The following is a 288,358-nucleotide window of genomic DNA, read 5'->3' as shown; positions in this document are numbered from 1 at the left end:
ACATCCCACTCAGAGCTCTGGCTGGCCACTCATGCCAGGTCCTGTTTGTAGAGCTCACCCTGACTCTTTATCCTCTCCATTTTGAAACTCATTCTTCCAGCAGAGAGAACCCTGGTCTTCATTATCCATTACATTGTTTTCTCATTCCTAGATACTAAAGGAACATTGGAACTTCTGACTCCCACTGCTGTGGAGAACAATCCAGACAGAATTCAATATGTGTTTACAGTTATTTTTGTCTTTGCTCTGAGAGTGTATAGTCAAAATTACATGTCCAAAGTTACTTGCAACTACTAGATTCTAATGTTTCAAAACAATGGAGGTTAATTCTTGCCAACACCCTATATCCAACACAGATCAGCCAGGGACTTTGCTTTGCATTGCCGTTACTCTGGTCCCAGAGTGACAGAGTGGCCACAACCAGTGTGGTAGAGAAAGGAGGGCACAGGGACTTGTGTTCTTGGATCTTCTGTTCAAAGTGAGTGCATTTCCCCACTCATCTTCTGTGGACAGATCACCTCAATTGGTCAAACCTACAAAGTGGTTGGAAAAGGCCAACTGCTCCCTAGAGCTGATGGGCAAGTATTGTTATCAAGTTTCATCCTTATAAATCACTGGAAAAAAATCTGTTTTACAGAGGAGGAAGTTGAAGCACTCAGACTCTTCTTAACTCTTAATATATGGATCCAGTCCATCAGGTTCTCTGCTGTGTACTATTGTATACTGTGTGCATGTACCATGCCCACTGAGCCATGCCCTGTTGGGTGGATGTTCAGAAGGTTTCCACCTTCTGTAATGGACACAATGCTCCAATGAGTACCCCTGAGCAGGTGGCCTTGGTGGGTGTGGCTCTCCTTGAAGCAGCCTGTGTGGAACTGTTGAGCAGCACAGGGCCTTGTTGCTCTTTTCTTCTTGATAAATAAATATAGAACCAACCTCGTTAATGTACTACAAGAATTATATCAGGTGCCACATGAAGCCCTAATCCCAATGCCTAGCACAAAGCAGAGGCTTTCTATTGTAGGGAGTTCTTGTTCTTATTGTTGTTATTAGTGGAACTGGGAATTTGGTGGAGCTGTTACTGTGCAGGTCTGTGGCTCCAGGGCATGCAGTGTGGGCTCTGGCTTTCTCAGTTCCCTTCATGTGCTCTGTGGGCTGTTCTCCTGATCCAATGGGGCTCTGGGTTCCCAGTATTGGAGCCATAGCTGCCACCTTCCCTTCTGGAAGGAGGTGCCTAGGGCCAGTGCATCCTCACCCCCTTCCTACCTCTGAGACCTCTCCAAGTTTCATTGGCCCCATTGAGACTGAAAGCTAACAGAGCTGCTGTTGAGAGACCCTGGCCATCTGAGTGACAAGATGGGGGAAAGAGGGACTGTACAGAGCACTCAGGGCCTCTGGGGCCCAGGTCTGAGGATTCTTCTGTGAGTGGAGCCACCTCAGCCCTATAGAGCCTGCACTGCTCAGAAGGCCACCTGTGCTTGTTCTCACCAAGTTCCCCATCCTGCCAGGTCCTTTCCCATTGACACAACTGTCATAGTGGCCACATCCACTTGGTACATAGCCCTGCATTCAACACCAACCCTGGGGCAAGGCATGAGCATGTTTCCAGAAAAGGTATTGCATCAGTGTTCAGAATATGTAGTGGGTTTTAGTGTGTGTATAAGTTTATACAATCATCAGTGCTAATTCTAGAACATTCACATCATTCCTGCAACACAATACCATACCTGCATAGTGACTCCCCATCACCCTTCATCCTCCTCTCCATTCACAGCCACTAGTCCACATCCTGCCTATTCTGGATGTTTCATATACATAGAATCATAAGATGCATGTCTGGGCTTCTTTCACTAAATATAAAATTTTACCAACCCAGATGCCCTTCAATAGATGAATGGATAAAAAAAAATGTGGCATTTATACACAATGGAGTATTACGCAGCACTAAAAAATGACAAAATCATGGAATTTGCAGGGAAATGGATGGCACTAGAGCAGATTATGCTAAGTGAAGCTAGCCAATCCCTAAAAAACAAATGCCAAATGTCTTCTTTGATATAAGGAGAGTAACTAAGAACAGAGTAGGGACGAAGAGCATGAGAAGAAGATTAACATTAAACAGAGATGAGAGGTGGGAGGGAAAGGGAGAGAAAAGGGAAATTGCATGGAAATGGAAGGAGACCCTCATTGATATACAAAATTACATATAAGAGAATTTGAGGGGGAAGGGAAAAAAACAAGAGAAAGAATTAAATTACAACAGATGGGGTAGAGAGAGAAGATGGGAGGGGAGGGGAGGGGGGATAGTAGAGGATAGGAAAGGTAGCAGAATACAACAGTTACTAATATGGCATTATGTAAAAATGAGGATGTGTAATTGATGTGATTCTGCAATCTGTATTTGGGGTAAAAATGGGAGTTCATAACCCACTTGAATCGAATGTATGAAATATGATATGTCAAGAGTTTTGTAATGTTTTGAATAACCAATAAAAAAAACAGCAAAAAATATATCTAAAATTTTAAGGTCCACCCATATTGTAGTATATATCAGTTCAGTCTGATGAATCAGTAGCGTTCCATTTGATAGGTCAGCTTGCTGGCAGCCCATGGGACTTACTCAGGCACCTGGCACTTGCCTTCACTTTGATTTCTTGCATTCACAGAGACAGAGTCAGCTGGGGGTGGAGCTCAGTGCCTGCTGGTCCTTCCTGGGTGTGGGCACACTCTGGGCATGTGCACATTTCTATGGACAAGCATGGCCATACTCATATGCATTCCCAGGAACATGTCATAGTCTTCCAAAGCCCTGTGGTGATTTCCTTATCCATCTTTTCCCTTTAAGCTTTTTGATGAACATGCTCTCCACTGCCTCAGAGAGCTATGTAGGTAAACAATCACCTGTAGCTGCTTTTGACAAACATCTCTATAGAAAAGATGAGCCCAGAGCCAGGTCACATACAGCCTTGCAAGTGGTGTCTTCCAGGAAACCCACAGACAAGTTCTGTACCATGGATGGTTTGGGGATGAGTGTGCAAAAAGTCTCCAGTGGGGTTTTCTTTCCTATGGTGCCCACAATGGTGGTTTTTACTGGGAAGGTGGTATCATATTTCAAAGCCATTGTGGAGCTAGAAAGTGGGGGAGTGGCCTAGGTCAAGTTAAAATGTCACAATGGTCTCCATTTTTTACTAGGATCTGTCCCTCTCTTTCTTGTATAAATGCTATTCCAATCATACAAGTGTTTGGTGCATCTTCAGAGCCCAGGAAAAGTTTATTTTGACAGTGTTTGCCAGTTCCCTTGTGACTTTTATGGAGAAGAGAGATTTATGATGGCCTTACTCTGACTTTGCCCTTGGTGTCACCCTCATGTGATGGAAGTGCCTTCCACAGAGGAGTGTGAGTTGCTATCTAGGCATCAGACCTGGAGCATCCACAGACAGGAGCAGAAAATACTTGTTCTGGGTATGATAGTGGATGTTTAGCAGTTTCTGTGAGCAGCTCACTGTTTCAATGTAATATTGAATGTGGTAATTGCTCTCTCAGTGTCCCGAGGGTACATAGGGTTCTACTTTGGGATTTTAGAGAGCCTAAATTCATTAACATTATTTTAAAATTATCTCCTCAAGATCCTATCCCATGCTGGGCATGGTGTTTCATGACTGCAATCCCTGTGACTCAGGAGGTGGAGAAAGGAGGATCACAGGTTCAAAGCCAGCTTCAGCAATTTAGTGAGACTCTAGGCAACCTAGTGAAACTCTCTGTCTCAAAATAAAAACAAAAAGGAAGGGCTGGGGATGTGACTCAGTGGTTAAATGCCCCCAGGTTCCATCCCCTACACACACACACACACACACACACACACACAACTCAAATCCCACCAGGAAAGTAAATATATCAAAAGAAGAAGTTTGGCTTACCACCTTGTTGGGTTGGGCCACCACCTTTCCCACATGTTTCTTACAAATTTGATATTTTATCTTGAAAAGTAGCTAGTATTTGCAGGATTAATATCACTGCAAAGAAATTCATGTATAAAAAGATAATAAAGCTCATACTATATTGGGAGGGTTTTTGAGGAAACAGAATGGATGATTAATTGCATGCCAGCCATTTAGAACACCGCCTGTCTCCTAGTAGCTGTCTTAGTGACTGTTGTTGCTGTCATTAAAGGCTAGCTCCTTCTTTTGCCTTTCTCCTATTTTGGAATGAAGAGTGGGGGGGCCAACTGAGGACATTGAGTGTGGGACCCACCTAGTGCCTGGGTTGAGGTGGGGACTGAGGAGAGGAGCAATGGGTGACGGCCTACTGGAGGGTTGAACGCCAGTACTGTGGACTTCCACTGCTGATCTGAGTTTTGCAGCTGTTGCTGGCTTCTCTGCTTTGCCTTCTTCTCCAGCATTGTGTGGAAGTAGCTTCTCCCCTGTGGTGCCTGTGTGAGCCTTGCAGTGGCTCTTTAACTCATTCATTGAGCAAACATTTTAAGCTCCATCTGTAATGACCAATGCATGGAGGGCTATGCTCATAGTGCACATTCTGCCCTGAGACATGTACAGATGGCCTATTATACATCCATAAGCTCCCTATGGAGTGGGGGTATGTTTATCCCTGTTTGCAGACCGGGGATGAGAGGTAATGTGGGGCAGAAGTCCCCTGAGTGTGAAAAGGCTGAACTGTGCAGGGGATAGAGAGAAGGGTACAGGAGAATGATGGGGAGGAGGGCAAGGCCCAGGTGGCCTGCCTCAGTGAGTGGGATTCTATCTTAAGAACAGTAGGGCACCTTCCAGGAGTTTTGATCTAGGAGAGAGAGTCTGTGCTGGAAATCTTGACCACTATGAAGAGAGACACAGGGAGAACCCCAAGGCCCTAGCAGCTGTCCAAGTTAGAGATGTGGGGAGAGCAGGGGAGTTAGTAGAGGTGACAGCAGGAAGTTGACAGATGAAAATGAATGATGAAGATAGAATCTATGAGCCACCATGGGTCACCAGGGTTTTGAGGAGAATCTCTGGGGGCTGAGAGGTGAGGGAGGGGCCACAGTGCTCAGCTAGGCTGAGCAGAGGTTTATGATGTTTGCTAAGAGCCACAGCCAAGTAGTAATGATGCATGGCATTTTTGGTTGAAAGGTGACACCAGCAAGCCATTGAGATGATATGATTATGTTAAGATCTGCATTCAAAGGGATATTAGACCCCTGATGTCCACCTCAGCCTGCTAAGGGACTCCTGGAGAGTTCCCATTAGTTTGGGAAGTGCAGTAGGAGGGAATTCCAGAGGAGGGATTTCCTGTTGGTGTATGCTCCCAGGAAATGTGCCTACCCACACACGCAATTTGGCTTAATATGTGATATTAAAGAGAATATCAATTTACTAAATAGAATAAAGGTCATGAACTCTGTGTTTGAGGACGAAAGAATTAGAGACAATGAGCCCCCTGCCATGCCAACCCCCTTGTAGTACTGGGTGTTAAATCCAGGGGCTTTTGCATGCTAGGCAAGCACTCTACCACTGAGCTACATCCCCAGCTAGAGAACTCATTTTTTCCACTTTGCTTTACAGGGTTTGTTGAGAGTACTGAAAGTACTTTTACAATTTTATCCCTTTATTTTCTATTTTGGAAACATTTAAAAATCAACACAAAATAATTCTACATATTTATTACATATAGTGAGATGTTTGAATATATGTACTCAGTTTATCAATTTTTGTGTTGTGAACATTCATTAAATGTACTCTTTTAAAAAAATCTTTATTTTTTAGTTGTAGTTGGACGCAATACTTTTATTTCATTTATTTTTATGTGGTGCTGAGGATCGAGCCCAAGACCTTGCACTTGCTAGGTGCGTGCTCTAAGGCTAAGCCACAACCCCAGCCCCATTAAATGTACTCTTAAATGCATATGTTGGCATAGATTTGGAGTGTAAGTATCTGAATTTATCTAAAACTGTTATTTGAACTTGGCGTTCATGCAGAATGCCAGAAAGTCACTAGCCACTTGGAACATCCAAAGATACTGAGCCACAAATTTTTGAAAAATTAAGATATATAAAATCATGGACTACTTTTAAAGAAAATTGAACAATTGATTGCTTTAAAAATTATTTTTTATTTTTTAGTTGTAGTTGGACACAATACCTTTATTTTATTCATTTATTTTTATGTAGTGCTGAGGATCAAACCCAGGGCCTCACATGTGCTAGGCAAGTGCTCCACCACTGAGCCACAACTCCAGCCTTGCTTTAAAATTACACAAAAATAAATAGTGCAAGTACTTTAGTGCTTTTTGTCTGTGTTGTTCTGTCCGATACATTCATGAGACAATTGACTTTCCTGTCCATGCCACAATTTTAAATGTATTATGTATGTGGGAAAGATAACAAGTTTCTAAATATGACTTCCTTTTCCAGAAAATGTCTGAGTTTAGACAGAGCTGACGAAGCTGAGTGTGGCGTGCTCTGATCAGGTGGAGAGGTCCAATCTTCAGGGAGATGGTCTAATGGGGCTTCTGTGGTGATTAAGGGGCAGACAGCTCTGGCTTTGGAGGACAGAATTCCCCTGGCCCTCGCCACAGCCCCTTCTATCTCCTTCAGCAATTGTGAATATTGGGTCCCTAACACAACCACACCTGTAGAATAACCATGTTGAATTGTTAAAAAACTGCCATCGATGGGGCCAAGCCTCTCCTTTTTCCAGACAACAATGCTCTGGCTAAAGGGAGTCTCACCTTCCACATCACCACCTCTGACACCAACCAACCAAGTGCAAAAGCTGTGCCTAGAAGGGCTGCTCCCATTTGGGGTGTATGGCACAGGAGTGCACATGCATACCTATGAGACTGAGCAATTTCTGGAGGCTGTGCCATGCCCTTCCAAGTACCCAAAACTGGCAGCTTGGAACTCTTGAGTGTAACACAGCTGGGCTGGTCATATTTGCCAAGTTTCCTTCAGAATTAAAACTCAGCATTTCAGTGATCATCTCTGGAGAATGGGTTCCTAAAAGTTCTGAAAGTTTTAGACAATGACTTGGCATCTCTCCTTCCAGAAGACCAGTTCTGAAGATCAAGACATCTCCTAGGTGCCATTTCTGCATAGCAGCAAGCTGACCCTGGCTGACTGCAACCTGTTGCCAAAACTGTTAAGATTAAGAGGACTCTTTAAGATGCACTGAGTGTATTCTTCACAATGAGATGGACATAACCTTTTTTATGGCATGGCATGTGGTGGTTTGGAGATTAGGTGTGCCTGAAAAGCTCATTTGAGTGAATGGAGGATGTTCAGAGGTGAATGATGTGATTATGAGCATGGTGACCTAATCAATAAATAAATCCTTTGGGTGGATTAATAATTAGAAAGGACCATTGTACTGGGTTATAACTGTGGTTAGGTGGGGCATGGCTGGAAGATGGAGGCCACTAGTAGCATGCCCTTGGAGATAACATTTTGCCATTTGCTCCTTCTTACTCTCTGCTTTGTGGTTGCCATGAGGTAAGCAGCTGTCCTTCAAAATGTCCTTGTGCCCCAATGTTCTCCTCCACCTCTGGCCCAAGGCAATGGAGCTGGCTGCCCATGGACTGACACCTCTGAGACATGAAACCTTCTGCATCACCTTAGCCCCAAAGCAATGCAGTCAGCCAAACATGGACTGAGATCTCTGGAAAATGCAATGGTAGGCAACAGGAAGAACACTGCACACCTTCAATGTGGTGTAGAGAAAAGGATGTGTTTATGCTTTGGTCAGGATGAGAGGGAACTCCTCCCAAACCAAATATACATATTTTACCTGAAGCAATACCAGAGTCAGGCACCATTACTGGCTCAAGGATCCTGTGGGACAGTTCCAGGGACAACTGTAATGGTTTTCTAAATTGATAGTATGGTGGGAACTATAGCTGTAGTTATCTGAGGGCAACTGATGGTGGTTTGACTCTGGATGGCTACAGTCCTGTCTAGTAGAACCGTGGAGATACTTTTGGAGCCAAGTAGAATGACTACCTAAGTAACCCAAAGGAAAGCAGCCTCAGAATGACCCTCTGGAGGGTGAGAATAACTGTGTGGTGGGTGTGGGAGAAGAAGCAGCGCAGAGTCAGGAGGAGCCTAAGCTCAGAACAAGTGGGGGTGGGGGTCTCTTCACCCTGGAGCCTTCCTTTGACCAACCGTCTTGGCTCAAGTCCTTTCTGCGTCAAGCATTCCAGCCACACGTCACAAGGGCTAAACTCCAGTTCAGCCTTTGGTGGAAGGAGGAGCTGGCTTCTCAGCCCAGCTGCTCTGTGCTGACTAGCGTTGGACTAGTGTGGGACTTCTGCCTAGTGACGAGCCCCAGGTGCCCTCCATGGGCAGTCTTTTGACCAAGTGCGGTCGCAGGCTGCGCCGCAGCGCCCTCTTGGGCCATCACACTCCCCTCCGCCTCGCCCGGGAGGCTCCCTCTCCTCACAGGGACCACCCCGCTGCACCTGCTGCTCCCCTCAGCCCTGCCAGCAGGCGTTTCCCCCAGGATCACGGACCTCGGGGGCCTCCTGCTGCTGGCAGGGACAGAGGCCCGCTCCTCTCTCGGGGGATCCTGCTGCCCGTGTCCTGGGGGTCCCAGAAGAACTCGCACATGTTGGGACCCTTGACAGCAGTAAGGGTCCCCTCTCCTGGCCGCAGGCCAAACCTCCTGCCTTCAGTTCCTCAGCTCCTCCACCAAGCTGAGGGGCCCTTGACACCTGCTCACTGCCCTGTTGGTGCGTCTAAGGAAGCTGAGCTCAGGGCCCAGGAACAGCGAGAAAAAGGCAAGATCCACCAAGAGGAGGAGGAACAGGAGAAGGAGGAGGAGGAGGAGGAGGAGAAGGAGGAGGAGGACACTCGCAGAGACCTTAGTGCCCTGGAGCCCAGTTCTTGGCCCCCAGAGGGAAACATCCTTCCAGAGAGGGCCCAGGTGTCTCTCAAGAAGCTGTCATATGGGAGCCCCGCCACCTGCAGCTCCCACGGCCCTGCTCAGGGAGTGCTCCTCCTGCTTCAAGCCCAGGGCCACTCAATGCTCCACAAGTGGGCCCAGGAGCATGTAGGTGAACTGGATCTGCCTGTCTCTTCAGCCTCCCAAGATGCCATCCAGGGAGAGCAGGGCCTAAAGCCGACCTGTGTTCTATCCCAGAGTTGGCCCTCACTAACTGCTGCTTCCAGGAGGCCAAATAAAAGAAAACTGCTCATGCCAGTGGCCCTGCCATCACTGATTTCCTGGCATCAGGATGGGCTGCCCCCACCTGCAAAGTGGCCACTTTTATGTACAAGAGGCACCCTGAGGAGGGTTCAGAGTGCCAGAAGTAACAACGTGGAGCCTGAGGCAGTGGTCGCCCAGGGCGGAAGAGACGCTCTGGAGGACTGCACCACCACTGTCCATTCATCCTCCCCACCTGCAGGCCCTACCTGGAATGCAAGCCCCCTCCTCCCACCCACTGACCCCTCCCCCATCCCAACCAACCTTGCCAGCAGGCAGGTGGAATTCCAGCCTGCTGGGCCCCTGAACCTACCCATCCCTCCACCTTCCCCCTCATCTAATATTCCTCTGCCTCTTCCCAGGAAACCTCCTTCTCCATTCAGCCCCTGTCCCCATGTTGGAGTTACCCCTAATGTGTTTCACCTTCCCACACCTCTTACCCAGGTCCCTTTCCTCTCCAATCCTACCTCTTCCAGAACGGAATCCCCAACCACCATGTGTATTGATCCTCCTCCTCCTTTTTATCTTCCTCCTCCTCCAATTCCTCCTCCTCCTTCTCCTCCTCCTCCTCCACCACAACCACCTCCTCCCCTTCCTCCTTCTTTTCCTCCTCCTCTTCCTTCACTGTTTCCTCCTCTTCCTCCACCCCCTCCTCCTCCTCCTCCCCCTCCTCCTTCTCCTCATCTACCTCCTGCTTTTCCTCTGCCTACTTTTTCTCCTAATCCTTCTCCATTTCCTCTTCCTCCTCCATCTCCTCTTCCTCCTCTTCCTCTTCCTCCTCCTCCTATTCCTCCTCCTCCTCTTCTTCCTCCTCCTCCTTTTCCTCTTCCTCCTCCTTTTCCTCCTCCCCCTTCTCCATTTCCTCTTCCTCCTCCTCCCATTCCTCCTCCTACAACTCCTTTTCCTGCTCCTCCTCCTGTTGTTCCTCCTAATGTTCCCTCTCCTTTGGCTGCTCCTCCTGCTGCTCCTCTTCCTCCTCCTCCTCATTCTTTCCCAAGACCCACTCCTGTCCCTTCTACCCGCAACCCCAATACCCAGGGCCAGCACTCCATCCCTCCAACCCTCATAGCCATGTCAACGGCTCACCATTCCCAGCATCCTGCTGTGCTGCCTGAGGACACGGCCATGGACACTACCTCCCCTTCCATGGCGGTCATTTTCCCATCTTCTGCGTCCAGTGACAGCTCTGGCCCACCCCGCAGTGTCCATGGCCATAGGCAGCACAGGCAGCCAGCAAATGGACCAGTCTTCCCCGGCCCCCCAACCCTTCAGTTCTCCCAACCCAACCCCAATCTGTCCCATTCCATTGTCCCACCATCCACCCCTCAGCCTGCCTTTGGGAACCCTGCTGGACAGCAAAGAGCCTCTCTTCCCAATGCCCCCATGGTTACCATGTTGCCAGTGAAGGTCCACTCACCGGCCTCCACCCTGGCACAGAGGGCCTCTGCACCACCAACCTCCCAGGCTGCGAGTGAAGAGCCCATGGATACGACCCCTCCTTCGAAGGCTGTCATGCTCTAGTCACCTCCTGCCTGCCAAGTTCTTAGACTGACTCAATTTGGTAAGCATGGCAGACACGTCAACAGCTATTTCTATATTGTAGGCCTGGTGCCACATATTTGGGGTTTGATTTCTTCTTGCTATTTCTTCCCAATGTTACTTTTGAGGTAAAATGTGCTTTGCAAATGTTGGCTTTTAACATAATAGCTCAAGACTTAATCACCAATGAAGCAGCATATGTATGTATATGCGCACACACACACACACACACACACCAGAAATGCCACAGTCTTTGTCTCTAAATTTCAGAAGTAGGCAAATCTGAAAATTTTCTAAAACTATAAAGGAGACTAAAGAGATGTGATAAGTGTATGAACTGTGGGAGCCTGGACTTAAATCAAGCATGGAGGATGACAACAGGACAACTAACAAATTGGGCTATAGACTGGAGGAATGTATTGTGTCAATGTTAGTTTCCTGAATGTAGGAATTTTTCAGGGTTATAGGAGAGAATGTGCTATCCTGGACAGTTCACAGCAGAGTAAAGGCATTAAGTGTCCAGGGGTGTGAGACACAAATACTCTTCTCAAACTGTTCAGAAAGGTTGAATTAGGGAAAGAGACAAGATAAAGTACATGTGGCAAAATGTGAAAAGTCTGTGACTCCTCCAAGACATTCCAAATAACTCTCATGGAGAGGCAGGAAATAAAGTTTGTCCAGGCAATTTCAGTCATCTTCCCTCCCCCACTAGGAAGAAAAGTTTTGCATTCATTTGCAAATACACTGACTTCAATATTTCACATGCGTATATGAATATTTCAACTATTATAATATAGATCTCTCTCCCTCATTAATGACATGTTAAAATCTTTAAAAGCTGTTTGCTCAACAAGAGTGGTCAACAAGATTTGTTAGATCAATTAGGAAGGCCATATCGGGATTCTCTTAACAGTCTTATGACATTTCTAAAGATTAAAAATCCTGCAGAATAAAAAACATCTAAATTTAGTATAAAGAATAAATAACTGTGGATTCAAACTAATGTAAGAATGAATGAAAGTAGAATTGGGCTTTACAGGAGGAAATGTGACCAGTCCAGAAACAGGGCAGCAATGAAGTTATGTAAGTTGTCAAGAGTTTGATAGCACCATGACTTTGACCATGAAACTGTTCCATGATGCATGCCCTAAGAGAACCCTTAGGTGCCCGTTTCCATGACTCTATACACTATGCTTTGCTTTGCTTCACATTCTCTATATTGAAGAACCTGGAGTAGAGCAGCTTTCTATTTCTCAAAAACATTCCATTTAATTTCAATTGGAGGAAGACCTTTCTAACATGTGGGACATGAGTAGTCACATTGGGTTTGGCCTTGTGATCCTCTGGTGAGGTGTTTGTTATCAAAAAGAGCAGTTGTCCTTGGAGAGGATCAGTATTCAGGGTCAGTACCAAGCAGCAGAGAACTCAGCCCATCACAGGCTGAAAGTAGAGCCCTGCAGCACCAAGGGAATAAGGACACTGCTCTTTTACATCCACTCTCCAACAGTTTTCATTTTCAATCAGAGTACTTAAGTAGGATTGATTGTTCTTCCAATGGTAATGTCCAGTTCTTTGTTCTCTCAAGAGCAATGCGTACCAATTGTAGCATAAAATATTTTGCTTAGAGTTTTTCTATTACATTGAGCCTTTATAGTGTCATACACTCTGTGCAAAACATCACATCATTTCATGTAAATTTCACAATTCTCTGAACTAGATATTATGAGTCCCATTTTACAGGTTCATAAAATGAGCTTTATGGAGGGAAGCTTCATTACTTTTCTTCCAAAGACACTCAGTGGTAAGAAAGAGCAGAGGTGATTTCAAATCTGATTCCAAATCCATAATGATTAACCTGTATACTCAACAAACTTTACAACATGGACTTGCTGAAAAGAGGCTTATAAACTGCTTTATGAAGAGTTTGTAATTAGGCATTCAAAATATGCTACCATCCATTTGGTAACCATGTGTGCCAACTGTCTTGTAGGACCATGACAATGAAATAACTTGTTGAAATTAATCATGGAATAAATATAGAGCAAAAAATGCAAAGAAGAGATATTTTCACCGATTATTTAAAATTAGTATGAAAGTACATTTTAAAAGGAACTAACAAATTGTAATAATATTCAAACTGCAATATTTGAGTCCTATTTGTGCTTAGCAAAAAACTATATCAACACTTTGTTTCCAAATCCTATGACTTCTCTGAGGATAAATTTAAATTTATTATTGTGAATGTTATTCAAACCATAGCTCCATTAGGCTTCAGATATTTCAAAATATCTGATTTCCTCTTAAACACTAACCCTGTGCCTTCCATTTCTGATTTCATCTTCAGCATTAACCCTGTCCCTTCATTTAAAGGGAGTTAAGTGAAGTTCAATTCCCCCCAAATTACTGAAAAATATCAAATTCAATTTTTTAAAGGTCTGAAAGAAAGAAGAGTTTAATAAGATGCCGACCTTGGTTTCTGTTCCTCTCATCATTTCCTTGAAGGATCTTACCTCAGCTAACCATTTTTAATTAGGCAAAGGTTTGTTGAATTTTGCTGATACTTGCCCTCAACTAGCTTTGAACTATGAATAAATATACCTGAGCAGCTAGCTATGATAGAGGGCAAGATGGAAGCACCCAACAGAGAATAATATGAACCAATGTTCTTTTTCCTGGAAGTGTCTTACTCTGATTTTTCTACTCCTTCTCATTTGCAGGCCCCACACCTCCTTTGCCATAGGAATGAACTCACCACCTGGACTGGCCCATCAGGGAACTCAAACTTCCCCAAAGTAACAAAGGATTCAAGGTGGATGCTTGTTCCATATGGAGACCACCCAAGTCCTGCAGTGGCTGACTGCTGTGGAAGAGAAATGTCTCTCCATCTGACATCAAGAACTAAACAAGCCAGATATATATGCCAAATGTCTTTTTTGACATAAGGAGGGTAACAAAGAACAGAACAGGGAGGAAGAGCATGAGAAGAAGATCACAATTAAATAGGGATGAGATGGGGAGGGAAAGGGAGAAAGAAGGGAAATTGCATGGAAACGGAAGGAGACCCTGACTGTTATACAAAATTACATATAAGAGGAAGTGAGGGGAAAGGGAAAAAAAACAAGGAAGAGAAATGAATTACAGTAGATGGGTTAGAGAGAGAAGATGGGAGGGGAGTGGAGGGGAGGGGGACAGTAGAGGATAGGAAAGGCAACCCATATAATCCCTTGGTGCATGGATGGCAAGTGCTCCTAAATGGAGTGAACATGGTTCAGGAAGATGATACTTTCAGTACAGGCTGCCATCCTGCTTCATGAGCACCAAGTGAAAATACCGTTGCCTAGTCTGTGCACATTTGGGGAGGACAGGGAATTTTGTATTGTCATTCTCTAAATGAATACATTACCTTGCCAAATTGTCTGACCACCTTGTTTACTTTTGATCAAGGATCTCACAAAACTAATGATATAGAAAAGAATCCTTTGGTAGCTGCTACTATCCCTATATTCCTTGTGATGATACACCTCATATGCATAGTATGTGGCTTTCACCTGCAGTGTCTTAGGCATATCTGTTCTCGAACAATATATCTGGTGCTGCAGAAAGGGAAACAATGAGACTGTTAATGCCCTGGGGTGCAGCTCAATGGTAGAGCACCTGCCTGCCTTGCACAAGGCCCAGGTTTCAGTTCCCAGCCCTATAAAATAGAATGTTATGCTTATAGTAGACTAAGAACTTGAAAATAGATTTTCAAAGAGTAGATTGAAGTCTGATCAGGGCCAATCACTCACCCCTGCCCACCCCAACTTCATTCGTCAACTGTGCCCATTCTTCAACTGTGGACTGTGTCATATGTATATACTTTTTTTTTCCAGGGCTGGGGATGGAACCCAAGACCTCGTGCATGCTAGCCCAGCACTGTGTCACTGAGCTACACCCCCTGCCCTGTACATACTTTTATTATCAAGCATTCTCCACATCTGTGCTACCTCATTCTAGGAAATATTTTTCATTTCTTTGCTTCACATGAGCTCATAGAGTCTTTCAAGAATAACCAAAACTTAAGTTTCAGTAGGTGAGGGCTTGGTAGACTTGGGCATATAATTCTTGAAGTCTCCAAGGAAACACCAGGTCCCAACTCTTTGCAGTCATGGGATCATTCTGCAGTCCCACTTCTTGCCTGGGGACACCATAAACAAGAACATGGTTCCTAAGCTATAGAACTCAATGTGGTTCTGTTACAAAACACAGAGACTTGATTGGCCTTGTCTTGGCACAGTAGCTCCAAGCTTGGAAGAAATACACCACAAGGAGACATTAGATCTTGCAGCATTATTTCATCTCATTTGTACATTTCCTCTGTGATTTTGCAATCTTAGAACATCTGAATAAGAGGTGGTAACAGTCAGGGTTATAGATTTCCTGCTGGCATTGTTACAAATTATGAAAATGGAAAAACAATAGAGGCTAATACAATATGGCCTAGAATTGCAACATTTTCAAAAATACCACACTTTAAACATTTCTGTCAGGCCTTAAAGGAAAATTGTTTAATATGGTTTGGGTTTCAATTTGAGATGTCACATTGGTGGACTGATATGGGTGGGAGGTCTGGGACTGAGGGTTATTTTGTTATTTACTAATAAATGAGTTTTCTTCATCACAAAATAATATCACAGCATTTCTTTTTAATATTTGGCTTAGAAAAAATTGGTGCTCCCCAACAGATGACAGAGTCCAGTTTCTCATGCTTTTGTAAAGATTGTTTTTTTTTTCATTTGTTTTCAGACAGAAAGGAGACTGTCCTGAGCTGCTCCCCACATAGAATCTGAGTTGCTTTTTGTCCCCATAAGGAGTATTGTTTTCCTCTCAGTGATATACGCAATGTTCAAGTGAATTGGCTACTGAGACATGAAGCGATTCATGAGGTCCCCTGAACAATTTGCTCTGAGGACACATCGTGTCCTCCTGCAGATCCAGAAAGTGCCCAGAATTCCACGAAAAATGTGCTGAAACCAGGCAGCTTCATTATAAATGGCACTACCTAGTCACCAAGCTGTGTCATCTCTTGCCACTTAAAATGAACAGATGTTATTTTTGCTCCGAACTGGATTGCAAAACATCTATTATTTTTAGCTCTTCTTTGCCAGTTAAAATCACATGAACAACAATACCTGAGCTACTTGCCAGAGTGCCAGAAATATTTGTTTTCCAAATCAAGCATGTAAAGATCTCAGAAGGTGAAGGATTTAGTCTGGCAGCATTGAAAGAATGGACTGGAAGGAGGGCCAGACTTTCAAGGTGTTGTTCACTAAGAACCAACCTGTTGTGGCCACTCTGCTTTCTCAGGGTGGGCCTGCAGTTAGAGAAGGCAGCTGTAAAAGGGTAATGGAGGTATCGTAGTTTCTGAGTGACAGATCAGTATATATATATTTTTTAACCAGGTAACTCTCTGCTCCTGAATTCTGCCATGCAACCAGACCTGACAGTGAGCCGAACATACAGTGGTCCCATCTGTCTACAGGACCCGAATGCCGCAGTCTGGCTGGGCACAATCAGGAGCCACTTGTCAAAAGAAACTAACTTTATTTTTAGAACCACACACGCCAAACAAAACAGCCTCTCAGGAAAAACCCTCAGAGCCTCAACTGCCACCACCGGCTTTCCACAAGCCTCTCTCTCCCACCTTTCCATTGTCCTGTTAGAATATCCTTCCAAAGTACCTTGGGCTTATGTACATTTTTTGAACACATATGCCTTTCCGCAGCACTAAGTCCTGATGAATCCAAATGTTAAAAGTTTAGAGTAAAAAGGGTTATTTTAAGTTTATCTTTGGGGAATATATACCCCTTCCCAGTCCCATCTGTCTACAGGACCCGCTGGACAAGGAACTCATGACAGAGTCCTCCCTCTTCAACCCTTTGTCGGACATCAAAGTCAAAGTGCAGAGCTCAATCATGGTTTCTCTGGGAGTGTCTGAGAGAGCCAAGTGCCACGGCAAGAATCACTCTGGGACATTTCCCCATGGAAACAATCGCAGCTTTAGTACAATGCATCCCCGAAATAAAATGCCATACATCCAAAATCTGGCATCACTCCCCACAAGGACAGTACTGAGGACAACTGGTGTCTTTGGCCAATTAGGAGGGCACTTAGTAATGCCAAATACAGGTGGGTGGTAAGTGTGTGCCTGTGTACTTTCCAGAGTTTGTTTAAATACTTCATATAATTATATCCTGTCAAAGTCATTTTATGATGTTTATCATCCCTTTGTCAGAACAGAAATGCCACCACTCTACCGGTCTATTTGATTTACACAGCACACCAGGACCAAGGCTAAGATTAGGCTTTGTGGTTGTTATCTCAGAAAGTTTTAAATGCCTGTTAGAGTTGGTAGCCATATTAGCTGAAAGTGTCTAGGTAGTCCCCTGGGTTTAAGCCCCTTTGAAATATGTTACCTAGGGCATGATCAGGTAGCCCCAAAATCATTCTTTGGCATGACCACAACAAGTACCATGTTTATAGCTTTGCATGGCTTATATGCAAGTAGGTAATTTAATGCAATGACAGTCTCATTTCATCAGTAAATGACCTCATAAACACACTCAGTGTTCATAGACCTTGCTAAGCATGTTCCTTCATGATGAGCGATGATGAATAGTCATTGCAAAGCTGCTCCTTTGAATTACCACTTCAGTTACTGGGCTGTGTTGTAAGCACAGTTAAGTTCCAAGTATTTTCTTTGTTTCTTTGGGTTGGAAGAGTGGAGATTTTCTTGATATTTTGCAGGACACATAACGTGCCCAGCTCGGCTCACTTTTAAAATGACGTCCTAACTGTGGATTAGAGTTTGGAGTTGCAGCCTGGGACTTAAGTGGGTGGCAGAATTTCACTTTGTCCCCTGAGTCCTAAGCAATGAGAATTGGGTAGTGTGCTGAGTCACAGGGTGTCTGGCTGAGAGGGATGGGGCCATTGGATCTGCAAGCATCGTTAGATTAGCACAGATTCAAGGCTGTGGCAGCTTTCTCTCTAAAGTAAAGCTAACTAAAATTTTATCTCATACAATAAAATCTGTAATAGGACTAGTCCAATATTATTGTTCTAGCTAACTGAACTCTCTAACAGTTTACTAACTTGAAACTCAACTTTTCCTTAAGTTGATGAATGTTGACTTGTTCATTCTCTCCCAAATTAATTACTTTCTTTAAAGGTCATTTCAAAATCTGTTTTACTTCTTTTAAATAACCCTCTAATGCCACCCTAATGATTATATTTGGATAAAATTCCAATCCTTCATACCTTTCTTGGTTAGCGTGTTAGGACATGAAAGGATCCTGGTTGAAATATGTGTGAGCATCAGTGTATAAATGTTTGCATATGATGTCACTCTTCTTTGGATGACTCAATGTAGAGTGAATCAGTCAACCATATTTACCAAGTACTCTACCTGTAAGGTTTCATAAGTTACAAGGGTGTGTTCTGGATGAAGAAATGTAAAAGACACATCCCCTACCCTCTCAAAGAACAAGATACACACATCATAACTCATACAAAGTCATGCATTGAATCATTCTGCTTTCACCTTATGTCCTCTTCCTAGCTCATGATTGGCATTGTCTCAGTTGTTATGAATTGAATAGGTTGGCAAGTACTCCTCCTGTCTCTTCCCTTTGTCATTTTATAATGTGTATTTGTGTGTGTGTGTGTGTGTGTGTATGTACACATGTATCTTCTACACATATTGCAGGAATGCCAAGACCAACCCACTCATCAGCTATGTTTATTTTATGTTCATTAAAGAAAGTGAGGAGATGAAATGATAAGGAACCCAAAGAGCTTTCTTTTCCTCCCCCTCTGACTTAACAAAGACCCAAGTTGAAAACTAAGAACTCTGATAGCTCTGTCAATGATTCCCACACACCTATTCTGTGAAAGGGGAATTTTCAAAGTTCTTGACAAGGAGCACTGAACAAGAGTCTATGAATGTGTTTGGTGAAAAATAAATGTGGGGAGTTGAAACATATCTCCTGTTATTTGCAGGATATAAATGCAAAATATGCCTGGGGATAAAGAAAGCAACACATAGAAATCAGATTGCTCTAATGCCATCCATCCCAAATTGTCATAGGGCACATGCTAGAAATGATTTATATTATGCAAAATATAAAACAGGAAACTCAGACAAGTGGTTCTGTTGTCATATTAAATAAAAGGCTGTCAGAGTAGCAGGTGGATTTGGGGGGGAATATATTTTTCTTTGATGAGAGTTAACTAGTGAATGACATACTGAAAATGAATACTTCTTTAAGAACCATAGGCATAAAACTTTCCCACAGTGCCTCTCATTCTTCATAATATAACTTGCCAACAATACCACATTTCCATCTACAACCCTTGCCTTGATTGACTGTCTTCAGACTCTGCATACAATTTGCATGTTTGGGTAGGAGGAAGGAAGTATGTTTGTCAGATAATAATATAATTTCTGATTGAAGAAGAGGAAAAAATAGTTTAAAGCTCCAATTATCCTGTAGATTCTGGTTGAATTTAGGAGTATCATGAATAATGTTTCAATCTAAACCCAGGGAATTAAGCTGACTTGAAAGATAAAAAGACATGATGTGCTGTCTAATAGCCCCTTTTAAGATACCTTCATTCATATTCCTTCTCTTTGGATCTGGAAGTAGATCATTAAGCCATGAAGGTTTACACCAGACAACAAGATTTACAGCCTGGTGTTTTTACTAGGAATTTTTAATCCTCTTCATTTATTCATATGTGTATGATCTGTTTAGTGTGTTGCTGCTCTGTGCAAGGCATTCTGCTAAGTGTTGTTGATGTGATGTGGCATTATGAAGAGTAGGGGTTGCCTGTGTCTTTGTCATCATGGGCTAGAGAGCCTGAAGGGAAGGCAGCAGCAGAGAAAATGATACGTCAAACTAAGACAAGGCACAATAACTAAGACATGTTCAGGTTGACAACCAAACACACCGGATATCCTCTGCATTGCAACTTGTGTTCAACAGCAGGAAAGGATATCATGGAGGCCCCTTCTTTTGGCAACTCTGTTTAAGGAAACCTAGAAAATGCAAGGAGGCACCTTCCTGATTGGAGGTCCCTAAGTGTGTTGGTTAGAGTTCTCCTACGACTGAAGTTAAGGTCCAGAATATAAATGGGTCTCCTTGCTGTAAGGCTGTGATCAAGATTATATGTGCCTCATTCTTAGTGCTACTCAAAGATACTAATGATAACTAGCATGTTACTAAATATTGTTCATACATGTGAATCACAAATAACTTGTTTTTCAATGAGTCTTACATTCCTCTACTGTATAGCGGCTAATATAGGTACATAGAACGCTACCAAATAACAACTATATAAAAAAAAAAACCTTCCATCTCTAGATTTAAATTAGCAGCAGCAGCCTGAAGCTTTTTGTGTGATTAACTCTAATGAAACAGAGAAAAAAAAGATGAGGAGATGCATTATTCAAAAAATAGGATGCCCTGAGATTTTATTCTGTAAAGATTATATTATTACTCCATTTCATCTCTTTTTATAAACAAGAAACTACATTAAAAAGAATCTCAGCTCTCCCTAGACATCTCTCTTGGCCAATGTGAAATATTTTCCTCACTGCATTCAAGAGAAGAGAGGGGACATTTAAAATGCAGTGTGATGTGACTTCCTATGCCTTTCCTCCTTGCATTATGTGATTTCGCTCATAACACTGCTGGGTTTTTTGCAATTTCACATTAATATGAATGTGGTTAAGGCACTTTTAGCTTAACTCTTTTAGCTTCTGTTTGCAAATTTAGGACCATATTGGTTACACAATAACCTAAAAGTTTCCTCAGCTTATCAGATGCTTTCATTTTTCCTAGTTTTCTTGGCAAACTGTGTAGGCCTCTGAGTACCAACTCATCTTGCTTTCTGATGCACAATTCATAACAGGTTCACGCAAATCTTAGCTCACCCATTATCCCAGGTACATTTCTAGAAGTGAGTGTATACAAACAAGATAAATACATTTTAAAATTTGGGAGCAGATAAACTTATGTATCAATATTCTCAGATATGTTTTATACTATATATATATTTACCAGATATGTGTGTGTGTGTGTGTGTGTATGAATACAAGTGACAATAAATGGGACTGCAAATTGATGCAACTACACTGGACCAATTGAAGATTCCTTTAAAAACTAGGAATGGAAACACCATTTGACCCAGTTATCCCACTCCTTAGTATATATCCACAGGATAAAATCAGTCTACTACAGTGACATATCCACATCAATGTTCACAGAAGCTCAATTCACAATAGCTAAGCTATGGAACCAACCTAGGTACCCATCAACAGATGAATGGATAAAGAAAATGTGTTATATATACACAATGGAATATTACTCAGCACAAAGAAGAATAACTTTATAACATTTGCTGGTAAATGAATGGATCTGGAGACTATCATACTAACTGAAATAAGCCAATCCCAAAAAACCAGAGGTTGAATATTCTAACATGTGGATGCTAACACACAATGGGTAGGTGGGGGTGGGCCATGAAAGTTCAGTGGATTAGACAAAGGAGAATGAAAGGCAGGGAGAGGGGATAGGAATAGGAAAGACAGTGGAATGAATCTGACATAACTTTCCTTGTACATATGTGAATATACCACAGTGAATCTCGGCATCATGTACATCCACAAGACTGGGATTAAAATGCAATATATTCTGTGTTTGTACAAATACATCAAATAGGTTCTACTGCCATGTATAGCTAAAAAAACAAATGAATTTTTTTAAGAAGAGAGAAGGAAAAAAGAAAAATGAAATTCCTTTTCCTAGCATGTTAATGGAGTTGTGGTTGGATGTGAAGATTTTCTCAATCTGCCATATTTCACTTTTGGTTCAGCTCCTGTGACTATACCTTTATCAGAGATTTCCCCAGCAGACTTTCCCTTTCATCTCAACCCTCAGAACTAAGTCACACTTCCAATCTCAAACTGACTCAAACAAGGAGAACAGCACTGTCACGCTGATTTGGGGGTGGTGTGAATGTTTGAGACCCACCACAGCAGTCCCTTCTGAGGTTTGGATGTGGTTGTCCTCCTAGGTCCATATGTTGGGATCCTCAGGGGGGCAGTATTGAGAAGGGGTGGATCCTATAAAAGGTGAGGCCAAGAGGGAGGCCTAAGGTCATTGGGAGAGTGACCTCAGAAGGACACTCTGAGCTCAGAAAAACCCTGGTTTTTGTCTGGCTTTCTGTCTGATGATGAGATTTATTCTTCACTATGTCACATCAAGTCACAGGATGTTTAGATGATAAGGGGAGAATGAGCTCTTCTCCTGGCAAAGGTCAACTTGACATGTAAGGCTAGAAAACATGGCTACAAACACAGCACACTCCAGTCATGGCATCAGATCTCTTGACACAAGGTCATTAAGATATGAAAAATATAAAGATACTTCCACTCAGACTCCATCCCCAGGTTCAAAAGCAGCAGTGTCCTCCACCTGTTATACAGACCTGCTTCTATAGTGTCCTACCTTCAGTGTGACTGTCTAGTGGGTCATCCAATTCACTGCTGAAAACAAAGATGCTCTTCAGGATCCAACCATACAAAACAGAGACATAAACACAGGGTGGCTACAGAGTGGCTCTGACATTGCTCCTACCTCTGAGTCCATGCTGTGTGGACAGCATCTTCTTGCTCTGACTTCTGTTGCCAGGCTCTGACTGGGTTCTGTGCAATCAGAGGCCTTCCAACAAGACAGTGCAATCAGAACAAAGCCTCTTCCACTTGGAGTTTCAGGAATGTATGCCTCTAATTTGGAAGCTCTTCAGAAGAATCCACAGGATGTTCTAAAAGAAGATAGAGTAAGTGTCAGTACATGGGTCTGGTTGAAGATTTTCTCAGGAAGCAGTGTATGGACACAGGGCTGGAGTGGTTGGAGGTGGCTGAAAAACAGCCAGAGATAGAGTTGCTGCTGGGACATGATCTATGGTGGACAAAGAAAGGTAAAGGCATGGATCAGTAGTGCATGAGAAGGAAAGCCTCGGCTTCTCTAGCTAAAGCCCTGCAACGTGGGATGGTGAATTTACCAATGGGTTAAAACTTAATAAATGCACTGTTCAATTTGATGGCAGCATGTTACCACTCCTCCTGCTGGGGCTGGGGTTTGGGCTCAGTAGTAGAGCACTTGCCTAGCAGTACAAGGCCCTGGGTTCTATCCTCAGCACCCAAAAATAAATAAAAAGAAAAATATTGTATCCAACTCAAAAGTAAATATTAAAAAAAGAAGAAAAAGCCAACATATAAATGACTTAACATTACATCTCAAAGCCCTAGAAAAAGAAGAACAAATCTACACCCAAAGCAGTAGAAGATAGGAAATAATTAAAATCAGAGCTGAAATCAATGAAATTGAAAGAAAAGGAACAATTGAAAAAATTGACAGAACAAAAAGTTGATTCTTTGAAAAAATAAATAAAATTGACAGTCCCTTAGCCATGCTAACAAAGAGAAGGAGAGAATAAACTTAAATTACCAACAAACAGCATGAAAAAGAAATATCACAACAGACACTACAGAAATACAGAAGAAAATTAGAAATTATTTTGAAAACTTGTACTCCAATAAAATAGAAAATATCAAAGGCATCGGCAAATTTTTGAGTCGTATGATTTGCCCAAATTGAATCAGGATGATATACACAATTTAAACAGATCAATTTCAAGTGACGAGATAGAAGAGAACATCAGAAGTCTACAATCCAAGAAAAACCCTGGACTGGATGGATACACCGCCGAGTTCTACAAGACATTTAAAGAAGAACTATTGCCAATATTCTTCAATTTATTTCAGAAAATAGAAGAAGAGGCAGCACTTCCAAACTCATTCTATGAGGCCAATATCACCCTAATTCCAAAACCAGGCAAAGACACATCAAAAAAGAAAAAAAGAAAAAGAAAAACAAAAGAAAACTTCAGACCAATATCTCTAATGAACATAGATGCAAAAATTCTCAATAAAATTCTGGCAAATCGATTACAAAAAGATAACAAAAAGTCATGCACCACAATCTCATGGGGATTCATCCTAGGGATGCTAGCTTGGTTCACCATACAGAAATCAATAAATGTAATTCATCACATCAATAAACTTAAGAATCATATGATCACCTTGATAGACGCAGAAAAAGCATTTGACAAAATACAGCACCCCTTCATGTTCAAAACACTAGAAAAATTAGGGATAACAGAAATAGCTCATCATCATAAAGGCTATTTATGTTAATCCCCAGGCCAACATCATTCTAAATGGAGAAAAATTGAAGGCATTCTCTCTAAAACCTGGAAAAAGACAGGGATGCCCTCTGTCACCACTTCCACTTAACATAGTTCTTGAAACACTGGCCAAAGCAATTAGATGAAAGAAATTAAAGGGATAAACATAGGAAAAGAAGAACTAAAATTAGCATTATTTGCTTATAATATGGTTCTATACCTAGAAGACCAAAAAAAATTCCACTAGAAAATTCTAGAATCAGTAAATGAATTCAGTAATATAGCAGGATATAAAATCAACACCCATAGCCGGGCGCGGTGGCACGCGCCTGTAGTCCCAGCTACTCGGGAGGCTGAGGTGGGAGGATCGCTTGAGTCCAGGAGTTCTGGGCTGTAGTGCGCTATGCCGATCGGGTGTCCGCACTAAGTTCAGCATCAATATGGTGACCTCCCTGGAGCGGGGGGCCACCAGGTTGCCTAAGGAGGGGTGAACCGGCCCAGGTCGGAAACGGAGCAGGTCAAATCAACACCCATAAATCAAATGCTTTTCTGTATATCAGTGACAAATCCTCAGAAAGGGAAATGGGGAAAACTATCTCATTTACAATAGCCTTAAAAAATATTTGGGAATCAACTTAACAAAAGAGATGAAAGATCTATATAATGAAAACTACAGAACCCTCAAGAAAGAAATCAAAGAAGACCTTAGAAGATGGAAAGCTCTACCTTGCTTTGGGACAGGCAGAATTAATATTATCAAAATGACTAGACCTTAAACTATATTACAGAGCAATAGTAACAAAAACAGCATGGGATTGGCACCAAAACAGACTGGTAGAACAATGGTACAGAATAAAAGAACACAGAGACTATCCCAAAAAATTCCAGTTATCTTATATTAGACAAAGTTGCCAAAAACATACATTGGAGAAAAGATAGCCTCTTCAACAAATTGTGCTGGGAAAACAGGGAATCCATATGCAACTAAATGAAATTAAACCTCTATCTCTCACCGTGCACAAAAGTCAACTTGAAATGGATTAAGGACCTAGGAATAAAACCAGAGACACTGCATCTCACAGAAGAAAAAGTAAGCCTTAATCTCCATCATGTGAGATGAGGCCCCAACTTCCTTAATTAGACTCCCATAATGTAAGAATTAAAATCAAGAATCAATAAATGGGATGAATTCAAACTAAAAAGTTTCTTCTCAGCAAAAGAAACAATTTGTGAGGTGAACAGAGAGCCTACATCCTGGGAGCAAATTTTTACCCCTCACACATCAGAGCACTAATCTCTAGGGTATGTAAAGAACTCAAAAAGCTACACTCCAGGGCTGGGGATGTACCTCAAGTTGTAACGTGCTCACCTAGCATGCGTGAGGCACTGGGTTCGATTCTCAGCACCACATAAAAAAAAATAAAGATATTGTGTCCACTTAAAAAGAAAACTGAAAAAATATTTTTAAAAAAGCTAAACTCCAAAAATACCCAAATATCCCAATCCAAAAATGGGCCAAAGACCTGAACAGACACTTCTCAGAAGAGGATATATAATCAATCAACAAATATATGAAAAAAATATTCATCATCTCTAGCAACTGGAGAAATGCAAATGAAAACTACTCTAAGATTTCATCTCACTCCAGTCAGAATGTCAGCTATTATGAATACAAACAACAACAAGTGTTAGTGAGGATGTGGGGGAAAAGATACACTCATACACTACTGGTGAGACTGCAAATTGGTGCAGCCAATATGGAAAGCGATATGGAGATTCCTTGGAAAATTGGGAATGGAACTACCAATTGACCCAGCTATCTCTCTCCTCGGTCTATACCCAAAGGACTTAAAAACAGCACACTACAGGGACACAAGAGCCCAATTCACAATAGCTAAATTGTGAAACCAACATAGATGCCCTTCAGTAGATGAATGGATAAAAAAAATGTGACATATATACACAATGGAATATTACTCAGCAATAAAAGAGAATAAAATCATGGTATTTGCAGGTAAATGGATGGAGTTGGAGAATATAATGCTAAGTGAAGTTAGCCAATCCCAAAAAAAACAACTGCTGAGTGTTTTCTCTGATATAAGGAGGATAATTCATAGGGTAGGGAAGGGGAGCATGGGAGGAATAGATGAACTCTAGATAGGGCAGAGGGATTGGAGGGGAAAGGAGGGGGCTTGGATTTAGAAATGCTTGTGGCATGTGATGGATATCATTATCCAAAGTACATGTATAAAGACATGAATTGGTGTGAATAAACTTTGTATACAACCAGAGATATGAAAAATGTGTGCTCTATATGTATAATATGAATTATAATGCATGCTGCTGTCATATATAAATAAAAAGTTAATAAAAAGGGAAGATTACAGTAAGGAAGTAGCACTATGAAGTATATTACATTAATATTTCAAATCAATCCTACCACTTTCCTCATTGAGTTCACTATTATTTTAATCTATTCTGGTGTTAGCAGTAAAACTATGACTAAATACTCATCTTTGTACTTTGAGGACCAGATCAAGAAGAATAATCTATTAAGTAGACAGACATGTGTAGTGATTATTCATTTGTTGTCCTCTGTCTGTTAACGTGACAATTTTTCAGTGGCACTATTTCACTAGCAACCTATTTCTGGCAAGGGTATTTTATGTGCCTTTCACATACGATCCTCCACTAATAAACCAATAATTTCACCTCCCTTTACTCTATTTCTCACATATGCAAAGTCAACTGTGGATATGGGAAAATCTACAGAAAACTATCTTTAAATACGGTGACCCATTGGTTTACTTTCCAACCAGCTTCTACATTCTTAATTGCTTGTTAACAAAGTCCCAGAAGCAGCACTAGAGAGTAACAATCCAACAATTAAATTCTATCACAGGGAAATTATTGTCCCAGTCAAATGTCCATTGGTAAACTGAGTCAGAGATCAGCTAACTTCAATAATAGAAATTATGCTCTTCTTATTTCCAGAAATAGGGGATGAATCATGATATATATGTAGCAATGTCTACATAGGAAGTATATGGAATTCTTTCCTTTACAAGAATTTTACATACTGTATTAGAATTGAATTAGGAATGGATGCTTAATCTAAAAATATGAAACAGAAAAAAAAGAAAGAAAACAATTTCAAGAAGTATAGACTATTTCCATAAGGAGAGAGAGATCCTGAAGAAAAATGAGTCAGAAATCTTCATAATGAAGGAATCGATCAAACAAATTAAAAACTCAATAGAAAGCATCACCAACATACTAGACCACTTGACAGATGGAGATTCAGGCAATGAAGACCTTGACCCTCTCTTGAAATGTATTCACTTCTGAGTCTCAGGACTTGGTTTCATGGTAATTGGGTCTCCCTGTGTCTCCAGAGGCTTGGAGGGTAATGCTTCACCCTGGCTAGGGGCAACACTTTACTCTTCACCCAGCCCATCTGTCTCTCTGTGACCCTCCTCCTGCTCCTCACCCACCATGATTCCTCTGGCTGCACCTGGACCCTCTCCTCTATTTTCTTTAGTCCAGGGAAAGGGAGGTAACTGGGTATCATACATTCTACAGCTTGGAATACCTGTTCAGGACTGGACCTTCATAAATGGGATCCTTGTGAATCTGGTATGAGCCAATTTAGGTGCCAGTTCCAAGAGACAGATGGGTCATAACTCAAAAGGTAAAAAAGTGGGAGAAGAGGTTGAAAATGTACTCTCTCCCTACCAGCATGTGCATATGTCCAAGAGAGATGACACTCTGCTTGGGAAAACTGGAGAGTATGTATAGGAAGAAAGCTAAGGAAATTACAATAGAATGGCCATTTTGGATTTGGGACACTGGTGCTGAAGATATACTCATATTAGAGTAAAATGAGGAAGAGCACATTAGTCACAACCTACTCTACATTACCACAATGTATATATGTAGCTGTAAATGAGGAAAATGAGGACACTGCCATCTCTTTATTGTCCTGGCTGATAGCTTCCTGAAATTATCATTGGCACAATATGTTGTTGAAGTCACCCATGGCACCCTGTGATGGAAGTCCATAGAAGAACTCCAAGACCTTCTGAGGAAGTTAGGGTGTAGCAGGCCCTTGATGCAGCAATCTGCACTGGTCCTGTTAAAGAACCATTCACAGAAGAACTGAAGGACCATTCTCCTAGCATCTATGAGGCAGTGTCATGGAATCATGGGGTCATTCCTGATCTGTTGATTGGCATTTGATGTTTCTCAAGCCACACAGGTTGTGGCTGTATGGGATAAACTAAAAAGATGAGGAAGTGAGGTTACAGAGAATATATCTTAGAAGTGAGGAGAACTAAAGGGGAATGAAAATACAAGCGGTCCAGTGAGGAAAAGCAAGGACGATATGCCTTCATGTTGGAGGGCAATGAAGGTCTTTGTTCTTTCACAAGGATAATTGCGAGTCTACTCTATGTTATGGGATGATGTTGACACCTCTGTGCTGAACATAACCTGAATAAGTACCAATGTTTTATTATTATATTGATGATGTGGCTTTAATATCTGTATCTTTATTCCACCTAGAGACTGCTGCTCAAAGAATGTTGGCACACCTCCAAGACAGATTATGGGGTTTAAACTCCTCCAAGGTGGAAAGACCTGGGGTGTCTCTCATGTGTTCAGGGGTTATTTGGTTGTATCCCGCTGTTGCACATAAAAAGCAAATTTTCCCAATTCCCAGACACAGACCTTTCTGGATGTTGAGATGTTTTCATCTCTGTACTCCATAATTTAGGATTAATGTTAAAGACTTTGTATGTTTCAGTAAAAGCTTGGCCTAGTGGAACTGGAAAATGGAACACTCAAGTACTTTTCTAAACAAAAATCATTGTAGAGGAATAACAAGCCTTGGGTATATTAGCCCAAGCACACCCCTATAAATATATTTTCCTGCCCTGATTGTTTGAATGGGTCATTAGGAAATATCAAGGCAATAAATGAGTTCAACTTTGGCCTTGGTGACATCCTTGGAAGAGGCAAAGACAATGAAAGACATTTGGGATCAACCACTACAGACTGTGCTTTCCTGTGGGAAAAGCAACAATGGACTTTGTTTTCCACATGGCATTTACATAGCTTGATAATAGGTTATGGGATGGTTGTGGCAGCTCTGATCTTGTGGACAAGACCACAGGAGCTGCCAGAGGGGACCAATTGAGTCTATTGGCCATGGGAATGGCAAAAGGGCCTCAATGATGTGGGTTGCTAGTCCATGGGCAAAGGGACTAGACCAAGACATACAAATAGGGGGGAAAAAACCTACCAGTAGAGAATATTTCATCTCTGAGTGAGTTTCTCATTTCATTATGGTCTATAACAACTTCATCGTTGACATACTTTTCTTTGCACAAGGACAACTTGAACAAGAAATATGGTATTGTAAATGTGGTGATGGGACACAGGCTGGTACTATTCTCACTTAGATTGATCAGGTTGCTTATGTGTTGCTGAATAATCCAATTTGTATGTATTCACTCCTGTGGCAGTTTACCCTTAGAGTTAAGGTATTTATATAACAGACAAATATCATAATAGATGTGCAGAATAAAATGATTCCTGGTTGTACATTGAGGTGCCTCTGTCCTCCTCTTCTCCTCTCCCGTGGCATCTTCAGTCAGCCACCTTGGTGTAGAGGGAGCAAATGTGAAAACTAGAGCCACAGCTGCAGCTCATGGACACAGCTGGACAACTGCCCTATGGAACTGAACGTAAATGTATCTTCCTTTAAGGAAACCAAATAGCATGACTTCCATTATATGTGGAAATAACTAACTATGACAAAGCTTTTTCTGGGGTCCACTGTGTTTGACAGCTTGTGGTGGCTGGGTACAACACGGGTGGAAATGACAAGGAAATTTCCTCCCTGTATAGAAAGACACAATGACAATAATACCTGCCTCACCTGGTAAGTTTGGGCTGGCTCCCTATCCATCAATATAATTTACCTACTGTCCCCACAGGCCCTGACTTGTTGGTGACTGTCAGTTGAGCATGTGGATCCCTGTAGCTGACATTTGAACAGTTGGGAGTATATTGTGACAGAGATCAACAGACACCTTTCACTTACTTCTGCATATTTCCAGATATACTGAGGCTTATTCCTGTATTGCAAGCACTGAGTTCCCAACTCTCATCCTTAGCCTGCTCCCTCCCTTTTAATATGTCAGTGCAGTGCAGGGTCCAGCAGAGATCATAGCTGGGTGATGGTGGCAGTGATGCAACAGGCAACAGGGGCACCAGACCACCATACACCATGTGGCCAGTAGGAGATCATGTTCCACAGTGGAAGTAGCCATTTTGAGTGTCAAGATCCAAATTGCTTCTTTTCCAGTTTATCTTAGTTGCCAACACATAGAGGCTGGACTCTGGGTTTGGACATGGAGTGACCAGGGAATACAGAAAGAAGCAAATACAAAACCGACAGTTACAAAATCAAACACAGTTTATGCAAACACTTTCCATTACTCTGAGCACTTATAGTTCCACTCCAGAGACCATTCTCATTGCTCTCTGCTGGGTTCCATGGAGTCTTTGCATCACAGGACAAATCATATTTGAACAGGACCACTATAAGGTGCTACAGTTTTCAATATGAGGTGGCCACAGAAGCTCATGCATGAGACAAGGCAAGAAAGTTTTAAGAAGAAATGATGGGGTCATGACACCCTAAATGAAGCAGTTATTTAATGCACTAGGATGATTAAATGGGAGATAAGTGTAGGCAGGTAGGTGTTGGCTAGAAGAAGTGAGTCCATGGGAACATGCCTTTGGGTTTTCTATTTTTTGCCTGGTGAGTTGCTGTCTTTGTGCTTTTTAGGGGCCATGCCTGAGCTGCTTTCTTCCATCTTGGGCCCAGAGTTATGAACACAGCTTACAATGGACTACCTCTGAAGCCATGAGAAATAAATTTTTTCTCCTCTAACCATTCTTATCATCTCTTTGGTCATGGAGACAAAAAAAAAGATGAATAGAACAGAAATAGGTACCAACAAGTGAGTTGCTTGCATTGACTTGCTGAATATGTGGTTCAGGAACTTGTGGAGACTGGTATTTTGGATAGAAATTTTGAATAGTTTAGAGATGTAAGCTGGACAAGCTTTGAACATTGTAAGCGAAGCTTATCTTGTGATTCTGGTGGAAGCTTTGAAGATCAAAATGCTGATAGGACTGTTGATAGGAAAGACTGTGTACCTGAGGTTGCAAAAAAAGGAGGACTCTATTGGAAAAGGGACTAGAAGATATTTATGTTACATTCTGGCAATATATTGTCTACATTGTGCACATCGTGTGACCCTTTTAGGGGCTGAATGTAGAGATGATGTACTAATTAATCTGGTGGAGGATTAATTAATAAACACAGCATTCAGGCAGTGGTATGGATATTTCTAGAAGGTTTATCCAGGTTTACTGTGATAATGTGGAGCTGAAGGAAGGATGCAAACTTGCATTTTAGTAGAAATGTTGAAGTAAAACTGGATTTCCAGAAGTTGTGTTTGTTAATGCATTACTGTGATGCTAAACAAATTACACAGAGGCAATAGGGGAAAAATCTTCAGGGCATTTCAGGAATTGGCAAGATTGTATGTGCAATTCTTATTCATATGATATAAAATTAAAATTCCCTTGAGAAGAGGAACCACTAGGAATGGGTTTCACCATGCTCAGTCAATCAGACCCTCAAAGGCTGCCACAGCCATGGTTTCAAAAGACTTAGCTACTGCTTCAGATGGAGATATACCCTGGCTTCAACCACTTGGTGCTGGCTCTGCAGGAATGCAGGATGCTGTCCTGAGGTGGTCACGAAGGCTTCCAACAAGATTTCAAAGGAAGGCCTAGCAGGTCAAAGTATAATGAAGCTAGAATCCCTGTAGGTAGTCCCTGAGAAGGTAATTTGTGCAGCTGTGAGAAGAAAACTGAAGCTTCAGAAGAGAATCCTTGGATTAAAAGATGCTGGTAATGTGCAATATATGTCAGGCAATGTTACTAGCTGAGCACAGAACTAGCCTACATGAGACGCCAAGGGTCAAGGCTGCCCAAGTCCTTTGGAGCCCACTGTGACATCATGTGCCCCAGATGCTGAGCATGGGGATAGAGGAACTGTCAGCTGGGTTTTGTCTTGACTTCTATCCATTTCTTCTTTCTATGTGCCCATTGATCCCTTTTGTAATTGAAATATTTATTCTGTGCTACTATACATTGGATATACATAAGTTCATTTTGGCTCCTACACAAGAAACAACCAAGAGTTTGATTTGAGTCCCAAAGGAGACTTTGGACTTGGGCTTCAAGTTTTGGGCAAGGCCAAAACAGTTGAGAATAGGGAATCTCCTGGAGAGTCACTGAATGTATTTTCCATGGTGAAATGTTCATAGTGTTTTGGAGACCAGGGGTCCTGTCAGGTATTGGAGATTAGGTGTATTTCAAAAGCTCAAGTGAGGCCTTCAAAATGCTAAGAGGTAAAATTGTTAGATGATGACATTGCTGCCATAATGTATAAGTAAATCCATTGGGTGAATTAATAATTTAAAACAACTACTGTAGTTAGTCATAAATGGGGAAGATGGAGCATGGCTGGAAGAAGTAGGTCACTTGGGGCATGTCCTTGGAGATTATATTTTATCACTTGGTCCTCTATTCTTTCTACTTCATGGTTGTCATAAATTAAGAAATTTCCTGCAAATGCCTTTCTTCCATGATGTTCTGCCTTACCTCAGACCCAGAGCAATGGTTGCTCCTGGCATGAGACCTCTGAAATGTGAGGTGTTCTGCATCACTTTGGGCCCAGAGCTCAGCCAAACATGAATAGAGTACTCTGAGAAATGTGGTGCTAGGCAACAGCAAGAATATTGGATCCTGGGCTGGGGATATAGCTTAGTTGGTAGAGTGCTTGCCTCACATGCACAAGGCCCTGGGTTTAATATCCAGCACCAAAATGAAAAAGAATATTGGATCTCCTTGATATGGTTCACAAAGAAATATATGTATATACACTGGTTGGAATAAAAGGGAATTCACCCCAATTAAAATGTACATATTTTGAGCTGGGACTCCTACGTTGGTCGGCTACCGCAGGTTGTAGGTAGGTAGGTGGGCCAGGCAGTGCCGCCTCCGGTCCCTTAGGCTTGCTTCTCATTCCCATTCCATCCCAGGCCACGATGCCGCAGTACCAGACCTGGGAGGAGTTTAGCCGCGCGGCCGAAAAGCTCTACCTCGCTGACCCTATGAAGGCACGTGTCGTTCTCAAATATAGGCATTCTGATGGGAGTTTGTGTATTAAAGTAACAGATGATTTAGTTTGTTTGGTGTATAGAACAGATCAAGCTCAAGATGTAAAGAAGATTGAGAAATTCCACAGTCAACTAATGCGACTTATGGTAGCCAAGGAATCCCGCAGTGTTGCCATGGAAACGGACTGACTGGTTTGAAATGAAGACTCTTTTTGTCGTGTTCTTAGGAAGTAAATATTTTTTGAATACGAGGAAGTGTTGACAAAAAATACTTTATGTAACTAAGTGAGCTATTCAAAAGCTGGGAGATCTTTTTTTTGTACTTTATTTTTAATGTTTACTTTAGAGAGCTAGGAATATAAATGCTTTCTGTTAGAAAGCCATTATTTATCTTTGAAAATTAAATAAGAAATACATCTGTCTCAGAAACTTTTTACAGATTATTTGATGTTGGCCAAAATATACAATTATTTCTCTGATAAATTTATATTAGTAATTTAAAATGAAATACCAAAAAAAGCCAGTTCTTCTTAAAATGTACATATTTTGCCTGAAGTTAATAACGAAGAGTCAGGCACCATTACTGACTCCAGAATCCTGCTGGACAGTTTCAGGAACTAAATTTCTAGTATGCTGGGAAATCATGGAAGAAAAACTACCTACAGCTATTCTGGGGCAATTTATGGCCATTTTGAGTAGGTAATTGATGACTCTAGATGACTACCATCATCTAGAATCCATACAGATATATGGAGTCATGTAGAATGAATGTTTAAATAACCAACAGGAAAACAGCTCCAGAATAACACTGAAGAGGTAAAAATAATTTTGTGGTACATGTGGGGAAAAAAAGCAATGCAGAGTCCCAGAGAGCTCTAAGCTCAGACCAGCAGTGGACATTTGGCCTTGCTCCTTACCCTGGGGACCTTTTTTTGACAAACCTGGCATAGCCCCAAGCTCTTTCTTCATCATGCATTCCAGTCACACATCACGAGAGACAAACTCAACAGTGGGCCTTTAGCCCCACAGGAGCTGGTGACCCAGCTCAGCTCCTTTGGTCATTTTGGTGGTATCCTGTCAGACTGCACCAGGTGATCTGAATGGGCAGTTTTTTCAGCATGGTCACAGGTCATGCTGCCTGGCCCTATTGGCCCATCAGGCACCCATCCCTCTGACCTGCAGTTCTCCCGCTCCCTGGCAGGATCACCCTGCTTCTCCAGCAGCTACCATCAGCCCTGCCTGCAGGGATGCCCACCAAGATACCTGTGCTCGAGTGCCTGCCTCAGCATACTGCCACAGAGGCCCTCTCCTACAGGTTATGCCTTCCCCTCTGGGGATCCTGCCACCAGTATCTTGGAGGTCCCCCCTGAAAAAGCCAGTGCTGTCATCCATCAACTCACAACAGTTTGTATCATCCTAAATTGTAAGTCCTTCCTCCTCTTCAGAGATCAGTCTTCCAGCCTTTAAACCTTGAAGTCCATTGAATAATGAAGCCCATGATACAGGATCAACTCCCTGTTCCTCAGAGGAAGCAGAGCTGATAGTCCAAGAGCAGCTTGAAGAATCAGTTGTCCTCCAGGAGACAGAGGAGGGTCCCCAAGGGACAGGGAGGATACGGAAAAGGCTGCCTTGAGAAAAGGGAAAGAAACACCAGCAGTATCTCCCCCTGGAGACTCAGGGAGACCTCAGTGCCCTGAGGCCCAGTCTTGAGCTCTGGGAGGGAAACACCTTTCAATAGAGGGCACAAGTGCCTCTCAAGAATTTCTCTGTGGTACCTACCATCTGCAGCTCCCACAGACTTGCAGCAGGAGTGCTGACCATGGATCACGCTGATGCAGAAGCTGCACTGCTCCAGGAGAAGACCTGGGCAGCTTCTCACATTCAGAGAGTAGGCCAATGAAAGGCTGGACACACACCATCTGCCTACTTCTCCAGTCTCCCAGGGCTCAACCAAGGAGTTGCAGGGCCAAAAGCTTTCCTGTGGTCCATCAGAGAGCTGTCCTCTACCCAGAGCTGATGCCTGGAGACTCAAGAAGAGAAAGAAGCCCATTCCAATGGCCCTGCTGCTGCCCCTACTCTGGCATGGAGGTTGGCTGCCCCCAGCTGCCAAGAAGACTCTTCTGTGTCTGGAGGAAGATGTAGGCACACTGCTGAGGGAGGTTCCAGGTGCAAAGAAGAAGGTGGAAGATGATATCAAGGCTTGGAGGGTAGAAGAGAAGGTGTGGAGGCCTGCACCACCACTCTGCCTGTCCATTCTTGCTTCCCACCTGGGCACCATAGTTGAACTACAGATTCACTGACTCTACCCATGGACCCCTCCCAGAACCCTGCTATTCCTGCAAGCAAGCAGTGGGAATTGCAGGCTGCCATGCCCCTTAACCTGCCTGTCCATATACCTCCCCACTCACCAAATAATCATGAAGGGGAAATCCATAGTTCCCTTCCTCTGCCTCATCCCACTAATTCTCTTTCTCCATTGAGGCCCAGTCCCAATGTGGGAATTACCCTTACTTGGTTTTACCACCCTGTTCTCCTTACAAGAGCTGTGGTATCTCCCATTTTTCACCTTCCCATTCATCATAACCAGGTCCCTTTTCCCTCCAAGACTACCCCCGCGGAATGAAATCCCCAACCCCCATGTGTGTTGATTCTTCTCCTCGTGCTCCTCCTCCATTTGCTTCTCCTCCTGCTGCTCCTCTTACTCCTCCTCCTCATTCCATTCCAAGCCCCACTCTGGTCCCTTCCAACTGCAACCCCAATAGCCATGGCCAGAACTTAACTACTGCAAATATCTCTCCCACCAACACAGCCAAGGACTCTGCTCACCTGACTCATCATCCCACTGTGCAGCCTGAGGACGTAGCTATGGATACTACTCCCCCTTCTATAGCAGTGATATTTCCATCTCCCACTACCTCCAATGACAGCTCCTATCCAGGCCCCCAGGTCCACGGCCCGAGGCAGCAGAAGCAGCCAACAAATGGATGAGTCTCTGCTGGATCCCCAACCCCTCAGCTCTCCTGCCCCAACTCCAATTTGAACAGTTACCGTATCCCGCCAACCACTCCTCAGTCTGTATCTAGGAGCCATCTGGGGAGCAATGGAGAGTCTTGTTTTGTGATGCCCTCCTGTTCATAGTGATCCCAGTTTTGAACCCGCACTGGCCTCCCTCCTGGCAAGCAGAGCCAGTACACCATCAAACTCAAAGTTTGAAGCACATGAGCCATGGATACCACCTCTCCTCCCAAGGCTGTCCTCTTACAATCTCCTCCTGCCTCCCAGAACCTCTTTGGGCCATAGTATGGGGTGTTTACGGATTCTAGGAACCTCCATCAGACTGACAGCATTACCGCAGCTCCCTTATCCACAAGTTGGGGTACACATCAGGCTCAGGGACCACGTGCCAGTGTCCATATCCATGAGGTTCTGGAGCCACCTGTCAGCCCCCTTCTAGGGCCACTGGTGGGCAGCAACTGCACAACACATTTTTGGGAGTAACCCAGGAAGCCCAGTCCAGGCTATGGGCTTAACTTTTCAACATTTCAATTGCTGAGTAGCAGCAAAGGGCAATCAGGATGTGGGTATGACATCACCCCAGACCCCTTTGGCACACTACTCAACAGCTGGTCAGCCTTTCCCAAGGTGCAGTGCAGGGAGTCATAGCCTCTAGGACTGGTTTGGACTTGCCCACGGGTAGGCTGGATCCGGGACAGGGCTTCATAATTAGCCAGCTTCACTCTCAGGCCTGCAGTGTTCTTGGGACCTGCAACTGGATGGAAGGCTGGTTTTGGAGTGCCCATTCCAGACCTAGGGTCCAAGCCTACAGCCAGCATTGAACACAGTGGATCTAAAACATCTAAAACTGTCGAGCATGAGGAGATCTTCATGGACACCTGGCTTGACACCCCTACAAAACACACACACTAGCTTGAGGCGAACCTGTTTGATCTGAGCTCTGGGCCTTTTCCCCTGGCTTTGGATCTGACTAGGATGTTTATTGCTGGCTAGAAGGCTTTCCTTTCCCCTCAACTTTTTGCCTCAATGGTCTTCTTTCCCCAAAATATACATAAATTCTTGTTATTTCAAGTTCTTCTATCTCTGCTCATGTATCTTCCTTACTGTGTTAATGATGTTATAAGGTGATCATTTAGATGTAATCCATTGGATTTCATGAATTCCTAATTGATGAAGATACAAGACTTAATATAAATACAGATGGTCCCTGACTTGCAATGCTTTGACTTAAGATCACTCAACATTACTGTAGTGCCAAAGCCCTAAGCATGCAGTGGAAACCTCATCCTTTGAATGATGAACTGATCTTTTCTCAGGCTAGCCCTACGGGGGTCCTCATGGTCCTGCAATGCTGGGCAGCAGTAGTGAGCCAAGCTCCAGGCCAGCACCCGAATCAAAAGGGCAGGAGATGGTAGTCTGTACTGTGCTGAGCTGTGCTGCTCAGCTGTGCTGCTGAAAAGTTTAGGTACAGTGAATTTACATTAACCTTAGGATTTTCTCACATCTGGTGGGCTTATCAGGAAATAGCCCCTCTGGTGGTCTTGGAGAATGAGTGGTAAAATGTATGTGCTTTGCATCCAATTGAGAAGTGGTTAAATCTGGTACAATATGCATACAGAAGATGGGTCTTCACCATGACAACCAAGTTTCTGAAACCAGCGGTTTTCTCTAACAATGAGAGTAAAATTTAGTCTCCAGTTTAGGTTAGTTGTGCTCCTGGTCACAGATGATCTGCTCACACTTCCTGCCTTTTTGACTACCTCAGGTTCCCACTACCTTTCCCACTGTTTCCTAAAGATTATTAAGGAAACTCTAGAAAGATTTGCCAAGATAGATTATCAAGAATCAGCATGGGAGCTGGTGACGTAGTACAGGGGTAGAATGTTTGCTTAGCATGTGTGTGACCTGGGTCACAATCTCAAACACTGCACAAACACACACACACACACACACACACACACACAATAGAAACTACACATCAGAACTTCAGATGGGACAAACAAATCACAGGAAATTATATATATATATATATATATATATATATATATATAGAGAGAGAGAGAGAGAGAGAGAGAGAGAGAGAGAGAGATGATCATTCTAAAATAAAGATAATTATACAATAGAAATGTAAAGACCAACCTAATTTTGCATGTAAAGAGGTGGAAGTTGCTGGATAGAGTGAGCAAGACAATGGAGGTGTACATGACCGTTGCACAGTGGAAAACATCCAAGGAACTTATTTTATCAGGTCAGCCTTATCCAAAACCAAAGCCAAACAAAGGTAAATACTACAAAAAAAGGGGAAAAATAAAACATGGACAACACAGATTAATACACTGTGTGTATTATATAATGTATAGATTATATGTATACATTATATAATATATACATATAGAATATGCACATGCATATATGCATACATGCATATATCATGTATGTATATGCATAAATGTATGTATTATATAATATATGTATATTATACATACTATAATGTATATATATACATCTGTATTTATATATATATCTAGCATGAATTGAACCGAACTTTGATTTGTACAGCGGTGACTGGAGGTTTTACAGGGAAATTAAAGGACTAAGGAGTGGGTGCATGGGGACTCAGTACAGCCAGGCAAATGAAAAAATTACAAAAAACAAGGATGTGAGACTTGAAGGTCCTGCTCTCTCACAGAAACTGGGACATGGGGCCCTATGTGCAGGTGTTGGCTGGAAGGAAGAATAAATTCTTTTGACATCCTTGAACTTTCTCTGGCAGGAACTTTTAAGGGGCCTATAGTCAGTCTGAGGATATGGCCTTGAGCTGTTAGAAGCTGTTAGTATTTTGTTCAAGTCATTATAGGCCAAAGTTGAGAAGCTGGGCTAGAGTTTATTTGTGGTGAGAAAATATTTATTAGAGCCAAACAAGTAATAACCAAGGGAGAAGGGCTGGGTGGGTTGATCTGTGTATGTCCCTTCCAGAGATAGCAGCCACTCTGCTCTGCATGGCCCATTGGGTCACATGGAATGGTATTAGTAAAACATCTGATTTTTCAAGAGAAATCTAAAATCTTAATGTTATGCTATCTTCTGATTTTTAATTTTTAGCAATTAAAAATATTTCAAATAGTGGTAGCTTGACAAAATATATCTGCTGGCCAAATTCAGGCATGGCCTTTAATTTTCTCTCTCTTCTCTAGAAGAAAAGTAAACTATTACTTATGGAGAGGAATGCTGTTTTACTCAGAAAAGCACTAGACTTACCTTTTAAAAAAAAAAAGATGGGGTGAAGGTGGGAGTTCATAACCCACTTGAATCAAAGTGTGGAATATGATATGTCAAGAAATTTGTAATGTTTTGAACAACCCACAATAAAAAATTTAAAAAAAAGAGAGAGAGAGAGAATTTTTTAATATTTATTTTTTAGTTTTCAGTGGACACAACATCTTTGTTTATATGTGTTGCTGAGGATCGAACCTGGGCCGCATGCATGCCAAGCAAGCGCGATACAGCTTGAGCCACATCCCCAGTCCCTAGATTTGCCTTTTAGATGAGCTAGTTTGTATTGCTTAGTTGCTATCCAAGACAAAGTAAGGTAAATGTTTAATCTCTGTGGCATTTGGGGCCAATAGGAAAAAAAAAAAGAAAAAAGAAAAGGAAAGATAGAACTGAAGCCAGAGTTAAAGACAGGCAGATGTAGATAAGTAATCAAGTCAAATCTAGAGAAAGGGGACCAGTTTGGATCTGGGAAGCTGAAGACTGCCCCTGAGGAATTGAAATGTTAAAGCCTTCAGAGCCCTTCCACCACCCTTATCAGGATAACCTGCCTTGCTCCAACCTGTTGCTAAGGTAACCTGTCCCAGGAATTGCCCCTCCCTACAGGAGTTGTAAAAGTTGTTCATTAATGTCTCCAGGGCTGCTTCCTGCCTGGATCACTCCACCTTGGTCCCTCCAGCCCATCAGCTTCTCACCTTTTGGCCATCCCACCTAGGCCTAGGCAGGAAGGAGAGAAATATGGGGGAAAAGGCAGAAATATAAAGAAAGTCTAGGATGTATAAAAGAGGCAAGACACTCCCATTTCTTGGAATAAGGATACAAGCTATGGCCTCCTTCTCCCTCCTGGGGAGAAGTCTGTTACTACTTTTTAAATAAACCCTGCTTTATATACTTGACTTGGCATACTTCTCTAATGTTCAGATTTCAACATGTGAGGAAGCAGAACTCCTTCAGGATAACCTGTGGTATCAGAAGAAAGTCCTTTGTGGGCTGGGGATGTGGCTCAAGCGGTAGCGCGCTCCTCTGGCATGCGTGCAGCCCGGGTTCGATCCTCAGCACCACATACAAACAAAGATGTTGTGTCCGCCAAATACTAAAAAAAAAATAAATATTAAAAATTCTCTCTCTCTCTCTCTCTCTCCCTCTCTCTCAGTGTCTCTCACTCTCTCTTTAAAAAAAAAAAAAAAAGAAAGAAAGTCCTTTGGATCAAGTGTGAAAGTTATGTGTGCCTAAGGAGAGGAAGGTGGTTAAGGAGCTCACAACAATGACATGGCTGAAGCTCGTGTGTACATGACCTGCTCTCACTCATGCACAATAAGGCACACTGCAATAATCTTATGTTATCACAAAACTTTGGTGGGGTTATTTTTGGATGGTGTTACCAAAAGCTTGGTCCTTTGTCCCTGATGCCAATTCAATAACAAGGACGTAGTTTTGAGAAAAGGAAAAAGAAGGTTTATTGCTTTGCTAGCTAGGGAGAAGCACAGGGAACTTCCAAAAGCTGTGATTCTTCCCATAAGGGAGAACAGAGTGTTTTTAAAGAAGCCATTCACAGGCTACATACATTCTGGGTATTTCATGTAAGGGGATTATGATTCACTTGTTAATTTAGGAAAGGGAGAAGAGGAAAAAACACATCAATTTTAAGACAAGCCTCAGGGGCACTGCAGCAAGTGCTACATTCAAAGCATGAAGTGGGCCACTGTTAATTTGGGTGGGGGTCGGGTTGCTGGGAATCCAGCCCAGGCCCTCGCACATGCTGAGCACATGCTCTACCACCAAGCCACAGCCCCACCCATGAAAACCTGCTTCACAGAAGCATTTAGAGCCATGGCAGTAGGAGAATAAATGCCAGGGCTGCTCTATTGGAAAGTTAGTAATGGTGTTGTTTTTAGGGACAACAGGTACTAGAATGCAAACATGAGTTAACAAGTTTTTAGCTGATTCATTTTACTTTGGAGAGTACCACCTGTTCAGTGACTTTAAAAGAGGTATTATCTTTATCTGATTAAGGGAAAAAAATCCATACTTTCAAAAACTGTAAATACCAAGTCTTTTCTGCCACCTACTGGCTATTGGTTGCAATTTAAAAAAATTTTTTGAAGACATGAAATATAAAGAACACCACAAACATTAATACACACACCATACAGTTTAAGAAGTAAAATATTATCAATAAAGTTCAAAATATCTTGTATACCCCCTCCCTTTCTGAATCTCCCTCCTCTGCAGAAATATTCATTACGAATAGGATACGTTTATCATCCCAATGTGTTTGTTTCTTCATAATTTTTCTACATATGTATATCTCTCTAAACAATACGAGCATTGTTTTGCATGTTTTTAAAGTTTATCTCAATTATATTGTTCTGTGTGGGATCTTCAGCGTGGAATCTGCTGTAGGTAACTTTTTAGACCAACATTATGAAATTCATCCATGTTAACCAGTGGAGTCATTTTCATTGTCATTTAGAATATTGTTTAATGAATATGCCTTAATTTATTTGCCCATATTTCTTCTTATGGACATTTAAGTACCTTCTAATTTTTTACTAATATAAATACTGCTTCTCTATATTCTAGAATACATCCCCCTGTGTAACTGTTGAATGTCTTAGTTAGCAACAATGTAATTTGTATTTGTCATAATGTTCACTCTTCTCCAGTGTTTCTTGTCATTGCCAAATTATGCTCCAAAATGATTGTAACGATTTATGCTCTGACCAGAAATGCATAAAGTTTCCCATTATTCCATATCCTCATTCCCACTTGATATTGTCAGCTTTCTAAATGTTTGCAGTTCTGATGGGGATGCAATTGTATTGCCAAGGTTTTTAGGTCCTGGTGGACTTTTTGCATGGAATCTATGAATCAACTGGAGGAGAACCTTTTTTATGAAGGCTTTCTATGCACAAACATATTTTATTTAGGTCATCTTGACTAAAGTTATGTAATTTTCTCTTTTAATATCTTGCACACATTTTGTTGGACTCATTTTTTAGGTATTTTATATGTTATATATTTTTAGGTATTTTATATTTTTATATATATTTTATATATTGTTTTAAAATAATATTTCCTGGTTTTTGATACTCTAACAGTACTAAATTAATGCAACTGATTTTTATATTGATTAAATTGTTTATATTGATTAAATTTTTAAATTCTTTTATTGACCTCTAATGCTTTATTGTAGGTACTTTAGGATTTTCTATGAAGATAGCATATTTTCTATGAATTTTGACCCTTTTTTCAAATTCAAAGCTAAGTTAGGGTATTTGAAAGACAGGTACTGGAATATAATGGCTGTATTAAATACAAATCAGTTTAATACCCTACAAGGTGATAAAACTGTAACTTTGGGGTTATCTCTTCTCCTGGACAGAAATATTATGCATTTATAACCCAAAAATCTGCAAGTTAGCATGCAACTTCAAAGACTGTTAGTTCTCATCAGTAATAACCAGTAATCAAACAAAAGGCAGAGTTTCTCAGGCAATTAATCTTTCAATGGGCCTGTCATATAATGCTCTGATATGACATGAAAAGGACTTTCTGTCATATTTGCCTTATTTCCATGTTTTGGATAATTTTTCTTAACAATTCTTCTAACTGCTGAATGCCTTTCTGTGCTAAGCACCCTTCTATGGAACTGAGATGGTCTTTACTTTCAGGTATCTTGCAGTGTAATAGAGAGAGACAGCCAGGTGAACACCACATTCAATGATGTACTATAGGTACTATAATCAAGTTTCCACAGGGGATACACAAAGGCAGAAGTAGTCCTACCTACTAGGAGACCAAAAATGTCAAAAGTATTTCCATGGTGCTGAGTAGAGGAGGTCATTCCAAGTACGCAGAATGATGGATCAAAGGCAAGAAGTATAACACAGTCATTTTACTTGTCATAACCACTGCTTATGGCCTTTCATTACAAGTGGCCCTGAATTGTCACTTAGCTGGGGTTTTTTATATCAACATGTCAGCAACATTATTTGCTTACAGTGGGGAAGTCCTAGGCAGAGATTGCCTTATACTTTTTTGCAAGATGTTAAGAAGTAGCCAATGGTATTTGTAAAAATCAGAAATATTGACATTTGAAACCCAGGTTCATATTCCAGGTTCATATCCCATTTGCGAACTTTTAGACCTTGAGTAAGTTAATAAGCCTCTCTCTGTAAGTCTTTGTGTGAAAGGGTCACAAGTCCATCCATCACTAGAACCATGAAGAGTAGTATTTATTTGGAAACTCAAAGGAAGAAAGCAGAATCCAGAGATCTCCTGTCCTTTTGTGTTGTACAGATAAGTGAGCTAGGTTGAATGAGAGATGGCTGCACATACCATAAAATTGTCCCAGTAGAAAGATTCCAGTCCCATAATAACACCCCATGGGGGGGAGGAACAGAAGGATTATTTATGGGGAAGCCATAATTATAGGAGCTTTCTAGATGAGGAAATGACCTTTTTAGAATGAGGGACTTCCAGATTAACCCATGGTTTCAGCCTGTCAGACCTGCTGGGTCAGCTTCTGGGGAAGCAAACTGATACACCCCAGAGCCATCTGGATTTGACTCTTCCGACCTCATCTATGATTTCAGAGCATTAACATTCAAGCCTACTTTATGAAGTTATTATGAGGCTTAAGTGTACTGTAGGTACTTCATAAATGGCAGCTGTGTGACCCATTTTACCTGAGTAAGCTTCAATAAGGCCATGTCACTTTTATTTCTCAAAGGAATCACACAAATTCACCAAGTGCAGATGAACCAATTATTTCTTTCTTGGCTCTTCCTTGTAAAGCAGGAAACTGGATGCATGCAGGCCTTCTGAAACTAAGGCAAACTGCAACCTGCCATTGTTACAGAGCTGGGGACTTCCAGGAAACTAAAGCACCCCCTTCAAACCCTATTCTTGCAACCAAGTTAGAAAGATTTCAGACATGTCACTCAGAGTAATAGGCATGAGTTTACTAAAGGGAAAGGGGACACTCTTAAGGGAGAGAGTGGATCCTCTCAGAGAGGAAGAGGGACAGTGTGCCTCTCCTGCACTCCAATTTTATTGGGGATTCCAGAAAAGTTTCCAGAGAGTCCTGACCAGGTCCACCTCTTGACTTTTGACTGACAGCAAGATGACATCAGACTTTCAAGTCCCCATTGCATGGCAACTTTAGGTCACTTTGGCCCATGTTGACCAGTTCTAATTGGATTCTTTTGTTGTTGTTGTTGTTGCTGCTGCTGCTGCTGCTGCCAGGGATTGAATCCAGGGCACTTAACCTCTGAGCCAAATCCCCAGCACTTTTATCTTTATCACCTTGATAAGTTTTGAGATCCAGTCTATGCAGAGGGTCACAAAAGTCACCCCCCTCAAGATAACTTGGATTCCTCCTACTGACATTATTTTGGGCCTACATTTCTCCTGTGGATAATAAGTAGCTTGCTGAGAAGTGTGACATAGCCTGTTCACTTAGGCCAGGCAGGGCTGCAGGTAAATTGCTTCTTAGAAAAGAAAGCATATGGGAGTGAGCACAATGGGTCCATTTTACAGAATTATTCTCTTAACCTTATGTTCCCACCTTTCTCATCTGCCTGTCCCCTAACACCATGAAAACAGGCTGCAGTCAGGGATGGACATTTCCCCCTGCTGAAGGAGTTTTGTGCTAAAGAACTGTTGCTGGGAACAGTCATATCCAAAGCAACATGGGCACTGCTCCTCTGTGACCTCTACAGCAAGTACAAACCCCCATCATAGCCACAGTGCTCCTTAACAGGGACAACCCCTCAACTCCATCTTCATCTCCATACAGGCCTCCCCATACACTTTCATTTACACACATGCTCATCTATTATTGCCTAAGCACATCCATTGTGAGTTGAGGAGGATGCAGCACCCTGGGCTGCCTCCCATCAGGGCTGATGCTCCATTTCTTCATATTGAATTTCTTGCCAGGAGCTCTGCCTGTAGAGGGCACTCAATCCCTTGGAAAGTCCTGACCATGTTGAATCCAGAGTTGTCCACAGTACTTCTCAGAGTTGTCAAGGTCATGAACAACAAAGAAAGGGTGAGAAATTGCTACAGAGTGGAGGAGACTAATTGGAACAAGTTATCTAGCTCTCTAATAAGATTATTTAAAAAAAAAAAAAAGAAAAAGAAAAGAAAGGACTAACTTCATTTAGTGTATGTGCAGCTATTTATATTGTTAGAGAGATATCAAATGACTTAGCTACAAGTATGCTAGTAAAATATTAGACAGCCATTGCTTTAATTGTCATTCTTTTTTATCAGAGCAGTGTGTTCAGGGGTCCCATGATGGACAAACTCATAAATGTCCAGGCATCTTGTATCAGATGAATATGTACATAGAGACCTACACCCTCTAAACATTTTATACAGCCTTGTGCTGCCATGCATTTCCCAAGTAAAAACAAGAGGGGGAGTAGTGATTTTTCTGGACATGAAAAACAGGCATTACAAAAGTAGAGAGAAAATCTGTGGGTTTTAAATAAATCGTGACTCTCCTTTTAGCTGATGGCCATCACTCTCAATACAATTATTCCAAGCTAAAAGCTGATCAGTTATGGAACATTCCCCCACATTCTTGGGAGAATTTAAGAAGAAGTACAAATTTCTTACACCTTGTCACCTGGGAGGGCACTATGATTTGCCTGCTTTAGCAGACTGAGTGGTTTGTTCTTCACAGTTCTTTCAAGATGGATAATATGGAGCCAGCTGACCACCAAGAGTCTACCTTAGATATCAGAAGGGAGAAGGGATTGGAGTGGTTACACTGCAAATCCCTCTGAGTACTGTATCCTAAAATGTGTTCTATTTTATTTTATTTTTTTAATTAATAATTTTTGTTTTTAATGATACCGGAAGATTTTACCCAGGGGCACTTTACTACTGAGCTACATCCCAGCCCTTTTTACTTTTTATTTGAGACAGGATCTTGCTAAGTTGCTTAAGGCCTTGCTAAATTGCTGAGGCTGTCTTTGAATTTGCAATACTCCTTCCTTAGCCTCTTGAGTCGCTGGGATTACAGATGTATCACCATACTCAGCTCTATTATTAGAGTCTAGGTATCATGAATATTTTAAAACTTTTTTTAGTTTTGTGGTGGGGATTGAACTCAGGGGTGATTTACCCCTGAGCTTTATCCCTAGCACTGAATTTGTGATCCTCCTGCCTCATCCTCCTGAGTTATTGGGATTGAGATTATAAGTGTACTATGCCTGGCATGAACATTTGAGTTGAATGGCTAAGTTAGGAAGTCTATCAGCAAACAAAGTAATTTTTTTTTTTTTGGTAGTGCTGGGGATTGAACCCAGGCCTTGTGCACGCAAGGCAGGCACTCTACCAACTGAGCTACATCCCCAGCCTGCAAACAAATTAATTTTGGCTAACTTTAGCAGAACAGAAATTACCATATTTCATCAATCCTTATATGTACATTGTTTTTCACTTTTAACATCATTTGAAGTCAGGAGCATCTCCCATTAGGTGGTGCCTTATAATTGCTATTGGCCATGAAACAATCATGACATAATTGTCAGTGTCTGAACATAGGCAGACTTGCATAATTTTCTTGTAGGCACGATGGAAAACTGAAACCCTGGACATTTGTGTCAAGAAACCATTTTAGGAGACATTTGAGGAAAAAACAACAGTCCTAATTTTTGTCTGGGAATCTTCCATTACCACCTTATGGTAAGGTTAAGAAAGTGTTAGCATCCCATCTTGAAAACCTGTATCAGGAACTTAGAAGAAACTTCAGAGGACAATAAAATGTACTCTTGTAATAAGCTCTCAATGACACAGAGAACAATAATATGTGGGAGAATACTGTTCTAGGAAAATGGAGAATAAAAGTGCAGACTGCAAGTTGCTGTAAGACCAAAGAAAATGGCAGGCAGATCCAGGATTCTACAGAGCAGAGTTTACTAGGGACTGATAAAAGTACAGTCAAAGGGTCTGGGGTTTTGGCCACGCAGTAGAGTGCTCACCTAGCATGTGTGAGGCACTGGATTCAATCCTCAGCACCACATTAAAAAAATAAATAAAGATACTGTGTTCACCTATAACTAAAAAATAAATATTTTTTAAAAAAGAATAAAAAAATAAAGTATGGTCAAGGGAGACAGCAAGGCCAGTGGATTTCCACCATTTAGGTTAGAGGGATAAGATTAAGATAGTGGTAAGGACAAAAGCGACTGCCATCTAAACTGTAATGTACGTGGATTATCTCAAGTTAATATCAAGGTGTCCTGCACATTACTGACACTGATGACATCAGGGTTCGGGCATAAAGTTCCACTCGCTACTCTAATGGTTTTGTTTTTCTATAGTATGCTGGGAAATTACATAGGGAAAATAGACCAGAACTATTCAGGAGCAACCATGACAGTTACAACTCAAGATGGCTGCAGTCAGGTTAAACTGAATCCCTAAAATATACCAAGAAATCTAAAAAGTCATATGGATGAGAATTTTTAGGAACACTTTAGACAACTTATCTTTATAATATTTTTCTTTTTATGTTTCCACAAGTGATATATCATAAGGAGTTATGTCAAATGAGTCTAAAATATCACTTTTGATGAGTATATAAATTTAAACTTCTTGTAGTAAGAAAGCATTGCATCATTATTAAACAGGCAACTATTTTTCCTTCAAAGTGGTACTGAAACGGTACTCCTATGATGGCTACAACTGATCAAAATTAACTGCAATTGACTGCTCCAGTCTTCCTCTGGAAGTTGCAAGTAATTGAACACACAAATTGATTCTGCCAGTACAATTATGTCTAGGACCAGTAAAACTGTCTTCAGCCAAATCTTATATATAATTCTATAATCTTATATATAATTTCTAATACACGTTAATGTGTTTCAGTTTATCAGTGTAAACAATCACATCGTCTTTCCAAAAGTCTTGATTTTCTTGGGCTGGGGATGTGGCTCAAGCGGTAGCGCGCTCGCCTGGCATGCGTGCGGCCTGGGTTCGACTCTCAGCACCACATACAAACAAAGATGTTGTGTTCGACGATAACTAAAAAATAAATATCAAAAATTCTCTCTCTCTCTAAAGAAAAAAAAAAACCTTTAAAAATAGTCTTGATTTTCTTATAATATTTTGCCTTTAAAATATTCTGTTTTTTTTATTTTATAAGAGAAAAAAAATGTGCAAAAAAATGGAAATTTTGAATCATTAAGAAGATTGATTAATTGATTCTATAATCTGGGTTAGGTTGTCAGCATCTACACTTATAATAAGTGCTCTCAAGTAATTCTGATATACATCAAAGCCTAAGAACAATATCCTGGTACAATACACTTACTATTCTTGATTAATAACTAATAATTTTTTTCAGATATGAAAATATTAATTCTAAAATTCATATGATATTTCAAGGAATCCAATATAATCTTGAAAAAGAATAAAGCTAGGGTACTCAATATTAAATCCCAATATTAAAACTTACCACAATGTTACAGTAATTAAAACACTGTGATACAGACAGAATAATAGACAAATTAATTAATAGCATAAAATTCAGAGTCTGGACATAAACACATATATCTGTAATCACTTTTTTTTTTTTAACAAAAGTAGCAAGACTATTCAATAAAAGAAAGAATAGAGCCAGGCACTGTGGTGTGTACCTATAATCCCAGCCACTCAGAAGACTGAGGCAGGAAGATTGCAAGCTTAAGGCAAGTCTTGGCAATTTAGGAAGACCTTGTCTCAAAATTAAAGTGGGGATGGGCACTGAGGATGTAGTTTAGTGATAAAGCACTGCTAAGAACACAGAGAGAAAGAAAATAGTCTTATAAACAAATGGTGCTGGTACAAGGGGGTGTCCACAAACAAAAGAATCAATTTCAAACATAAACTTCACACCACACACCAAAATTAATTAAAAATGGATCAAAGAGATAAATGTAAGTTTATAAAACTATAAAATAAGGGACAGTAGTAAAGTTCATGCTTAGCATGTGTGAGATCCCAAGCACAAAACAAAACAAGAAGAGAAGAAGAAGAAAGAAAGAAAGAAATTAGAAAAATAATAATAAACTAAATCCAAATTTGGTAGAAAAAGAGGAAATAATATATATTAGAACAGAAATAAGTGAAATAAAGACTAGAAAAATAAAATATCTTAGTTTTTCTTTTTCTTTTTCCAAAAAGATAAACAGAATTGGCAAATCTTTAGCTAGACAAACTAAAGATTTTTTTTTTCTCTTGAGTTGCAATCTTGCTATTCTGGCCAGGGTGGTCATGGGCTCAAGTGATCCTCCTGCTTCAGCCTCCTGAATAGGTATGGTGACACAGGCATGTGTCACAGGCATAGCTAAGACAGTTTTATTTGAAAGAAGATTCAAACAAATAAAATAAAAAATGAAAGAGGAGACATTACAACTGATATACAAAGGATCTTTTAAAAAGACTAATATAAACAATTATACATGAACAAAATGGATAACCTGAAAAAATAGATAAATTCCTAGAAATGTAAAACTACCAAGAGTGAATACTGAAGAAATAGAAAGTCTGAACAGAGTAACATGTAAGGAATTTGAATCAGTAATAAAAATGTCTACCATCAAAGAAAATCCTAGGAGCAGGTGGCTTACTTGCTGAAATCTACCAAATATTAAAAGAAAAAATACCAACCACCCCAAACTGTTCCAAAAATTTGAATAGGAAGTAATTCCAGACTCATTGTACAAAGACAACATTACTCTTTTTTTTTTTTAAAGAGAAAGTGAGAGTGAGAGTGAGAGACAGTTTTTATGTATATTTTTTAGTTTTTGGCGGACACAACATCTTTGTTTGTATGTGGCGCTGAGGATCGAACCTGGGCCGCTCGCATGCCAGGCAAGCGCGCTACCACTTGAGCCACATCCCCAGCCCAAGACAACATTACTCTGATACCAAAACCAGACAAGGACAATAAGAAAAGAAAATTTAGACCAATATTCCTGATGAACATACATACAAAAATTCTAAGCAAAATACTAGTAAATCAAATTAAATAGCATACCACAGACTATCCACTATGACCTATTGGAATCTATCACTGAAGTCAAGGATGGTTTGATTTATACAAATTGATAATGAAATGAAATACCACATTAACATAACAAAGGACAAACCATATGATTATTTCTATAGATACAGAAAAAAGCATTTGACAAAATTTGACATTGTTTCATGGAAAAATCTGTCAACAAATTATATATAGAAAGACTGTAACACAACATAATGAAGGCCATATATGAAAAATCTCATAGCTAACATCATATTCAATGATGACACGTTGAAAATGTTTCTGTTAAGATCAGAAACAAGACAACAATGCTTACTTTTCACCATTTCTATTCAGTATAGTACTGGAAGTCCTAGCCAGAGCAATTAGTCAAAAAAGAAATAAAAATCATCCAAATTGGGGGTGGGGGGGGCAAAATAATCTCTGTGGATAACATGATCTAATGTATAGAAAACCCTAAAGACTCTACCAAAAGAACTATTAGAACTGATAAACTCAAGTAAAGTTGCAAGTTACAAAATCAACATACAAAAATCAGTAGCATTTTAATACACTAACAATAAATTAACCCCCAAAAGAAAAGAATTCCACTTAAAATAGCTACTCAAAAACAATAAAACATTTGGGAATAAGTTTAAGCAAGGAGGTGAAAGATCTGTATGCCGAAAACTATAAAACACTAATGAGAGAAATGGAACACAAATAAATGTGAAGATAACCCATGTTTATGGATTGGAAGATTTAATATTGTTAAAATGACCAGACTACCCAAATTGACCTATTCAGATTCAGTGTAATCTTTATCAAAATTCAATGAAAATTTTTCACAGAAACAGGAAAAAGATCCTAAAACTCGGCCTGGAGATGTGGCTTAAGTGGTAGCGCACTTGCTTGGCATGCGTGCAGCCCGGGTTCGATCCTCAGCACCACATACAAACGAAGATGTTGTGTCTGCCAAGAACTAAAAAATAAATATTAAAAAAATTCTCTCTCTCTCTCTCTCTCTCTCTCTCTCTCTCTCTTTCTCTCAAAAAAAAAAAAAAAAGATCCTAAAACTCATATAGAACCACAAAAGCTGCAGAATATCCAAAGCCATCTTGAGAATAAGAAAAATTCTGGAGTTATTACATTACCTGCCTTTAAAAATCTACTGTAATCCTCAAAACATCAGAATAGTGAGGCCCAAAAAATAAATCCATGTATTTATAGTCAATCAATTTTTGACAGATGTTAATCCAGGCTCTCCATAGAAACACAAATAGGAGATTTTACACACAAACACACATGGTGGTGATGTTTATTATGGGAATTGGTTTATACATTTCTGAAGGCTGAGAAGCTATATAATATGTTGTCTTGTTAGATGAGAACCAGGGAAGTCAGGAGTAGAGCTTACTCCAAGCCTAAAAGCCTAAGAAACAAGGGAGCATATGGTGTAACTCTTGTCCAAAAGTGAAAGCCTGAGAATCTGGGGTGCCACTGGTACAAGTCTTAGAGTACAAATGCCAGAGAACCTGGTATTCTGACACCAATGGGCAAGACATTATGGGTTTTTCAGTTCCAGAAGAGAGAGAAAAATTCCTTTGCCTTTGCCTTATTGTTTTACCTGTGCTCTCAACTGATTGGATAGTGTCTACCTACATTGGGTGAGGTTGGAATCTTCCTTACTCAGTCCACTGATCCAAATGCTGATCTCTTTCAGAAACATCATTGGAGACATATCTATAAATAGCTATCTGGACAACCTCAATCCAGTAAAGTTGGAACATAAAATTAACCATCACAAATCTACCCTTTTTCTACTTGGTACTCATATATGTCTCCTTAAACCATTCTTTTTTTTAATATTTATTTTTTAATTGTAGATGGACACAATATCTTTATTTTATCTTTATGTGGTGCTGAGGTTTGAACCTGACATCTCATGTGTGCTAGGCGAGCACTCTACCACTAAGCCACAACCCCAGCCCCTCCTTAAACCATTCTTAATCTGCAAACAAAGATTATACCAAGATCATAGTTCTATGTAACATGATAAAATTTAAAATTATCCTACAGGGGCTGGGGATGTGGCTCAAGCGGTAGCGCGCTCGCCTGGCATGCGTGTGGCCCGGGTTCGATCCTCAGCACCACATACAAACAAAGATGTTGTGTCCTCTGAAAACTAAAAAATAAATATTAAAAAATTCTCTCTCTCTCTCTCTCTCTCTTTAAAAAAAAAATTATCCTACATAAAACTGAAAATGCACAATCCCTTCTCCAGAAGAGCAGGTGAAGATCTTGAGTGGTGTTTATTCTTCTGATATCCTGTAACTTAAATACTATATGTGAAATTAACAATATTTAAATAGTTATATAAAGTCAAAACTTCTTGTTACATGATAAAAAAAATACAAAAGAAAACACAAATATTTGCTCAATATATGTATAGATACCCACATATTCTCGGCTGGGCGCAGTGGCGCACACCTGTAATCCCAGTGGCAAGGGAGGCTGAGGCAGGAGGATTGCAAGTTCAAAGCCAGCCTCAGCAAAGGTGAGATGCTAAGCAATTCAGTGACCCTGTCTCTAAATAAAATATAAAATAGGGCTGGGGATGTGGCTCAGCGGTCAAGTGCCCCTGAGTTCAACCCCTGCCCTGCCCCCCAAAATTGATACCCACATATTCTTAACAAAATAGAGAGGAAATATTCGTGACAATTATAGACCTTGTTTCTAGAACTGGTCACATGATTGTACCTGGTATTTATACTCATTCTGTGTTCCCTTTGCCTTCAGCAAGCATTTTCACTGCATCTGACTCTTCACAAGGTACATGACCCAAATTGCATTCTTAAAGGGTCTGGTCTATCTTAGTTCTGCCTGGACTGAGTTGTGGTTTCTCTTTGATCTTAATAACGGCATGGCAATACTAAGATATGCTCTAAGGAGTCTCCTGTATTACAGTCACCCTTATCTCCATTGTGGAGTAGCAGTCTAATTTTCCCTGGTAACCAGGATCAGTCACCTCAGTGGACACTATAGCTCCATTCTTGGCCTGTTGACTCAGATGCATGGGAAGCCTTAAGTTGCCAGGCAGTAGTCATAACTTCCAATTCAATTAAATCATTGTGTGTCTCCCTCTGGAACTAAGGTATCTAGGCCAACAGAGCATAAAGTTGGAGGACCAGGAAGCAAAAATTTTGCTAGTAGGTCACTAGGGGTAGTGGTGAGTGATGTCACTCCCATTTCCATCCTTTATTTTGTGGGCCCATGGATCCTGGTCCCAGAATTCACAGAGGAACAGTATCATATATCCGACAAGATTTAATGCACATACAGCCTCAGGAGAACCTTGCCCATCCCTACAAGGTAAGATCACCGAGTTGGCTCAGTAACTGCATCTTCGTAAGGCAATGTCACCATTCTATCAAGCTCGCTACTTCTGGATGGTGAGAAAGTAAATAAGACCAGTGACATAAGTATGAGCCCATTCATTGCCCATCACTTTAGCTGTAAAGTGAATCCTTTGGCCAGAAGCAATGCTGTGTGAAATGCCACGAGATGGACAAGGCATTCTGTAAATCCCTAGATGGTCATTTTGGTAGAAGTATTACATGCAGGGAAGGCACGTCACATCTGTATCTAGAGCAGGTCCCTATTCCACTAAAGACAAAACAGCACCTTCCATGATGGAGGTGATACTAAAAGTAATCAACCTGCCACTATGTATCTTACTGATCAACCTGGGTAACCGTGAGGTGACACATGGGGAGCTCAGTGTTGGTCTCTGTTCCTGGAAGATTGGGCACTCTGCTGTGGCCATAGCCAGGTCAGCCTTGGTGACTGGGAGCTTATGTTGCTAAACCCTAATGCCAATCACAGTTGTAAAGGGCACAAATCACAAACATGATAATCCCAAATGTTGAAATCCTGAAAGATTAAAATCCTTAATATCCAAAACCCTTAAATCACAATCCCAAAAGATTAAAAAAAAAAAAAAAACTGGGGGGAGGGTACCGGAAGATTGAACTCGGAGAGGGGCACTTGACCACTGAGCCACATCTCCAGCTCTATTTTGTATTTTATTTATAGACAGGGTCTCACTGAGTTGCTAAGTGCCTCACTTTGCTGAGGCTGGCTTTGAACTCGACATCCTCCTGCCTCAGTCTCCTGAGTGGCTGGGATTACAGGCATGCACCACCATACCTGGCTACAAAAGATTAAATTTTGAATATTGAAATTCTGAAGGCTGCAATCCCCAAAAAATGCAATTTTTTTTTTTTAGTTGTAGATGGACACAATACCTTTATTTTATTTATTTTTATGTGGTTCTGGGGATCGAACCCAGTGCCAGTGCCTCACGAATGCTAGGTAAGTGCTGTACCACTGAGCCACAATCCCAGCTCCAAAATGCCATTCTCATTGTAAAAAAAGGGGTAGAAGCCAGAAGCTGGGCAAGGTGGCACACACTTGTAATCCCAGTGGCACAGGAGGCTGAGACATGAGGATTGCAAGTTCAAAGCCAGCCTAGCAACTCATTGAGACCCTGTCTCTAAATGAACTATAAAATAGGGTTGGGGATGTGGATTGTGGTTGAGTGCCCCTGAATTCAATCCCCAGTATCCCCCCCCCAAAAAAAAAGTGGGAACACACATGCCCTGCTCCGTCCTGTCTCTCTGTGTGTGAATCCCACAACAAAGTTTAATCCATTTTTACATTATGTAATTACTGATAAAAAAGACTTCTATTATTTTGATATTTATTTTATATATGTCTTATAGTTCTCTCCCCATTTCCTACATTACTATTTTCTTTTCTTTTTGCTTGATTTTAGTAAAATATTTTAGTTCCCTTCAAATTTTCTCCTGTGTAATTCTGTACCATTTTTCTGTGGTTGCCATGGCGATTACATTTAACATTCTAAAGTTATGACACACTAACTTGAACTTGTATCAAGTTAGTATATTAATGTCAATAATATACAAAACTCTACTTTTTTATAACTCTATCTCCATCTTTTTGAGTTATTGATGTCACAAAATTACATCTTTATATATTTTGTGTCAAAAAACAAACCTAATAATGGCTTTTTGATGCAATTAAAAATTATATAGATGAATTTTAGTATGAAAAACAGTAGGGAGATTCCTCAGAAAACTTAAATGGAACCACCATTTGACCCAGCTATCCCACTCCTCAGTTTATACTCAAAGGACTTAAAAGCAGCACACTACATTGACACAGCCACATCAATATTCATAGTGAAGGGAAAGCTAGGAACTAGAGACGGATAAGAGAGACCGAAACCAGGCAGAGACACATAGGAGAGTTTATTTGTCAGAGCTGACAAATAAAGACCATCTCTCTATAGGAAAGAGAGGGCCAAGACAGCCTTGGGTTCCAGACTTTTATGAGGGAGGCTCAGGAATCAGAGCTGTGTGGGTCCTCATGCAGGCAGTTAAGGGTTGAGTTGGTATGAGGGAGTGGTGAGCCTTTCTCAGAACCGACTTTGGGCGGGAAATCAAAACTTTTTCCTTAAAATGGTGGCTGTCACTTAAGATGGCCGTCCAGACACTAAGCAAGGAACTTATATACAGCAGCTCGACTCACAATAGCGTAATTATGGAACCAACCTAGGTGTCCTTCAACAGCTGAATGGTTAAAGAAAATGTGCTATATATACAGTAGAATATTACTCAGCCTTAAAGAAGAATGAAATTATAGTATTTGCCAGTAAATGAATGAAGCTGGAGAATATCATGCTAAGCAAAATAAGCCAATCCAAAAAATCAAAGGCTGAATGTTTTCTCTGATATCCAGATGCCAATTCATAATAAGGGGGTGGGTGGGGACTAGGGAAGAATAAAGTTACTTTGGATTAGACTGAGGGGAATGAAGGGAGGGGAGGAGTATAGGGGTAGAAAGGATAATAGAAAGAATCTGAAATTTTTTCCCCATGTATACATGAATATGAAGCCAGAATTACACAGGCGGTCAGTATAGATAGGTAAATCCAGTCAGGTTGGATCAAGGAGGCCAACTTTGATTGAGTCTGCAAAGTTGGAGACTGTTCCCTGAGGGATTGAGATGTTAATTCCTTCAGAGCCCTTCCTCCACCCTTAAGAAGAAGCTGCCCCTGCTCCAACCTGTTGCCAAGGTAACCTGTCCCAGTAATTTCCCCTCCATACAGGGAGCTGTGAGGTTGTTCTTGTGTCTTTGGCTACTTCATCCTGCCCTTCCCCCTTCAGCCCACCTGCTCCCATCTTTGGGCCCTCCCACCAAGCATTCCTGGGCCTAGTCACAGATGCAGGAAGTAGAAAGATAAGGGAAAGAGGGCAGGAGAACAAAGGAAGCCTAGGACATACAAAAAAGGCAGAACACCTCACCTCTTGGGATACCGGCTATGGCCCCCTTCTCCCGCCCTGGAGAAGTCTCTGTTACCCCTTTTTAATTAAACCCTGCTTTATATGCTTGCCTCGGCGTGCTTCTCTAATGTTCAAACTTCAACATGTGGGGAAGCAAGACTCATCACTGATATCTGGCGCTATCAACTCTACAACTGGTGTGATTCTACATGTACAACCAGAAGAATGAGAAATTATACTCCATATGTACGATGTGTCAAAGTGCATTCTATTGTCATGTATAAATAATTAGAACAAATTAAATATATATATAGAAAACAAAATCTGGAGTTACGAACCAAAGTTATAATACTACTGTAACTGAAAGTTGGTCCTTGTCTCCAATGCCAATTAATGTCAATTTAATAATGAGGACATGATTTTGAGAAATAGGGAAAAGAAGTTTTATTGCTTTGCTAGCAAAGGAGAAACAGGGGACGACTCCTGTTCCAGAGCCTGTATTTCTGCCCACTAGGGAAAAAGAGGGTGTTTCTATTCAAAGGCTATGTTCCAAGTGTGTCCTGGCAGGGGGCCCAAGGGGGCGGTGGTGACGTGCTAGAATTAACTTGTTCTTTTGGGAGGTATTCACTTCCTAGATCCTCTGGCAGATATCTTCTTGGGGTGGGGGGGGGGAGCACTGGTAATTTAAGTAATCTCGTTTCCTGCCCCCAGGTTAGGGAGGGGGAGAGGGAGAAGAGGAAAAGAAAAACATGTTCTTTAAAAAAAAATAAGCCTCAGAGCCTCAGAGGGCTATATTCAAAAGGTGAACCACTGTTGTACTACTAGACCTTAAACTAATAATTGTTTTCTTTTAAATATATTATTAGTCTCTGCAATCATACAGAAAACAAAACAACAACAGAAAGGTGTTACAAGGCCTTGTTACAATAATACTAGATTTTACAACTACCCGTGTATTTACTTTTACCGAGATCTTTATTTCCTCCTACAGCTTCAAGTTCATGCCTAAGCGTCCTTCTATTTCAACCTGAAGGACTCCCTTGAGCATTTCCTGATGGGCAAGACCAGTGTTAATGAACTCCCATATCTTTTGTTTATCCTGAAATATCTTAATTTTTCCTTGTTTGAAAAAACACTGCTGGGAAAAATGAAACAAAACCAGACAACAACAAATAGTGCTGGGGATTGAGCCCAGGGCTTCATACATTCTAGGTAATTGCTCTACTCCTGAGGTAATTGCTCTACTCCTGACTTCTCCCTCACTTTTAAAGGACTGTTTGATGGATATAGGATTCTTGGCTGACAGCTTTTTTCCTTTTGGCATTTTGAATATATCAGCCCGCCTTCTGTCCTCCAAAGTTTCTGATAAGAAATCTGCTGATAATTTTATGATGAGGTATGTATGTAATTATGGGATAATTAAGTAAGATTTCTCACATGATGAGTTCTCTCTTGCTCTTTCAAGATTATCTCTTTGTTTTTGTCTTTTGACAGTATGACTCTAAGGTTTATAATGATGTAGGACAGCTAGGCTGGACACTGAGGAATTAGCAGGAAGCAGGTTTATTGGCTGCAGCTGGTCCAGAGGGGACTTTCACCTAAGTCAATTCATCCCTCTGAACCCCAAGTCCAGAAATTTTTAGAACTTTATACCCAGTGTGTAGGGGGAGGGAGGATCAGAGGTTCACAATTTGCAAAAGTCTACATAAAACTAGTTTTTTTGTTTGTTTTGTTTTTTTTGTTTTAAATGCAGCTGGTAAGTAACCCAAGCCTGGATACAAAAATAAACCAAGAATACTCTCTTGTGAAAATTAGTGCTTGGGAAAGGGAGGGTTCTCCTCCCCCAGCTGACTTTCAAGTAAGCTAATTAGCACCATTCACTCTTACCTCTTTACCAGATTGTAGAGGACTTTCCCTAGGATCTAACTATTTTCCTTTGAAGTGTAAATACTCCTGTGAAGGCTCCAGGCCCAAGGCTAGAGCTTTTGTAAACCCACTTCCCATCTGAAAACTCTTACAAACCATCATATATTGTTTTAGATTAGAAAATTTATGACACTAGATAGCCTATAAATGTTCTGAAAAACTAATAAGGGGTGCTCAGAATGTGGAGTGCTGATCTCTTCTGTGCCAATGGCCAAATTTAGTTATTGCAAGATAGAACAACAGGAAATAGAAAGCCTAACTATATTTGAACTCTTTTGCAGAAATTCTTGTTCATAGTCCAAGAACAACCATGGTAAGGGTCTCTGAAGAAGCTTAATTAAGATTTTCTGGGGAGAAGGGAGTGCCACTACAATGATATGTTTTAATGTGGATCTCTGAATTCCTCCTAATTGACGTTTACTGAGATTCTTGGATGTTTATATTCATGTCTTTCATCAAAATTGGGATATTTTCAGCCATTATTTCTTCAAATAATCTGTCACTTTCATTTTTTCTTCTCCTTCTGAAACTCCCACATGTATGGGTTCCCTAGGTAGTTCTTAGACTTTGTACATTTTCTTTCAATATTTTTTCTTTCTGTCCTTCAGACTTGATCATTTCAATTGTATTTTGTTCAAGTATGCCGATTCTTCTACCTATTCAGATTTCCCTTTGAATTCTTCTACTGAATTTTTCATTGCAGTTATACTTTTCAGTGCCAGGATTTCTTTCTTGTTTCATTTTAGGGTTTTCTATATTTTTAATTGATATTTCCATTTTGTTTACACATTATTTTCTTGACTTTTTCACGTCTTTCTTCTGTTATCTAGGTCCTTGTCCTCAATGCCAATTCAATAATGAGGATATCCTTTTGATAAAAAGGAAAAAGGTTTATTGTTTTGCTAGAAAAGGAGAAGCACCCAGAATTCCTATCCCAGAGGCTGAGATTCTTCCCTTCTGGGAGAACGCAGGTTTTTTTTAAAAGAAGAGATTCTTTCCAGGTGTTCCCAGTGGGGGTTTGTAATTCACTTGTTAATTTGGAAGATAGCCATTTTTTAGACCTTCTGGGTGCCATCCTTGAAGTCTGAATTACTTGATTCCTGTCTTGGGTGTAAAGATAATCCTCTTCCTGCCCCAAGGTTAGGGAGGAAGAGAGAGCAGAGTGAAAAAAAAAAAAGTCTATATAAAAATGAACTTTTTTTTTTTTTTCTGCAGTGCTGAAGACTGAACCCCTTGACCTCACACTTGCTATGCAAGAGTTCTGCCACTGAGCTATCATCTACAACCACAAGACTGGGATCCTAATTATCCATGTTTGTATAAATATGTGATAATATACTCTACTATTATGTATAACTAAGAAGAACAAATAAAAAATTAGTATTAATAAGATGAAAATATTGATGAAATTCAAACTAAAAATAAATAAAATGATTAAAATTATAAGATTCATGTTATGTGAGAAACCAGCCTCTACCTCAGAGCAAAGCTTGTCCAAGGAAGGGGGCGTGACCCTTGTCCTTGGAAAAACCAACAGAGCACTCCTAGGCACATACCCACCCTGCTGAGTTGTTTATCTACAAATAATGGGAGAGATCTGCTGCGCCTGGTGTCCCTGACTCTGTCAGGCTAGGTGAGAACCCATAGAAACCTCCTAGCAACCACCAATCAGCATGAGACAGGGAAAATAGCTGGGATGTCAGAAGACCCCCAGAGTTTATGGTGGTTGATAATATGTTGGGAAACCATGTAGTTCAGCAAGTACTCCCCTCTTGGCTTAAACCAATCAGTTCAAAGGAATCCCCCTCTTGTACTAACCAATTACCCTTACCCAACTTGTTCCTGCCAGTGAATGTGCTAATCATGTTTTAGAGTTGTTTTATGATTTTTCCGTGGTGTGTGATGATTTGCTAACGGATGCTATGATGTATGTGAAGTGCCTGCCTTCCCCAAAGACTGTATAAAACTGCTGCAAACACTGGGCCTGAGGGCCTCTCAGCATCACCAGTTGCTGTGTGTGAGCAGAGGACCTAACTAGCTCTCAATAAACACCTCTTTGCTGCTTACATTGATCTTGGTCTCTGGTAGTCTTTGGGGGTCCCGAACTTGAGCATAACATATGTAGATTTCATAATGACAAAAGTGGAGATAAACCAAGCTCCAATATAAGTAAAATTTTCTTATTTTTCTCCCTTAAAAATATTAAAAATTTATTTATTTGTTATCGGAACTAAATTGAAATATCAGAAATCAAATCAAAATTGACATTAAAAAAATAAAAATAAGCCTCAGTGGCGGAACAGTGAGGGTTATACTGAAGGCATGAGGTGACCTGTCTTTACACTTCAATTTGCAATTATCTTTAAGGTGGTTATTATAATGCCCTTGTTTAATGGAAATTGTTAGCACAAATGATTGAGCTGGGTGCAGACTTCAAGGATCAGCAAAGCCTTTATTCAGCAGTGGTGTCATGCTTCTCATGGACCCACTTTCCTGATGGAAAGTGAACCCTTGGCCAAAGTGGGAGTCTGTGCTTATATAGGTTACACTAAGAGGTAACTTTCTTTCTATCTATCTGTCTATCGTTGTAGATGGATAGCATGTCTTGATTTCATTTGTTTTATTTTTATGTGGTGCTAAGGATCAAACCCAGTACCTCACCATGCTAGGGGAGTGCTCTGCCCCTGAGTTTTATTGACAGCGCATGTCAGTTTGGGCGCTCAGGGGAACAGGCTTGTGAGAATTTTGAATTTTTTTTTTTTTTTTACTGGGCAATATTTTTACTTGGAGAAGAATGGAGGGTTTGGGGGTCAGCGTTCAATGATTATCTCTTTCCAGGGATTACAGCATGGGCCACCGTGACGGCTGGCTTTTGTTTTGTCTTGTTTTTTTATATATATATATATATATATATATATATATATATATATATATATATATATATTCAGAAAAAAATATATATATATTTTAGTTTTTGTCGGACAAAACGATGTTTGTATGTGGTGCTGAGGATCAAACCCGGGCTGCATGCATGGCAGGCGAGAGCGCTACCGCTTGAGCCACATCCCCAGCCCTTGTTTTGTCTTGTTTTGTTATGAATTGCCTCTGTGCCTGAAATCAGCCTGAGGTGTAGACTGCACTTTCCCTTGGGTATGCACATTGACTTTATAATTTCCCCATATGTGAAGTTGTTTTTGAATGTCCTAACTTTAATGCCTGGCTCCCAAGAGGGGTTTAAAAAAAAAAGTGGGAGCCGGGAGGTGCCAAATCTAATTTCTGGACCTCACTTCTATAGGGGAGGGGTTTGCATCTGTGTGTGGGGGGGTGCAACTGTCAGATAAGGAAAATGAAAAACCCCCAAATAGTGCAGACTGGGAAAAGGAAGTGAAAAAGAAAGCCACACATTGATAGTATTGATCCTTTCCTGCATGAAACTCCATTCCTTCCAGGTGACAAAAAAAGCCCTGGGGAGAACGAGTCCATCATACCTAGAATGACAGTCTCTGAGAAGAGACTTAAGCATTGATCTCTCCCAGAACAAATTATTTCCAGTTGCTGGCGGCAGACCCCCAACACTATACCTTGCCCAGTAAAAACAGGTCCCAGATACTGACTGCTGACCCCAACTCCTCCACTGCCCAGTAAAAACAAAAAACCCAAATTCCTGAGTGGTCAAACTGACACATTCATTAATTAATAAAACAGAACCCAAATTACTGAGTGCCCAAACTGACAAACTTCTCGCTCACATCCTGCATGGGCAAGGGAGGGGGTTCTCCTCTGGAAGGATGCGCTAGCTGAGAAATAAAAGCTACGGAAAAAAGTACTACAGAAATAGGACACAGAAATATAGTTTCAGAATGGGGGCAGCGACCGGCCAACCTGACCAGATGGGTACAGTTCTGACAAAGAAGGGAGACCGCAAGCTTGCTTTATTTATATCAGAATAGATTAAATGGACTCGATAGAAAGTTCTTCACCTAAACAGGATACAGGTGGGGGCAGGTAGGCCATCGGTTTCTAATGGGTCACGCCCATCTCGAGTGCTTCAGAAGATCTTTTTGGGCAGAGCAGAGAGGAAGTTCACTTGTATCAGGCAGCTTTAATAGCGGGAGTGCCACTATAAGTTCCCAAATAACGGATTCTACCCCCTCATGGGCTTCAATGCTGAAAAAGTCCTCGCTCTTTTCATGGGCGGATTCCCACACACGCAAGTCATTTCTCAGTATAACCAGCATAAGCCCAGACTCTTCCTTTGGCCAGTGGCTTTTTTTTCCACCAGGAAAGTGGATCCATCAGAGGTGTCATTCTGTTTCTGCATGAAACTCCATTCCTGAATAAAAAGCTGAGTGCTAACAGCAACAATGGCTGCCCCAGTGCACTTGCACCTCCGTGATTAGAAGCAACAGTAATAATTAGACACAGATGCCTGGTACTTGGTGGGCAGGGTTCTTATTTGACCTGATTTTCATAAGTCATTTACAAACTGCTCCTGTAGCTTTTGCACTTTCTGCCATAGGGCTGGGGGCGGGGGGTGAAAAATTGTAAGTTGCCACTGAGCTAAGAGTTGAATTCAACTGAAGCTGACCCTGTAATTTGCCATTCAAGCCTTCTCTTGGTTTCAAGCATTCAAAAGACTAGAGTTCCAAAACAGTTTCAACACATAGATGATGACGACTATTTTTGTCTGTGTGGTGATATTTTCCTGGTATTTCCTATGACCCTGCCATTTCCCCAGAATCTCCCCACACACACACCCCTTTTCTTTTATCCTCTGTAAAGAGCTGGGGATGGAACCCAGCTTTACTACTGAGTTACATTCTCTTTTTCATTTTTTAAAAATGTTTTTAGTAAAAAAAATTAAAAATTATATATATATATATATATATATATATATATATATATATATTTTAGAGAGAGAGAGAGAGAAAGAAAGAAAGAATTTTTTCAATATTTATTTTTAGTTTTCTGCGGACAAAACATTGTTTTTGTATGTGGTGCTGAGGATCGAACCCAGGCCGCACGCATGCCAGGCGAGTTTATATATATATATATATATATTTTTTTTTTTTTTTTTTTTTTTACTTTTTATGTGCTTCTGAGGATCGAACCGAGTGCCTCACATGGGCTAGGCAAGTGCTCTACCACTGAACCTCAGCCTCTCCTTTTTAATTTTGAGATAAGTCTTGCTGAATTGCAGAGACTGACTTTGAATTTATGATCCTCCTGCTTCAGTCTCCCAAGTGGCTGGGATTACAGGAGTATATCGGTGCATCTGGTTTACTTTCATTTTTGAGAGTTTTGCTACAGATAAATTTGACAAAAAGTTTTTCCTTTAGCACTCTGTCATTTGACTGCTTTCTGGTCTAATTTTTTTTTTTTTCCTAATAAGCCACAACATTAATCTTGTTGTGGTTCTCAGGTATACAACATCACTCTTCTCCTACTGCTTTAAAAAAATTTTTTTTAAACATTTTTATTACATGTCTGGGCGTGGATCTCTGAATTTATCTTGTTTGGTATTCATTAAGTTTCTTGTGTGCTTTGTGTATGTGTATTTCATCAAACTTGAGAATGATTATTTCTTAAATTTTCTTCTGCTCCTTCCTCTCTCCCCGCCCCCAGCCCCTTTCTTCTTTTGGTACTCCACTTACTCATATGTTGGTGTGTTTAACAATGCTACACATTTCTGAGGCTTTGTTTATTTCTCTTTTTTTCATCTCTACTCTTCAGATGGCATAATCTCTACCTTTAAGTTTGCCGATTTTTGTTCTATCAGTTCAAACTAGTGTTGATTCCACTAATGAATGTTTTATTCTGGTTAATAACAACTCTAGAATTTCCATTTTTTCCCCTCACATTTTTATCTCCTTATAGTTTTTTTTTTTTTTTAAATAAGGTATTGAGGATTAAACCCAGGGTTTCTTAACCACTGAGCCACATCCCCAGCCCTGTTTATTTTTTATTGGAGACAAGGTCTCCAAGGTCTTGTTAAGTTCCTTAGGGCCTTAAGTTACTGAGGCTGGCCTCAAACTGGCCATCTTCTCATTCTCTTGCCTCAGCTTCCCAAGTTGCCACAATATAGGCATGTGCCATCATGCCTGGCTTCTTTCTTTCTTTTTTAACAGTAAGGCTTATTTATGAATTAACATCAACAATGAAAATAAATGAGCTATGTTTCCATGAATAAACAGATAAAATTTAAAAACATGTCGAGTGAAGTTTTAAAAGATATACTCAGGGCTGGGGCTATAGCTCAGTGGCAGAGCACTTGCCTCCCACTTGTGAGGCACTCAGTTCCATCCTTAGCACCACATAAAAATAAATAAAATAAAGGCATATTGTCCATCTACAACTACAAAAAAAAGAAAAAAAGAAAAGAAAGATATGCGTAGATAGTTGTATAACATAAAAACAATTGATACATAATTTTTATAGATATATTTTGTATCATTGTTATTTGCCTACTCAATGTTTGCTGCTATGCTCTTACCACAATGGCAAAATTATTAAGAACACACAACAGGTATAAGATCAGTATACACTTAAATTCTTTTTTAATTCAAGACTTCAATTTTAGAATGTGACAGTTCAAACTAAGTAGGAGGTCAAAGTAAAGTTTATAGTTCCATAAAGAAATACTTCTTTAATTAGAGTGGCAACTGATTCTATTTTTATCTAGAAACCTATTTTAAAGAATTTAAGCAGAATATTTGCTTAAAAGTGAACAGAGAAAGGATCACCACTTACCAAAGATGTTATAAAAGGGAATCATACAGGGTTTGATGATGAGTCTTCAAGAATTTCTACACTACTTTGACTCTAAAGCCCTGTGAGATTTTCCATGTCTCCCAGCAGTTCTGAGAAACAACTGCTTCTTGCTATTTCTTCCAAATTGTCACACATAAATGGATATTTTAGTATTTTACTATACGCACTTAAATTTCAACTTTCAGAATACGCTGCAATTCACATTTCTTTTCTCCCCATTTCAGACTGACTTTTTCCCTACTTTTTTTCAGACTGAGTTCCACTATACTTGACCAGGACTTATTTTAGCCTAAATGTTTTACTTTTCTTGGAAATGTTATAAACAATAGATAAAATGAATTTTAAAAACATTCAACAAATCAGGCACAATGGCACACTCCTGTAATCCCAGCTACTATGAGGCCATGGTAGGAGAACTGCAAATTTGCAATCAGCAATGGTAAATTTAAATTCATTCCCAGAAAGGGGGGGTGGGGAACAAAACAAAACAAAAAAAAAAAAAAAAGAAAAAGAAAAATCAACAAGATGTTAAATTGTTCCACCTCAAATTCAGAAATAAGCATGTACATTTCAAACATGTAAATACAAGCTGTTGGTACATGTGTTGCTTACTCAGTTAGATACAAATGGGGATTTACATCTGTCATAAAGACAACAGCTTCAAATTAAATAACGCTAAATAATTATGATTACCACATTTATAATCTAACCTAGATTCTTGGTTTTGGACAAATACACACACACAGTCTTTTATGTAGAAGACAATTTAGGTTAAAGATACACACTTTGAAAAAATATTTACCCAGTTTTCCAGGAATTGCTAGAGATGAAATATGAAAACAAACTATTTGAAGACTTTGAAGCTTCTAAAAAACGGTTGCGTTCCATCAGAAACCAATGAACGTGCTCTCATTCATTGCAGTCCTAAATATTGTTATCAGACTATGTAAGTAATCTAAACATTATTTTCTATTTTTGAGATATTGGTTCACAAAGAATCAAATCTCCATGAATCAAACTGCTACCTACAGGTAGCATGGCAGTGAATAACAATAAAAATCAGTTCTATAAAAAACACTTTTTAACATCCTTGTTTTATCTCTTACTATTGTCTTAAAAAAAAAAAAAGTCTGTTACTCTTCAACTATCTCAGTGTATCTTTAAGTATAAAAGTGATAATTTTAGTTGGAATAATTATTCTAAATCTAAATAATTTCTACAGCAATATTTTGTACTCAGAACATGTTTTCATTTCAAATATATGTAAAATTTCTCACAAAATTAGAATACAACTCACAGTTTGAGCAGAAACTGCAGTAAATCTCAACATTTAGTAAAATAAACATTACGTATTAGGTTGCTTTTGAATATAAATCATTCATTTAAGTAGGTGGGATATAATTTCTAACATGTTACAAGTGAAAAACTAATTTTTTATGTGAAGTCTGGACCAAAATCAATTAGTTAAACACAAGAGTACCATGTCATTATACAAATCAAACTATCAACAGAACATATTTGGTAAGACATTTGGATGAAGATATAATTACGGTTAGGGAATTGGGTATCCTTTCATCAAGGGTCAGGTCCCAATTTTTACTTCAATGGTAACAAATGCCTTACTTTGTTGTTAAAGAATGTTTCTTCCAAAATTGGGCACTGCAGCCCATGTATGCAATCCCAGCAGCTCTGTAGGCTGAGGCAGGAGGATTGCAAGTTCAAAGCCAGGCTCAGCAGTTTAGCAGGGCCCTAAGCAATGTAGTAAGACTCTGTCTCAAAATTAAAAAAAAAAAAAAAAAAATGGGGGAGGGAGCTGAAGATGTGGCTTGATGGTTAAGCACCCCTGGGTCCAATCCCTGGTACCAAGAAAAAAAAAAATGTTTCTCTACCTGAGAATATATTCGATTTTATAATGCTAGGGAAAAATGAAAGGGTTCATTTTTTAAAAACTCACCTTTATATTTATTGATTAGATACAGAATGATTCTTTATTTTCTGTTCTAAAGACAGTCAAATCTTTTTCAATTGATTTGCCAATTTATCCTTGACAAGTGATTCAGAAAGATAAATGAACCTTCTGATTTTACGGATGTGAATGTTTGAATACACAGACAGGTTATACCCTACAATCTAATCCATACTCCTGATTTAAAATATAACTAAGTTTTTTCAATAAAAAGCATTAATTTTTAAAATTGAAACTTAAATCTTATCTTTACTTCACTGTTCTCACTCTCTGTGCTTTTCATTTTTACATTATTTCTATAAATATTCAAACAAAATCTCCAATCTTGAAACCAACTTACAATGGCAGTCTAAGGCTTTTTAAAATAACTTTTAAAATATTGTTTTTAATGTAAAAACTCTGAAATTACAAACAAAAATTTACAATTTTACAGTATATATCTAATTTATTTTTTAAAAAAATATTCTGAATTGTTTTTATACAAGTAATCAAGTGCTTTTTTTCCCCAAATGAAACGCCTATATAAGCTAAAAGAGGATGTGTGGTCTTGCCCCATTAAAAATCAATACACATTTCATTTTTTTTTTTTATGCTGGTACTTCAACTATTTCAAAGAAGTCATTTGGTAGAATCACATAGCCTCTTTCTGATATGTCATCTTTCTCTTTCTGGAAGTGTACAACCTCCTTTAGTTTTTCAAGCTGTCGTTCTTGTCTTCTGCATCGCTGCTGGGCAGTCTTGAGCTTCTTCCTGAGCTTTTCAACTTGTTGTTCTAGCTGATGAATCCTTTTCCTCTGGTGCATTGTATCCTCCACAGTATAGTTGTGGTCACAGAAAACTGAGAGATTATCAGGGGTTTGAAGTGGAGGCATCAGTAACCCAATAGCAGCATCGACCTGGGAAATGGGAGGTGTTAAAGGAGGTGGGGGAAGGTGTTCTTGTGGCTCCAGAAGATCTTCCTTCTAAAACAAAAATGCAGATCATATGTGAATTTAGTAACTAAAAATAATAGCTTAAATGAGTTAAACTGTGGAATTTTGGAAATACTAGACTTCTGTGACTCAGTGGTACAAAAACATTCCAAAATAAGAACAGAGCTTCAATTTTTACTACTTAAAATTGAAGTGGGATGCAGACAACAGATAATAACTTAAAACTAAACTGTCACTGAGAAAGATAACCCCAAACTTATCAACATACAAGTAGAGGCATAGAGTGATGTATTTTTTAATGTATATATTTATTTTAGTTGTAAATGGACCTTTATTTTATTTATATGTGGTGCCCAGGGCCTCACATATGCTAGGCAAATGCTCTACCACTAAGCCACAACCCCAGCCCCTAGAGTGATCTTTAAGTAAGTCACAAAGTTAGATTGAATTCCTTAGGGTGAGGATATTTAATAAACTCCATTTTGTGTTTTTTAAAAAGTATGTCACTGTTAATAGTGGTTATTTACAAGCAATAGGTTCTAGCTACATCTGTTAACTGTTCCCTAAGTTTTCCAAATTTTCCACAATGAATACATTAAACACATTAATTTTATAAATACAAGACAGCTCAACATTTTGAAATACATATTACCTTGTCATGTGGCTCAGTACAAAGAAATATTGTGGGTACAGCATTCTCTTTCAGTAACTTGTTGTTGCACTCCCTCTTAAAGCAGTCTGGAGTAAAATGTTCTGAACAAATACTGCTGTACTTGGTGGGCTTAAAGTTTTTTCTTCTGACAGCTGCCTCCCATTTTTCACAAAGACTGGGTCGAGTAAGAGGAAACCTAAGAAGACATAATTCAGTTCTCTAACCTTTTTAAAAATAAACAAATAAAGGCACCCAAACTTTCTTACTTAGTAAAGAACTATCTTACATTGGTCTTGACATACTAAAGAGTACTTGATTAAAGATTAGCTCCACTTACATATTTATCTCCTTGATTAATGTTTAACTTTCTATATTAAAGACAAAAAAGGTTCAAGTAAAATATATCCTATAGAATGAAACTGTACTTATATATTTTTTACTAATAAATTTCTGTGTGTTGCATATAAAAACAAAAATGGTATATACACATCTACTGTCCTAGGGGAAAAGAGACTTCTAGTTCTAGTATAATCACTCTGACTGAAAAATATGATAGGCTAAATTTGAACTAATCAAATTATAGGCAGATAATGATAAAAAAAAAAAAAAGGAAATTATTTATTTTATTTATCTCTAACTCAACTGGGATATGTCCATTAGGCCCAAGTAAAAGGAGATAGAATTTGGAAGGATTAGGAAAAAAAGTCAAAACAAGATGTTTCAAATCTATTTCAGTTTCTCTTCCAACTAAGGTATGCTAAAATTTGTGCTATAATCACAAAGATCTAACAAATCTATCCAAGAGTCCCTTTTCTTGGCACAGCAAGCTCTCTCTCTGCTACTATTTAGAAGCTGGGAGAAGAGGTGCTCTTTGAAAATCCCTGCTGGAAATGATGGTCAGACGTACAAACTAAGGTAGCAATCACTTGTAAAATTCAATACACAGGGCCTCCTGGCCCAAGGATTACAATTTTAGCTGTGAGAATCTATGAAGATCTTTCCCATCTACTTGCCCCCAAACTGTTCTACATTAAATACAGGATCTCCCTAAATTGCTCAGGTTGCTCTCAAACTTGCTATTCTCCTGCTTCAGGCTCTAGAGTTGTTGGGATTATAGATGTGCACTACAGTGCTCAGGCTTAATCTTTTAAAGATCTAACAGGAACACAGTATTTCTGGTAAGTGTTATGTTATTCTCAACTATTTTCCATACTTTTAGATTTTTTTCTACCTGTTATTAGAAATGAGGGATGGGAAGGTGGAGAGCCAAATGCATATTCCTGTCATCTCCGGACCTATTCCTACACCCTGAAAGGACATCATTTTCAAAAATTACAAAAACACCAATTATGTACATAATATTAGGATATACTGAACTGAATGTCATAATGGGCCAACCCCTTCTCCATGGGGAAAAGTAAACACTCCGAAGATCTCTTTATGCTCCATGCAGTTTTATTTGCCTGTGGTGCAGTTCAAGTTACATAAAACATATAAATATGCATCCAAACCCCCTATCACACATAAATAATTCCTCATAAAAATTTTTGAAAGAATATTTTAAAATCTGCTTTCGTACTATTTGGTTATGAAACACTTGTATAATTTACCATTGGATCTGACTTCTTAGCTATCACTTTCATATCGTCAGGCATTCTGGCAGAGAAATCATGATGGAAATATAATAAAATTTGTAAACACTGAATTTGGCTGATTGAAAACACTGTGTGCATTACTTGATTATCGTTAATTTCAATCTTTTTTTCTTTTTTTTTTTTAAATGATGTTGGGGATTGAACCCAGGGCCTTGGGCATGCTAGGCAAGCACTGAGCTATATCCCCAGCCGGTTAATTTCAATCTTGCAATTTTCTTTTCCTATTTTCAAGAAAATATTCTCCACTACAGCTGGTTAGCTGCGGAAACTAGAGGATAAAATAGCCCTGAAAGCTGTGGAGCAGATCTGTAATAGCTCACATTGACCTTTATTACGGCACCTGAGTATTGTCTATATTATCATTACTGTGTGCTGAAAGATAACAACTCCATGGCTGCACCAGAGGCTTCCTTTAAAACCTAGAGACCCTTAAAGGGTAATTCCTGGAAATTGTGTAAAAAAAAAAAAAATCCTGATATCCTGGCCAAAATTCAATCATTAATTACTATAATGCAAGCCTCCGAATCAGCGGAGATAAGAATATTGCGACTTCTTGGTGTTTTTAAAGGTCTTTGTTTCTATTTGAAGTTTGGGCCTTAGGGATTTATTCTGGCTGCTCCACGACTCTTGCAAGACCAAGCCCCGAGCCCCTGAGCGGCCGGCAGAAATCGCTCGCGGTAGCGAGCTCGCCAGGCCCAGAAAAGTGAGAGCTTTGCAGCCAGGAGCCCTTCCGAGAGCGCAAATGGCCGCCTCGGCAATATACCCTAGAGCGCGCTGCTGTGGTCTCCTAAAGTATCCCCAACTCAGGCACGCCCACCACGATAGGGCCGGGAGACCCCTACGGAGCCCGTAGCCCGGAATCCCGTGCCCCGCCCCTCTCGTCAGGTCTCGCGCGGACACGCGCCTAGCTCCGCCCCCAGCCCAACCGGCCGCGCGCCCCCAACCCCAGCTGGGACCGGTCCGCGAGACGCTCTGGTTCCATACTTGTGGAAAGAAACAGGTTTATCCTTATCATATCGGTTCTTGCAGCCGTAGGCGGAGCAGGACTGCACCATCCTTCCGGTCCTCAGTCACTTCACTTAAGCCGACCCAGAAGAAAAGTGAAAGGGCTCACAGTGTCGCTGAGCTCGGTTTTGACACTCTCGCTTCTTCTGTAGTTTTGGTCAATAGTTAACAATGATGAAAACCTCACTCTGGGGCGACTACTGTGCCTGTTTTGTTGTTTGCATTAGCAGAAGGACCACAGCCATCGCCCGTCTCCCATCTCCAAGATGGCGGAGGCAGCTTCAACCTCACCTCTCGCGAGGAGTTCGTCCCACTGTCTCTGATTAGCCCAGCGGTCAGAGGTAACGTTTCCTGGGAGGCAGAACATTGGCTGAGGCCCGGCGTGACCTGCGGCCTGTGCTGCGTTACGGAAGTGGGCGGGGCTTCAGAGCTTTCGCAGGGAGGGAGGGATTTGTGGGGGAAGGAGGCGGGAAATGGGCGGTGTCCCGGTTCCGACTTCCGCCTTGGGTGGTGGGTTAATTTATCCTTTTATTGAGGCGGCTTACAGTGGAGATCAAGTACGGCCTGTTGTATCTGGTGGGCTACAGAAAACACGTGTAAAACACCCATTTCTTTAAAAAGTGAGTGGGAGACTATTGATTTGTAAAACTTTTCAGACCCCTTTCCCAGACTGCTGATCTTTATCCCATTCCCTGTCTGTTCAGGCAACACAGCGCTCTGTGAGAGCCCAGGTGACCGATTTGTAGCAGTGAAAGAGGACCTACACATGCTGTATCTTCTCAGCTCCCGAGGCAGAAACGCTCTTTGCTGGCCATTCTGTGCTGTGATCTCCTTGTGTTCTGATGGAAATTACAAGCTGCTGGAGCTATTTCACATAGAGGTTTCACCTCCTGGTTCCTTCTTTCTCTCTTTTATGTAGATCTAAGTCTGGAAAACGGACTGTTAAATGGCTCTTGTAATACACTTTTCAGCTCTCTTAAATGTTAATGTTTCCCTTAGGGTTCCATCTTCTGGTCCTCTCCAATTCTAAATACCTTGCTCCTTAAATTCAGTGAAATGCCATGATGTCCTAGGTTTTTTTGTTTTTTTTTTTAAATTTCCTACGTAAATCTCCCTTCTGAATTATGTCTGTTGAGTTATTTGTTTAGCTGCCTAAATCAGAAACTTTGGAATCATCTAGGATGTGCCTCTCCCATCACCCCAACCTCTGAGGACTAGGTTGATTTTGTAAAATAAAATGAATCTCTTAAATCTCTTTCCATCTCTCATGGTATTCCTGACCAGCCCTTTCTGTTATTTACCTTGCTGCCACCCTTTGATTATCCTGATGTCCAGCTTTGCCTCTCACCAATATATCATCCATAGAAACTTGATTATCACGCCTGTACATGTATCCTTCAGAGCTTTTCCTTATCCATTCCCTTGGACTGCAAGGTACTTTCCCCAGATATCCTCCTAGCTAACTCACACTAATTTCAAATCTGTGAGCCCTTTCACTTTTCTTCTGAATAAAATCCATACTATTTATGGTAAGCTGTACACCCCTTTAGGAGCAAGTACTTTTACTTTACTGCCACCTTCCTCTACTTGTCTTTAAACACTCTTATATATAGCTTTATGTTTTATCTTTTTTGACTTCTTTAAAATAGGATCTTTTACTTGGTCAGAAATGCCTTTCCATGATCACTTTTAAGATATGGCCCAAGTGTTATCTGCTCCAACAAACTTTCTTTATCCTCTCTTCCTGCCCTCTCCAACTAACGCATTTCTCTTATTCCAGTGAAATTTTGTATTAACTTCTGTAAACACTTTGGAACCACATTTTAATGTTTATGTTGTCTTCCTCATCAGAACTGAGATGCTGTTGAGAATAGGTATTGAGTCTAACCCAGCCTGTAACCCCAAGATTTTATAGTGTCTGCCTTAAATTATTCTGAAAACAATGTTTAATCACATGTATCTAAATTAAGCTGTGTATCTTAAATAGTTTTTGGAGCCATAATACTAGAATAATAGTTTTTATTGCTATCATTTCCTGAAGTATTGAGACAGATGGTAATCTTATTATTGCATAGTGATCCACTGTGCAAGAATAACAGAATGTGATAATAGATGATGATCTGAAACTTTAACTTGAGTTCACTGAAATTCTTCATCAGTTAATTAATAAATTTGAACATCTGTGTTTTATGCACAGTTCTAGAAGCTTGGAATATATAAGTAATAGGACAATGATTTCTACCCTATGGAGCTAATAGTCTACGTGGAGTAAGGGGAAACATGTGACCACATAATATGTTACAATGTGAAAGGTGTGGGGTTGGGCTGAGAGGGCTGCAACTTCAAATACATGGAAAAAGGCCTAATAAGGAAGTGACTGTTGAGCAAAGATTTGAAACTGGTGTGAGTTAGCTAGGAGGATATCTGGGTTGGAAAGTAACCTTGCAGTCCAAGGGAATGGGTAAGGAAAAGCTCCTGAGGCTCAGTGTTCTTGGCTTGTTCAAAGAACAGAAGGGGTTTGTGTATCTGGAGTAGAGCTGAGATGAGGGAACAAATAATGGATAAAATTATGGAAGAGGAAAGGGGACAGAAGCATGTAGGGCCTTATAGGCTGGTGCAAGGATTTTGAACTTTTCTCTGAGGAAAATAGGCTTTATCTTATTTTTTTCTTTTTTTGGTGGGTTTGGGAATTGAGGAAAGGATCCTATACAGGCTAAGCTGGCACTTATACTATTGAGCTATACACCTAGACCCAAGGTAAACTTTTGAACAGGGAGAAGATCATTCTGCTGTATTCATGTAGATAGGAGGGGAGCAACTTAGAGGCTGGAAGACTGACATTTGTGGTAACATAGGTGAGAGATGATGGTGGCTTAGATGTGAGTGGTAGCAGTAAAGGAGTAAAGTAGTGTTTCCTTGTCTCTTCGTGGTTTTTCTTTTATTTATTAATCTTTATTTATTGAGCACCTACTATGATATAGGCATTATGCTATGTCTGGGAATGTATTAGTGAGGAAAGCTATCATAGTCCCCATGTTCATAGAGCTTATATTCTAGTGAGAAGACACAACAAAAATGTAAATAAAATAACATTGTGTTAGGGTGTTTGAATACATCAGAATGTTTTAAGAATGAATAAAGGGAGGGGTGATGAGGGTCACTACCTACTTTAACTAGGGTAATCTGTGTGAGGAGGGACATTTAACCTGAGAACCAGAGGATGAAATGAGTAAAAGCATGAAGGTGAGGAGGATAGAGGGAGCATTCTAGGCTTAGGAAGTGTGTGCTGAGACCCTGATTTGGTTCTGGTAGTACTGACAGTCAAGAGTTCTGTTTACTGGGAACCAAATAGAGAGGCTGTGGTGGTAAGGCCAGTGGGGAGGATGGGATAAAGTAAGGTTATTTGTTTGGATATTAAGTGCAATGGGAAACCACTAAATTATTTTTAGGCAGAGGAGACATGTGATCTAATAAGCATTTAAAAAAAAAGATCACTCTGGCCAAGCAGTGGCACATGCCTGTAATCCCAGTGGCTCCAGCTTGGAGGTAGAGACAGGAAGATAGTGAGTTCAAAGCCAGCCTCAGCAATGGCGAGGCGCTAAGCAACTCAGTGAGACCCTGTCTCTAAATAAAATACAAAATAGGGCTGGGGATGTGGCTCAGTAGTTGAGTGCCCCAGACTTCAATCCCAAGTACCAAAAAGAAAAAAAAAAGAAGAAGTTACTCTGTCCATTGTGAGAAGAGTTAGGGACAACAGTATGAGTGAGCTGACCAACTAAGAGGTTGTTGCAGGTGAGCAAGAGATGGTAGTAACTTGCATCAAGGCAAAGGAGATATAGTGGTGGGATTTGAGATATTTGTACGTGTCAGAAATGCTTGCCGATTGATGGTTATCAGAGTTAGGAAGAGAGGAATCAAGATATCAAGGGTGATGATCTTGAGTTTCTAGTTTGAGCATTTGGCTTGAGCTTTAAGATGGATGGATGGTGATGCAAAAGCAATTCTTTTGAGTTGCAAATGGATTTTTAATGGGAAAAAATACAGAACTTGGGGAGGAATGATTTAAGAAACTGAGTAATTGGCTGTGGGAGTTGTAGGCCTGGGGAATATCAGAAGAGAAAGTAACAGGCAGTTGTAGAAGTTGAGAGTGCCTGCCACTGAAAAGGGCACAAGGACCACAGCCAGTGTGGAGGATGAGTTTTGTGATTAGTCTAGAGTGAAACAAAACAATTTGGTTACTGTTTGATTGCATTTCCCTCAGTCAAGTTTTCTTCATTCTCTATTCTTATTTTCTATCTTCTATCTATCCATAACTTGAAAATTAAATACAGTTTTATTCTGTTGAGGATAATTCTAAAAAAGTAAGGTGAGTTTATGGATATCTTGAATTGTATATAATTTTAGAAATATTTGTTGAATTGAACTGAATATTGATTTTTTTTTTAATAAAACATAGATCAAATACCTGTTTCTTATAACTTCTTAGTACTCAAGGGGTACAGTGGGGAGGCATTTTTACTTTTTAAGATGATTGTCCTGCCTTTTAAATAAGTTGGTGGAAACAGACCAAATGTCCATTAACATTGGAATGAATAAATTGTAGGACGGCCCACATGGAATACTGTACAACAATCAAAATAAGCTTCAACCCACAACAATGTGGGTGATTCTTACATATATAATGTTGAAGCTAGACACACAAGAAAAAAAATATGTGGGTAAAACTATAGTCAGGAAAGTTTACTTCTGGGGAAAGAGGCAATGAAGATGGCCAGATAGCTTGTTAACTAATTCATCATTGACCCTCATGATTTAAACATTTTTTTGAATTTGTTATTCTTAATAAAACAGCTTATTAAAGGACTGTATAAAACATGCAAAATTTGTTTATACATTCATTTGATCTCTTCATTTGATCCTTCAATAAATATCAGATATGAACGTATGTCTTAGCTTTATATATCATTGCCATTTAAGGGCAAGAAAATAAATAGGAATAAACTAAAGAAAGCTAGTTAGAATTCTTATGTTTTTTGTCTTAAAAGGCCAAGAGCTGAATTCATTTACTAATAGGATGCCTTTTAGGAAAAAAGAGAACCCATGATATTAAAAGGCTAAGTTTTTTTCACATTTATTATAGATAAGTTCAATCTGAAGAAAAAAAATTTATATTTTTTTGAGACAGGGTCTCGCTAAGTTGCTGAAGACTCTGAACTTGTGATCCTCCTGCCTCAGCGTCCCCAGCGCTGGGATGACAGGCATGTGCCACCACACCCAGCTGAAGGAAAATAATTTTTATCCAACTGCTATGGACTGAATGTGTTCCCCCAAAATTCACATGTTGAAGCCTAATCCCCAATATGGTGATATTTAGAGGTGGGGTCTGCTGCAACACGTGAATGAATCAGTTGGGATCACTCCACGTGAATTGGGCTGGCTACTAAATAACTACACAGAGACAGAAAATACCTTTTTTGGGGTTCAGTGATGGCTTCTTGACCCCAGCTCCCACAAAGGAGGCAAGAGAGGCAGGCAAAAGAGAAAAGCATGCCTGAAACTCTCCTATTTATTTGTGGGGAAGACATTCAAGAAAGTTCAACCCAAATAAGGCAAGAGATTGGATTGCAGGGGGTTGCTTAGTGATGTCTTCTGTTTAGCAGACTGACATCTTGGAAAGCCAGACCCATCTCAGGTGCTATGTGGGGATCATAGGCAGAGCGATCAAAAAGGACAGATCAGAAAAGCAATGTCAGTCTAGGCTTGCGACATGACCCTCAGAGGTATGTGGGTAATGAGGGTGGAGACCTCATGAATGAGGCGGTCCCTCTATGTCATGTGAGGATACAACAAGAAGTGGGCCCTCACCAGAATCCAGCCATGCTGGTACCCTGACATTGCACTAAACCATCCACTCTATGGTGTTTTTGATACAGCATTCAGGCTCTCTGTGCCTCTTTTTTCCATCTGTAGAGATAAGATTGTGGTACTAAATGAGGAAGTTTAAATCTGGAATCCATGAATAGTCAGGCCTTGAAACCCCTGAAAATTAATGCAAAATTATACATATGTTTGAGGATCTAGCTTGACATGACAGCCATCTTGATCATAACTGTCATTTTGCTTTCAGATGACCCTGCACACGGTTCAAACCCTACATGATAGCTGTTGAGATATTTAGCCTAGTGTTTTGTACTGGCTACTGATGCCCAAACTGTTTGTTTCTATTTTTTATTTTACTTTTTTGTAGTTGGGTGTGGACAGCATGGCTTTATTTTATTTATTTTATGTGGTGCTGAGGATCAAACCCAGTGCCTCACCCAAGCACTCTGCCACTGAGCTAAAGCTCCAGCCCCCATTTTGTTTCTTACCAACACTTAATATGTTAATAGTTTTTAATAGCCCAAGTACATTCCCTTTTTCCTTCCTTGGGGTGCAGGGATCTGTCTACTGCTGCTACCAAAGACATGCTTTTGCCCCTAGATCACTGATTGTGCTACGTGCAGTCCTGTATATGTCTTCCCTTTTTCTTTGGGTACCTTGCACCTGTGGCAGGCCATCCTCATACACCAGGTTTTTCTGGTGAGCTATTCATACTATTCACCTGATTTTCAAAAGAGAACACTAGAAAAAGCTAGCCAGTTGTGGCTCAGTGGTAGTGCACTTGCCTGGCATGTGTGAAGCCATGGGTTCACTCCTCAGTGCCACATATAAATAAATAAAAGATCCATTGACAACTTAAAAAATATTAAAAAGGGGGGGGAAGCTAGTTTGTAAAAACCCTTACAGCTCTAATGTTGGAAGATTAGTAAAACAAAGATTAGTATAATATTTGGGTAGATAAAAATTCTGTTTCACATAAGAATTATCAAAGTTTTGCTATTTTAATCTAAGTATTTTTTATATTTTTTCTTTAAATTGTTTAAAAACTAGTTGAAATTTAAACTGATATCAGTATCAGTGACTTTGAAATATCCTTAGCCCTTAACTCTCTTCCATCACATATTTTCTCAAGAGGCCTAGAGAATAGAGTCAACACTAGGAAGGATCTTGACTGAACATACTGTGTTTTCTAATGGAGCACTTACTCCTCTCGTGTATCATTCTAGGACATAGTCATGTCACAAGACACAGATGGATGAAGATGACACCCCTTATTTGTGTACAGTCAAGGACTGAATGCTTACAACAAATACTGATGCCATTAGAGTATTCTGACAGTAACAAAAGCTTAAGGATATCTTTTGAGAGTACTACCTCCTGTTAGTAGCTCTTAAATCTATTGGCCTGATCCTGGGAGATTGTTAAGGGCCTAAAAGCCTTAAGTTCCTCTTGTTTCTCCAAGTCCAGGTTTATTAGTTGCTCTTTAGCAAAACAGAGAACCTAGAGTACATTTAGTAGTGATGGTGGTGGGAGTGGTGGTGTTGTAGACATGAGGGCATAGACTCAGAAAATTTCAGTTATTGAATATATGACTTAAATATACAATGAAAAGAAATGGAGGTGGGTAGTCAGTGTATAGGAAAATCAGCATATAGGTTTATTTAAATCTATACTCCATTTTTGCCCAGAATTAATAGATTGCCTAGATAAAGTATTTAAAAAAATACCTTTTTACTTTTTCAATTTAAAAACGTCTAAATAAAATTAATTCAAAATGTGATGAGATGTTTGATGTCCACTAGAGATAAAGCCATCACAGAGTGGTTATCCACAGCTAAGTGTGGGGAGCTGATGGGGACAGATTATTCCATTACATAGGATTATCACTTAATATTTTTATTATATAATTCAAAGTAGCTAGGGGAGGAGTTTGAATGTTTGCAAAGAGACGCTAAATGTTTCAGATATATAACCTAAAGATACTGAATTGATTACACAATGTATAATTGTACTGAAACATTGCACTGTAAAGATGAAAAGTTATTGTTAGTTCAAAAGAAGTTAAATTTATGAAGGGGGAAAATTTTCCCTTTTTGTATTTCATACATAAAAAGTTGAGTTGCCTCTTAAGACAGGTGTTAAGTTCTAAAGTCTATACTGAAAAGAAAAAAATCATGTATTCGAAATTAACATTGATAAATGCTTTAAATTGCTGCTGTAACACTACACATTGTTTTGGACATAACCCCATAGAAGAATGTTTATGTACAAAAATAAAATGTGCACAGTGATGTATGGGATCTAATATATATGGAAAATATTTTTAAAAAGCCATAGCAACCATTATAATCAATGCTTAAAAGAGTTAAGTTTTAAAGCAGATGATGTTAAAGAAATGGAAAGAGTACACCTTTTAAACAATTTTAGATATGCTGCTTTTATTCAAAACAATAAAACACTTGACAAACTCTAAAATCACGAAGTTTTAATCAAACCACCAATACTCTATACCAACTCTGTGAGGTAGGTATCTGCATAGTCACAAGGGATCAGTACAAGTCCTTTCTGCCCTTGTTCCTCTCAAACACTGAGAACTGTATGAATTGAAACCACTATTCTAGTGGGCTGTTAGAACAGTTGTTTCCCCTGTCTTATTCCCCACAGAGCTGCCCAAGATGTGATCTGCTCCTGGGGTTGGACCATCTGTTTTTGTGAGTTATAATATTGTTTAAAAATATTTTTATTTTTAAATTGTTGCTTTGATTTATTTGATCTAACTGTGAATCACAGAAGTATTACTACAATGTTTAAAACACTGATTACGTCTACTTGCTTTAAATACTCTCTTGGATCCCTTCTGTTTTTGTCATCTATGATCGGTAAAGATGACATAATAAGCAGGTCTAAAAATGTCAGCACGTTCCCTTTTCAGTTTAATAATTACTTCAGATCATACGGTGTTTTTGTATGTAGAAAAATTTGGTATACTACATCTCTACCAAGAAAGTAATAATTCCAAATATTACAATAAAATTATTGTAACCAGAAATGTGACACTTGGAAACAAAACACATGCACAGAAAGTAAAATCCTTTCATAAGATGACACTGCTAATGCCCCACACCAAATTTATAATAGGTAGGAAATGCATTTCCAGTCTGATATAACAAACTCCTACTCATTAGCTTCCCAAGTTGGTGATTGAGCTGAAATGTTCTTCTATGATATATTGCTACTTTCTTGGACATTTGATTTGGAAATATAGAATTTTCATGAAGTCTTTGATGTGTCATCTTTTTAGACCTTTCCTCTTGGGAGCACTTATCTCACTTCAGTGAAGAATTAATATATTATGAAAGACTTCCAAAGGATCCTGTTTTTCTCCTGATTTCTCCTCTTCAAAATAGTCTTCATGTCTAAATATCGACCAATTCATTCACTTATTTGCTGCAAAACTTCAGGCAAAATAGTAACGTCAGTCAATAGCATGGGATTTTCTCTTTGTAAAGTAAGATGATACCCTGCCTTTCTCATAAAATTTCCCTAAGGATAAAATGAAAGTGTGAGAAATTGCTTTAATCATGTGCTATGTCTGAGTACTACTGTTTCTGTGACAAGCAACAGCTTTGTCCTAGGGTCCAAATTAATTAGAAAACACTAATTGAAATTTCATTCAGAATCTTATCATTTAATGGCTAATCTGATTAACTTGGGAGAATGTGACAGGTTTTTATCTCCCTATGCATACACATGCTTACTAAAATTAAAGGATAATATTAGTGACTGCACATGACAAAGGTAACACTCACTCCTGATCATCAACTGACATCAGGTTATGAATGATGAGAGCTGAAGTAAGGATCTTGTAATACTTTGTGGTATGACTCTTACCAAACAAAACTGCAGACAAGAGCATTAGATACTCATGCCATAGCTATCAGAAAGAAAAAAAAAATAAGAGAACTTCCCTATCCAGTCACTTCATATTTGCTAATTCTGCACAAGAGATGGTGAATCTGGGCTATATGCTGCTATGTAGGTGACAGCGTTATAAAAATTTCTGACAGCAGACAACTAAGTTTTTCCATTCTGTTGCTAGGGCTAACCAAAGATGGTTAGTATATTCCTAGTACTTTCCTAAGGTCTTTGATGCTAATAGACAAGAAGATCCAGTTTCCTGAGAAATGAATAAAACTATGTGTTTTCAGGATCATCTGGTTCCTAAAGTAATTTTCCCTTTACAAGTTATCTTTATATTTATTCCTAAAAATGACCAAACTCTTGTTTAAATGTTCTGTGACCATCAAGTGTGCTGACTAGAAACAAATATTTCTCATCTTGTTAATTCTTCTATTGATTAAAAAGTGTTCCATAAACCAAAATATGGGAAATTATAAAGTTCAAGTTTCTTTCAGTTTTAGCTGATAACAAAGAATTATACCAGAATGGAAAAGCGGAACTGGTCTAAATGCACAAAGCTTGCACTAAAAGAAATGCTGACTTTCCTCCACTATTGTAGGATATTTTATTGTAACAAAATAATTAGTTTCATAGCTACATATTATTGTATGAGTACCCACTGAGGAGGATAAATTGGATAGATTGTACATTTGACAAATTGTACTGTATATCCAATTAACATAAGTAATTTTGGGAAAAAAGATATCAGGTATCTCCCCCCACCTTTTTTAAATCTAATTCCATATTTTCCCAGAGACTTTATAGACAACATAGTATCAAGATAACAACTATAGACCATAATTAAGATCTCAACATTAGAACCTGCAACATGTAAAAATTCCAGTTATACATTGCTAAGCATTTGTCAAATGATAATCAAATGTTTGTCATACAATGGTTTTTAAACTTGTAAGATAATATTTGGATGATTTACACTGCCTTAGGTCCTTTTGTTTGTACATTAGCTCAAATTCTAGTAAACTCTGTTTTTTAAAATTTTTCATCTTGTTAGTCTTTGGGTTATTACTTCTCGATACATAATAGAGATGTATATAAGCAACAAGAAGATGACAAAGAAATCATCTAGAAAGCCTAGAATTCCAAACAAGGCTTCAGGTACAAAATCTAGAGGTGATATTAGATAGAAAAAAGCTCCCATCAAACAAAGTATTATCCTAATGCGGAACATCCAGAAAAGACCCCCAACAGAAAACATTTCCCTGAATGCATGTCTCAGTAAAGTAGGTAGATCCATGATTCTTTCCATAATCTGGTAGAAGGAAAAACAAATATTAAGATTTAGCATCTAAAATGACAAGGTAATAAATAATATAATTTTCTTACAATGTGCAAACTCAGTTAAAATGAATTAAGGAGTTTCATATGATTGAATACCATGTTTTCTAATTATGTGTTTCACTTAAAAATCATTCTCTAATTACTGGGCTCTTATAAAATAGGTCTTAATTGAAGAAAAACAGCTAGTGTCAATAAGCTTAAAATATGGGATATACAGGTTGAACATTCCTTATTTAAAAATGTGACATCCAAAATGCTCCAAAATCCAAAATGCTCTGAAATCTGACTCACTTCAAAAGCCAAAACTTCTTCATTGTCACCAAAATGATTTTCGATTTCAGAGCATTTCAGATAAGGGATATTCAACCTACAGTCATGCAAAACTCAGGTTATTTCTATTTTGAGTTAGTAAAATAAACCAAACCAAGAAACCAGTGTACTGGATTGGTCTGAGTCTTATGCTTGGGTGTCAGCTTTACAGTGTGAATTCCATTACTTATCAGCCTGGTGAATTTGGGGACAGTTGTTTAACTTACTAGAGATAATTCAGCTAAGTGCACATTTAGTAATTAATTAAGAGTAATCCCTGGGCTGGGGTTGTGGCTCAGTAGTAGAGTGTGCATCTTGCACATGTGAGGTACTGGGTTCAATCCTCAGCACCACATAAAAATAAATAAAGGTATTGTGTCCATCTACAACTAAGAAAATATATTAAAAGAAAAAAAGAGTAATCGCTGGGCTGGGGTTGTGTCACAGTGGTAGAGCACTTGCCTAGCATGTATGCATTACTGGGTTCAATCCTCAGCACCACATAATAAAGTTATAATGTCCATCTACAACTAAAAATATATTTTAAAAAAGTAATCCCCAAAGATTACTAAGAACTAAAAGAGAGTCTGTATATGAACTCTGTAAATTATCAGATAACACCTAAATATTACACATTAAAGATATGAAGGCTGTTTAAGAATAGCTGTGAAATTGATGTCTTCCAGTGAAATCACTTCTCTTCATTCCTCTGCCTACAGTTCTGTTATTTTGATTTGTATAAAAATCTAACTCTGCATATATATTTAGCAAGTACCAAATATGTTGAGAGGACAAAGGAAAGAGAAATGCAAAGAACTGAGTGAGGAGAAAATAGTTTTAAAAACTCAGTTAGATAGCTTGTTACTTACACTGCTTTTGGAAAACTAGTCACAGGAGAACAGAAATGATCTTTTTAGAATGACTTCCTTTGATAATTTTCTCTAGGTATGGAAGAAACTTAAAAAAATAAATAAAAACAGCTACATAACTTTCACAAAGTCTATGGTAAAATATTTTAAATATTCTCATGACCAGCCAATATGTCTTCTGAATATCTTTCTGTTCTTTATCAGAGATATTTTGTTCACTTCTAAAGTGGTATCATCATTTATACAAAATCTATAATAATTAGGCAAAAAATATGGAATAGTTTATAAGAAACATTTGTATATCAAGTATAATCTTAACTCCAACTTTGAAGGAGGTAGAATATCAAAGAGTTAACTCTTTTTATTATAACTTCATCATATAACATGTCTTTTCATTAAATATTTGACTCCTATAAAAAATAATGAGCAATGATGTTTCACATTTAAAAATTTGAATTAAAAAATCTCAAAACGATTTTTGAAAATATTTTTTTAGATGTTGATGAACCTTTATTTTATTCATTTATTTATATGGGTGCTGAGAATCCAACCCCAGTGCCTCACACATGCTAGGCAAATGCTCTACCACTGAGCCACAACCCCAGCCATCAAAATGATTTTTAAGTTCAGTGATAATTTTGAATTTGAAACAAGATGAATTTTCAAAGAATCATTCTATAGATATACCTGAGGATATGTTAAAAAAAATGTTGGATCAAAGTAGCAGAGGGGCTTCTAAATAATTATGAAGGACAACAATGTTTAAATTTAGTTTTTCTTATTGTTTAAACACCAAAAAAAATGGTACCTGATAGAACAAAGAACAAGGGAGCACAAAAGCACACATTTGTTTAATACAGAACCACTTTAATAGCTTAGTATTTTTGGCTGGGAGCAACAGTATCAATTCTTATAAAGATAACTCAGTTTACTCACAAATATTAAGGATCTACATCCCAGGCACTGAACATAGCACTGGAAATATAGTAGTAAATAAATAGACATAGTCCTTGCCCCACTGATTATAGTACTGTTTGTGATAAGTGGCATGAAGAAAATGCACAGAAGGCAAAACTAGAGAATACAGTTGGTGGTCAGGGGAAGCCTCTCTGAGGGTGGCTTATTTAAGACAGTTCTCATCTACGTTCTCATCCAAAGGATGAGAAGGTAGCCATAGGTAAAGTGAAGGGACAAGCATTTCAAGCAGAAGAAATGTCATGTGTGAATGTTTTAAAGTGGGAAGAACCTGGAGTGTATTCTGAGGGCTGAGGGGGAGGCTTATGTTGCTGAAGCACAGTAAATGAAAAGAAGTGGCATAAGAGATTAGAGAGGGAAGACCAGTTCAACTAGGGCCTTTCAAACCACAGAAAGGGTGGGAACAATACCCCCAAAATTGGAAGTTTTAAAACACAAGGGCACCATGATCTGAACAAACTATTTAGGCTGCTAAGCAGAGAAAAAAGAAGTGAGGAGGCCTCTGCAGTTATCCAAAGCAGAAGATGATGGTGACTTGCACTAGTATGATAGGTGCACGTGACTCAGAGAAACAGGACTTTAAAAAAAAAAAAAAAAGTAAAGTGGGGAATGAAACCAGGGATGCTATGCCATGCACTACAAACTCAGCACCCCCCACACTTTTTGTTTTGAGACAGGGTATCACTAAATTGCTCTTATAGTTTAGATATGAGAAAAAGGTTAAATGCTCATGTGTGAGACAATGCAAGAAGGTTTAGAGGTGAAATGACTGGGTTATAAGAATCTTAATCTAATCAGTGCATTAATCTCCTGATAGAGAAATAGGATGTGGCTAGAAGAGGTGGGTCACTGGGGTGTGCTTTGGGGTATATATTTTGTCCCTAGTCTGTAGCGTCTCTGTCTTGTCTGTCCCTCGCTCTCTCTGTTTCCTGGTGCTATGTTCTGAGCTGCTTTCTTCTGAGACCACACTCTTCTGCCATGATGCTCTGCCTCACTTAGGGCTCAGAGCAATGGAGCTAAGTATTTGTGGACTGAAAGCTCTGAAACTGTGAATGCCAAATAAACTTTTCCTCCTCTAAAATTGTTCTTGTCAGGTCTTTTGGTTGCAGCAGCAAAAAGGATGACTAAAACTGTTGCCCAGGCTGGCCTTGAACTTACGCTCTTCCTTGCCTTAGCCTCCTAAGTATCTCTGATTGCAGGTTTGCATTATCACATCAGTGGTGAGTCAGGACACTGTTATGAAGCAAAAGTAACAGGATACCCCCAAAAGGAAAAGAAATAATGAGACTTATAGATCACACCAGGAGAATGGAGGTTAAAGGAAATCAAGACTGAGAAAAAATGAGTCAAGGAGGGAAATCACTTTAATATTACACATGTAAAGTTTGAAATGCCTATGAAATATCCAGGTAGAAATGTCAGCTAAGTAGTTAGACATACAAAGTCTGGAGCTCACTCAGAAGAGAAGTTTAGGCTTCCCACTTAAATCCACACTTGGTACATGCTAGTTTATGAAGTACACACTCAGTCATATACATACTTCTAAAATCATTTGTTAGATTTTGAGAAAACCAGAATCAGTCAGTATAATGCAAAAATTTTTAATTTATCAAATGCTTTTTGGAGGGAAGAGGCAATTACCTGTACAATTGATGTGTTCTTTAAAAATATTATGTTTTTGAAAAACAAAATAAAAATAAATGTTTTACAATAGCTAAGATGACACATAAACTTGAAACCTAGAGATATTTAAGGGAACATATCAAACAGGGGACTAGGGTAAATAAAATAGAATAAAATCCAATTGTAAAATCCTCTCTAGAAGTTTTCACTGATAAACTGTGATTTAGACTCCCATAGAGGTGAAGAATTTTCTAGTTTCTCTGATTATTTTTCTTCTTTCTCTTTTATTTTTTTGCTAGTTTCTCTTTCATAAAGATATTTATGATACTTTTTGTTTGTTATTTATGAAGGCAAACTTGTGGCCTTTGGAAAAGCTATATCTAAGTGATTAACAATGATGAAGGTAAAAACTTGACCCAACACACATAATGAAATTTTTCATAGTCAAAGAATACTTGTCAGTAAATCTCACTTTACAAAAAGTATAATGGTTCCCTCTAACCTTATGCCTGCTATAAGGTTACTTACAGATCTGGGGTGCCCTGAGAATCTCCGGTTATAATCATTAACATCTTGATGCAATCTTACAACATCCTGAGACTGATCATCTTCATCAAATACTGTTAGGAGTAAAGTTACCTGTACATTACATGAAAAAAAAAAAAAGCTGTTATACCTTCTGTATCATTACTTTTTTTCACTTTGTTATTATTCAATAGAATGAAAAAAGGTTCTGAATTATATTTCACTCATTTGTTTTAATAAAAGGCAACATGGAGGGGGACAAGTTATTATTGTCTTATCAACTGCAAATGCATATAAGATAAAATGGGTACCATATCCAAACACTGAATCTATTTACACCAAGGAAAAGTTCAATAGTTTTCTATTTGAGCATATGTATACTTGAAGATAAAAGAATGATTAGAAAACATTCAGTAGTAAAGTGACACAATATATATATATATATATATATATATATATATATATATATATATACACACACACACACACACACCCCCATTGGGAAAAAATATATACCTATTATATTAAGAGAGAAAAATTAGGCATTTCTACTTTGGTATTAAAGTAATGATTCCATATTCTCACTAGTATTTAATATATCTTTGCTACCATAACAGAGATTAAGTTATTGCAAGGATCAACTCTCCAACACCAAAATCTGCTACAATTAAAAAAAATGTATTTTTTAAAAAATATATTTTTACTTCAAGTTGATGCATAGTAATTATACATATTTGTTGGGTGCAATATGACATTTCAATACATATACACTGTATGTAATACTAATATCAGGGTAATTGGCACACCTGTCACCTCAGATATTTATAATTTCCTTGGGTTAAGAACATTCAAGATACTCTCTAGAAGCTATTCTGAAATATTCAATTAATTGTTGTCAATCACAGTTATCCCATTAGAACATCAGAGGTTATTCCTGTCACCTAACTGAACCTCTACTCATTAATCATCCTTTCTCCATCCTTTCCTACCCTGTACCCATCTCAGGCTCTGGTTGTTACTATTTTCTTCTTTTTTGAAATAAAATTTTAGCTTCCACATATAAGTAAGAACATGTAGTATTTGTCTTTCTCTGCCAGATGAACTTCACTTAACATAATGTTCTCCAGCTCCATCTATATTGCTGCAAATGACAGAATTTCATTATTTTTTATGGCTGAATAATATTTTATTACCACATAAAAGATGTAATTCTTGATACTATTATAGAACCATGTTTAACCCTGCTATCTCCATGGTCTTAAGAAGAATGAGCCACAGATGTCCTGGGACCCCACTGGATAATCTGAAGGTGATAGATCTTGAAAAATAAATTAAAAAAAATAACAACCTATAGAAAACGGTCACTGATGAGTTATGTGATAAGATAAAAATGGGAAAGAGTAGGAACAGATTTAAATCATCTCAGCTGTTGTTTTTTATCTTTCCTCAGTTCAAGCTGTTAAACCAGGGCTTCTCACTGCCTAAATGCTTTCCAAATAGCTAAGCAAAGGAGTGACTAAGCTCAGTAGGTGGTAGGAACAGCAGATATTGCCATCTCTTCATTCACAGATTTGTTAATAAAAATGCATTCTTTCAATAAACATCAATAGGGCACCTACTGTTGGCCAGGCACTATATTAGAGCTACCTATACAAAAAAGATGAAGAAGAAATGGACCTTCCCCTGGGTGATTTCAAGACCCCAAATAAAAGACCTGTTCTACAGCCTGTTCTATAGCACCGTGGGAGGTGTTATAAGATGCTTTTAGAGGACTTTTGGCTTGGGTGTTTAGAAAGACTGAAACTTAAAGCTAAACCATGGAATATGGGTAGAACTGTTTGTGTTGTGTACTGAGAGAAGTGATGAGTGTGTTCCAGTCAGAGGCACAGAGCCTGTACATTATTATTTCAATGACCATTTACTAAAGGAGCCCCATGAAGGAGGAAGTGGAGTGGTACCAGTCATCTGTCTTGCCTTTAGGATGAGTTACTCTACAATTAGGAAATCAATGGCTATTATATTAAGATACCTTCGTCTCTATCTTATTAGCCTCAAGTTAATTTATGGGTGGTACAAAAGATACTACAGCTTACATATGTCCTATGAAAAGTTGTGGATAGAGTCAAAGAGAAGGGACAGATGGTGGAATGAAATCTTTAATGCCAGACCTACTACCTGGTCCCTGTGTTGCTGGAAAATGGCAAAAGGTGATAAGAAGTGGTATTGGCAAATTAGCTCCAGTATTGACTTCCTTGTGTCATTCATCAAATTAGCCAAAGAGGCAATATGAAAAAATTCAGTTTCCTCCTGATCATTTGAGAAAATAAAACCTGAATGAGTCAGAATTTGGAACTGTAGAAACAAGAAAGAAAGATGATCTGGACTTCCCTCTGTGCTCAAAACAACAAGCCCATTAGTGATGAGGGAAATGGGACAGCCAGAATGAAGGCTGAAAGATATATATATATATATATATATATATATATATCTCTTTATATATATATATGTATATATATATCTTTATATATATAAAAGATATATATCTTTATATGTATATATGTATACATATATATGTATATACATACATATATACACACATGTGAGTATATATATGTATATATATGCGAGTGCATGCACACACACAAAAAAAAACACTGCATACTATGTGTGTTTCATAAAGTTTAAGATTGGACAAAACTAAAAATAATACATGCATGCTGAAGTGGAGGAATGTCTACCATAAAAGTCAAATAGTAGCTACTTCTAGGTGAGGAAGGAGCAGGGTGGAGATTTGGAAGGAGGCCTAGGTGTGCTTCTGGGGCTATTGGTAGTTTCTAGTTCTCCATCTGATAGTAATTGCTGGAGTGTTGCTTTGTAATAATATAATGAACTGTACTTCTTTGTATTGTGTGTGTGTTTTTTAATGGCTTTTATGTTTCACAAAGAAATTTTTTTTTTTTTTACGAAGAAATTTTTGAAAAATTGCTGCTTCCATTGTGTATTTTATTTTTTGTCTCTATGGATTTATGCCTTTACAAAATGCCCTTCACTGTTTTAGTGGGGTTTCAAGAGGGAAAAAAGTAAAAGTGTGCATTCAACTAGACATCTTTGGAAGTTCTCTATCCTTTTTAGGACTTTGTTTTGCATACTGGAAGACATCTAAAGGAAATGCTATTTTTTACAAATATGTTCACAAATTGTTATCAGAAAAGTGTGGTTTTTTTTGGGGGGGGTACCAGGGATTGAACTTAGGGGCACTGGACCACCGAGCCGCATCCCCAGCCCTTTTTTTATATTTTATTTAGAGACAGGGTCTCACTGAGTAGCCTAGCGCCTCACTACTGCTGAGGCTGGCTTTGAACTGGAGATCCTCCTGTCTCAGCCTCCTGAGCTGCTGGGATTATAGGTATGTGCAACCGCGCCTGGCAGACAATTATATATTTTAAATGAAAAATAAGTATAAAGCTATATAATTACCAAAGCTATATAATTGACAGACTAAACTGTATCAAAAAAACTAAGAACTTTGGTTTTTCAGAATTGTTCACTATTTTGCACATTTCACCTGTGCTAACATTTTAGTCTTCAAATTTACACTTATAAAAACGTACTGCCTCCTGCCTCCTTTCACAGGTAGCTTCTACACTAACTATAATTGTCCATTGTGTAAATATTGTTATGTCTCTAAAAGAAATGAAAAATTTTAAAAAAATGTTATACAATATTTAAAGATATCAGAACCTTCACTAAAAAAGGGCAGATTAAATATAAGTGAAAAAAGAAAAACAATTTTTCAAAGTAGTACATATAGGAGATATATGCTTAAGCATGATTAGCTAATTCAGATATTTCTTTACTGGTATTATAATAAAGACTTATGACTTGGGTAAGACTCAACTTCTACAACTGTCAGATTTCAAATAGAATGTCCCTTTTTGGTGGTGTCTTAATGATTTTTTTTTGTTGTTGTTGTTAAGTAAAATCAGAAGCTTTGGATAAATGAAGTTCTGCTAAAAAGTAAAAAAAATTCAAAATTTAAAATACAAAAACTATTAAAGTTTGTAAAAGAAGAATCATAAATGATGTTTTGTGGACATAAAGTATATTACCGTTTGTCTACAGATTGGACAACTTATTGCCCCAAGCCATGAACCGTATCTCCAGTATGCAATAATGCAGGTACCTAATGGAAAAAAGAAAACATTAATACTGATGTTTTAAAGTCCTTATATCTTGAGAAAGCTTCAAATATTTAACAGTGTCACCTTATTTAAAAATAGGTTTTAGGTGCTGGGGCTGCAGCTCAGTGGTAGAGCACTTGTCTAGCATGAGTGAGGCACTGGGTTCCATCCTTATCACCAAATAAATATAAACAAATAAAATAAAAGTATAAAAAAGACAATAACATTATTTTTTTCAAAAATAGTTTTTAGGGATGGAGGTATAGCTGGGTAGAGTGCTTCCCCAGCATATGTTAGCCACTGTGTTCCATCCAAATTTTTACTCCATCCTACCAACTCTTCAGGCAAATTCAAACATAGTAACAATTCCCAGCCATTAAAAAGTATTTTTATTTAAAGTATTAGTTAAGCAACAAACATTTTTATTTAATAAAGCAAAATATTAACTGCTTCAATAATAAGGCTTCATAGAAAATACTTTATTTCCTATGTACAATAAATAAAATAAACGTCACTGTAAATAAGATAATCAACCAGCTGGGCATGGTGGCACACGCCTGTAAGCCCAGGAACTCAGGAAGCTGAGGCAGAAGGATCCAGAATTCAAACCTAACCTCAGCAACTTAGCGAGGCCCTAAGCAACTCAGCAAGATCCTGTCTCTAATAAAATATAAAAAAGGGTTAGGGATGTAGCTCAGTAGTTAAGTGCCCCTGGGTTTAATCCCTGATTCCAAAGAGGGGGCGGATAAGACAACCAACAAATCATAGCATAAATGGTTCCAAATGTGACATGTATGTTACAAAAATACAAGTTTTATTTTTTTAAGAATTTAGATAACCATAATCTGGAAGTATTAATAGTAACTAAGTAGTAGTTAGATAAAATGAAGCAAGGAACCAAAATAAAATATTACATGATCTCTGCCCTAATAAAGTTTAAAATCCAGTCCAATAATTGAATTGACTCTTATTCTACATGAATTTGATTTTTCTGCTTGAAGGTATTCATGAGCAGCAAAACAGGTAAAGATGGGCAACATTGCCTAGAGCCAGTTTATGTGACTTCAAAAAGTGGCAGGAGAGCTAAGTGGATAAGCACTAATCTTTAGGCTAATAACATGAAGGACTATTTTAAAATACTGTCTGTTTCTTAAGAGGCCAAATCATTTTCTTCTTTGTAGAATAACTGTAATCTTTGACCCTCCAAGTCCCATAAGCAAATCTGAACAAGTGGCTAAATGAGGTAGGACGGAATAAAACAAACAACAAATCCAGGTAGTAAAAAGTCATAAAGGAAGGACATGGAAATTCATCTTGAGATCACCAGACTGATGATCTACATAACTTCCCAAACCCATTCTTTATCAAGTTTCCTATTAAAGGAGAGCTGGGAACCCCTCAAATGCATCTCTCACTCTTGAGATGGCCTATCCCTTGAAAGTCTATTTCTTGCTTTCCTAAATAAATCTTTGCCTCTACAAAAATGTGTTGAAATTATTTTCCATCATGTCAATGGTCCTGAGTCAAGGTCCCCCCTCTGAGAGCTCCTTGAGACCCTCTTTCCAGAAACATTTCTTTTCTCATGACACTAAGCCTCCCTTCCACCTCCAAAATCCTCCCTGTAGTCTTACTCTCACCTTAGCAACCTAGCTTAACTTCCTGTGTTCCTTATTATTCTTCCAGATCAGAATTCAGAATAAGCAATGGTAACCCAATTGGGGAGACCAAGGTGATTTATTTAAATATGCTAGAAGATACCTAAATCTTTTCAAATTTTTCTTGTGGTACCAGGGATTGAACTCAAGGGGTGCTCTACCACTGATCTACATCCCCAGGTTTTCACCAAGTTGCCTAATCTGGCCTCAAACTTAAAATTCTTCTGCCTCAGCCTCCCAAGTAGCTGGGGTTACAGGTGTGGGACACCAAGTTTGGCAGAAGGTAGCTAAATCTTGAACTGGTTAATATTAAATAAAAAGGAGTACAGAGAGGGATGCAGTAGAAAGTTAAACAGAGAAGAAAGGATCTGAACTGAACTTTGTGGGATACATATGATTCAGTAGGCAGAAAACATGAGGGAGGACAATTCAGGGTTTATGAACAGCAAGAGCACATGCTATGGGCAGAAATGGTCAATGTGAGCATAATGGTGACCAAATAAATAAGCAGAAGCTTATCCATTGGACACTATAGGGCCAACTGGACACTATAGGGCCTGTGGGGAACAACAGGTTCACCAATTTAAAGATTAGTTTAAAAGCTGGACAATCATCTTATATCTCTACCCTTCCAGAATACTGTATTAGATAACATTTATTAAGCACATCGAGCAATCTGATTTTCAAATAGAGACTATATGAAAACAAAATTCATCAATCTCTTAGTAATATTATTACCATTTGTCACAATGTCTTCATTTTATCTACTTTTTCACCCAACAAGTCAATGTGTTTTAACACATTAAACTCATTTAATCTCACATCTCTTTACAAATTAGGATGTAGGAGTCCTTGTTTAAAAATTATGTCATAGCCACTTACCTGCACTGAAAAACTGTAGCCTAGAAAACCAAACACTTCATTCACTTAAATCTGCTATTAAATGCTTGATGTTTTCCTGTTCTTCAACTCTCCCCCACCATATAAAAAGGTCTCCATGTGAATAGAATGGTGGGAGAGATGACTCAGCTTTCATCTGGGTCACAATATCTCTGAATCTGTTTATTTGTAAAGTGATGAGATCTCATAAGCCTGCTGGATCATTAAATAAAATAATGTGTGTTACAAATGAAAGTAAGGTGATATCTGTTGCTATTTATTCTTAGTTCACTGAAATGTAACAGAGGTGTGGTTTTTTATATAGGAATTCAGCCAAAGTGCTCTTGTAATACAGTTTAATATACTTGAAGTAGTACCCAAAGAAATACATTTCTGTTTATTGGGAAGTTGAGTAACTAGGTTTTCTTTTCTTCTTTAAACATTTGAGCCTACAGACACTAAATCAAAGTGCTTATTAAGAAGTACAGCAGGATATCAGAAGCAATCTACCCTATTACCTTAGAATCAGAGATAAAACCAAGAATACAGTACAAGCCATCTTTCAATTGACAGGATGATCTACTCAATGAATTAGCTATACCTGCGTTGGCAAATAATTCATCTTGCTTCTTTGACTGTTAACCCTTCCTGGAGGACTGTGCTAGAGGTTGAGTGACTCAAAAGAGAAGAGTGTCAAATTGATTAAGAATATCTACCAAAGGTTTGAGAGGGGAAAGCTTTCTATTGTCTCTGATGGCCAGTAATATTTCCCCATCTGATCTTCCATTATTTTGCAGATCATTAACATTTCCAAGAGATAACACAAAACTAAAAACCAGAAATAAGTGTTTTATAATTTGTTAGCTCCTTAGGGAAGAAGTTATTAATGGATGAAGCAAGGTGGGATGAGGTTAAGGTACATAGAAAACCCAGCATTGCATGATAGGTATTTATATATTTAAGTCATCCTCCACAGCATAAATAATAATGTAGTTAAGAATTCTATGCTTTTTATCAAACATTATAACAAAGGGAGAAAGCAATTTATAGGATCATTGTATGCATTTATGTGAAAACTTATACATTTGGGGAACAATTAAGCCTCCATCTTGCCTGTAATTCCAGCTATTCAAGAAGCTGAGGCAGGAAAATAACAAGTTCTAGGCCAGCTTTGGCAACTTAAAGAGACATTGTCCCTGCCCCTAAAAAGCGGGGTGAGGGCTGGGGATGTAGCTCAGTGGTAAAGTGCCCTGGGTTCAATCCCCAGCACCACAAGAAAAAAAAACAAAAACAAAAAAACACAATCTCGATATGTCTGAGGTGATAAGGTAGATTACTTGTGTTATACTGCTTTACTTGTTATGCACTTTTATTTAGTGTCTGTACAAAGGTTAAAAAAAAAACAACCCTAGTTATTCTGAACTTCTCAAAAAACACAAAGTAGTACTATTAACAACAACAAAAAAAAGGTCTAATAATTAGATAAATTTAAGTAGACAGTTTTAAGAATGTCATCAATCACATACAGAACTGAGCACAGGACTTGAAGACAGACCAAGGTTTAAGACCTCAGAAGCCATCTGGAGAATTAAATAAAATAATGTGGGTTACAAATGCACATAAGGCGATTATCTGTTGCTATTATTCTTCACTAACTATAATGGAACAGATCTCTGTTGCTTAGCAGTTAGGTTATCCTTTATAAAATTTCTTAATGTCTGTGAGCCTTCATTTTTTCATTTATGGGGTTAGATGAGGTGAAGTATGTCCAGTATATATGGCCATCCCTCTAATCTTGTATAGCTATAACAAGCAATGATGATATTTCATTATTCTCTGTGAAATCTTTCCTCTGGAGTGTCAAACAACAACAATAATAATGAGGTGGAAAGCATCAGTATGAGATCAGTACTCTCACTGTATGTTCTAGGTTTCTCATTGTCCTTCTCCAAAAAGAAAGAGGGAAACTAAGAACTTCGTATTAAATGAGTAAATAGAGATAGTAGAGCTAAGGGAAGGTTTTAGACAGGGTTCTTAAAAGAAAAACCTTTCTGCCCTGGGTAGGATGCATAATGAAACTACTAAAGAGTAAAGAACAAGTTGAAATTCAGTGAATCCTTAATGCTACTGACATACTTGAATTACTATGCAAAGAAATGCATTGACTGAGAAGCTGAACAATTATTTTTTTAACCTTTGAACCAAAAATGCAAAATAACGTACTAAGTAGAAAAAACATACACATATAGTTGATTATTCAGATGCAGTATATACTTGGATGACAAGTAGAACAGGATATCAGAAGCAATACAGAATGTGACAAAGGAAAAATTAGGGATCCAGCCTGTGTATACATATAGGTCTTGATTTAAACAGTTACTTCTACCAAAGTATAGAATTGTTTGCTTACCACAAAAAAGATGTCCACAGTTTGTTTCAACAGGTAAGGAAGCTTGATGTAAACAGATTGGACAGTACATGTCAGTGTAGAACTGCTGTCGAGTAGCAGCAGGTGCATCCTGATAAGAAGATATGTACACATAATTATATACTGAGCATTCAAAATTGTCTTTAATGTTAAATTACGTATAAGAACACTGTCAAGCCAGGTATGGTGGCACATGCTTGTAATCCCAGCTAACTGGAAGGCTGAGACAGGAGGACTGCAAGGTCAAGGCTAACCTCAACAATTTATAGACACCCTATCTCCAAATAAACTGAAAAGAGCTGGGTTATAGTTCAGTGATAGATACTTGCTTAGCATGTGCAATGCCCTGGGTTCTACCCCACCACTGAGGGAAAAAAGAAAGAACACTGTCAATAGTGTGTAATCCATCAATTTTCAGATATGCAATAGTTTAAGGTCTTATAAAAAATAGTTTAAGGGGCTGGGGCTGAGCTCAGTGGTAGAACACTTGCCTTGCATGTGTGAGACCCTGGGTTCAATCCTCAGCACCACATAAAAATGAATAAATAAAGATATTGTGTCCATCTACAACTAAATAAATAAAAAAATAGTTTAAGGTCTTATATAAATTTAACAAGTTATAAAGCTATACTGTTGTTTTTTTTAAGCTATAGGGTGTCTACCTTCCTTCCTAAATACATTTAAAGAAATAAATCTAGATTAATTCAAGAGTTTCTCTTTTAGCCTTTCCATATAAGTTATTCTGTGTAGAGCAAGGCTGAGCTAATACATTAAGCTGAAGAGTAAGAAATGTCAGGCTGGAGGTGTAGTTCAGTATTAAGGCACCAGATTAGCATCCATGAGGCCCTGGATTCGATCCCCAGAACCACCAAAAGGAAAAAAAGAAGAGTCAAAATATTTTCTAACTATTAGCTTTTTTTAAGTTTAAGTTTAAGTATATATCCCCCAAAGATAAACTTAAAATAACGCTTTTTACTCTAAACTTTTTAAATTTGGATTCATCAGGACTTAGTGCTGCGGAAAGGCATATGTATCCAAAAAATGTACATAAGCCTAAAGTACTTTGGAAAGATATTCTAACAGGACAATGGAAAGGTCCTGACCCAGTGATTGTCTGGAGTCGGGGGTCTGTTTGTGTTTTTCCACAGGGAGAACAGCAGCCCATTTGGATTCCAGAGAGATTAACTAAAACAGTTTCTACAGATCGAAAAGAAGATGATTTGACTCAAATCCATAACAGTTGATATCCAGAACTCCAGCTTGGCCATTCTTACATCTGCGACAGTGATTAACCAGGATGCTTTTTTCAATAGCTATTTTATTATTGCATTTTTCCACATCATAAGGTTCTATTTTTATTTTTTGAGCTCATACAAACCTAGGTTAATGTTTTTCTGATCAGTTTTATTTTTTGACTGTGGAGTTTTTAAACATTGCAATGGAGATTTCACCTAGGTAAAGCTACAAGGCCTTTACTATTTTCTTATGTGTTGTACGTTTGTGTACACTCTTGTGTTTTGTGTTGTATGTCTGTATGTGCGTATGTCCATATTTCTTATATGAGGAGCGCTCATGATAAAATGGATCCGAATTATTATTATTTTTTTTATTCACGTGATTTAAATGGTTTAATTTAAATTATGTAAACAGCTGTTAAGGATTGTTTTTAAAGGTGGTTAACAGATCTGTTTGTTTATTAATTTAAATTAGGTAAAAAGCTGTTAAGGATTTTTTTTAAAGTAGGTTAACAGATCTGTTTACTTTCACCTTTCCTTTTCATTATATTTAATAATTCTTTTCAGGATAATGTCTCTTTAGCATCATTGCCAGAATTCCTATCTCCATCCCAGTGCCGGTGAAGAACTCAACAAGTAATGCTCAAAGAGTCAACTTACTTTGGGAGGAAACGGATTTTGGGAGGAAATGGACATATTGATAGATTCCTCTGCTTTGAACTGCTTGCAGAACTTGCCTGGACTATGTAACTATCGTTTGGTGCAGCGAATTGTGGTAATGCTGGCATATCTTTGCTGATGGTGTCACTAGTGATGCAATTTTTCCCAAGGAGCCGTCAATTGGCTTGGTGTCGTGGCATTTCTGTATCCTCCTCCCTTCTGCTAGTGATGATCTAAAATTTGGGGGCCAATGGCTTATGCTGGACCAGTAGTCAGTGACGGGTATGATCCAATTGCAGTGGTATCAACCTAAGACAGGAGGCTGACGCCTAAAGGTCAGTTTTCCGATGACGGGTAAGAACCATATGTTGAATTGGACAACCTACCAGGCACGGTCCATAAGCCACATTAACCTCACTCCCCCACTGGCACCAAGGCCAAATTTGGGGGCCAACAGAGGTGAGGCAAAGAACCTCACCCCCCCCACTGGTGCATAGACCTATCCACAAGTATGGCTGTATGCTGGACCGGTAGTCAGTGACGGGTATGATTCAATTGCAGTGGTATCAACCTAAGACAGGAGGCTGACGCCTAAAGGTCAGTTTTCCGATGACGGGTAAGAACCATATGTTGAATTGGACAACCTACCAGGCACGGTCCTTAAGCCACATTGCTTGTTGTTTAATTAATCAGAAGGGGGGAGATGCTGGGAGCCATTAGCCAAGTAAGTATGACAATTTCCTTGCCAGCGTACCCCATGTTGCAGTGACATTGAATGTACTTAACCTTGCTCAAGGACCAAGGCAGATTAGGGTGTTCCCGGTTTTAAGATAATCTTGTTTAGGGCGTTCCCAGTTTAGGTTCCAGGTTTAAGGTTTAAGATTATTCCTGCTGGGAATAGGGCGTATCCTGCTGCCTGAGTTCCCCTTGAGTTCTCACGGGATTCAGACAGTATATTTTGGAGATAGAAGCCCAGTGGAGGTGGATTTGGACAGAGAACGTGGATTTGGGCAGAGAACGTGGATTTCCCCAGAACGTGATTGTAGACGGCTGGTGTGAGTTCGGGAATAAAGAGTTGCTGTTTGAATCTACAAGCTGTGTGGTGGCTCGTGATTGTGTGCCCAGCCAGACTGCGGCATTTGTGCCCAGCCAGACTGCGGCAACCTCTTTTTCTGTTCTCATAGCTATCCTCCAGACAAAGTGTTGCATATATGTGATACTTTATATAAGATCAGAATTAAACTTTTGGAAAAGAATACTTCCTCATTTTGGAAGCAGAAAAATTTAAGATCACTGGTAACTTGAACTCAGACCTTCACAAAGTTGTGTTGTGATCGAACAGAAGTACCGAGTACAATTACCAGCATAAGAAGAATCCAGATATCAAAGATCTCACTAGAATACAAGTGCCATAAAGACAAGGCCTTCATCTGTAGGACTCACTATAGTCATTATTCATATGCTAAATATACTTGGATGACAAGCAGAGCAGGATATCAGAAGCAATTATACTACTTAGGAAATACAAAATGTGACAAAGGGGAAAATTAGGGATCTAGCCTATGTATACATATAGGTCTTGAATTTAAAAAGGACTTAGAAAAGCATCCAGCATTAGTATGAAATGTTTATCTTGTCAATAAACATTTATCAAAACCTGTTTGATAGCACCCAGTACATATCTTATAAACAAAGTAGCTAGCATTAAAAACATCTAATTTTAAAAATATCAGATATATTAAACATGAATTGTTAACTATAATGAATCAAAGAACTTGGCTTCCCAATTTTTTTTTTTTTTTTTTTGGTGGTGCTGAGGATTAAACCCAGGGCCTTGTGATTGCAAGGCAAGCACTCTACCAACTGAGCTATATCCCAAGCCCTTTGTTTCCCAATATTGTAAACCACAATTTAAATTTCAAATTTCCTCTAAGTTACCTCTAAAATTTCAAATTACTGCTAAGTTACCAGAATATTCTATAATTCTAGGTCACACTCAGATATTGTAATTATTCATGCCAGTTTTAATAGTACAAAAAGAAAAATGTAAGGAGAACCTTAATGTTCACCTTTCCATTGTTTCTCATTCTTTTTAGATATTGACAAAAAACAATTACCAGTGCTGTTCAATAGAACTTTCTGTAATCATAGAAATCTTTATCTGTACTACCCACTTTGGCAGCTGCTATCCACATGTGGCTGTTGTGACTAAAGTACTGAATTTTAAATCTTATTTAAATTAAATTTAAATAGCCACAAGTGGCTATTATGTTGAACAATACAGAATAGGCTAAGTCACTAGTTTTATTCTAGTTCCAATAGGTATAATGTCATGCCTGAGGAAGCTGGGAGGTAAACAATGGGTTTGAGGTACAAAGAAATCCAGAAGATTCACTTCTATTTGTGACTCCAGTATAGCTAAACCCATTAATGTAATTGCTAGTGTGAATTTAAGTAATTAGCAATCTAATGTGTTAATGCAAATGATAATAATTGCTATGCTTAGCATGTCTGAAGATTAAATAAGATAGTTGTTTGTGAAATCACTTTGTAAATTATAAAACATTATCTGAACATGAATTATTGAAAACAATTACTTTGGAATACAGCACTATTAACATGCTTAAACTATTCTCGAATTGATGAATGGAACTTCAGTTCCATGAGGGTAGGAATTTTTGTCTGTTTAGTTCACAATTGGATTCCCAATACCTATAACAATGCCTGGGACATGACAGAAGTTTGAAATATATTTGGTGAATGGATAAATTATAAGCCTTCATTGGAACTAAAGTTTGGGTAGGAAAGCAATCAAAACTTTTTTTTTGCTACTGGGGATCAAACACGGGGGCGCTTTACCACTGAGTTATATCCTTCTCATTTTTCATTTGAGACAGGGTTTCACTATGTTGCCCAGGAGAGCTAGAAACTTACGATCCTCCTGGCTCAGCCTCCTGGTTACAGGCATGTGCTACCAAGCCCAGCTAAAATTTTTATTTTTGATGTTAGTGATATAGGTATGAAGGTATAAAATATTCCATTTATTCTGACTCTCATAAACCATACTGTTTATGAGGTAAAAAGTAAAGAAGAGGCAGAGAGGAAAAGTTTTCTTCTTTTTCTAACTAGTTCTGTTAACTCTGATCACTGAAGAAAACGGGGAGGTACAAATATTTCTTTGAAGGTTTTTGGGTATATATGTTTTAAAAAATAATTTTCTACTACATTTCAGTTAAGGCCAATTACAGTGATTATTTCTATACAAATAAATAATAGGAAAACCATTCTTTTTTAAAGCAAGTTAAAAAAAAACATGTAAACATCTGAATAGATGTTGACTGGGCAATATACTTAATCTGAAAACATACAACCTATAGAACAATTGAAGGCAGGAAAGAAAGCAGGAAAACAGTCCCTGTTTCTCAAAAGTAATTAACTGTACATTCAAAGGGAATTATAACATCTACTCCTTACATAAATGCACGTTACATAACAGTACCTGTTCTGTTTGAAGTTGTTCTCGAAGCACCCTCACTAGCTCTTGGTTTTCTGGATGAATGTTCTGATGTACATTTCTGTTGAACAGAATATAATAAACCTTGAATATAAAATATTGTCAGATTAATCCATTTACTTTCTGGGTCTGAGTTTTTTACTTAGAACCACTGGTAGTTTAGTAAATATAACTGATCATATACAATTGCACTACCATTCTAGGACTGTATATTACAGATTATTCTGTGCTTAGTTCTTCCCCAAATCAGTGACCACTGGCTGATTTTGGGCTTAGGCAGCAAATGATAAAACCTCAAAGGCCTAGTACTTTTGGGATTTCTTGTAACTGCAAGCTTACAGATAATATAAAGAACAATTAACACATTTATTTCTTTTGTAAAATTCCTTCAAAATAAGCTGCTATATAGCTCTATATATTATTGTGCATTTGAATACTTTTCCACATCTAATTAAGGCTTTCTCCTAATTTTTCACATTTTGAGCAAAGGGAGACAGGGCAGAAACTAAATTTATGTAAATAAAAAAGCCAAAACTTAACATACCACTAATATCTTAACAAGTAAAATGAATTTGGTGGCTAATGATGAGACCACTAAAAATTAGAAGTGGAGGTAAGGTTGGGAGGGTGGGGGTGTCAATATTTACATCTAAATCACAGTGCATTTCATTTTAGACTTTCCCCCCTAAACTTAAAACATCTTGAACAAAAATATTCTAATTCTATAAAATCACAAGCTTACTCTTTAGAAGATCCCTTACTTACTGGGTAAACCATATACAACAGAAAAAAAGAACTCTAATAATTTCATGGGATGGGGAAAATTAAATCCACCCTATAATTACTCAATTTTTATTAAGAAACGCAAATTTTAGAAAAGAAAGCTGACAAAAAATAAAACCATTACTTCAATGAGGGCAACTTAAAGTCAAGTAACTAAAAAGAAGTGTAACATAAATGTTATGAAACTGCTTGAACTGTGCTCAGAACTCAAATTTTGGTAGATTCTTTATTTCATAATAAGCTATACATTCTTTTGACTGAGTAAAATGCATATGAAAGCAATCAATCAAGGAACAATCTATCCAAGCACAGGAAACACCTCATTTAAATATCAGTGAACATCTAAACAGCATTTCTCTATTCTTTGAGAGTAGATCATCATTCCATTTTCATTGGGAAAAAAATACTGATGGCTTTTGGAAAAATATACTGATGACTTTTCAGTGTACTGATATGAACCATATGCCTGGAAAACCTTTCAGTTGGCATCTTTTCATATTAAGAAGATGTAAAAATTCTTAAATCTAGTAGTAGAATATTTGAAAAGTCAAAGTATAGCCAAAGAACAAGAACAGATAGACCAAGCTGCTGAACAGTACCTGGAGTTCAAGAAATTAAATGGGATTGACAGCTGTGAGTGAACAACCCAAAATTTAGAAAACAGCAGACAAATGTATAAGACTCTTTTCATTGGTTTGTTTGTTTGTTTGTTTCTTTTTTAAAGTATAACATGTATTTTATATTACATATAAAATTTAGTTGGTATATAATTCTTATACTATACAATCTGTCAATTTAAAGTGTAAAATCCAGTAGCTTTTACTATGTTTACAGAATTGTGCATCTATCACAATAATCAGTTTAGAACATTTTCATTACCCCTCAAAAGAACCATTCTTCTTAGCCCCCTCAATCATCCTCCCCAAACTCCTACTGCCTCTAGCAATAGCCACTATTCCGCTCTCTCTGTACTTGTCTATTCTAGACATTTCATATGAGTGAGATCCTATAACACATGGTCTTCTGTGACTGCCTTCTTTCAGTTAGATGATGTTTTTGAGGTTCATTCATGTCGTGCCATGTACCAGCACTTTATTCCTTCTTATTGGCAAATAATATTCCATTGTATTCATCCACTGGTTTTGATTTACCCATCAATTTTGATTTACTCATCAATTGATGGACTTGTGAGTTGTTTCCACTCTTTAGCTGTTATTAACAAAGCTGCTTTTTTACATTTATGTACAAGTTATTGTATGCACATAAGTTTTTTAAACATGAGCTCTTATTATTTTTGCATTATAATTCTTTTTTTTTAGAGAAAGAGAGAAAATTTTAATATTTATTTATTTATTTTTAAAAAGTTTTCGGCGGACACAACATCTTTGTTTGTATGTGGTGCTGAGGATCGAACCCGGGCTGCCTCGCATGCCACATCCCCAGTGATTTTTTTTTTTTTTTAAAAGAGAGAGAGAGAGAGAGAGTACAATTCTTAATACACCTTTATACCACAATTTATCATATCTCTGATTGTATATAAGGTATGTTGACACCAAATTCACATCTTCATACATGTATTTTAGATAATGATGAGGGTCTCCTTCCAACATCCATGCTATTCCCCTTTCCTCTATTTCCCTCCCACCCCTATTCCCTATCTAGAGGTAATCTTCCTCCCTTGCTCTCACTGGTTTCTGATACGTCAACAAATCTGGTACAGATAGTTTGAGAAGGAAGGGCAAGCAGGGGATGGTGGTGCACACCTGTGATCCCAGTAACTCAGGAGGCTGAGGCAGGAGAATCAAGTTCAAGGCCAACCTCAGCAATTTAGCAAGGCCCTAAACCACTTAGTGAAACATTGTCTGAAAATAAAATGCTGAGGATATAGCTCAGTAGTAAAGCCCCCCTGCCCCTGGTTATATCCCCACTACCCCACCTCCCAAAAAAGAAGAGCGGGCAAATAAGAAAGAAATTAATTACAACTACAAAATACTGCTGAGAGGGGGATTGAAAAAAAAAATAATGGAAAAATCCTGGGTTCACAGACTGAAAGACTTGCTAAGATGAAAATACTACCTAAAGGGATTGGTCTACAGATGCAATGCAATCCCTATCAAAATTCCCATGGCATATTTTGAAAAAATTGAAAAGCTCATTCAAAAATTCATATGGAATTTCAAGAGACTCCAAACAACCAAAACAAATCTTGAAAACAAAAAAAATTAGAAGACACACACTTCTTGATTTGAGAATTTAATATAAAGCTACAGTAATAAAAGGGGGATGATACTGTCATAAGGATATATAAACCAAGGGACTAGAACACAGACCCCAGAAACAAACTCTCACAAATGTGGTTGCTATAGGCTAAATATTTGTATGTCCCACACTCCTTATGTTGAAACCATAATCCCCAATGGAATCATATTTGGAAATGGGACCTTTGTGAAGCAAGTAGGTCATTAAAGTGACACCTTATGATGAGATTAATGTTCCTTAAGACAAGATATGAGCAGCAGGGGGTGTAGAACATATGCTTAGCATGCTCAAGGTTCAACCACCAGCATCACAGGCATACATGAAAGACATGTTTTCTTATCTGTGCTCTTTTCCATGCAAAGATGCAATGAACAAATAAGTCACCTGCAAACCAAGAGGTGGCACTGTGCCAGACACAGATCCACCAACACCTTGCGTGCCCCGCAAAGGCCCCATAGGCCTATGTGTTAAAGGCCTGGTCCCGAGAGTGGCCTTATTGGGAAGTGGTAGAATGTTTTAGAGTGGGGCCTAGTGGGATATATATTGGGAGTGTGTCCTTGAAGGAGATTTGGGGACCCCAGTTCCTTCCTCTGATTTTTCTTCCATGATTAGATGCCTTGCCATAGGCTCCAAAGGAATGGGACCAATCAGTCATGAACTAGAACCTTCAAAACTATGAGCCAAAATAAGGTTTTTTCTTTTTATATGTTGATTTGCTCAAGTATTTTGTTATAACAACAGAAAAGTGACTAATACCCCTTGATCTTGGACTTCCCAGTTTCTGGAATTATGAGAAGAAATCTTTGTTGTTCAGAAATGTTTGTTATTCAATTTTTTTCTAGCAGACCAAACTGAGACAAAGGTCAATTGATTTTTGACAAGGGAACCAAGACTGTTTAATGGGTGCTGGGAAAACTGGATATCCACATGCAAAAGAATGAAATTGGACCCTTACCTAAAGTCATATACCAAGATGACCTCAAAATGGATCAACAAATTAAACTTCGGAGTTAAGAGGAAAAAAAATCCACAGATCTTCATAAATATTCAAAACTTTGGATTTGGCAATGATTTCATAAATATAAGACCAAAAAATGAGCAACAAAGAAAAACCAGATGAGTTGACTTAATCAAAATTAAAAACTCCTGGAGCTGGGGTTGTGGCTTAGTGGTAGAACGCTTGCCTAGCATGTGTGAGGCACTGGATTCGATCCCCAGCATCACATAAAAAAGGTAAAATAAAGGTGCTGTGTCCACCTACAACTAAAAAATATAAATTTAAAAAAAAAAAACCAAAAAACTCTTGTGCATGAAAGGTGCTATCAAGAAAATTAAAAGAAAACCCACAGAATGGAAGATATTTGTAAAGCATACACCTAAACGATAACAACAGAATACATAAAGAATACTTATAACTAAAAGACAAAAACTAAACAACCCTATTCAAAAGTCGGTAAAAGACTTAAGTGGACATTTCTCCAAAGAAAACACACAAATCATCAATGAGCACATGAAATGATGTTCAACATTAGTACTCATTAGGGAATTGGAAATCAAAACCGCAATGAAATTCTACTTATCTCCCGTGAGGATGGTTATTATAAAATAATAATAATGATTTACAGAAAGGAAGGAAAGAAAACCCTAGAAAATAAATGTTGGCAAGGATGTTGAGAAACTGGTGTCCTTGTACATTGCTGGTGAAAATGTAAAATAGACCAATCACAGTGGAAAGTAGTTTAGAGGTTTCCTGAAAGTTAAACATACCAGGCTAGGCAACACAGCAATATCTCCTCTCAAAACAAAACAAAAAACTTAAACCTAGAATTATCACATGATCAGGAATTCAAAATAAAAGCAGGGATTCAAACAGGTACTAGTACAACATATTTCTAGTAGCATTATTCACAATGTAGTAGGTGTAATAGGGTTACAACTGGAGAACTGGAGGGAGAACGGAACTTGTACAGACTTCCTACTCAATCATATGACAGATGCAAGCCAATGTCTAGATAATGGGGAGCACATTATATAATTTTAAAGTACTTCTTAAATTGAACCAAAATATCACCATTTATCTTTACCAATTGGCTTTGGTTCTATCCATGAAGCCACACAGAGGAAATCTAATTCTTTTTTTGTAGTTTTTTGAGATGGAATCTCATTTGTTGCCCAGACTGGTCTTAAACTCCTGGGTTCACATGATTTTCCTGGCTCAGCCTCTGAGTACCAGAACTATAGATATACATTATTGCGCTAGCTTCATTTAACAAAACAAGCCCTCTCCATATTTAGCAGACAGCTTTATGCCCAACAGTCTCTTTCCCTAAGCTAGATATCCCCAGTTCCTTCAGGTGTTTTGTATTGTAGTTTTCATTGTTTTGACAGTTTCCCTGAACACTGTCTAGTTTAAAATAATTGTCCCAAACTGAATATAAGCCAGTTATGACCTTTAGCTGGCTGTTTTTCTCCTGTACATTTTTTATTGGTGCATTATACTTGCACCTAATGGTGGGATTTGTTGTTACATTTTAGTATATACACAATATAACAACATAACTTGGCAAATATCTATCCCCAACACTTCCCACTCCAACCCCCATTCCCTGTTCTCCCTGTTCTACTGATCTCCCTTTAGCTGGTTATTTTTGTAAATGTACCCTATACTGTTACGTTTCTGGCATCTAAAATATACAATTGCCTATTAAACAGAAAATTTTAATTTGGACTTCATATCATTCCAGTCTGTAGGGAAAAACTGCTATTATACAAGCAATAACTATTCATAGTAGACAAATTAGAAAAAATGAAAATGGTATTTAATAATAAAATCGATCCTATAAAATAGTATTTTAAATGGGCTACTTTAATTATGGTTTTGGGATACTCCTCTGCTCCCCACTACTTTTTCAAATAATTCACCTTAACTGAAACACTGTATCCTTTCAAACAAAATTTCTTAAATTCCACTAGGTCCCCACTTCTGTTTTTTTTTTTTTTTTCTTCTTTTTTTGGTACTGGGGATTGATCCCAGGGGTGCTTTGCCACTGAGCCACATTCCCAACCCTTTTTTATTTTTTATTTTGGAACAGGGTCTCACTAAATTGCTGAAAGTCTCGCTAAGTTGCTGAGTCTGGCTATGAACTTGTGATCATCCTGTCTCAGCCTCCCGAGTTGCTGGAATTACAGGCATGTGTCACCAGGCTGGCCCTTTGACTAAAATTTCTCTAGCCCTTCTCCTTTCTGATTCTATGATATCAACTTTTTAAAGATTCCACACATAACAAGATCACACAGTATTTGTCTTTCTGTGTTTGGCTTATTTCAGTTAGCATAATGTCCACTAGATCATACAGATTGCTGCAAATGATAGGAAATCCATTCTTTTAAAAAGCTGAATAGTGTTCCACTATGTGTCTGTGTGTATCTATCTGTATATAAACATATATATCACGTCTTCTTTTACTCATTTATCTGCTAATAGTCACTTAGTTTGATTCCATCTTATAGACCCTATAAACCAATACTGCAATAAACAGTACAGACAGTTCTTTGAAATATTGACAATTTCTTCTCAATACATAGTCAGAAGTGTTATTGCTGGACCATATAATAATTTCTAATTTTAATTTTTAAAAAAATTTTAATTTTAATGTTTTAAGGAATTTCTATATTGTTTCCCATAGTGACCACACCATTTTACATTCCCACCAATAATGTACAAGGGTTCCCTTTGTTCTACATTCTCACTGACACTTGCTATCTTTTGTCTTTTTGATAATAGCCATTCTAACAGGTGAGAGGTGATATCTTATTGCAGTTTCACTATAATTTTTCATTGGAGGAGTGTTAGATTGCATTTCCCTGATGATAAGTGAGGTTGAACATTTTTTCTTTTACCTGTTAGCAATTTGTATATCTTTTAAGAAATGTCTCTTTAGGTTCTCTGCCTTTCTTTTTTTTTTGGTAGCACTGGAGATTGAACCTAGAACTTTACAATGCTAGGAAAAAGATTTACCACTGAGCCACATCCCCAGCCCTATTCGTTTTGAGACAGGGTCTTGCTAAGTTACCAAGGCTGGCCTCAAACTTGGGATCCTCCTGCCTCAGCCTCCCAAGAAGCTGGGATCATAGGTATGTGCCACTGCACCTGGTTGAACTAATTTTTATATATGTGAAGAAAGGGTCCAATTTTGTTGTTAGGCAAGTGAATATATAGTTTTCCAAACATTCTTTATATTAAAGACACTTACCTTTTCCTACTATGCTCTTGGCAACTTTATCAAGATCAACTGATAATAAATGAATTTATTCCTGGGCTCTCTTTTCCTTTCAATTGGTCTATGATGTCTCAGTTTTTAATACTAGTACCATTTTTTTTTTTTTTTTTTTTTTTGGCGGTGCTGGGATTGAACCCAGGGCCTTGTGCATGTGAGGCAAGCACAGTACCAACTGAGCTATATCCCCAGCGCCCCCATTCTATTTTTGGTTACTACAGGTTTATAGTCAATTCTGAAGTCAGATAGCACTACGTCTCCAGCTTTGTTCTTTTAGCTCAAGAATGCTTTGGGTATTTGGGATCTTTTCTGGGTCCACACAAACTTTAGAAATTTTAATAGTGCTGTGAAAAGTGACTTCGGAATGAAAGGAATTACACTAAATCTGTAGATTGTTTTGGGTAGTATGAACACTTTAAGAAAATTAATTCTAATTCATAAACACAGGATATTATTCCACTTATTTGTGTCTTCTTCAACACTTTTATTAGTGTTTTCAGTGTACAGATCTTTTGGTGTCATTAAAAGTTTTGTATTTAATGCTATTGAAAATGGGATTATTTTCCTGATTCCCTCTTTGGATAATTCACTGTGCAGTATTGAAAATGTAACGATCTTTGTATGTTGATTTTGTATCCTGCAACTTTACTGAATTCATTAGTTGTTATATTTTCTGGTGGAGTCTTTATAGGTTTCCCATATATAAAACTGTCATCTGCAAACAAATAAAAATTTACTTCTTTCTTTACTATTTGGGTTTTTTTTTCTTCTTTTTCTTGTCTAATAACTCTGGCTAGGAGTTCTTGTACCACACTAAATAGAAGTGATAAATGTGGGAATCCTTGTCTTATTCCTTGCTCTAAGAATTTCATTAATGAATATGTTAGCTGTGACCCTGTCATATGTAGTCTTTACTGTGTTGAGGTATATTCCTTCTATACCTAATTTATTGGTTTTTTTTTTAATCATGAAAAGACACTGAATTTTGTCAAAATTTTTTCCTGTCTATCTTAAGATGATCACATGATTCTTGTCTTTCATTCTGGTAATATATTGTTATTGCATTGATTTGTATATGCTGAACCATCCTTGCATCTCAGGGGTAAATCCCACCTGATCATGGTGTATGATTCTTTTTATGTGCTGTTGAATTTGGTTTGCTAGTATTTTGATAATTTTTGTATATATGGTCATCAAGGAAATTGGTTGGTAATTTTCTTTTCCATAAGGTACTTTTTAGAGGGGGCAGTACTGGGAATTGAACCCAGGGCCTCGTACTTATACATGCTCTATAAGCACTCTATCACTGAGCTACATCCCCAGCCCTTCTGTAATGTCTTTATCTAGCTTTGGTATCATGGTATTGTTGGCCTCAGAGAATAAGTTGTGTTCCTTTCTCTTTGGGTTTTTAGAAAAGTTTGAGAAAGACTAGTAATAATTCTTCTTTAAATGTTTGGTGGGACTGCAGAATTTCCTTTCTAAAGCTGAATATGTATCCATTGTATGTATATGCATATATACATATATGTGATCTAATCTCTTTGTATCTTAAAAAGTTCAACAGCTAAAAGAAGTAAAATAAAAAGGCAATGTTTGTGGAATGTACAGTGCATACTGGTGGTGTACACCTCATTATGATTTGCCTGCTTGCTTCTCTTATTCAATTGTTTCTTTAGGTAGAGGATTTTTCTCTTGCGTTTCTGTCTTCTTCAATTTCGACTTATCGAATTTCTCGATCTCAGCCGTATTGGGTCTGTCAGACATGGTTTCGGAGGAAGCAGAACAAGCCGCGAGAATGACAGAAGTCTGGTCTGCAAAGTGACCACTATTGAGTTTTTCTCCCATTCTTGTAGGTTATCTTTTCACTTTCTTGATGATGTCCTTTGAAGCATAAAAGTTCTTAATTTTGATTATGTTTGGTTGGTGTACTTTATCTTTTGTTGCTCATGCTTTTGGTACCATATCTAAGATCCTTTGCCAGAAACCAAGGTCATGGGCTGGGGCTGTGGTTCAGAGGTAGTGCACTTGCCTGGCATGTGTGAGGCACTGGGCTTGATTCTCAACACCATATATAAATAAATAAAATAAAGGTATATCATCAACTAAAAAAAAAAAAAAAAAAAACCACCAAGGTCATGATTTACTCACTCATATTTTCTTCCAAAAGTACTGTATTGGTCTGTTTTGCACTGTTGTAACAAAATACCTGAGGCTAGATACTAAAGAAAAGAGGTTTATCTAGCTCACAATTTTGGTGGAAGAAAGTGGTGAGGAAACCCCTAATCATACTGCATCATAGTAAATGGTCTCATGACAGGAGTGCATGCCAGATCAAATGGTGAGACAGGAAGCCAGGGACCAGGGAGGGGCAGGTCTTGCTCTTTAACAACTCAGCTCTTCTTATGGGAACTAACTGGGGATCCAACTAGAACTGCATTAATTTCTTCCAAGGGCAGTGCCCTTGATGACCTAAAATCTTTCACTAGACCCCAGCTCTTCCACATCACTTTCTAATACTACCACTCTGAAGACCAAACTTCTAATACATGAACCCATTCAGGGCAAACTCATCACAAATATTATAGTTTTAGCTCTTACATTTAAATCTTTGACCTATTTTGAGTTAATTTGTGGTGGTATGGGTCCAGTTTCATTCTTTTGCATGTGGCTACCCAACTGTTTCAGCACCATTTGTTGAATTTTTTCCCCACTGAGTGGTAATTGAAGGTTATGGTTCCCTACCAGTCCTCCTGCCCCACCCTCAATGATCCTGATACCAAAACTCCTCCCATGACCTGGCCCTGCCCTGCCCCCCAAAAGGGCCTGCAAAAAACAACTAACTCCTCCCATGGCCTGGCTCTGCGAAGGCTGTATATAAAGCCCAGTAGCCAGTAGCCATTTTACCCCCTAAAAATGAGCCACATCAGGTATTTGACCATTGACTCTGCCACTGAATCAAGAAAAGCTTGCTGATCCAAGGTCTGCTCCCTACTTCCACATTTGTGTGCCATGCATTGTCAGTAATGGCATGCCTAAAAAAGGTTAGTTGACTTATGAGTTGACTATTTCTAAATCTTCACTGTTTTACTAGCCTCCTAGCTGATAATTTAATAAGCCTGTTTCTTAGTATTTTTTACTCTAGTTGCTATTAAACAATGAATATAACAGGCCCAAGGATAGTCTTTCAGTAATATACAGCATCCTCCTATTTGGTTTATATTAAACATTAGTCAGTATTCTTAAAAACAATTAACAAATCAGTTATGAATTCAATTATATCTGCTATCACCAAGACATCATTTCCTGATTATATCCACAACTTTATCACCAAGTAACACTATGGAGTATCACTCCATAAAATATCCTACTGAAATCAAGGTTATATTATTCTAATAAGAGATTATCAATACAGAGATAAAAGAATAAATCACCATTTCCCCCCCAAGTGTCCACAAAATGTTGAATAATCCTTTCTACAAATGTTTTACAGGAAACATATTTGTAATTGGGGGATTAAAAATCTACAAAAATCTAGTGTCTACATATTGTTATATAGACATCTGAGACCTTTAAATATTATTCCTGATTCTAGAACAGTTAATTAATTAAGTTTGATTAATTGATTCTAATCTTAATTTCCTCTATACTGTCTTTTTTTTTTTTGCTCAGTTTTTTTCATTTAAAATCTGAAAATATTTCTTATTATCTATATTACCTACTAGTTGGTAGATTCAAATATGAAAATTAATTTTTTCACACTATGATATTCCCATAGAATGGATGATGGCTGGGTAAGTTAGGAAAAATGTTAGCATTCAGAACCCAGTGGAAAATAAAATACTTTAGCAAATATATACAATCATTGAGATCAGTTACTTGCATTTCATATTAAGTACTATATATTACAAGGAGTCAAAGAATCAATGATCTTTAGAAATATATAATATTTCAATTCATTTGTCTTTTAGTCTCACCTGAAAAGTGCATATACCAGGGTAGCAATCAAAGTGAAACTGACCACAACTGCCACAAGTACTTGGTCACTTACTCCTTCTATAACTGAATCATCATCCAGTTTCAAACTTTGAACTTCACCTTGATATCTGGCCATTCCAGGTCTAAAATATGAAGAAACAAGACAAAAGTACAAATGACACAGTGCAAATGAAATATATCAGTAAAAGTAATGTAAGTATAGCTGACTTCTAACATAATTAGCATTTGTGGTATTCCCTTAATGTAAGGTACATTAACCACAACTCTTGTGAAGATTCCCCTACTAATGAATTCTTTAAAATTTGTCAGAAACATTATTTTGGGGAGTACAAAATGCTATTTCCTTTAAAACAACTACTATAATTTATCATCCATTTTTCAGACTTTTTTATTTTGGTAGGGAGATTGAACCCAGGGTTCAATCCCTGAGCTCCAACCCTGGCCCTTTTTTATTTTTTGAGATAGGTTCTCCTTAAGTTACTTAAGACCTCACTAAGTTGCTGAATTTGGCTTCGAGCTTATGATCCTTCTGTTTCAGCTTCCAGAGTCCCTGGGATTCTAGTGTGTGCCAGTTCGTTCAGCCCTTAGATAAACATTTTAACAATAGCTTCCTGCTGCAGGGCACCCTGGCGCATGCCTGTAGTCACAGCAGCTGGGAGGCTGAAAGAGGAGGATGGGGAGTTCAAAGCCAGCCTCAGTAATGGGGAGGCCAAGAAACTCAGTGAGATCCTGCATCAAAAAAAATTTTTTTTTTTGACCAACTACTCTTTTCTAACTCCTGAATACCAAAGAAATTCTTCAAGTTCATCAGATTACTCTTCTCCTTCACAGCACTAAATATGTATGTCTTATGGAATTTACCATGTATGAATGCAAAAGGAAATATATTATAGCCTTTTACAAATATTCCTGTATTCCTAAGTTGTGCTCTGTACACAGGACAACCTAATAAGTATCTACATAAATAAGTCACTTACTATACTTACAGTGTAATTGGAAAAGCAAAAGATGGTTAGCTGATAGGACATTTATATTTATACTAAGATTACTTAAATTAGTGAAAATTTGGATGCTTGAAAATCTATTAATCCTACCTAAAACTAAACTCAGCTTACTGTTCAGAATTCTTTCTGAAAATATGAAATTACTGTGAGGCTGCACTTCCTTGTGAAGAGAAGAGGAAGAAAACAAAACTCTCTTTCCCATACTCTAAACCAGAGAAAAACGGTAGTACCCAATTCTATAGGTAAGACAGGAGAGAGCCCAAGCAATTAAGAGTCTATTAAATATCACAGGTACTTCTTTCTTCAGAAGACAAAACTATAAAGTTCAAACTTAAAGGGAAATAAAGAAAATATTAAATTAAATATATGTAATAGAACTGAAATAAATTTCTGCATTTATAGAATTTATTACATTGGAAGAGTATTTAATCCAATATCATCATAAATCAGGTAAGTCTCTGTTACAAGGAAATTTTTGAGTGAAAGTCTAATATCTTTGAAATGAATCTGAACTGAATAACTAATAAGAAAAATACCTCTCATGGAAGAAAACTAAGCAGAAAAAGAAAGATCAAAGGCCAGTTTAGTAAGCTTACACTTAACAATAGCCTGATGACCAGGAACTCTCTAATGACAGATTTCAAATCCCCTTTATGAAGGTACATACCAAGAAAGTCAGACAAAGAGCTCTAATTTCAGTATTTTCATTCAAAATAACAATCAAATTAACTGCTAGCTGAAAATAGGGGTAGGGAGGAACCTCCAATAATACAAAGATAGGCCAGCTAGGTAACTTCAATTTTTTAAATAGGTTTCCTCTTTTTAAGTTAGAAATGCAATGTCAGTGTCAAAAGTCCTACAGGCAGCAAGACCTACTTGTATTTGTTCAAAGATAATCAAAATGCTATCTCTGTCAAGATTCCTGGCCTCTAATTACTGAACCTAATTACTTCAGAGTTGTGAGAATTAAACCAAATTAAACAGAGGCAAAAGTGCTTTGGAAGTTAAGTGCACCAACAAATATACTATAATTATATTACTCATATTTTCTCCTATGTTATACATTTAGGTGGCCTACTACTTAGTAGTTAAAAAAAAGCTTACCTACCATGTGCAAAGCCCTAAATTCAATCCCTGGGATGCACAAAAAAGAAAAAAGAAAAAGATGCCTTATATTTGTTTCCCTGTCTTTCCATGTGTAATCAGTGATAATGTGATTAAATTCGACTGTACATGTGTATATCCTGTCCATAATTTGACTTCTATGCAATTAAACCCTTAAGATATTATTTCCTACATACTTCAACAGCTCAGAGATCCAGGATACTTTAGGTATTTATATTATAACATATAACATTATCTGCATCATTTTACAGCAGACTCCAACATTGTTGAGAGAACAAAAAAAAAGTGTACTCTGTCACATGGAGATCTACTAATGGTATTAGGTCTATGTTGAGGGACCATATAATACTTTGTCATAGCTTGATTAGAGTTAAAAAGGAATCAAGAGCCCTAAAATCAGATAAAATAAGGTACTATACTACAACCTCAGTTTGGAAAGAGGATGGTCTGATTTAAGAGAATAGGAGATAAACAATACAAAAAGATCACAATTTCCTACTCAAGTTGACATAATAACTCAGTCTTAAAGATGAATTCCAAAATCAATCTGGATTACAGTTCTCCAACTTCTGTTTTTCATAGTCAATGCTGGTTTAGAACAATATTGTAAGGCAATTCTATCTGACAGCGCAGTTTCTTAATTGAAGCCCATTTTGCTGCTTGGATATTAATAGCCTGGATTTTAGTTCCAGTTCTGCTGAGGAGACCCCACCATTTCCCAGGACCTCGCCTTTTCTGCAAGTGTTAAAGTTGGACTAGATGGTTTCTTCAGTTTCTTTCACCAAAACATTTTTCAGTTTTCAGAATAGGAAAAAGTCGTAGGCTAGGGCTGTAGCTCAATGGTACTACAAGATGTTATAAATGAGGTCTTGAGTTCTATCCTTAGGACCAAAAAAAAAAAAAAAAGCAAAGCAAAAAGTTGGGCAAGATAAAAACCCAAGTTTAAAGTGGTTATTCATTGGGGGGTGCTGAAAGGGAAGGGCCAAACCATCTTCCCAGGATATGGTTCTATATTTTAAATCCTTCTTAAGTATGTATTACTTTAAGAGTAAAAACAAAGCCAGTATCTGCCTCTTCCATTGAGATGCAAATTAGGCCTCAAAGTTCCTTCTTGATACCAGAGATTGAACTCTGGGGCACTCTACCGCAGACACATTCCCCAGCCCTATTTTGTATTTTATTTAGAGACAGGGTCTCCCAGAGTTGCTTAGTGCTTGCTAAATTGCTAAGGCTGGCTTTGAATTTGCAATCTTCCTGCCTTAGCCTTTTAAACCACGGGGATTACAGGCGTGCATCACCACACCGGGCTCTATACCCATTCTTATCACCTAGTTAGTTATTTTATTTCCTGATGATGTTTTCTAAGACATCCCTGAAGGGCAAATGGAGGTACCCAAATGGACTATAGGGCATGTCAATTGCTAAGATCTTTGTGTTATGAACTCCTTTCATTCAAGAACCTTGAGCAGTGCAGAATCTTACATGGTATAGGGGCGATTAAATGTTGATTACTTGAAACCCAGAAACAAGATTATTAAATGTATGGAACATGACCTTTAATTTACTTCATAGGATCCTGTGCAATACGAAAATAAAGTTATTAGTATTCTGTTTCTGAGTATTTACAAAAACAAAATACCATAGGTCTTGGAAGGTATAACTGATAGAAGTCTGAAGAGGAACTGGCTTTGCTATTGCTTAGCTATCGAAATCTTACTGAATAGTAGCTTAATATAGCAAAGAAAGCATAAGCTTTGGAGCCAGACAACTATGTACTTACGTAAAGCCTGAGTCTCAGCGTTCTCATATATAAAATGCATAAAATTAGGTTGAATCACATCAAACTGCTATTTTGGACAAAAATTAAAAAGTGTAACCTTGTGAAATTTACAATGAGAATATAAAGATAAAGCACTTAACATATTGCTGAGCACAATTTACAGGTTCTTAGAAAATGAAAGACATAACATTTTGATTACCTTTAGTAACTGCCAAGGAATCAGCAGAATGATGATAAAAGTTGTGTCTTGTAATATTGCAATAGAGGTCCTAAGTAACTTAGCAAGCCCTTGTCTCCAGAAAAAAATAAGAAGGGGCTGAGAGATGTGACTCAGTGGTTAAGCACAACTGAGTTAAATCTCTGGTACCAAAAAAAAAAAAAAAAAAGACTTCAAGGGGCAAGTAGTATTTTCTTACATTTACAAAATAATGATAAATCATCATATGTAAGCAGTTAGCTAATAATCTTCTGCAAGCCATTATTAAAAACTCAATACTATAAAGCATCTCAACATCTCTTTAATTAAAGTTCTAAGTATCTGTTCTCTGGGGAAGACTGGATGAATTTGGGAACACCACCATACAGGCCACTACCATGTTCACTGGAATCCGATAAACATCTACAGAAGACAACTAGCTTCCATTTAGCCAGAATAGGGAGACAGCTAAGACAAGTTCAATTCACCTCTCCTGAGCCTTTTCCCTGAGCTTCAGGGAAGAGAGAAAAATAAAAACCAAAACCAAAAACCAAACAAACAAACCACAATAATAAGGAGAAAATAGGAAATTCTAGAACTTCTTGGAACAAAGGAGAAACTCAGGGTTTCATGTTCATATAGAAATGTGATGGCCTTATGGCTTCTTCAATTACTCATTCAATAAACTTTTAATAAAATTTTCATAAAGGCAAAGTGGAACTATGAAATAAAATCTCAAAACACTGCAATATCATGCAGAAAAGCAATGTGGGTAAGCAGTCAAGCTTGGAAAAGGAGGCTTTAGATCAACTGTGTCAAAGCCTTGAAAACCTGAAAACTTGGAATAAAGATGCTTACTACAATATCATAGACCCTCCAGCAGGGACAGGACCAATGGTCACATCCAAAGACAAGGTGCATAAAGTCAGCACAACATATACTTACTGAGTTTATTTACTTGTCTAAAAGGGCATAGTCACTTACAGTGACTAGTAATCTACAGAAACAACTTAGTATGGAATGAAGGAATTCTGGTTTGACAAAGATTCTGAGGTAACAACACAGGAACCAAAAGCAAAAGAGATTCACACTTTAATTTCTAAAAGCTTTCCCCGCTTGGTGTAAGGAAGAATGTTTGCAAGAAAGACCACTGAGAAGCCTTCAGGTGGAGATGGGCGTTATGACTGTTATTCCAGAGGCTGTAAGGGCTGAGGTTCAAAGCCAGCCTCAGCAACTGAGTGAGGCCCTAAGGAACTTAACAAGACCCCGTGTCCAAAATAAAAAGAAGCGGCTGGAAGATGTGGCTCAGTAGTTAAGCACACCTGATTTCAATCTCTGATACCCCCTCCTCCGCAAAAAATGACGTCAAGGGACAAGTAGCATTTTCTTGCATTCACAAAATAATGATAAATCATCATGTGTGAGCAGTTAGCTAGTAATCTGCGAGCCATCATTAAAAACTCAATAATATCTTGACAGCTCTCAGTGCTGAGAATATATACTCCACCCCCCCATCCCCTCCTAGCCACCTGCAATACTGGGGACTGAACCCACTGCCTACACATGCTAGGCAAGGGCTTATTAATGGGAAGGGGGCGGGGCGTGGACTCCAGGAAACAAAATGAAAATGTGTCTTGGGAAGTTAATTTTGCACCATTATAAATAAAAGTTTTGTATTATATAGTATCTATGGACACCCTGTGAATTTACAATTCTTTCAGGACCTCAAGTTTCGTGTCTTAGAAACTCCAGCACCTTTGCATGGAGTCCACGTATTTTTATAGTAATTGTTCTGAGCAGCCTCAAACCTCAACAAAATGTCCAACACCAGATTGGATACACTGCTAAATTCACCCAATACCAATGATGAAAATTACCTTATATAATGACAAATTTAATATTAATTGAAAGTCACAAAATAACGGGATATGATTCCATTCATATAAGTTCAAAAATCAGACAAAGAAAAACCAAACTGCATGCATACATAGGTGGTAAAATTATTGGGATGGAATTACGCTCAGAAGAACACAGGTATGGGCGAAGAAACTCCTGAAGAGCCGGCAATGCTGAGTGTTTCATTCATTAGCCCTTAAACATGTATGTCACGCAAGTTTCTGCATATAACTAAATTGCTTTAAAATGTATCCGTATACCTATGGAGGATGGTGCGTCCGTAAGGGCGAGAACGCGACAATAATTTACTCTTTCATTATAAGGGAAGCCTACTCTGAACACCAGAAGAAACAGGGCCTAAGCACTGTTGCAGTCCTTAAGGATAGGTGAACTAGTGTCCACCCTCTCCGACTTCAAGTAAAGTTTTCGGGGAATCGAGGCTCCAAGAGACCCAACAGAGAACGAATGACTCCCCTCAGGGAGGGCCAAACCCACTTAAAGCCACCCAGAAGCCCTCCACCTAGCCGTCCCACCGTAGCCGAGCAGCTCCGGACCCGGCCCGGGCTTCCCTGGCCCGCGGGCAGCGACTCCCGCGCGCAGCCCAGAGACGACCCCGCGCATCCAAGGGCCTGGGTTCGGGGGCGTGGCCGAAGACGCACTCGTGTCGGGAAGTGGGGGCGCGTACCTCTCCACCGCAGGGGACTACCTCGCCAATTCCTGGTGGCAGAGATTAAAGATTATTTCCGGGGAATGCCCCCGCCACCCCTCCAGGGAAACCACAAGCCGTCCCCTTTACAATTTGAAATGCGGGCGCAGGCGCACGCGCACTGCTAAGCTTCCGTGACGGCGCCAGCGGGCTGGCAGGCGAGGAAGACCCGCGCCGCTGGCCGGGCGCGTGCGCGTCGGGCACGCTGCGGACAGCGTCGGGGCGCGCGGGCGGAGTGCAATTCGATTGTGCGCAGTGGCTCGCCGCCGCGGCGCTCGCCGGCAGCGGAGCTCGCTGGAGGCGGTGGAGGCGGCCGGGGGCGGGGACGCGGGTTGGCGGGCGTGGTCGTGGGCTCGCGGCGGCGCGCAGTCCCGAGTGAAAGGAGAAGGAGGGGCACGGGGGTGACGGTGCGGGACACACTGCCAGTGCCGGCGAGTGTTAGGCGGCCAGGGAGCGCAAAGGAGGTGGGCCAGAGGCCCGGTCAGCTGCCCGGACCCTCCGGACCAACCCCAGGCCGAGCGGCGGCGGTTTCTGGCTAGGTGGGGAGGCGCTGCCAAGCCCCAGCAGAGGAAGATGTTCAACGTGGAGTCGTTGGAGCGGGTGGAGCTGTGCGAGAGCCTTCTCACTTGGGTATGTGGTGACGGCGGGCCAATGGAAGACCCCCCTCCTCGGGCGCCTTTCCGGGGTACCCTCACGCTAGTCCCGGGGATCGAACGCCGAGGGCGGCGGTGCCGTCACATCCGGGGCCTGGGGCGGGCGGAGCTGAGGACGCCGTGCGGGCTGTGACAGCACCCGCTGCCCGGCCGGGGTCAGCGGGGCGCAACCCAGATCGTGACAGGCGCGGCCTACGGTCCGAGAGAAACTTGCCCTGATGAGGTGTTGGTTGTTCTTCGAGTGGAAACCGGCCCGGTGGAAGCTAATGGCAGGGTGCTGGCGACACTGTAATTAGGATCGTTATTTGCAGCTGAGGCGGCGCTGGCGTTCTACTCTGGAGCTTCTTGGGACACCAAAGCGGTGCCCTGGCAATTGGGGGCTCTCGGGACCCCTGGTTATGACGCTTGCTTCTCGCCTTTGTTGTAACGTTCACGAAGGATAGAATATAACCCCTTGAGGAATGAGCCCTGCCCACTGGAAAAGAAAAGAAGTATTTCTAAGGGAGTGTAGGAAAAATATGAAGAGGCACCGGGGCAGAGTACTCAAGATGCCCTATGCTTTTAAGCTATTAGAAAGTAAGCGATGTGCAGGTACTTATAAAATGTATAAAAGATAAAAATTTAAGTAAAACTGGAAGGTATTTGGGGAATCATCAGTGGAACTCAAAGACATTTTGGGACAACGTTGTAGGATTCTAATCTGAAATTATTAAAGTAAAAGTGTTGGATTCTAATTTCAACAGTAGTGCCTTCAGTAGCTTCCTTCAAGAGCTGGACCTATGCTTCTATGTTTCATATTCTGGTGTGGGGGTTACAGGGGTATACAGAATCCTAGGTTAGACCAAGTGCCCCTTTCTGGAGCATTTGTTTGACTTGTTGCTAAAGAAATCAAATGTCCTTTCTAGAAGAAAACAAATGTATTTATGGAGGAGAGTATTTGTAATAATTTCATTTATTTATATATGGTTTGGGTGTTGGAGATTGAACCCAGGGCCTCCTGCATGCTGAGCATGGGCTCTACACTCAGCCGCAGCCTTCAGCCCTTTGTGTTAATTTTAAAGGTAAAAACACACATTAAAGGAATTCTGTTGTGCTGCCTTGGGTTACAAGTTAAGAATTCTGGAATATATACATTACTCTTTCCTGTTCAATGGCATTTTGCTAGAACGGTTTGAGAAGCATCACCTTGAGTTAGTTGTAACAAGTGAATGAAAGTAGTGTCTAACATTTTTATAATTTGACTACATTATGAATCAAGTTATGTCCAGAATATATAGTGGTAGAATATGATATATTCTGTTAGTTTTTTATTAAACCATTCTTGAGATTTCAGATTGTTTGCAATAATATTTAGAATTTACGTGCAACTAATGGTTCCAACTTCAGGCAAGGAGATAGACTTCACTGTTGTGTTTTAGAAAAGAGGATTTTGGTAAGTTGCATGATGTGGGCAAGATTTGACTAGTCAGGGGAGAGATAGATAAAGGGAAGAATTAGTAGATTCTTTGATTCTGTGGAAGAAAAAGATTTGCAAAGTTTGTAAACAGAAGGGTGCGGATCTTCAGAGTTTCAGTTGTTGGATCTGTACAAGTCACTACTCAGTATAGCCTCCCATAATGCTAGAAAAAGAAGCAGGAAGACAGATTGCATTGCATCTGAAGTGGTGCTACATTGTTTAAAATCTAGTTTAAAGTCTAGAAATAAAAGTCATGAGTATAGAGATATATTTGAAGAGCATCTGCAAAATAATAACAACAACAACAGTGCAATTGAGGGAGAATGCTTATAAAAAGAGGAAAAGTTAGAACAAATTTGAAGGGCTTCTAACAGAACCTTACAGTTTAAGAGAATTGTCAGGTGCTGTGGAGCATTCCTTTTATCCCAGCAGCTTGGGAGGTGAGACAGGAGCATCCCAAGTTCAAAGTTAGCCTCAGCAATTTAGCAAGGCCCTAAGCAACTTAGTGAGACCCTGTCTCAAAAAAAATAAAAATAAATAAAAATTAAAAAAAAAAAAAAAAAAAAAACAGGCTAATGATTGGACTCAGTGGTAAAGCACCTCTGGGTTTAATCCTTGGTACCAAAACAAACAAAACAATCTGTTTAGAATTGGATACAGTGTCAGAAATAGGGGTAATCCACCTTATCAGCTGCAGGAGATGTCAAGGAATTTAGTATTATGGACTTCCTGAAATGTCACTGGAAGCCTCTTCAAAGAAAAGATCTAGAGAAGATAAGATTAGAGATTATCACTGACAAAACTGGAGAGTAGGGTCCACTAGGTGCTATTCTCAAATTCACAAACATTTTAAAACATTTTTTATTAAAATGTTTCAAAGTAGAGTTTTAATTCTGGGTTTGCTCTCTTTTGGCTGTCATTGTAAGAATAAATATTTATGTGAACAATGTTTAGGCAGCTGAACATGTTTGTTTAGTTTAATAACACTTCTATCTGAAGGTCAGACAAATGCTGAACACAACTCCAAAACCAAATATAAAGGAAAATTTATATAATACACTCAAAGAAAGCACTATCATTTAGAATAATTAAACTTCTAGTCAACTTGGTTGTGTGGTTTTATTAGCACACCATAGGCTGGAAGGTGGCTGCAACACTAGCAAAATACAGATAGCTGTTGGTGATAGAGAAGCCCCAAGAACTGACAGTCAGTCTGGTGATTCAGTCTTTGGGCTGACAACCTTGTGCATCAAGAACTACATGTTTCAAATTTTTGTTGAAAGTGGAATGCTTATAAAAAAACAAAGTATCATCCTTCTAGTGGAAAACATTTTAAGCTTAAATTCCAAATCAGTTTATGCAGCAAGCAAGCTCAGCAGGGTGTTCTTAGAAATTTCTACACTACCTTGTCTCCCCACCCTCTGATTCAAAATATATTCCTACCTGTTAGGGAAAAAAAAAAATTGGTCCTGCTATTACACCTATTAAGCCTAATTTGTGAAGTACATGAATTGCATTTTCCTAGGTTTTATGTATTGTTTTGCAATGCTGGGGGTGGAACCCAGTGCCTTCCAAATTGTAAGCACACTCTCTACTATTGACCTACATCCCCATCCTCTTTCCCAGGCTTTAAAAAGTGCTAAGAAAAACATTGTTGATGGCAAGAAGCTAAATGAAAGAGAATTGTCATATAGGCTTGCCTCACTTCTGGGAAATCCAGAAACCTGAACATATTCTTATTAATTTCATGTTATTTATTTAGAAGCCTATAAAATGCATAGTAGTGTATAGAATTAGGAAGGGTAAAATTATTGTGGTGATATCTCCTCCGTTCCATTGTTTCTCCTCTGCCTAATTCCATTCTACCTATAAATTTGATCTTTTAATGAAATAAAGAAATTTCTAAAAGAGAGGGTCAGTAAAGCATAGTAGTTCAGAATATAGCTTCTAATTTTAGCCTACCTAAGTTTGAATCCTGGTTTTAATTCATACTGCATTTGTTTCAGTGGCATTCATATTTATTATTAATGTTACCAACTCCAGAAATGGTTCTTATGCATTAGCATTAAATCAACATTACCTGGAGTGTTTTCACTCTTGTGCACAGGGTCAGAGTTGCTAATTCCATGGGTCTAGGGCCTGCAATTTTGCATTTCTTACAAGTTCCCTGGTGATGTGTCCTTAGTGACGTGGGAACCACATTTTGAAAACCACTGCTATAGAGCAGGGTTTTTTTGACCTTTTTGCCATTTGACATTTTGGACTGGATAATGTTTTGTTGTGGGCACTACCTGGTGCATTGTAGGGCATTTAATAGTAACAATGATTACTAAATGTTAATAGGACCCACCTAGCTGTAACTGTCAAAAATGTCTGAGGGAACAAAATCACCCTTGGTTGAAAACCACTGCTCTAAAGGTATTATTACCAGGTGATTACCATGCTTTACTTCTTTTGCATTTATGGAGGTGTGAGGGAAGGGGAAGGTTAGGTGGTGTTCATAGAGCTTGGTGGAATTAAAAGAATAGGTAGACAGTTCTACCCTTCAGTTAGAATTTTATGACAATGCAGTTAAATGCAGTTATCTTTTGATTTTACTATACTGCTATCCTGAAATGACCTATAGATGTTAGCACAGAATTGGTGATAGCTTTTTTTTTTCTTTTGAGGACTCAGACTTAGTTTTTTTTAAATATATGTTTATTTATTTATTTTTTTAGTTGTAGTTGGACACAGTACCTTTATTTTATTTATTTATTTTTACATGGTGCTGAGGATCAAACCCAGGGCCTCACACATGTTAGGCAAGTGCTCTACTGAGCCACAACTCCAGCCCTCAGACTTAATTTAATAACTACCCTTATCAAAGTCTTTTGACTTTTCTGTACATGAGTTACAAATAGGTCACAGGTACATGGCTAGACAGGTACATGGGCTAGAAGTATTCTAACTTTTTTCTTCTCACAACATGGGAACACAAAGATACTAATAATTGAAAGAAGAGGAAGGCTGCTGAATCAGAATCTTATGAACTTTTTAAAAACTTTTTTTCTAGGCAAAAGCAAACTGTATATTCTATCAGGTTTTTTTTAATCTAGATAATCTACATACCATGAACTTTATCCTTTTAAAGCATACAGTTCATTGGTTTTATTATAATAGAAAATAATTAGATGCCACATCTTAAAAATCAAAATGAAAATTTAGCTTTCTATGAATCCTAAAAGAAAAACAGATTGAGTCTTAGAACCAAATCTCTTGTTTATAAAAATTACTTGCTTTATTGAATTGTTTCTTCTGATTGGCCCCAGGCAGTTTTCTAATTTGTGTCCTAGGTGGAAATAGAGCTCAATAATAGAGACCACTTGCTTGCAGAAGTCTCTGGGTTCCCTTCCCAGCCCCACAGGGATTTAGGGAAAAAATAATCTTGTATCCCAAAGTGCTTTAGATTAGAGGGTTCCAGATGTTAATCCAGTGTCCAGCTATGAGAGATTATTTGATGAGTTTGTTAAAAACATTCCTAGCACTGTGCACTGTGGCACATACCTGTAACCCTAGCTACTTGGGAGGCTAAGGCAGGAGGATCACAAGTTCAAGCCACACTGAGCCCGTATACACATACATACACACACACACACACACACACATTCACATACACATACACACATACATTCTGATTTAGTAGCCAGAACTAAGGAATATGCATTTTCTTTCTCTTTTTATTTCTTTCTTTTCTTTTTTTTTAGAGAAGAGAGAGAATCTTTTTTTTTTTTTTTTTGTAGATGGACACAGCACAATGCCTTTTTTTTTTTTTTTTTAATGTGGTGCTGAGAATCGAACCTGGTCCGCCACAATCCCAGCCCAAAATATGCATTTTCAAAATGAAAACTTCCCCTGGGGCTGGAGATGTGGCTAAAGCGGTAGCTCGGTAGCTTGCTTGCGTGGCATGCGCAGGGCACTGGGTTTGATCCTCAGTACCACATAAAAATAAAATAAAGATGTTGTGTCCACCGAAAACTAAAAAATAAATATTAAAAAAATCCTCTCTCTCTCTCTCTCAGAAAAATAATGAAAACTTCCCAGGTAATTCTCATGTATACCAAATTTGGGGGCCATACTTTACACTTCAGAATATCTAATGTGTACTTGTTTTCTCATTCATTCCTCAAATAACACAACCCTCTAGAAGGTACTTTTTCTCAATCTTTTTTTGGGGGGAAGGGGTACTGGGGATTGAACTCAGGGGCACTAGACCACTGAGCCACATCCCCAACCCCCCTTTTTTTTTTATTTAGAGACAAGGTCTCACTGAGTTGCTTAGCACCTTGCCTTTGCTGAGGCTGACTTTGAATGTCAGTCCTTCTGCCTCAGCCTCTGGGAGCACTGGGATTACAGGTATGCACCATTGCGCCCAGCTTCCCTGTCTTTACATGGAAACACAGATGAAATATCTAAGATTATATAATAATTTGTAAAGTTAGGGATTAAAATTAGTTCATTGGGCTGGGGTTGTGGCTCAGTGGCAGAGCACTTGCCTCTCACATGTGAGGCACTGGGTTCGATCCTCAGCACTACATAAAAATAAACAAAATGAAGATATTGTTTTCATGTATAATTAAAAAAGTATTTTAAGAAAATTAGTTCACTAGGGCTGGGGTTGTGGCTCAGTGGTAGAGCGCTCACCTCGCACATGCGGGACCCTGGGTTTGATCCTCAGTACCATATAAAAATAAATAAGTGAAATAAAGGTATTGTGTCCAACTACAACTAAAAAATAAATATAAAAAAATTAGTTCACTACATTTGAAGAAATATTTATACACTCTGGGCTTATTCTGTATGGGACATTGTACTAAGGTTAGTGGTGAAGAGATAAATGAGATAGTGTCCTCCCTGTTGCTTCACTTTCCTTCTAAACAAACCTACAAGAAAGGCTTTTTTTAAAAATTTATAAATTAACGGCCATTAATTTATTTATCATTGCTAAAATGAAAATAAGTACTAATTTATTTTTAAGTTTTTACTACATTATGTAATATCTGATCATATGGTAAAGTTTTAAATCAGTTCCTGCAGATGATTATCTATTTGTTCCATTTATTCATTTACTTTTTTTTTTTTTTTTTTTTTTGAGTTTGGGTCTTTTTATGTCACCCAGGCTGGCCTCAAACTTGCAGTTCTCCTGCTTTACTCAGCTACATGCCTGGGACTATAGGCATGTAAAACTGTACCTAGCTCATTTACTAGTATTTTATTAGTGCATGCATTATGTTGAGAGCTTCTCACCACCTTCCCAAATATTTGCCTAAGTAAAAACTACCTTCTACGAGGATCTTTAAGATAATTCCCTTGGCCTCTGCCACTTAACCATTATTACCCATGAGACTGTTCTATGTAAAATTTGAAGAAGCTATGACTCTATTGTTAACAGTTCTGTTTTAAAAGATTTTATAGATGGAATAATGCAGAGAAGTAGAATTCTTTCACTGTTAGTAAGAGAGTAAATTGCTACAATATTTCGGTTTTAGTGGGGGATTTTCATGCTGTGAACAAAGGACCTGGCAAGAAAAATTGTAGAGGAGGAAAAGTTTATTTTGGAGCTCATGAGTTTACAGGTCTTATTCCATAGTGGCCAACTCCATTCCTTGGGGCCTGAGTGGAGGCAGAACATCATGTTGGAAAGGTGTGGTGGAGGAAAGGCAGCTCAGGACTTTACCAGCCGGAAGCCAGAGAGCTCTGCTAAATAAGGATGAAATATAAATCCCAAAGGCACACCCCCCAAGGACCCATCTCCTCCAACCACACCCTACCTGCCTACAGTTACCACCAGGGATTAAAGCACTGATTACATTAAACTTCTTAAACCCCAGTTATTTCATCTCTAAACTTTCTTGCATTGTCTTACTTAAGAGCTTTTAGCGGACACCTAATATCTAAACCATAATATTTCTCCCTGGGCCCACAAAAGCTCAAGCCCATCTCACAATGCAAAATCCATTTTCAAGAGTTTCCTTAGCAATTTTAGCATTGTCCAAGGGTTCAAGTCCAAGTCACCACTGAGACTCAAGACAAACTCTCAGCATGAGCTCTTGTAAGAATCAAAAGCAAGTTAAACATATTCAATATATAAAGAGTACAGAGTACTCTTTTCCATTCAGAAAAATAGGAGCATAGAAAAGAAGGGATGGTACCAAAGCAAGACTGAAATTCAATTGGTCAAACAAGTTCTAGAGCTCCATGTCCAGCATCTGGGGCACATGGCATTCTCACCAAAGGGCTTGCATAGTTCCACCCCAATGGCTTTGCTGGTTGTAGCCCATATGGTCTCTTTTGGCTTGTCTCTGATCAATTCCTGCAGTTTTCCTGGACAGGCATCACATGGTACTGGCATTTTTGAATCTTGGGGGTTCTCCACTGCAGCTTCAGTTTTCTCTTCACATTTCTACACATTGCTCTATAGGCACAGACTGCAGGGATCTGACCCTGCAACACTGCCTGGCCTTCTAGGCCTTGCTTTGAAATCTTTGTGGAAGCCTCCATGACTCCCAAATTCTTGCATCCTGCAGTCCCTACAGAACCAGCACCATGTGGTAAATACCAAGGTCTGCTGCCATCTTGAGCAGTAGCCAAGCCTCCAGGGACCATGACTACAGCAGCCTTTGAGTGCCTGGGTGGCTGGGCATGTTGAAAAAATTTACTTCCCTCATGTGCAAGTAGGGTGCCCTAGTGGTCTCTGGTCTTTGCTCATAGGATTTTTACTTTACACCCTTGAGCCTAAGATGGGTTTGGTCTTGCCAATTCCTGAGATGTCCTCCAGCCATCTTTACTATCATCTCAGGGGAGTCTTTAGCATATCTTTAGTGACTTTAATTTGTCTGAGTCTTAAAAAACAATACTTTTGTATGTGTCTTAACAACAACTATGTCTTTAACAACACACACATTGCTTTACCCCACTTTTAATCAGTTTTCTGGCCAAATTGCAAGTTTTTTAAATCTTTCTGCTTTGCTTTCTGCTCCTGATTATCAAAATAAACTTGGCTAAAAGCTGTCAGCAATATCCATGCCATCCCCTGAATGCTATGCTGCCTAGAAATTTCTTCCACCAAATTAAGAAGCCTTTAAATTCAGCCTCACAGAATGTCTCAGGACATGGACAAATGCAGATAAGTTCTTAGCCAAAACACAACACAAATGGCTTCTAGTCCAATTTCCAATGGAATCCTCCTTTTCCTCTGAAACCTTATGAGCTTGGTGTTTACTGTGCGCAGGCCTTCCAGCATTCTGGTCTTCTGAGCTCCCACCATAATTACCCATTAAGCTGTGCTTACAACAGTCAAAAACTTTTCCAGCTTGCATTGCTGTTTCTCAAAATTCCTTCCACAAATTTCAAAAAGCTCCAAAGCTTCTGAACCACGTAGTCAGGTTAGTCACAGCAGTGATCCTAATCCTGGTACTAATTTCTGTGTTAGCTTTTTCATTGCTACGACCAAAAGCCTTCACAAGAAAAATTTTAAAGAGAAAAAGTTTATTTTGGGGCTCCCGGTTTCACAGGTCTAATTCCATAGATGGCTAATTCCATTCCTTGGGACTTGAGGTGAGGCAGAACATTGTGGCAGAAGGGTATGATGGAGGAAAGCAGCTCAGGTCATGATCAGGTAGTAGAGAGCTCTGTTCAACACAGGCAAAATATAAACCCCAAAGGCATGCCCCCAACATCTTACCTCCTCCAGCCATACTTTATCTGCCTATAGAAACCACCAAATTAATTCCTATCCAGGGATTAATGCACCAGTTATGTTAAACCTCTTATGACTCAACCATTTCATCTCTAAATTTTCTTGCTTTGTCTCACACATGAGCTTTGTTGAGGGTAGTTTGGCAGTATTTATCAAAAACTTTAAAATGTGTTGAGTATAGCAGTATGTACCTATAATCCCTGCTACCTGCAAAGCTGAGGCTGGAGGATTGTGAGCCCATCCTGGGCAGCATTGGGAGACCCCACCTCAAAAGAAAAAAACACAAAAATCCTAGAACTTTAAAACAGGCATATTTTTGACCTTGCAATTTTGCCTTTTTTAACCCAATAAATACAAATAGATGGGCACCTGAGCATCATTTCCTGTATTTCCATCATTACTTCCTAGTTTATCCTCATCTAAATCTATTAAAATGCATCCAGTATAATCTTTATATAGCTTAAATCTCATGACTTCACTTTCCTGCTTAAAATCCTTTGCTTACTACCCATTGCTCTTAGGATAAAGTCCTACTATGGCTTACAGAGATTTTGGTGATAATGTTTCTTTCTTTAGTCCTATCCTTTACTATTTTATATTTCTGTGTTCCATCTCTTCCTACAGCTTGAAAACTTCACCCTTTATGCCCAGTTCCATACCAGGCTTATTTTAATTCCTATAGTATATCACATTCTCACTTATAAAGTCTTTTGTGTTTGCTGTTTACACTTCTTATAAATGTTTCACTAAATTATAAGGTCTAAAAGAGGATGCCCCATGTCTGTCTATTCCTAGTGATTTATTTTCTTCTAAATCCAGATTGGACTTCTGGTTGTAATTATTGTTGGCTCTACTACTTTTTCTTACATTTCTTAGCCACATCCTGTTGACAATATGAAGTTAGTTCATATTCAGAATATATTTGAAATCAAAGTGAACTGAATGCCTAACCTAACCATGGTAAATATGACTTCTCCATCTATATAAAGATACTTTGGCACTGAGTAATAGAAACCTAAACCTGGCTAGGCTTAAACAAGAAAGAAATTTATTTCACACAATAGGAGGCTTTAAGGTTTTTTAATTTAAGGGTTCAATTTTTACCCCAAGTACTTTCTCTTCCTCCTCTCTGCTTTCCATTACCTTGGCCTCATTGCTTTAGTATTCAAAAGATGACTGCTAGCAATAATTGAGGCAATATAGACTTACTCATGTCAATAGGTGGACTTTTCTTTCCCAGAAGCATCTTTGTGTATCTCTTTGTTCCAAATTGTGTTCAACCTGTTTTTCACTTAGTCACTGGTGAAGGGGCTGAAGGTACGATGATTTTCTTAAATTGATCATCTGTGGTTAGAAGGGATGCTGGGAAGTTGGCTAGTCTACCCAACTTCTGTCTTGCCAAAAATTAAAATAATAATTAATTTATAGGAAGTTTCCCTTAAAGGAAGAAGTTTCCAATTGTTTTCTTTTAAAACATTTATTTTAACCCCTAAGATGAGATGATCAATCCCCAAAAGCCCAAGAAATCTTTTCTAGTTAATCATAGAATCTTTTTTTTTCCTTCAGATCCAGACATTTAACGTGGATACACCATGCCAGACCGTGGAAGATTTAACGAATGGGGTTGTGATGGCCCAGGTTCTCCAAAAGATGTAAGAATAGTCTTTGTGTATTTCGTTACACATATTTATTAGATTGAAAACATGAATTAAAGATGAGTGTTCTTATTAATAAGCTTTCTGTCACTGTAACAAAACACTTGGGAATCAATTTATATGGAGGAAAGATTTATCTTGGCTCACAGTTTTAGAGGTTTGAGTTCATGGTTGGTTTTCCTTTTGCTGTCGTGCCTGTAGCCTCTTTCTCTATGATTTTACGTAAATGTTATCACTGAGGCCTTCCCTGTTCACCCATATAAAAGAGCAACAACTATTTCCTATGTTTTTATCATTTTCTGAAGTATGAAATATTTGATATACCATATTTGGTTGTTCATTTATGTCCCCTTCCCTGGCCCCAATAAGTATGTGTATACACTGCATGCACACGTGCGCACGCACACACACACACTCTCTCTCTTTCTCTCTCATAGTGTAAGTGCATCAGGGAGCTTGTCTTTTCACTACTGTGACCTACTGGAACAATGTTGAGTTTTTGATTGAACCATGTGAAATTACCATTTTTTTGTGAATCAGAATAGATACCAGCAACTTATCCTGGTGTAGTCTGTTATTATGAGTACTCATGATTGATGAATGACTAAAAGAATGGAATATTTGGGATACATAAAAAATACCTGATTCTTTAACGTTCTTTGAAATATAATAGTTGTAAAACTAATATTATGTGTCAACTTTTGACTTTGACTTTTTAAAATAAAGCCTTGTGTGTGAATTGGATTTCATGTGACTTGGGGATACTTTTATATTTGGAAGTCCTAAGTATTTGTCAGCCTGGAATTTCCTGTAGTTCTGTTGCAAATCAGAATCATTAAGTGAATTCTTGGTGTTATTTACTTGAAGTAAGCTATAAAGTTGTGCATCTGAGAAGCAGCTCAAATGCCTATATTTCAGAGAATATCTTTGTGTCTTTATAACTAGGGACTCCATGTTTGAAAACTATAGCTTATTTTCACTTTCTTCTATAAATGCATAGCACATTTCTCTCCAGATGTACAAACACAATTCTTTTCATTTTCATGTTCACTTCTGAGGGGTACCCTAATATTTTTTAGTTTTCTGATGGGTGAGAGTTTCTCAGAATTTGTTTTGTTTTGGCTTGGTTTTGGTATCAGGGATTGAACCCCGGCACTTAGTCAGTGAGCCACATTGATAGCCCTTTTTAATATTTTATTTAGAAACATGGTCTTGCTGAGTTGCTTAGGGCCTCACTAAGTTTCTGAGGCTGGCTTTGAACTTAGGATCCTCCTGCCTCAGTCTCCCAGGCTGCTGGGATTACTGATGGTGCACCACGATGCCTGGCTCACAGAATTTCTTTTCTTTTTTTAAAATATTTTTTAGTTGTCAATGGACCTTTTTATTTTATTTATTTATATGTGGTGCTGAGAATCGAACCCAGTGCCTCACACATGCTAGGTAAACACTCTGCCACTGAGCCACAACCCCAGCCCTGACAGAACTTCTTAATAAAAATTATTTATGGGTATGTGGGCTTAAGTGAACTTTCCAGAAATGTGTCAATATATGGATTTTTTTGCCTACACTAGTTTTTTGGGGTTTCAGTCATTTGCAGAAATCAGAAGAAAGAACAAATATGTGTATTTTATCAAAACACTATGTAGGGAATATGACAAGGATGTCTACTCTTGCCATATCAATTCAACATAGTACTGGCAGTTCTGGCCAGAGAAATTAGGCCAGAAAAAGAAATAAAAGATATCTAAACTGTGAAGGAAGAAGTGAGTGGTTTGCTGACGACATGATAGTATGTGTAGAAAACCGCTAAGACTTCGCCAAAAAACTGTTAGAACTAATAAATGAATTCAATAAAGTTGCAGAATACAAAAATCAGTTGTGCTTTTTTTATATGAATTATCTGAAAAAGAAATCAAGAAGCAATCTTATTTATAATAGCAAAAACAAAAATTTAATCAAGGAGGTGGAAGATCTATACACTGAAAACTATAAAGCATTAATGGAAGAAGTTAAAGAAGGTACAAAAAATGGAAGATATTCTGTGTTCATGGATTGGAAGAATTAATATTGTTAAAATGTCCTTCGTAGATTGTCCCAAAGCAATCTATAGTTTTTGTGTGACCCCTATCAAAACCCTAATATCATTTTTCACAGAAATAGAAAAAAAAATCCCAATATTCATATGAAACTACAGAAAATTCTTGAATAGTGAAAGCAATCTTAAGCAAGAAGAACAAAGCTGGTGGCATCACACTTCCAGATTTTAAGCTATAGTAATTAAAACAGCATATTGACCAGTGGAACAGAATAGAGAGCCTACAATTGAACCCTCACATCTGCAGCCAGTTGATTTTTCCACAGAGGTGCCAGAATTACCCAATGGGGAAAGGACAGTTTCTTCAATAAAGGGTGTTGGCAAAACTGATACCCACATGTATACTAATTGGACCCTTAATTGTCACACCATATACAAAAATCAATTCAAAATGGATTGAGGACTTAAATATAAGATCTGCAACTGTAAAAATACTGGAAGAAAATGGAGAGAAAAGTGATATATTGGTTAGGGCAATTATTATTATTTTTTGGTTTTGACCCCCAAAGCTCAAGGCAACAAAAAATGGAATTACATCAAACTAAAAAACTTCTGCATGACAAAGGATACAGTTTACAGGGGGAAGAGACAAACCAGTGAACTGGGAGAAAATATTTGCAAGCCTTACTTCTGATAAAGGGTAAATATCCAACATACATAAGGAACTCAATAACAAAACAAATCAGTTTAAAATTGGGCAAAGGGCTTGTATAGATAGTCTCAAAAGAAGCCATACAAATTGCCAACAGGGGTGTTTGTGTGTGTGTGTGTGTGTGTGTGTATAAAATCCTCAACATGACTAACCTCAGGGAGATGAAATTTAAAACCATGTGAGATATTGCTTGTTAGAATGAGTGTTATCAAAAAGATAAGAGTGTTAGGGAAGACATGAAACAAAGGAAAGCCTTTCATACTTTTGGTGGCAATGTAAATTCATTCAGCCATTATGGAAAATGAACAATTTTTAAATGAACTTTCATAACATCCAACAATCCCATTACGGAGTATATATCCAAAGGAAATGAAATTAGTATGGAGGGACATCAGGATTCTCGTGTTTATTGTAGCTTGATTGACAACAGCCAAGATAGGAATCAACTAAGTGTTCATCAGTGGGTGAATAGGTAAAGAAAATGTGGGGGGTTTTTGTTGTTGTTGTTTGTTTTGTGTACCAGGGATTGAACTTGGGGGCATTTGGCCACTGAGACACATCCCCAGCCCTATTTTGTATTTTATTTAGAGACAGGGAGCCTCAGTATCACTGAGCTGCTTAGTGCTTCGTTGTTGCTGAAGCTTGCTTTGAACTGGAGATCCTCCTATCTCAGCCTCCAGAGTCGCTGGGATTACAGACTTCCCCCACTATACCCAGCCCCCATTTCATCTTTTATTTTTTATTTTTTTTTTAAATATTTATTTACTTTTTTAGTTTTCAGTGGACACAACATCTTTGTTTGTATGTGGTGCTGAGGATCGAACCCGGGCCGCACGCATGCCAGGCGAGTGTGCTACCGCTTGAGCCACATCCCCAGCCCGCCCATTTCATCTTTTAAAAGAAGGAAATCCTATCATTTGCAGAAGTATAAATGAATCTGCAGGACATTGTGCTTAGTGAAATAAGCCAGGCATGGGAAGACAAATACTGATTTTACTTACATGGGGAATCTAAAACATTTGAATTCACAGAAACAGATAGTTGAATGATGGTTGGGGCAAGGGAACCAGGAGTTGATGATTAGACAGGATAAATAAGTTTTTTAATGTTTATTGAATAGCATGTTGACTGTACTTAATAGCGTATATTTCAAAATTGCTAAGAGTAATTTCAAATGTTCTTACCACACAAAGTGAGTATTTGGATAGATGTTAATTAGCTTGATTTAATCAGTCCACATTGTGTGTGTGTGTGTGTGTAAATATAGATACATCTGTGTGTGTGTGTGTATATAACATTATTTTGTACCTTAAAAATATATACATTATAATTTGTCTATTTGTAATTAACATTAAAAATAAAACAAGATCATAATGTATATTGGCCTATAAAGTGTCTATTTTTGCTTACCAAAGTTTTGTGGGCATATTTGTCAGCAGTATTTAGTTTTCTATTTAATTTTCCCCAAATGCCTCTCAAATTTTCCTTTTTTAAGAGTTATAGGACATATAGAAAAGCTTACTTTAAAAAGGGATAAATTTGTATATGTTAGTGTAGGTTGTGTGTGTGAATCTCCTTGTTACCACCATCCTGGTAGAGAAAACATTTCTAGTGCCCTAATGGCTCCCCTCATAGACTGCTCTGTAGTCCATATACCTTACTCCAGAAAATAGCTAAGATTGTGATGTCTACAACATCAAGTTCTGTCGGTTCTTGAACATCTTATTAAATGGAATCATGCAGTGCCTTATTCTTTGGTTTTTTTTTTTTTTTTCTTTTTTTCATTTATTATCTATGCAATACCTTCACATGTTTGGATAACATCTACTTTATTTCAAATGATTGTACAATAAGCCCAACCTTATCATCATTGGATTACTACTTTGTCAATTGATATTTAATGAACGGCTACTTTGTGTCCAACACTGGTGATACAAGGACAGGCCACACAGACATGGTATCCACCTCCACAGAATTTATAACATGGAAAAAAATATTAATTAAACTCTAAAATAAAATTGTAACAGAAGCTACAGAGGAGACCTATACAGTGTTACTAAACTTCCAAAAGGTATGGATATTCATCTTAGTTGAGGAAGTCATGAACATTTTTATTTATTTATTTTTTTTATGTGGTGCTGAGGATCGAACCCACTTGCCTTACACATGGGAGGCAAGTGCTCTACCACTAAGCCACAACCCCAGCTCCAGTCATGAACATTTTTACCTGAATAAGTAAAGGTAAATTAAATCTGAAAAATGGTAAGAGATTTAGAAGAGAAAGTTGCATATAAAGAGGCCCTTCAGGTTGATGGAATGTGGTAAACACTGCTATGGGAAGAAAGATTTGAGCTAAAGCAGGGGGCATTGTGCAAAACAAGCTGTAGCCAGACTATGTAGTCATGTGTCTTTATTCTAAGGATGTGAGAAGGAATTTAGGGGCTTTTAGGGAAGGGAAATGGGGGTTAACACAATTGCATTTAAATTTTGAAAATATTTGGGCTGCTGATATAAAATTAACTGAAAGAGGTTTAGGTGATGAGGGATGGTTAATTGGAAAGAAGTTTGTAGTAATTCAGAAGGAAGATGAAGGTACCTCAGAGTAGGAAGTGGCAAAGGAGATACAGACAAATGGACTCAAAATGGTACATAAAAACAGCAGATTTGATAATTTGTTTGGGGTAATGAGTAAAAGGGAGGTGTCAGTTGACTTTTTTGTTTCTGACGTGCAAATACACAGAACAGGATATTAGCCGCTTAAGTGGGAACACAGAAAGAGGATCTATTCTGGAGGAGTGCTGGACATGTTATGAGTTTAGTTTGGGGAACAGTATTCCTGAGTGGTATTGAGACATAAAGAGAAAATGCCATATTGGCAGTTGGCTATATAGGTCGGTGTTCAGAAGAAGAGTCTAAAGTGGCACTGTCTACATGGGTATTTCAATTGAAGGCATAAATGCAAATTAAATCAACATCAGGAGAGTATTAGGTCAAAAGAAAAAAGTTATTGGTTAGAGTATGAGCCAACAGAGGAACCAAATAGTAGGAGGAAAGTCTGGAGTATGGGAGTTGATAAGAGAATTTTTTTTATATTTACTTTTAGTTCCATAGAACTAAATATTGGCCACAATATCTTTATTTCATTTTTATGTGGTGCTGAGGATCAAACCCAGTGCCTCATGCGTGCTAGGTGAGCGCTCTATTACTGAGCTAGAGCCCCAGCCCAGGAGAATTTTACTGAAAATATCAATCCTTTTCATTTTGTCTGAGCTAATGAGTAGAAATAATACCATATTGTAGTCTCTTTAATCAAACATGAATAGATCTAAATATGCTGATTATCAGAATAATTTTTTCTCTTTAGTCTTTTAAATAATTTTCCATTTATTTTACTACAGTTTCTTAAAGTTTTTTGTTTTTTTTTTTTAAATGAGCAGAAAATTGAGTTTCTACATTTGGTCTTCCCCCACCCTACTATCAGCATCCCACACTGGAGTGATGTGTTTGTTACAATGAATGAACTAACATTGTTACATAATTATCACCCAGAGGTCATAGTTTATATTAGGTTCACTCTTGGTTTTGTATATAATGAGAGTTTTGACAAATGCATTTCTTATAATATACTACATATAGTGTAATGCAAAGTAGTTTTTCTGCCCTAAATATCCTCCATGTTCTGCTTTTTCATCTTTGTCTCTGAACCCTTGGCAACCCTGATCTTTTTCTGTCTCCATAGTTTTGCCTTTTCCAAAATATCATATAGTTGAAATAATACGGTCTATAGCCTTTTTAGATTGACTTCTTTCAATTAGAATATATATTTAAGGTTCTTCCATGTTTTTTGAGGATTGATAATTCATTTCTTTTTAGAGCTTTAGTCTTCCTTCACAGTTTCATTGAGATTGCTCAGTGAATTGTTCTTTTTTTTTTTTTTTTTTTTAAATATTTATTTATTTATTTTTTAGTTTTTGGCAGACACAACATCTTTGTATGTGGTGCTGAGGATCGAACCTGGGCCGCACGCATGCCAGGCGGGCGCGCTACCGCTCGAGCCACATCCCCAGCCCTGAATTGTTCTTTTTTGTGTGTGTGCTGGAGTTTGTACCTAGGGCCTTGCCCATGCTAAGCACATGATGTCCTATTGTTTTATACCCTAACCCCAATTTGTGTGTTTTAAAAGTGTATAATTTGATAAATTTTGACCAGTGTTTATTCCCATGAAACTACCCCACAGACAAGATAATTAATATATCTAGCACTTCCAAAATTGGCCTCATGCCCCTTTGTTATCTCCCCCTTCCTGTTATTCTTTTCCTATCTTCAATCAACCACTGATTTATTTTCTATCCCTGTAGGTTAATTTACATTTTCTAGAATTGTAATATCACTGGACACACACAGTATGCTTTCTTTTGTTTCTTCCTTTTGTTTATCTATTTATTTATTTATTTTGAGGAAGGCGGTGTAGCTCTTCCATGTAATGTAATTATTTTGAGATTCATTCATGCCTATGTTAATAGTTTATATGTATGTCATATGGATGGATATACCACAATTCATTCATCTGTTGGTATACATGCAGATTATTTCCAGCTTGGGGTTATTACAATTAAAGGTGCTGTGAACATTAGTGTACAAGTCTTTGTATGAACATATACTTTCATTTCTCTTGGATGAATGCCACCCAGGAATCATATGATATGGGTTATATGGCAAGGGTTATTTGGTATTTGAGAAACTGCCAAACTGTTTCAAAAGTGAATTTATCATTTATCATAGGCAGTGTAAGAGTTCCCATTGCTTTAGTCTTACTAACACTAGCTAAGGTCAGTACTTTTAATTTTAGTCATTACAGTGATGTGGTCTTTAATTTGCATTTCTATAATGATTAATATTGAGTATCTTTTCACATTTGTCATCCATATATCTTCCATGATGAAATGTCTGCTGTAATCTTTTGTTTTTTGTTTTTTTTGCAATACTGAGGTGCTTTACCACTGAGTTACATCTCTAGCCCATTTTATTTTGAGTTGCTGAGGCTGGCTGCAAACTTATGATCCTTCTGCCTTAGCCTCCTCAGTTGCTGGGATTACAGGCATTCACCACCAAGCCCAGCTGTTTTCTTAAATTTAGAATTTACATACTATAAACACAAGTCCTTTGCCAGATGTACCTTTTTGTTGTTATTTACTTTATTCATTTATTTTGTAGTACTAGGGATAGAACCCATGGGTGCTTTCCTCTGCCCCCCTCCTTTTTTTTTTTTTTTTTTTAATTTTGAGAGTCTTGTAAGTTGCTAAAGCAGGCTTCAAACTTTGAATTGTCTTGCTTCAGCCTCTCAAGTCAATGGTATTATAGATGTATACTACTAATGCCCAACTCTCAGATGTATATTTTAAAATATTTTCTTTTAATCTGTGGTCTTTCTTTTCATTTCTATAGTGTCATTTGCAGAGCAAAAATATTAATTTTGATACTTTATTTTGTAGTTTGATTTTTTTATTATATTAAATCTTTCCCAAACCCACAGTCACTAAGATTTTTCTCCTTTATTTTCCTCATATGTTTCATAGTTTCAGTATTTACATTTAGATCTGTGGTAAATTTTGAGTTACGTTCTGCATATGGTACAAAGTATAAGGATAGAGTGCTTATTTGTTGTTAAAGCATTATTGAAAAGATTCCCACATTTCAGGACTTTTGGTTGTTAAACTGCTTAATGATTTGACAGACCTCCATGGATGATTAGACTTTTGTTTATTTAAATATTTTCCACTAAAACTTAAGAGTTGCAGAAACTATCCTTTTGCATCTGTGTATCAAATGCAAATGAATTTTTTTCCTTAAGTCTTTAGGGAACTGTGATTGTTTGGATAATATTATCTAAACCATTTGTAGATTTAACTTGAGTGTTTATGCCAGAAAACCTGTGATTTTTGATAATCCTACAGTACATGTGCCAAAAACAGTCAATATTTTGCCCTGATCTGACTTTAGTTCCCTTTGCCTTCTTGATCTGGAAGAGTTTTCCCTGAAAAACACTGCTTTTGCAGACTTCACAAGGAGTGGCTATTTCTCTCACAGGCTTCCTAATACCACTTTATCCAATGGTGGTGCTCCTCAATATGACTTCTAGACCACCTTCCCTCATTTTCTCAAAAAACCTGTAATTTTGAATTTTATGACATAATCTCCTACCCCTTGTTACTGTAATTGTGTTTCTTTTTTTACTATGTTGTGTCTATAGATGTTCTCTTTTTTTTAAGCTCTACTTAGTTTTCTTTTTTAATATCTTTATTTATTTATTTTTTTATGTGGTGCTAAGGATCGAACCCAGTGCCTTACACATTCGAGGCATGCACTCTACCACTGAGCTACAGCCCCAGCCCCTGTAATTGTGTTTCATTTCCATTTTGGATCCTGGCTCATTGTCTCTCTTTCTAATTCTACTTTTGTCTAAATTCTTGGTGATTCAAATATTCACCTACATGATCCTTCATATCCTTGCCTATCAGTTTCTTCTTCATTTATCTTCTGTTCAATTTCAGCCATCAATTCCCATAGTCATGCCCTATATCTCATAATTACAAATAACATGTAATCCCTCCATATCCCTAGTTTGCTATTTGCTATTGTCTTATCACTACTTCTTGCCCTTCTGTTTTACTTGCTCTGGAATCAAGACCCTAATCATTCTTCAATGCTTTCCTACCAGTAGGACCTCAATACTTTCCTTCATCTTCATGCTGCTTGCTCGAACGCCACCGCCCCCCACCCCCAATTCAGCTGAGATGCCTTGGTCAGTCATAATCACTCCTTTGTTGTGCACTTTAGCTTCTTTGCTTCTTCTATTTATTTGTATTTATTTTATAGAAACCACAGTTCTGGTTATATCTAATGTTTTGTCTCTTCTGCTTTTCACCTATGTAACTGAATCTGGCTGGGTTAGGTGGTGGAGACAACACAAACATGCTGATGGATCTCACTTAATTTCTTACCAAGAAACCTTAAGTGTTACTTTATAAAATCCCACAGTTGTATTAGCTTCCTAGTTCTTCTACTCTTCTAGATGACTACTTTATGCTTACTTCAAACCTCTAGTCTTATCCTCCTTACCTCATCTTATAAGATAGGAAACATCCTACTTCTCAGCAAATTGAAACAAAGAAAAATTTCTATAGAACCCATGACTACATTTACCCACCTACCAGCATTCTGGTTCATTTTGCCTTGCTGCTTGTTACCACACATGATCTATAATGTTGAGCAGAGAGAATCGATCCTATCCTAACAGTAGGACCTGCACTTTGTATATTGGATCCTTTTCTCTCTCAACTAATCAGGATCATCACTTTACCCATTCTTCCCACTTACCCTACTCATCAATTTTCTCCTCTTTACTGGTCATACCCATTACTATGCAAGCAAATTCTTAATTTCTTTTATCTTTAAAAATACTTTTCCTGTTCTCGCTTTTGTTAGACATTACTCCATTTTTTTCTCCCTTTGCAGCAAAACTCCTTTAAAGAATAGTCTGTACCCAGTTGTCTGGATTCTTCCCCTCTTGCTCTCTCTTAAGTGCACTTTTTCCTACCACTATATTAAAACTACACTTGTCGTGGCTTCCAATGATCTACATATAGCTAATTGTAGTGGTCCAATCTCGGTTTTTGTCTTAAACTGTCAGCACTGTTTTTGTGGTACTGTGGGTTAAACCCATGCTCAGCAAGTTCTCTATCATTGAGCTATATCCTCAGCTTTGTCCTCATCAGACTTTTTACCTTCTTGTAACACTTTTTAAAATTGGCTTCCAGGATACTAGAGTGATTTTTTTTTTGTTTTTATTTTTAATAAGTCATATTTGCTGCTTAGAACCCAACACTGGTGTCCCGTTTCACTCAGGATAAGAGCAAAAAAAAAACTTAGGATTTTAAGTACTATTAAATCCTAAGTTATCTGGGCTACTTATATTACTGCTTTGACCTCATTCACTAGTGTTCTTTACCATAAAGGCTGCATTGCTCATCCTCAGGCACATTGGGCATCTCCTGCTTTGGGGTTTTTGTGTGACCTTTCCCTCAGCCTTCACTGATACTCGTTCATTTCTCAATGTAACTATCCTGACCACCCTGTTTAATGTTGGCACTGCTCTTATACTTCATATCCCCTTATCCTGTTGTGTAGATGTTAAGAAAATATTTGCTGAATAAATGAATATGGAATATACAATTTTGATTAAAAGGAAGCAACTTTATCTTTTAGCGAATGAATCTCTATCTTCTTTTAGTGAATCTTCAAGGATTCAGTACTCTTGTTTTCCATCAACAATTTCAGGGATGCCAATTGGATATCCTGTAGTTGGATTCAATTCTGATACTATCTGAAGTAGGCCAGACCTAACAAGTTAATGGCATAGTACTCCAATTCTGAGTTAATGCACACCTCACATGTGAAAGTTAAGGTGAGAGTTAAGACCTCAGTTCCATGAGACAGCCACCACGTCAGATGCCAACTGGAAATAGGGTTCTCAGTGCATCTTTAATTTCTTCTGGTCAACTACAAATTCAGTTGTTCCCATGCCCCAAATTTTGATAATTTATTACAGTAACTCACAGAACTTAACAATTGCAATTTTATTATAAAGGACATAACTCAAGAACAGATGTGTAGGCAAGCAAATGTACTGCAGAGCTTCTATAACTTCTCTGGGTACAGCATCCTCTCTGTATATCAGTGTGTTACCAACCCAGAAGCTCCTAGAATTCTGTTGTTTACAGTTTTTATTTAGAGTTTTATTACATCCGGCATGATTGAAATCATTGGTGATGTGATTGAACTCCATCTCCAGTCCCACTCTCCTTCCCAGAGGTCGGGACTGAAAGTCCCAACCTCTAATCGTGTGACTGTTTTTTCTGGAACCAATCCCAGTTCTGAAGCTATCATGAATTGCCTGATTAACATCAAACTCTGGTGTGATTAAAAGGGTCTGATGAATTATAAGAAACACCTGTCACTTAGGAAATTCCAAGGGTTTAGAAGATCAGTCTAGGAACAAGGATAAAGATTATATATTTTGGGGGAAGGGTGCTGAGGATTAAACCCAGGAGTGCTTTACCACTAAGCTACAATCCCCAGTTCTATTTTTTTTATTTTGAGACAAGTTCTTGCTGAGTTGTTGAGGCTGGCCTCAAACTTTCCATCCTCCTGTCTCAGCCTTCTGAGTTGCTGGGATTATAGGCCTATGCCATCACGCCCAGCTCAAAATATATTTATTATACCACAACAACATGCTGATTGAGAGAATAAGGTCAGAAGGAGCAAGTTGTGCCCCTAAGTGCCATCAATTTTTGTTTACAAAGCTCATGAAAGATGGAAAAAGAAAATAGATAGAACCAAATAGGATAAAATGGAGGTCAAACATTGGACAATGGTGAAATGCCTGATAAATGGATACTTTTTTGTTGATAGTACTCTAAGTTGTCTGTCCTTGGAGTCTATCCCTTATGTGCTTGTATTGCTTATTTCGATTAAGATAATTTGCTCTATTTCTGTTGTCATTTATGGATGTGAAATTTAATTATTGTAGTAAACATTTAGTGGCAGGCCACCAATATGATTATTTTTAGTAGTTAAAAAGGTTGTTAGGAAATAGTTGTAACTAATGTCAAAAGACAAAAATTACAACACATATAGTTTACAGGTTTTAACTGGCTTACTTGTGACTCTAGAATTGGCAACACATCATTCTATAAAGTAGAATGAATGTTTCAAGGAGCTGAACAGAGGAGGTTGGTTTTATAAAGAGAAAAGGGCTGAGGAAAGCAAAAGCAGGAAAAAAGCCAATTGGTCATTTTAAAGTCATTTTTCTTGTAAACATTAAAAAGAGCACTTCTGTAATACCAGGTGAAACTGGCTATTCTTTCTTACTCCTAATTCCTTGGAAGCTTAGATGAACAATTTTGACTAACTTCACAATGTATGACTGATTTGGTCTGTGGGCCTAGTGCGAAGAGCTTGGTCCAAACCAATGTCCTCATCTAAATTTATTTTAAGAATCAGCACATGTATAAAAATATTAAAGTTTGCTTATGCAAATGTCATTAAGAAATGGAACCAAAACACACTTGTGACCCATCTTAATTTGGAAGGGTTCAAAAAAGAATATTACTTAAATAATTTTAGCAGTAAAAGTAAAATTTTATTTTTTTGGTTTCTGTGAAGTTATTTGACTACAAAAAGATAATATTTCCTGGAGTTATTTTTAAGGATTAAAATCAATAGACTTTTCCCTTATCCTAAGTTATGATTAGTGTATTATAAGTACAGATATGTAAATGTGTTACTGGTAAAATTTAAGGAAATGATTTTGGTTTTTGTTGGCAGGAGTCAGATCATAGGAAGAAACTAAAGATACATTGTTGTTGTTATTTATATATTTGCAGAACTATAATCTGCTTATAGAGTTTTGAGAAAATTACCTTTTTTATGTGATCCTAGCCTGAGACCATTAAGTAAGGAGTACTTAGAAAACATTGCTGAAATTGTAAACTACTGAAAGAAAGAGAAGTTGTAGCAAGAGGCCTTCATTTGGAGTCAAAGCTTATTATTAGGAAAAGTTACATTGAACTTAAGAACATTTTAGACATACTATTCTTGGTATGTTCTGCCTAATTAAAGGTTGGAAGCTTATTGAATAAGTGTTACCACTTTCCAGAAATTTATTGAGAAGCAGCTAGCTATGTACCAGACGTGAGACCAGATAAGGTAGCAGTAACTACGAGTGCCAGCCCATAATTGATGTAGAATGTCATGAGTAACATTGGTCTTTTTCTACTTATGACCTAGTTTACTGAGCCTTAAGGAGATAATTGATCATGAGACCTTAGTGTTTTTTGCTAGAACCAGTTATGTTTGTTGAATTCTACCGATCTGTTTTAACAAAATGATTGTACTCTCAACTCTGCCATTTAACCATTTTTGAACCTGGGAAAATTAATCTGAGTCTAATATTCCTTAACTTTAACAAAATAATAGTACCTTCCTTACAATGCCTTTGTGAATGTGAAGTGCCTGTTTTAGTGCCTGATCTGTATCACATATTGTAATACATGCATTCCTGGTGTAATATGTGATGTATTTGATACTAGCTGCTGTTTTTGTTGTCTTCCTTTTTTATTGCAAACATGATTCTGAGATTTTTTTTTTAAAAGAGAGAGAGAGAGAGAATTTTTTTTTTAAATATTTATTTTTTTTAGTTATCGGCGGACACAACATCCTTGCTTGTATGTGGTGCTGAGGATCAAATCCGGGCCGCACGCATGCCAGGCGAGCGCGCCACTGCTTGAGCCACATCCCCAGCCCTGATTCTGAGATTTTAATTGGTAATCTTTCAAGGATTAAGCAAACTATATCATGCTGGATTTGAAACATTTTAGACTTTTCTGAGTATTTTTCATAAGGATTATTACTCGAAATTGGAGTATGAAGTATTCTATAACCTTGGAGTTCAAAATACATAATTTCATAGACATTTAAAAGCATTTTTAAAACAAGGAATTCCTGGGTAAAGCATAACTATCTTTTAACTATGAATCTGACTCGATACCTAGCCAGTAAGTTCAGAGTCCTTGGCTTTGGATAATTATCAGCTGCACAGTACCAGACTCACACATTGTCCTCTTATGAGTCTTTTTTAATTGGAAAGATTAATACTTGATTGCCAGTGATTGTGCTTTTTAGATTTAGTATCAAAAATAACATTGACTATTTTCTAACTTTTATAATAATTCTTTAATATTTTAGGAAAATCCACGTTGGTTGTTTTTCTTTTATTATCTATTTTTCTAAGAGGTTTTAAGCAAAAAGAATGTTTTTAGGGATTATTCACACAGTTTACAGTAGTCCTTTACAAGTGTCCTTGTATGTGGAGAAACAGAAAAAAAAGTTCATCTACAGAGAGAAAATGGTATAGATGGAAAGAAAGAACAAAGATGAATGTCAGAAAGCACTGGGTAGATTCTTATTCTAGCACTTTGTAAAGCCCGGCTATCTTTTAGTAACATAATATACTCTAGTGATCTTCCCCCAAGTTGCCTTTCTTTGGGTAAATTTGCTCAGATTGGTTTCTCTGAATAGCAAAACCTCACATAAAAACACTAAAGTAAACTTAAAACAAAAATAGATGGATATGAATATCCATATGCCTAACAATGATATAATATCCATATGCCTTCCTTCTATATATAAATGGATTGTAAACCTAAATATAAGCCTGTGTAAATTTCTTTCACAAAAACAGCAATAAATCTTTATGACCTTGAGCTAGGCAGACTCCCTAGATAAAACATCAAAACTACTAGAGAGAAATTAAATTTCATCAATATGCCGTCAAGAAAGTGAAAAGACAGCTCACAGAAGGGGAAAAATATTTACATGTGTCCTTGTATCCTGAATATTAAAACAAAAAGAACAGAAACTTATAATTTTGTAATAAAAGACACACAGTTTTTCAAGGGACAAATTATCTGGTTAGACATTTCTTCAAAGAGGACAGTATAAATGGCCAATAAACCCATGAATAGATGCTTACCATCATTAGTCATCAGAGAAACACAAATCAAAAGCACAAGGAGATACCACTTCACCACTAGTATCACTATAACTAAGTAGACAAATAATAAGTGTTGACAGGGCTGTTCAGAAATTGGAACCCTCATACATTGCTGGTAGGCTTGCAAAACAGTGTAGCTGTTTTGGAAAACCAGTCGTGGTTCAGATGTTAAACAAAATTGTCAGGGGACTCAGCAATTCTACCCTTAGCCATATGCCAGGCAAAACATATGCCATACAAGAATGGGTATTTGAGTGTCAAAGCATCATTATTCATAATAGCCCAAAAGTGAAACAACACAAATATAATTAGCTGATGAATACCAAAGGCAGAACATTCTCTCTAATAATGTGGGTGATAACCCACAACATGAGAGGGCAAGATTAGAAGGTGGACTAGACAAAGGGGAAAAAAGGGAAGGGAGAGGGGATGGAAATAGAAAAGACAGTAGAATGAACCAGACATAGCTTTCCTAATCTTATGTATGACCAGTGTATCTCCACATCATATACAACCACAATAATGGAATCCTAATTGGAACAAGTTATACTTATTCTACATATGTATAATATGTCAAAATACACTCTACTCATATATATCTGGAAAGAAGAAATTAAGCAGATGTGAGCAACTACAAAAAAAAAAAAAGCTAATGAATGGATAAACAAAATGTGGTTACAATCATAAGTCACTTAACAGTAGGGATACTGGCTGAGAAAGCATCATTAGACAATTTTTGTCATTGTGCAGACATCATAGTACTTAAAACACAAAGATAGCTACAGCATTACTTGGCAATATATCTTATGGAACCACCTTATACATGCAGTCCATCCATCATTGACCAAAATATGTGGTGCAGGACTATATACACATAAATGGAAAATTATTCAGCCATAAAAAGAAGTGAAGTAATGATACATGCTGCAATATTGATAAACATTTTCAAACACTAAGTGAAAGAAGCAGGAAAAGGTGAAGAGAAGACAAAAGAACACATAATGTATGATTTTATTTGTATGGAATGTTCAGAATAGACAAACTCATGGAGATATAAAGTAGATTAATGATGTCCAGGAACTGGGAAGATGGTGAAATGGAGAGTGACGACTAACGGATACAGGGTTTTGTGGAAAAGGATACAAATGCCCTAAGATTAGATTGTGGTGATGGTTGTACAACTTTGAACATTGTATACTAACCTAGTTTGTATTCTTTAAATGGGTAAATTGTATGACACCTGATTTATATCTCAATAAAACTGTTTTTTTTTTAAAGTAGATAGAAAATATAGTATGTTATCTAGTGATAAAGAAACAAGCTCTGAGTGGTGGATGCCTGTAACCCCAGCATCTGGGGAAGTTGAAGCAAGAGGATCATGAGTTCAAAGCCAGCCTCAGCAATTTAGCAAGGCACTAAGCAACTCAGTGAGAACCTGTCTCAAAATAAAATACAAAAAAGAGCTGTGGATGTGTCTCAGTGGTCGAGCGCCCCTGAGTTCAATCCCTGGTACACCTCCCCCACCCCACCTCCACCCCCCAAAAAGAAACAGGCTTCAGCTGGGCGAGAGGTGCAAGCCTATAATCCCAGTGACTCACAGGCTGAGACAGAAGAATCATAAGTTCAAAGCCAGCCTCAGCAACTTAGAGAGGCCCTAAGCAACTTAGTGAGTTGCCCTAAGCAACTTTAGTGTCTCAAAAGTAAAATATGAAAAGGGCTGGGGATGTGGTTTAGCACCCCTGGGTTGAATCCCTGGTATGGGGGGGGGGGGAAGAAAAAGGCTTAAAAAATAATTAACTGATCTCTATAAAAATAACAGTTTGGGGTTATGTATTTATTACCTAAATATTTTTTTTTCATAAGGAAAGTTAAAAATGCTAAGTAGCTGTTGCTTCATTTGAAGCTAATTGGAATAAAATTTTGTACTGATTGTATTTATTGGCTTGAATTACACCAGAAGTTTAAATAGATTTATTCTAATGTATCTGTCTCATTGCCCTTTTTTTTCAGGGGTAGGGGAGTTTGAATAGAGACAGGTGTGTCATGGAAAGATCATGGACTTAGCATTTGTTAGGTCAGGACAAATACAGGTGCCCATCCAGGTTTTGGACAAATAATATAATTTCTTAGACTATCCATTTGAAAACTTTAAAATAAGTGAGTTGCTGGGTGTGAGAATTTTGAAGTTTCTTTTTCTTCCTAGTTGTTTGTTAGAAGTATGGGAGATTTTCCTAGGAAAAATAAAATTTAAATAAATAAATACAAGTATAATTAGGTTCTAGCCATGTTTTAATGTATTTGTTCATATTAATGTTAGATTTTAAGCATTTTATAAACAAATGTTTAGACTCTATGTAATGTCTAAACCTAGAATAGGTTCTCAAGTTATTTAAAGAAACCAAAATTTAACTACATTGTGGGTGGTCTTTGAAGTATTAGGTGATAGAGATCATTAAAAATATTAACTAAAAATTTTATTTTAATTTTTTAGTCTTTTAAAAATTGTCATTGATTTTGACTGTTTTTTTAGATATTTGCATAGCATCTACAGTTAATTCTAGCACTTTCAACTAATTTTTAGAATATACTAACTTATGTCACCGTTTTTTTCCTGTTAGGGGTTTTTAATAATAAAATACATATTTTTATGACAGCTAAAAACAGGTTGAATTTAGAGAAATCTGCTGTAATTACACATGGCCTTTTATACTGAGTTATTTAGTGGCTGATGTGTGGCAAATACATTTTTATGCTTCACTTAAATAATGGTATGGGGTGGGATTCAATTGTCTGTTTTTTAGCATGATTAGCTACATGATTTTAATATACTAGCATTTCTTTATTTGCAGAGATCCTGCATATTTTGATGAAAATTGGCTAAACAGAATCAAAACTGAAGTGGGAGATAATTGGAGGCTAAAGGTATTTCTTTTTGTTGTACCATCTATTGAATCTTTAAATGTTTGTGTGTGTTTGATATTTGTTATGGTGGTGGTTTTTGTTTGTTTGTTTAGTCTAATACATTTAGTAAGTTTTAGAAACCTAGGTAATCCATAGTGAAATAATCTAGAATTAAAGATTGGAGGTATCCTGAAGTCAGTAAGACATAGTTAGTGAGGGCATGGGCTTTGGAGCCAGAGTGCCTGTGTTCTCACACAGGTCTACCAGTACTTTCTGTGGGGAGGTGTTGTCATCTTTCTGTGTTTCAATTTCCCCACTGTAAAATACAGATTGTAATGGGATCTACCTCACAGAAATAAGTGAGTTATTGTGTACTTAGAATAGCACACAGAGGCTGGGGTTGTAGCTCAGTGGTAGAGCACTTGCCTGGCACATGTGAGGCACTGGGTTTGATCCTCGGAACCACATAAAAATAAATAAATAAAATAAAGGTATTATGTACACCTGTAACAACAACAACAACAAAATAGCGCATAGTATGTGTGTTAGTTGCCAATGGTGATGGTTGTGTTAGTATTGAGAAAATGTTGATCATTATTTACTGTGTCCAAACACTCAAAGAATGAAACATTTTCATTTCTTTCCTAGTAACCTTAAATTCCAGTATTTCTCAGTCTTAAACCAAACCCACAATAAGAAATATAGTTTACTTTTGTAACCTGCTGCCCACCTGAATGTGTGTGCATATATAGGCAAGCAGCTTTTTATTCATACTTTATGTACTGATGTTTTTATTTTATTTTTTCAAATGTTGGTTGCAATCCACTAAATTTTTTTCTTTATATTTTTAAATAATTATATGCTCACAGGAAGTTGGTCCTGTGTAACTTTTCATCCAGTTTCTCTATTGGTAGTATCATCTATAACTATAATACATTATCAAAATAGGGAATTAAACTTTTTATGATGTCCAGATCATTTAGATTTTACCAGTGTTGCATGTACTTCTGTTTGTATGTTCAATTCTTTGTCACCGTCTCATGGCATAGCATATTTCATTACTAATCACAGGGTACAGAACTATGCTATCAACAGAGGCTTCCTGGTGCTGCCTTTAAAGCCACATTCATAATACCGACACACTTGTGTCCTTGCAACCACCAATTTCTTCTACTTTTCTGTAATTTTGGTACACTAGATAGATAGATTTTTTCTTTTTAATATATACCTGTATATACTAGTGGAGACTCAGAAATGCAAATGATTAAGCATGTAAAGCCCCTGATCTGTCTGGATTTTTTTTTCCTTTTTTCATTCATATATTCATTCACAAATTTGTTTATGAACAAAGGAATGAGTAAATGATGGGGTCTCGCTCTGTTGCTCAGGCTGGTCTTGAACTTTTGGACTCACGTGGTCCTCCCACCTCAGCTTCCTGATTACCTGAGACTACAGAAGCATACCCACCAAGTCCAGCCCTGGTTTGTCTTTATATTTCCCCCAGAAAGCACTTGCTTGATTAACAAGTGTTGGTTGCTTAAGTATTGGGACTGACAAAATCTAATTCCTTCTTTTTTCTAAGCAAGGGAATGAAAACTGTTTAACGGCTCTGTTTTAATTTCTGAACAACCTTTCAAGATTAGGCAATTAAAGTAATCATTATATGATGTTATAGTGTGTTCAAAACAATTTAGGCATGTTTAAGATAATGCTACTAATCCTTTTGTGTTTGCTTGCTGGCTTGATCAAAAGGGGAGTTGCATATTCTCTTCCCCATGTGCACAGAAACACACACATGCCCAGATGCACTATATTCGTTGTCATGAGTATGTGGCAATGGTATTTAGACAGATAAAAATACAGTTATACAGTAAAAATGTTTATTATATTCTTAATGTTTAGAACTGAAATTTGTTTTCCATATTTTACCTTAAGTTATACTTCCTCAATTTTATGATGCCATTGAGTAAAAAATATGATATATATCTTTGTGATTGAGGAAAAGCTACTCTTTTAAATGAACATATTTGTTTTTAAGATATTCTAATTTTAAATATATGAGAAAAAGGATCATCTTAGAATAGGACTAAAGAAAATAAAGAATTTTCATATCTCTAAATTCTTCCAGAAGAACAAACATGTTATTTTTGAAGTTTATTATTGTTTTTAATAAATGAGCAAGTTTTTAGTTTATTTTTTCTTAAAAATAAATGTCTTCAACCCTTGGGTTGCCCTTAATTAATTCAGCCTCTTTTTAAAAAAATATAAATCTATAGTTTTATTAAGACAAAAACTGACCATGTATAGGAAGTTTACATTTAAACAAAGTTTTCATAGAAATCTAACACAGGCCTAAAAAAGATTTTATAATGTAGCTCTAATACATGTTAATCTTCTAAGACCAGGTCTTTTGAAATCATTTGACCCTTAAATTGACTCAATGAAACTTGTGCTGTCAGTGAATGAAACTTGCACTAATGGTTTCAGAATTTAGAATTAAAAAATGAGTTTCCAGTAGTTTCTCCAGTAGTTTCCATCCTAAGAGCATGGGCTGTCCTCTTTCTCTAGTCTCCTCTTTACCTCCCTTGGTGCCCCCCCACATCCCTCCCACCTGCGCCCCCCCATGCCCCGCCCCCCAGTATATCAGCCATTGGTTTGGATGGACAAGCTGATATTTATAACTTCATAATTTGGAAAAAAAAGGGGGTCTTTTTGTTTAACTTCAGGAATTAGCACCTCTAAGACAGAATGATCTGCCTAAATATACTCTCCCAATAAAACACTTTCCCATCTCAACTCAGTTTCCATCTCCAAAGTGGCAGCTGTGATAATTTTGTGGAGAACAACATTAAGCTCTCTTTGGCTCATAAGTTTCAGGCATTCACAGCCTTTAAATAGTCTCTCACAAGTCTTCATTTATGGTGCCAATGACATTTTTTGAAATGGTAAAATACTTACCTATTCCAATCATTAGTTACTTGTTCTTTCCATTGTTTTGCCATATTCCCAGTCAGGCCCCCATTTTTAAAAAATTGTTTATTTTATTTATTTTAATGAGGTGCTGAGGATCGAACCCAGTGCCTCACAAGTGCTGCGCAAGTGCTCTACCACTGAGTCACAGCCCCAGCCCCTCAGGCCCCAAATTTTAACTACAGTGATCCTATTCATTTCTCTTCTACCCCACCCTATCCTTCCCACCCCCAAATACTACACCATTAATAGCCAAAAACTATACACATGCTGCACTATAAAAAATGCAAAGTTAAGCAGGGTATGATGGTGCACACCTGTAATCCTAACAACTTGGGTGGTGGAGGCAGGAAGATTGCAAGTTTGAGGCCAGCTCTAAGCAATTTAGTGAGACCTATCTGAAAACTAAAAAGGCTGGGGATGTAGCTCAGTGGTAAAGCACCCCTGAGTTCAATCTCCAGTACCGGAAGAAAAAAGAAAAGAAAGCATTATTGGGAAGAGGGCTATGGGTTGTGGAGATGTTCTTGGAAGATTGACAGTACCTTTTTGCTTTCCCACACACCCAATTCTCCAGAGTTTGACCTTCATCGAAGGCTCTTTGCTTTTCTCAGTAAAGTGTAGAATGGGTTGCCTTGAAATACTTATCTCCTCTCCTCCCCTGGAATGGGTGTGCAAACTGTCCAGCTTGGAACAGCTTTTAAGTGCTTGGGCTGCTGCAGGGCACAGATTTAAGACTGGTTCTTCAAAGGACATCTTCTCAAGCTACCTAATAGTGTCAAGACAAGTAGAACTCCTCCTCTTCCCACTTGAAACCCAGTCTGAGGTGACAGGGGTTGAGACTCAGGAGAGTTAATTCTTATTATCTTTTTTTGTTGTCATCCTCCAGGGTGTGGGAATGCCATTGAGTCAGCCTTTACCCATAGAGTGCTATGACAGCCTGTGAGCACTTCACATTGGCTTCCTTGGAAGGGATGAAGTCAGCCTTGTCAGAGTTTTTCAGCTAAAGTCTGTAGCTCCATTATTCAGCTCCAGCTTTAAAACCTGGGCAATGCCTTTTTTTCCTTCTTCTTTGGTTTGCTCTCTTCTTCATTATCTTGAGAGTCAGAATCAGCTTTGCACTTTCTTCCCTCTGATTTATCTATCTGTCCTGGGCTGTTTTCTGTGACCATAGAAACTCAGCAATGAGCTCCAGGGAATCCAGGTTCTCTTCTGGCTCTGTATGTTGTCCTCATCTGAGAAAACTTTGTTTTAGGAGGTACTTCACTTTGCCCTTTACAACTTGACCATAGATAACCTTTTCCCCCCACTTATTACTCTTCCTCTTTTAGCACCTCCTCCACTTTCTTGTTTTGTTTTATTCTCCAAAGTGCCTGTTGGCTTTCTAATATGAAGTGGGATGCTGCCCAGAGCAGTGCTTAAGAATCTGAAAGGAGGGGCTGGGGTTGTGGCTCAGCGGTAGAGCATGTGCGAAGCGCTGGGTTTGATCCTCAGCACCACATAAAAATAAATAAAATAAAGGCATTGTGTCCAACTACTGTCCAACTAAAAAAAGTATTTAAAAAAAAAAAAAGTCTGAAAGGAATCAGTGCTAAGCTACAGGTATATCTTGTGCCAGTTGGGGGAGTGATGCCCAGGAATGGAACAAGTTGGGTGGCTGCAGTCAAGCCCCTTCCTGAAAGCTGCAGCATACTGCAGGCCTTGCCAATAGCCCTCAGCTCAGCCAAATAAAAGAGCCTTGAATTCTGTGCTGCCCTACCACCTGTTCCATGTAGATGTGGACTAATTCAGCCTATTTGATTCAATAGCCACAAGTTCTATCATTTCCTGTTCTAAAACATCTTCAATTACAGGTCCTTAATCCAAAATTTGAAACTCTCTCTGGTCCTAAAACTTTCAGACAATGGATGCTCAACCTGTACTAATATAGGCCAAGGTCAGCTATATCATTGGGATGATCAACAGAATCATATCATATACACATTTAATTTAACATAGATTTAACTGTATGAGTTGGGGGAAAAAATTACAATTTGCAGTAAACATGGCAGTGATACTCTGTTATTTCTCCCAAATAACCTATTGGCCAGAGAACTTAAGCTCTGGGATGAGTAAACACTGGACAATATCTGTGGTGTTTCCTTTTATTTCATTTTTAGGGTTCTTCGTAGAGTATAAGGTCTTGTAGTACTCAGTGTTATTTATTCTAATGTTTCAAGATATGACAGTAAATTTTACAACCTGTCCTAAAAGTATTTACTTTGAAAAGCTAAAGAAACAGCAATCTTTTCCAACAGTGAGGGAATTTGGAGACATTATATTTGGTGGGTTAAGAGATCTGTAAGGGTAATTTTTACTATAGTTTTTAGCTTAGTGCTCTAAATTTAGAATTTAAATCTGTGTGTAAGTGATAGCTCCACTTTGCTGAGGAAAATAGCACTAAACTTGAATCTTCATTAATGACAGCAATTTTTTCTTTGTAGAAAATCTGAATAATTCAATGTAACTGTTAAGTCTCATTCACTTACCGAGCATTTTCTGTCAATGTGGTCATTACATTGAAACTTAAACTTAGTTGGAAATTTAATTTTTTGCTTTTTTGTTGTACTAGGGATGGAACTCAGGGCTTTGCACATGCTAGCCGTAAGCACTCTACAACTGAGCTATATCCCCAGCCCATTTTTAAATTTGAGACAGGGTTTCTCTAAATTACCCAGGCTGAACTTGAACTTGGAGTCCTCCTGCCTCAGCTGTCTGATTATCTGGGATTACAGGTGTGAGCCACAGTGCTCAGTCTTAATTTTTTTTTTTTTATAAATTTCTTAGACCTGTTTTGATGATGGTAAATTCAAATATGCTCTTAAATTTTATGGTTTTTTTTTTTTATACATGTTGGGTGTCCCTTATCTGAAATGTTTGGGGACCAGAAGTGCATCAGATTTCAGAGTGTTTTGGATTTTGTAATATTTGCGTTAGATTTTGTGGGTTGAATATCTCTAATCTGAAATCAGAATGTTCCAAATCCAAACTTTTGAGTACTAATGTGACTTTCCAAAAGTTTCAGATTTGGGAGAATTTAAAATTTCAGATTTTTGGATTAGGAATGCTTAACTTGTATATGCTTTATGATTAACTAGAATGATGTTTGGCTTAGAAAATTTTTATGTTAAACTATATTTTGATTTTTGCTTGTCTTTGACCCAGTTGTTTTCTCTCTTTATACAGATTAGCAATTTAAAGAAAATATTAAAAGGAATCCTGGATTACAATCATGAGGTAAGGACTCTCTTCTGATTCTACTTGGAAGTATTACCATAGGATAGTTTAATTTTATAATAGTTTTAAATAAGGAAAATTCATTTTCAAATTTAATAATGCACTTATTTTCTCTTATTTAGTTTCTAGGATATTGGTTCCAATAACCATCTGTTACATGCCAAACAGATGAATAAGCTTTATTGCATTATGGGTAGTTTGTGGATGATTACTAATTTATGTTAGATTTTGCTTTCTACTATTAATTTTCCCTTCTTCCCTAACTTGTGAAAATGGTTTAAGCCTGTGCACTATCATGGTTAACTTCACTGCCTACTTGTGTCTTATTATTTGGCAAGACCCTGGCCCTAGGTGAACTTACTTTACCCTCTGAATCTGCATCACACATTGCTGGAGAAATTTTCAGAGAGTGGGACTAAATCATTTCACTTTAAATTTCATGATCATAGATTCCAAATGGACACAATACTATGTAGAAATCTGCATTATTTTCCTATTGTTTTCTTCCCCCTGCAAGCTTACGTGTGTTAATGATTACATTTATGACCATAACACCAATCTTCCCATTTCAGTAAGTGTGACACTTCCATCCACCCTAGTACACCGTACAATCTTAACAGTTCACACTCCATCTCTACCAGGTACTGAGGATAAACAAAGAGTTCTTTACCACTGAGCTATATCCCCAGCTCTTTTTATTTTTTGATTCAGGGTCTTGCTAAGTTGCTGAGGTTGGCCTTAAACTTAGCAGTCCTTCTGCCTCAGCCTCCTGATTGCAGGTGTATGCCACTATGCCCAGCCCTTCCTTCTTTTAATACCATCTGCAAGATCTATTAAAACTTCAAAATAGAGTTTTCTCCAGCTCTCCCACCACGACCCTACACCAAACCATCATTAGCTTGTGTTTAGATTACTAAAAAACCTAACAGATTTTACCATTATCCTTTGGTAGTTGGGTCTCCACTTTCAAGCTAGGATAGTTTTTAAAAATATAAACTAGAATATGTCAGTTTCCTTCTTTAAGTCTTAGGTGATTTTGTATTGCCTTGAAGATCAAATCTACATTTCTTACAATGTTCCACCAGGTGCTACATGATCCTCTAACCGCTTCTTACACTACTTTCTCCTCACCAACAACACTATAGCCCCTTCATCTTCCTCCTGTTCCTCAGATATGCCAAACCCCTGTGTGCCTCAGAGCCTACACTCCTGGTTCTCTTGATATATGTCATGTTCTTCCCTCAGCTCTTGTCATTGCTAGCACATACTTATTTAAACCTATTCTTATTTCCCAGAGATGCATTCCCCAAGTATGCACTATCTCAGCTGGGACAGCAGTTACTTCAGTCCCATTTATTCACAGCACTGTGTTTATTCCCTTTGATCCTTGCCATATCTGGGCTCTTTTTGTTTTGTTTTGTTTACTTGGTTGTCTCACCCTCATATTAGTCATGAAATGAGGTTGGGACCAGACCTGATGTAGTCATTGTTACATCCCAGCCCCATTGCATAGTATTACCACATATTTGGCACTCTAGATTTTCTAATTATCTCAAGTATGTGGTGAAGCCCTCCTGTAATTTCAGCTACTGGGAAGGCTGAGGTGGGAGGATCATAAATTTGAGGCCAACTTCAGCAACTTAGATCCTGTCTCAAAATAAAAAAAAAGTCTGGGCTTGTGGCTCAGTGGATTGAATTGCTGAGTTCAATCCCCAATACCATAAATAAGTAAATATTTATAAATATTAGTAAATAGATACTATAAATGTTTATATATTTGGAAATATGGAAATAGATGACTACTCTAAAATTAATAGTATTTATTTACATAAAGTAAATACTGATTTCCAAGAAAAATACGACACTTAAGACATATAACAGTATATGTAGGGTTTGTGTTAGACATCTTGACAAATGTGTAAAGGAGTATTTTGTTACTGTTACTTCTTAAGTGTACTAAGAAGGAATATTTATTAGATCTTTTGGCTTAGAAGAAGTAATTGTTTTTGTTCTGAGCATTGTGCCTATTTTGTGAAGTATAAATGGTAATTTTCACTAAAGTTTTACAGTAAAAAAGAACGAAAACTTATATCAAAGATCATGATGATGTTTCAGGAACATTTTATTGAGTGTTATTGTGAGGAAGGTATTATTTGTAATGCTGTACTCTTACTAGATGTTAGAAGTCCTGTTATCCCCATCTTACATGTGAGAAACTTAGGTCAGGTAATCTAACCATATATACGTCTTTCTGTTAATCTTTTTTTTTTTTTTTTCAATTCCTCCAACTATTCTACCTCTACTCCACAAAATTTTCCTTGGCAATGTTTTGGTCCTTGAGTCTATCACTGTCACTCTGTGGCTTCAGTCAGCATCATCCAGTCATGCTCCTTGTATTCAGAGAGTAGAAAAATCCAATCTCTGAAGATGGCTTTATGTCTTTGGAACTTTTCTAATGCCCTTTTAAGAGCCCAATTCTATTCAGTACTAAATGATTATGACAAAGAATGGGAGAATAAGTAAAACTAAAATCAGTATATATAGTTGGTATTTGCTTAGTTTGTGCCTGCACAACTATTTAGTAAGCATACTACGTGACTCATTACCAGTCCTCATTTATTCTCATAGCCCAGTGTTTTTTTTTTCTTCTGACTACCTACTGTAATTTGTAATTGTGTATTTCTTTGTGCATTTACTTATTCATTTTATGCCTTCTACACCCTACATAAACTCCTTGAAGGCAGAATACTTCTCTGTTTTTAAAAGCCTTTAACAGAATAATTCTAGTTTTAGAAATTTACCTACTAAAACTTCATAACAGCCACTCAGAAGTCTGAGGCAGGAGGATCACTTGAGCCCAGGAATTGGAGGCCATCTGGGACAACAGAGTGAGTGAGACCCTATTACAGTAAAATAAAATAAAACTACTTAGGGCTGTCTACCTCGTCATTATTTCATAGTAAGTAAAAATTGAAAATAACCCAAATGTCTAACAGTAAGAAAATGTTTTGTAAATACCTTGCAACCATAAAACTTCATATTAATAAAAACTATTTAATAATATGAAATATGAGATTGTATGTGGCATATGATACCAGTTTTATAGAAAATATACATAAATGTACTTGTAAAATATGTATGCAGATCCATAGTCTCTAATCCTTTAGACCAGATCCATTTTGAAATCCAGAGTTTTTTAGACTTTAGAAAGGTAATATGAGCCTGATGCAGTGGTGTACAACTCGGGAGGTTGAGGCAGGAGGATCACAAGTTTGAGGCCACCTTAGCAATTTAGCAAGATCCTGTTTCAAAATGAAAAGCACTGGGAAGTTCGCTTAGTGAGAAAGCACCCTTGAGTTCAATCCCCAATATCTCCTTCCCACCCCCAAATAAAAAGGTAACATGGTATAACCATGTATTGTGTGAATACCCCCAGGTGGGTTCCCTTATCCTATTATGTTGATATTTCTGCAGTGAAACTATTTTTCACTCTAAATGGAATAATAAGAATAATAAATAAACTGTTCATTTATTACCTTTCACCCTTATCCTGGGAAGAATTCCTTTGTCCTGTCCTACCTTATATTCCATTGACTGAATAATATGTATTTCTTGTTCCTGTTTTTTTTTTTTTTTTTTTTTGTAAAGCACATTTTCCATTAACATCTTCTGAAAAGTACTTGATAGATAACTTTTTTAGGTCATGCACATTTGAAAACAATCTTCTTTCTAGAGAGTTGAGGTGGTTATGGAATTTTAGTTGGAAATAATGTAAGTATTTTGAAGGCATTGCTGCATTGTCTTCTAATTTGCAGAAATGTTGAAATTTCATGTGGATTCTCATTCCTTCTTGGTAACTTTTTCATTTTCTGGAAATTTTTAGGATCTTTTTAAATCTCCCAAGTTTCAGGATGGTGTGCTTTGGTGTGAGGTGTATTTTTTGCAGGGAAAAAGCTTTATTTAAAAAATTATTACTATGCTTTGGCACTTTCCAAGTATTCAAACTACCCACCTATTAGTTTTAGTTTTAGAAATTTTTCTGATTTTTTTTAATTTATATTTTTCCAATTTATTTTCTCTATTCACTTTCCAGCCTTTGAGCCTCCTGGATTAATCCTTTAATTAATTAGCTAACCATTTCTCTTGTGTTTTTGCTCTGCTTTCTGAGATAATCACACACCTTTCTTCCAGTTTGTGCATCAAAGCTTTCATTTATGCTATCATATTTTTAATTCCCATAAGCTTTGCTCTTTTCTAAGTGAAACTTTTATATCCTGTTCTTACTTTATGAATGTAATACTTTTTCTCACCTTTCTGTGAGTACTAATCACAGATTATTTTTACTTCCATATTTTTTTTTTACTTTATTTATTTCTTAATCCATCTGCCCAGGTTCCTCCCAGTAGGCATCACAGTTAGCAACTGCCAAGGAAGTAAATGATCTTCCTCCCACTCCCATCACTCCTTCTCCCCAGCCATAATGATCTTGATATTGTTGGAATTCCAGTACACTCCTATCTCAGTACTTTGCCCCAGGCTAAAATCTTGTGTGGCTTGTTTCTCCACATTTTGTTATATGATTTACTCGTTTATTCTAGATCTCTATTCATTTTGTTGTTGTTGTTGTTTTGGAAAGTTATTATTTTATTTGGGGGGGGGGGTTTGATTCTGTATTTTGGTTTTTGTTTGTTTGCTTGGTTTTGGGCCTGGGGATGGAATCCAGGGTCCCACGCAGGCTAAGCACAACTCTGCCACTGAGCTGTATCCCCAGCTACTCTGTTCAGATTTTGTCTGAGGCAGATTTTGTTAGAAGCTTTCATTGACTGCTTATCTGAAATAGCAGCACCCCTTCTGCACAACACCCATCAGTTTTTCATTGTAAAATAAACATATATTCAGAAAAGCATGTGACATATGTGTAATTTAACAGTTAATTATAAAGTGAACAGTCTTATAATAGGTCTGTGGAACATTGTCACCACCTTAGAAAGCCCCTGTGTTCATCTTTCACAACCTCTTCTTTTCACTTCCTATCTGCAGCATAGAGTGATCCAGAGTATGTAAAATAAAATTTAAAAATCCATTCTTTGGCAATTATCAAGAATACAAATAATAATAAATGTTGGCAAGGATGTGGGGGAAAAGGTACACTCATACATTGTTCATGGGACCACAAATTAGTATAGTCACTCTGGAAAGCAGAATGGAGATTCCTCAAAAAACTAGGGATGGAGCCAGCATATAAACCAGGTATCCTACTCCTTGGTATATATCCAAAAGATCTAAAATCTGCATACTATAGAGATGCAGCCATATCAGCTTTTATCACAGCACAGTTCATAATAGATAAGCTATGGAAACAACCTAGGTACTTGTCAACAAATCTTGCTACCAGCATTTAAGGACTCAAATGGAGTGAATGTGACTATAGGGTCTGAGTTTTTATTTAATTTTGGCTTTTTTGGTGTCCCCTAGTTCAGAACCTTTTGTTTAAGGTTCACAAAAAGCAACATCTCATCCTTCTTGGAATAGTAAAAGGATCAGTACACAGCTTCTTTTCTCAATGTGCATATCACATGCCAAATAGTGACTTAAGTTGCTTGAGTTATCAGGATTGTTATAACTTAGGTATGTGAGGTAAAAACAAATTGGGAGTGAGATTGAACAGCTGTGTCCTTGGCAGTCAGTTTCTAGTGATTAAAAAGTAATCTATCAAATATTTCATGTGGTAATATAAATGTGAATGTAATTGTAATCTTTTGTTTCCATTTAGATTTTAGGACAACAGATTAATGACTTTACCCTTCCTGATGTGAACCTTATTGGAGAGCATTCTGATGCAGCAGAGCTTGGAAGGATGCTCCAACTCATTTTAGGCTGTGCTGTGAACTGTGAACAGAAGCAAGGTAATTTATATATTAGTTAGTGTATATATTTAAAATATTGAAGCAAAGTAATATATACTGTATATTTTATATATAAAGCACAGTACAAACAATAACATCTCTCAAAGGTCACCTGTTTTCTACAAATTTTTGCTAGTTTTTTTCAATTTTTTTTTTTAGTTGTAGATATCTTTATTTTATTTATTGATTTTTATGTGGTGCTGAGGATTAAACTTAGTGCCTCACACGTGCGAGGGGATCTCTCTTCCATTGAGCCACAACCTCACCCCAATTTTTTGCTAGTTTTAGTATTTTTGTTTTGTTTTGTTTTGATTTTTAGTTTAAGCAAGTTTTGCAAGTTACAGTAAATTTGGTTGTGGTCCTCTTCTTTCTGTTTCTGGGAGACCACATAATTCTTTTTGAGTAGATTGTTTTGTTGTTTATTTTTTATTTTTGTGGTGCTGGGACTGAAACCCTACCTTGTGCATGCCAAGTATGTGTCTACCACTGAGCTACATACCCATCCTGAGTAGAATGTTTTTAATGTATTTTAACTGCATTGGATATGATGAAATTTATTGTTAATTGGACAAGGTTCACCTATTAGTTTGGAAAGTGAACACAGATGCCCAGCAGCAGTTCAGTGGGTATCCATGTCTACCTTCCCAACATAATCTATAATAGATGCCTTAGAGTCGACATTGTCCCACACCCCGCCCTTTTCCCCATACTATAGTTTGAAATATTTACAAGTTTGTCTTTGCTGTGGGGAAAAGAGGAGAGAAGAGTATCATAATATGTTGTCTTTAAATGATAAAAATAGTTTGAAATTCTGTTCCCTCTAAATGAGGTAGATATTCTTCCCCAAGAAATCACTTAAGTCGGTTTTTTAAAGGAAAGAATATTACATATTATCCAGATTGTTTCATCCTACTTACTTATAAGCGATTATAAAACTTTTAGAAACATTATGGGATATTTCTTATTAACCTATCTAGCAAGAAAACTTGAAATTCAAGGGCTTTGGGGGATTGTTTTCACAAAGATGAACAAAGACTTTAAAATTAATGATTTGTATATCAGTGCTAGAAACATCTCACTAACCATATAAATATGAATTTTTATTTTCTTTGTTTCCTTTGTATTGCAATCTAAACTATTGAATTTGAAGTTCCCAGAGCTGAATTTTATCATTTTTATCAAAATATTGGTCAATTTATTAGCTAATTCAGTTTGTAAAATGGCAGTTTAGAAAACTCTGTACTTGAGATTAAGAGCATGGGCTGTATGCCTAATGGGCTGTAATGCCTTGTTTTCAAATTTGATTCCACTTTCAGAAACTATGGAGGGATATTGAGCAAATCACTTAATCTCTGTATTTTAGTTTCTTAATAAAATGAAAATTTAGTACCTACCTCATAAGGTTATTTTGAGGACTCAGTGAGATATGTACGTAAAACAGTATAGGTTCTTTCACGTAAATGGTTCAAATGATCTTAGTTATGTGGAAACTCTTTTTTCTCTTTTGCAATACTAGGGAGTGAAGCCAGGACCTTGTCATGCTAGGCAAGTGCTATTGAGCTATATCCCCATCCTTTTTTGTTTCTTTTATTTTATCTTTTGAGACAATATATCACTGAGTTGCCCAGGCTGTCCTTGAACTTGGTATTCTCCTGCCTTAGTATTTCAAGTAGCTGAGATTACAGGCATACAACCACTATGCCCAATGAAACATAATATTTTATAAAGTATTTTAAAACATTAATTTTGGTTCTATTTTCATTGTGTGTTTTGTGGAGTTTTAGGTTACTACAATTTTTTCAATGATAGTTATCATAAGGTGGTGTTTAGGGATTTATATTCATTTTCTGAATAGTGGAACATAAATTAGTAAATCCACTTACTTAAAGACTTTTTAGGGGCTGGGGATGTAGCTCAAGCGGTAGCGCGCTCGCCTGGCATGCCTGTGGCCCGGGTTCGATCCTCAGCACCACATACAAACAAAGATGTTGTGTCTGCTGAAAACTAAAAAAAAAATAAATATTAAAAAAAAAAAAGACTACTTTTAGTTAAATTTAGTTCACAAATTTTGTTAGAAAATATAGTACTTTATATGTATAGCAAATCTAAGATGACAGATTTGTTCTTTGCTGAAGATACTTGAAGACCAGCTTTGATATGTAGATAACAATGTAATAAATATCTTTAAAAAAAATTTCCAAGTAGCTTTTAAATAGCTTTTCTAATCTTAAATAGCTTTTCTGTCCCCTCTATTGAGAGCTACTTATCTGCATGGAGATCACTTATTTTCTAAGAAATACTGTCAGATTTATCATAAATAAAGTGAATAAATAATACCCTCTTCTAATTGATTTATGTCACAAATGTTTATTTTTATGTCACAAATGTTTATTGAACTGATACATTAGGGAATAGGAACACAGTGGTAGATAAAACAGAGACAGTACCTGCCCTATTGGAATGAGAGTAGAGGGAAAAGGCATTAAATAATAACATCAGAATGCTGGTGAGTTCCTCTGAAGACCAAGAACAACCTGGATATGGGGTGAGGAAGCTATTTAAGTAAAGCTGTGGAGGATAATGGGTTAAGTATAATCTAAGTAGTAGAAACTGAATGTAAGAAAGTTACCTTTGAAGGATTTAAAAGCTCCACAAAACTACGATGAAGTATAGTGAGGAACAGATAAAGAGAAACAAAGCAGGGGAATAGGTAGATGAGGGTTATTCTAAACGATGACAATCACAATATTTTTCTTGCCCCTTCCCTCACCTTTGGTAATGCCAAAAAGATCTTTATTAACTTGTTCTTTGTTTTTTTGCGGGGGAGGGTGTTCTAATAGTAAGTTTGATAATAGTCAACGTTGTTTTCTTAAAACAGTGACTACTTTTACTGATCTGGTTTACTTTTGTTTTTTTTAACAATGAATTTCTTTCTCTCTAGCTTCATTCCTTTTAGATTTTATCATGACATACTCATAGTAAATTTCAGTTGCTTATTCAGTTTAGCTGAAATATTCTGTAGAGTAATCTACAATCATTTTTTCCTCTGAAATTGTATAAATAATAAAAAAAATTTTTTTTTGAGCAGGATTTTAACATCTCACTGATTCAGATTTAGGGTATTCCTTGCTCTCAGGAACATAGTAGAAAACTAGAAATCAAATAAATGAGTTTCAGAATTATTAAGCATTAGCTGTCTCTGTATGTATGATATACAACACAGGGTTTATTGAAATGGCTCTATCATTTACTACCTGACTCACTTTGGACAAGATCTCAGCCTACTTCCATGTCTGCAAAATGAGTATACAAAATCTCCTAGTCATACAAATATAAGGGCTTTGTGCTTAGACACAGTTTGCAGTTAAGAAGTGAAAAGCAGCTGCTAAGAACTTTGAATATTTGTGCTATCTTGACTAACTTCTTTAATTAGGGCAAATAAAATTGAATTTGTAAAAGTAAAGATTAGTAGAGACACTGATAATATTTACTTAGTATCTCCTTTCTCTCTGGTATTCTACTATTCATTAACAGAACAAAAATATGCTTTTTATAGATTAGGAAACTGGGATTCCTAAATATTAAGTGACTTGTCCAAGATTTCTTACTTGTGAGGGGCTAGTCAAGAACAAACACTCATGTTTCTTCCACATTTAAACTTAGTTTAGTACTCTTTGTACTATATCATGCTGTAAATTTTGGACAGCTTAGATTTTAGTGTAAATTCCCTTACATACTGCACCTCATTCTCCAGCATTACCTCATAGATATGTACCTAATAACTGTATGTAATTGTATTTTGACCTTTAAAGATTTGTAAATGGTTAAAATTGTACATTAATGTAGTTTTCATCATCATTTTAACATTTAGCATTTTACGGTGTTCGCGGGGAAGGGCCTTGACGTGGCAACACCGCTTCTTAACTAACGCTTCCCCTCTCACACCTACTAACTTCCTAACCCCCATCCCACTTTCTTTACTTCCAGTAGGCTGCCATTGAATTTCCCTTTGCCATTATCAGTGCCATGGCTTCTTCTCTTTCATGTTCACAGTCTTCATTTTGAGATCGGGTCAGTCATTTGAGTTTCATTAGTTTTTGTAGTTTGATGCCTTCAAACAGAATATCTAAAGCACTCCCTTGCTATATCTCTAATAGGACTCATAGGATGATTGTCATTGAGAAAAACAGAAGAAAACATTGATCTCAGACTAAAGGAATTCCTTACTGGCCAAATAGTAATTATGATGTATTCCTCCTCTTGGATTGTGTATGTTTGTATAATGAAACATTTGATTGGGTTCAAGTATCCTTATGAGAATACTTCCATTAAAACACTTTTTTTTTAAAAAATTTTTAGTTATAGGTTGACACAATATCTTTTTTTTTTTTTTATGTGCTGCTGAGGATCGAACCCAGGTGCCTCACGCATGCTAGGTGAGCGCTCTACCTCTGAGCCACAACCCCAGCCCCTAAAACACATTTTTGATAAAGTAAAAGCTTTGGCATTGACACCAGAATGTCATAATGTCATGGTTTAATAGTGTTTTAAAAATACTTTTTTAAAAACAAGTTGCCTATCAGGAAGAGGATTACAGTTTAGCATTCCAAATATGAGGGTTTTTATAAATGGATTTTTGGATTTTATTTATGAAACCTAGGATCTTCGAATTTCCAGTTGATAGCTACCTAATGTTTATAGTATTGAGAGAGCACAGTGGTGCAAAGTTCACAGGGTTAGGAGTTAAGTTCATATTTAAGTCTTGGTTCTACACTTTTCGAGGTGGGTGCTCCAGAACTCATGCATTCTAAGCACTCACTCTACCACTGAAATAAATTTCCTGCCTCTGCATTTTTTAAACCTTGGGTAAAGTTTATTTATCCTTGAATAATTTCTATTAGTTTTCAATTTTTCATCTGCAACAGGAAAGTATTAACATACTTTGCAGAGTTGTTGAGAAGTATTAGAGATAAACTACACATAAGTCCTTACTAATGAATCTCATCCAAAAATTACCTTGACAATTTGACAAGATTCCTTCATATTCTACTTCTAGGGGTGAGAAGATTTCTTTTATATTTGCTTTTTTTGTATATATGGGATTAGAGTGAAAAGTGAAGACTAAAATTTCCTTATTAGTTTACCTTTTAAAATATTTTTTTTGAAAACATATTTACCATGTTTGTTGGAATCCACCTATTTTTTTAATGCTTAATGCCACTTATCCATTATTATATTTGGAAATAATGAAAAATCACTTCCCGGACTGTTTCTTTTTAAATAATATATATATATATATTTAAATATATTTATTTATTTATTTTTATGTGGTGTTGAGGATTGAACCCAGTGCCTCACACATCTATGAGGCAAGTGCTCTACCACTGAGCCATAGCCCTGCTCACTTTCAGGGCTTTTAAGAAGGAAAGAAATTATTGTTTCAATATTGTTGTACTAAGAGCTAAAGAGACCTTTCTTTTTCTGCAGTGGTGAGGATAAGATTGATGAGGTTGCTGTTTTAGCATATTAGAAATATTAGACATTATTTTAAAGCCTGGGATTATACAGTATATGTTTCTCTTTTTTTCCCCTTTCACTCATTTATTTATTTTGTTTTCATTGATGTTTTATATACATATATATATATGATGGAATTTACTGTGGTATATTTATATATGCACATAACATGCTTTTGTTAATTTAATTCTGCATTTCCTCCCCTTTCCTGTCTCTCTTCCCTTTCTTTTGCTCTTCTTCTTCTACTCCACTAATCTTCCCTATATACAATATTTGTTTATACTATTAGATTCTATCTTAAATTCATCTTAATTCTTTGCTAAGCATGTCTTGGGTTTATTAAGTATTTTCTTTTGTGTAGTAGAAAATACTAGTGTAGAAATTAAAAATAATTCAGTGCTTTAATGTTACATGAGAATAAAAGACTTCAGAGTTTTTTTAACCATTTAGCAAAGAATAATGTGAAAGATAACTTTTAGATTTTAGTAAAAGTAAATAAATAAGTAAATGCCTTAAACTATATGATTTCATTTATTTACATTGACAACATGTAATGCTGATGCTGCATTCCCCTGACCTATAGCTGTAGAATCAGCTTTATAAGAAATGATGTAAGGGGAGAAAATGTCTTCAGGAAAGATAAATACTGCGATTTCAGCCTTTGCTTTACCTATGGCACATATGTGAATACATTAAGCATGTATGAGGGACTCATAGGAAGAATCAAAACAAGAAACTAAGAATTTATGAAGTATTAGCCTTCATCCCCTTGGCTATATTTACCTTGAACAGTGACATTCTAGATTGTTCTTGTTTGCAGAGTACATCCAAGCCATTATGATGATGGAGGAATCTGTTCAACATGTTGTCATGACAGCCATTCAAGAGGTATGTTGGAGCTTTGTGGTTAAAGAAGTAGAGATTTTACAAAGTAATTTCTCCTACTCATTTTTAGAGCACTTTTTTTGGCAGTGCTGGGGATTGAATTCAAGAATCTTACACATCTTGAGCATCATTCTGCCACAGAGCTTTACCCCCAGCCAAGACCTTTCTTCTTTACATTTATGATAGAGCCTGTTTCTTTCTTTTTGGGGGGTGGGGGTACCAGGGATTGAACAACCACTGAATTACCTCCCCAACCCTTTTAAAATATTTTATTTAGAAGCAGGCTTTTGCTGAGTTGCTTAATGTCTCCCTAAGTTGCTTTGAACTTGTGATCCTCCTGCCTCAGCCTCCTGTGCTGCTGGGATTACAGGTGTGCACCACCATGCCTGGCCAAGCCTGTTTCATTTTTTATTTTAAAAATCATATGTATTTAAAACTCACATCTATTTAGATTTTAAACATTTATTTTGTAAATATAGTTGCAGCTAATCCTAATTTTTTAAAAGTGTCCTTAATGAACTAGGAATAGTAGACTAATTCCTAAAGGTAATAAAAAATCATATCCATGTTAAACCAGCAGTCTACCTCATACTTAACTATTGGTTTTTCTGTTTGGCAAAAAATGGGTCCTCAACTCAAGGTATACTCAAAGCAATTACTATTTGAATATTTATTTTAACTGGAAGACATAAAAGTACAAATAAATTGATCAGACTAACACCTGGTTAATCTCAGGATGTGAGAATGTTTTCAGCCATAGAAGCAATGGAATAAGCCCTGAAAGAAGATAGAAAACTGTATACAGGACATGAATATGCAAGTAACAGAAAAAATACAAAATGCAAACATGAAAAATGCCAAATGCAAATTTAGATAGTGTTTTTTTTGCAATAACTTCTGATACCAACAACTAAGAATTGGGCCCCACTTCAAAGAGGAAGGACATAGCTGTCCACAAGACTGCCCTTACTTCAGAGAACAGCCCCACATTCAGGGATCCCCAGGCTACTCTCCTATCTGACCATCTGGGTTCAAATTTAGGAGTTACCACTATCCTTAAATTTTGTAATTCACTGGAATAACTCAGAACTCAGAAATGTTAATATGTGACAAATGGATACAAATAAAACCAAATTAATTTCTGAATTTTTAAGTTTCTGTTAAGCCAAAAAGTATATAGGATAAGGTCTGGGAGAATCCAAAATGCAAAGTTTCTATTGTCCCTTCTCCAAAGATTCAGGATGTCACCCTTATGGCACATCACTGTGTGACAATACATAGATTATTGTCACCCAGGGAAGCTTATCTGAGCTTTTGTGTCCAGTCTTCATTGGAATCTCATTACATAATATTATTGATTGAATAACTTACCATAGGTCTGAAATCCATTTTCAGTCCCTACCTCTCCAGAGGTTAAACTGATAACAAGTGGCTTAAAATCCCAATCTTCTAATCACATGGTGGATCTTCCTGGATGTCCAGCCCCCATCTGTAATCATCCTCTTAGATCACATGAATATAAAGACTCCTTTCAGTAAGAAATCCCAGCAGTTTAGATACCACCTCCCTGGATAGGAGCAAAGACTAGCCAAATTCTTTATTACCTAGGACCTTTTAAAAAACCAAAACCTTGGGCTGGGGTTGTGGCTCATTGGTTGAGCACTTGCCTAGCATGTGTGAAGTAGTAGCATTATACTAGATTATTTGTCCAATTTTTGTGATAAAATATATGTAACACAAAACTTGCCATCCTACCCACTTTTAAATATAAATTCAATTATAATAAATTTTATTCTCTTATACTTTTGGGGGGGAACAGTACTGGGTGGGGATTGAACCCAAGGCCTCATGCATTCTAGGTAAGTGTTCTACCACTGAGTTACACACAAGCCCAATTGTAGTGAATTTTAAGTGCATTAACAGATGCAAATTTATATAGTAAATACAACACTATCAAAACTGTATTTGATTCTCAGAACCACATGTAAATAAATAAGGTCCATCAACAACTAATATTAAAAAAAAAAAAATGGCAAAGAAGTAGATCAACCCAGCTGCAATGTTGTGAGCAGCTGGTGTAGCTCCAGCTCCTTGGGAATCTGGGGCAGGATGATGACTTGAGCCCAGGAGTTGGAGACCAGCCTGGGCATCATAACAAGACCCCATCTCAAAAGATAAATAATAAAAAGTTGATTAGTATGGCATTTAGAACTGATGTTAGGAGTATAAACTGGCAAATCTTTAAAGAAAATGCTATTATATACCCTTTTATGTCATGTAAGATTAGGTTTGATTATAAATGTTAAAACACCAAAACGATGATGGTCCTGGATTGTTATAAAGACTATAGTCATCAGGGACCCAGCATTCTTCCAGTACATTAGACTTAATAAGGTCTTTGCCATCCATAATACATGATACCCACCTAGTGGTTCAACTGTGGCTTTTCAAGCTTCAGCTTTCACATTTCCAGCCAGCATGAAGGATTAAAGGAAGGGTTTTGTATTTCCTTGACATAAACCTGCAGGAATTTCCCCCCTTAGTAACCAGATATCACTCACATAGCCACAGCAGGGAGACTGGGGGATCTGGCCCTTACCCTGGGTACTAATAGACCCAAGTCAACATGTGCGAATTCTGTTGCTAAGAAAGAGTAGGGAAAATAACAGGGGCCACAAACAATTACTTTAATCTGTCCTTGTAATTCCATATTTAGGAATTCATCAAAAAATATGACATGTAAAGACATGTAAAAATAATTGTAATAATAAGCACTTTCCAGCACCTATTATGTGATAGATAGTGTATTGTATTTACTATATAAATTTGCATCTGTTAATGCACTTAAAATTCACTACAATTGGGCTTGTGTATAACTCAGTGGTAGAACACTTACCTAGAATGCATGAGGCCTTGGGTTCAATCCCCACCCAGTACTGTCCCCACAAAAAAGTATAAGAAAATAAAATTTATTATAATTGAATTTATATTTAAAAGTGGGTAGGATGGCAAGTTTTGTGTTACATATATTTTATCACAAAAATTGGACAAATAATCTACTACAATCTTGTGAGATGTTGTCATTTGTCCCCATTTTATAAAAGAAAACTAAAGTATAGAGAGTTTGAGTAACTAGCTCAGGTTCACACAGGAAATAGTGACAGAGTTAGAACTCAGATCTAAACAGTCTGAATCTAAGGCTCATGCTTATAACAGTTTTGCTGTATCGCCTAAAATAGTTATTTCAGTATTATTTCCTAGTACTAAAACATTAGAAATAACCTAACTACTCAACAAAAGGGTAATTGATAAATTATGGTATATTGGCACATTATGTAGGCATTATGGCATATTTTTTTAAAAATAATGACATAGATGAATAATGTTATCATAGTTCAGGTTAAAAAAGTTAGATTATAAACCAGGTGTGGTGATGCACCAATAATCCCAGCAACTTGGGAACCTGAGGCAGGAGGATTGCAAGTTTGAGGCCAGCCTGAGCAAATTAATCAAATCCTGTTTAAAAAATTAAAAGTGCTGAGGATGTAGCTCAGTGGTAAAGTGTCCCTAGGTGCAGTCTCTAGGACCATTAAAAAAAAAAAAGGTAGAATATAAAGCACACGAAGAATGTGTGATTCCATTTATTAAAAAAATAGGATGAGAGAAAACAAACATACTCAATTTTAACTTCTCTCTTAAAGGTTGAATATTCTTTACTCTTTGTCTGATTTTACTGTAATAACAGATATTATAACAAGAAATACTTTCTAAATTAAAATCTGTGATGATGTGATTTTCATTCTATGAATCTGTCCCAAGAAATTATTTTAAAATTCAAAGATTGAATACAGTGTTTTTCAAACTACTTTAAATTAATAGAAATGTGAGAGCAGTATATATTCATTGGTACACTTGTATTTAAATTGTGTTACCTTCATCCAATGGAAAATTATATAATTAATAAAAGTGTGTTTAAAAGGATATCTTATGAATGGAAAAAATTTAAAACATAGTATGAATGAACATATAAAATTAACATACAATGGGATTATAATTAAATTTTCAAAATAAATTATATATTTATTGTATGTGTATTCATTTAGCAAATACTACTTATTGAGTACACAGTATGCACTAGGCACTCTAGTAGATATTATAAATATAACTGAAAGAGATGAAGATGTCCCTTGCCTGTCAAAGGAAAAGAATTAAATAAAAATTCAAATACAGTAAGAAAAGTGCCATGATGGGGGAAAAATATAGGAGTCCTTGTTGAGAGTATCTAACTCAGTTTGAGGACATTAGGTAAGGCTGCCTCTGAGAGGAAGTGAGGCTGAGCACTGAAGGATGAGAATGAGATAAGGAGGTACAAAATTTTTTTCTAAAGTCCAAAAGTCAAGAAAAACCAAGACCAAATGACATGGGTTGGAGCCATTGAAAGTACAATGCCTGTAGCAAACATTGTGAGAGAGAAAATGCTCAGAAATGAAATAAGACATACAAGATTATTAGGACACCATGCAGTTTTGTTAAGAGCTATAATTTTGGAAATGAATGAATAGATTCTAAGGAAAAAATACATTGAGACCAGTAATTGAAAAAAATCTGTGCAATAAGGATGGATTGGGGGAAAACAAAAGTGGAGAAAGGGAGACCAATTAAAAGACCTTAATACTTACTCAGTGAAAACAGATGAAAGCCTATACTAAATTATGGCAGTCAGTGTTGGAAATAAACAGATTTGAAAATTGGTAGACATGTTGATCAATGGAACTTAAGAAGAAGGCTTTTCCCTTTGGGCACATGCTATTTTTATGGTTTCTGATCAGGTGCTACTTTGATTTTTTTTTTTTAAACTGTAGTAAAATACACAGGACATATAATTTCCCATTAGTAACATTTAACATATAAACAGTGTTGTACAGATATCACCATTATTTAGTTCAGAACTTTTTCATCATCTCAAAAGGAAACCTAGTACCCATGAAGCAGTCTCTTCATTAAGCACAAACTTCCTCCAGCCCTTGGCAACCAGTTATCTGCTGTCTTGTCTCTATAAACATGCCTATTCTGGATATTTTCTATAAATTGAATCATATCACTTGTGGCCATTTGTGTTTGGTTTCTTTTATTTAACGTGTTTTCAAGGTTTGTTCTAGTATATATCCTTACTTTTCCTTTTTATGACTAAATATTGTTCTGCTGTTTGGATATACCACATTTTGTTTATCTGTTCATTGGTTGATGGACATTTGAGTTATTTCCCTCTAATGGCTGTTGTGAATAATGCTGCTGTGGACATGATTGTAAAAGTTTATCTTGAATACATTTTAAAATCTTTTGGATGTTTCCAGATGATGGTCCCTGACTTAAAATGTTCATCAGGGTTTGTTGATTTTAAGATGGCACAGAGAGACTGTACTTCATCTTTTTCATGAAAATTTTCATCTTTTCCTGGGTAGAGATACGATATTATAATTGGGAGTTCATAACCAACTTGAATCTAATGTATGAAATATGATATGTCAAGAGCTTTATAATGTTTTGAACAACCAATAAAAAAAAAGAATAAACAAAAAAAAAAAAAAAAAAAAAAAAGATACGATATTATCCTCTTTTGTGATGCTGGACAGCAGTAGTCATCTATTCCCAGTCAGCCACAAGATCACAAGGGCAAACAAACCGTGGATATTGTGTAGAGTACTCTGTTGCTAAGTTAGGATGTTCAGTAAGCTAAGAATATTAAATGAATTTTTGATGTAACAAAATGTGGCTTATTAGGACATAACTGTAGTGTAAGCTGAGGAGTATCTGTATCCTGAAATGGAATTGCTGGATCATGTGGTAATTCTATGTTTAATTACATGAGGAACTTCAAAAGTGTTTTCTTCTACAGCTATATCATTTTGCATTTCCACCAGTAATGCAGGAGGCTTCTGATTTCTTTACAGCTTGGTCAACCTTTGTTATCATCCATCTTTGTAATAATAGCCTCAAAACGTACATGAATAGTATCTTATTACTTTGCTTTTGATTTCCATAATGACATTATATTGAGCGTTTTTCATGTGTTTGTTGTAGTATCTTTTGGAAGAAATATCTGTTCAAGTAAATGATCATCTTTTAGCTACTTAAATGCTAATAAGCCCCAAGAAAGAGAAAGACAGATGTTGAGATATAAGAAAGAGGACTGATAAATGGAATAGGGTCTCTAAGAAGACCTGTTCTCAGAGGCTTATCCTGTCACTTGTGCTCTCAATTCCATTCCTTCCAGCTTCTTAGCTGGAAGGTAAACTAGAGAAGATAATTGATAAAACAAATGACAAACATGGATTCTAAAGTGGAAAAGGAAAATCCCCAAAATAAGATGACAATGTTAGTAGAAGAAAGAGAAGTAAACTTTTTTTTTTTTTTAAAAGAGAGAGAGAGAGAGAGAGAGAGAGAGAGAGAGAGAGAGAGAGAGAGAGAGAGAGAGAGAGAGAATTTTTTAATATTTATTTTTTAGTTCTTGGCGGACACAACATCTTTGTTTGTATGTGGTGCTGAGGATAGAACCCGGGCCGCACGCATGCCAGGCGAGCGCGCTACTGCTTGAGCCACATCCCCAGCCCAAGAGAAGTAAACTTTAGCCAGGCAAAACCAATAGTGTTCACTGCAGTTTCTAAGCAAAGTAAGGAAGAAAGTGAATACAAGAATGATGGGCTAAGACTGGAAACACGGAGAAGGTGAGAAGAGGGATAGGACCTAGGAGCTCAGTGAAGCTGAGGAACAACTGAATGAAAGATGGACAGTGTTCAGAGTGGGATATTTAACTTTTTAACTTTTTATTGAGAGGTGTTATAATAAGGACCAAAATACAACAAGGGGCAAAAAAGAGAAAAGACTGAAAAAAAATATTTCCTGCTCCCTGCTCCTACCCACCTCTGAATTACAGAATTCTCTGAATATCTTGCCACTGCCTTTATCATACTATACTGTATTTACTGATTTATGTTTCTTTCTTGAATTCTGCTAGACCCATGGTTGTCAAACACAGCTAATTTTTAAGTATGTCAAAATTATAAAAGTTACTTTTTTTTCCAGATGGTAGATATCTTTTTCATTATATTTTTTCTTCTCTACAATGAGTACCATTTTTTTCAATTTGAAGAAAAGTCTTTTTAAAAATCTTACTATTAATATATTCAACTAAAGCATAAAAATTGAAGCTGGTATTTTTCACTTTCTTGAGATTTTCCCCCCTATTGTGTTAAAGGACTTTCATTCTCATTAGTGAGTTGGAGCAGTGATTCTCAAGCTCCAATGTGCTTCAGATCACCTGGAGTACTTATTGAACTGTCCTCAGGCTAACCCTAGATGTTCTGACTCAGTAAACCTGGATGGGGCCCAAGAATTCATATTTCTGACACGAGACCAAGCAGTGCTAATACTGTTGGTCTGGGGATCTCATGTTGAGAAGTGCTGATGTTACTGAACATAACATTTCAGTTCTCTAGAGAGCAGAGTGAAGGATGAAATCACAAGATCTCTTGATATGAAATCCCCACATTTCTAATTGTCCCTCCCCCTTTTGTCCCTCAGACGAAACATGAGAAATCATAGAAGACTGGGGCCGTTTGAGTCTGCCCCTTTTATTTGTCATGGTCAGAATTTTATCCCTTTATCCCAACCTTTCAGACATGCTTTGAATCTTCTCTTTGCAATGCAAGGCTGAGAGAAGCAAAGATTTAGGGGAATACCTGTGTGTGAATGTAAGTGCTATATTGACATTGTCCACATTTATTTTTTAGAATTAAGTTGATGCTTAATACCACTATTTTTTACTGAAAGTCACTGTTTTTAAATTTCTAGCCACATTTTAAACTTTACTATTTGTCTTTTCAGTGATAAAAAATGTTATACTTGATTCTTGGCTGGGGCTTATAGTGAAAATGAGCACCTGAATTTAGACCTCTTATATTGAATGAAGGCATTATTCTGGAGTAAAGAAAAATTTCAAACTCTGAAGTATTATTTGCAGGAAATTATTTCATTAACTTTTGTGTTTTCATTTTAATTTTTATATCTCAATAGTGGCTAGGTATTTATTTATTTGTTGTGTAAGTATATTATGTAGACTGTCTTTTTTTTGCCTCACTTTTATAATAATTTAAATCTTAATTTCAGCTAATGAGTAAAGAGTCTCCTGTCTCTTCTGGGAATGATGCCTATGTTGACCTTGATCGCCAGGTATATAATTTGGCCTTATTTGTATTCATGCAAAATTAAAAAGGGTAAAGTTTAGATATTAATGAGAAGCTCTTTTAGTTGAAATTGCTTATGGAATATATTTGTATAATTTTTTATATTTTACCTAAAATTTAAGAACTTAAAGTGTTTTGTGAATTGACACCATTTGTAAATTTTTTTCATTCCCCAGTACCTCACCTTTCTGTCCCCTCTGTTGTCCTTATCTCCCCCTTCCTTTTTTAAATTTGTTCTAATTAGTTATACATAACAGTACAATGCATTTTGACACATTGTACACGAATAGAGCACAACTTCTCATTCCTCTGGCTGTACAAAGTCACACCAGTAGTGTAATCATACATATATGGTATTATAATGTTTTTCTCATTCTACTGTCCTGTTTGTAATTTTAATTAAAGTATTATTGCATAACCCACTGAAAACTATTTTCTTTAACTTATTGTAATTCCTGTTTTCTAGTTATGATTTTTTTCTTTTCCCCTTAGTTTGGTCACATGAAATAGAGAGAAAATCTTACCTTAAGGAAAATTTTCAATACTTTGCTAATTTATAATTTGTAATAATAATGGGATACAACTTGGAAATGTTTGAGAATTAGAATAATAAAAATACTTTGTTAAAAAAAGGGTGCAGTACAAATTAACATAAAAGTTTAATATGATGGAAAAGCTTGCGTTAAAACTATTTTAACAGTTGAAACTTCCATTCCTCTATGAGATGTTTTATCAAGGTAAAACTTCTCAGCTCTTGAAAGAACCAACATTACCAAGAACCAAATAGTCCAGACAGGAGAAAATGTGAAAGAAAACTTGACATGGAGAAAGAGCCAAGTTCAGAGAATAGAAAAGATAAGACTTAGGACTAAAAGAAATTCAAAGCTAGAAGTACCTTCTTTTGAGTCTTAAAAGATGGTTTTTGATTTCCCCTTGTACTTTTCCCCAAGAAATAAAAGAGAAGAACGTTTTAATTCTATGTTGCATAAAATAATTATTGTTTCCATCTTATATTGAAATAGTTATCATATCTTTGTTTCTAACCAGTTGAAGAAAACTACAGAAGAATTAAATGAAGCTTTGTCAGCAAAGGAAGAAATTGCTCAAAGATGCCATGAATTAGATATGCAGGTAGGTGGTCTGTTCTGTGTACCACCAAATGTTTTGTGTACTGCTGTGTAGTACAGTTTGAATATAATACAACTGTAATTAAATGAAAAAGGGAAAAAAATAAACATGTTTCTGGTTAAGGATAATAGACTCAACAAACATGTTCATTTTCTTTCTTTTTTGCAACCCCATTAAATTTATAATATTTACAAGTGAATTAAAATGATACGAACCTCTGAGGAAGAAAGAGTAGTGATATCAGCATCCATGAGTCTTCATGGTGTGCTAGTAAATTGGCTTTCAGGGGGGTTGGGGAGATTTTTAAAGCCTGGATTTATAGTGTTTGCCAATTTCTGAATTCAAGTTTCTGATGGTTTAACAGCTAGTTTGCAAGATCTTAGATATTTAATAGTCACCTTGAGTGTAGCCAGCTCTGAAACACATTGTTCATCAACATCTGAAAGTCAAAAGACAGTTGAAAAGTGCTAAATGGATAAAAAGAGCAAAAAATGAAGTGGTCAAAAATATTTGTGAGGAGCTTCTATAACAACAGAACACCAAATAGACCAGATGTGGCAGAAGACTGATGTGAGGCTCTAACTAGAAATGTAAAAGGGTTAAACTTCTTGCATCATGTTACCCACTCCACAAATTGATATAATCTAGCATAAATGGTATCTAAAATTGATAGATCAAGAAATACTGATACATTCATATATTTAGAGAGATAAGCAAAATCCAAAGCAGAAACTTGGGAATAGTGAAAATTAGTCTCTGGGGAATGAGAAAATTCAGCAGGAAACTGTGAGTTTCATTATAAGCTCCTTTGTCATGTTTTTTCTTAAATAAATCATGTTTACGTTTTTTTAAATTAGTCACTTTTTTTTTTCTGTACATATATAAGGATTTCTGCCATAGATACTAAATTAAAATGTTTTAGCAGCATTAGCTTGTTGTAGTTTATTATTTGTTTACTTTTGCAGTATTGGATCAAACTGAGGGCCTCACACATGTTTGGTAACACTCTATCGCTGACCTATATTCCCAGCCCCATAGTTGGTCTGATAATTCTAATATTAAGGTTTTTTTGTTCAACACTCAGCCTTCACATAAATTTACCACATCCCAGATGGTATGTCAATTCTCAGAAAAATTGAAAGAATCTGTGATATGTATTATGGTCTCTGATCACCATGCAGTTAAAGTTGGAATGCAATAGCAAAAAATATGTTTAAAAAACATACAGCCTTCAATATTTATTTTAACTATGAAAATAGAAATAGTAGAAATGAATGAAATAGATCAGGAATATAGAGTAGATCCTAGAAAGACTAATGTGGTTTTAGAAATTAGACAAATTATAGAACTGACATTTCATATTCTTTCATTTAACCAACAACATTTGCCAAGCACCCGCTACATTTCTTGTACTGTTCTAGTTGCTTTAGATAAAATAAAGATGGGAGAATAGAAACAGATGAAACATCCCTCCTCAAGGTGCTTCTATTCTAAGATAGCTGATAAACAAGATAAAAATACACTAAGTTATCTGGGCATGGTGGCGTGTGCCCATAATCCCAGCAGCTCTGGAGGCTGAAACAGGAGAATTGTGAGTTCAAAGCTAGCCTCAGCAAGGGTGAGGTGCTAAGCAACTCAGTAAGACACTGCCTCTAAATAAAGTACAAAATAGGGTTGGGGATGTGGCTCAGTGGTTGAGTGCCCCTGAGTTCAATCTCCAGTAATCCCCCCCACCCCAAATACAGTAAATTATGTGGTGATAAGCATTCTGGAGTAGAATAAAGCAGGGAATGTAAAATAAGGAATACAGAGTCCAGAAAATTTAATTTTTAATTGGGTCAACCCAGGCCCACCTTAAGAGAGTGATGAGTTAGTAAAATCCCAAAGAGATTAGGGGAGCAAGCCTACCATATTTCCAGGGGGAATACAAGGTAAGGGCCATGGAAAAGGCAAAGGATCTGAGATAGGAGTGAAGTAGTATATTAAAGAGATAGGAAGGGCTGGGGATATAGATCAGTTGGTAGAGTGCTTGCCTTGCATGCACAAGGCCCTGGGTTCGATCCCCAGCACCACCAAAAAAAAAGAGAGAGAGAGGGAGATAGTAAGATGAAAATGATAACAGAAGAAGGGAGAAAATAGGAAAAGTCAGTTAGTCCAGAGAGGCCTTAATATATTTCTTTATAAAAAGTGACATGGGTAGCCAGCCATTGAAGGATTTTGAGCAAAATAGTCATGGGATTGAGTTGTGTTTTACTCTTAGTTGACTCAGAGACCAACTAAGAGGCCACTGCAATAAGGCAAAAAATTATATTAACTTTGATCTGTATGTTAGAGATGCTGAGAGGTGACCACAATAGATTTTTTGAGGTAGAGCAAATGTTAAATTTGCTGATAGATTGGATTTGAGTGTGAGAAAGATGTTAAGGATGATAGCTGAGCAATTGGAAGGAGGGAGTTACCATTTAGTAAAACGAGAAAGACTACTGGCAAACTAGGTGATGGTGGGTATTAATCAAGAATTCCATTTAGGAGCCAGGCATGGTGTCACACCTGTAATCCCAGTTACACAGGTGGCTGAAGGAGGATTTAAGTTTGAGGACAGTCTGGGCAACTTACACCATGTCTCAAAATAAATTTTTTAAAATAGAGCTAGGGATGTAGCTCAGTAATAGAACACTTGCCTAGCATGCAGTGAGGTGCTGGGTTCAATCCCCATATCCCACACACACATTCCATTTGGGCAAAGATTATTTTGAATAAGACCTCAAAAGCACAAGCAACAAAAGCAAAATTAGACAAACAGGACTATATGGAACTGAAAAGCTTCTGCACAGTAAAGAAAACAATCAGAGTGAAAAATCAACCTATGGATTGAGAGAAAATATTTACAAACTATTCATCCAATAAGGCATTAAGAGGAATAAGGAGGGGCTGGGGATGTGGCTCAAGCGGTAGCGCGCTCGACTGGCATGTGCGGGGCGCTGGGTTCGATCCTCAGCACCACATAAAATAAAGATCTTGTGTCTACCGAAAACTAAAAAATAAATATTAAAAAAAAAAGGAATAAGGAATTCAATCCAACAACAGCAACAATAATAATAATCTGATTACAAAATGGGCAAATGATCCTAATAGATATTTCTAAAAAAAAAAATAACAAATGATCCACAATTTATACAAAAATACTCAACATCACTAATTATCAGATAAGTGCTAATCAAGATCACAGTAAGAAAGACTGTTATCAAAAAGACAAATGATAGCCAGGTATGGTGGCTGGCACACAACTGGAATCTCAGCAACTCAGAAGGCTTAAGCAGAATGATTGTGAGTTCAAAGCCAACCTTAGCAAATCAGCAAGCCCCTAAGCAAATTAGCGAGACCCTGTCTCAAAATAAAAAGGGCTATGGGTGTGGCTCAGTGATAACTACACTTGGGTTCAATCCCTAGGTATCCACAAAACAAAAGACCAAAGATAAAAAGTAGAACTGCCACATGATCCAGCAATCCCACTACAGGGTGTATGTTCAAAGGAAATGAAATGAGCTTCACTAGTTACAAATAGCCAAGAAATAGAAACCTTATAAGTATCCATCAACTGATGACTAGATAATGAAAATGTAGTACATATACACAATGGAATACTAGTCGGCCATAAAAAGGATAAAATCCTTTTTGTCAGAAAATCATTATATTAAGCAAAATGAGCCAAGTATAGAAAGACAAGTACCACATGATTGCATGTGAAAGCTAAAATAATCAATCCCAGAGGCCCGGAAGGGAGGAGAGGATAGAGAAAAGTTGTTTAATGATACAAAATATACACTTATATAGGAGGTTTAAGTTCTAGTGTTCTGTAGCATAATAGGTTGACTATGGTCAACAATAATTCGTTGTATATTTCAAAACAGCTAGAAGAAAAAATTTTGAATATTTCCAATATAGAGCAATGATAAATGTTTAAGATGGTACATGTAATTATCCTAGTTGTTCATTATACATTCATATATCAAAACATCACCCTGTAGTCCATGAAAATATACAATTATTATGTATTAATATAAAAAAGATTTTTAGGGGCTAGGGTTATGGCTGAGCTGTAGAGTGCTTGCCTCACACGTTCAAGTCCCTGGGTTCGATCCTCAGCACCACATATAAATAAATAAAATAAAGTTATTGTGTCCAACTACAACTATAAAAATAAATATTAAAAAATGATTTTTAAAAGTTCTATTTGTAAAATTTTAATTGGAGATTGCTAGTAGACATACGAATAGAAATGATTCCAGTTCAGGGTTCTAGACTAGAAATAGAAATATGTCAGTTGTCAGAAAATAGATGGGGCTTATAGCCATGAAACCTGAAGCCATCACTATATTTAGAAAAGATAAGCTCTAGGCACTGTTAGGGAAATTGAGAAGAATAGAATCCAAAAGAATGAAGCCAAATGATATAAGTGCTTCAAGAAGGATAACCAATTGTGTCAAATGTTGACTTAGTGACTTGGGGGTCAGTGATCCTGATGAACAGTAGCCAATAGCCCAACTGGAACAAGTTAAAGAGAAAATGGATAAATAAATAAATGTACCTGTCAAAATTTACAAAAGAAAATGGGGGATTGTAGTAGGACTGGAATATAGCTCAGTGGTAGAGTACCTGTGTGTGCAAGACCCTGGGTTCAATTTCCAGCACCACACATGTATACTTTTTAAAAAAACAGAACAAAATAGGTGGAAGAAAGAAAAAAGTAAAAACATCAGGAAACTTATGTTTATTACTGGGGATTATACCCACTGACACTTTACTACTGAACTACATTCCTAGCCCTTTTAAAAATTTTTTGAGATAGGGTCTAATTTGCTTAGGGCCTTCCTAAATTGCTGAGGCTGACTTCAAACTTGAGATCCTCCTGCTTTCAGGTTCCAGGTTGCTGGGATTTAGATGTGCACCACTATTCCCAGCTTTTTATGACTATAAATCCCCTTCAGTTCCCAGGTCTGCATTCTGAAACTACAGATTAGCTAATATCTTCTAGAATTATATTAATAGGAATCACACATGTTCCTATGTTATGTTCTCTTTTGGTCTGGTTTTTGTTGTTGTTGTTGTTTGTTTGTTTGTTTTCAGTATTTCATGTTATCATTATCAATGGGAACTTTTATTGCCCAAAAGTTACCTGTACAGTGGATATACTCTAATGTATTTATCAATTTACTTATTGATAAATGTTCGGGTTATTTCCAGTGTTTCTCTATTACAAGTGAAACTGGCAAAATCTTTTTAAGGACTGGGGCTGTGTCTCAGCAGTAGAGTACTTGCCTTGCTTGTGTGAGGCACTGAGTTCGATTCTCAGCACCACATGTAGATAAATTTTTTAAAAAAAAGGTCTATCAACAACTAAAAAAAAATTTTAAAAAAACTTTTTAAGTTATTGTGTGGGCATATGCTTTTACTTCTCTTTGAGTAAATGCCTAGGAGTGGAATGGCTAGATAAGTTACATGGTAGTTACATGTGTAGTTTTTTTGAGACTGCTGACCTGTTTTCCAAAGTGTTTGAAATATTTTATAGTCTCATCAGTGATACCTTTTATTCTTACCTTCACCAATACTTGGTACAGTCTTTTAAATTTTAGCCACTTTAGTAATAACATTTTAGTGTGAATTTTCATTTCTTTGGTGACTCATGATGATTATCTTTCTGTGTTTGCCCTCTATCTTTGTTGAATATCTTTTCAAATACAAAATAAAGCCAGATGTGGTGGTGCGTAGCTGTAAGCCAAGCTACTTAGAAGGCTGAGGCAGGAGCATTGCTTGAGCCCAGAAAGTTGAGGTGCCTGGGTAGTGTAGTCAGACCCATATCTCAAAATAATAAATAAATAAGAAATAAAAAATTAATTCTTATCTACTTGTACATATTGTTCTATGTGAAAAATATTCCAAAATAATGCAAATGTTTTAAATGGAAATTAACTGTATTCTTTAAAGTAGGGTTTGATTCATAATAGTAATTCACAGGAGACTGAACTGACGCAGTGTAATTGAAGGAAATAATTGCTGTCTTCTGTATTTCAACAGGTTGCAGCATTGCAAGAGGAGAAAAGTAGTTTATTGGCAGAGAATCAGATATTAATGGAAAGACTCAATCAATCTGATTCCATAGAAGATCCCAACAGTCCAGCAGGAAGAAGGCATTTGCAACTCCAAACTCAATTAGAACAGCTACAAGAAGAAACATTCAGGTAAAAGACCACCCATTAAACTTGAATTTTAAAAAATTTTGTAACTGTCACTTAACGGTTAGGAATATAGTATTAGGACTTCTGGTTAACTGCAGACTGAGACAAAGGTGTGTAATAAATAACTTCCTCAGATCTTTCCATACAAGTTATGTGACATAACTTCACATCTAGGATGAATTGTATCAAATATTTAATATTTCTTCATGACAGAATGCTCCACCTGCAAAATAACAGTGAAAAAAAGAAAGAAACCAAACACCAGCCCTGCATTCCACACATCTGTCCCACCCCGACTATAGTGTTGTAGTAAGCAAAGGCAGACCACGAACAAATTAGAGGAAGACAGGAAGAATGCTAGTGAAGGGATATGAGATGAGTTGGGAACCAGGTGAGTTGGCATACTCCTGTAGTCCTAGATAATAGAGAGACTGAGGCAGGACAGTCATTAGACCAGCATGGGCAACCTAATGAGACCCCCTTCTCAAAAAAGAGAAGAAAAAAATAGGCAAGGTGAGTTGGAGCAATCATCAGAAAGATTAAATTCATTCAAAACTAAAATTCCTTTTAAAAAAAACAACTGATAACTGGGCAGAGTGAACCACAGATTACCTGATAGGAATTTCAAAGTAAATTCATTTTTGTAAAGAGCCAGATTTGGTAAAAGGATACAGAAGGAAACTTTAAAGAGACACAATATACACAGGCATACAATTTAAAGAGATAATACAAAGAACTAGAGCATGATTTAAGAGATAAGTCTATTTTAAAAGACAAGCTGATTTAAAACAATAGGTACAATTTAAAGGAACCATCTTTTAAACACATCTTCTAGAGAAGTAAAAGGCCAAAAGGGAAAGGGAAAAGAGAATCAGGAAATTTTGATATGCTTTAAGATGAAATAAAAGCACAAAATTGAAGGTCTTAGCAGCATTATGAAAATATTTTGTCATGGTTTACTAAAAAATATATTATGACCTATTTCTTAACTGGCTATAGATTTCCATTGCTAAAACAGAAAATTATACTTTTTTTTTTTTTTGGTATCAGAGTTTGAACCCAAGGGTACTTAACCACTGAGCCACATCCCCAGCCCTTTATATATATATATATATATATATATATATATATATATATATTTTTTTTTTTTTTTTTTTTTTTTTTTTTTTGAGACAGGGGTTTGCTGAGTTACTTAGGGCCTCAGCCTCATGAGCCTCTGGGATTACAGGCATGCACCACCGCACCTGGTGGAAATTAATTTGGTTTTTACTTTCCAAGTAGCTTAATTTAGTAATATACTTACTGTCCTTCATTATTTCTAAATGAGATGTTTCTGAATTTTCTTCTTCTTTTTTTCTCTAACAGAAGACAATAAAAAGCTTTCCTTAGTCCTCTTGGAAACCTTTGAAACAATCCATTCCCTATTGCCTTTACCAGCAATTCCAAATGGGATCTGAGGACCCTGAAGTTTCTTTGAGACTGTTTTAGAGTGCATAAGGCTCTCTCTTTTCTGACTACATACTTGTGCAAGCCTGGATTTTCCTCATGTACTTCATTGAAAAACATCACAACAGATGAATGTAGAAACGGTTATTAGAACCCAACTTTCTTCTGTAAAACCAGATATTTCAGTTATGTAAATAGTGTTAACCTTCATTTTTTTTTGTTTCATAAAAATGTAATTTTTTCCATAAACAATATGTTTGTATTAACATAATGGGCTTATTACTGTTATTTTCAGTCAAACTAAGTAAATAGACTTAAATGTTTTAATTATTGATATGACAAATAGCAACAGATAAAACCTACATAATTAAAGGTTCTTTTTAAAAATATTTTTAGTTATAGATGGACACAATACCTTTATTTTATTTATTTATTTTTATGTGGTACTGAGTAAGGATCGAACCCAGAGCCTTACAAATGCTAGGCAAGTGCTCTACCACTGAGCTATAGCCCTAGTCCCTAACTAAAGGTTCTTTAGGGTTTTCAGTAATTGTAAGAATATGAAGGGATCCTGAAACCAAAATGTTTGAGAACCCTTTATCTTGACCTCCTAAGACAAAAATCCATGAATAATAAAATATAACTTTATCCTTTTGTTTCTAAATTGTGGCTAATTTTCCAGTTATAGTTTAGGGAAATTACATTTTCATTATTAAGGAAGTCATGTTTAAAGTTTTGTTGATCCAGAATACATATTCATAATAATATATTTTGAAGTGCCTTAAAAACTCAAATATTTGATCAGTACTATATTTCTCAAGGATTTTTGTTGTTGTTGTTAAATATCCTTGTAAAGTCAGATATATTTGTCCCACTTTCTTAGCTAACTAATGGTATGGTAAACATACACAAGTAACACAAATGAAGATCTAAATATATAAAATGTGTGATATGATAACATTTTCTAATCAATAAGGAAAGTTTAGATTGTTTGTTTATGGCTTGGCATAGGTATTTTGGCAGAAGTTAGATTCCAGCATTGCATCATACGCAAAATGAATTAAAAACTTTAATGTTAGAAATGAAACCATTGAAAATGTAATAGGGGACAGACAGGAAGGGCACCAAATAGGAAACAGGAAGCAGGTTTCTTTTGCTGCAGCCCGGTTAAGAGGGAAATCAATTAATCCCCTGAACCCTTAGTCCAGGCCGTTTCAGAACTTTATACCTATTGTGTAAGGGAAGGGGCTCAGAAGTTCACAGTCTGCAGAAGTTCACACAAAAACAGCTTTTTCTTTCACTGTTCTGGGCAAGTTAACCCTTCAAGGACAGTGCCTGAGAAGGGGAGAGTTTATTTTCCTCCTTCTTCCCTCCCACTGCCACCTGTTACCATGGATCCCAATTAGTAACTACTTCTCTTTGAAATGTAAACATCTCTGTGAAGCTCTGGCTCAAGGCCAGAGGCCTTGTTAAAGGATCTTTCTTATCACACTTTGCATTTGCAAACACACTTCTACAAACATATATATAAAATTTTTTAATTTTTATTTTATTTTTTTGCTTATACTAGATATTTCATAAATATTTGTGAAAAACTGGTAAATGTGCATTGATCTCTTCCAGGCCAGTGGGCACATAGATAGTGCAACAGGAACTAGGAAGTTTAACTACTCTTGTAGAGACTCTTCTACTTATAGACTAAGATTAATTATGGTGAAGATTTCTGGAGAAGCTTAATTAAGATTTTCTGTGGAGGAGGAAGTGCCATTACAGAAGTACTCACAGAAAATGTAGAGTTAAAATAAAGAAAGTTTATACACTAAAAGTAAAAACTGAAGTTCCAATCAGTTGAAATGCATAAAAATTAGGACTTATGTACGTATTTTTAAAATACTTATATAAATAAAATTAAAAGTCACTAATAGCATAAAATACTTGCAATAGGAGAGAGAAGAGTATTATAAATCAAAGAAAGGGGTTGGGGTTGTGGCTTAGCAGTAGAGTGCTCACCTAGCTTGGGTTCAATTCTCAGCACCACATAAAGATAAATAAGTAAAATAAAGGTACTGTGTCCAACTACAACTAAAAAAATAAATATTAAAAAAAGTTAAATCAAAGAAAGGATATATGTTAAGTAAACAAGTCTAGTTAATTACAAGTAGAAATAGTATTAATGATTTTTTTTTAACATGAGAATGAAAGATGCGCTCCCAAAATGTTAAACAATAGTTATTTGGATTAATACATGGTATTAATTTTCTTTGCTTTTCTGTATTTTGCAAATTTCAGAAAGAAATATATATTAATTTCATAATTAGAAAATAAAACCTTAGAGGTGGGGGTGTGACTCAGCAGTAGAGTGGTTGCCTAGTATGCCTAAGACCCAGTATTTGGGGGAAGCATTCTTTGATGTCTAGCTTTCTGACAATGGAGGAATGGTCACAAGTTGTCACTTTTTCAAGTGTGGAACACTGGAATCAACTTTAATAATAGATACAATTTAGGAATACAGCTTTTGGCCACAAAAATCACAGACATGTTGAAGAGTTTATTCTTATGTTTTATCTTCTTTTATTGTTCCAAAGAGAATTATGAGACAGTAAATAGTGCTTTCTTGATCTATTTTACTCTGGTTACAGACTAGAAGCAGCCAAAGATGATTATCGAATACGCTGTGAAGAGTTAGAAAAGGAAATCTCTGAACTTCGGCAACAGAATGATGAATTAACTACTTTGGCAGACGAAGCTCAGTCTCTAAAAGATGAAATAGATGTTCTTAGGTAAACAATCTTTCCTTCATTGTATAATTTCAGACCCATCAGTTCTGTCTCTCTCTCTCTCTCTCTCTCTCTCTCTCTCTCTCTCTCTTTTTAAAAAAAAACTCTTGAATCTCTTAGCACACCTCAGTGTGTTTTAAGAGTCATACTACCTGGGTTCATATTCTACAGCTGCCACTTATTTAACCTCTATATTTTCTCAGCTATAAAATGGAATTAATATACATACTTACCTCAGTTTTATATGAAGAGTTAAATGAGCTTATCTCTTGAAATGCTATCTGGCAAATCAGTCCTCCTGCCTGTTAAATAGAAGTTAATCTGACCATCATTTCACACTTGTCTAGCTCAGAAACATTTTTTTTCTTATTACCCATATTCTTTAATTCTGAGCCCTCCAGGCACTTGATCTTTTTTTTTTTTTTTCTTGGATGCTGGCACATGTTGCAGGGCTTCATTTCCTTCATGGACATTTTCACGTTCACTTCAATTATTTTCTTATTGATACGTCACCACCTGCCACCTCAGTAGTCTACCATTCTGTTTCTTGCATAATCTCCAGTTATCTGTTGAATCATTCCAGTCATTTCTGTTTTCTGCTTCAGTTCTTTGAATACTGAGAATGAACAGAGAAAATTACATAGATAGTTTTGTCTAACTACAAATTAATGGTCTTTACTCTTCACTTATTATATCTGCAGTATTTTGGGGAAAAGTTTCTTACTCCTGGTCCACCATTTCACTATTAACCAGTATCCCATTTCTCTCATAGTTGTTTGTTGTTTTTATAACTCTTTCACCTGCCCCCTCCATGCCTTAATCTCAGTAAATGACCTTGTCTCCTACTGCCCAGAAAAAAGAGATTATGAACTGTTGAACTCTCCCATGCTCTTTGTCTCCAGTACCTCTAAATTTTCTGAGTTTCATCATTTTTCTGTTGCTTGTAGAGTGTAGACCTCTACTCTTCCTCCTGTCCAGCACTAATTCATTTTTCAGTATGTCAGTCTCAAACCTTCCATGCTAATGTAGGGTCTGTGTTATATCAATTATCATTTTTCTTTGCATCTTGAATCTCGCTTCTTCACAAACACACACGCACATTTTTTTTTTTTTTTTACATTTAGGTCTCTTTAATTTTAAAAAGAAAGAAAAAGAAATATTTATTATTCCTTCCTTCCTTCTAAAACTAAAATTATGTAAGAAAAATTTATATTCTCAGCTGGGGTTATAGTTCAGTATTGTAGCACTCAGCTTAATATGCATGAGACATTGTGTTCAGTCTCCAGCACCACATACACACATATACACACAAATTACATTTTCCTTTTAGTTTCTACAATTTGCCACTGTCTGTCTACTATTTTTTCCACTAAAACCTCTGTTCCTATGATCACTCATGACTCATGCCTAACAACTTACTTTACTTTTGTACTAAATGTGATTTTGCTGGCTGTCCCCTGCTGCTTTCCTTGAATTGTATAACATTCTAAACAATATATTTTTCTGTCATTTTGGACATTTTTACAAAATCTGAGCAAAAAATTATTCTCAAATCACTTTTGGTATCATAATTTCATTAGAATGTGTTGTTGCCTGATAATGCCTAGTAATCTTTCTTGGTTTAACATTGTCTAAAGATCTTAGCAGCCGTGTGTATATTTCTGATTTTTAATTTCTATCTTATTCTAGACATTCTTCTGATAAAGTATCTAAACTAGAAGGTCAAGTGGAATCTTATAAAAAGAAGCTGGAAGACCTTGGTGATTTGAGGCGGCAGGTTAAACTCTTAGAAGAGAAGAATACCATGTATATGCAGAACACTGTCAGTCTAGAGGAAGAGTTAAGAAAGGCCAATGCAGCACGAAGTCAACTTGAGATGTATAAGAGACAGGTAAAAGAACAGAAACAACTTTCCTCATGATGGTTTTAAGCAAGCTGTCTACTAGGACATATAGTTTATCAAAACCACTAACTTTTGTTTTTACAGTTTTTAATCTTTCCTTTATTATATTTTTTTATATTTAAAGAACTTTAAATATAATTCTTTTGGGGGGGTACCAGGGATTGAACTCAGGGGCACTCGGCTACTGAGCAACATCCCCAGCCCTATTTTGTGATTTTCTTAGAGACAGGGTCTCACTGAGTTGCTTATCGCCTCACTGTTGCTGAGTCTACCTTTGAACTTGCAATTCTCATGTCTCAGCCTCCTGAGCTGTTGCATTAAAAGTGTGCACCACCATGCCCAGCTAAATATAATTCTTATCCAGAGGATTTTGATTGGTCTCTAAAGCAACTCTCCCCCACTTTTTTTAATTTTTAAAATTTAATATGGAATACTTGAGAAATACACAACAGGGCTAGGTGTGATGGTATGCTTCTGTAATCCCGCTACTAAGAAAGAAGGCTGATGCAGGAGGATCACTTGAGGCCAGCCTAGATAGATAACACAGTTGAGACCCTGTCTAAAGGTGGGTGTGGTGGCACATGCCTCTAATCCCAGAGGCTCTGGAGTCTGAGGCAGGAGGTTTGCAAGTTCAAAGCCAACCTCAGCAACGTAGCAAAGCCCTGTCTCAAAATAAAATATAAAAGGGCTGAGGATGTATCTCAGTGGTTAAGCACCTGTGGGTTCAATCCCTACCAAAAAAAAAAAAAAACCCACAACAGCAAAAGTATAATACAGGTATAATACAGTAAATACATGCTTAAAAATACAACACTTTCTCCCTTGTTATAGGTAACTTCTGTATTGCTATATGGTTTTTGTTCCACGCATCTTTTTATACATTTGCGACATATCTGTTTATTCCTCAAAATTTATTACATTTTTACATGTTCCAAAACTACATAAATGATTCAGTGAAAACACTCTTCTGTCAGGGCATCATGGCACACCTACAGTCTCACCTACTAGGGAGTCTGAAACAGGAGGATCACAAGTTCAAGGCCAGCCTTGGCAACTCAACAAGACCTTATCTCAGGGTATAAAATTGAAAGGGCTGGGGATGTAACTCAGTGGTAGAGTACCCCTGGCTTCAAAGTAAAAAAAAAAGAAATACTCTTCTTTATTTGACTTTTTTTTTTCCTCAGTATATTTATGGGATTCATTCATGTTGATAGGCATTGCTTTATACTTACTATTCATTGTTAATGCTGTATATTATTCCATTGAGTGACTCTTCCAAAATTTATCTACTTTACTTTTGAAGGACATATGAGATGTTTCCACTTTTATACACACATGCACATACACACAAACATGCACACACACACACACACATACACACACAGAAATGCCCCTATTAATCATGCTGATCATGTCCTGTGCACATGGTGGAGGTTACAGAGCTTTATCAATTCTCTCTCTCTCTCTCTCTCTGTCTTTTTTTTTTTTTTTTTTTTTGGTACCAGGGATTGAACCTAGGGCCACATAACTACTGAGCCGCATCCCTATTCCTTTTTATTTTTTGAGACAGGGTCTTGCTAAGTTGCTTTGGGCCTTGTTAAGTTACTAGGACTGCCCTCAAACCCGGGATCTTTCTGCCTCAGCCTCCCTAGTAGCTGGGACTATAGGCATGTGCCACCATGCCCAGCTTTATGGAATTTCTTAGAGCATTGTCAATGTAATAGATGTTCTAGTCTATTCTTTGAAGTGATTATATTACCAACAAAATGTTTATATGGATTCCTTTGCTCCCCCACATCACCAACACATAGTATTGTCAAATTTAAATTTTGCCAATTGGTGAATATAAAATAGTGTCTCCTTGTGATTTTACTTAGCATTATGCAGATGACAAATATATGAACTGACCATATTTCTTTTGGAATTTCCTATTTTTATCTTTTACCCATTTTATATTTAATTCTTTTTCTTACTCATTTAACTTTTTCCCCCTGGTACTAGGGATTCAATCCAGAGATACTTTGCCACTGAGCCTCAACTTTAGGTCTTTTTATTTTTTATTTTAAGAAAGGGTTTCACAAAGTTGCTGAGGTTGGCTTCAAACTTGCAGTCCTCCTGTAATTTATAAAACCTTTTATATGTTCTTTATGTTAATTTTTTTTAATATTTATTTTTTTAGTTTTAGGTGGACACAATATCTTTATTTTATTTTTTATGTGGTGCTGAGGATCGAACCCAGTGCCTCACGCATTCCAGGCAAGCACACTACCACTTGAGCCACATCCCCAGCCCTTAATTTTTCATTTCTTTAGTTTCATTGTTCATTTCCTATAGATGTCTGACCTGCCAATATTTTTTGAGTCCTAATTTTAATGTAATGAACTTTAAATATCTTTTTCTTTATGATTTGTACTTTTTATCTTAACACATTATTTTCTACATAAAGATGAAAGTCTAATCTCTTCATTACAAAGATTTAAAATTTGTTTTGCATATTTAGATTTATAATCCATCTGGAATTTATTCTTTCCTAGGATGTGAGAGAAATCCATTTAATATTTTTGTCTGTGTGGATATGTAATGGTCCATTCTTCTTCCCCAGTGACCTACAGTTCTACCTTATATATTTAAAGTTTTCATTTTATATATGGGTTTATTTCTGGGCACTCTATTCTATTGGTGTCCTTGTTTATTTCCATGCTTCTACTACACTGTCATATTTTCTGTAGATTTTTAGTAATTTTGCTTTTGGTAGAGAAGGCTCTCTTACCTGTCCTTTTTCAAAACTGTCTGTTCTTGGACCCGTTGTTTTTTTTTTTTTTTTTCCCCCTCTAAAATCAAAACCCTTGGAGTTGAAATTCCATTGAGTCAGTTGATTGTTTGGAAAGAATTGACATCTTTGTGACAAGAAGTATTCCTATGTATGAATATATCTCGATTTGCATTTATTTAGGTCTTCAGTGTCTTTCAATTTAAGCTCTTTTAAAGATCATGCACATATTTTACTCATAGGTATTTGTGGTTTTGGTTGTTTGTATAAATGTAGTTATTTGATGGAAGATACCATTTTCCATTTGTTGATGATTTATACTAATTAAATAGATTTCTTTTTCATTTTTTAAAATTTTAATTTGTTATATGACAGCAGAATGCATTATAACTCATATTACCCATATAGAGCACAATTTTTCATATTTCTGGTTGTACACAATAAATAGATTTTATTGGTTGATTCTGTAGCATTGCAAAATTCTCATATTACTTATGATAATATCTCTTTAAAGGTGATATAGTGAACAAATGAAAGTAATTTTGTTTCTTTATATTCCATACCTTCTTTTCCCTCCAGTATCAGCACACCTGGCCTTTAATACAACTTTGTGTAAAAATAATAGTGGGAAACCATTTCATATTTTTTATTATGTCCAGAATATTATTTTTTAATTATACTTATTGGCACATTTTAACTATACAAAATAATGGATTTCTTTCTCTTTTTGGAACTGGAGACTTAACGTAGGGGCATTTTTGCACCTAGCTACATCCCTGCTCTTTCTTTTTTTTTTTTTTTTTTGAGACAGGGTCTTGCTAAGTTGCTGAGGCTGGTCTCAAGACTTATAGCCCTCCTGCCTTAGGTCAGTGGGATTATAGGTGTGTGTCACTGCAGGTGGCTAAATAATGGGTTTAATTGTCATATTTTCATATGTGTATATAATATACTTTGATTGTATATACCTTTCCCATTACTCTCTTTTCCTCCATTCTTCTAGTTCCTTCCTCCTTCAATAGTCCCCTTTCTATGTTCATGTCATCTTTTTACCCCCTAGATTCCACATATGAAAAAAACATGGAATACTTATCTTTGAGTCTGGCTTGTTTCACTTAACTCGTTGATCTCCAATTCCATCTATTTTCCTACAAATGACATGATTTCATTTTCTCTATGGCTGAATAATATTCCATTGTGTGTATTTACCACATTTGTTTTATTCATTCATGTATTGAGCATCCAGACTGATTCCATAAATTTGGCTATTGTTAATAGTGCCATGACAACATAAGTATGGAGATATCTCTATTGTATGCTGACTTTTGTTCTTCTGGGTATTTACCTGGGAGTGATATAGATGCTGGGAATGTTATATGGTCCTTCTATTTTTAGTTTTTGTGAAATTTTTATAGTGTTTATTACTAATTTACATTCCCACCAATAGCATATAAGAATTCCTTTTCCCCACATCCTTACTCGTATTTGTTGTTGGGTTTTGTTGTTGTTGTTTCCTTGATAATAACCATTCTGTCTAGAGTGAGATAGTATCTCAATGTAGTTTTGTTTTTTTAGTTGTAGATGGACACAATACCTTTATTTTATTTATTTTATGTGGTTCTGAGGATTAAACCCAGTGCCTTACCCGTGCCAGGCAAGTGCTCTGCCACTGAACCACATCCCCAGTCCTCAATGTAGTTTTGATTTGCATTTTCTGTATATGTGTGTATGTACATATATATGTACACATATATATTTTATTTTTATGTGGTGCTGAGGATCGAACCCAGTGCCTCAGAGGTGCTAAGCAAGCACTCTGCCACTTGAGCCACAATCCCAGCCCATTGATTTGCATTTTCCTGATGACTAAAGACATTGAATATTTCATGTATTTTTCAACCAGTTGTACATCTTATTTTGTGTTAAATTTTTTTTTAGTTCCTTCTATGTTCTGGATATTAATCCTGTGTTGGATGAACAGTTGGCAATGATTTTCTTCCTTTCTATAGGCAGTTGCTTTACTCTGTTGATTCTTTCTTTTGCTATGCAGAAGTTTTTTCATTTGATATAATTCCATTTGTTAATTCTTACTACTATTTCCTCAGCTATTAGAATCCTATTCAGAAAGTCATTGCCTATAATACTGATTTCAAGTGTTTTACCTATGTTTTCTTCTAACAATTTTAACATTTCAAGTCTTACATAAGGTCTTTGATCCATTTGAATCAGTTTTTGAACAATTTCAAAATCTAGTTTTCAACCATCAGCAGGTAGTGGTTCACTTTTGACCTCACCATTTGTTAAAGAGGCTCTCTTTTCTCTAACATGTGTTTTTTGCCCCTTTGCCAAAAATCAGATGACTGTAGATGCGTGTCTTGCATCTATTCCATTGGTCTACATGTGTAATTTTATGCCATTTCCATGATGTTTTTGTTACAATAGCTCTATATTATATTTGGAAATCAGTATGGTGATTTTATGAACATTGTTCTTTTTTTTAGGATTGGCTAGTGTGTTTGGGGTCTTTTGTGCTTCCATGTGAATTTTAGAATTGTTTTTTCTAGTTCTGTGAAGAATGTATTGGTAATTTGATGGGTATTGCATTGAATCTGTCAGTCACGTCCCATAGTATGGCCATTTTACCAATATTAATTTTCCCAGTCCATGAATGGAGAGGTCTTTCCATTTTATGATGTGTTCTTCAATTTATTTCTTCAGTGTTTTATAATTTTTTCCTTGTAGGAGGTCTTCACCTCCATGGTTAGGTTTATTCATAGGTATTTTACTTTACTTAAAACAATTGTAAATAGGATTGTTTTCCTGATTTCTTTGTTTTAATTTCTCAAAGAATTCAGTATTGGTGTCTGGGAAAGCTATCCGACTCTTCTGTGTTGATTTTGTATCCTGCTTCTTTGCTGAATTTATCAGTTCTAAGAGACTCTTGGTGAATTCTTTAGGGTTTTCTAGGTATACAGTTATTATCTTCTGCAAACAGTTTTCTTGTTACTGATCTATTTAGATTTTTTTAAAAATTCTCTTGTTCAAGTTTGATAAGTCAAATATATCTGTAAATTGTTTCTTCTAGATTTTTTAAAAAAATTTTAATTACACCTGGACGCAATATCTTTATTTGTTTATTTTTATGTGATGCTGAAGATTGAACCCAGTGCCTCACATGTATGAGGCAAGCACTCTGCCACTGAGCCATAACCCCAACCCCTCTTCTGGATTTTCTAATTTATTGGCAATACAAGTTTTCAAAATACTCCCTAATGATCCTATCAATTTTAGTGTACTTCTTGTAATATCCCACTTTTTTCGTCTCTAATTTTGTTTGGTTCTTCTCTTTTTTGGTTAGCTTGGTTAAGGGTTGGTCAGAATTGTTTATCTAATCAATTCTTTGCTTCATTTATTCTTCGGATTTTTCTTTAGTGTCTATTTCATTTATTTCTACTGGTTCTTATTATATCTTTCCTTCTACCAATATTGGGTGTTGTTGTTTTTTCTTGTTTTTCTAAGTCATCATTAGGTTATATCTGAGGTCTATTTTTCTAATTTAAGCATGTGTTGCTATAAACTTCCCTCACATTTACTGTATCCCATGTGTTCTTTTTAAAAAATATTTTTTACTTATACATGGACACAGTATCTTTATTTTGTTTATTTATTTTTATGTGGTGCTGAGGATTGAACCCAGGTTCTCACATGTGCGAGGCGCGCTCTCTACCACTGAGCACAACCCCAGCCCGTCCCATATGTTCTTGTAGGCTGTGTTTCCATTATCATTTGATTCTAGGAATTTTTAAATTTCTCCCAGTTTACTATAAAAAATACATTGTTCAATATGCATATTTTTGTATAATTCCTAAGTTTTTCTTGATGTTAATTTCTATTTCATTCTGTTGTGGTCTGATAAAGATATAAGAAATAATTTTATTTGTGTGAATGTATGTGTATATTAGGATTTGCTTTATGGCCTAGAATGTTATCTATTTTGAAAAATGCTCTATGTGCTGATGAAAAGTATGTATATTCTGTAGCTGTTAGATGGAATAGTCTGTAGATGGCTATTAAGTTCATATGATCTATAGGGTAATTTAACTCCAATGTTTCTTTTCTCATTTTTTGCCTAGATAATCTATCCATTGGTAAGACTAGGGTATTGAAGTCACCCACTATTATGGGACCTTTCTATCCCTTTGTGTCTTGTAGTGGTTTTGTTTGTTTGTTTGTTTGTTTTAAATAAAATTGGATGCTGCGAAGTTCAGTGCATATATATTTACAATCATTATATTTCTCTTGATTGATTGTACCCTTATCAGCATATTGTGATCTTTGGGGTTCTTTTGACCAATTTTGGTCTTTGTTGTCAGATGCAGGGATAGCCGTGCTTGCTTTTGGATTTCATTTGGATTATCACTCTCCATCTTTTTACCTTCAGCCTGTATGTGCCTTTGTCAGTTTCAAAGAGTTGGGTCTTGCTTTTTAATCCATTCAGCTAGTCTGCATCTTTGCATTGGAGAAATTAGATCATTTACATTCGGGGTTGTTATTGCAAGGCAAATTACCAGTTCCTGTTGTTTTGATATTATTGTTTTATATGTTTTAAATCATCTTTGTTCATTTCTTTCTCTTTTATTTGTCTTAGGGGTTTGATGGTTTACTGAAATAATCATGTTTGATTCTATCCCACTTCTCATTTGCTTATCCACTTATTCATATGTGTGTGTGTGTGTGTATAATTTCAGTTGTAGATGAATACAATACCTTTATTTTTGTTTGTTTTCATTTTTTTTTATTGGTTGTTCAAAACATTACAAAGCTCTTGACATATTTCATACATTAAATTCAAGGTGGGTTATGAACTCCCATTTTTCCCCAAATACAGATTGCAGAATCACATCGGTTACACATCCACATTTTTACATAATGCCATATTAGTAACTGTTGTATTCTGCTACCTTTCCTATCCTCTACTATCCCCCCTCCCCTCCCCTCCCATCTTCTCTCTCTACCCCATCTGCTGTAATTTAATTCTCTCCCTTGTTTTTTTTTTTTTTTTCCTTTTCTTCATTTTTTTTTTTTTAATGTGGTGCCAGGGATCAAACCAGTGCCTCACACATGCTAGGCAAGAGCTCTACCACTAAGCCACAACCCCAGCCCATCTACTTATTCTTTTCCATGCTCTTTTGGTTGTTTATCTTGATTTCTCATCTGGGTGTAGGATTCCTTTGAGTATCTTCTGTAATGCTGATTTAGCAGTCTTGAATTCTTATCTTAAAAAGTCCTTTTTCTTCTTAGATTTTGAAGGATATCTTTTCTGGATGTAGTAATTTTGTTTTCTTTAGGGCTTGAAATACATTATTCCATGTCTTCCTGACCCTTAGAATTTCTGCTGAGAAATCTGCTATTATTCTCATGGGCTTGCATTAATAGGTGACTTGGTGCTTCTCTTACAACTTTTAATATTCTTTCTTTGTTCCAACCTATTGATAGTTCATCTTGGAAAGGTTCTTTTCTGGTCATGTTTATTTGGAGTTCTAAATGTCTTCAGTACCGATGGCCACATCGTTGCTAAGATTTGGAAACTTTCCACCTATTATTTTACTGAATAAAATGCCATTTACCTGTAGTGGGACTCCCTCATCTATCACTTTAATTGCTTACTTTACATTTTCCCAGATAAGGCTAAGAATAAAAATTCAAGCATAATTCATCTATTAACTGGCTATGATTGTAGATTTATAAATCATACTCTTTTAAAACCCAAGTACTTGATTATCTTGCCAGCTGAAGAATTTTTGTCCTAATCCATCTTTTTACTACCTTACTACCTTTTAGAGCCCAAAGCAGTTTAATAACCACTTAACTCCTATTAAACTGGTACTGGCAACTTCTGCATGAACTTCTCACTTTATCTTAGCTATGTGATTGGATACCTACCCCAGCATTTCTTTCTCTCTTTCTTTTTCTTTGTTGTTGTTTTTTCCTCAATTCAAAAAGGATTTTAGACTATCCAGTTAGCTATATTGCTGGAAATGAAAATTCCGGAGGATTCTTTTATAATTTTCAGCACTGTTACTCTAGATGATTCTGATTTGGGAATTCAGTGTCTAGGCAGATTTTCATTTCTGTTTTTCTCCATTGTGTTCAGCTGCTGGGTTATATGCATTCATTTGAGTATTGATGGGGGGAGGGGGTTTTCATAGACTTGGAGAAGAAGAAAATGGTTGTTTCTTTTTTGTGGGGAGGGGATTGGGTTCTGGAGATCAAACCCAGGATCTCACACATGCTAAGCATATGCTTTACCAGTAAGCTACACCTTTAGCCCCCATAATGATAATTCCTAATGTTTCAAATAATAAAAATTAATGGTATCTTTCTGTATCAGGTAGTAGAACTGCAAAATAGATTATCTGAAGAATCAAAGAAAGCAGATAAATTAGACTTTGAATATAAGCGGCTAAAAGAAAAAGTTGATAGTCTTCAAAAGGAAAAGGATGTAAGTATGTATATTAGGCATTTTGATTTTGACCACTGATAAATTTAGACGATTATATTTAATTCGTGTTTTAACTACATTAATTCCTTCTGTTCACGAATTTAAAAATTAGAGATTCTATTTATTTTTAAATTACAAAAAATTCAAAAAAGATTCCATTTGTTTTGGAAATAGATCTAAAATAAAATATGAATTATTTTACTTCCATTCTAATTTTTTAATATTTATTTATCTTTTCTACCACTATTGCCTCTTTTAAAGTGTTTTGCTCTTTCTGTAAATTTGTGTAGTTTTTCTGCTTTCTATGTGATTAATTTATAAGACATTTATTTTTCAGCATGTTTTGAATATTTTAAAGATATTTTTGCTTTTCAAGGTTTATGAATACTTAGTTTTTATTCTTTGATCTTTTGTGTTTAATGAAAAGGATGTTAAGAAATTAATTCCTTTTACTTAAGGATGGAGTAGATAGCTCTGTTTCTTATGTTTGTGTGTTGCATATTGCCTTGCAATAGTGGACATTCAGTATTATTAAATGAAAAAAAATTGTTTTAATCTTTTTCTTTATGATCTTTCCATAAAAGACCAAAATGTAAAGCATGTCCAGGTTCACTGTTGTTTATCATTTTATTAGGTAAGGCAAAGACCACTGATGAATAAATTCATAAAGCTTGAAGCTGACCTTCCTTGTTTATATATCCTTCCAGAGATTAAGAACAGAAAGGGATTCTCTGAAGGAAACTATTGAAGAGCTTCGTTGTGTGCAGGCTCAGGAAGGACAGCTCACCACTCAAGGTAAACATCTTGTTAATCCAAACAAGATGATTTATTTCTGATGATTACCAAAAACATTAGGTTCACTTTAAGATAAAAATGAAAAATTGGTTCGAGGCAATAAAATTGATACGAATTTTTAAACTCTTACCCAGATTATGGAAAATAGGCTATAGTTATGGGACCAGATTTACTTGCCAACTTTTAGAGAAATTTGCTGGCATTTGAGTTTTTATTAGGTCAAATCATTTCTCTTTTTTATACCTTTAAAATAGACTTTATTTTTAGAGTACTTTTAGGATCACAGTAAAATTGAAGACACAGTTTTCCCATAGACCCTATGCCCACAAACATGCATGGCCTCCCTCATTAACAATGTCCCCCACCAGAGTACATTTGTTTCAATGATGAATGTATATTTTTTATCACTGGGAGTTCATACTAACATTAGGGTTAATTCATATGGGTCTGAATAAATATATTGACATGTATCTACCATTATGGTATCATGCAGCGTATTTCCGCTGCCCTGAAATTCCATGTCTGCCCTCACCCTATTCAGTCCCCACTAACCCTGGGCAACCACTCATCTTACTGATCTTTTTTTACTATCTCCATGGGTTTGTTTTATTCAGTAGCATAGAGTTGGAATCACCTAGTATGTAGTGTTTCCAGATGGGCTTCTTTGTTGTTGTTTTTAAATATATATGACTGTAGAGTGTATTTTGACATATTATACATACATGGAGTACAACTCATTCCAATTAGGATCCCATTCTTGTGGTTGTACATAATATGGAAGTCATCTTTGTTAACCTGGAAATTCATTCTGAAAAACTCCTCATGTCTTCTTTAAAAGTATATCAAACATTCTGAGTCAGTGTTTTTTATTTGTTTGTTTGTTTTCCCTCTGCTGAGAAAAGTGGAATGGATTTTAATCCATTAAGGAACATCTCCAAAATCTATTCTTCCTCACTTGAGAGAATCAACACTCAGCTCACTCTTCTACTGCTCTTGCATGACAGTGGAGGACTGTGAAAGATTGATGATTTGAATAGCTTTGGTTTGTTCACTCCCACACTAATAACCAGTCCCGCTTGTTAGTTAGATAAAACTGGAATATTTCTTTTCCCATGACTACTCTTTTTCTTAATTCCTTTTTCTTCTAAAAACCTGCTTATTTATTCCTTTACCTTCTAATCTGCTCCTATAGTCTCTCTTTTTTGGAGGGAAGGGGGCTTACCAGGGATTGAACTCAGGGGCACTTCACCACTGAGTTGGTTAGTGCCTCAGCCTCCTGAGCCACTGGGATTACAGGCATACTCCACTGCATTCAGCTTCCTATAGTCTCACTTAACTAGCTCTCTCACCTGGCCTCATTTTCCAACTTATTCAGCCTGCCTATCAACTATTTTGACCATTTTCTCATCACTGCTTTCTTTTCTTCTTACCTTGTTTTAGTCCAAGCTTGTCAAACCTTAATTTAGGCAGCCTAAAGCCCCTCCCCACACACATTGCAAATTGCCAAAGTCAACTAAAGAAAAATATATCTTTCTTAATTATCTTCACCAAAAATTCATCATTTTTTATATAATTGGATCTTCATTGCCTGCCTGGCAGTTTTTTCACTTGTCTCTAATCAACTCTGCTTGAGTTTTTCTAAAATTTTGACTCTAACCTGAACTTTAACCTTTTTATTCTCAGCTCCTGTATCATCAAGAAAAGGTAGACTATCTCATGTAAACTCTCATGTTTCTGTTTGCTACCTAACAACCTGTATATTTTTACCTTCTTTATGTACACACCCTTTGACCTAACGATTTTACTCTAGAAAATTACCTTAATATGGCTTAAGGCATTGTTTCTCATAGTGAACTTTAAAAACAACCTAAAAATTCAGCAATGTAGAAATGGCATTCTCATTTGGCCGTGTACTGTAGAGCCATTAAAAAGAATAAAGAATCTGGGCATGGTGGTGCATGCCTGTAGTCTCAGCGGTTTGGGAGGCTGAGGCAGGAGGATCCTGAGTTCAAAGCCAGCCTCAGCAATTTAACAAGGTGCTAAGCAACTCAATGAGACACTGTCTTTAAATAAAATACAAAAACAGTGCTGGGGATGTGGCTAAGGGTTAAGTGCCCCTGAATTCAATCCCTGGTACAGAAAAAAATAATAATAATAATAATAAGGCAAATCTTGTACTTGCCTGACATGAAGAGATGTGTATGTTCCATCAGTAAGTTAAAAAAGAAGGGGACAGGGCTGGGGTTGTGGCTCAGCGGTACAGCGCTCGCCTATCAAGTGTGGGGGCCCTGGGTTCGATCCTCAGCACCACATAAAAATAAATAAATAAAAATATTGTGTACAACTACAACTAAAAAATAAATATTAAAAAACAAGTAGGGGACAGCATTCTTGATAGTCTCTCAGCAAACTAAAAATAGAATGAAAGTTACTCAGCCTACTAAAGGGTACCCATGAAAAACCTACAGCTAACCTCATATACCACATACTTAATGATGAGAGACTGAATTTTTTCCCCTCGAATTAATGCCAGGATGTTCACTCTCATCACTTCCATTCAGTGTGGTGTGAGAGTTTCTAGCAAGTGTAGTATGGCAAAAGAATGAAATAGAAAACATCTAAGATGGAAAATTTTGAAAAATGTAAATCTGGTGTGGAATCCCAGTGGCTTGGGAGGCAAGAGGATTGCAAGTTGAAAGCCAGCCTCAGCAACTTAGCAAGGCCCTGCCTCAAAATATATATATATATATATATTTTTTAAGGGCTAGGGATGTGGCTCAAATGGTTAAGTGCTCCTGGATTCAATCCCTGGTACCAAAAAAAAAAAGAAAGAAAGAAAGAAATGAGATCAGTGTATTTCTGTATACTACCAGTGAATATTCTGAAAGTAAAATTAGAGTGATATGAAAAAGAAATGACATTCAGGGCTAGAGGTATAACTCAGTGGTACAGTACTTGCCTAGCATATGTGAGGCCCTGGGTTCAATTTTCCAGAACTGCAAAAGAGAAAAAGGAAAAAAGTGCCAAGCACAGTGGTGTATGCCTATAACCCCAGCAGTTCCTGCAACTCAGATGGCTGAAGCAGGAAGATCACAAAATAAAATTTGTATTAAAATAAAATTTGAATAAGGGCTGAAGGTGTAGCTCAGAGGCAGAATGCTTCTTGGTCCAATCCACAAAAAGAAGAGAAAAAAAATGAAATAAAATGCTTAGGAATAAGTTTAAGAAAGAAATGCAGGACTTGTACACTGAAAACTATAAAGCATTGCTACATAAATTAAAATAAGGTCTAAATAAATGAAGAGGTCTCTCATATTCAGATATTAAAAGATTCAATACAGTTAAGATTACAGCTTTCCTTACATTGATCCAAGGATTCAGTGCAATCCCAATAAAATAATCTCCAGTGGACTTTTTTGTAAAAATTGACAAGCTGATCCTAACATTAACAGGAGGATCACAAGTTCAAAGCCAGCCTTAGCAACAGCAAGGTGCTAAGCAACTCACTGAGACCCTGTCTCTAAATAAAATACAAAATAAGGCTGGGGATGTGGCTCAGTAATTGAGTTGCTACCCAGTTCAATTCCCAGTCCTCACCCCCCCTCAAAAGACATAGCAATCAAAGTAATTTACCACATTAACAAAATGAAGGGAAAAACAACTGTTCACCATCATGTAAGTAGATGCAGAAAAGGCCTTTATGTGTGTATATACTTATGGTAATGGGATTTACCCAGGGCCTTGCACATGTTAGGCAAGCACTCTATCACTGAGGTGCACTCCCAGTTCTTTTATTTCATCATGAGATAAAGTCTTGCTCAGTTGCCCAGATTGGCCTTGAAATTGCAATCCACTTGCTTCGCCTCCTGAGTATATTCTCAGCTGAGATTATAGGCATATGCTACCATACCTGGCTCAGAAAAAGCATTTTACAGAACCCAACATCCACTTATAATGTTAAAATCTCAGTATAACTAGGAAGAGAAGAAAATTTCCTCAATATGATATTTAAAAATATGAAAAACCTGTAGCTGGGGCTGGGACTCTGCAGTAGAGCGCTCGCCTAGCACATGTGAGGTGCTGGGTTCAACCCTCAGCACCACATAAAAATAAATAAATAAAACAAAGATATTGTGTTCAACTACAACTTAAAAAAATAATAAAACAAAACCTGTAGCTAACATCATATTCAATGGCAAAAACTAAAGCTTTTCCTCCAAGATCAGGAATAAGACAAAGATGCCCACTATCATCAATTCTATTTAATAAAGTACTAGAATTCCTAACTTGGGCAATTAGATAAAGGGTGGAGAGAAAAGAATTTTAAGAGAAAATTAAATGTTTAGAGGAATATCTTGATGACATTGAATTTGGCAGTGATTCTCTGGAATTAATAATAGCAAAAGCATAGGCAACAAAAGAAAAGCATAGGACTTTTGTCAAAATTGAAAACTTTTCTTCATCAAAGGACACCATTAAGCAACTGAAATTAACCATAAAATAGGAGAAAATATTTGCAAATCATCTATTTGGTAAGGAATTAATATTTAGGATATACAAAGATTCTATAAATCAATAGCAATAAACACAAAACACAGCCAGGCATGGTGGTACAGGCCTGTAATCCCATCTACTTGGGAGATTGAGGCAATGGGATTACAAGTTCAGGAGTGGCTAGAGCAATTTAGGAGACTCTGTCTCAAAGCAAAAAATAGGTTAAGGTTATATTTCATATACCTGCCTAGCATGTATATGCCAGGCCTTGAGTAGCACTTACTTGGCATGTGTGAAGACTTGGGTTTGATCCCCAACACCTCATACAAAACAAAACCACAACCACTTAATACCAGTTAAGGTAGCTAATACTCTTACTCACCCTAAAAAAAAAAAAAGAAAAGAAAAGAAAAAAGTGCTGATGAAGATACGGAGAATTGGAACTCTTATACATTGCTGGTAGGAATGATCAGTGCTGTAGAAACCAGTTTGTTGGCTCTTGAGAAAGTTAAACATAAAATTACTGTATGATTTAGCAGTTCCATTCCTAAGTGTATACCCAAAAGAATTGAAAATGGTGGACTAACCAGATGCTTGTGCACAAATTTTCATAGCAGCAGCATTCACAGTCATCAAAAGGTGAAAGCAAGGCTAGTGTCTGTTGATGGATAAATGGATAAACAAAATGCATTTGTATACATAGGAATATTATTTGGCCACAAAAGGAAGGAAATTCTGATACATGCCAAAATATGAATGAATCTTTAAAACATTGTTTTAAGTAAGCCAAACACAAAAAGACAAATATTGTATGATTCTACTTATATGGGGTATTTAGACTGGGCAAATTACTGAGACAGAAAGTAGAATGGAGGTTACCAGGGACCAGGAAAGGAAGGAATGGAGAGTTATTGCCTAATGTCTATAGAATTTCTGATTTGAGTGATACAAAAGTTTTGAAAATAGGCAGTGGTATTGACTATATATTGTGAATATACTTAATGCTACATAGTTGTATACTTAAAATAGTAAAATACTGTAAGACTACTACAGTGAGATCTTGTACTTGAGAAAATGGTGATTTTATCTGTTAAAATTAATGCTCAAGATAGAGTTTCCTCTAAAGTTTGTATTACTTAACTAAAGGATGTAGTTGTGCTTTCTGTTAACCTTGTATTTGCATCTGTGTTTATAGGATTAATGCCTCTGGGCAGTCAAGAATCTTCAGATAGCCTCGCAGCAGAGATTATTACTCCTGAAATCAGGTAAGGAGATTATGATGTTCACAGTCACACTGCATAATATTTGTGGAGAAAAATGATTCCTTTAAAGTGTAAAGAGAACCAGTTCTTTTTTATTACTAATACTTTGAACTTGAATTCAGTATTAAATTTTTATGTTTTCAGCATGTTAGAAGCTTTCTTCAACTGGCCTAACAGATAACTGATCTTCTCATTTCAGTAGGACAATCTTTCACACAAAGTAAACTAATACCCTCAACAAACATTTAGCAATGAAAATATTTGGCCAAAGACAAAGGTTATGCTTAGCTATCAGCCTGCAAAATAATTTTAAGGTTTTATCTACTAACCACTTGGAATGGTCTGGGAAAGATACAGTGCTATAGAGAGGAGGAAACATCTCCCTATCTCTAAATACTCTTCCCTCAGTAATAATCCTTCTTATTTAGCCAAAGCATTTTTTAAAATTCCATTTAACTTAGCATATATATATGAATGAGAAATGGGTTTGGGGGAAGTCTTCAGTTTCCAGAAGGAAAATGCTTTTACCTTTTCTGGGCCTATTTGCTCCTTTTTAAAATGGACGCTGACCTTGATGCTTCAGGGGTAGGTGTGTGGCATACAACTGTAATCCCAGCTACTTAGGAGGTTGAAGCAGGATGATGGCTAATTTGAGACTAGCCTGGGCAACTTATTGAGATGCTTCCTCAAAGTAAAAAAGGGCTGGGGGTATACCTAAATGGTGGAGGGCCCCTATGTTCAATTCCTAGTACTGAAAAAAAAAGAAAAAAGAAAAAAAATCTTTGGAATTATTAAGTGGAATAATGGTTGTGTAAAAGTTTTATAAACTGTAAAAGTTGAAGTAAGTACTCATTGAATAAATGATTTTTTAATTTAAGAAGTACAAACAAAAGAAGTATAATTCAACATCATGTCTGGAGATATCTTTATTACTTCCTAATATGTTACATTATAATTGAACCAATAAAATTAGTTGAATGGATGAATACTTATTATTTAAAAACATTTATAAAAGTCTATGTCCCCTCAAAATTTTTTACAGTGGCTCTCTAAGAAAAGAATAATTATAAAGATTTGACAAGGTTTTTTTTTTTTTTGCATATTACTAGATACAAATTAGAATATGCTGTATGTCCAGAAGAACTGTCAAAAAAAATGAAATGATTAGCAGTGATGAAAAGTTTGCAACTTAAGTCATAGACAGTGGGATATTATTTCGTACTTTTTATTGATGTTGAGTGAGAAATTGGAATACTCAAAGTAGGGGAAAAGATTAAAGTAGAATAATTTTTTTTAAGCAAATTAACAAAATGTCTCATCTAAGAGTGTGCTTATCTTTTAACTGAAAAATAACACTTCTGAGAATTAATCCTAAGGAAATTTTTTGTACACAAAGGTATATCCTATTAAAATGTTAAAACTCAATTGATAATATGCCCATAATCGGACTTTTATGAAATAACTGATTCACTTATATATTTTAACAGTATGTCACTTAAAATTTATTAAAGTGGGGCTGGGATGGTGGCTCAGCGGTAGAGCGCTCTTCTAGCACATGTGAGGCCCTGGGTTCATTCCTCAGCACCACATAAAAACAAAAAAATAAAAATTTATTAAAGTGTAGTTAATAATAAAGATTATGAACTTTTAACTGTAAATAGCAGCTATGAGTGCAATGTGTGTTGTGTGATACCATTTTTTAAGCAATGTGTACTGTATGTATACACACATAGAAAGCTATATTTAAATAATAGTTCTTTTGCATCAGAGAGTTAAAGAGAGTTATATTTTCTTTTATCTTTTATTCCCTACAATGAAGGTGTGTACTTTGTAATTGAAAAATACAAAGTTATTGCTGTCCATATACAAAATATTTCACATTCTATATGATTTCTTGAATTGAGTTGCAAGTTTTTTTTTTTATTTATATATGACAGCGGAATGCATTACAATTCTTATTACACATATAGAGCACAATTTTTCACATCTCTGGTAGTATACAAAGTATATTCACACCAGTTTGTGTCTTCATACATGTACTTTGGATAATAATGATCATCACATTCCACCATCATTTATAACCCCATATCCGCTTCCCTCCCCTCCAACCCCTCTTCCCTATCTAGAGTACATCTATTCCTCCCATGCTCCCACTCCCTATGCCACTATGAATCAGCCTTCTTATATCAAAGAATACATTTGGCATTTCGTTTTTTGGGATTGGCTAACTTCACTTAGCATTATCTTCTCTAACTCCATCCATTTACCTGCAAATGCCATGATTTTATTCTCTTTTATTGATGAGTAATATTCCATTGTGTATATAAGGGCATCTTGGTTGGTTCCACAGTTTAGCTATTGTGAACTGTGCTGCTTTAAACATTGATGTGGCTGTGTACCCAAAGGACTTAAAAACAGCGAACTATTGAGTTGCAAGTTTGATTCATCTTTTGGGTAGCAAAAGTAAAAATACTTGAGAAGATTTATGGTGTTTACAAAATAAGAGCTGGTTTTAATATGTATGTTTCTCATTTTGATTTGTTTTTCATTAGAAGCACAGCTTTTTATAGGATTTGGTATCTGAAAGCACTCTCTTCATGGGCCCGTCTAAAGAAGACCCTGTATAAAGAAGAAATGAATTATATATTTAAAGAACATTTTCATATGAATAAATATTTAATTATATTAGCTCTGTAATAAATGTGGTTACCAGTTCAGTGTGACTGTTGCTTTTAACATTCCTCTATGTAAGCTTTGGCTTGGCACAAGAATGAATGCAAAGCAATGTAATCTAGTAATCTGACTCTAATAATTCACCTTGTTAGAAGACTACACTTTTACATATCTCTAGGATTGGGTGTGCTGAATTTCTTGAAAACAGTCCTCCAAATGATTGGTAATGTAAGAGCTTGGCTTTAGAGGTCATGTTTTCTTATGAGAACCAAAGAACAAGAAAACATAAATTTATTCACAGCTTAAATATTTAAATCAGAAGGGAAACAGGATTTTAAAATGCCTTCATTATAAATCATGATATGCAGAGATTATTATCTTCAGATTATTCCTTGTATAAAGAATTTAAGAAATGATGGTGGAATGTGATGATCATTATCATCCAAAGAACACGTATGAAGACACAAATGGGTGTGAATATGCTTTGTATACAACCAGAGATATGAAAAATTGTACTCTATATGTATAGTAAGAATTGTAATGCATTCTGCTGTTATATATAAATAAAAAAGAATAAATTAATTAAAAGAAAATAATTTAAAACCTGAAATGGAATGCCTTAACAGTTAGAAAGAAGCTACATTCATTGCAGGTACTTTTTCACTTATGTGTATTGAGTCTGTAACTATACATGAGTAGATTTTTTATACCTATATTGTATTAATGTACCAGGTAATCAGTTTTCGTTTTGTTCATTCAGGGAGAAACTTATTCGTCTTCAGCATGAGAATAGAATGCTAAAAATTAATCAAGAGGGTTCAGACAATGAAAAAATTGCCTTATTGCAGAGCCTTTTAGATGACGCAAATCTACGCAAGAATGAACTGGAGACAGAGAACAGGTAGAGTATATATAGGTGGCAGCATCCAGCCATAGGCACTCCCTATTTGCCTTATTTTTGATTCCCTTAAACAAAGAGAATTTGGAATTGTAATTTGAAAAAGAGTCAAATGCTACTATATTGCCTTTGAAAAATACTTTATTTCTCCACTTAGACTTGCCAGAAAGTATTGTATATCTTTCTGTTAGCATTATCTTCTTGATTTTTTTTTCAAGCAAAATGATACTAAAGCTCTACCATTTACCCTTTCTAATCACTAGTTAAAAGTAAAAAAGAAAGAAAACTAATCATTTAGTTTAGCCTTTTGCAACAATTTCAATTCTTATTTCATAATCGGTAATAAAGTTTATTGTTTTCATGGGCTGATGGTTTCAGAGGATCCATTGGCATGGAGTTGAATTGACAAAGCATTATTTTTTATAATCTGGTATTTATTGTGACACTTAAAGAAAGTCATTTCTCTTATGAGCAGTTCAGTTATTTTGAGAATTTAGAATCTGTAAATTTAACAAGAAAATCACTTTTCTGAGAACTTGTAAGTTTTTGGTTACATTAAAATGAGCAGTTTCCTTTAACAAAGGTTACTTTTATATTTTTGTTGTAACTGTCTTTAGATTCTTTTGGGAAATGTTTCTTAAATAATAAACATAATATTTTCCTTTTTCTTACTGATGTAATATTCTGTCTTTAGGGAGACTTTTCAATTTTATTATATAATTTATATAATTTCATAGTTTGCCTGATATTGCAGATTCTTTATTATGCCTGATTGCTTTGGCCTTTTGTAAGTGAGAGTCAATCTTGCAAGTCATAATTGTTATGACAGTTTTATATATCCTACCCTTCTTCCTATAGCTTTAAAAGTTAAATCTACCAAAGCAGAATCAGCAAACAGTATACATTGGCATAAATGCCAGAGTGATTATAAGAACACCTAACATTAAATACAAATGGAAGGAAAGCATTTTTACATCAATTCTTAGGAACATAGAAAATGAGTGTTTTTTAAAAAGTATTAGAAAAAGTAGAAAATGCAGTAGGTGTAGGAGGGATTATAGAAAACAGCTTGCTGCTGTTTACAACTTAGTGTTATGTTTGTTTCTTAAATTACAAAACTGATGACAACCTACCTTTAGATTATGATCACCAGTGATCTGTGATTATAACAACTAATATTTATTAAGCAACTCTTTTTTCCAAACATTGGGCTAAGTGTTTTAGACATGTTCTTTCTTATTTTAACGTAAGTTTTACAGAAGAGGGAACTTGGGCTCAGACTCTGGCTTCCTGGCTTTGCAGTCCTTGTACCTAACCTATACCCACCTTCTTGCCACTTTATCTTCTACTGTTTTTGTAGAACATTTACTCTCTTTCCTGTCTTCCTTTCCTCCTCTGTAAATCAACCTAAATTTGTTCTTCCTGAGTTTATAAATATTTACCTTATCTCTACCTTGATCTTGTAATAGATTGGCAACAGGAACCTAAGGTTAGTCCCATTGTGTCTTGTTTACTTGTTATTTCACGCTAGTTTATTTAAATGTGCCATTTACTCCTCAATAGATTTTACATATTTCTCATATTCTTATTCACTCGCTAGTATCTAGTTCTGAACGGTCACTCAGTGTCATCTTTATCAGCCAACCATCTTCATAACAAGGTTTGTTTATAAGCCCTGGATTTTCTGCACATGGCTCATTAATTTCAGTTATTTCTGATAGAGGAGAACAGAGTTCACTGGCAGTTTTCACTATTTCCAAAACACCAAACTCATCTTGTTTTATCAATTTTTGTCCCAACTTCAAGCAGACTACAGTAAACATTTCCCAGAGCTGCCTTCCCAGTGCAAAATCGCTGATTCCCACTGTTTCAGTACCATTTTCTGGTCTTATCCATTCATGTTTCTCTGAACTTATGCACAAAAGCGGAGCAGACCCCATACACAGTGTCCTGGGGACCCAGCCCTCAGCCACTCTGCATCATTCATAGGGCTATGTTTGAAAAACTATTGAGAGTGGCCATGTGTGCCTTGGCCACCCAGTGGCTTAGACTAGAGTCCCCACCGAGTCTTTTAACCTTAAATATAATTGGTTAGCCACCCCATATGTCAGCTATTAGTAGGCCATGTTTGTAGTAGGCCTCCAAAGTCCTTTCCAGTGAGTCACTTTTTTTTTTTTTAAATCTGTAGTTCTGTTATTGATGAAACAATATTAGAAGAGTGATAAAAGATTGAGAGTGGAGCCATAACAAAATTGCTCAGAGAACTTTCTCAACGTACCCATGATCATGTTTCCCTACTTCTCAGAGAAAATTTTGAAGCTCAGCCTGTCTTCCATACTACCTTGATATCTTTGTATTCAGTAGTTAGACTTCAATTAAAATGTTAATTAAATTCCTGAAGGAAGAAAGAGAAGGTAGAAACAATTCACATTTATAGAATATCTGCTTTGTGCCAGTACTGTGTCTAACATACTGCATATGTTATCTCAATTCATCCTCTAGACAACTCCATGAGTGAAGTAGGCATTATAATTCTTTTTTTTTAACAGATAATCTTTTTCATATATATTTGTTTGCTCACATGCTTCATATGTTAACAGTTATATGTACTTGTGCATCTCATTGCTGGGCATTTACATTGTTTTCAAATCCCCCAAGGAACATGTTGGTACAGACTAATTATACTTTATGACATTTACAATGATCTCTACCTAGTAGGCTTACAATGTTAATTAATGAAATAATCTCAAAAGCGGCTAAGATGAAAGTTGAAATCATCTTATAGTTTGAAACATTTTTCCCAAATGCTTTCTGAAAAGATTGAACAGAATTACAGTGTATTGGTCATGTATTTATGAACTTGTGTTGAATTTAGATTTTCAGATAATTTGATTTCTTAAAACCTCTTGATGAAAATAATTTTAACAAAGTTTCTGACTGTTTTGATTCTAAAAATTCACTGCTCTCTTTTATCCTTAATTTGAGACAATCTGGCTTCTACTCCCATTTCACTATATTATTTTTTACTAAAATAACTAATCATTTTTAAATGACTAATCCAGTAGGAATATTCAAGACATTATCTTTTCTCATCTCTATATTCAGTGATGCTTATTTCCTTCTCCTCCAAACTTTTTTTTCTTCACAATAAAGTTGTTTTTCCCCCATCCCTTGGCCGATCTGCCATTGGACATCTTTTCTCCTCATTACTACTATATTTCACATGCTTTCTAGACATTGCCATTTATGATTTTAGTTAACCTCAGATGGCTCTCAAGTGTGCATGCTCAACTTGGAACTTTTCTCTATACTTAAGGTTCAGGTATATTACTGTTTGACAGACTTTCCTAGGCACATTTTCAACAAATACAAAATCAGATGCTTTATATTTCTTTTTTCAAATTGTTCTTTCTGTCTTTCCTTTCTCGGTAAATTTCAAAATCCTAAGTGTTATTTTTGATTCCTGTATTCTTTTGCCATTTCTCCAAATATTTCCTCTTCTCTTCCCTTGGATTTCAGGCATATTTAGTAGTAATAGGCATATTTAGTACTAATAATTATAATAATCTTCTCCTAGTTTTCAGGCCTATCTTTGACCTTTTAAATAACATCTCTACTCTAAAACCAATGTGATCTTTTTAAATGCTATCTGATTATATTTTCCCCTTCTTGAAATCCTTCAGTGTCACCCAAGACCTAGGGAACCAAACTTGTCTACTGAAGCATGCATCACATTGAACTAGATAATTTATGAAGCCCTGGAATCAGCATTATGAAAATTTGTTTGGGTTATTTCAATTTCAGCCAGATTTTAGCTTTGTTCATTATAAGTTTCATATACTTGGCATTTTATACAAATGCCAAAGGAGCAGATTGTATCTGATATACTCTTTTTCTCCTCTAGTTTCATTCTTCCTCTACAAACTTATTTTTTAGTTCTACCATTTCTGAACACTGTACCCTGATTTTTTGTTTTTTGTTTTTATATTTTTTATTTTGAGAAAGGTCTTAAGAGTCTTGCTAAGTTGTCCAGGCAGACCTCAAACTTGTGGAACTCCTGCCTCGGCCTTTTGAGTAGCTGGGATTACAGGTGTACACCACTGTGCCAGGTTCATTTTTTGATGCTTTTGTTGGACTTACTGTCTCAAATCCCCTTCCCACCCTTAATCACTTGGGCATTTTATTTATTGTTCTAATCTTAATTTATATCAAACATACCTTAATTACTCCATGGAATTCTTTTTAAATAGTCATCGTTTCTTTTGTATATTTCTATACACCATTTTGAAGTATTTATTTCATTGTATTTTATTTGTTTACCTTTTTTTAAATTTTTTAGTTGTAGCTGGACACAGTATCTTTATTTATTTATTTTTATGTGGTGCTGAGGATCAAACCCAGGGCCTTGTACATGCTAGTCAAGTACTCTACCGCTGAGCCACAATCCCAGCCCTTTGTTTACCTTTTTATCTCTACCACACTGTACATTCCTTGAGTGAGGAGATATTTTCATGTTAGTGCTTATAACAGTACCTGGTACTTTATAAGCATACCGAAGTGAATTTCAGATAAATAAATATACATTAGCACTTCAGCTTCAAAAAAAAGTGTCTACCAAAAATACTGTGTTAGAAATCATCCTAGAAATTTAAGAACCTCGGAAACACTGTGAGGTAGTAAGTTCTTATCAAACTTTGTAGATAAGGAACAGGCTCGGGAAAGCCAGGTTATATGCCCAAGGTGATATAAACTGAGTGAGAACTTCCAGAATGGCCACCTTCTAGACTTCCCAGGGAGGAACTTCCAGAATGGCCACCTTCTAGACTTCCCAGGGAACTCAAAATGAAAATCCTTAAAGAGCTTTAAAAAAGAAAGCAACAGCAGCATAAGCTTCAGCTGTCCTGACTACTGGAGCTCCTGTTCTGATAAGACTGTGACATCCTTAAACCAAGAGAACAGGCCTCAGGCATTCAGACAACTGGCACTGTGATAACCAGCTATATACCTGAGACAAGTCACTTCACTGCTATGGTACTGGAGGCACCATGGATTGTAATAAATTTAATATACCCTTCCAATACTCTTCTTTTTCTTCTTTTAGTTTTTTAAAATTTATCTATATTAACTTCTGGGTAATTGTTTTGCTAGTATTTTTATTCAACTTAATATAAATAGGTTATATGTTTTGCCCAAAAGAAAAAAATTCAAGCAATAGAAAAAAGAATGTGAAAAGTAAGCTCTGCTAATGACATGAGACTGCAACTAAACTACTATGTACTACTACCATAATATTTGTTTTAGTTTGCTAATAATACTTTCTGTATAACCAATATAACAACCAAAGGAACAGAAGCATTAATAAATCTATACTTAGAAAATTAATGTACGTTTGATTTGTAGGCTTGTGAATCAAAGACTTCTAGAAGTACAGTCACAAGTTGAAGAACTGCAGAAATCTTTACAAGATCAAGGCTCAAAAGCAGAAGATGTAAGTTTTAATATATACCAGCCATAGTCCAAAAGTTTCACAAAGTTGAGAAAAGTTGTATACCTTATGTTCTCTCTCAAAATAATTTTGCAGTATATTGGTTATGGAAAAGAATCTGTTACTCTTTTTACTAACTTTCCTTATGAAAAAGACTAGATAGTACTTAATTATCTGTTTCAGATTTACTCTGCTTAGAATTAGTTTATTTCTAGTTAACAAATAAGGAATTAATTGAGACTTTGTTTTAAATGTGCTCAATTCAGCATTCAGATGTCAAGAATAGGGTTTTTCCCTCTTGTCAATATATATATATATATATATTTTTTTTTTTTCAAGTAAAAATTTTAATGTAAATTAGATATGGAAGAAAATAATGCCATCCCTAGAAGTCCATTTTCCCTGAATTTGTGAATCCCTCCTACCTCTTTTAAGATAGGATAGTACCCTGTTGCCTGTGATGAACTTGCAATCCTATCCTCCTGCTTCAGATTCCAGAGGAGCTGGGATTACAGGTGTGCACCACTGATCCCACTTTAAATATTCCTTTAGCATTCTGCATATTGAATCTCTCTGCCTACATAATTGACACATTTCCTGTTGAATATGTGTTGAGCCAAAAAGGATGTCTTTCTTCACCTCCTCATGCTAACTGTATATCACAGTGCTTCAGTAACACAGAGTAGTTAATTATTCTCTAGAAAAAGCAGAGCTATAGCTGGGTGTAGTAGCATATGCCTGTAATTCTAGTCACCCAGGAGGCTAAGACAGGAGGATTGCAAGTTCAAAGCCAGACTTAGCAACTTAGCAAGACCCTGTCTCAAAATTAAAAATAAAAAGTGCAGGGGATGTAGTTCAGTGGTAAAGTGCCCCTGGGTTTAATCCCCAATACCAAAGAAAAGAAAAAAGAGAGAAAGAAACACTGAATAGATTATAATTGGCAAGTCTTTTCCATTTAATGAGAAGTATGCAATTGAGCTAAGGCTTGTAACGTATTAAAAAAACAGTGTTAAGAGGAAAACTAAATTTTATTTATTTAATTGGTCTTTGCTTCAGCCAGCTGTTTTGTTTCATTTTTTTCCTGTTACCAGTGTTATTTGCTGTAATTTCTAGTCTTGAATGTATACTTGATTGTTTCCATTGATACAGTCATTTTGGGGGATCAATTCAAAAGTATAGATTCAGCCACTCACCCTTATTAACATAAGAGGGTATTAAAACAAAAGGAATCAAAGAGAGGGAGTTAAGTAAATACTTAAAATCTGAGAATACTAAGTATTGAATGCTCCAGAGGGACTTAATCAGTTTCTCTATATACACTTAGTTTAGACTGACAACACATGCCCTTCTTTCTAATTAGTGATTTTAGTTTATTCCTCAACTATTGTCTTGGTGTAGTCATCTTTGTTTCCCAAATTGATTTCCAACTTCTTTCATTGTCACTAGTGTTTAAATTATAGCTTTATCAAAATGGAACTAGTTTGAAATGTCATACTTACTGAAGTGGGGTGTGTGTGGGATTGAACCCAGCACTATGCCACTGAGCCCTAACCCCAGCCCAATGTCATGCTTTTAAAAGAGATATGTTTTTATCCAGAATGCTAGATCACAAATTGCAAATCATTAGTGTACTAAAACAGTATTGAGCCTAATTAAGAAATCTTTGAAATGAACCACAGGTTGTAACATTTTCTATTCATTGACATCTCTAGGTCTCTTAAACTGGGATAAATGTAAATTTTTTTCTGGTCTCTAAAACTTAAAGGAGACTTTTCTATATTTTTGTTTTGGTAGGGAGAAGAAGGGCCTGTCATAAACAAAGTAAATTTGGTGAACTATCAGTATCAGCTAAACTTTAGTGTTCTGATGATGACCATTGTAAACCATAAGTAAGGGAGTTTATTGTTTAAAAATAACTTGGCATAGCCTGGTTAGGTATCACTGTGATAATCAAATCTAATTAAATATGCTGTGGGCCATTACTTTAAGAGAACATATTTCAGAATTGAAATGCCAGCCCTACCAAATACTATTTGCATAAATTGATTGATTGATTGATTTGACTGCCTAATGAGATGTCTTGCTTTAAATTAAGCAAAAATTTCCTCTAAGCTCTCTTCTGTGTGTAGAAAAGATTCAACTGGAAAACTATTTCTGTTTTAAAACTCTGCCTTCAAATGGCTTGGAGAAATAAAGAGTATGTGATACTTTGCCCCTGTACACTTGATGTTTGCCTTATATTTCTCTTCACTAACTCACAGTGTTGCATCTCAGGAATGTGTATCACATAGAGCAACCTGCCAGATGGAATTGGTCCCCTCTGAGGAACAACAGCATAGTTTCCGCCTGTTTCTGTTATCACAAACACAGTTCTTTCATGTGACCTTAAGTCAGAGTAGGATGGTTTGCATATTTTTATTATTATTTTTATGTCATTTGTTTTTAGCATGGAAGCAGAAAAGCATTGTTATATCCAGTCATATGGATAATTTGAGCTAGCCACAGTATATAAAACTCCAGAGAACAAGACAGGATGAGGAGAACATAGAAGAAAGAAAAATGTACATTTCTGAAAAAAAATTCATATCTTTTACTTCTGTTCATGAATTACTAAATCGTTCCTTCTATTGGCTGCTGTGTTTGCTTCATACTAATATGTCCTCTCTGTCTCTTGGCATGGTTTCTGCTCAAGGCTATTGTAAGTATGGCTTCCTGTTCATTTCTATATATTGAGCAGTTTTTAGATTTATAACTGTTATTCAACATCATAGTTGATGTTAAAATTTTAAATAAAGGCAATTTTATGCAAAATGGATATACCAACATTACTTGCCTTTTATGTTTATATCCTTTATAGTTAAGATACTTACAGGATATCCAGATCTTAAAAGTCAAATCATAGAGAAATCTACCTTTATTTCCCCCCCATCATTCCTGCTATGGCCATTATTATAATCAGTTCATTTATATAAATTATTTTGACACCAGCATCCTAATGCAGTCTGGCCTCCTCCTGCCATACATTTGGATAGTAACAGTCTTCAATTTGGAAAGGTACTTTGCATAGAAGACATAAAAGGAAAGGAGATGCATGGATTTGGGGGTCTTATAGACCTGGATTTTAATTTTGGATCTGTTAATTGAAATCTTCTAAATATTCTTCAGCCTCATTTTCTTCAACTTTAAGATGGGGCTAATATTATAATGTTGTGAGGTTTACATAAGATAGTTGTATGTGACACACTTTAGTGCAGTGCCTGGTGTATTGACCACCTATTATTTTATTATCTGTTATCTCAGTTCAAATTAGTTTTGCTAGAGTCTAATCAAAACATAATTACAAAATTTAAAGTTGAGGTTTTTTAAAAGAATTTAATTTTTATTACTCTTTACTAGAGAGAACAAGTAAAAATCAAAATGCTAATAGGATTGTTGTCTGTGTGTTTGAGGGATGCAGTGATACGAGACATACTGAGAAAAGAAGTGCATTTAAAATGTTCCTAAGTTGTATTAAAATGGACTTGAATAAACAATTATGGTGACCATTATTAAATAATGCAACTGAAAATTGAAGAACTTAGTGTAAGGGATTGTTCTTTCCTCATTGCTACTGTTGATCAATTTGAATAACTTGTTTAATAAGCCTGTATTAATTGGATTTGGCTGAATTAATTATATAATCATTTATGTTGAAATGTTTTATAAAATTCATTATTAATATATAACCTTATTAGTGTTTAATTATGAAACTTAGTGATTTTTCGTTGTTTATTTTTAGGTCAATTTTTATCTCTAGCTTTTCAGGCGACTTTTTTTTTTTTTTTTTTTTTAAAGAGAAGAGAGAGACCTTTAAAAAAAAAAATACAAAAGCTGAATTCTCCAACATATTTAAATCTGTACATACTATCATCCTTTATACTTCTCATACCAATGCATAAATTATATGCAGCCTCTGCATATTCACAAGTCAGAAAGTAAGGGAATTGATCAGAGACTTCATTGTGGTACAAGGGAAACAATATAACAGATAAAAAGTTATTGGGAAAGATCTTATTATTAAAGTCCTACCTGTATATTGAGTCAGTCAGGAATATTAGTAGTTATTTACTTGACTGCAGATAGGGGATTCAGATACAGTTTCTGGGTGTTTATACTTACTGTTACCACATATTGCTTTTCTCTCTTTATTAAACAGAATTAAACTGTGGCATATTATGTTTTGAGCTCTCTTGGTCAAAGAAATTACTGAGGGTTCACTCAAAGTTAGTTAATACTGTTAATTTTTTAAAAATAATTTGTTAAAGTACTACACTAATTTTTATTTTCATTTTCAGTCAGTTCTTCTAAAAAAGAAGCTTGAAGAACATCTGTAAGTATAAATGCTATTGCAATTCATTATATTGTGGAACAAAAGTACTTCGTTTTGGGGGATGCAGAAGTTCTAGACAATAGCACAAGTGATCTTGAAGATACAGAAAATTCTTTTAACACGTTAGTTGTGTTTACAAGTTTATCTCCACCCAGATCCTCAAGTCAAAATAGTGACTGCATTAGAACTGTTTTCACCTATGAGACTTAAGGCTTTTATAGTTTCATTATGATATTTACAATCATAATTTGGAGTATGAGACACTAAATCAAGGGTCAGAACACTTTTCTGTGAATGGCAAGATAGCAATTACCTTAGGCTGTGTAAGTCCTGGTCTCTTGTCATAGCCACTCAGCTATGTGTTTATAACTTGAAAGCAGCCATGGACAATACTTAACTAGTGGTTGTGACTGTGCTCCAATAAAACTTCATACATAAAGAGAGGCGGCCAGCTGAGTTCAGGCCAAAGGCTGCAGTTTTTACTTCTGAAGTATGACCAGCCAAATATTTCTTTTTAAGTAAATTTTTTGAAGTCTAAAACTTGACATTATATCTAAGTAGGTCTCCTCCCTACCCGCTCTCAAGTACCATAGATAGTACTTGAGTGGTAATACTGAGCTATATCCCCAGGCCCTCCCCCTTTTTACTTTTTTGAAGCTGGCCTAGAACTTGCAGTCCTTCTGCCTGAGCCTCCCAAGTCACTGGTATTATAGATGTGCACTACAGCACTTGGCTTCTAAGTAGGACTTTTTAATCTAAAAGAAGAATAAATGTTAAAATATTAACATTTTGTTTTCTCATACAGAAGAAATCTTCATCCAGATTTATCTGAGATTGGCCATGTTAGGGATATTTCATAATATTTCTTATACCCAGAAACAACTTTAATCCTTTCTAACAAAACTCCTTACAAACATTGAATATAGGGTGACCATGAATTGGTAGCCTATTGGAGTATTACAATGTTTCACTATGCTAAACTGGATATCCAGAATGACAGAGATACTTTTCTACTATGATTGGAAAGAAAGTCTGTTGTCTGGAAATTTAGCTCATGTTACCCCAATTTTGGTTTGTTTTAGTGTAGGATACTCTTAGCAACTGAGATTTGTTAGAAAGTCTAAGAATAGGCAGATTTATAATGACTAGAAGAACAAAAAAATGTTACTTCTCAGCCTTTGTGAGATTACCTATAATGAAAATTTAGTACTAGATTTTTTTTAAAATTCCTCTTCCTTTATGGCTAAAACTGGAATACCTAATCAGTTCATAAAACTAGTCTCTAATCATTGTTCTGCATTCATTCATTTACGAAGTAAAAAAACTTCATCAGAAAGGATGTATTAGAAGAAAAAAAAAGAAAGAATGTATTAGTAAAAATGGCTGCCATAAAAAATTAGTACAAACTGAATGGATTAAAACAACAAAAATTTATTTCTCACAGTTTACAGAGACTACACATAGGAAGTCAGGGTTGTCAGCAGATTGGTTCCTTCGAGAGGTTCTAAGGGGGGAATCTCTTCCTTGCCTGTCTTCTAGCTACTCATAGCTATCCTTGGTGCTCCTTAGGTTGTGGATATATCACTTTAATTTCTCTCCGCATAGGACACTCTTTTCTCTGTAGTTTGTCTCTGTAATTCCCTCATCCTGAGGGGAATACCCTCCAAGACCTCTAGTGAGGTATTATTTTTTAAATATATACATGTATATATTATTTTTTAAAATATATATATACCTATGATAAGTTTAATTAGTAAATTAAGCCCAATAAGAAGTTAACAACAATATTGAATAATAAAATAGAACAATTATATCATTATACTGTTGCAGTTTCAGTGGATCTAATAATCAAGATGGTTACCAAGTGACTAATAGCTGGATATCATATACAGTGTGGATACACTGGACAAAGTGACAATTCACTTGCCAGGCAGGACATAGCAGGACCACTACTCAGTACAACATGTAGTTTAAAACATAAATTTTCCATTTAATACTTTCATACTACAGTTGACCGTAGGAAACTGAAATCACAGAAAGCAAAACCACAGAGGAGGAGGGATTACGGTATGTTTGTCTTTACATAATCCCCCTATAAGGACACTGAGGATTCAATTTAGGGCCTACTCTCATTCAATATGACCCTCTCCTTAACTAATTAAGTCTACCAAAAGCCAGTTTCCAAATAATGTAACATTCACAGTAGTAGGCATTAGAACTTCAGCTTATCTTTTTGGGTAAAACAGTTCAACGCACCACAAGGCCTCTGTGTGTGTCAAAAGATAGTCCATGTTGTACAATTAAAAACTACAGTAGAGACCATTTTAAACACCAAATCAAATTAGTGAAAATTTTTAGATTAGATATAGTATTGCTAAAGATACTAAGCAATGATAATTCTCATTCACTGCTGTAGGAGTGCTCATTAGTCACTTGGTAAACTTGAACGTGTACTTACTCTTTGACATCAGTTCCACTATATACATAACATTCTACATATACATGTATATTCTATATATACATACATTCCTAGATATGATGTTGTCCATGTGTATCAGGAGACATGTAGATGAAAATCATGGAAGAATAAATATTACTTGTATTCACAGAAAAGTAGAAACAATACAAATATCCACCAATTGGAAAATTATAAAATGAGATATATTCAAACAATAGAATACTGTTAGAGCAGTAAAAAGGTGTAAACTGGGGCTGACATCAACTCAGTAAAATCTCAGTAAAAGGTCTAAAAATTCAGAACAATATACGATTAATGTATAAAGTAAAAAATTGACCAAAATAAGCAATATGTTGCGTAGGACTATCACAAAGGCAATAAAACCATAATGAAAATAATGAAAGTGATTACAATTCTGGACTTTGGTTACCTCTGGAAAGGAGATAAAGTGCACATGACTTCTAAGGGTTTTGGATGATTTGGGGTTGTTAACCTGATAACAGTTCACTGAGCTTAGCTTTAGTTTTTTAATTCTTTAAACGGTGCATATTTTTATTATATATGATGTAGCTTCAAAAAGCTGTTCATTGAAAAAGAAAAGCTTTATTAAAGTATTGTGTGTGGAAAATATCAGAAATAGTCATAACAAAATACACAGTTTTTATCAGTGATTTTCTGTGTCTTCCAATTTTTGCAGCCTTTTTTTTCCTATTCATATTACATAGTGCCACACTAAATACTATAAAGGGAGAATTACACGTGGTCTACAAATATATACAAATACTAGGTAAAAAACTTGCTTTAATTCTTTTGTACTAGAATATAACCTATATATAGTGAAATATACATATACTAAGATCCTAAGTGTACAGTTTGAAAAGTGTTTATATACAGGTGAGGATAATTCTTATCAATATATAGAATGCTTCCAACCACCTAAGAATTTACTGCATTCTCTCTCTCTGTTGATTGGTTACATTAACAAACTAGCCATAATGCTGATCTTTATCACCTTCTTTAGGTTTTTGGTTTGGTTTGGTTTGGTTTGGTTTGGTTTGTTTTGTTTGTTGGTTTGTTTGTTTTGTAGTTCTGGGATTAAACCCAGGGCTTTTACCACTGAACTACATCCCAGGCCTTTATATTTTATTTTGAGACAGGGTCTCTGTGAGTTGCCCAGGCTGTCCTCAGATTTAAAATATTCCTGCCTCAGCCTTCCAAGTTTCTGGGATTACAGGCATGTGCTACTGTACCCAGCCCTTTCATTAGTTTTGACACCTCTGAATTTCACAAAAATGACATGATGCAGTATTAACCTTAGACACTTTGACGTCCTTTGTTTATTATTGTTCTGTGAGATCTATTCATATGATTTCATTCTTTTCTATTGTGTGTAGCATTCTTTCTGTTAATCCTTATTTTTAGAAATTCACTTTTTTTATAATAAGATTTTTCATTGCAAAATCACTGCAAATTTAAGTTAATTTTTTCAATATCGTATTCCTAGAAAAATAAAGCTCTTTATCCTCTTATACACATTTTTGTAAAACAAATGATTATTTTAAATGAAAAAAGGAATTTTTTGTTTTACTTTTTACTGAGTTGTAAGATATTAATTCATGTTGATTTAATCTTTTCATCTTTGTTTCCTAGCACTTGTGAGCAATGCAAGTATATTACAAGTATAAAGAATATAAATCTTTAAAGCAAATAAACACAGAAACAGTAATAGTTTATACAGTGTCACATATTTTGTTGCAGAGAGAAGCTTCATGAAGCTAATAATGAATTGCAAAAGAAGAGAGCCATTATTGAAGATCTTGAGCCAAGATTTAACAATAGCTGTGAGTTTTTTCTAATTAACTTCACCCATATACTACCCCAGTGATACTGAGTTTTTATAACTTGTTTCTTTTATAAATAGGCTGTATTACCTATTCTTGCAATTAAATAATTTCCCCTATTTATAGAAATATTATGTCAACTTTACTTCCTAAATTACTAATTACACTTTTTTCTTTATGATATATATATTTATTCTAAGTAGTTATTAATGATGTTAGAATGCATTTTGACACATCATACATAAATGGAGTATAGCTTCTCATTTGTCTGGTTGTACATGATGTAACACAGGTCATGTAATCTGTATGCACATAGGGTAATAATGTTTGATTCATTCTACTATCATTCCCACCCCCAACTACTTTTGAACTTTTCCTTAACTAAGTATTCTAATGAATATTAGGTAAAGTTGAAAATTTTTATTGAGTGCAGTTGCATGTAAGTTAGCCAAACTTGTGCTTTCATTGATATATTTACATATAGATAGCTTGTCTTTATTCTTTTTTATGGAGGTGAGAGGACATTTACTTTTTCTTTTCTTTTTTTGATCTTTTTAAATTTTAATTTGTTACATATGATAGCAGAATGCATTACAATTCATATTACACATATAGAGCACAATTTTTCATATCAGTGGTTGTATACAAAGTAGAGTCACTGCATTTGTGTCTTCATACATGTACCTAGAGTAATGATGTCCATCTCATTCCATCATCTTTCCTACCCCATGTCCCCTCCCTTTCCCTCCCTCCTCTTTGCCATATTAGTTCATCTAATTCTTCCATTCCCTCCCCCCACAAACCACATTGTGAATCAGCATCCTTAAATCAGAAAACATTGAGCATTTGGTTCTTTGCTTTTTAAAAAAAGTAAAATCATCATATTTATTCTTTCATGTCTGGCTTATTTCATATTATGTTGTCTTCATGTTGTAGCTTGTAACAGAATTAGGCTATTATTACATAGTATGAATATACCAACTTTTGTTTATTCATTCGTCCATCAATGGGCACTTTTTGATTTATGCACTACCATACTGGACTTCTTGTTTATTTACAAGAAAAGCTTTTTGAAACTAGGAATGGAACCACCATATGACACGGCTATCCCACTCCTTGATGTTTATTCAAAAGACATAAAATCATGGGGTTGGGGGAGTGGCTTAGCGGTAGAATGCTTGCCTAGCATGTGTGAGGCCCTGGGTTCGATCCTCAGCACCACATAAAAATAAAGGTATTGTGTACAACTAAAAAATAAATATTAAAAAATTTTTAAAAAGATAAAATCAGCTTATCATAGTGCTATAGCCACATACAGCAGTATAATATATACAATATATGTACATGTATAGCAGTACAATTCACAACAGCCAAATTATGGAATCAGCCCAGATGCCTATCAATAGATTAATGGATTAATAAAATGTGGCATATATACATAATGGAGTTTTACTCAGCCATAAAGAAGAATATGGAAGCTAGAATAAAATGAGGGAAAGAAGATGGGGATGGGGGGGTGACCGGATCAAATGTCATAAAGACATAGGGAAAATCAGTTGAGTAGAAGAAGGAGATCAAAGGGGAAGGAGAAGGGATAGGAAAAGGGAGGAAATACGAAATGAATTTAACAGAATTATTTATATGCATATATAAATATACCACAAGGAATTTCAACTTTAATAATATGTAGAAAGCACTAATAAAAAGTAAAGTAATGACTGAAAGATCAGGAGTGTAGAGGAAATTCTAAGCATGGGTGATTTGGTCAAAATGAACCTCACAACTATAGTGTGCTAATAAAAAATAAAAGCATGGCTAGGGTTGTGGCTCAGCAGTAGAGCCCTCGCCTAGCACATACAAGGCCCTGGGTTCAATCCTAAGCACCACATAAAAATAAATAAATAAAATAAAGGTATTGTCCAACTACAACTAAAAAATAAATAAATAAAATCTTTCTGAGATTTATTTTTATATGTGTATACGCACACAAACATCTATATATGATATGTGTATGAATTTTTTTTAAAGAAAATCATGTATAAGCATAGACTAAACAGTTCCTCAAAGTTACTAGTTATTAATTTATCCATTAAAATATTTTTAAAGTTGTTATAATCTAAACTTTTTTCCCACTATCTCATCTGCAGCCTTAAAAATTGAAGAATTACAAGAAGCATTACGGAAGAAAGAAGAGGAAATGAAGCAAATGGAAGAACGATATAAAAAATATTTAGAGAAAGCCAAAAGTGTAAGTACTTTTTGATCATGATTCTCTGAAATCTTCAAATATAGTAAAGTATGCTGACTGGTCGCATAGAGTTATCAGAACAAAATATTTTATCAAAGAGCCTGACCAAGAAGTAATGATCAAAATATTTCATTCCACAGATTAATTACTAATTATCAAGAAGAAATGTGCCTTATGTAGAAATAACAGTCACTATCTTAAAAAATTTTCAAAACTAAGAACACATGGTAGGCTGGGGTTGTGGTTTGGTGTGTAAGGTACTGGGTTCGATCCTCAGCACCACATAAAAATAAATAAAAGGTATTGTGTTCATCCACAACTAAAATATATATATTTTATGTATTTTTGTATTTTAAATAAAAAGAACACTTGGTGCTACATCCAATCTTTGGTGCATCCTGATAGTGTATCATTGTCCATAATGTTTAACTAGAACCTAAGCAATCTTCTAGACCTCCAGCATAGAGGAAAGTGGTTATCAAAACAAGCTAAATAACATTACCATTGGGTAAATCTAGAATTGGGGATAAAAGTCAGTGTCATGAAAGACAAAAACATGCAGTGGAATGTGAGAGGCTGTTCTGATTTTAAAACCCTGCAGAACTTCAGGTGCGGTGCAATAATCTTTGGATCCTGGATTGGGAGCAGATGAGTCACTTTTAAGGGACATTTTGGATACAGTATGGAAATGTGTATTGTGATCAACAGTAACAGTCTTATAGAATTGTTAATTTTCTTAGATGATAATACTATTGTGATCATGTAGGATGATATCCTTAATCTAAAGATATGTACATTGAGTATTTAATTCATTTTGATTTTTTTTTAATAGTTGCTTTTTTAGATGTTACAGTCACTTAAAACTTTTACATTTTTCTTTTAATACATTTTGCAGGTTATCCGTACTTTAGATCCTAAACAGAATCAAGGAGCAGCACCAGAAATACAAGCTCTTAAAAATCAACTGCAGGAAAGAGACCGACTATTTCACTCATTGGAGGTAGTCCTGTACTGTGCAATAAAAAGCTGATTTTTGGGGAGTGGGGCTGGGGTTGTGACTCATCAGTAGAGCTCTTGCCTAGCACATGTGGGGCCCTGGGTTCTGTCCTCAGCACCACATATAAATAAACAAAATTAAGGTATTGTGTCCACCTACAACTAAAAAAAAAGTATTTATAAAAAAAGAGCTGATTTTTAAAATTATTTTCTGGAAGTGTGCAATTGTGTCTGTGGATTTAGACAATTAATTGTAAGTATTCTATTTATATTGAATTATTTTATATCTTTACATGTTTACCTATGCTTGTGCTTCAGAAAGAATACGAGAAAACGAAGAGTCAAAGAGAGATGGAGGAGAAATGTATTGTCAGTGCCTGGTACAATATGGTAAGAAAATAGCATCTCAGAACATAACTCAAGAGTTTCATGAATATGTAATATTTTTCACAAGCTTATACCATAGAAGTAATTCTACCAAAATAATCTGAAAGTAATTGCGATGCTAACACACACTAACAACATCATTACTGACCTTAGCATTGAAAAGCAGATATGGTAACCACCAAAAACTGGGTTAGAACATTTTGAAAACATAATTTTGTCTAGGAAATAGAAAGATAAATGTCAGTTTAATTTCTGTTCATCCAAAGCACTTATTATAGGAAAAGGAATATTAATAATATCTAAACACAGATGCACTAATTCTTGTTTTGTGCTATTTTGGTACCTTTGCAGGATGATGCTTACATTAAGAATAGCTTTTCTCAAAGGGCTTAGAGAGTGTTCACTGCAGTGCCAGACTCTGAACCACTAAAAGTTTTGAAACTGAATATTACATCACCACATACACATACATACCTTTAACTATATTGCAGAGGAAAAGAAATACTTACCATCATCTGATCTAGATATGAATAGCTGTGGATTTTACAAAATTCAGCACTTTTTCCTACATTTTTTCCCCCAAGTATTTTTGTCTTCCTTTTCTTTTTAAAAGAAGAAATCAGCAACTGAGGAGACTTGAGACAGGAAGATCACAAGTTCAAGGCCAGCCTCAGCAACTTAGCAAGGCCCTCTGCACTTACCGAGACCCTGTCTCAAATTTTTAAAAAGATAAAATTTTTTGAAAAAGCTGGGAATGTAGCTCAGTGGTAAAGTACCCTGGGCTAAATTCCCAGAACAACAACAAAAAAAAAGAATACAAAAAAATCATTTTGGATTTAGAATATCATTATTAACAAATATAGATTCCTCAAAATGTAAATTTTTAAAAAGAAGCTAGAAGGGCTGAGGATGTGCCTCAGTGGTTGAGTGGCCCCAGTACCAAAAAATAACAACAACAAAAAAGCTAGGTAGTGGCTCACACCTATAATCTCAGCTATTTGGGAGGCTGAGACAAGAGGATCCCAAGTTCAAGGTCAGGTTGGGAACCCTATCTCAAAATTAAATTAAATTAAAAGGGCTAGAGCTAAGCATAATGGCACATGCCTGTAATTCAGCACCCTAGGAAGCTAAGGCAGGAGGATCTCAAATTCAAGGCTAGCCTTAGCAATTCAGCAAGACTTTTAACAATTTAGCAGGACCCTGTCTCAAAATAAAAAGAACTGGGAATGTAGCCCATTGGTAAAGTACCCCTGGGTTCAATCCCTGGTACCAAAATAATAACAGTAAAAACAAAAGGTTTAGAAATATAGCTCAGTGGTAGACTGCTTGTGTAAGGCCCTGTGTCCAATCCTCAATATCACAAAAAACAAAACAATAAGCAGATTCTCTGGGAATTAATCCTAACTTTCACTGTTCTGTCTCTTTATGTTCTCTGAAACTTAGTTAGTATTCTCAATTTTGTAGCTCTGCACCTCAATTCTCATTAGTAATTTCATAATCATAATTGATTTTTGCAACTCCACATATTGTTTCTTATTGACCCAGATTTATTTAATCTGTGACATGGCACTAAAGAATAGGCCTAGGTTTTTTTAAACTCTTCAGAGAATAAAAGAGAACTCCAAATAGAGTTAACAAAGTTATGTTCAGATATAATAACCAGTAACAACATCATACTTACATTCAGAAAGTCTTGCATCTCAGGCAACTTAAATGGAAATGAAGATGGTGAGTGCTGGTATTAAGTAACTCAATAACTTTGTGATGGATACTAAGGTCTACAATATGTGTGAAGAATTTGAATAAATTGCTTGAAATGTGAAAGTGAAAATTTTAGAGTATTTTAAATAAAGTGTAACTAAGCATATGTAGCCAAAATTAATCAAAGATTGTCAATAGATCTTGTCAATTTTATTCAAATTTTTAAATGCTTTGATTTCAAGTTGAGTTTAAAAATGTGGAGAGAGAGAGAGAATGTGTGTGTGTGTGTGTGTGTGTGTGTGTCTCTTTCACTGGGAAAATGTGCTGTATGTTTGGGTATATATCATAGATTAAAATTATATTTAAAATGCAAAGCCACAATCAGCATTTTTCTTAGAAGCTAAACTAGTAATAGGAAAACTTATCTTCTAGTCTTCTGTCTTCTGTGCATTGTTATTTCTTCCTTGTTGTCAAACTACTTATTCCTATCAGTTTTCCTATATCTAATCATTGGTAAGATTAACCAACAGCTCTTTGTTCTTAAGGTTTTTTGGCTGGGGTTCTTCATTTTGTTATTAGAGTCCTATGCCAGAGGCCTGACTCTGGAGGTCCTAACCAAATGGAAAAAGAATGGTGAAAAATAGGAAAGGAACTTTAATCCCAGGAAGATAAGGGAAATATTTCCAGTTCTGTCTTTGGTGGGTACTGACTTGAACTTTTAAACTATATCGACCAAGAGGACCAATAGTATGCATAGTCCACAAGTAGTCTTGGTGAAGTGGTGATCTGATTGATTATTACCTCAGGAGTGGTCAGGTGGGACCTTATTTGTGGCAATAAGAAAGTTGCTGTTATCTGGGGGGATAGTTTGATTCATCACAAGGTGTTTATTAATCATGCCTGTCATTTCTGAAATCCAAGAGGACTTATTCAAAGCAAAGAAGGCAGATGCAAAATGGAGGAAGAGATCCCAAGTTTTTCACATTTGCAGGCCCATGTGAAACGTCCATATTATAGTCAGTTTATAAAAATTATACCAACACTACTTTTTTCCTATTTTTATTAATGCAGATCTGCCATTAGTAAAGTAGTACTATTATCATCATTGTTATTATTCCTCATTATGGGAGCATTCTGGAGGTCTCCTCCCTCCTTTTTAAGGTGCTTTGAGCCAGGCGATTGTGCCTTCTCTCTCTCCTCTAAGGTAGTAGGTGATACTTCTGTCTTCAAGAGAGACTCCCTTACTCTTGGTTGAGCCCTCTATTTTGGCTGTCAGGAACTTTTCTTAATTTGTTTTGGGAATACACATCTGCTTTGAAGTGAAGAAAAACAGCTTGGTGGTATGTATAATGCCTAGTGTGCCTTTCCATCTCAAGACATAAGTGCATCTATGTTTTTCCTTTCTATAAAAGCTGTGTGATTTCCATAACTGATGTGAATCAACTGCTTCTAATCAATTGTATTTTTTTTTCTTGGAAAATCACTTTAATTTGAAAGGGAAGTGTGATTGAATATGGGGAATGTATTCCAAAAATTTGTCTTCTCTGTTGTTTTGGTAATTATAAATTCAGAAAATTAAGCCTTAATTTTTCCAAAAGAAGATTTCTACTTAATTGTCAGAACTAAAATGCCTCTGTGAGATTTTTAATCTATGAGTAAAATTAATATTCCTAATTCTTTATATTGCAATGTAGTAAATTCTGCATGATGAAATTTTTTGTGTATGTGAGAGTATATTCCAATATTTTTTCATTGATTATTATGTTGGTTTTTTTTTTATGTTATAGGGAATGACTCTGCACAAAAAGGCGGCTGAAGATAGACTAGCTAGTACAGGTTCAGGGCAGTCTTTTCTAGCTAGGCAAAGACAAGCAACCAGCACAAGAAGATCTTATCCAGGCCATGTTCAACCAGCCACAGCAAGGTAGAAAAGTCTTATCATTAGAAATAAAAAGCAACCTGCATTGAAAGCATACTTCTGTTACATATAACGACATTTCAGGAAATTCAGCCAGCTTACTTTTTGTTTTCCTTCTAGGTCAATACTTAGTGTATGTCATTGGAGGACTTTTCCTCTCTTAGATCTTTGTTTTAGTTTCTTTGTCCTTTATTTTGTAGTCTTTTAAGTTCCTTTTAATGTGCCAAAAATTTATAAATGTCCAATTAAAAGTGTTGTATAATAGTGTAATTCTTTTCTTTGTATGAAAATGTCCTCTTCCCCAATGGTGTAGGCTTTGTATGAATTAGATTTTCTTCCAATAATTGATATACAATTTATATTCTTTATTGTGCCTATGTGTTACCATGCTTTATAAGAATGTCTTTGTTTAAAGGGAATTAATCTTTTTATGATGTATTAATCTGTGTTTTCAATTGTTTTCCAAATGCACTTCAAATAACTTGCATATTTACTACACAAAATAGTTGGCAAGTGCACTTTTTGCAAAGACTTATACATTGGCATAGGTGCTAATCAGATCTTACTTGAGGCACCTGGCAGAATTAAAAGAGAAAAATTAGTTTTCACATTGTTTTATAGGAAATTGAATTTGTTCAAAGATTTGGAGACAATTTTTAAATATGTAAAATTTCATTATTTCCTGCTATCTTGTTTGCTGGCAGAAATGAATGCATTGGTGAGGTTATTTTGGGAGAGATTAACAGAAGAAAAGAAATTCAGCAGTATATTATTTTTTTTCTTGCTTTGAAATATTTTAGGATCAGATTCTAACCATTGCTTGACTTTATACTCTCAATTGCTCTCCATATCTAAAAGATTTATTTTTCATATACTTACAAGTAATACGTAGCCTTACCTTCTGGGCAGTTTGTTGACTTGTGCCTCGTTTGTGTTACTTCTTCCTTTATATAAACTCTTATGTTTCTCAATAATTTCTAATACTTAACATCTTAAATACCATTCATTAAGATCAGTAAGTGACTTCTTGTATGTAATATTATCACAGGTCTCTTTACATTTTTTCTTAAATCTAACTACTAGTCCAGGAATTTGTTACTGAATAGGTTTTCTTGGATATTTGGTTGCCTCAAAGTGCTTGCATTATAAACCACATTTTTTTACCTTGATGAATGACTGTCAAATAATCATTGTAAAGCACTTTTATCTCTGTAAGGTGCTATATAAATGCAAGATAGCATTCATTTGAAAATGAAATGCCTTCTGTTTAACTTTTTCCACATTAACTTGTATAAGTATTTGGTCCCAAATTGTATTTGACTTCCCCTCCAGCCTTTTTTTTTTTTGCACCATAGCACATTTTTTAAAAGCAAAAATTTCTCAAATTAAATCAGGGTTTTTTTGTTTGTTTTTAGACAGGTCACCTAATAGGAGGATATTATTTCATATACTCTGTATTTGGAAGTTCAGGTTTCATTTAATTCTGTGTATCAAGTACAAATAAGAAACATTCAATCAAGTTTGTTAGGACTTCAGAAACTATATTCATGTCTTTAGTTGTTTAACTGTTCCTCTTTTAAAAGAAAGAGGACCTAGTTCAGAAATTATTCTTGAAGAAAGACATTAGGACATATACAGAAACAACACTGTGCATTGTGCAGAAGTGGCTTTTCGTTGTTGTTTTTTACATTATGTTCCTAAGTCTGAACATAGTTGAGTGCTACTACCTAGGAAGACCATAAAGCAGCAAGAACAGTAATAATAGAGAGAGCCATGTGAATAGAATGCATTGAGGGATTTCAGTCTAAACAGCCTGGTTAATGGATCAAGCCCTTGTTTGTTTGTTTTTTTAAAAGACAGGGTCTTGCTATGTTACCGTGCTGGGCCTCTAACCCCTGGGCTCAAGTAATCCTTCTGCCTCGTCCTCTAAAGTGGCTGATACTACAGGTGTGTGCAGCTGCTAATGTATCAGATTTTGACAACAGAAGATTAAAAACTACTTAAGATGGTTTTTTAACCCTACCTTTATTTCACAAATAACATAAAAATTCAACTTTTTTTTTTTTTTTTTTTTTTTGAGGGAGGGTGGTGTTGAGTATTGAACTCTGGAGACTCCTGCCACTAAGCTACATCTCCAGCTCTTTTGTTTTTTATTCTGAGACAGTCTCACTAAGTTGCTTAGGGCCTTGCTGAGTTTCTGAGACTCACCTTAAACTTGTGACCCTCCTGCCTCAGCCTCCCATGTCACTGGACTTTACAGGCATGTACCACCCCACCCAGCTCAAACACCTTTAAAAACAAATTAGGTCTAGTAAACAGACTGACTTGGAGCCCTTATAGATATGTTAAAATTGCTTTTATAAGTTTATCAACTTTTAATGTATATTATTTCTGTAATAAACAAATTAAAAACAAATAGGACATAAACACTAATGTTGGTAATTAAAATTATTGGGCTATTTGCATAACAAAGCAGATGTAAATGAGACTACTCATTAAGTGAATTTTATCTGTGAGGTGAGAGCTCTGGTTTCCTACCCACCCACCTACTCAGATATTTTTCTCTAAAGGGGTTGGAAGGGCATCAAACCTTAATTTTACTTCTGATTTTCCTCAGCATCTGTTATAACAGTCTTTTATAAGAAATAGTATCTGAATGTACTTTAGGTTTCAGAAAGCTAATAATAAATATTAACTGTAACAATATTTCTTGTCCAGTTTTGGACAGGATCTGGCGTTTCTATTTCTCAAGTCATTATCAATTTCTCAGGGGGTGCATGTTGATGCATGGTGTTTCTACATGTTAAGAGACAGTAGGAGGGCACAATGGCACACAGTTGTAATCCCAGTGACTCAGGATGCTGAGGGAGGAGGATCATGAATTCAAAGCCAGCCTCAGCAACTTAGTGAGACCCTGTCTCAAATAAAAAAGAAAAGGATTGGGGATATGGCCCAGTGGTTGAGCACTCCTGGGTTCAGTCCCTGGTACAAAAATGAAAGAGAGACATTAGCAGCTTGATCTAGGTATGAGTAATTCTGGGCTTTATTTTCACAAGCTTCTTGTATCCAGTAGCTTTGTGAAGCCCCCATGTTTGTGCATAGTAGAGGTCCTCCTGGCATCAGCAGTGCAGGAAGCACTGGGATACTGTATTAGGTCAGTCTGAGCTGTCACCATAGCATCTGAATTCTTAAAAGGTCTATTTTCTATGCTCCTTCTAAAAAAACAGAAAGTCAATAAATAAAGAATATTAGCATTTATGCTCCATAGTATGTGTTTGAGAAGTTTATAATAGGAAAAAAATCCAGTAAATGTAATACTTTGATCACATCTGAAATGAGAGTAAATAGTACAGTTGCACATATTTTAAAAGAATTTTCAAAAACTAGATCTTATCTTTTTACCATTTGTCTAACTACTTGATAATAACCAGAAAAGAAGTCCCTAAATTAAAGACCCAAATTCCAAAATTTATCAAGATTGAATTATTTCTATTAGATATCATAGCCTGACAAAATTGGCTTAATGAGATGTTTAAATTATAATAATGTTGTCTTTTATTTTCTTGAAATTTTATTGTTTGGTTAATATAACTAAAGTTTAATTGTACAAAATTAAGCTAAGTGTTATTCAGTTATAAATATCTATATATTTCATTCTCACAAAGAAATGAAAATCCATGCTGTGCAAATAGATCAGTAGTGAGAGATTGTTAAGTTGAAAGATGAGTTAAATTTGAAAAAAGATACATTTTATGTATGAGCCACTTTACTCACATTTTTTTCAGTGACAATTTGGTTTAGTCTTGTTAACTAAGTAAACAATGAGAATGACTTTAAAACAAAAACCTAAATTTCTAAAAATTCTCTGAACTCTCTACATTTCATCTTTAATTGTCCAGATCTCATATTCCAGGAATGTTACAGTGACATCCAGTTGGAAAATGTAAGATTGGTCACAGCTGGTGGAAACCCTGCTAGTTTACAGCCATGTGGGCAAGAACATCTTTGAGCAAAGTGAGAGGAAAATTCCTAGCATATTGCTTTTTGCTGAGGGTGTATCAACATTAACATCAACTGTCTTTTGTTGTCTATTCATTAAACTATGGAAGAATATTTTTGAGTTTTTGTTTGTTGGTGGTGCTGAGAGTTGAACCCAGGGCCTTGTGCATGTTAAGCAAATGCTTTAGCATTCATTTGTACTCTATCCTATTTTGACTTTTTATCCTTGCATATAAAGGGAATTTTTTTTTTGTCTCAAAAGGTCATCAAACCTTGTGCTTTTTTTTCTAATATTTTTTAGTTGTAGTTGGACACAATATCTTTATTTTATTTATTTTTATGTGGTGCTGAGGATCAAACCCGGGGCCTCACATGTGCTAGGCGAGCACTATGCCACTGAGCCACAATCCCAGCCCAAACCTTGTACTTCTTAGCAGTGAAATTTCTGTGATATCCTAAAGTGAAAGAATGTACTGAACAAAATATAATGGAATATCAGACAATCTTTGAAAATTATTTTATCATTTTTAAATTTTTTCCTTTTTAAAAGTTAAAAGAAGGGGCTGGGATTGTGGCTCAACAGTAGAGCGCTCTCCTAGCATGTGCGAGGCCCTGGGTTTGATCCTCAGCACCACATAAAAATAAATAAATAAAATAAAGATATTGTGTCCAACTACAACTAAAAAACAAATATTTTTTAAAAATAAAAATTAAAGTTAAGAGAGTTTTCCATTCAATATGCAGTGAAGAAAATCTCTGCCAGGCATGGTGGCTCAGGCCTGTAATACCAGCTACACAGGAGGTAAGGCAAGAGGATCACAAATTCAGGGCCTACCTGGACAATTTAGCAAGATTCTGTCCCAAAATTTAAAAAGATGGGGTTGTAATCTGGGGTAGATAGCTTGCCTACGTCAATCCTCAGCACCACAAAAATTAAAAATAAAAATACAGATGATCTCTTTTCCTATAGTCCTGTTAAAATGGCAGGTTATTTTAATACTTGGCCAGTCCAATTTCATTACATTTAGAAAGAGGTTTCAGAGTTTATTCTTTATGATAACTTGAGTATCTTTTTTTAAAATACATATTTTTGCACTTGCCAATGGACCTTTATTTTATTTACCTGTGGTGCTGAGGATAGAACCCAGGGCATCAAACATGGCAGGCAAACATTCTGCCACTGAGCCACAACCTCAGCCCTGATTTGAATATCTATGTCATCAAATTTTTTATATTAGGCTATTCTCAATGTATCTGTCACCTGATTTTTTACTTTCTATGAGTATTTAAGTAATTGGCATATGTTCCCTTTTGAAAAATTTGAAGATGTTTTATTGCCCTATTTTGTAATAATAATGTTCTGAAGTTTTCAACAAATACTCTTTAGTTCTCAGAAGCATAGAGAACAAAATAATTTGGTACTGACACAGCTAATTTCTACCCCTCTTTATTCCCCCAAAGTATAAAAGTATTACTATGTAGCATCCTTTTTTATAAAATGAAGGACAGCACAAATATGATGGCTTCCATTTCTTATAAATCATTGATTATGTTCTTGCAAGTAAATACTGATTGTTCTTTTTTATTAGTTCTTTTTAGTTGTTCATAACATTAGGATTCATTTTTGGCATGATTAAAAAAGCATGGAATATAATTTGCTCTAATTCAGTCTTCAGCACTTCTGCTTTTTCTCCCTTTTTCCCTCCTCATTCCCTTCCCTCTACTCTGCTGATCCTTCTGTTATTTACTTGTGGTTTTTTATTTTTTTTTTTTAATTAGTGCCTTGTGGATGTACATAAAGGTGAGATGCACTGTGTATATTCATATATGTAATAGAAAAGATAAGTCAGATTCACTCCACTGTTCTTCCCTTCTCTCATCCTTCCTCTCTCCCCCTCAATCTCCTTCCTCTACTGCATTGATCTTCTGTTTTGATGGAATCTCCCCACCCTTTTTTTTTCTTTTTTTTAATTTTCTCCTTATTTTGGACTACATACTAATTATTCTTCAAAAACCTTTCATTAGGGCTGGGGTTGTGGCTCAGTGGTAGAGTGCTGACCTAGCATGCATAAGGCCCTGGGTTCGATCCTCAACACTACATAAAAATGAAATAAAGATATTGTGTCCACCTACAACTAGAAAATAAATATTTTTTTAAAAAACACCTTTCATTAATCCAGTTCACATGTATTGTCTTTATGAATAGAAAAACTCATAAAATCTATATTTAATGTTGTCTTTGAACATGAATATCCTTGGATTTTCCCCCATTGCACTGAATAAATAGAGAAGGGACATTATTTTGAGGAACAAGAGGCATGAACCTAATTATGATAAGTATCTGAGTTTTAGAAATTGTGGGGAGTCCATAAAATGCTTCCTAAGATAGATACGTCACACACACATAGATATCAGGAATTACTTGCTGTCTCTTCAGTATTTTTCTGTTGTGTTTTATCATATTTTCTAATGTTATGTGAAGTTAAGTTTGCATGTAGGTATGTATGTGATAATAAAGATAAAACAGAAGTAACAAGATTTTTAAGGAAATTCATTCTAGAAAGTAGAATGGATATTGGGATAAAAAATGGCCCAACTAATAACAAACATCTAGGCAGATAGAAGTACTAATACAGTAAAAATTTACACTATCTTAACAAATGTTCCTGCAGTAATAGTTTACGTAAAATCTGTCTTTATTATGTATTCATTTGATAAAAGTGTAAACAAAAATTAATTTGATTTCTGATCGTCCTTCCCTTCATCAAGTATTAACAAGGCATATATTTTTATTATTCATGGAGGGGGAAACATTTATTCTCATTTTGAGACCATTAAGCCATTACTAAATCTAAGATAGCTCTTTTAGATTGTTTTTAAAAAATAGTATAATTTCATGAGATGAGAAAAAGATCTGTGGTGACTGAAAATTATGATCACTTTCCCAACAGTTATCTAGATCTGCCATTGACATTTTTTTTCTAGTTTACAAGCCAGAGGTTTAATGTTATGTTCCCCTTAAATTAGACATAGTAGTCCCACAAAAGATGATGCTTAATTAAAATAAAGGCCAAAGTAGACATTTTTGAAAACATCCAAAATGAGCCTTTATATATCTGATACAAACCCCCATGTTTAAAATCAGGTGTTTAAGGTCTGAGAATAAAGTCCACAGCCTCAAAGTTTTAGGCACATGGGGCAATCAAATCCTGTATTACATCTACTTGGAGCTTAAAAAAAAAATTAAATATCATGAGAACAAACTCAAAGTGAGAAAGAAAGAATACTACCAAAGCATGCTGAAGCTTTTGTGTAGACATACAGGAAACTTATGAACAGGCTTTATCACTTGAGAGAGCTCTGAATTAACAAAAGAAATTAGTTTAGCAGATGTGTTGTAAAATTAATGAAAACCATGTTTGTTTTTGATGTGTTTGTCAACCTATGGACAGTCATTACTGTATATGCATTCTATATTGTGTTTATTTTATGTATGTCAGTGTTAGAGACAAGTGTCTTAATATTATTTACTATTATTCTGATCATTTATGTATTATTTATACTTTACAGCACTTTACTAATATTAGATAAAAATTATTTGCCCTCTTCCCTTCTACTTTTCTGTGACATTTCTGTTAATATCTTAGGAATCTGAAGTTCTAAGTCTAGAAATATGTTTGCAGCTGGGTTGGGTTACTGGCATGGATTACTTTTTATATGTCATATTAAAAATACTCTTTTATAATAGCCTAAAATCAAATCATCTTAAATGCAAACACACTTGAAACTTTGTTTTCTGGAGTTATATTAATAAAACTAAATAGTCTTCTGGTTAATCAGAAGACTTACTTGCGGGGTACAGTACTCCCAGCAGTTTGGGAGCTGAGACAAGAGGATCACAAGTTCAAGGCCAGCCTCAGCAGCCTAATGAAACCCCATCTCAAAACAAAAAATACAAAGGACTAGAAATGTAGCTCAGTGATAAAGCGCCCTAGGTTAAATCCCTAGTACTCCCCCCCCAACAAAAAATATATATATACATCTTCCCCCCTTTTTCCCCCCACTTTTTTTTGGAGTGGGGGAACTGTCTCCTAATACAAATCTACTTTCTCTCCATAAATTTAATAGTTTTTGCATCATTTCAGATACCCAAAGGCAGGAGAAAGGAAGCCACTTTTTAGGAACTGTCAGTTCAGAGAATCTGAAAAATAGTAGGGGAGAGGTAATGGGAAAAAGCACATGCTAAAAATCTAAGGATGTTCGGCTGTAACTTGTTTTTTTTAACTTGGCTATTTTCTCAAGTTCAAATTTGGCAAAGTTTTCAGGTTAGTCTATTGAGGGTTTCTTTTAGGAGCCAACTCTTTTAGGACCTTTTCTATTTGGAACATAAATATATTAGTATCCAAATCATAGTCCAAAAGTACTGAAATATTTATTACGTAAATATTGATACATGATTACTGCCAAAGAATAGGGAGATTTGCTCATAAGAACATTCAGTTTTGTTTTGTCTGGTTTTTAAATGAGATACATGTTTTCTAACAGTCTTGAAAAATCAATACCCCATTATTTTAAGCTATTTTCAATATATTATTTTTCAAAAACATATTCTGAGCACTTTATTTTTCCAAATGAATAATTAAATCATTTCATGAATCATTTCTTAATATCTTCAGGTTTTTTCACCTTCCTTTGTAAACTGATGCATAGTTGTCCTTCAAGCAGAAACTGATATGAATGCTTTATATTCAAGGAAAATTTGATAAACTTCATTATATTCTCCTTGTGTTATTTTAAAATCTATATAGATCAACAGTTTGTTTCTGCCCCTCTAACCATCTCCTTAAATTCCCATTTAACTCTTCCCACTCAAAGGTACATTGAGATTAAAATAATTGTTTTTTTCTTCTTAGCTTCCTGTTCTTATTAACTGGTATTATGAATCAAATTAAGTATTCTTTGTGAAGTAAACATTTACTGTTACAGGATGTAATTTAGCTAATTAAAACACTTTTTAAATATTTATTAGTTTACTTGGCCTGTTACTAAAGTGCTTAATGTAGCTAAAAGTATCTGTTCTGACATAGCTTTGAATTTTTTAAATGAAAATAAGAGATTTGTTAAATTTTTTTTTAAAGGTGCTGGGAATAAACCCAGGCCTCAAGAGCATGCTAGGTAAGCATTCTCCCAATCATATTTTTTTTTGAGTGGGCTTGGTGTTTAGTTAATATCCTGTTAGGGGGCTTGGGATGTGGCTCAAGTAGTAGCGCGCTCACCTAGCATGCATGGGGCACTGGGTTTGATTCTTAGCACCATGTAAAGATATCGTGTCCACCTAAAAAATAACTAAATAAATATTTTTTAAAAAAAAAAAAATCCTGTTAGGAAGTTTTGAGATGCTTTCCTCATTCTTTTTAAAGTTTTGTAATGAGGCAAAATAATTGATCCCATAATGTCAGATTCCAAGCAAGATAAAATTCTTTCTGTAGTTCACATACAGATGATTAAATGGTGTGTTTGTTTTATTTTCTTGGTGGCCTGACTCAGGATGTGTTCTACAAAGACTCATGTTAGTTAAGGGAAATTTTCAATATGCTTGAAATATGGAATAACATTGTAGTATAGATACAGGAAATGACTGTACACAAATGCCAAAAAATGATTTGGGACCTTTTAAATTTTTTTAATAGTAGTCTTATTTTTTAATAGCCTTATTTACTTATGATTCAAATGCACTAAAATGTCACTGCTGTTTACAGGTTCTGTATAATTCATAATGCTTTGAACTCTAGAAAATAATTTCTAGATTTATCTTGTTTTGCAGTTATCATGTTTGACAGTTGTCCACCAAACTGAATTTTTGTTTATCTATGAATGGTAAAACTCAAACATATTTATATTTTGCCTTATTTTGATTAGTAAATTGAATATATAAAAATACTAAAACTTTGGGAATAAAAAGAGGTTTTTCCCCCCAGTTGTATTTTTTAAAATTTTTCAGATGAGCTAGAAAACAACTTAGTAAATTGGAGTTGGAGTTGTACTGATTACATTGCCAGCTCTAAAGCCTTATACTCATGTGTTAAGTATTTTTGATTGTTCTATGAATTGTTAGTTTCATATTTAATATTGTAGCTTCCACCTTGCATTTTAGCCTTTGCAAAAAGAGTATTGCTAGGTAAATTCTTATTTTGGTTAACTATTGAATTTACAATTTCACAATTTTATTCATTGTCATTATAATCCAAAAACAATGCCTACATAGAAATCTAAATTTCTCATCCCACAAATGAAAGTATAATACAGATTGAATAACCTTGTAATTGTACATAATGATGTCCAAGCATTTCCACCTATTTACCAGGTTTACCAACAACTTCCTATGTGTTGAAATTGGTGGATTTTCTCAATGTTTTTCTGAGGTGAATGACTTGTTAGAAAGCTTCAGTAAGAAATTTTAACTAAAACAAAACAAAGTCAAAGAAACCATCAGAAGATGGATTTTAGTGTTTTTGAAATCGTATATTTCCTTTTGGTATCACTCATATTAATTATACAACTGCCAACTTGTTATGGTATTAATTATATGTATGTGTTTATATATATGCATATAATATATGTATATGTATATGGAGAATAAAGTTAAGATTTGGTCAAACTATATTTTCCCATTCAGTACAAAAAATGTTTTCAAGGCTGCAAAAAGTGTACAGTTGTTAAACAAGTTGTAAATAAAGACTTGTATAAAATTTCAGCTTTTTTTTTTCTGCTCTTGGTAAAGTGTCTTATCGATCTAAGGATTATGTCACTGATCTTATTGTAAATCAGGAATATTCCTTGAGTTTTTTCCCTAATAACTGTAATAGATTTTGTGTTTAGTCTGCTAGTTAATGATCTGAGCTAACTAGCCAGAGTTCTTACCAATAAAAGTTAAACGTAGCTTCTTCCCTATGAAAGTTAAACGTAGCTTCTTCCCTTTTAGGGTTATGTTAACATGATCAATTTTACCACAGACGGTACAACATTTTTTCATGACAACTTAACTTCACCACTTAAAGCCTTGTTGAAACATCCTATTTAGGTAATAAATACCCTCTTTAATGACTTTGTGTACTCTTCTCCATCTCTCTATCCTAAACATTATTGAAATCTGGCATCTTCAATGTTATGTAAAGTAGTGGTAGCAGGATGGAAATTGATTACATTTACATTAATAAAACAATGAGCTAAGTAATTCCAAAATGAAGTTAGCATCAAGACAAACTACTATGCATATAGCCAAAATAGGGCACATTTGAATGTGTATTTAATGCCATTTTAATGTTAGAAAAATAAATGTGAGTTTTCTTCACTTCTTATCATAGAAGGTTATTAGCATTTAAAGTTCCCAAATAGAGAGGCATCACCCAGCCAGATGCCTGGTGTGCTTTGAGTACATTTATGCTGCTATTCTAATTATCTATTACTGTATCACAAACCATTCTGAAATTCAGTGGCTTCCTACAATGATACATTATCTCTCAAAGGCCTGGAGGCAGGCTCAACTCTTTTCTATTCAGGTGTGGTTAGATGATGTCTTGTGACAGGTCAGGGCCTTCTGGTAAACAGACAACATGAAACACCTCTTCCCCCCACCCCTCCCCGCCACTTTCAAACCCAGATTTCAAACATGTTGCTTAGAGTAACAGGCATGAGTTTATTGGAAGGTATAGGAAAGGGGAAAGGGAACACTCTCAAGGGAAAGAATGTGTTGTCTCAGAATGGAGAAGTACAGAGTGCCTCTTCTGCCCTCTAGTTTTTTTTTTTTGTTTGTTTGTTTCATTTCAGGGCTGAGAGCTAAACTCAGGGCCTTGCATGTGCTAGACAAGCACTCTGCTAATGAGCTAAATCCCCAAACCCTGCCTTACAGTTTTATTGGGGGTACCAGGGAAATTTCCAGAGAGTCCCTCCCAGGTTTACCTCTTGACTTTTTGATTGACAGCAGGACAACATCAGACTTTCAAGCCCCCACTGCCATGACCACTCTAAATCACTTTGGCCCATGCTGACTGGTTCTAATTGGAATCTGTTCTTGGAGTTTTAGGGTTGGGGGAATTATCCTTATCTCTCTGAGTTCCAAGATCTGGTCTAGGTAAGGGCCACAAAAGTCCACCTCTGCAGGATAACTTGTGTTCCTCTTATCAACACTATTTTGGGCCTATATTTCTCCTGCAGATAACAGGTAGTTTACTGAGGAATGTAACATCCTGTACACTTAAGTCAGCAGGGTTGCAGGTAAATTGCTCCTTTGAGAAGAAAGTGTGTGGAGGTCAACACAGTAGGTTCAGTTTATAACACTATTCCCTTAGCCTTGCATTCCCACCACTGACATTCATCTGTCCCCTGTGAGTCTCAGGCTAAAATCACTGGAGGAAGTACTTGTCTGGCATACCTAAAGGCTGATCAGGCAGCTCTTTGCACAACCTCCTGACAATTAGTTTAGATTTTCTCACAAGATAAAGTCTTAGGGCTAGTGATGTGGTTAGGTGCCTGAGTGCTCATGTGTATACCCAGGGCTGCAAACGCCTCAAACATGCTGTTTATTGATCCCAAAGAAAGAACTTGGAGGACTCAAGAGAGAGGTTTGGAGCGTTTTATTACTTACATGTACCTAATAGCAACAGGCCAGGACAGAAGAGAGCTGCACTGTACCTACAAGCAAGGAAAATACACGGGATAGGTTGCATGTCCACTATGGAGATGGATTTCTTCAGATGTTTTATGACACTCTTACTTTACAACCAAGGTCACTCTGCTTTGATTCTCACCTAAAGATTAAAGATAAGGAATGTGGTAAGGAAAGAAATGGACAAGGGGAGCTTACCTAGCATGTTCTGAGGTCCTGGATTCCATCCTGAATACTCAAAAAAAAAAAAAAAAAAGAATGTGGGAAAAGTGGAAGAAGTCATCTCATATTAGGCAAATTTATTACTTGCAGCTAATCTTCTGCCTCAGCAAAAGTTCTGAGAGACCCAGATGAATGAGTCTAGACTTTTTGTGTGTGTGGTGCTGATTGAACCAAGGGTCTTGTGCATGTGCGGCAGACACTCACTAACTGAGCTACATCTCCAGCCCCATTTTTAGACTTCTTATGACCTACCTTTGAAGTTCCACAAGTTGGTCTAAACTTTTACAAGATCAGATCAAGGGGCTGACAGAATATACTCACACTTTTCAGTGAAGGAATGACCAACTTACCACAGCGACCACTCTGGATGCAAAAGGAAGGGAAATTTCTCATATAAAAACTGTACTTTTGAAGGAAAAATATTTCCCCATTTTCTAATCACTATGCTGAGCACATTCCTTGTGGTATAGAACAATCATGTACATAACCAGCATGAATAAAACCTGTGGTGGGTAACTACATAGAAATCATACTATTAAGTTTTTCTTTTCTTTTTTATATAGTATATATTTTATTAGTTTGTACTAGATCATTTTCATATTACAAAGGCAATTTAGTGGAAGAATCTTCCTTTTGATATTTGAATCCTCTGAACACAAACAGAACTATATATTAAAAACAACAACAATAACCCTCATTTTGATAGTGGAAAAAGAGACAAGTTAAACAACAAAAATTTTTTTCCTTTTTTACAGGTAGACATTGAAGTGGACCTAATTTGGTTTTCTTTTTAAAACCCTCCAAAGACAAAAAGCAGCTTAAAACCTAACTACAATGAGTTGTGGGTTTTTTTTTTTTTAATGTATTCAATAAACTACTGGTCTCTGGCACTATTTTCTGTTGCTTCTTTGTTTCTTGCTCTTTTCACTGTTCCTGCAGCACCATTTTCATCATGATCATGATCACTATCAAATTTTGTTTTCTTGCCCTGAAACTGTACTTTTCCTTTAGACCCAGGCTGGGCAGCTTTATTACCCTTTAAATCTGCGACCTTTTTTCATTTAAATCTGTGACCTTCTGACTTCCATTTTTTTAGGGATTCTTGTTGGCCTTATATGATTTTTTTCAAAGGTGCTTTTCCCACCTCTCCTAGTACTTCCCAAGTCACTTCTTTGTTCCTTAATTGTAACTTAACATTGTGTGCGTCTTTGGCTTTATCCAGTGCTTCCTTGGCTTTTTCTTTTAAGAGAATAATTCCCTCTTTTGCTCCTCTGACAAATTCTATCCATTTTATTTCACCATGATTTGAAAAAGGATGTGCAGATCTTTTCTACAGGTCTGATCATCTAAGTCACCCAAAAATTTCAACAAACATCCAATCTCCTAAAGTTTTCATTTCAGCATCTTCTGCTAACTTTTTGTTTTTCTTCTTGCTCTTGTTTATCTCTTAACTTAGCTTCCACTTTATATTGCTTACTTTCTTCCTTTTTTTTATTTTTGGCAAAGTAATCTTCCTTAAAAAATATTAGCAGATCTGTGTCTTTGTACTTTTGTTCAGGGGTCCCCACAAACTTCTTAGCAGAGTCAATGCTATCAAACACAGCAAAAAAAAAAAATTGCCGGGATGGGGGTATGGGGGATTGAACTCGGGGACATTCAACCACTGAGCCACATCCCCAACCGTATTTTGTATTTTATTTAGAAACAGGGTCTCACTGAGTTGCTCAGTGCCTCCCTGTTGCTGAGTCTAGCTTTGAGCTTGCAATCCTCCTGTCTCAGTCTCTGGAGCTGCTGGGATTACAGGTGTGCGCCACTGTGCATGGCTACACAGCAAATATTGATTCTTTAAATGCTTTGTACAATGTTCTTGTCATCTGAATATTCAGTACTTGACCTTTATTTTCTAGCCACTCTTATGTCAACAAGGGTTGCATCAGTTGGGAAGCCTTAATATAAAATATCTATTTTCTACACCATTTTTATACTCATTGGTCACTTCTGGGAGAGGTTTGCTTGGCCATCTTCTGATCTTAGTTTCGTCTTCACTGATTTCTATAAGTTCTGCCTTAGATTTGCTCAGTACTTCCACTATTACATTAAAATTTGTTGTTAGGTAGTTTTACCTTGATTTGATGACAGATTTTGGCTCCAGAACAGCCATTTTTTCATTATCACCATTTTCAGCCATTGTGGCTACCTTTAAGGTCTGGGCCCCCAACACTAATCTCTAGGGTATATAAAGAACTCAGAAAGCTAAAGTTAAATAAATAAATAAATAAATAACCCAATCAATAAATGAGCTAAGGAACTGAACAGACACTTCTCAGAAGATGGCATACAATCAACAAATATATGAAAAAATGCTCAACATCTCTAACAATTAGAGAAATGCAAATCAAAACTACTCTAAGATTTCATCTCACTCCAGTCAGAATGGCAGCTATTAAGAATACAAACAAGGGCTGGGGATGTGGCTCAAGCGGTAGTGCGCTCGCCTGGCATGCATGCGGCCTGGGTTCGATCCTCAGCACCACATACAAAGATGTTGTGTCCGCCGAAAACTAAAAAATAAATATTTTAAAAAAATACAAACAACAATAAGTGTTGGCGAGGATGTGGGGAAAAAGGCACACTCACACATTGTTGGTGGGACTGCAAATTGGTACAGCCAATATGGAAAGTAGTATGGAGATTCCTTGGAAAATTGGGAATGGAATCACGTTTTGACCCAGCTATCCCTTTCCTCGGTCTATATCCAAAGGCCTTAAAAACAGCATACTATAGAGACACAGCCACTTCAATGTTTATTGCAGCACAATTCACAATAGCTAAACTGTGGAACTAACCTAGATGTCCTTCAGTAGATGAATGGATAAAGAAAATATTGCATACATACACAATGGAATATTACTCAGCAGTAAAAGAGAATAAAATTATGGCATTTGCAGGTAAATGGATGGAGTTGGAGACTATAATGCTGAGTGAAGTTAGCCAATCCCCCCAAAACAAATGCCGAATGTTTTCTCTAATATAAGGAGGCTGATTCATAGTGGGGTAATAATGATATCTACTTCATTATTATTACAGATACTCCAACTTTCATTTTTCTCTTTTTTTCACATATATATGACAGTAGAGTGTATCTTGACATATTATACATACATGGAGTATAACTTATTCAAATTGGGGTCGCATTTGGGTGGTTATAAATGATGTGGAGTTTTACTGGTGGTGTATTCATCTATGAATATAGGAAAGTTGTGTCTGATTCATTCCACTGTCTTTCCTATTCCTATTCTTCACCTTCCCATCATTCCCCTTTGCCTAATCCAATGAACTTCTTTTCTGCCCCCACCCCCACCCCCTCCTGCCACCTTGTGCGTTAGCATCCGCATATCAGAGAGAACATTCAACTTTTGGTTTTTTGGGAATTTCACTTAGCATAATTGTCTCCAAATCTCCAACGTCTTTTATTGGTGTTAATATGTTATAGCATTTTTGTTTACCTTTCTACTTTTAACTTACTAGTGTTTTTGCATTTAAAGCAAATTTCTTGTGGGAAGCATATAGTTTTTTTTAACCTTATATCTGCCTTTTAATCATGTGTTTATGCTATTTTTATTTAATACAATTATTGATATGGGTAGGTTTAAACCACCATCTTGCTATTTGTCTTTTCATTGTTTTCTTTTTCTCTGTTCTTTTGGAATAATTGAGTATTTTTTGGCATTCCATTTTATACCCTTTGGTGACTTTTTGTTACAATTCTTTCATTATTTTAGTGACTGTTGTATTACTTTAGTTTAGGTTCATATTATACATGTGTAACTTATAACAATATACTTTCAAGTGATTCTATATCTATTTGAGTACAGCATGAGAACCTTCAACAGTATATCTCTTCCTACACTTTATGCTACTACATTTTGAATCTATATTTGTTACTCACACACATCTTTTGCTTGGCTTTAAGTAGTTAATTATTTACCTTTCCCTACTACATTACTGTATTTCAAACTGACTGATAGTTCATTTTCAATACAGAAGTCCTAGTGACCTGTTAAAGCCTAAGTAAGTTCTGTCACTCTGCTAGTAGAATCCTATAATGACTTCACATCTCACGGAAGAACAAAAGCCAAAGTTCTATAAGGCCCTATGTGTCTCAGACCTCATCTCCTCTGACCTTCTCATTCAACCACTCCACTCCAATCACATTTATCTCCGAGTTTCATAAACCCACCAGACTTTTTCTCAGTGTCTTTGGACTTGTGCCAGGAATGGTCTGCCCCATGAATTGTCAATAGTAACCCACCTTTACCCTTTCTGTTTTTCTTCTCTACTTTTTTATCCTTAGCATTTATCACTATCTAATATTCAATAAATATTACATGTTTATCATTTACCATTTATCATTGTTTATAGTCCTCACTAGAACATAAGAGCAGGGATTTTTGCTGTCATGTATACCTAATTAAAATAAATAAATTAATTTTTTTAAAAAATAGCAGGGATTTTTTTCTTGTCATTTTTTTCCTGCTATATCACCAGTGTAGAGAAGAGTGGTCCAAGGCAGTCACAAAATGAATGTTTATTAAGTTTTTGAACATGAAAGTATCCATTGAATGCAATGTTTTTATTTACAACAGTGAAAAGATAATATTAAATTCTTGACAATGGATAAATTAAGTACTATGTAAAGCATAATATCTAAAAGAAATATTATGAAATCATTAAAAACTTTCTGTGAAAGAAATTGGCCACACATGTTTGTCTAATATTTATATTTCAACCATGTTTTCCAAGTGTTTAGACAGCTCTCAAGTCTTGTACCAGTTGATACTCATCAGTGTGAGGTTTTTTTAACAGGCAGAATAGGCACAGTAGGATATCTGGCAAAACTGACTCAATTCACATTTTAAACAATTGTCCAAAAGAGAATAAATCCCCATTAATGCCTATTTTTTAAGGGGTTATTCTCTGCCACCTCCATTCTCCCCACCCATCACCAGTGCAAGTTAATTCCTTCTAAAATAAAATCTTGGTTAAGATAACATTGATCACCTTTCTCAGGGTCTTTTGGGTTTAAAAGACCTTACTGACTTCTAGGAGACCTCCAGCAGAGCAGGCTGTTTTTCTTTCCTGGTAGGCACTTGCAAATGAAATTGTTGGGTTTTGGGTGAGAATGTTATCTGTACATTTAATTTATGCAGCAAATTTTATCCCAGGAGAGGGATCACAGCCCGGCATATACCAAAAAGAGAAAATAAAATAAAAGAAAAAACTGTGCTTTAATCTTTTTTTCCTTCCAGTTTGCACTCGAGGGGTTGGAGCACAGGGTATTATTGTTCGACCAGTCTTCCTGCTCATCATCATAATGCCATCAAGGTTAAGTTGAGTTCCCCACTGTCAATTATACCCAGAGACTCACTCTTTATATACATGTGTATCTAGGGCACTCTGTCCAATGAAGGTCACATTAACCATACAGAGATTGTTAGGTAACTCTCTCTGCAGGACCCAGACATAGGCTCTTGCACACACAGGGACTCTGGGAGGCCCTAGTATTTTAGCTTTGTGGGCAACAGGCAGCACTGCAACAAGAAATGTCTACTGGCCAAATGGGGCATCATGTCAGATTTTAAAAGGGGAGACTATTTTGTCCCAGGGTATAACTTAATATTACTGGAACCCATTGCCTTATTCTTTGTGACTGGCAGTTTTTATCCCCACCCCACCCCACTCCACCCCAAAGATAGGCTAGTTAATCAGATGATGAGGATAATAGTCCCAAATAAGTTTTTTCCCTAATTTAAAGGCAACCCTGTGAGGTTAAGCATTCTAGTCCACTCCTTTGTCCCAGAGTGGCGGAATAATGGAAATGTGGCTGGACCCAAATGGAGGTTACAAAAAATTCAGACTTAAGAACTAAAAGCGCACAGCCAAATAGAAAATCATGGGTCAAGCCACCAGTAGCCTTGGTACATTCCCAATATCTGTAAAGCATAGATTCCAACAATTAGCCCCAACGCTTCGGACTCTGGTCAGTGCCTTTATCCAGAAAACTTAAGTCCCCAGACTAGTATACTCAAGTGGAAAAGCTTTCCACCAGTTTCACCCTCATATCATAGGGAGTTCCATCTTTTTTCCTTTTATTCAAAACTAATTTTATTTCTTTAATTTTTATACTCTGTCACCATCGGGCTTTCATTCTTTGAACTTATGAGACAAGAACCTGGAAAGAAAATCAGTGAATCCTACAGCCCACATAGATTTCATTTGTCTGCAGAAGTGGCAAACTGAGCCCTGTTCTCAAACTCTGATTTTATTCCCATGGGCAGAGGGCCTAGAAAGCAGGGCAGAAGCCAGGTACTTAATGCCCATTTCTCTACAGACCAGGCAACTTTCCTAGGATTTTTTTTTTCTTTTATCCCATGACTGGTGGCCCTGATCCACAGCAGGACGATTTGCTGCTGCTTGGGGCCAGGCTGGGAAGCAGTTCTTGAATTATCAGCACTGGGTTGAAAAGGTTAAAAAAAAAATGTTTATTTATTTATTTATTTTTTTTACACTGGGGATTGAACCCAGGGCCTTCTGCATGTGAGGCAAGCACTCTACCAACTGAGCTATATTCCCAGCCCTTTAAGTCTTCTTTTGATTTCCTGTTATGCCACAGTCCGGCTGCAGCAAAATAACCGGGGGGTGACGAGCAATTTGTGAAGACTGATACAGCAGGAGTGGGAGCCATTTATTTTAGGACAGGAGGGGTATATATACATTCCACACAGCTTATCTTAATTAACATAAACTAGATACAGCTGTCAACCAATAAGGAATCTCCACACTTAATGGCTCGCTGGCGTTACTTCACAAACCACTCCCTCTGGCAAAATGCCAGGCGCCATCCTGACTTGTTTACAGACCCTAACACTGTTATACTTACACATTAGAGGCAGCACCTTTTTTCATCCCACTTAGTTTTTGACTGTTTAGACTCCTTATTATTGTACAGGCACAATTGCATATGTGCCTATATATATAGGATCTTTTACTTATTTTATCTGACAGAATAACTCCCAACTGCAAGATTATACAATAATTCAGAAAATCATTCAAAGACAGATTGTTACAGTAAAATATCATCTTTTTTCTTAAACAGGATTATATCTATAGATAGCCCATTCAGCCGAGATCTTTCCCAAGAAACAATCTATAGGATCAAAATAGTAATGGCCATGTCATAAAGGGCTAGAAACACAAACAAAAACCATAGAGACAGACAAACAGAGAGGATCCCCAAAACCATGGCTGACAGATGGGAACCTTTAAAACAGACCAGATAGAGGGAAATCCCCCCAAATTCCTAATTTCTGCTTAACTGTGCCTTCTACACCAGTGGTGCCACAGATGTCCCCATGATGAGGGACCAGATGTTCCCACAAAAGGAAACCAGATGTGTAAAATCAAGGGTCTTGGTGTACACATCAGGGGAGCTTACTGAATGGCCAAGTTGTCGTGCCTTTACTGCATTCACTTACCTTTTTCTCAAAGTAGACCAAGATGGAGCAATTTGTACAGTTCAGGGAAGGAAGGCAGGAGTTCATTGAAGCAAAAGGGGCTTGGGAAGTTGCTGGGACAGTTCTTCAGTCCCTCCCTTTAATCACAGGAACAGCTCCTTTGGTTCATCCCTAGGCACACTCGCTCATCTCCTGACTTTCCAAGAGTCAACTCTTAAAAAGTGTGCCTTACATCCTCAGCATGGAATTGTAGTTGCTTGGAGTGCCAGGTCTGCCAAGTAAGCCAGAGAGGGAGCTGCTCTTGGGTCCCATCTGGGTTGTCAATTTTGTTACCAAAAGCTTGGTCATTGTTCCTAATACCAATTTGCGTGGGCTCTCTCTCGTCCAGCAAGGAGGTCTATGGAACAGGGTAGAGGAGAATGTGGCTGTGGAGTCGCTAACCAAGACCTCCGGAGACCAAGAAGGAAGCAGGTCTGATTTTATTGTGTAGTTACCATGTATATATACTCAGGCAATAGCTAAGCAGATTATAGGCAGCCACCAATACAGTTTCTGGCCAACTGTCCTTGAAGTGACCAATTGAGGAGAGGGCTGTGGAGCAAGTGCAGAGACTGCAACACATGGCCTCATGCCCAGGGCTGTGCCTACAGGGTAAGCAGTTTGCTGCTCACATGCCTAGCACAGGGGAGTGGTTTGTCACTCAGATGCCCTTAAAGTATGCCATGTATGCAGTACTCCATGCACTTGTCCCCACACCAATCAATGCCAATTTAATAAGAAGGGCATGGTTTCGGGAAAAAGTAAAAAGAATTTTTATTGCTTTGCTAGCAAAGGAGAAACACAGGGGACTCCTGTCCCAGAGGCTGTGATTCTCAATATTGAAAAAGTCTTAAGACTCAAATAAGAATAGTAAAACAACATATTAGAACCTCTGGAACACTATGAAGGCAGTTCTAAGAGGAAAGTTTATAACTATGAGTGCCTATATAAAAAATTCAGAAAAATGGCTCAGTGGTAGAGCACTCATCTAGCATGTGTAAGGCACTGGGTTGGATCCTCAGCACCACATAAAATAAAATAAATATTATTTAAAAAAAATAGGCATTTCTTTGAAAAAAAATAAAAAAGATACCAAATAAATAACCCAATGATGCATCTTAAGGTCCTTGAAAAAGAAGAGCAAACCAATTCCAAAGCCAGTAGAAGGAAGGAAATAAGATTAGAGTAAAAAAAAAAAAATCAATGAAATTTTGAATAAAAAACAACACAAAAAAATCAATGAGGGCTGGGTTTGTGGCTCAGTGGTAAAGTGCTTGCCTAACATGTGTGAGGCACTGGGTTCATTCCTCAGCGCCACATAAAAATAAATAAATAAAATAAAGGTATTTTGTCCATCTACAAATACACACACACACACACACACATATACACAGATACATATACCTATATATACATATACACATATATGTATGTCTGTGTGTGAGTATGTGTATATACATATATACATACATTAAAATCAATGAAACCAAGAGTTGGTTCTTAAAAGATAAACAAGATTGATAAGCCCTTAGCAAAACTAACCAAAGAAAAAAGACAAAATACTCAAATAAAAAATTAGAGATGAAAAAAGAGAAATCACCACAGATATCACAAAAATCCAGCAGATCATTAGGGACCATTTTGAAAACTTACACTCCAATAAATTGAAAAACACAGAAGAAATCATACATTTCTAGAAACATCTGGCCTGCCAAAATTGAATCAGGAAAACAGAAAACCTTAACAGACCACTAACTTGTAATGAGATAGAAGTAATAATAAAAAGTCTTCCAACAAAGAAAAATTCAGTTGAATTCTCAGCTAAATTCTACTATACCTTTAAAGAAGAACTAATGCCAATACTCCTCAAATTATCCCATGAAATAAAAAGGGATGGAACACTTCAAAATTCATACTATGAAACCAGTATCACACTCATACCAAAACAAGATAAGGATACATCAAACTACATATATTGGAGAAAACAGTCTTTTTAATAAACAATAGTAAGAAAACTTGTTATCCATATGTCGAAGAATGAAACTAGACCCTTAACTCTCACCCTACAAAAAAATCAACCTAAAACAGATCAAAGACCTAGGTATTGGAACAGAAACTATGCAACTCCTAGAAGAAAATGTAAAATTAACACTCCAGCATACAGGCACAGGCAATAATTTTCTCAATAGAACCTCTAAAGCTCAGGAAATAATGCCAAGGGTTAATAAATGGGATGGCATCAAATTTAAAATCTTCTGCATAAGTAAAGGAAACAAGAATGTGAAGAGAGAACCTACAAAATGAGGAAACTTTTGCTAGCTACTCTTCTGACACAGGATTAATATCTAGGATATATAAAGGACTCAGCTTTATACATACACAAGATAAATCAAATCCCTCAATTGATAAATGGGAAAATGAATTAAACAGACACTTCTCCAAATAATGAATACAAATAGCCAATAAATGCATGGAAAAACGTTCAACTTCATTAGCAATTAGGGAAATGTAATCCCAGCAGCTCAGAAGGCTGAGGCAGAATTGCGAGTTCAAAGCCAGCCTCTGCAAAAGTGAAGTGCTACGAAACTCAGTGAGACCCGGTCTCTAAATGAAATACAAAATAGGGCTGGGATGTCGCTTAGTGGTTAAGTGCACCTGAGTTCAATCCCGAGTACCGCCCCACCTCAAAAAAAATTGCATTGAGATTTCATCACACACCAGTCAGAATGGCAGGCATCAAGAATACAAACAATAATAAATGCTGGAGAGGATGTGAATAAAAAGGAAGACTTTTACACTGTTGGTGGGATTGCAAATTAGTACAACCACTGAGAAAATCAGTATGGTGTTTCCTCGAAAGACTATGTATAGAACCACCGTATGACCCAGCTATATCATGACTCTGTATTTATCCTGAAGAATTAAAGTCATAATACTATAGTGATACATGTATGTCCATGTTTATAGCAGCATAATTCACAATAGCCAAACTATGGAACTGGCCTAATGCCCCTCAACAGATGAATGAATTTTTTTAAATGTGGTACATATACAGAGTGGAGTATTATTCAGCCATAAAGAAAAATGAAATTATGTCATTTGCAAGAAAATGGACGGAACTTGAGACCATTATGTTAAGCAAAATAGCAGACTTTAGAAGGTCATATGTGGAAACTAGAGAGGAAAAAGGGAAAGAAAGGTATGTGGGGGGGCAGGGATCTCATGAAAATCAAATGAAGATCAGTAAAGGACAGGGAGGAAAGGAGAAAGGGTGAAAGTGTTGGAGAGTGATATTTGTCAAATTATGTCCTTACATTGTGTACATGTATGAATATGTAACAAAAAATACCATCATTATGTACAACTGTAATGAACCAACTAAAAAATGTGGAAAAAGTAAAAAAAAAAAAAAAGAAAGAAAGACTACGAGGATTCTATTTATTAAACTGGGTCTTATAAGAGTCCTTTCTGCAGAATGAAAATTAGCCTTATATTTTGTCTATATTCCACCAGTGAACCTTTTGTACTGCTTTGGAATAGGTTACTCAACCAACAATAGTTACATAATTCCTAGTTACATTGCTTCAAATAATCACTGTAACTTGATTACATTTTGTTTATTTAGTATAATATTGTAGCTCTTATCAAACATATTCTATTCTATCTTGTATCATAATTATGTACTTCTTTAGCTTTTTTATCCTGAAAAATGCTGAAGCTACCTACTCTATTGATACCTGAAAGCAAGTGAAAGAGAATACAAAAATCAAAAGAAAGGGAGGTTGACCTCAATGGATCAGAGATGCTTTATTAAGCAACAGAGGAGCGCATTTTCAAGGAGAAAATGGCAATGGGATACAACAAAGATCTGAGTCTTGTGGGTTCAGCAGGGTCAAATCATGGGAGGAATTTTGGTGATGGGTTCATTTAGGGTTGACAGGAGGGTGAGTAAGGGAATAGTTGTTGATAAGGGAAGTTCCCTGGGCCTATTATCCATATCCTTTAATACCCTTATTTCTGTCTGTACTTATAGTCTTTTTTATAAGTCTTTTCTATGGAATATGTCCAAGCTAATTAATTGATTTGACTGTTTTTTTTTTTTTCTGTAATGATGTTATTGGCATAATGTAATGATGATTCATGTTCATGTTTTAAAGATTTTTACAGAAACTTTCTTTATAATCATTGGAAATTCTCTCTAAAAGTAATGTTAAATGATATTTTGATTAAAAAAAAAAGATGTATGGGAGGCAGTCCTGAGCTTCTATTAGGATGGATCTCTTTACTTTTTACCCTTCTCTATAGTCCTTTAATAAACATTTTCAGACCTGATTCAGGTCCTCATTTGTAAAGTGGGGAATAGCACCTGCTCTGTTTTCTCTTCAGGGTTTTAAAAGTGTCAAATAAGATTTTTGTTTTTGTCCTGCCAGCTTACATTGTCCTCATAGATATTAGTTCAGATCCCTTATGTCCCTTATCCTTTGTTATGAAGTCTTTCTTCCATTCTGTCCCACACTTTCTCTTCTCTGACTTTCATCTTTCTGTTCTTATTTTCACCATGTACCTTTTACATTACTTCTAATATTATTGAAGACTGGAAGGAAAGCAAAAGAAATTAATATTTCCCCTGCATCTGTTGATAAGATGCACCAGTAAATTGCCCTAAGGCCATAACAAGGATCTAAACAACATTGACAGTTCCTGAATTTCCATATACTGGATTTTTATAGGTGTCTATTTCAAAGGCATATTAGTATGTCTTTTCACTTTACTTGTATTTTAGTTTGAACTTGTTTGTGGGAAGGCTGATGAGATTTAGTGTACGAGAACTGATGGTAGCAGTAATTAATTTTCCCTCCTTAACAGTTATATGTTCTGTGATCTATTAGGATAGGTTATTAGTGTCTGGAGCAGATATTAGATTTTGGGGAAGGACATATCAAAAGAATCAGGAAAGGTAGAAAAATTGTTATAGCCCATAATACCCCAATTTTTCATTTAAAAAACAATATATGTATGTGTGTGTGTATGTGTGTGTGTGAATGGTTTTAAAAAATTTGTATGTGTAATTTATGTAAATATGTATAATATATAAATATATGTAATTTATTTATATTTCTTGGTTTTGTTTTTTACTTTGTTTATATATGTATATTAATGTAAACTCACAGGAAGAGAACACAATGTACTACTAAACTACAACTGGAGGGATGGCCAAAGGGACTGTGCCTATTTTTTTTTTTTTTTTTGGTACTGGGGATTCAACTCAGGAGTACTTAATCATTGAGTCACATCTCCAGCCCTTTTTATATTTTATTTAGAGACAGGGTCTCACTAAGTTGCTTAGAGCCTTGCTAAGTTGCTGAGGCTGGCTTTGAACTTGCAATCCTCCTGCCTCAGCCTCCCCAGCTGCTGGGAATACAGGCGTGTGCCACTGTGCCTAGCTGGACTGTGCCTATTCTGATAAAAAAGAATTTTCGTGGGATAAGGGGACAGGGACTTGCTATGTTGCCCAGGCTGGTTTGGGACCTCTAGGCTCAAGTGATCCTCCCTCTTGCTTTAGACTCCCAAATAGCTGGTACTGTAGGTCCACACCACTATGACTGGTCAAAAGGAAGTTCTACCTTAGAGTCATCTTTTTGTTTTTTTCTTTTCTTTTTTCTTCCTTCCTTTTTCCTTTCCCCTGTCTCATATTCTCCCAGGCAGCAAATTCTATCAGATCAACCTTTAAAGTATATCCAGAATCCATCCACTGCTCATCATCTCCACCACTATTAATACAGTCCATTGTTCCAAAAATTTTGGCAAAGTCCCACAGTAGAAATGCATTTACAACGTGACCCATTATACCTAAACATGTATAAAAATGAAATCAAATACTAAGATGAAATTTGGGCTACAAAATCAGGGGTAAACACCAGGTGAAGCATCATAGGGAACTGCAAAAGCCCTGTGACGCTTCACCTACCCAGTAGAGAGCTCTGTTCTATATCACTTTCTCATCAGGGTATAGTGCCCAGGAATTTATGTCTCTGCCTCACTTAGTTATCCAGTGCCAGCAGCCTTCAAGTCATGATGGAGACTGTCTGCTGACTGCAGTACTCAAACCTGGCAGCAAGTCCTGTCTCAGAGAATTGGTATGCCTGTTTGCCCAGATAGAACCTACTAAATTGATTTCATGATTCAATGAATTGTATTAGAGTGGGCTTTAAAAAGTTGTTACATGCTCTTCTCATACTCAGATGATTCCACAAATTTCCATTTATAATCCATTCCCACAAACGTCCAATAAACCCATAAAATTGTGCAAGGTCACTAATCATTAAGGAAATGCAAATCAAAACCATAAGAATCTGCTTCATAACAATCAGGATGGCTATTCCAAAGAAATAGGAAATAAGCATTAGCAAGTATGTGGATAAATTGGAGTACTGTGTCGCCACTGTGGAAAACGGTATGGCAATTTCTCAAAAAATTAAACATAGAATTGTTACATGACCCAGCAATTCCATTTCTGGGTATACACATAAAGAAGTGAAAGCATGGACTCACACAGATATTTGTATACTAGTATTTATAGCAGGATTATTCACAATGACCAAAAGGTGGAAACAACCCAAGTGTCCATCAACAGATGAATAGATAAAGTGGGATATACATGCAACATTGAGTTTTTCAGGCTTAAAAATGAATTCTGATACATGCTACACATGAATTTGGAAGAGAATATCTGAATGAAATAAACCAAATACAAAAATACAAATAGTATCTGATTCCACTTCCATGAGGTACCTAGAGTAGTGAGAAACAGAAAGAAGAAACTGCAGAGCTATTGTTTAACCAGTACAAGTTTCAGTTTTAGAAAATGTTCTGGAAATGGCTGCACAACAATGTGAATATATTTAATGTCACTGAACTATACATTTAAAAATAGTTAAAATGGTAAAATTTAGGTATGTTGCCACAATTAAAAATACAAAATCCCCAATTCTTTTTTAAAAAGTCTTTCTTTTTTTAAATATTTTTTCTTAGAAGTTGATGGGCTTTTATTTTGCTCATTTATTTATATGCAGTGCTGAGAATCAAACCCAGTGTCTCACACATGCTAGGCAAGCACACTACCACTGAGCCACAACCCCAGCTGCTTTAAAAATTCTTTAAAAATATTTTTTTATTTGTAGTTGGACACAATACCTTTATTTTTTTTCTTTATTTTTATGTGGTGTTGAGAATCGAACCCAGCACCTCACACATGCTAGGTGAGCATTCAACTCCTGAGCCACAACCGCAGCCCCCAAATCCTCAATTCTTACCCCAGTTTTTCCCCTTTCTTGGATTCTTTCCCTCATTCACAAGATTTGTCATACTGGCATCCTCAGTGAATCAAGAACATGTTAAGTATGCATTTCCTTTCAGAATCTCTGCTTAAATTGCCCCTTAAAAAGTCTGACTATCCTACCGAAAAAGAAATACAAACATCTTTATCCCACCAACCTGCTTTGTCTTTAATGCACTTACCATACGACATGTCTATTCTCATCATAATCTCCCTTACTAGAACATAAACTCCATGACTGTAGAGAATGGTTTTTGTACTGCTGCGATGAAGCTTGGGACACAGCAGGTGGTCAGCAAATATTTGTTAAATAAATGTATCTGTTTTATATAACAGATAAGTATTTCCTTTTATTATCATATACTCGAACAGTATTTGTATAACCCGAAATTTAATTTCAAAAGTCGAAAATCCTGGATTAATAAAGTTTAACAGTCTTTAGCATCGGGAAAAAAAACCCAGTGAAAACATGAAGGCCCTTAAAAGGTTAAAGTGGAGCCCTTATCAGGATAAGGGGGTTGGTCTTGAGCTGCCCGCCCGCTGCCCTTAGCCAGGGCTTCTAAGTGCAGAGATAGCCAACTTCGTTACTGGGATCCGCCACCAGCACTAATAGATTCTGAAGTGACAAGTCTTCGGGGTGGAGGCGGCCTACAGATTGCAAGACGTGTGTCTAGCCTTGAGCCCCGTGGGGCCGCCGCGCACGCTGTCCCACCAGTGTCCACGCCCCTACCCAGAGAACACCCGGCCCCGCCCGGGCCCTCTGGCCCGCGTCTCGGTGGCCGGAAGCAGGACACCGGAAGTGGGCCACGAGAGGGAGGGGAGCGAGGGGCGAGGCTGCGGGGGGCGGGGTCTCCGCCACCACCTCCGCAGCGGGCCGAGGAGAGATGGCGGCCGCCGAGGGGGTCGGAGAGGCTACACAGGGTGGTGAGCCCGGTCAGCCGGAGCAGCCCCCTCCGCAGCCGCACCCACCGCCACCCCAGCAGCAGCAGCAGGAAGAAGGGATGGCGGCCGAGGCCGGAGGAGCAGTGGCGTCCCCTATGGACGACGGGTTTCTGAGCCTGGACTCGCCCACCTATGTCCTGTACAGGTAACGCCCCCGAGCCGGGCCGCGGCGGAAATTCTGCCCCGGTACAAGCTTCCGGCCTCTGTTCTGCCGAAGTTTGTGCGGCCCGGCGGGCTGGCAGGCCGAGGGGTAGCTGGTTGGTTGGCGCCAGCCCGAGACTCTCGCGCTCCTTCCCAGATTGCCGCTTCCCGGAGGCAGCGCTGACCCCCGAGAGACATTGCGGAGTCCGGGCGCCAGGCACGTCTCTGTGGCTTCCCGCAGGCTTGAATGAAACGTAGAAACTACAGAACACCGGACAGCACTCTTTTAGGTGTCATGATTCATACGCTTAAGAAATTTCCCGCTCTCTTCTATAGTCCTAGAACGTTATCCTGTTAATGACCATAATGAAAATGGAAGGGTTAGGGTGCGGTTTTTATAGAATGCCAAGAAAATAATTATTTAATAAAAAGCCAGCTTTCCTTTAAAAACGAGCTGTACTGGCTTCCTGCGGTTTGTTCTGCCGTATTAATAAAAGGTATAAGAATTTCAAGGACTGAGAGCTTTTCATTTAACCATTATTTTCGCCCCTACTGTCTCCAGGAACTGAGTTAGGCCGTGAGCGTGAAAATAGAATTGTTACCTAAATTCTCATATGCATCTCCTACTCCTGGTCCCTTGTACTAGCAATATGAAGGTACTGCTGTAACTTTTTTGCCTCTTTTCCCTATCTCTGCCAACACCCAGTCTAATCCCCATCTGTTCCTTGTGTTCAGATAGTAATGTGGATTGCCTAGTTCTTGGGAAGCTGCAGAAACAATCAGAAAGTCCTTCTGTCTTCTGTAGTTCAACCTAAACCTATTAGATGGCTTATTTGCCTTGTTTTTATGAATGAGTGAAAGTCACTATCTAGTTTTCTTTTTTGTTGGAGCTAATATTTTCCGATTTAAATTGGTTTGTTCCTGTAATCTTCAGCCTCCTCTTTGGATTGTGAAATGCTCAAGTTTCTTCACATGACTGTAATTTCCCAGTGCCTAAATGACAGTCTTATTTTTCTCGTGCCATCCCGTAGACTCTAGGTTTCACATCTCAGGTCATTGTTTCTCCTGTGTTTCTTCCTGTATGAGGGGCACCATTTCAAGATTGTAAGCCACATATCTCTGCTGTGAAATAGCTGATGAGTATAGAGAGGTAAAGAGTGGGTGAAAGAGCCAGGCACAGTGGCACACACCTGTAATACCACCCACTCCAGAGGCTGATATAGGAGGCCAACCTCAGAAACTTAACAAGTTTTCCCAAACAGTGAGAAATTGTTTCCAAATTTAAAAGTTAAAAAATGGGCTGGCAATGTAGCTCAATGGTAAAGCACCACCATATTCAATTCCTTGTACCAAAATAAATAAAGCAAGAAAGAAATAGAGGGTGAAAGGAAGAGAATGTAAGTAAAAGACAGTTAAAATAAATTTGATCACATAGGGCAATTCACATTGAAATTTCTGTAAGCACCTATAGTTGCCACTCTACTGTTATTTTAGCTTGATAATGGGTAATATTCATTGAATTCTTATTATATATTGTGCATGTTTTAATAGCATAGTATTTCATCCTCAAAATAGCTTTCTAAGATTGATTAATAATGTTATCTCTGTTTTTTTAATGAAGAAACTGAGTCCCAGAGAGATTAAGTAACTTTTTCAAGGCCACACAGCTAGTAAGAAGTAGAACTGATATTCCAGTTTAGGCAGTTGTTAGATTCCAGAACCTGCTCTCACCTTTTGCTACATCCTTAGCCCTAGAACCTGCTCCCTTAATGGCCATCAGGGCCACCTCTCTAGTACACAGTAGATTGTTTACTTTGGTTTTAAAATGTCAGTCCAGACTGGCTGCAGTGGCGCAGCCTTATAATCCCAGTGACTCAGGAGGTAGGACAATCACAAGTTTGAGGCCAGTCTCAGCAATTTAGCAACCTTCAACAACTTACTGAGACCCTGTCTTAACATAAAAAATAAAATCCCTGGGTTCAATCCCCAGTACTGGGGTGGGGGTGGGATGGGGCAGGGGGTCAATTTATAGTAAATTATTACTCAGATTTTAAAAATTGCTGACTGATTGCAGTCTTATTAGATCAATGAGATTGATTTCTAAGTTGTATACTTGCTGCAAAAATATGTTCTGCCACTTCTAAAACTAAATTTGAAAATGTTGATTTATAAGCTTTTTTAAATGTAAGATCTCTGTAAGTTACTAGTGTTAATGTAAGTGTGATTATTGCCATTTTTGAAAATGCCAGTTCTTCTAATGTGTTTGAATGTAATCACTGAAAAAAAAATGTATATTTTCAGGGACAGAGCAGAATGGGCTGATATAGATCCAGTACCACAGAATGATGGTCCAAATCCAGTGGTCCAGATCATCTATAGTGAAAAATGTAAGTTTATTTTTATTAGGAAAAGGTCTATAAGTCAAACATTGTTTCAGTGTTAAATTCACAACTATGTAGCAAGATGATTGATAGGTTTTTGTCTAATAAGGATCTGAATTACTTATGATGAGTTGATTTTTTTTGTGTGACTTATTTTTGCAATTTAAAGTTTTATTTTGTCCAAAGAATGGAGATATCCTAAGTGATGAATGTTACATTATAATACATAATAGCTATTATGTGATTGTACTTTTCATTTGCTATTTAATCTGTGTGTTAGATAACAAATGAGTTACTGTTTTATTTAGAAAAAACTTTGGTTGCTGAAACATCAGCATTTTTAAATATATTTTGACAATGAATGTTAGGTTCAGTTGGAATATGTTTACTGATATTAAAATGAATGGATTATTTTCTTTGACAAAGTGTCATTCTTTCCATGATGAATGTTAAAATGCTTTGTAAATTGAAGGTCATACAAATGTTAATTGTTAGTTGTTCTAGGAAAGGGTAAATGAATAAAATGGAATGCTGGTTTTGTAATTTTGCGTGTGTGTATGGTTTTTTTTTTTTTCACTTAAAGTTTTGTTATCCAAGATCTTTCCTCTTTTACAAAAAGCATATATTTATTTATTTGCTGACTAGGAAATAATGGCAAGAAAAATTTTAAAAGAAAGAATAGTAGTGTGGGGTTTGTCCTATCAAATATTAAAAAGTACTACTAAATAATTAATGTGGGATTAGTATACAAATAAAGAGATAAATAAGGACTAAAAGTAAGTTACCAGAATATATGAAAACTTAGTATAGGATACATTTCATACCTTTATAAAAAAGATAGATTGATCAAATTAGTTTGATACAGTTGGCTATGTGTGTAGATAAAAGTTGAATTATATCCCTATCTCATAGCCTTTTTTTTTGGTAGTGGGGATTTAACCCAAGGGTTCTTTCCCACTGAGTAACATCCCAGCCCTTTGTACTTTTTATTTTGAGACAGGATCTCACTAAGTTGTTTAGGGCCTTGCTCAATTGCTGAGCCTGTCCTTGAATTTTCGATCTTCCTGCCTCAGCATCCTGAGTTGCTGGGATTACAGGTATGTGCCACCATACCTGGCTCCTATCTCCTATCTTAATGAATATGAAAATAACAGATGAACTAAAGTTCTAAAAGTTCTATTATTAGGCTAGAAGTAAAATAATTCATTAAGGATAAGATCAAAATGTATAATTACATAAAAATGCAAAATTTCCATATTTTGAGATATATGAACAGTTTACTAGAAGAAATAGAAATATCTATGAAGAATTTCAGCATTACTAATGATCAGAGAAATATAAATAACTTTTTCAGATTGATAACTACCTATAACAAAAATGTTGGGGAAACTGATAAAATCATACATTTGTATTGGAAGTAAATTATTAATCTATTGTGGAGTAGACAATACTTCAAATTCTTATATATGCCATAGTTAGCAATCACAAGGGACAAATATAGATAGGTTTGACCTATCAAAAATTACTGGGTTCGGCTGGGTTTGTGGCTCCATTGTAGAGCACTTGCCTAGTATGTATGAGGCCCTGTGTTTGATTCTCAGCACCACATATAAATAAATGAATAAAATAAAGCTCCATCAACGTCTTAAAAAAATTACTAGATAAACATATCAAAATTTAAAGTTACATGACAAAAGAATCCATGAACAAGTTAAAAAACAAGCAGCAGTGTGGGAGAAGATTATATGGTAGAAAACAAGATTGATATTTAGTATTAAAATGAATTCCTACAAAAGGATAAGGAGACTAAAAAGGTAATCCCAAAAATGGACAAAGGGTATAAACTGGTTGTTTATGGAAAAGGAAATTCCACTAGTCATTAAACAGGAAAAATCCATCATTATTAGGAATAAAATATATGGAAATTGAGAATGTCATTTTTTACCCATGAGTGAAATGGCAAAAATTAAAACTATTAAGATTCATACATTTCATACAGCTAGCCATTTTAAGAATCATTGTGGTATAGCTATTGAAATGGGAAATTTTTAGATCTTATAACCTGGCAGTACTGCTTCTAATTATATATTCTGGATTCACTTTGGCACATGGCACAGCAAGATATGTGGTAGGCTTAGAGTGTAGATTTTAGCCAGGCCACCTGGTTCAAATTCTGATTTCACCATATTGTTAGTTCTGTAACATTGAACAAGTTATTTGAACTCCCTGGACCACTCATTGTAAACTCCCTGGGCCACTCTTTGTAAACTCCCTGGACCACTGTAGAGGCCAGTGGTAGAAACTATAGATTGAGTGAATTATTCACATAAATAATAGAGCAGTGTCTGATTCACAGTAAACACCATATATATTTGCTGTTAAAATTTGCAACATTTTTTTTAAAAAGCAAGGTATTAGAAACCACCTGTATATCTTTTAGATAAAAATAAAACTTTTGTCATATAATCAAATACTACATAATATTAAAAAGTTTTAGATCTACTATGGACAGATATCAGAAACAGTTGCATGGAAAAAAGTTGTTTCGGAAACTTTGAGTAGGACAATATATTGTTTATTTTTGGTACCAGGGATTGAGTCCAGGGACACTCAATCACTGAGCCACATCCCCAGCCTTTTTATTTTTTGAGACAGGAACTCACTAAGTTTTTAGGGCCTCACTAAGTTGCTTAGGGCCTCACTAAGTTGCTGAGGCTGGCTTTGAATTTGTGGTCCTCCTGTGTCAGCTTCTTGAGTTGCTGGGATTATAGGCATGTACCACTGTGTCCAGCAAAGTTTATAATTTTTAAATTATTTAAATATTTTTGTTTGTTTACTTATTTTTTCAGTACTAGGGATTGAAATGCTTCACCACTAAGCTACATCCCTGGTTCTTTTTATTTTTTTATTTAAGACAGTCTTGCTAAATTGCTGAGGCTGGCCTCCACTTGCCTCAGTTTCCTGAGTGGTTGGGATTATAGGTGTGCATCACCTTGTCCAGCAAAAGAATATTTAATATAAAATGAAAGCTACAGAAAAAGCTTAATGAGTATAAGATTCTATTTACTTAGAGGTTAGTCAGCAATTTCTGACTGATTTGGCTTCAGTTTTATTTTGCTATTTACATTGAATTGGCTTTTGCTTTACTTACATAGAAACCTAAGGTGCTAGAGCTGTGTTACCTAATGGTCACCCAGTTAATTATTTTATCAGTGTGCATATGTGTAGTATATTTTATGCATATACAAATATATAATATATTTGTGATATATGAAAATATTTTTATCAAGTTAACATGTTATAATAATCATTTTATTTAAAATTTCTTTTTTTTCTGAATTATTAGGGATTGGACCCATGGCTGCACGCATGCTATGCAAGCATCTATACCACTGAGCTACATCTCTAATCCTTTTTTTTCTTGTTGTGAGATGGGGTCTTATTAAGTTGTTGAGCCTTGCTTTGAATTTGTGATCCCCCGCCTCAGTTTTCCCAGTAGCTGGGATTATAGGCGTGTGTCAGTGTGCCTGGATTAAACTTAGTTTTTTAAAGTTAGTGTTTAAAAGTCATCTGTGCTCCTAAGTACTCAGGAGGCCGAGACAGAAATATTGCAAGTGAGCAGCCACCATAGGCAACTTGGCAAGGCCCTGTTTTAAAATTAAAATAAATAAATAAATAAGAAGGTTTGGGAATATGCCTTAGTACTTGATCCTGGGTTCTATCCCTGGTGCCCCTTCTCCCCCAAAAGATACTGTTTAGAAGCAGGTAATCTTTGTGTATCTTATACTTTATAAAGAGCTATAATTGTGCATATTCTTATCTGATACTTTCAGTGTGATGGTTATAGTCTGACACCAAATGGTTTTCCACACCAGGCAGTTCTCTAATTCTCAGTAGACACTAACTAGGTGTCCTACAATTTCCTTCAGTTCTAACATTAATTCCTAGAGTTAGCACACACACCACAGGTCAAGGACATAGTTCTATAAGACTCTACTGTAAATGCCACTCACAGGTCGTGAGTTCCCAGATTATCCGCATTTTCTGTCCTACTTTGCACATATAAGAGTATTTATAAGAAAAAACTTCCTAGAACTCAATTTCTTGAATCATTGAGTATGTAAGTTTTGATTTTTAATAGATATTACCAAATAATTTCCCATAGACGTTTATACTAGTTTATACAATCTATAATAATACATGCATGAAAAAAGCAAGGGCCAAAGTGTTGAGTGTGCTATGATCTCGTTGTAAAAACTGAAGGATGGAATGAAGTATACAATTGTATATGCTTAGCATATATTTGGCAGGATATATTACAATCCGTTAACAATGGTTTCTGGAGAGGAGGACTGAGAATTTAGTAGAATGGAAATTTAATGTGAACCTTTTATACTCTTGAGTTTTCTGCCATTTTACTATATATTTTTTCAGTTAAGAATCTGATCAAAATAAAATAAGAAAAACAGCTATGTGAATGTATTTGAATACTACTTTTAATTTTATGTAAAATCTTAAGGAGATTTGCAGTTTGGCATTAACCCGTTTAAGTGCATATAAATAATAAGCATGGTTAGACCTGTGTAGCTTGTGTGTTGTGACTGTGACACTGAGTATTGTTGGGGTGGCAGTCACAGTCATTTGATTCTATTTCACTTACTGATATAAATGTTACATATGCAAATAAAATGTCTTTCTACGTAAGTACAACAGCTTTTATGTTATAGTGTTAATTTTAAATAAGAAAGGTAGTCCTAATGCAGTTGTGTTTTCTATCTCCAGTTAGAGATGTTTATGATTATTTCCGAGCTGTTCTACAGCGTGATGAAAGAAGTGAACGAGCTTTTAAGCTTACCCAGGATGCTATTGAGTTAAATGCCGCCAATTATACGGTGTGGTAAGTAATACACAACTTTGAGATATTTTCTGCTTACACTTCTCAGGTTTTAGTTCAAATGACTTTTCTTTATTTAACTGAATTTTAGTTTCTATCAAAATAATAATTCACATATGGGTGTAAAAGTCAGAAGTTGAAGGGAGAAAAATCTCTTCCCTATTTCTTCCCACGACCAGGGTCCCATTCCCCAGAAGCAGCACCTATGCTCTTGTTTTGCTTTTCTTTTGTTTGGAGACAAGATCTTGCTATGTTGCCCAGATTGGCCCTGAACTTGTGATTCCCCTGTCTCAGTCTCTTGAGCAACTGAGATTATAGGCTCATGCCACTGTGCCCACTTGTTATTTCTCTACTTAATTTCTGTATGTTAGATAATATGCTTTGCTGTTATTTTTATTTTTTACATTTTAAAACATTTTAGATGATATCTATTCGTTCCTTGAAGATGGAGTGTTCATGTACTACTTTCTTCCCTTCATCACAAATTAGTTATCAGTTCCTAGTTCATGCTGAACCACATTTCATAGTATATTCACATATCCCTTAATAAATAGCCTTTTTTGTTTGGTCTGATTTTCTTTGTACCAATAAGTAATTCATCTCCCAGACATTCTGATTTATGTAAATGTTTTATTATTATTGAATATAACAGGTAATCCTTGCATTCCATTTTTCCCCCCTTCATTTGTTTGGGTGCTACAAATGGAGTCTTTAGCTCTTTTATCTGTGTAGTCTTCTATTTTCCAAATCCCACATCTTTCTCTTCCTTGACTTACTTTCTCATTTTAAAAACAAAGTTTTGAGTTTTTTGTTTTTTTTTCTTTTTTTTTTTTGCGGTGCTGGGAATTGAATCCAGGGCCTTAGCACTTCCTGGGTAAGCACTCTATCACTGAGCCAAATTGCTAGCTTTACTTTCTCATATTGTAGAAGGCATACTTGACTAGAAGAAAACTTATGGATGGATGTGTGGACAACAGTGTTGGAGATTATACATTAGAAATCTTAAAATCTTCCTTCAGCTTTATTAGTAGAATTCTACATTCAAAATCATTTTCCCTAAGAAGAATTTTACAACTGCTTTCCCATTTCTTTTGCCTCTGTGGTTCAGGTGGAGAAGATTCCCATTTCTTTATTTGAACCTTTTTCTCATTTTTAAGTTCTAGGAATTTTTGTATGTTCTTTAAATAATTTCTTCTCTGTTTTCTGTCTTTGGAATGACTTTTAGTTGCATGTTGTACCTCCTAGATTGTATTTTCTTTATTTTTATTCCTTTTTTTTTTTAAATTTACTTTTATGATATTCCCTCAGTTTTATCTTCTAACTCTTCTATTAATTTTTAAATATTTTTGCACTCATTTTTAATTTCTCAGAGCTCTTTTTTCCTTAATATTTAAGAAAAGACATCATCTTGCTTTTTGATTCCATGAATGAAATATCTTTCCATCTGTTGTTTTAGTCTCTTTCATATAAAGGTTTTTCTATAAATGATTGGTAATTCTTGGTTCTCCTTTTATACTCATAATGGAGAAAGGAAAAAGCCTGATTGGAAGCCCTATGTGTGGCATGATTTATCAGTTATAAAGTTACCGAGATGGGGATGTGGCTGTTTTGAAACTTTTGCATATCAGTATTTTTTTTTTTTTTTGGTACCAAGGATTGAACTCGGGCACTCAACCACTGAATCACATCCTCAGCCCTTTTTGTATTTTATTTAGAGACATGTCTTGCTGAGTTGCTGAGGCTAGCTTTGAACTCAAGATTTTCCTGGCCTCAGCCTCCCAAGCTCCTGGGATTACAGGCATGTGTCACCGTGCCGGGCTCAATATTTTTTTAAGTCTTTTTCTTAGTGTGTTTCTCCAAAGAGGATCCATCTAATTTATTGTCTAAGAAAAACATTTGCCTGCCACAATTCTGGGGGATCAGGCAGGGAAATATGTTAGGAAAGTTTCACTGTTCAGTGTATCAACTTTGTTTTCCTTTTTCTTTTTTTTGGGGGGGGGGGCAAATCAGCCTGTTAGACAATTTCAACATTTTTTTAAATCTATCCTTTTTTTTTTTTAAATTTTTTTTGAAGTTGTAGATGGACAGAATGCCTTTATTTTATTTGTTTATTTTTATGTGGTGCTGAGGATCGAACCCAGTGCCTCTTACATGCTAGGCAAGCGCTCTACCGCTGAGCTACAGCCCCAGCCCTTATCTATTCTTTATTTTATCTTGTTTTAATTTTTTTCAGTTTTTTATATTAACATTTTAAATGTGTTTATTTTCATTCTTTACCTCACCCTTCTTTGAATGTACCTAGTATCACTTTCTGCTTTAGGTTTTTCTAGAAAATTAAAATTGTTTCCTGCTCAGGTCAGGAGATGTCACCTTTCTGATCAAGGTGAAGGGAAGGATTGTGGCTGCTAAGAATGTTTCTCTAGACCTTGCTCTATTTTTCAGCCCCACTCTTGACTCCCAGTTTTGGAAAAAAACAAGTACCTTCAATTTTTGAAACTTTATTAAGGTTTCCACTACTGTTGACAGGTTTATATGATTCCTCCTGCCCCCACCTGCTCCCCAGTACTTGGCATAAATCCAGAGTTTCCTGTGTGCTTAGCACTGAACAACATCCCCAGCCATTTTTATTTTATTTTGTGATTTTCTTTAAGTTGCCTGGATTAGACTTGAACTTGTGACCCTCCTGCCTAAGCCTCTGAAGTAGCCAGAATTATAGGCATCTACCACTGTGTCTGGCTACATTGCTTTTCTAAGTCAGTTACAAACTTGTCTGTTTGCTTACATTTTTTATAATTTTCTTTACCTCTTATACTTGCTGTGGTAACCCTTTGCACCATTTCTCCTTGTGGATTTATATCTTCTGTATTGCTTTAATATCATTTTAGTGGGGTTTTATTTAGGGAATAAGAGTAAACCTATTTAGTCTACCATGTTTAACTGAAGTCCTCAGTAGGATATTCCATTATTTTATGGCTCTAATATGTACTTTCTTAAATTTTAAGAAATTACTGACTATATGGCACAAAGGAACTTAGAATGCATCTTAAATTTTCCTAAGAAATTTATTTGCTGTTTTTTTAAACGCACTATACCTGAGTTCATTACCCATATTAACCAAGTGTTTGCATTTATATGCTCTGTTAAGACAATTTTCTTGGGCTGGGGATGTGGCTCAAGCAATAGCATGCTTGCCTGGCATGCACGGGGCGCTGGGTTTGATCCTCAGCACCACATAAAAATTTTAAAAATAAATAAATAAATAAAGATGTTGTATTCACTGAAAATTAAAAAATAAATATTAAAAAATTCTCTCTCTCTCTCTCTCTCTCTCTCTTAAAAAAAAGGACAACTTTCTTTAATAATAGTAAGAGAAAAATGCTGTAATCTCATATTTTGCATTTCATTTTAAAAGATAACTTTTAAAGTAGGTTCTGAACTATTTGTCTCTTAATATATATTGAGTTGCAAATTGTTGAAAATTAGTTTACTAAGATTAGACCAGTACTGTCCATAGAGAATTTCAAAAAAATGACTTGACTCCACTTTCTCTTTAATTTCAGAAATTATATTTGCTTCACTTTTAAGTTTTTTTAATAATCTGAAATTAATTACAAACATTTTGATGGTGGTTCTAGAAATAAAATATTTGATAATGTTTATAATAGAATTAATTATTATATGACTAATATAACCTACATGAGCTAACTTTTCTATATAAGGAAAGAAATGTCTTTGCTTTTTGTATTATATAACACATGTAATCAGAGTATTACCTGAAAATAGAATTTAGTTGCCTTTTCATTCCTTAAGGTTCCAAAATCTACTTTTTTTCTATCATATTTGTTGCCTTTTACTCTTTTTTACTTTAAATGCTTGATTCATCTAGTTACCAGATAGTTGTATGAATATGGACAATTTGTGCACTTAAATTAAAAATTATTTGTTATATAAAATAACTGACAAAAATTTGTCTTAACCGTATTGTTCTTTTAGCTTTATTTCATACTGTTGATAGGCAACTTAATTGGAGTAATGAGACTTTCTGTGCTTGATGTTTGCTGTAGGCATTTTCGGAGAGTTCTCTTAAAGTCACTTCAAAAGGATCTACATGAGGAAATGAACTACATCACTGCAATAATTGAGGAACAGCCCAAAAACTATCAAGTTTGGTAAGATAGAAATGTTATTCTGCATAGGTTCTGCCAGTAGATGATGATATAGTAAAGGATTTTTTTCTTGTATTTATTTATTTTTTGCCCTCCTGGGGATCAAACCCCAGGCCCTTGTACATACTAGGCAATTGTTCTACCACTGAATATCATCCTAAGCTTCTTTATAATTTAGAACTTTACATTGGGGCTAATGTTACCTGCCCCACAGGATTGTTAGGAGGATTGTTTGGATTTTGATCTAGAATGTTCCCAAAAGGCTGATGTGTCGAATACTTGGTCTTCAAAATTCAGAGGTGGGGCTTTTGGAAGTGATTAGATCATTAGGGCTCTATTGCCACTGATGGATTCATAGGTGAGTGAGTGGACTATTGGAAGGGGATGAAAACTGTGGGAGATGGGGCCTACTTGGGGGAATAGGTCCTAGGGGATGTGCCCTTGGAGACTACATCTTGTCCCCATCCTGCCCCAGCTCCTTGCTGGTTTTGCTCTACTGTGCCCTTTTGCCATGATATTCTGCCTCACTAGAGGCCCACAATCAACACCCAGGTGGCCATTTACTGAAACCATAAGCCAAAATAAATCTTCCCTTCGAGTTGATTTTCTCAGGTATTTTTTCACAGTGAAAAGAAGCTAACACAAGGATTAAATGAGAACTATGTTGAGTGATCAAAATGGTGTCTGCTCCACAGTTAACATTCAAATGTTAGCTGTTATTATTATTTGAAATTTCAGAATCACTGTGCAGTTGCTGCTAATGAGAAAAAATGTGAGTAAAAATATCTGAAAAATGTTTTCTAGAATTCTGGATATAGCTCAGTGGTGGAAAGCTTGCTGAGCATGCGCAAGGCCCTGGATTCCATCCTCAGTACTGAAAAAAAAGCTTTCTGTTTGGTGTATTATAAAATGACTTTCTAATATTTAATCCTTCATTCGTTTATTTCACAGGCTTTGTATTAGTGCTGAGTATACAAAGGCTTTGTACTAGTGCTGAGTATACAAATATGACCAAGACACAGTCTAATAGGGAAAGCAAATAATAACATCAGTTACTTTATAAATCGATGCAAAAAATATAATGGTAGAATTTTTCAGCATATGCAAAGATAAGAGTATGGAGATTGTTAGGATGGGAGTAGTGAACACAATAGGGGAAAAGGGAGGAGTCATGGAGCAGGGGCACAAAGAATAAATAAGAAAGATAATTTGAATGGTGCCCAGTCTCTAGTGTGAAGCCTATGAATGGTAGCTATTGCTGCTGCTGTTATGATTGTGGTGTGGCAGTAAAGAAATTATGCTGAAGTAGAAGAGGCAGCATGGCATACTACCAAGAGCTCTTTCCACTTTCTTGTGGATGGACCTTTATTTTGTTTACTTATATATAGTGCTGAGAATCACACCCAGTGCCTCACACATGCTAGTCAAACACTCTATCACTGAGACACAACTCCAGCCTGAGCTCTTTCCACTTTCTGTGCCACGAACTGCCTGCTTAGTATACCTGTCTTCTCAACTCCAAAATGAAGTTGCCACCATTTTATCTTCTCTCAGCATAATGTCCTACACACACACACCACACTATCCTTATGTTAAGATTTAAGGAAGACTTCTGAAGAAAAACCTCTGAGGCAAGGAAAATATTCTTTGTAGAAGTATGGAAAAGCAGCTTATTCATGGAACTTTGTATAATTCCATGTGTTTTGTGGCCCAGCTGAGGAATATTCTGCCCAAATATTCACACGAATCAGTATTTAACATGTATATAGCTGATTAATTTTCAAAGAATTAGAACATAATAGACCCAACAGCGAATAACTCAGTATTATTTGACACATGGTAGGGTAGCTATTGTACAGATTTCTATTTGTAAACAAATTGACCTCTGAAGCTTTTTTTTTTTAACTAGATTTTTGCATTCCTTAGAAGTTGCATTATAAAATAATTGTTTTATTGAGAAAAAAGAGTTTAGCTAGCTAAAGAATTAATGTACCCTGCGGTCTTGTTTTATTTTAAGGTGTTGTTTTTTTTTTCAATTGTTTCATTTTACTTTTTTTTTTATTGGTTGTTCAAAACATTACAAAGCTCTTGACATATCATATTTCATACATTAGATTCAAGTGGGTTATGAACTCCCATTTTTACCCCAAATACAGATTGCAGAATCACATCGGTTACACATCCACATTTTTACATAATGCCCTATTAGTAACTGTTGTATTCTGCTACCTTTCCTATCCTCTACTATCCCCCCTCCCCTCCCCTCCCATCTTCTCTCTCTACCCCATCTACTGTAATTCATTTCTCTCCTTGTTTATTTTCCCATTCCCCTCACAACCTCTTATATGTAATTTTGTATAACAATGAGGGTCTCCCTCCATTTCCATGCAATTTCCCTTTTCTCTCCCTTTCCCTCCCACCTCATGTCTCTGTTTAATGTTAATCTTTTCTTCCTGCTCTTCCTCCCTGCTCTGTTCTTAGTTGCTCTCATTATATCAAAGAAGACATTTGGTATTTGTTTTTTAGGGATTGGCTAGCTTAAGGTGTTTTTATATAAAAAAAAGTGTTGCTATAAAATTCAGATATCAGGCATTCTCAATATAATTTAGTTTTTCGCTAAAAAGAAAAAAAAAAACAAACTTTTCTTTTCTTGGGTACTGCAAACACTGCCATTAACACCTTAACAACCATTTTTTCTGAAAAGCAGAACACTGACCCACCTAAAGCAACTAATTGCTATTGAAAACTCAATAATGTTTTAATTTTTGTTGTTGTTGTTGTTTTGTTTTTGTACTGGGGATTGAACCCAGGAGCGCTGAGCCATATCCCCAGCTCTTTTTATTTTTTCGTGAGACAGGGTCTTGCTAAGTTGCTTAGGGCCTTGATAAATTGCTGAGGCTGGCCTTGAATTTGTATTCCTCCTGCCTCCCAAGTAACGATAATTACAGGCGTGTGCCACTGCACGGAGCTTAGTTTTGATACATTTTAAATTGCCCACTCTACTTGTTTCCATTATAACTAGTATAGTGAAGTAATAAGTTGATAACTTTTTATTAAATTACCACTGTGAGATATTATGCTATAAACTAATTCCCTGTGTTTAATAGTCATTAAATCTTGACTATCAGAGAGAACATCGTGATATTTTGTTCTGAGCAGTCACTTTGATATACTGAAGGATCTAATTCTTAACTTTTTCTTAAATGATAGAATTCACCAGGAACCTGAAAAGTAAAATGCTTTCTAGTGTTCACTGACTTGAAAGATTTCTAAAATAAGTTCAGTAATCTTTCTCTTTAAGAGGATTTTCTCCTTGATTATCTTGCTTCTTAATATTCTGTAAGATAAATTTTAAAATTTTCAGTGTATTTAGAGTAGGTCACCAATTAAGCACTAATGTCTTCCCTTTTTTTCTGTAACTCCTGTTCACATTCATATAATGAATACAGTAGATTTTTTTAAAAATCAATTTTGAGATATAGTTCACATATCATATGTTCATTCATTTAAAGAGTATGTAATTCGGGCTGGGACTGTAGCTCATGGCAGAGTGTTTGCTTAACACGTGTGAGGCACTAGACTTCAGCACCACATAACAAATAAATAATAAAGATGTTGTGTGTCCATCTTTAACTGAAAAAATATTATAAAAAAAAAAAGAGTATGTAATTCAGCTGGGTGTGGTGGCACACACCTGTAATCCCCGCAGCTTGGGAAGCTGAGGCAGGGGGATCACGAGTTCAAAGCCAGCCTCAGCAAAATTGAGGCGTTAAGCAACTCAGTGAGACCCTGTCTCTAAATAAAATACAAAATAGTGCTGGGGATATGGTTCAGTGGTTGAATGCCCCTGAGTTCAATCCCTGGTACCCGCCCCCCCCCCCAAAAAAAAAGGAGTATGTAATATGTTTGCACATGTGGCAGCCATTGCCACAGTGAATTTTTTTTTTTTTTTTTTGTAGGAGGAATTAAACCCAGGGCCTCACAGGTTAGACTCTACCACTGAGCTATACTTCTAGTCCTCAGAGTAAATTTTAGAAATTTTCACTTATAGATTTCTGTAACTGTTTTAGCTTAAGGAAATTGTAAAAATGGAACCTAATGTAAAACTCTTAGTCTTATCCTAGTATAGAAACTCCTGTTTTGACAGACTTGCAACATGTAGCTATTTATTCCCCAGGGTAGAATTGAATTTCATTGTACTAACTGGTGGAGTGAAAAGTTGCTTAAATGGTGGCATTTTGAATTTAGGGAAAACTGATAAACTATTTAAAATTATATTTCATAAAATAGTATCACATTTCTTCTAGTCTCTCCTGTAATGTCTTTTTTTGTTTCTTTGTTTATTTTTAGTTGTAGTTGGGTACAATACCTTTATTTATTTTTACGTGGTGCTGAGGATGGAACCCAGGGCCTTACTCATGCTAGGCGAGTGCTCTACTGCTGAGCCACAACCCCAGCCCTCTTGTAATGTCTTTATTTATTTTTGATACCGGGGATTGAACTCAGGAGCATCCCAAGCCCTATTTTGTATTTTGTTTAGAGACAGGGTTGCTTAGCAGTTTGCTTTTGCTGAGGCTGGCTTTGAACTCGAGATTCTCCAGCCTCAGACTTTGGAGCCCATTACAGGCATGTACCACTGCACCTGGCTTATTTCTAAATTCTAAAAACAGAATTTTGTGATTGTCAAAAGATAACTGTACTTCCAGGTTTACTTCCATCTTTAAGCCCTACGTATCTAATTTTACACACAAATTACTGTTTTATGTTTCTCAACCCTTGCTTAGTGTTCTGAAAATTTTCTCATTTCTTTTATGTTAGATTTTCTCTCTAGTAGTGTCTTTAATTAGATATGAATATTTGTTTCTTGAGTGTGTTTCCACATCACCTAGTATAACCCATGTAGATGATTTGTTAGCTTGGGTAAATTAACACAAAATTTCTCTCCCTTCTCTGGGTTTCAGGCACCATAGGCGAGTATTAGTAGAATGGCTAAAAGATCCATCTCAGGAGCTTGAATTTATTGCTGATATTCTTAACCAGGATGCAAAGAATTATCATGCCTGGCAGCATCGACAGTGGGTCATTCAGGTATTACCTTTCTTTTTATAGTATTTTTCAGAATTTTATTTTTTAACTTAAATAATTAAAATTAGTATTAGAGGCTAATTAAATTTCCAAGCCAAAGCACACATGTAGATCATTACACACAACATAATAAAGAACTGTTAAGATACTTAATTAAAATGTGACATTCTTCATGGTGGTTAATCTTTATAATCTCTGAGTTGGTTAGTGAATAGGTTCATATTAAAGAAGAATAATAGTAAACTGATAAACATTAAACACATTTCAGATTGAATTCTCATCACCTCTTATATTTGTTAGCAAATTGAGCATCAAACTTAGTAAAATGTTAATATATCAAGAGCATGTATTAAGGTTTTTGCATATATAAATTTCAGAATATGGTCTTATCATAACTGTTACTTATTATATATTGTATGTCTACCCCTCTGTTAAGTTTATGCTAAATTCTAAATAAAATAGTTACAACTTTCACACTAGACATTGTATTTATTTTAGCAAACAATTTTATTGTTTCCTATAATTTTTTTCCAGGGATTGCTATTTCATGTTCTATTCATTATAACCAGAGCATTTTACTAAATATTTTTTACTGAGAATTTTTAACTTCAAATTTAATTAATTATATATTTTATAAAATTTTTATTGAAATTTTTAATCATATAAAAGTGCATGTTATACACATACCCTATCTACTACCATAACAACCTGAGAAGTAGAATATTATCAATATCTTTGAAAAGCCACATTAGCCAGTGTGTTTCTTACTGAAATTATGAAAGATTTCCATGAGAAAGACTCCAAAATATCCTTCAATTGTTGCTTGTGCAATTTTTTTTTAAGCTGTATATGAACACACAGTATCTATTTATTTTTATGTGGTGCTGAGGATTGAACCCAGGGCCTCACACATGTGAGGGAACCGCTTTACCACTGAGCTATAGCCGCAGCCCCCGTACATTTTTTTTATGATTTTTTTAGTTGTAGTTGGACACAATACCTTCATTTTATTTATTTTTATGTGGGGCTAAGGATCAAACCCAGCGCCTCGCACATGCTAGGCAAGCGCTCTACTGTTGAGCTACAACCCCAGCCCCTGTTGCTTATACATTTTTATAAATAAAGTACTTATAATTTTCTGTCTTGCTTTTACATTTGGTATATTATGGTTTCATATGTTTTCACAATACTTTTTAAAGATACGATTAATTTTACCAATAATGAAATTCTGAAAACTGAAGAGAATCTATAAGATAATGTTCTTTTGGGGGGTGGGGAGCGTACCAGAGATTGAATTCAGAGGCATTCAACCACTAAGCCAGATCCCCAGCCCTATTTTGTATTTGATTTAGAGACAGTTGCTTAGCACCTCGCCATTGCTGAGGCTGGCTTTGAACTTGAGATCCTCCTGCTTTAGCCTCCCAAACTGCTGGGATTACAGGCGTATGCCACTGTGCTTAGCTACAAGATAATATTCTTGAAATAACTGAAGTTGTAGAAAAAACAAATCAGTGGTTAGGAGTGATTAGGCAAAAGTGAGATACAACTATAAAGAGATGGTATAGGACACTTTCTATGTGGTGAGGGAATGATTCTGTATCTTGATTGTAGTGTTGCTTGTGCTACACATGGGGTAAAATTGCAAAGAACTGTATTCTACCTCTACTAACACCCTGGCCTTCACTGTATATACACAGATGAGAACACATAAAATCTGAATAAAGTCTGTGTTTTTGTGAAAAATAATACACCATATCATTTTATTGTTTTGGGGTTAAATTTTAGTTGGTAAGATAATGCCTTTGGAGAATCTAAATGAAGGGTACACAGGACTCTTTCTTAATTATTTTTATTATCACTTGGTAAAACAGGGACCATCATACTGAAATTCATCCTTTTTCTGTTATCAATAAGAAATATAACTCCACTTTTTCATAATGTCCCCACTCTGTAACATTTGTAAGTTTTAACAGTTTTCCCTATAATTTGTTTCTATTAAAGCAGCATTATGCCAGGAATGGTGACTCATGCCTGTCATCCCAGCAGCTCGGGAGGCTGAGGCAAGAGGTTGCAAGATCAAAGCCAGCCTAAGCAACTTGATGAGACCCTTTTTCTTCCTTTCTTTCTTTTTTAATATTTATTTTTTAGTTGGACGCAATATCTTTATTTTATTTATTTATTTTTATGTGGTGCTGAGGATCAAACCCAGGGCCTCTCAGATGTTAGGCAATCGCTGTACTGCTGAGTCACAACCCCAGCCCGTTGAAACCCTTTTTCAAAATAAAAAAGATCTGGGGATGTGATTCAGTGGTTAAGCACCCCTGAGGGTCTATCCAACAAGAAAGAAAATACTTAGAAAATACTTAAAACAAAAAACCCAGTTTTTTAATGTAAAAATTTGTTTGTAAATCCAATCTTAGATATTTCTTTCTCTTTCTCTCTCTCTCTCTCTCTTTTTTTTTTTTTTTTTGGTACCAGAGATTGACCCAGGGGCCCTTAACCTCTGAACCATATCCTCAGCCCTTTTTTATTTTTTATTTGAGACAGGGTCTCGGTAAGTTGCTTAGGTCCTCGATAAGTAAGTTGCTAGGGCTGGCTTTGAACTTGTGATTCTTCTGCTTCAGCCTCCTGAGCTGTTGGGATTATAGGTGTGTGCCACCATGCCCAGCTAAATTGTATATATTTCTCTACATGTATTTTAAAGGTAATTTATCACATGTACATTTTTAATGCTGTTCTTTTACTTATTGTAATATCAAATCAAATTCATATACTATGTATAATGCTATGTATAATTAATTACGCATTCTCTTACTAGTGAGTTTGTTTTTATTTTCCCCTCTAATTTTTCTTTGGTGACTTTTATCTTGGCTTTTTGTATATTTTTTTCCCAGGATCTATCTCCAATTTAGTTCTTTTTTTAAATATATTTATTAGTTGTTGATGGACCTTTATTTTGTTTATTTATATGTGGTGCTGAGAATCGAACCCAGTGCCTCACACTTGCTAGGCAAGTCTCTACCACTGAGCCACAACCCCAGCCCCAGTTTTTTTATTCCCCTCTGTTTCCTTGACCTGTGACTGTTCCCTCTCTCTACATATGTGGTAAATACTTTTTCTTCAGTTCTACCTTTTTAGCTTTACTCATGTTTTATTTTTACTTAATTTTTTGGTGGTGTGAGGGTCTTGTATGTTGTTCAGGCTTGCCTTGAACTTGTGATATTCCTACCTCAGCCTCTCCCATAGCTGGAATTACAGGTGTGCATCACCATACCCTGCGTGATGTTTTGTTTTAAATATTTACAAATAATGGGACATTTCTAATTGTGTTTTTAAACAACTTTCTTTTAGGAATTTAAACTTTGGGATAATGAGCTGCAGTATGTAGACCAACTTCTAAAAGAAGATGTGAGAAATAACTCTGTCTGGAACCAAAGATACTTTGTCATTTCTAATACCACTGGCTACAGTGATCGTGCTGTATTGGAAAGAGAAGTCCAGTAAGTAATGTCCTTTACTTGCTCATTCATTAAAAATCTGCATGCCTACTATGTTTCAGGCATTGGGAATAAATCAAAGACCAAGACTGCCCCAGATCCTATAATCATGGAACTAAAATTGGACAGAATAGAAAGATGAAACATATAGTGATAAATTTACAAATAATGTAGTATGCTTCTATGTTTAGTGTCTGAAGTTTTTTGAAATATTGTTGCTATTAAAGATGGGAAATAAATCAGATTTTATAGTGTCCAGGAAACTTTATTTTATAACTATCTCATTAAATCTGTTGCATTTTTGATAATAGTTTCCAGATGCCATGTTACTGTATTATAGGGTTCTGGACCAGTTCACTCTTGGTTATCTTTTATACTGTGGGATATTTCGTAGCACTCCTGGCTTTCAACAAAAATTTCTCTAGACATTGCCCAGTGTCCTTTTTGGAGCAAAAATTCATCCTCATTTGAGAGCTTCTATACAAAAAGCTATTATAAGAACTAGAAATTTCTGAATTGTCCTAAATTTGTGTATTATGTGTATAAATAGCAATAGCCATTTTTTTCTGGTCTAATTTGCCATTTTGTCTCACTGTATTTGACAATCTGAATGTGGATTTTTTTTTTTTAAAATTTGTTTTAGTTATACATGGACACAATATCTTTATTTTGTTTGTTTATTTTTATGTGATGCTGAGTATCAAACCCAGTGCCTCACATGTGCGAGGCAAGTGCTCTGCTACTGAGCACAATCCCAGCCCCTGAATGTGGATATTGTTTTTAAAGCTTGATGAGCTCATAGTAAAATTTTAATTACAAAAGTTCTTTTAATTATTGTTGGGAAGAGCAGATTTATAGCACATCTGCCTGTAATCTCCCTTGACCCATTTTTTTTCTCAGTTTAAGGCAGCTAACTCCGCTCTTATCTTTTCTATATAAGGGTTCCAGTGGCATATATTTTTTTTCTTTTTAGTGTTGAAGATTAAACCTAAGGCATCATATATTCTTTACCACTGTACTATATCACTAGTCCCTAGCCCATATATATATATATATATATATATATATATATATATATATATATATGTATGTATTTTTTTTTTAAGGCTTTAGTCCAGTATCCTCCATTCACTCTCTGCTCCCGGCTTTCAGACCTACCTCTCTTCCATCTGAAGCTGCACTGTCCAGTATGTAACTACTAGCAACATATAGCTATTTAAATTTAAATTAACTACAATACCACAAAATTTAAAATATACTTCCTCGCCTGGCACGGTAGTGCACACCTGAATTCCCAGTGGCTCAGGAGGTTGAGGCAGGAGGATTGTGAGTTCAAAGCTAGTCTCAGCAACTTAGTGAGGCCCTAATAAACTCAATGAGACCCTGTCTCTAAATAAGATACAAAAAAGGGCTGGGGATGTGCCTCAGTGTTTAAGTGCCCCTGAGTTCAATCCTTGGCACATACACACACACACACAAAAAGAAACACACAACAAAAAAATAGTTCCTCAGTTGCAGTAGTCACATTATTTCAGGTACCCAAATGTAGCTAGTGACTACTGTACTTGACAACATAGATAAAGAACATTTCCAGCATCAAAGCAAGTTCTTCTGGAATTTACTGAAAAGATTTTATTCAGCCAACCTAAAATAGTGGAGTTTAAGTAGAGATAATTTATACTTTGTCATTTAGCACTCTCTATTCCCCTTTGTATTCTCCAGTCCTTTTTTCATATTTTAATTTAGAGACAGAATCTTGCTGAGTTGCTTAGAGCCTCACTAAATTGCTGAGGCTGACTTTGAATTTGTAATTCTCCTGCCTTAGCCTCCCAAGCTGGGATTATAGGCATGTGCCACTGCACCTGGCTGTTCCATGTATTTCTCTTTGCATTGGATTTCTTGCCAAAAAATAGAATGCTTCAGGTTATTTTATCTTGAATTGATCCAATTGAGAATGGATTTCAAATATTGTATATTCCTAATTTGCTATGTCTTACTTCATTACTTCATTAAATTTTTTTTTATTTTTATTTTTTTAATTGGACACAATATCTTTATTCATTTATTTTTATGTGGTGCTGAGGATCGAACCCAGGGCCTTGCATGTGCTGTGCGAGCGCTCTACCACTGAGCCACAATCCCAACCCCAACTTCATTAAAAATTGAATGTGACTGGCTCATTTCTGTAATCCCAGTGATTACAGAGAGGCTGAGGCAGAAGGATTGTAAGTTCAAGGACAACCTTAGCAATTTAGTGAGGTCCTAAGCAACTTAGTGAGACCATGACTCAAAATTAAAAAGGACTGGGGATATAGCTCATTGGTAAAGTGCCCCTGGGTTCAGTGCCCTAGGGTTCAGTCCCCAGTACAAAAAAGAAAAATTGAATATGAAGTTTGGAAAATGCAAGTCTTTTAGCCTTTAGAGGCAGATCACTAGTCATCTGTTATTAGATAGAAACAGAAATAATCAGTCAAGAATGTAAGAGCTTTCTATATTTAAAGTTTGTTTTTCCCTCAGGATGTGTAGAACAAATATTTTAAATATTGATAGTAGCCATACTTCTAGAATTTATAGTTTATTAAGTATATTTTTAACTTTATAGATAGGTGTACCTGATTGTGTTCCTCACTTTTTTCCCTTTCATTAATTTTTTTTCCTATGCAGTATAGTTATCAGGGGAAAAATATACTGAATTATATAAAATTATAAAAAATTAAAAATCAAAATCTCTTATTCTTTCTCCTCCTTCCTGCCACTCTCTAGAATGAGCTATAATTATATACATTTATACATGGATTTATAAATAACATTTGCAACCTAGACAGTGACATATAGGCATTGATTTTTTTCACTAAATGTATCGTGGCCATTGTTTCCATGTGAATAATGGTCTACGAGTACCATAGGTTAGGTATCTTTTATGCAGAATACTTGGGACCAGAAACATTTCAGATTTTTGGAATGTTTACATATATATATATATGATCAGATATGTGGGAGATAGAACTCCAGTCTAAACACAGAATTAATTTATGTTTCATATGTGTCTTATACACATAGCCTGAATATAATATTATACATATTTTTACTGCACCTGTATTTTGACTATGTGGTATCATGTCAAAGCACAAAAAATTTCAGATTTTGGAGCATTTTGGATTTTGGGTTTTCAGATTAAGGATGCTCACCTGATAATTATAGGATTTATCTAACATTTACTGTATGCCATAAATTCCTATTTAGTTCTCATAACAAGTCTCAGAGATTCTCATGAATAACTTGAGTTTTCAAGTAATTCTGTAAGTAGGACTTACAGGTAGGTAGTCTCACCTCAAAGTTCATGTTTTCACCATTAAAACAGATGACACATTAGTGTACGTTGCCAAAATGAAATTAAGAATCTTCTACTAGGACCAGCTAAGACCTACACAGACATAATTTTCCAAATAACTGAAAAGGTTAGGTCATGTCAGGGTGGTTAGAAAAATCTTTTCATAATGTTAAATGAGTTTGTTACTCCTGTGAAAAAATTGCTATTGTAATAGCCCCAAAGCAAGAACAAGATCACTAAGCTTTAGTCAGTTCTTTGCTCATGTGAAGCATAGTTTTGTAGATTCCTTAGAATTTGTGGCAGTTGCATCTGAATTATATTTAATAATCAGGGTAAAGAGAAGAGAAAGGAGTAGGGAGTATCCATTTTGACTGTGAAATCACCTTATAGTTTAATAGTAATTTTATTTTGAAAGGTAAGGAATATGTACTTGTTGTTTAATTTTTATTCTTTGTATTATTTCCACCCTACTTTTAATTATAGCTCCTAAGATTATGTTAATTACCCTTTTTCAGTGACTGAGGACTTAACAGGCATAAATAGATGTTTGACTTTTTTTCCTGGATTGTTTTACCATTAAAAAGAAAGTCTCCACCTTTCCTTCAAACAGAAAAAAAAAATCTTTCATATTAATTTTCTTTCTTGATGTGAATTAAAGCTTTATGTCAGTGAAGTGTTATTCCTCAGAATTAGACAAGAAATATGGGAGGGAGGAACTATCTTGAGTGGACAATTGCAGTTTTGGAGGTTCTCTAATTTAGATATGAGCTAGAGCGGTGGCAAGGCCAGCTGAAAGAGATGTATCTGGAGTCTGACACAGCAAAAACACTTTCCTAGGTTTTGCCACATTTGTTCAAATTGTATCTGATTGTTGCACTGCTCTTTTAAAATTACACACTCATTTGTGGGTTCTTTCCTTACAGATACACTCTGGAAATGATCAAACTTGTACCACATAATGAAAGTGCATGGAACTATTTGAAAGGGTAAGAAGTTATTTTTTGCTGGAGATATACCACACACACACACACACACACACACACACACACACACACATAAATAAAAGCTGCTAATATATATATCATGGAATATATACCTAATTAGATTTTCTTATTTTTTTGGTACTGGGGATTGAACCCAGGGGCTCTTAACCACTGAGCCATATCCCCAACCCTTAAAAAATTTTTTTATTTTGAGATTGGGTCTTGCTAAGTTGCTTAGAGCTTTATTAAGTTGCTGAGACTGGCTTTGAACTCGTGATCCTCCTGCCTCAACCTCCTGAGCTGCTGGAATTATAGTCATGCACCACCACATCCAGCTCTTCTAATTAGATTTTATTTAAAAGGAAACTAAAGAATTTTTCTTTATTTGAATCTAAGAGCAGAAGCATAATGGTAATTATGGCAATTCCCAAGAACTGTGCCCTCTACATTTCTTCTCTTCACCTCCCAAGCACATACCAATGTTTTTTTTTTTTTTTTTTTGATACTGGCGATTGAACCCAGGATGCTTAACCACTGAGCCACATCCTCAGTCCTTTTTATTTTGAGACAGGATCTCCCTAAGTTGCTTAGGTTCTTGCTGACTTGTTGAGGCTGGCCTGGAACTTGTGATTCTCCTGCCTCAGCCTCCCAGGTGTCTGGGATTACAGATGTATACCACCATGCCTGGAAAGTAATGCATATTAAATTATATTTATGAACCCTTTAGGGTTTTTGTGAAAAATTAGAATACAGACACTTAGGTTCTGCCCAGCTCAGGAGTACAATAAAGCACAGAGGACTGTTTACAGATTACACAGATGGGTGGCCAGCATTTCTGCTTTAGTTGCTAAAGGTTTCCAATTATAAATCTTAGCAGAAACATTTCACTTGTCTGGCACTGACATAGCCAGGCTTACTGTTGAATTTAAGGCCTTTAAGGAAACTGGTCCCAAAGAGCAGAGTTTGAAATCCAGACACATTTAGGGATATGTTGGGAGTTGGGACCTATAGTCCCTGAGGAGTTAAAGAGATGAGGAACCATCTCAAGAAGAAACAGGGACATTTCTCCTTCATCTCTCTTCACTTAAAAGATGATTAATTTTCTGCTTTAATTTAATATGGTGCATATTCACATTATACATGATTACCTTTAAACTTTTTTTTGATCTCTTGAAGATTTTAATGCTGTTTTCGCAAATAATAGTTTATAAAATTTTCTGATTTATAGTAAAATGTACTAACTTAAAACATGTGCTATCTCCCACACTTTTTTGCCTATCATTTTAAACTGAGAACTGGGTGTTTTTAGCCCAAGAAACATTATGTCTTGCATACACTTTAACTACATATCTTAGGAATAAATGAAATCTGTGATATTTTGGTAACTCTTAGTGTATATAAAATGAAAAGCTCTGTCAAAATGCACTTTTCACTGGGAAAAAATAAATAAAACAAATAAATGGATCTACACAAAACAAACATTAACATTGGTAGTCTTAATTGTGGGACAATCTATAACAAGCACATTTGCCTTTATTTACCCAGAGCTGCTCATCTTTCAAGTTATGAATTTTAAAAATCTTAACAGATTTTATTATGTTGACATTTGTTTCTCATTCCACATCATCTTCAGCCAAGCTCTGAGCACTTCAAATTCTCTTAATTGTTGGGAACTTAGTCAGAAGCATCTGGAACACTGCTGGTTTTGCTGTAACACTTAGCAACTGCTGTGGCTGTCTACACACAGCAGTTGCATTTGTCAGATGGTCCACACCTTTCTCATATTCATGTTCCCACAGCCTGTTAAGTTGGGGTTGCTCATCCTCTAGTGGTTGAAGTAGATGCAGTAGCTGATGAAGGGCTCCCCCACATGCTGGCAGTGGTGGTGCTGTTCCAGCCCACCATCTTCTCTTGGTGCAGCCATGTCTCTGTGGGCACTGGGAACAAGGCTTGCCACCTGCCGCTCTGAACTTTATTTTTTTTTAAACTAATTTTACTCAGTTCCTAATTATCCACGGTAAAACTCACATAATTTAAAATTTTCATTTTGTTTCAGCGTCATTTATTCAAAATAAGTCTTCTTTCTTGCTGTGTTTCTCTTTGATCTTTCTGTTGTTTTTGTTCTTCTCAGAATCAAGTATTATTTTCTTTCAGGATTTTGCAGGATCGTGGTCTTTCCAAATATCCTAACCTGTTAAATCAATTACTTGATTTACAACCAAGTCACAGTTCCCCCTACCTAATTGCCTTTCTTGTGGATATCTATGAAGATATGCTAGAAAACCAATGTGACAACAAAGAGGACATTCTTAATAAAGCATTAGAGGTAAGCTGGTGTGACTCAGTATTTTTCTCTTAGGCATCTCAGAATTGGCTGTACCCATTACCAGTAATATTCATGCCCCTTTTCAACATAGGTCTTCAGAATTCAATGTAGGATTATTTCTGGTTTAGGGCAACATCTTTGTCAATGGTGAACATAGTATATAGTATGTAACTCTACAGTGTGTCCATTTGACCATGAACAGAGTTAAATTGTGTTGTTTCAAAGGCTTACTTACTTTAATAAATTTTTATTTTTTATTTTTAGTTATGTAAAATCCTAGCTAAAGAAAAGGACACTATAAGAAAAGAATATTGGAGATATATTGGAAGATCCCTTCAGAGCAAACACAGCAGAGAAAGTGACCTCCCAACAAATGTACAGCAATAACACCATCCAGAAGAACTTGATGGAATGCTTTTATTTTTTTAAGGGATTCTAATGAGGAATTTGAAACCAGAGCGATCATTCCCTTACCTGTGGCCTAAATATGCATTGCACAGGTATTGCTTTTTAACAAGAACTAAGTGTGATGTTCTTTGGGTGCTGCTGCTATTCAGATTAGCTCTAAGAAATTTGATTCTTTTTAAAGTAAAGTAATTGGAGGGGAGGGGGGAGAAAAAAATGTCCTATAAAGGAACTACCACTTTTGTAGTCTTACCAACATTTACTCTAATCCCTTAGCATCAACTCTTCCCTAAAGGATTTGTATCAGTAAAGACTGCAGATAACTTGTATGTAATGGATTTGAGGTAACTTAAATTTTGGTTCAGTAAGCAGGGGAATACAGCTGTTATATTAGAGCTGCTATGCTACACTCACAGTATCTTGCTTTCACTGTAACCAACTAATGCCAAAAGAATGGTTTTATAATAAAATTACAGATGTATTTAAAAACAATACCATGGTAGTTTGGCTTTTTAATAGCATATAACTATATACCAGGGATATTGCTTCAGTTTAGAAAATCAATTGAAAAACAAATAAAACTGTAGAAAACAGATAAATGATTATGCTAAAGGAAACATTAACTGTTAAAATGTGAATTGTTCAGTTCTTGACTGCAAGCAACACAGTCCACTCAAGGTAGTTTTAAACCAGTAATTATTTCATCTTCTAGAAGTACACCCCCAAACCATACTAGGGACCTGGACCATCTAATTGCTGCTGCCTGGGCCAGACTCAGGAAACTGTGTAATGAGGAAGCCACAGCCTAGGTTACTAGCTCCAAGCTAGTGGCACACATGCTACCTTCCATAAAAACACATCTTCTTTCCTTCCCATGTGATGAAGTTCCAAATGAAAGACTCAGGTTATTGCATCTGATTGGGACGAACTGTTATATTCTGATTGGGTGTTTTAGTGATGTATAAACCTTAACTGCAAAGGAATCTGAGAAATATAGTTTATATAGTTTTCTGGCCTCTATAATTTAGGAAGACACGTTAGACGGGAGTGGGAGTGGAACATATAAAGGATTCTTGTTCAATGTTCAGAGCACCAAACTATAACTAAAGAAATTATATATAGTTGAATAATCAATCACCTTTTCTCAAGATAAATTTAAGAAAGAAGAATATATAAATAGAGAAACATATTTGAGGAGAGTTGTTTTTTTTTAAATATTTATTTATTTATGTATCTTTAGCTTTAGGTGGATACATTAGTTTGTTTTTATGTGGTGCCAAGGATCGAACCCAGTGCCTCATGCATGCTAGGTGAGCACTCTACCACTGAGCCACCACCCCAGCCCCGAGGAGAGTTGTTTTTAACATGTTTTTGTCAGTTTTTTTTAGGATTCCAAAAATCTCTTATTTTTATATTTGAAATTGGCATAAAGTGTCTTCCCTAAGTATTTTATTTCAACAGTGTTGTAAAAAAACAAGTGTTAGAGAAATTCATATAAGATTGAGTCTCAGAAACTACCATCAATGTCCCCAAATTGACAAGATTCAGGGCTGCGACTCAACAAAGCTCATTAGAGACTGTTTAATGAAAAGAATAATGGCAGTTTATTAATTTACATTGAGAAATAAAATTCTGAAGCAGACCAAAAGGTTGCATCAGGGTAGCCACTTCGCATAAAAATAGGAAAAGAAGAAATTAAATTAGCACTATT

The 288,358-nt window shown here is 36.5% G+C and overlaps 5 protein-coding genes, 1 long non-coding RNA gene, 1 other non-coding gene and 4 pseudogenes across 12 annotated transcripts; 4 read left to right on the top strand and 7 right to left on the bottom strand.

Moving 5' to 3' along the window:
- The first annotated feature begins 33,092 nt into the window (after nucleotides 1-33,092).
- LOC124093977 (signal recognition particle 9 kDa protein) lies at nucleotides 33,093-33,755 on the top strand. The gene is made up of 2 exons (XM_058579940.1): nucleotides 33,093-33,132; nucleotides 33,203-33,755. The coding sequence occupies exon 2, from the start codon at nucleotides 33,209-33,211 to the stop codon at nucleotides 33,467-33,469; it is 261 nt and encodes an 86-aa protein (XP_058435923.1). The 5' UTR covers nucleotides 33,093-33,132; nucleotides 33,203-33,208; the 3' UTR covers nucleotides 33,470-33,755.
- Nucleotides 33,756-65,414: 31,659 nt separating this feature from the next.
- On the bottom strand, nucleotides 65,415-71,983 carry Thap1 (THAP domain containing 1). The gene is made up of 3 exons (XM_046446519.2): nucleotides 71,846-71,983; nucleotides 69,207-69,402; nucleotides 65,415-68,584 (listed from the first exon to the last, which is right to left on the bottom strand). Exons 1-3 carry the CDS (start codon nucleotides 71,914-71,916, stop codon nucleotides 68,210-68,212), a joined length of 642 nt encoding a protein of 213 aa, XP_046302475.1. The 5' UTR covers nucleotides 71,917-71,983; the 3' UTR covers nucleotides 65,415-68,209.
- Nucleotides 71,984-72,068: 85 nt separating this feature from the next.
- LOC124093979 (uncharacterized) lies at nucleotides 72,069-73,121 on the top strand. The gene is made up of 2 exons (XR_006852093.2): nucleotides 72,069-72,207; nucleotides 72,571-73,121. It is a non-coding gene; the product is annotated as an uncharacterized LOC124093979 (long non-coding RNA).
- A 7,036-nt stretch (nucleotides 73,122-80,157) lies between these two features.
- Nucleotides 80,158-120,057, bottom strand: Rnf170 (ring finger protein 170). Of its 4 annotated transcripts, none has more exons than XM_046446511.2 (7): nucleotides 119,860-120,051; nucleotides 113,152-113,295; nucleotides 101,844-101,919; nucleotides 96,432-96,540; nucleotides 91,416-91,489; nucleotides 87,310-87,420; nucleotides 80,158-82,976 (listed from the first exon to the last, which is right to left on the bottom strand). In XM_046446511.2, the coding sequence occupies exons 2-7, from the start codon at nucleotides 113,286-113,288 to the stop codon at nucleotides 82,707-82,709; spliced, it is 777 nt and encodes a 258-aa protein (XP_046302467.1). In that variant the 5' UTR covers nucleotides 113,289-113,295; nucleotides 119,860-120,051; the 3' UTR covers nucleotides 80,158-82,706. The 4 variants fall into 4 exon arrangements, with proteins under 4 accessions (XP_046302467.1, XP_046302469.1, XP_046302470.1 ...); XM_046446513.2 differs by lacking the exon at nucleotides 119,860-120,051 and adding an exon at nucleotides 119,708-119,838; XM_046446514.2 differs by lacking the exon at nucleotides 119,860-120,051 and adding an exon at nucleotides 117,282-117,502.
- Nucleotides 110,101-113,144, bottom strand: LOC131424248 (thymosin beta-4-like; annotated as a pseudogene).
- A 168-nt stretch (nucleotides 120,058-120,225) lies between the features above and the next one.
- Nucleotides 120,226-241,474, top strand: Hook3 (hook microtubule tethering protein 3). 3 transcript variants are annotated; one of them, XM_058579937.1, is made up of 23 exons: nucleotides 120,227-120,510; nucleotides 131,294-131,379; nucleotides 149,592-149,664; nucleotides 155,836-155,886; nucleotides 161,660-161,792; nucleotides 168,130-168,197; nucleotides 176,361-176,423; nucleotides 177,485-177,568; nucleotides 183,641-183,804; nucleotides 187,887-188,027; nucleotides 189,714-189,915; nucleotides 199,086-199,196; nucleotides 199,904-199,991; nucleotides 205,681-205,750; nucleotides 209,181-209,321; nucleotides 214,719-214,806; nucleotides 219,138-219,172; nucleotides 223,389-223,471; nucleotides 225,619-225,719; nucleotides 226,615-226,719; nucleotides 227,034-227,105; nucleotides 230,591-230,727; nucleotides 234,621-241,474. In XM_058579937.1, the coding sequence occupies exons 1-23, from the start codon at nucleotides 120,454-120,456 to the stop codon at nucleotides 234,646-234,648; spliced, it is 2,181 nt and encodes a 726-aa protein (XP_058435920.1). In that variant the 5' UTR covers nucleotides 120,227-120,453; the 3' UTR covers nucleotides 234,649-241,474. The 3 variants fall into 3 exon arrangements, with proteins under 3 accessions (XP_058435921.1, XP_058435920.1, XP_046302465.1); XM_058579938.1 differs by lacking the exon at nucleotides 230,591-230,727 and having other exon boundaries at nucleotides 120,226-120,510; XM_046446509.2 differs by having other exon boundaries at nucleotides 230,591-241,474.
- LOC124093974 (chromobox protein homolog 1-like) lies at nucleotides 153,473-155,145 on the bottom strand (annotated as a pseudogene).
- A 2,831-nt stretch (nucleotides 241,475-244,305) lies between the features above and the next one.
- On the bottom strand, nucleotides 244,306-245,795 carry LOC124093970 (lupus La protein-like; annotated as a pseudogene).
- A 4,372-nt stretch (nucleotides 245,796-250,167) lies between these two features.
- On the bottom strand, nucleotides 250,168-250,235 carry Trnav-cac (transfer RNA valine (anticodon CAC)). Its single transcript has one exon. It is a non-coding gene; the product is annotated as a tRNA-Val (tRNA).
- Nucleotides 250,236-259,331: 9,096 nt separating this feature from the next.
- On the top strand, nucleotides 259,332-287,139 carry LOC124093975 (protein farnesyltransferase/geranylgeranyltransferase type-1 subunit alpha). Its single transcript, XM_046446516.2, has 9 exons — nucleotides 259,332-259,583; nucleotides 261,881-261,966; nucleotides 266,743-266,857; nucleotides 270,919-271,023; nucleotides 275,982-276,108; nucleotides 279,457-279,605; nucleotides 283,857-283,919; nucleotides 286,071-286,242; nucleotides 286,507-287,139. The coding sequence occupies exons 1-9, from the start codon at nucleotides 259,381-259,383 to the stop codon at nucleotides 286,627-286,629; spliced, it is 1,143 nt and encodes a 380-aa protein (XP_046302472.1). The 5' UTR covers nucleotides 259,332-259,380; the 3' UTR covers nucleotides 286,630-287,139.
- LOC124093976 (mitochondrial import receptor subunit TOM20 homolog) lies at nucleotides 285,427-285,821 on the bottom strand (annotated as a pseudogene).
- Nucleotides 287,140-288,358: the final 1,219 nt, after the last annotated feature.

Source organism: Marmota monax, unplaced genomic scaffold (assembly GCF_021218885.2).
Source record: "Marmota monax isolate L192 unplaced genomic scaffold, Marmota_monax_Labrador192_F-V1.1 WCK01_AAM20220418_F8-fsc00493, whole genome shotgun sequence".
Taxonomy (NCBI): Eukaryota; Metazoa; Chordata; class Mammalia; order Rodentia; family Sciuridae; genus Marmota; species Marmota monax.
The sequence above is the reverse complement of the archived record's forward strand: the minus strand, read 5'-3'. Positions and strand labels throughout refer to the sequence as shown.

Coding starts and splice junctions, on each gene's coding strand:
- Hook3 (XM_058579937.1), top strand. CDS start 120,454: ATGTTCAACGTGGAGTCGTTGGAGCGGGTGGAGCTGTGCGAGAGCCTT. Junction 155,887..161,659: donor TCCTGGATTACAATCATGAG/GTAAGGACTCTC, acceptor GTTTCCATTTAG/ATTTTAGGACAACAGATTAA. Junction 205,751..209,180: donor ATTATTACTCCTGAAATCAG/GTAAGGAGATTA, acceptor TTGTTCATTCAG/GGAGAAACTTATTCGTCTTC.
- LOC124093977 (XM_058579940.1), top strand. CDS start 33,209: ATGCCGCAGTACCAGACCTGGGAGGAGTTTAGCCGCGCGGCCGAAAAG.
- LOC124093975 (XM_046446516.2), top strand. CDS start 259,381: ATGGCGGCCGCCGAGGGGGTCGGAGAGGCTACACAGGGTGGTGAGCCC. Junction 266,858..270,918: donor GCCGCCAATTATACGGTGTG/GTAAGTAATACA, acceptor TGTTTGCTGTAG/GCATTTTCGGAGAGTTCTCT. Junction 279,606..283,856: donor GTATTGGAAAGAGAAGTCCA/GTAAGTAATGTC, acceptor CTTTCCTTACAG/ATACACTCTGGAAATGATCA.
- Thap1 (XM_046446519.2), bottom strand. CDS start 71,916: ATGGTGCAGTCCTGCTCCGCCTACGGCTGCAAGAACCGATATGATAAG. Junction 69,403..71,845: donor AAACCTGTTTCTTTCCACAA/GTATGGAACCAG, acceptor ATGTCTTCTTAG/GTTTCCTCTTACTCGACCCA. Junction 68,585..69,206: donor GTACTGAGCCACATGACAAG/GTAATATGTATT, acceptor TTTTTGTTTTAG/AAGGAAGATCTTCTGGAGCC.
- Rnf170 (XM_046446511.2), bottom strand. CDS start 113,288: ATGGCCAGATATCAAGGTGAAGTTCAAAGTTTGAAACTGGATGATGAT. Junction 101,920..113,151: donor CTGGTATATGCACTTTTCAG/GTGAGACTAAAA, acceptor TCTGTTCAACAG/AAATGTACATCAGAACATTC. Junction 91,490..96,431: donor CTGTGGACATCTTTTTTGTG/GTAAGCAAACAA, acceptor TTTTTCCATTAG/GTACCTGCATTATTGCATAC.